Source organism: Lynx canadensis, chromosome D2 (genome assembly GCF_007474595.2).
Source record: "Lynx canadensis isolate LIC74 chromosome D2, mLynCan4.pri.v2, whole genome shotgun sequence".
NCBI classification, from domain to species: domain Eukaryota; kingdom Metazoa; phylum Chordata; class Mammalia; order Carnivora; family Felidae; genus Lynx; species Lynx canadensis.
Window position 1 is genome coordinate 39,841,412 of NC_044313.2, and position 262,494 is coordinate 40,103,905.

The following is a 262,494-nucleotide window of genomic DNA, read 5'->3' on the forward strand; positions in this document are numbered from 1 at the left end:
AGAACATAGAAGTTACCATTTTAACCATTTTTAAGTTTACAGTCGAGTGGAATTACATACACATTGTTGTGCAGCCATCGCTAGCATTCATTCTCCAGAACTTTCCATCACCCCAAACTGAAAGTCTGCACTCATTAAACACTAAGTCCTCTCCCCCAGCCTGTGGCAACCACCATTTCGTTTTCTGTCTCTGTAAGTTGACTGTTCAACGTATCTTATGTTGGGTGGAATCATACAAGATTTGTCCTTTTGTGTTTTGATTTATTTTTGCATCTGTTTATTAAAACTAAAATCTATCTGTGAGGACATTTGATACGAGACATTAACTTAGGATCGTCCTTGGCACAGAGTTTGCCCTCAACACGTTTGCTTCACTTACTCTGATTTACTCGGGAATGGTGAAAGGACACACGGACCTCCAGCGCCGGGGGCGAGTGTGCGCCTGCGCTCTGTGCTCTCTAGAGGGCGGACAAGGGCTTTGGGCTGACCCGAGGAGAGATCTCGCGAGACTGTCAGACGTGTGGCGTGAGGCGTGGGAGGAAGGTTGTGCTCTCGCGAGAACTCTTCCTTTCGGCCCTTTACTTGTTCGGGCCGGTTTCTCTCCGAGGAAGCTCCACTCCGGTCGCCGGGCGCTGCGCTTGGAGCTGGTAAGAACCACAGTGGCCCTTCGGGCCGGCGCGACTCCTCCAGCCCTCACACTGCGGGCTGTTCCAGGGCGCCATGACCGCTTGCCCACCGGGCCTGGGCCTGCCTTTCCCGGCCAGCCTTTCCCTCGACCCGTCCTGTCCGGGGGTCACCTTTTCTTGACTGTCGGCCGGCCGGAGGCTGCGCTCTCCCCGGGCCTCAACACTCTGCCCGGGGGCCACCACCTTCTTTCTGCCCGCCTTCTCTTGGCCCCGGGAGTGACAGCTGCAAGGTTTTGCTTGCTCTCGCCAGGGTCTCATGGGGGCAGAGAGACTCCCGTTTCTCCAGAATGGGCCCGGAGGCATATCCATTCCTACACTGCTGGGTGGAAACGCGAGGAAGATCATGTTTTTTTCAGCCCTCTGAGTGCCAGCACATCTCATGTAATACTCACAGCCCGAGAGGCAGCTAGATCCTCTCCTTTTTACAGATGAGAAGAGCAAGTTTTGCTCATTCCTTGATTCACTCCACCAGCAATCGTTTATTCATTGCCTAGGTGTTCAGGGGGTTAAGGCTATAGCAATGAAAACAAAGGGGCACAGCGCTTATTTTCGTGAAACTAAATTCCTGTGGCGGGGCAACAATGATATAAAACAGCGTTACGTGCCATGTGATACAACAAGGGATAATGCGATCAAGAATGACAGCAGTCAGAGTCTGTCAGGTCACAAAAGCAGAGCTTTTTTCACAGCAGCATTTTTCGGTATTTTCTAATCAGGGTACGGTTCACCGTAGCGTAACTGTCTTTGGACAGATTTAGCTTTCCACCACCTATCTGGTAATTTGGAAATGTGGTTGTAAGGTCTCTTGAATAACTTCCTGGGGTGAGGGTGAGACGGGTGATCATAGTTGGCTCATTTCTGCACTGGGGTCCTAGCATGCCATTTCTGAACTTTAAGGACTATCAGACTCTTTGAGGAAGACTTACCAGATGGTACAGTGGAAGTGGGAGGTGGTGCGTGTATCTTGTGACTTAGGGAAGTTACTTGGTTTGCTCTTTGGGATGTTTGCTAGCTTGTCCAGTTGTTAAGATAAATAAATGAGATAATATATGTAAGGTGTAGCCCCGTAATATCCCTCACATTTTATTTCTCCCTTCCCCCTTTTTATGAGACTTTTGTCTTTGAGTCCCTAGGGAAAATCATAGGGGTCTAAAGTTTTACGGTATTTTGCGTTTTTAATGTTTGTTTATTTTTGAGAGACAGAGCGTGAGTGGGGGAGGGGCAGAGAGAGAGGGGGACACAGAATGCGAAGCAGGCTCCAGGCTCTGAGCTGTCAGCACAGAACCCCATGTGGGGCACCAACCCACAAACCATGAGATCATGACCTGAGCCCAAGTCGGAGGCTTAACCGCCTGAGCCATCGGAGCAGCCCTATGGTATTTTGTGTTTAAAAGATTTTTAATGTTTATTTTCGAGAGACAGAGATGTGGCACGAGTGGGAGAGGGGCAGAGAGAGAGAGGGAGACACAGAATCTGAAGAAGGTTCCAGACTCTGAGCTGTCAGCACAGAGCCCGACGCAGGGCCGGAACCCCTGAGCCATGAGATCATGACCCGAGCCTAAGTCCAACGCTCAGCCGACTGAGCCACCCAGGCGCTCCTGGTATCTTGTGTTTAAATAAACCTCTATTATTACATTATCACGGTTGGTCAAACAGGTATTTCAAAAGTGGAAAAGCATGGTGAGCTATGTAAGGGAAGGAAAATGTGATTCTCCGGGGGGGGGGGGGGTGGGGGGGGGGCGGAGCGATCTTATTTTAGAATTAGGTAGGACTTCCCACTCCACCCCATTTTATTAAATGGCTTAGTTGTACCAGAATCTCAGGAACTTGTGTAGGGGCTTCAGAAAACCGTGCAGGATATTCTGACACATCCCTAAAAGCCCATTCAAAAGCCTCTTGGCTAATGTTTTATAATAATTCCCCTCCTAGAGTAAGGGAAGCGTTACCATACTGGAGAACATTCAGAGCCAGTCATTGCCGCTGCTGATGGATTTTTAACTCTGTCTCTTATTTCAAATAATTAGTATTTTCTGCTGAGTTTTTGGTGACTCAGTGGCACAATTCTCCTCTAGATAGCAAGTTCACCGTTGTGGCTTCAGGGACTATCATAAGTATAGTCAGCTTAAGCACACAGTAAATATTTGTTGAATGAATACATAAAATCTCAATGCCTAAATGACCCCTTTAACATACATTGTGTGGCTAAGGAGTTATGACTCAGACCTGGGATTAAAGATTAAATCTTGGTTCCTCCACTTGGAAGCTTGTGATTGTAGGTAATATATTTAACCTCCTCAATCCTTAGTTTCTTTTTTTTTTGTTGTTGTTTTTTAAGCCTTAGGTTCTTTATTTTTAAAATTGCATTAATATGTATCTTAAATATTTGTGAGGACTAAATGAGATAATGTGTAAAAGAAAGCCTTGGCACAAAGATATATTAAATGTTTACTGAATTTATTCAACGAATATTTATTGAACACCTACTGTATAATGGTGGACAAAAAGACAAAATTTCTTCCTGTGTGGAACTTACCTTTCAGTGTGTTTTCTGAAGTGGGGTCAGAAAATAAATGGTTTCTTCATGTCAGATTGTGGTAAGTACTATGGAGAAAAAGAAAATATATTAAGTGTGACTGTGGAAGGAAGATTTAGTCTGTATAGGATAGTGAGCAATGGCCTCACTGGGAAGACAGCCTAAGGAAGTGATCAGATCCCCTAAGGAAGTGAAAGAGTGGACATGAGGCTCTCTGGAAGAAAGTGCAAGGGCCCCGGAGGTGGAAGCATCCTTGGTATGCCGGGGGAGCAGCAAGGAAGCAATGGTGGCTGGACTGAGCCAGCAAAGAGAAGAGTAGGTGGGGGTGGGGGTGGGGTGGGCAGCAGTCATGAGGTTTCTGCAGGAATACTGGAGAGAGATGATGGTGACTTATTGAATATACGAGCTACATAATAAAATGTCTTCTTTATTATCATACCCCATTCTCTGACCAAGAGTGATAAAAGTAGCTGCAGATATCCCTTGATTTTTTAAAGCATGTGTTATACCACTTTGCTTTTACAAAAGACCTGCACTCGTTATCTTTTTTTTTTTGCTAACCAAAGAAATCCAAAGAGGAGTTTTGCTTTTACAAAAAACGGTGAAAAGGGAATATAGCGTTCAGCATTTATTTTGCAGTGAGCCGATGTAGAGGCGGCGTGCCTCCCCAGCAGCTAGAGTGGCGCCACCAAGCTCCTTCCCTGGGAACTACACTCAGCATCTCAGCAGCAAGCCACCACAGCTTTGAACTGTGTCTGTGAGCATTAGTGCTTTATGTCAATTTATTTTGTGCATCCATTAGAAAGATATGTCGTAAGGCATCAGAAAATCCTCAGAGAGGTTATTTTTGGGGCCTGGAAATGCTCAAAAATTTTTCCATATAAATTAATGGTAATTGCTTCTTTATGCCATTTCAACCTACGAAAGGTTGCACAGAATGCCCTGCTTTTGGATAATGGGGGAAACTTTAATGCCTATATAGCTCTTACTATGTGTTAGGCATTATTCTAAGTGCTTTACATATATCAATCTTTGGGGGATTACGAGTACACTTACCTTGATGAGTTAATATATGAAATTGTTAAATCACTTTATTGTACACTGGGAACTAATACAACTATATGTTAACTACACTGGAATTTAAAAAATAAATTAAAATATATTAATCTTTGAGTTATTTGAAAGAAGTATACTGAGCCTCAGAGAATTAAGACTTGTCACTATGCATGATGAGCACAATAGAATGTGTTCCTGGTTCAGACTGTACTTTCTGAGGCATTGCTGAAATTAGTGGAATCATTGTCTCTGTTTATATACCAGTTAGGTTGCAAGTCTAAAGTGACCATAAGGCACGAACCAGTGTGTATGTATTGGCTTAAGCACAGTTTTCAGGAAGGCATTATAGATGTCCATGGCATTTTTGTTACTCTTCTTGCTACTTTTTAGCTTTCATAAAGCTTTTGTCCACATTTTCATTTGGGCTTTGTTTCAGTTATAAGTATGTCTGAATACTTTGTTTCAACATAGAGCACAGAAACAATGCCAGTGGCCTAGGCTGATCTGGGGGCCAAGTTGAGCACTTTTACTCTACTGAGTCCCTTTAAATAGTGTTTCTGTGCTTGTCAGTTAAAGGCGCTGCCATATAGTCCTTCTCAGCTTGTCTTTGCTTGTTAAATTATAACATTCAGTCATAACATCCCATCTAGCCTACAGTACCTCGGAGCCTGACATGGTATGTATTCTCTTTGAATTCAGTAGATTCACTGGCAAGTGAATAAAATTGTTATTTTGAGAGCACTCTTTTTTCTTCTGATACGAATGATTCATTCTAATTCTCTTAGCCATTCTTATCCCAAGCCATCATCCCTGATTTTGCCTGACTTGATTATTCAGTGGAATCAAGATATTCTTCTCTGGGGCTAGAAGTATGTTTGGGGGCACTTTTGAGGCTTCCAGTCCTCTTATCCAGCATTACTTAGAGTCCTCTACAAATGTGATAATTTGGTTCATTGAAGGAGTAAATAGCTGACAAAATAGGTTAAAAGGTTTTTGATTGTCAGTAAGGTCATAGAAAAGTTAAGTCTTTTTTTTTAAAAAAAATTTAAATGTTTATTTTTGAGAGAGAGATACACACACAGAGTGTGAGAGGGAGAGGGTCAGAGAGAGGGGGAGACACAGAATCGGAAGCAGGTTCCAGGCTCCGAGCTGTCAGCACAGAGCCTGATGTGGGGGCTCGAACTCACGAACGGCGAGATCAGACCTGAGCTGAAGTCGGAGGCTTAACCAACTGAGTCACCCGGGCACCCCAAGAAGTTAAGTCTTTTAATACTTGGACAATTACTGATTTCATAAGAACATAACCTTAGGTATATTTTGAATTTGACTTTGGCATTATTGCTAGTCCCACAAGCTTTAGAGAAGGGAAAATATTATATCACATGTTCACTTCTGTGGGAAAAACCACAAGATACTTATCATAAAATCGGGGATAAAATGGTATTACTGCGATAGTGGATAAATAACATGTTTTCCTATCCTTGACTGTATTATGGCCAGAAAGTTCAAGTTGAAAATAGGGCAGGGCCTCAGTTCTGAAAGCCTACCAAACTTCTGTGGTGTCAGCTAGAATTTCTGTGGTACTGCAAAATCTTGAGGGGAAAAAAAATATCCAGAGTTGGCTGTAAATATAGTTAATATTTCCCCTTTAACTTACAGATTTGCTGATGTTTGTGGATCTGTATAGCTGAGCTTTGATAGATCTGGTGTCAGGAAAGATACTTTTTCTCTGTGCATATCCTGGGATCATGGTTTCGGTAGCAATACCCTTGCCGGTTTTGTCTTGTTTGAAAGAAAACTAAAATTAAGCCTTCTGCTAGAAACATTTCCACCTCTGAAAAACCTTTCTGAATTAATGCAGGCCTCAGTGTCACATCAAGGTGATTATCTGTGTTTAAAGAAGAACTGTACTGTACTTATTATATAAGTCTTGAACATTTGTTTATAACTCATTCATCCATCCACTTATCAAACATATATTAAGCCTCTGTTGAGTTTAGGGTCACAGTACTGTGCAACTCCAGGAACACCATTCTCTTTAAGTCAATTCAGTAGAGCATGTAGAGTGGAAGGGGGTTAATGCCAAGACACCCTTACCAGGCTTATCTGTTAAGCATTAGAGTGAACAAAGCCAAGTAAGATATGATACCTTCTCTTGGGAATCTTCAAGCTAAGGAGGCAGGCATGTAATGTGTAATAATGTGGCATGTTACAGGTGTCATACTGGAAACCTGTTCAGAATGTAGTGAGTCCAGAGGAGGCAGCAGCTAACCCTGTTGGCTAAAACGATTGAGGACAGGGGTGTTTGGTCAGGAGAGGCTTCACAGTAGTGACGACTTGGGCATAGTTAGAAAGTGGACAGGTAGGGAGAAGGGAACTGGTATTGCTGGCAGAGAGAGTTGGGAGAGCCAAGCTGGACAAGGTGAACCAGCCTGGACTTTTCACGGAACAGCTGTGTAGCAGATCACGGTGTGGGGGTTCCTTTGGGGAAACAGCAAGAGAGCCGTGTTGGAACAAGAAAATAGAGAACTTTATTGCCTTTATACAAAATTTGGACTGTATCTTGTAGGTAAGTGGGGAGTCATTGGAAAGTTACAGTTTATGTTCTCTTTAGATGAGATGATCTACTGGGAGTGGATGGTTCACTTGTTCTGAGATAGCAAGCATAGAAATCTTGAAGCAGAAGACAGTAAAATACCCTTTAGAACGTAAACATTGTATAAAGATGTAAGGGCAAATAATTAAGCTTAAGGGAGTAAAGAGGAGCCTGCAAAATGGTTTGAATGCAGAATTCTTCTAGATTTTTATGATTTTTTTCCTCCCCAGTCTTCTTATGTTTATGTAATACTTAATAAATCACATCATTGTAGTAACAACTAAAGTTGGCATAAGCTGACAAAACACTGACTTTTAGTAACTGTAACTTGGGAATTCAAGTGAGGGAGAGCTGGAGCATTTAGGGTGTAGAGGCGTTGGTCAGGATCTTTTAGAGCGAGTGTAGGGATTATCAGTTATGTAGGTGATGGTCAACATAGTTTCTATTGTATTTACATTGTATTTTATAGGGACACCTAAAAGATAAAAAGTTTTTTTTTTTTTCCAACGTTTATTTATTTTTAAGACAGAGAGAGACAGAGCATGAACGGGGGAGGGGCAGAGAGAGAGGGAGACACAGAATCAGAAGCAGGCTCCAGGCTCCGAGCCATCAGCCCAGAGCCCGACGCGGGGCTCGAACTCACGGACCGCGAGATCGTGACCTGGCTGAAGTCAGACGCTTAACTGACTGCGCCACCCAGGCGCCCCAAAGATAAAAAGTTTTGACATCAGTTATGTTTTGATAGACTGAGAATTCCTCCTTTCTACCCATTTGACTTAAAGTACAAAGGGTCATGGGGTGTCTGGGTAGCTCAGTCTGTTAATCATCTGACTCTTGATTTTGGCTCAGGTCATGGTGTTCATGGTTCATGGCATTGAGCCCCATGTCAGGCTCTGCACTGACAGCGTGTGGGTCCTGCTTGGGATCCTCTCTTTCCCTCTCTCCCTCCCCACCCCTGCCCAAAATAAATAATAATGAATTAAAAAAAACTTTAAGAAATTGTTTTCTCATTATTTTTGGTAATGTCTGAAATTTGATCCCAGAAACTTTGTGCATGATAGATAAAACAGGCGCCTCCACAAACTCTGTTCATCTGAAATCTGAGGGATGCGTAATTGAAGGTGATGATCTTTTGTGTTTGCTTTTTGTCATGTGGTTTTTCTTTACTCTTATTTACAAAAATCATTTCATATACATAGACAAGAGCAAGTATTTTGCATTAATATAATTGATTGGAAGGGAATGACTGTGCTGTCTAGATTTTGTCTTCTGGCCTGATTGGATATGCAGACTGTAAGTATTGTTTTTGGAGAAAAAGGCACCAGACTAGAAGTACCATTAGCATGATAATCATACAGGAATACTGTGTCAGGTAGCGTCCTAAATATTTTCCATGTATCAATTCATGTAATTCTCATTGAGTTGGGTCCATTATTATTGTCCCCATTTTACAGACCAGGAAACTGAGGCACAGATTGGTTAAGTGACTTGCCTGTAGTCACACAGCACCTAAGTGGGAAGCAAAGTTTTGTACTCAAATGGTCTAGCTCCAGAGTCCCTTCTCTTTTGTATTACTGCCTCTCTAGGTAGGGCTCTCATTTTAACTTGCATATTCTCAGCACCTAGAATAGTGCTTGGCATCTGGTAGGTGCTCTAAGCAAGCTTTTTTTGAATGAAGAGCATTCATGACTTAACAGCGGCACTGGAATGTGTGTGGCTTCTGTGCGAGCATGTGATTGTTGTGAGAGACAGACACTAGGGTACAGGTAGAGGTGTGTCACAGATATGAGGGGATGTCTGAGAGGGCCTGGAACAAAATACGAGGGCCGAACCCCAGCTGGGCTGACGGGTGATCTCTGGAAGCGTAAGCTACTGGGAAGGGACATTCCAAGAATAACTCCGTAAGCCTTCTGACTGACCCACGTTTGTTATTTGTCTGTAACGATTAGCAGCATAACCCTTAAGTTCTCAAAGTCTCGACGATTTGGGGCACAGAGCGAGGTGGACACAGGCTAAGAGTTGGAGCAGCAGGGCGGAGGGGACGCTGGAGAAGAGCCCCCTGGCGTCTGTGGGCCCCTGGTTTCCGGAAGCGGCGGGGAGGGGGTGGAGCTTTGCGAGAGGCTGCGGGGGCCTCCGGCTGGAGGGGCGGGATGGGGGCGTCCGAGCGGGCGGGTCCTCCAGGCCCGCCCCCGGCGCCGACGTGCGCGTTCCCGGCCGCCGTGGGCTGCTGCCACTAGCGGGCGGGGCGGGGCGCGGCCCGTGGCCGCGGGGACCTTCGGCCCTTGAATCCAGGATAAAGGGGCCCCCGGCTCGCCAGGCAGGTGGTGCGGCGGAGACTGGGCCTGCGGGGTACGTCGGGCAGCCCAGGGCCGCAGCGGGAGCGCTCTGAGTCGACTCGGCGCGCTGGGCAGAGGAAGGGGCTCTGTGGCCCTGGCTGCGCGCATGCGTGCTGAGAGGCGACCCTGCGGGCTGCGGCTCATACCGGCTACTGTGCTCTTAGAAAGTGTGGGGGAACCTGGAAAGTTGCATGAGTCATTGTTGCTTTTGAACTAGAAAAGTCTTGGGTTTAGGTGGGGAATTTTGTGGTCAGTTTTCAGTTACTGCTTCGGAAATTTGATGTGCTGGGGTTGACTGCTTGTAATTCCGTGTATGAAGGTAGACAGATCCTAGGGCAGTAAGCTCTGAAGTTGTAATCTTAAAATATGCTATGGAGATTTCATTGTTATCTTATTTTGTGTAATTCTCTTCAGGCATTAACCTTATTTGCCAGGTATAAAAAAATTACGGAGAATCAGATCCTGAATTTCAAAAATACTTTCTTGATAAAGAATTAAAAGTGGGCTGGGGCTAGGGTAAGATATATATAGCCTTTGAGGTAATGAATTGTGAAGTAAAAAACCTTTAAAATTTTTTTTAACAAGAAGAAAGAACATGTGAAGAAATGTCTCAAGGTAAAATGGAATGTGGACTATTATTTCATTTTTTTTTTCCTGAAAATTTGTACCAACGGTCTATTATATATTGTCTCATCAAAGATAACTAAATTGGCAGTATTTCAAATTTAGTAGTCAATAAAACATAGATGTATGCTGTGGATTGGTTTTTAGTGTGTGGGTTTCTAGCAATGATTTGGATGCCAGGACAATAACTAAAAAGTGGACCTCTTTTCTTGGAGAGGAGGTTAGGTGGGAAGGGTGACAAACACTGAGAACTGGAAGGTGCGGTTAGAGGTGACCTGGTTTAAGCCTTTGTTCAGACAGACGGATGGAACTCTGAGTGATTGTGATACAGATGTGGGATCAGATCCAGGGCTGCTGCTCCTGTCCTCCTTGCTTGGGACTGGTACTTGGCAGTGTTTTGATTATTCTGAACCTGTCATGATGTGCACGAGCATTATTTATTTTGTTAGCATTATTTAAGGAAGAAAGTTCTGAAAAACTGTCTTAATTTATTGAGGACTATGAAAATGGACAGAATCTTAATGTAAGTTATTTCAGTAGTACAATAGTATTCTATTGGAATGTTAATTTCTTTTTGTTGTTTTTGGGATGTTAATTTCAGACTCTAGAATTGGTAAATAAAAATAATTTGTGAGTGATAATACACTAAAAGAAGAACAAGTTGGTCACAGAGCATCCCGGACTAGACCTTAAGAACCTCAGTCCTAAACCCAAACCTGTTATGGCTGTGGTCCTTTAGATGGATCATTTAAACTGGGCCTTTTGTGGTTTCATCTGTACAATGAGAATAGTCTACTAAAGAGATGTCAAAGAGTTTTTCAACTTAAAAAAAATTTTTTTAATGTTTATTTTTGAGACAGAGAGAGCATGAATGGGGGAGGGTCAGAGAGAGAGGGAGACAGAATTCAAAGCAGGCTCTGGGCTCTGAGCTGTCAGCACAGAGCCCGACACGGGGCTCGAACCCATGGACCGCAAGATCATGACCTGAACCGAAGTTGGACACTCAACCGACTGAGCCATCCAGGTGCTCCAGGTTTTTCAACTTTTTTTTTTTTTTTAACGTTTATTTATTTTTGAGACAGAGAGAGACAGAGCATGAAAGGGGGAGGGTCAGAGAGAGGGAGACACAGAATCTGAAACAGGCTCCAGGCTCTGAGCTGTCAGCACAGAGCCCCACGCGGGGCTCGAACTCACGGACCGCGAGATTATGACCTGAGCTGAAGTCGGCCACTTAACTGACTGAGCCACCCAGGAGCCCCTGGGTTTTTCAACATGAAATTGTGGTTTGTGTTGGTCACAAGAGGGCTATTGCTTTTTGGAAATTTTATGGTTAAACCATATGATAACGACTTAGTTTCATTTGTGGTTAGTTGCTCAATTCTGGTTTCAAGGTCTTTGGGTTTCATAATTAGATTTGTGCCAACCACTGTGCAAAGATGGCATATATAGTTTGTAGAATTCTTGTTTTGGGAGAGTTCTGGGTTCTCCTGGAGCTTTATTTTAGGGGTACATGTGTCTCTCCCTCCTGCTTCCCCCTACCCTCAAACCTAGGACAGGAATCCTAGAGGCGGGGAAGTTTTAGAAGCACTTAAATTTTAGATTTTGTCTCAAAAAATATACATTTAAGGCAGTCTTCTTTTGAAGGTGGTAGGGCAGTATTTTGGATTATAAAGATGAATAAAAAAAGATTAAAAAAATATTTATTTTTGAGAGAGAGAGAGAGACAGAGCATGAGCCCAGGGGAGGGGCAGAGAGAGAGGGAGACCCAGAATCTGAAGCAGGTTCCAGGCTCTGAGCTGTCAGCACAGAGCCTGATGTGGGGCTTGAACTCACAAACTGTCAGATCATGACCTGAGCCAAAGTCAGACGCCTAACTGACTGAGCCACCCAGGTGCCCCAAAAAAGAACATTTTTAATAGTCTTTAATTGATTGGAATTTTAGATTGAGAGCTGATTTGGTCCAGTCTTTTTACAGGTAAGAAAATAGGCAAAATAGGCTCTCAAACCTGAAACAAATGGTGGATTGTTGAAAATGACCATATGCACTAGTAATTTCATACATGTCTCTTTGGATGTGACCTTTCATAAAGCTTTCATTAAGCTAGGTCAGTCTTCACCTCATTGTGATTTGAGTTCACCTGTGTAGTGGTGTTCTTGATTTCCATTCTGAGGGCTTCCTCCTCACCGCAGTACAAAAAGGGAAGCCTTTGCATAACTACTTTCTTGGGATCTAGGCTATAGAAGCTGACTGTCCCCTCCACTGCTGCACAGGGAGGTGGGGGAGACCGCCAAAGGCAGCAGAGAGACAAGCATCCTGGGACTGATCATAAGGAAATGAAACAGGTTTTCTTAGCGACTGACAAATGGGCTCTAAAGATCCTTATTCTTAACAAGATGACAGTTTTGAAGGATAACACTCATTTTAATTTGAAAACATGTGATAAATATGTGGGAAAAATCAGTTTTGTAACTTAAATCTCATCCTGCCTTCTGTCCATAGCTGATAAGGAGGAAAACCAATTTGCCATGTTTTGTTCTCATTAGACAGTTGTATGGTACTTGTGATTGAATTGAAAACATCTATAGGGATCTAGTAATAACAGTCAGCACTTAAATGCATTTGAATGTGCCACCCATATGATGTAGAGCTCGGGTTTTGACATTGTGAAGTGCATTCTAGTTTAATTTTATTGATTAAATTTTATACTGTGCCAGGCATTGTGGCATTCCACACAAATGGTGAGGACCTAAGAATGGGAAATTTGGCACAGGTGAAATTTGGTCAATAATTGGAAAGACAACTAAACATGCCTTGCATAGAACTCTTAAGTGCAGAGTGCAGCAACTTGTGGTAATGAGGTGACTCCAGCTCTCCAAGTATGAGCCAGCGTTTCACTTGTGTTGCACTTGTGTTGTGTTCACTTGTATTTTTCAGAGTCCCTACAGTGTGCACCAAGTGTACACTAATTCCTATGCTTAACACATGGCAGCTTCCAGTGTGAAAAAGAAGTTAGAAAAGTAGTGGGGCGCCTGGGTGGTCCAGTCAGTTAAGTGTCTGACTTTGGCTCAGGTTATGATCTCGTGGTCTGAGTTCCAGCCCCGCATGAGGCTCTATGCTGAGAGCTCGGAGCCGGGAGCCCACTTTGGATTCTGTGTCTGCCTCTCCCCAGCTCACCGTCTCTCTTTCTCTCTCTCTCAAAAATAAGTAAACATTAAATTAAAAAAAAAGTTAGCAAAGTATTTACAGCTGGTGTTGGTGTTTTGAGGGTTGGAAAAGTTTTCCACAGCGATTGCTCTCAAATTTAGTTAAGGAAGCCCTTCCTTTTTAGAAGTCGTTATGGGGAGGGGCGCCTGGGTGGCTCAGTCAGTTGAGCATCTGATTCTTGATTTCTTCAGCTCAGGTCATGATCCCAGGGTCATGGGATTGAGCTCCGTGCTGAGTGTGGAGCCTGCTTAGGTCTCTCTCTCTCTCTCTCTCTCTCTCTCTGTCTCTCTCTGTCTCTCTCTGTCTCTCTCTGTCTCTCTGTCTGTCTCTCTCTCACAAACCCCGTATCCGGTGAGCCCCACTTCTCTATCTCCCCCTGTCTCTGCCCCTCACTCACTTGCGCCCCCTCTCTCTCAAAATAAAAAAAGATTCTCTTCCTCTGCCCTTCTCTCCCTGCCCCCCACCCCCACGCACTCTCTCTCTCAAAAATTAAAAAAAAAAAAAAAAAGTCATTATGGGGAAACAGACTAAGGTAACAAAACAATTGGAAATTTCCTGAATTGCCTTCAGTTTCTTATAGGATCTCTAGTTCCTCACTTGGATCTTTTCCTGAGGTGGTAAAAAGAAAGCCTGTTAGGCTTCTTCCTCCCATCATTTTATTTTATTTATTATTATTATTTTTTTAATGTTTATTTTATTTTTGAGACAGAGCATGAATGGGGGAGGGGCAGAGAGAGAGACACAGAATCTGAAGCAGGCTCCAGGCTCTGAGCTGTCAGCACACAGCCCAACGCAGGGCTCCCAACTTGTCAACCGTGAGATCATGACCTGAGTCAAAGTCAGACGCTCAACTGACTGAGCCATTCAGGTGCCCCCCCCATCATTTTATTTCTGAGGGTGGGGATCACACTGCTTTTGTCCCTTTCTAGTTTCTAGCTATCTGGTCCTAAACTTAGGCATGGAGATGCAGTCTAGGCCAAAGTTCGCTTTGTCTCAGATGAGGTGTCAGTCATCTGGAGGACTCTGCACTGGGTAGACTGCTGTTGAGCCAAGAGCAGCCATCTCTCAGAAGGTCCTTGCCTTCAGAACCGATAGTTCTTTCATATATGGTCTCAGATGTCTCATGTTAATCCTCCTCTACTCCCTGTGGGTGATTCTGAACAAATCTAAGTCTTTTTTGACAGGTCGCCAAGTATTTGAGTGTAGTAATCATGTCCTCCCAGAAACTTATCTAGGGTGAACAGCTTCCCTTCCTAGAGAAATTTTTCATATTTTTAGAGTCCCTTTCCCTTTTTTAAATGCATTTTCTAAAGTGTGTTATTCAGAAAAAAATTTCAAATTTAATGTAATAAATATGGAACAGATTAGTCCTGTGACAAATGCTATACTGTTGGTAAATGCAAATAGTTCGTTATTTTTCTTAGACCCTACACAGTGCTAACTCATGTAGAGCTATACTTTCAATTAAAAATCCTTTTAAAAACATTTTATTCTCTTTTACTCTATCTTCCCCCATTCAAGTTTTAAAAATTTACATTCTGTTTTATAAGATTTAACAGCTATGTCGAGATTGTTTTGGAATCTGTTTTTGTCAAAGTCCTGTGTTAACCCCAACTTTAATGTCTGTCTTCTGTTTTTATCCAGGTACTTAAGGAAAACAGTTGAGTAATAGGGGAAAACATACCTCTAAAAACTTCACACACTGGCTTCAGTCTGTTATCCTTTCAGTTGTTTGTAAAAAATAATCCATTTAGTTATAGTTCTGTTTAGCTCATATTCACTTTGTCCTCGAAGACAGTATGTAACCTTGTCACAGGCCGCACTGTCGAGCATCCAGATAGATTGTGGCTGCAGGATTACGTTGAGTGGCCAGTTTACTAAAACTATTCAAGAAGGAAGAAACTTTGGTATCACAGGGCTTAGTGACTTAGTGAACACATGCTGGGCTACACCGATTACTGCTTTTTTCTAAGTGTTTACAAATGATCTCTGATTCTAGATCTTTCCCAGATAGACACAAACTTCTTCCAGCGTTTTTTGTTAAGCTTTTGCTTCATTGTTTTCCAGTGCTTCTGTCTCAGTCTCATTATGTCATTGGTTATGTGCTGTTCTTTCCACTTCTGTTTCTTATCTCTTGTAAACCTAGGATTGTAGAAAATTCCTGTAGCAGCCCACACCAATGCCTGTAAGCATTTCCCTTATCAGAATCCTATGAAAGTATTTTGTTAGATTAAATTCTGGAAAACTTCTTAGCTATGAAACCATCCCTAAGTTAGTTCTTCCTAAATTAAAAAAAAAAGTCCCATCTAAAAGAGAAAAGAGGAAATACATTAAAATTTCCTCTTTCTCAATAAATATAGGCAAATGCCAGATCTAAACTATGTTGTAAATTCTGTTTACCAATTACTGGTTTGTCGCTACTTTTCAAAATAATTATGGATCTTTCTAGACCTTTTAGTCTTCATCTCTAAAACTGTAAAGTAAGAACACATGCCTCCTATGATTTTATATGTGTTATAAATAGAAATTTACATTCCAGTGTTCTTTTAACTTTTTGGAGGCTATATAATTGCCCTATCAGTTCAGGAAAATTGGTGTTTTTTAGGACAGTTTGTTCACATGTAAAGTGTCACAGAATTATATGTCAGGAATGCAGTAGTGTTGAGCAGGAAGGAAGAAGCAGTATTTTTTGAGTATACTGTGTGCTGGGTCATGTGTTGGAAGTAATCTAATTATGCTAGTTATTGGGAACTGGTTGGAATGATCAGTTGGGGGATGATTGAAAGGTGGTTTTTGGTTGCAATTACAGTGCAATTTAGATTTTTTCTTTCTTTCTTTCAAAGGAACAGTGAGCAGAATGAGTACCTCACAGGACCAGAGTGGCTGCTCCAGTAATAGAGAACCCCTTTTGAGGTGTTGTGATGCACGGAGGGACTTGGAGCTTGCTATTGGTGGAGTTCTCCGGGCTGAACAGCAAATTAAAGATAACTTGCGAGAGGTGTGATGTGCGCTTTTTTCTTCCCTTGTCTGGGCTCTTAGCACAGGGCTGGTTAGAGCATGGCCAAGGGCTTGACTTCTCAGTGCCATCCAGAAAGTTTCACCCCATGCCTTGCACGGTATGCCTGAAATGTTAATGCTTTTGATCCCCAAGGGAAATTAAACAGATGGTAGAAGAGTCTGGAAAACCTTGTACCACCGTAAAGAGTTCCGCTTGCATTGTGTGTGGTCCCTTTGCCAAGCACTGCCATCAATAAAACATAGCAGAATGAATGAGCGCTACTGCTCAGCTGTGTCCTTGTTGCATAAAGGGTGGCACTTCATCATGTCCCCTACCATCCTTTAACTTGGTGGTGGCATGGTTCTGTTGGTGGCATGGTTCTGTAAATAACTTTATCTGTTAGAGCAAGCCAGAAGGAAATCTTTTTGTTCCATTGGCCTACTAGTACTGTGTTGGTGAAGACCAATACTTGGAATACTTCCAATACTTGGAAGACCAAGTATTACATGACTTTGAAATAAAACTTTATTATATAGAAAAACTTATTTAAAAATCGTTTCTTATGTGAATTCTCAGATAATTTATGGCTGTTTTGATTTCTTTCCTTAGGATTTTTACATTTGTCCTTTTCTGAATTGCCGTTTGTGCTTCCAGAAACATTTAGTTTATAGTTTTGCTTAAACTGTCTGCCCTAATGGCCTTGTAGCTATTGACATGTAGTGGCACATCTCTTTACTGAATTGGCTTACTGTAAATGGATTGCTCATTTGTAGAGTGAGAAAACAGATAAGGGCTAGCTATTAAGTTAATACTCCTATCTTACTCCACTGATGAATTTGTCAGACTATAGGTTTTCAAATTATATGGAAAACTGAGGGGGATTAGTGTTACATGGCATATCATTTATTTTTTCTTGATTACTTTAGGCCACCCAAATAAACCGGTTCCTCTTCAGAGGGAGGGTGTATTGAATGAGGATTTTTGAGCCTATGAATGTCTTTATGTCTGGAATTCTTAAACTGGGTCCATGGGGCTTTGGTGGTTTCATGGGTGGGCTTCGGGACCCTAAACCCTGAAATTAGAGGCAAAATTTTGAGTATATAGTATGTGTTTTTCTGGGGAGATGCTCCATAGAGGTCATTGGATAACCAAAAGGATGTGTGACCCCCCCCAAAGTTTAAGTACCTCACCATTCTATGGGTAACACCATTCTTCGGGCTTATAACAGGAGTGAAGCTAACAGGTATGCATTTCCTAGGTCAAAGCCCAGATTCACAGCTGCATAAGCCGTCACCTGGAATGCCTTCGAAGCCGTGAGGTGTGGCTGTATGAACAGGTGGATCTCATCTATCAGCTTAAAGAAGAGACACTTCAGCAGCAGGCCCAACAGCTCTACTGGGTAAGGTGGTTGGTTGCAAGGCTGTAATTGGTTTTGACTGTGGCTTTTGGTTTCCAGAGAATGCCTTTCCTATAATGTAGCATTAATATAGATCAGGTAAAAGTTTAATCTCAAGTGCTGTTTGTTAACTTGGATATACTCAGTGTGGCTAGACGGTTTCAATTTTTCTTACAGTTACTGGGCCAGTTCAATTGTCTTATTCATCAACTGGAGTGCACCCAAAACAAAGATCTAGCCAATCAAGTCTCTGTGTGCCTAGAGAGGTAAAGATGTTTTTTGCTTGTTTTGACTTTTGACTCTTTGACTTTGATACATTTTTTAAAAAGTCAAAATTGATTGAGAGCAGGGGAGGGGCAGAGAGAGAGGGACACAGAGCATCCTAAAGCAGGCTCTGCGCTGTCAGCGCAAAGCCCAGTGTGGGACTAGAACCTGCGGACTGTGAGATATGACCTGAGAGATGAAGTTGGACACTCAACTGACAGAGCCACCCAGGCGCCGCTAAAAAAGTCAGTTTTGTAACTCATTGTATGTCTTGGATTTAACTTCTTTTTTTCTGTGATAAGGTCATCCTACTTTATATATTTAATATTATACTGGGTGGTGTGTAGTTAAGTCATCTACCTGTGATGAATTTCTTAGAAAAGTATAGTCATTTCAGATTACTCACAGTTTGGCTTTGTTTTGGATTAAATAGTTACTCCTTAAAAAAGCCAGGTTTTATTTTTTCTCCAGACTGGGCAATCTGACCCTCAAACCTGAAGATTCGACTGTCCTACTTTTTGAAGCGGACACAACTGCTCTGCGCCAGGCCATCACCACATTTGGATCCCTCAAGACCATTGTGAGTGGTGTTGATCTCAGATAATTCATAGTGCACTTCTCAGATTTGTGGATCACAGATGGTCTTAAAGACATCACATTTTTCCTATGAATAGTGGCTTTCTTGAGAATTTGATAAACTTCAGAAGTTTCATGTTCTGAATAAGTTGATTGAGCATTAGGCTGTGGTAGTTCTTGGAATGTGTATTGATTCATGGATAATCGCCAGAATTCATCTTGTATTTCTTTTTTTATTAAAATTTTAAAAAATATTTTAATGTTCACTTATTTTTGAGAGAGAGAGAGACAGACAGTGCGAACAAGGAAGGGGAAGAGAGACAGGGAGACAGAATCTGAAGCAGGCTCCAGACTCTGGGCTGTCAGCACAGAGCCTGATGCCGGGCTCAAAATCACAAACCATGAGATAATGCCCTGAGCTAAAGTTGGATGCCCAACCGACTGAGCCACCCAGGTGCTGCTTTTTATTTTGTTTTTGAGAGATAGAGAGAGAGGGAGTGTGAGCGAGCACAAGCTGGGGAGGGGGAGAGAGAGAGGGAGACACAGAATCCGAAGCAGGCTCCAGGCTCCGAGCTGTCAGCATAGAGCCTGATGCAGGGCTTGAACTCACTGACCGTGAGATCATGACCTGAGCCGAGGTCGGACGCTTAACTAACTGAGCTACCCAGGTGCCCCCCTCTTTATTTTTTAAGTTTATTTATCTTAGAGAGTTGAGTGAGCGGGGAAGGGGCAGAGAGAGAGGGAGAGAGAGAATCCCAAGCAGGTTCTGCACTGGCAACGCAGAGCCTGACATGGGGATTGATGTCCTGAACCAAGAGATCATGACCTGAGCCGAAACCAAGAGTTGGATGCTTAACTGACTGAGCCACCCAGGCGCCCCAGTCTTGTATGTCCTTAAGTAACTTGGACATATATATATATATATATTTTTTTTAAGTTTTTTTTTTTTAAGTAATCTACACCCAGCGTGGGCCTTGAACTCACAACTCTGAGATCAGGAGTTGCATGCTTTACCGAGCCAGCCAGCCACCCCTTTTTAAAATACTTTGACATATTTCTTACAGAATTATTTCTTGGTCTTTTTTAAGTTTAGTTTTTAAAAAAAAAATTTTTTTTTTTTAATGTTTATTCATTTTTGAGAGACAGAGAGAGACAGAGTATGAGCGGGAAGGGGCAGAGAGAGAGGGAGACACAGAATCTGAAGCAGGCTCCAGGCTCTGAGCTGTCAGCACAGTGCCCGATGTGGGGCTCGAACTCGCGGACTGCGAGATCATGACCTGCGCTGAAGTGGGGCGCTCAACCGACTGAGCCACCCAGGTGCCCCAGTTAAGTTTAGTTTTTTATTTTGAGAGAGCAGGTGAGGGGCAGAGAGAGGGAGAAACAGAATCCCAAGCTGTCTCTGTGCTGTCAGTGAGGAGCCCTACGCTGGACTTGAACTCACAAGTCGGATACTTAACCGACTGAGCCACCCAGGTGCACCTTGAATGGTCTTTAGTCTGAGGAACCAAACATGTTCTCACTTGGGTTTTATTAAAAGCAGTAATACTACCAATTCTGGTGAATTCTCTTGTATGATGATAGTTATGTGATAGAGAATTCTCAGATTTCATAACTATTTGTAGGTCATCGAGTTTAGTATAAAGAATATTTATTTTAGTGAAATGGTAATGCTTGGCTTCCTGTGTTTGACATTTAGGAATTACAGTTTCACTTTTTTGGGATGAAAGCATAATTTGCATTTCAAAGATTAATTTGCTTTTATTTTATAGCAAATTCCTGAGCACCTGATGGCTCATGCTAGTTCATCATCAAATATTGGGTCCTTCCTGGAGAAAAGAGGCTATATCCCATTGCCAGAACAGGTAAAATGTCATTTTTTTTTCTGGTAACGAAGTTATTACTTGGCTTATATTTCTTTTGGGTTTTGATTAAATCACTTTCTTTTTTTTGCTACCATTTATTTGTAAAAAGGCACAAGTGGTATTGAATTAGTTTATGCAATTAAATGCTCCTTTTGAGACTGAATGAGAGATAGAAATTTAGAGGTTTTATAGATGTTAAGAGAGAAAGTCATTGTTAGCAATCCATAAGAAATTATCATTAGCTGTCTGGGGTGGTTTTCTCTTGGGGAACCTTCTCTTCATAATTCATAGAGATGATTTACTTCTTAAGGCAGTGTGAATATAGGCTGCTAGATGTTTTGAGTGGAGAAGAACCCTGGAGATGAGATATACTTCTTGTAAGATGGAGCCTTAGGGAAGTCGTGTCACTTGTGCCGTCAGTTGGAAGCCAAAATTAGAAAGCTTGGGTCTCCTTTCCTGGTGAACTTTTGACGGCATTTGGCATGGCCTTGTTAAGCAGTGAAGTATCATGTGATTAGCAGAAGTCAGCATCCAGCACCATGGCTGTCCCTCTCAGCGAATGGCTCCTTGGAAACAAACCCGCCACTGGTCGGCAGGCTCCTTACATACCCAGCACCAACCTCCAGGACTGGCTTACCCAGAAGCAGACCTTGGAGAATAGTCAGGTGTGTTGCTGCTTTTATTGTTTCTGAGTAGATGCAGTAGTAGATGGGTTTAGTTTTTAACTCTTAGTGTACGTCTTTTAGTTTTTAGTCTTGAAATACTTTTATGACTTTATAGTACAACAGTGATACCTCTTCACTATGGATAGAAAGGTTAGAAAACAGAACTGTAAAGAAATACAAACCCATAACCCCAACATGCAGAGATAACTGTTTTAACATTTTCATTTGTATACTTCCTTTTTTTTTTTTTTTTTTATGCGTACATATACTTAAATCTGTAAATCCTGTTTTGGCTAGCAGATTTTTTTTTTCACTATTAGAGCATGAATATATTTCTCTTTCATTTAATTTCTTCCATAAGATCCTTAATAGTATATCTCATTGATTGGCTGTAACTTAAACTCCCAATTTTTCTGGGTATAAAGTTCCTCTGAACAGCCAGGAGTTAATTTATGCTCATTCTTGACTAATTCCTTAGGAGTAAAATCCTAGAAATTTAGAAATTGCATTTCTAGATTATAATTCTGCATACCCTTCAAGACTTTTGATAAGTATTGCCAGTTTGGCTTTCCAGGAAGTTGATAAGCAATTTATATTCAGAAGAATATTTGGAATATATTGAGGGTGCTTCCTTCCCTAAAACTTCTCTAATAGTGGTAATCATTTATAAGCTTCTTCGTTTTTTTTGAATTTGATACAAAGTAACATTTTACTTTTGTTTTGAAGTTTCTTTGATTATGGAGGTTATTATTCACGTTTCTTGGCCTTTGATGACCTGCCTAATCATCGTTTGTTCATTTTTGTCTTCTTCATAAAAGCATATTATGTAGAACTGCTAGCCTCTCTTCTATCAAATATGCTGTAGATGCTTTCTCATAGTTGGTATTTAGTATTTTTCAGTTTTTTAAAAGCTATAGAAAAATAAATTTATGTTCTTCAATATTTCAATATCCCAACAGAGAAATCCTTTGTGTCTTGACCTTACATACTTAAATTTGGAAACACTGGGCAGTGCAATAAATTTGCGTATAGAACTCTTATATGCAGTCATAATGTACTGGTGAACTAATACTGTGGACTTTTTATGTAGACTTCTGCCAGAGCCTGCAATTTCTTCAGTAATGTCTGGGGCAACCTGAAGGGCTTAGAAAACTGGCTCCACAAGAGTCAGCAACAAGAGGTCCCTGAAAAACCAACTTACCAAAAGTGTAATAGCCGTTCTACCACCAGTTCTTACTCCACTGAAATTGAAAAGGTTGGAGATCTGGAGCTTCTTGATCAAGATGAGATGGATCTTTCTGACTGGCTGGTGACTCCTCAGGAATCCCAGAAGCTGGAGAAGCCTGGCAAAGGCAGCTGTGAAGCCAGTGAGAAGTTTAAGCTCCTGTTTCAGGTGTTCCAGGAGCCCTATAGTGTGAGTGATTGGCTTCTCAAGCCCGATTCCTGCACCAATTGTCGGGGCAACCAGCCCAAAGGTGTGGAGATTGAAAACCTGGGCAATCTGAAGTGCCTGAATGACCACTTAGAGGCTAAGAAACCCTTGTCCACTCCCAGCGTGATTACTGAGGATTGGCTTGTCCAGAACCATCAGGAGCCATATAAAGTAGAGGAGGTGTGCAGAGCCAATGAGCCCTGTACGAGCTTTGCGGAGTGTGTGTGTGATGAAAACTGTGAGAAGGAAGCTCTGTGTAAGTGGCTTCTGAAGAAAGAAGGGAAAGATAAAAATGGTGTGCCTGTGGAACCAAATCCTGAGCCTGACAAGTGTATAGATTCCCTGAGTGTGTGGCTCTGTCCTTCCAGAAAAGAGGCAACAGAACAAGCTAAGACATCAAAGGCAGTGGCTCCTTCTAGTATTGCTAATTCCTTCCAAGTCATAAGGAGCAGTCCCCTGTCAGAGTGGCTCATCACACCCTCCTGCAAAGAAGGATGTCCCAAGGAAGTGCCTATTACTGAGGACAGAGCTGGCAAACAAAAGCTTGTGAACCCCGTGGCCACAGCTGACTGGGTTTTGCCAGGAAACAAGATGGGAAACCTCAGCCAGTTATCCTCAGGGGAAGACAAGTGGCTACTTCGAAAGAAGGCCAAGGTGAGCACAGGCATCAGAATAACACCATTTTAAATGTATTTCATAGATTTATACTTTAATCCCAGACCTTGTAAACGGGCCAGATCCTTAAATATGGTAGTGTTATTTGGCCTCACTATTAACTTTGATGCCATGTTAGAACAGAATGGAAGATTTGTGATAATTATTCAGACAGATTTTTACATATTTTCCAGGTCCCCAGTCCCCATCCTGCAGGAAAGAAAAAAAAAACAAAAACAACCCACCAGCCTTTTTATTGGCTGTCTATGGAAGAGATTAAACATTTGTACCTTTGCTTTTGCTTATTAGAGAGAATGGCCAACATTTATGTTATTACAATATTCCTTATAGATGCTACACTCTTTGGAAAATGAGTTAAGTTGGTCTCTTGCCTCCCAATTGTCATATAACAACCTGCCCTTTTTGTCTTCTTGCAGGAAGTATTACTTAATTCACCCCTGCAGGAGGAACATAACTTTCCCCAAGACCGTTATGGCCTCCCAGCAGTTTGTGATCTCTTTGCCTGTATGCAGCTTAAAGTTGACAAAGAAAAGTGGTTGTATCGAACTCCTCTACAGGTGGGTGTACATGTCCCTGGTGTTAAAAAAAAAAAAAAATTACAGATTTTAGCTGCTTGTAAATGTTTTGTCTTCTGTATGAATTCATACTTTGCCCACTGAACCCCTTTCCTATGAATGGTATGTGTATTAGGCAGATGAGGGTCAGGGGGCGGATCATAGCAGTTTCATATATTTCACTTGAACTTGCTTTATGAAGTAACTAGGACACACTTGAAAGTGACCTTTCAGGAGGATACAGCTGTCAGGGGAATTTCTAATAGCTTATTGAGAAACTAGCGCTTTAAGGTGGGAAGAGATTTGCTTTTATCCTATAGTTGATTTTTTAATCTGTGGGCCTTCTTTACAGATGTGAAAGGATGGAACACTGGAGTCAAACAACTTTTCTGCAGATTATCACACCTCCATGAGCCGAGTGACTGTGCGGCTTGCCAAATCCTTGTGTTTCTGGGTCTGTCCAGTCAGCTTCATTCCTTTCCTGCCTAACTTTGAACTAGTGAAGAGAAATAAGTCATCAAATTATGAGTTACTGTGTAAAAGAAAAAGGCTGTTTGTCGATGCTGAGGTGATTCAGTTCCTTCTTACAGAAGTATTAACTTAAATTCACCCCTCCACTAGAAACACAGCATCTTGGTGGATAGGTCTTTTTCATAAGCCTCTACAGCTCCTTAGATTGGGTTGTTACTAGAAGTACATTAAAACACTGTAGTTTTAAAAATGAAATAGTTCTATAATCAAGGTGTGTCGATGTATTCAAAAGCTACTAGTAAACTTCCCTAACCTTTTGATTGCCCTCCTTTAGATGCTTCCCTTGCTGTGGGTTTTCTTCCGTTGGTGGTGGAAGTAATGATTTTTCTGTTTAATTAATATAGTATATTTCACACAAATAGTTAACTTTGCCAATATAATGATTGTTTTCTTACCAAAATGTGTATTAACAATCTGGGCGTTTTTTGACATTATAAAACTAGCCTACATGTCAGATTCTACATTACTTTTCTCCTTTTGAGAGACTCAGCTACTGCAAATTTTCTTTTTCCCTTTTCTAAGTTACTAACTTATCTCCCGAGCTTTTAGAAGAGCTCCACATTGCTTCAAGACTGTATTCAGGGTAGTCCTAGCCACTTTCAAAATACTCTCAACTCCAGGCAAAAGAACCCCAGTGCTGACTAGTAAAAGAGCAAAAGGCAAGACCTGTTAGAAATGCAGTATTTGAGCTATTTGCTATCCTAAGGGTTATTGGTGCGTCCTGTGTAAATGGAAGCTGAGCTTGACACCTGGTGCTTTTAACTAGGGATAGATTAAGTGTCCTCTCACTGCAAGCATAGCATCTCTATACCTCCAAGAGTAGAATGCAGTGCCCTTTTAGTGAACAGGCTGTTTTGAACACTTGTGCCTTGGGGTGTTTATGAAGCTTTATGAAAACTTAATGTTTTCTCGGTATCCTTAAAAGTCACATATATGCTTTATGAAGTTTCTCTGTAGGAAGTGGGATTTATAATGTTTTTAAATTCTTTAAAGTGAGTTAACTTAGCTGCTTTCCAGGCTTTTAAACTGTTAGGCCACTCAGCTTGCCTGTGTTATCGTTAACTTTTAAAGTTTGTGATGTGGTCATCTAGAAAGTCCTTTTAGGGAAACTTCACAGTCCCATAGTCCTGGCCATACAGCTTTGTTAGGCTTGAACCACAGCTGAAAAGAACCTATTTTTTGGTCCCCCCCCCCCCATACCACTTAGAACTTTAATAAAAGTGGCAGGTAAAAACTTAAGGAGCCTTTTCCATTATCTTAGGTTGCAGGAAACTTTGTAGTTTTTGAGGTTTAACAATGTATTCCTGATTTTACATTCATCACTATGTTAATGAGTATGTAAAACATTCTTTTGCATTGATGCATTTTGTACCTCCCTCCATTAAAAGCATAACAGCCAGAGGTGTTGTGTGTATTTGTAAAAACTACCGTGTCACAAAATATTCTACCACATTAAGCTTTGGTTAGGAGTACAGCTAAAAAATTTGAACATAAATTGCTTTTTGTATTCACTTAAATATTAGTGTATTTTTATGAAACAAATTAGCAAAAGATAGGTATATTACTAACTTCATTTTTAGGCTTTTCCTGAAGACTTCAAATCTACTCTTTTTAATTTTTAATCTGTTCTGTATGAAATATATTAAACTCACTTTTCTTAAAAACCAGAGGCCTTCAGCCAAGGTTCAGTGCTTTCCTGTCAAATTCCTTACTAGGTGCATGCAAAAGGCCCCACCTTTACTCTTTTCTTTCCCATCATAATAACCACTAGTTGCTCTGTATTTATTGTGTATATGTGTAACATACAGTACAGTTTTATTTAAGTTCATTTCATAGATGACAAAACTCAGAAAATTAAGTGACTTGCCCTTACCTCCTTTAGCTTTCCCAAGGCTTCCTTAAACCCTTGTAGCTCTTGTCTATTTCCTCTAATTATCTGTTTCTAATTACCTAAGGAGAGGAGTTAATGAGTAAAGAATTAAGCATGAAATGTTGGACAGACTATTCTACTCATTAGATCTCAAGTATCTTGAGGTTGAGTGTCAGTTATATGGCAGAATAACTGTAACCTAGCTGTTAATGGTGCCAAGTAGCCCTTCATTTCAACACAACCATGAAAATTTGTTGGGCCTAGTGGGGGCAGACAGAAATGCTTTTAAGAGTCACTTTTCACTTTATGCCCAGAAAAATGTTTTTATTATTAAAAATGTTTATTTCCAGAGAGAAAGGGCGAGAATCCCAAGCAGGCTCTGCAGTGTCAGCACAGAGCTTGTCATGGGGCTCAATCCCATAAAGTTATTACCTGAGCTGGAACCAAGAGTTGGATGCTTAACCGACTGAGCCACCCAGGTCCCCCCAGAAAAATGTTTTAAATGGAGACACCCACTGTGTTTACACTGGAGTTATGACTTTAGTTCTGTTTTCACCTTTTATTGGGAATACAAGGGAACATTACAGTTTCAGATCATTAAATAAACAAATGTGGTGATATACTATCGACAACCATCACGACGTGAATTCTGTGAGTAAGTAGTTTTCCAGTTCGAGGGAAAGGGAGAACCACATTACTCAGCCACCAGAGGGTTTTGGCTTCAGCTTGGGCTGGAAAGAGTACCAGTCCCGGTCAACCAACCATGATCTTCGCCACAGCAAACTGGTATCTCCAATTTTTCAAACTAATTGTAGGAAGAAAGAGTAACTCCAGACTGACCTATAAATTCATCTGGATTGCTACTAAAGTGTCCTCCATTCACAAGTTGGCAAATCTTCAGAGTGACTGTTGGAGCAAGGAGCCTTTCATGTGCTCCCAGTTATTATAGAGTGCGTAGAGGCTGGTAAGCGTCAGTCCTGCTAGCCCACCTCGTGCTGCCCCTCGAAAACCACCTGGGAAAGGAAAAGAAAACAAAAACAAAACAGCCTTGTATTACACAGTGTCCTAGCAGCAAAGGATTAAATAATGTTATCATGAAATTGAGGCACACGATTTGTTTATATGTAAATATTCCATCTCAAACAGAAGTCCTAAAGTTAATACAAGAAACCAAGACAGGTTCAAGAGAAACATCCCTAAATCACCAGTTTAATACATACACTGTATTCTCATTCACAACCATTTTTTCTTTTAATTTTACAATTTGTAGCTAAGATCATGAGCATTAATAATTTGATTTTTCTCAATCTCACTTGTTCCCACACTTCAGACAAGATCTCATGCATATTATTGAAGTCCCAAACAAAGCAATAATTTCCCGTTAGTCATATTGTTTAGAACCCACAAGCCCCACCAATTGATTTACAGCTATAATATAAACAAGGTGACACCCTCTTTGGAAACAGTATTAACATTATCTTTGGACTCTGGACAGGTCCTCTGTTAACTTTGAAGACTCAAGAAGTGGTGATAAGATGGCTATAATCAAGCTTTGAGTTAGGTACTGACACCCCCACCCCCCTCCTCCATTCCTACACTGACATATCAGACAATCTACAATTAATGAGCAATAAGGCACCGAGCAGCATTGTACTTACTGAAAAACAACCCAAGGATTAGACTTTGAACTGTTTTTGCTTAACAAAACAATTTTTTTCATGTGAAAAAAGATTAGCAATATGGATTACACTTGAAATGCAAAAACAAAAACGTTTTCATCAGTTACCTGAAAACAGTCCCCAAGTCTAGTAAGAGGACTAGGGGCACCGAAATAAGCTTTTAAGAAATAACTTGATGTTCTATGGTTTTACAAACAAGTTGATACCATAAATGTCAGGAAGCCCACATTGTACCAATGGAGTATTCATTTTAAGTCCTGTGTTAGGAAGGCAAAGGTGGAACGGAGCTGTGGTCCTGTGATTACCTTCCTAGAGGCCCTCTGGGTACAAACCAGTAAATTCTGTGAAATTCAGTGATGTTGCTGAGTTAGAACACTTCAGACCAAGCATTCCTGCAATGAATGTCCTGCCAGATGGCTTCAGCCGATAGATTAAAGGGCCACTCCCTTCAGGATCCTCTCTAGTCTGAAGATGTCTGATAGCTGACCTGTGTAGGCTTCCAACATGAAGTGCCCTAATTATCTCTCTTAGACAGAAGCTGCAGGCATCATCTACAAACAGCTGTCAAATACGGTGGAGGGGGGGTGGGGTGGGGGGTGGGGGGGATGGGGAGGAGAGGTCAGAAACAATTAAAAAAAAATTAAATGGGAGCTCTCTCCTTGAATCCCACATCATCTCTTGCTATGTTTAGACTAAGTATGGCAGTTGGATTTTGCCCCTGTATTCAATGCAGCTGGAAAATTATAAATGTAATATACACTCAACCTGCTAACTCAAAAACAATCTACCCAGTTTAATAAAAATCTACTTCATGTCTTTGACTAGTAAGTCAACAAAAAGTTCTAGGGGCTGAAAGTAAACTATAATTAGGTCAAATGACTAAAATGAGGAAAATAAACTATGAAGCACAGGAGAATAAATGATATTTGCAACAGCATCAGTATGGCTCAGTTATTAAATCTAAACTTTGTGTGTAATGAGGATTCTTTCAAGCAGGTTATATAGTACTCCATTCTGAGTCGACACAAAAGAAAGGTGGTCTCACTGCTGTTTATTAGCAGAAAAATGATGCAGGGCAGATAACTGAAAGCACAATGATTTTGCAGATGTTTTCCTGGGACTAAACACTGAAAACTCCCCTAGATCTTTAGTTGATTACAGATCCACTGGGCTCTGAACTCTGCCCACTGGTTTGGAAATAGCTGTAAACTGTTCCTTATGGTTGGTCCTTTGCTTTGAGTGTCCTAATTTCTACTTTTGGAAGGATTTTCACATTAGTTCTTAGCTATCAAATAAAGAGCCTCCCTGGGCAGAGGCACTAGGGGTAACATAATGAAACTGTGAACTACAAGACTAAGACCTTAGGGACATCAGTGGCACATTAAGTGTCTCTTATGATCCCCCGGAAAGCTTTCTACTTTCTGACCAAAATGAAACTTAGTTCAAACAAGTCACTTTAAAAAAATTTTTTTAAATGTTTATTCATTTTTGAGAGACAGCATGAGTTGGGGAGAGGCAGAGAGGGAGACACGGAATCTGAAGCAGGCTCCAGCCTCTGAGCTGTCAGCACAGAGCCTGATGCGGGGCTCAAACTCACGAACTATGAGATCATGACTTGAGCCAAAGTCCAACACTGAATCGACTGAGCCACCCAGGCGCCCCAAAATGTCACTTCTTTGAAGGCTAGAAAAAAGTTATTTCCACCAAGTAGATGCTAAACATAGGCAGTGTTTGACTTACTAAGCACAGCTAATTCTGATTGAAGAATAGCCTCTTACCACACACCAAGCCATGTTTTAGTTTTAACTTTCTATTAATTCCAGTGTTTTCCAACTGGTTGTGTTAAACATTTGAGGGCCTTGCCTTTAGGCTTTCTGTAACCAACTTTTGCCCAACTAAGCACAGGAAGTTGATTAGCAAATATTCTTGCTTTGAGCAAGAAGGCCAACGGTCAATGTCTATAAAGCAAAACAAATGTGAGCCAGGTGTTTCAGTTTTACCTTCTATCTTTTTGGTCCTTACACAACTCTTCCAGAAAGGACAAATACTATCTCTTTTAAACATAGGAAAATAAGGCCCAGAATACTTAAGTACCTTGTTTGTGGGGTATAGAGCTGGATAGTGTAGAGCTAACATACTGAACTGACAATTACTTTAGAGCAGGGATCAGAATATTTTTCTTACGGTGGCCAGAAAGTACATATTTTAGGCTTTCAGGGCCCAAAGGCTATTATGTAGATACTTATATAACCACTTAAAATGTAACTACAGTCAACTCTTAACAACGCGTGGGGTTAAGGATGTGACCCCCCCGCCCTGCACAGTCAAAAATCCAAGTACAATTTCTGAGTCCTCCCAAAACTTAACTACTAATGCCTGCTGTTGACTGGAAGCCTTACTGAGAACGTAAACAGTTGATCAGTAAGTATTTTATATGTTATGTGAATTATGTATTACAATCTTACAATAAAGCAAGCTAGAGAAAAGAATGTTACTAAGAAAATCTCAAGACAAAACACATTTATAGTACTGTGCTGATCAAAGAAAACTTTGTACAGTTCAACCTCATGGAGTTCAAAGGTCAACCATATTTAAAAACATAAAACATATTCTTAGCCTCAAGACAGTGAACAGATAGGGATTTGGCCAGCAGGTGTTCTTGGCCCCTGCTTTAGAGGAACTGCCTTATTTACACACTGTCATGGCTATTAAATACTTCCCAAAATTTTATTGAATTTATTTTAAAAATTGAGATAAAGCATATATAAAAGTTACCATTTTAATAGTATAGTTCAGTAGCACTAGGTTTTCTGGGATTGTTGTGCTATCATCACCCCATCCATCTCCAAAGAACTGTTTCCATGTTGCAAAACTGAAACTCTGTACCCATTGAACAGTGTCTCCCCACTCCACCCTTGTAATCTAATGCCTAATTTTTATTTATTATTCAAAAAAAATTTTTTAAGTGTTTATTTTTAAGGAGGACAGAGCATGAGTAGGGGAGGGGCAGAGACAGAGAGGGAGACACAGAATTTGAACCAGGCTCCAGGCTCTGACCTGTCAGCACAGAGCTGGACATAGGACTCGCACTCATCAACCATGAGATCATGACCTGAGCCAAAGTCAGATGCTTAACCAACTGAGTGACCCAGGCGCCCCAAATACCTCATTTTTATTATGTTGATAAAGGTCTTTGCTCACTTTCACTTTTTTTTTTTTTTAATTTTTTTTCAATGTTTATTTATTTTTGGGACAGAGAGAGACAGAGCATGAACGGGGGAGGGGCAGAGAGAGAGGGAGACACAGAATCGGAAACAGGCTCCAGGCTCTGAGCCATCAGCCCAGAGCCCGACGCGGGGCTCGAACTCACGGACCGCGAGATCGTGACCTGGCTGAAGTCGGACGCCCAACCGACTGCGCCACCCAGGCGCCCACTCACTTTTTATTAAAGTAGTCCATATAAACAATTTAAAAAGTGCTAAAAGATTTTAGTGATACACAACAATGTGGCACACTCACCATCCTCACCCTAATTTCTATTTCCAAAGGCAACTACTTTCATTCTCTGCTCTTTATCTTGTTTCTAAAAAACATAACTATCTTGCTAGTTCTTGATTTTTCAATCTTACTTTTTGCCTATTGACTTCATACCAGGAAAACTGTGTTAAGCCTTCTAAGAATGGTATAAAATGTGCTTATGGTAGGAGGTAAGTCACTTACTTTCTATAGGTGATTTCATTTACGAGTCTATGAAGGGAATACTGGTTGCTCTCGTATTATAGACAAATTCAGACAAGTTACTCTCTTGGTGTACCTGTTTAGTGACCTAGTGCTGGTCACGTCAAACCCATTTGACGCCAAAGCCCATTGTCTTTTTCACCATACTGAATCGCCTCCAAGATAGATTAAAAAGAAAAAAAAATAAAAATCTGGACTTCAAGCTGTATTACAAAGCTGTAATCATCAAGACAGTATGGTACTGGCACAAGAACGGATACTCAGATCAATGGAACAGAATACAGAACCCAGAAATGGACCCACAAACGTATTGCCAACTAATCTTTGACAAAGCAGGAAAGAATATCCACTGGAATAAAGAGTCTCTTCAGCAAGTGGTGCTGGGAAAACTGGACAGCGACATGCAGAAGAATGAACCTGGACCACTGTCTTACACCAGACACAAAAATAAACTCAAAATGGATGAAAGACCTAAATGTAAGACAGGAAGTCATCAAAATCCTCCAGGAGAAAGCAGGCAAAAACCTCTTTGACCTCAGCTGCAGCAACTTCTTACTCAACACGTTCTCTGGCGGCGAGGGAAACAAAAGGAAAAATAAACTATTGGGACCTCATCAAAATAAAATTTTTCTGCACAGTGAAGGAAACAATCAGGAAAACTATAAGGCAACCGATGGAATGGGAGATTTTTGCAAAGAAGATAAAGGGTTAGTATCCAAAATCTATAAAGAACTTATTAAACTCAACATCCAAAAAGCAAATAATCCAGTGAAAAGATGGGCAAAAGACATGAATAGACACTTCTCCAATGAAGACATCCAGATGGCCAACCGATACATGAAAAAATGCTCAACGTTATTCATCATCAGGGAAATACAAATCAAAACCACAAAGAGATACCACCTCACACCCGTCAGAATGGCTAACATGAACAACTCAGGCAACAGCAGATGTTGGTGAGGATGTGGAGAAAGAGGATCTCTTTTGCACTGCTGGTGGGAATGCAAACTGGTGCAGCCGCTCTGGAAAACAGTATGGAGGTTCCTCAAAAACTTAAAAATAGAACTACCCTATGACCCAGCAATTGCACTACTAGGTATTTATCCAAGCGATACAGGGATGCTGTTTCGAAGAGGCACATGCACCCCAATGTTTATAGCAGCACTATCAACAATAGCCAAAGTATGGAGAGAGCCCAAATGTTCATTGATGAACAGATAAAGAAAATGTGGTGTATATATATATACATACATATATATATACATATATATACATATATATATATAATGAAGTATTACTCAGCAATGAAAAAGAATGAAATCGTGCCAATTGCAACTACATGAATGGATCTAGAGGGTATTATGCTAAGTGAAATTAGAGAAAGACAAATATCATATGACTTCACTCATATGAGGACTTTAAGATACAAAACAAGATGAACACAAGGGAAGGGAAGCAAAAATAATAAAAAACAGGGAGGGGGACAAAAACATAAGAGACTCTTAAATATGGAGAAGAAACAGAGGGTTATTGGAGGGGTTGTGGAGGGGAGGATGGCCTAATGGGTAAGGGGCATTAAAAAAGTCTACTCCTGAAATCACTGTTGTACTATATGCTAACTAACTTGGATGCAAATTAAAAAAATAAATACAAATTAAAAAAAAAAAACCCAAAACTAAATAAAGTTCAATCACTGCCCCCCTCCCCACCCAAAAAAGGAAATCTATTGAAAGAGGTATTAACAATTGAACTGGGCCTTATGGATGGATTGGATTTCAAATTTACATATTTGGTCATATAACATACACAAGAACAGTGTGGGAGAAAAGTCTGAAAATGGGAGAGGATTAGAGCAAGGAAGGCTAGGATGAGAAATTTAAATTTAGGCTGAAACACAGTGTGTCATCATCAAAGGTTTTTGAAAAGTGATTACTAGAATTAGAACCATACTGGAAGATAAACCAGAAATAGTGGATAAGACAGACTGAAGGTAGAAGCCCAAAGTCAAAATGGCTAATGAAAAATACTGTTGCAGAAGTTCAGCCTTGTGAGAAAAGGCAACTCAGGTGCTAGGTAGTGAACTTCACAAATGATGAAGTGAAGGGACACAGAAGAGAAGGGCAGAAACCAAAGGTGACTCGGAACACTAGAACAGACGTTTCCTGCCTCCCTATTTTTTTTCTTTGCTTTGTTAGAGTGGAAGCAGTATGTGTGACTGTCACAGCACAGCAGCTGACATTCGGGCTTTCCTCAGGACCACCTCCACCCCACTGGTCCCTTCCTAGCAACCCAGGTTCTTCCATGCAAGCATTCACTTATCTCTGCTGTTTTTTGCCTCCCCATATTACTGTCCTCTTAGGACGATTTTCCCCACCAGATTCTTCATCTTTTTGGTTGCTTTCCTGTGGTGGTTATGGTGGTCCAGACCCCTTTTTTGTGTGTATGCCTTAGTATGCTGTAGGATAAATTGCTGAGCAAAGATCTACAAATTTAAAATATTAATAACTAATGTTGACTACTTTGCTTACCTCTGTCAATATTAGGTGTCACTTCCCCTCTGGTAAACATCAGTTACCTATCATCACTTTTTAAAAGATACTTGGTGAAAAATATTATCTTAATGGTTTATTTTGCTTTACCCTGGTTGCCTGTAAGATTTAGTGACTTCTATTGTTTAGTGGTGATTTGTATTTTTCCCTGAAGTGTTCTGTCAATCCTTACTCCATTTTTTAATTGGATTGTTGGTTTAAGTGATCTGTCGAAATGTTTTATATATTACAGCCCTATGCCTGTAATATATGTTACATCTGTCTTAATTTACTGGAAGAATACTGCTGCCAGTAATAGAAATAAAGAAATCATCAAAAAAGTATGGTTAGCATATACAGTTTAATTCTGAAGGCCTGGAACCTATTGATAAATAGTACCTTTTAACAATAATAAGCCCTACATTTACTTATTATGATGAAATGGATTTGTAGGTCTTTTTAACTTTTATTTAGTTTGCTTTTCTAAGATGACTTTCTTATGGAAGGCATAGAATGAAAAGGTCAGGGGCTTTTTGTGAGGGGAAAGGGGGGACCCATATCTTTTGGTTGCTGATGCCTTGTTTCTGAAGATTAGTGACCAGGCCTTTTAAACATTAGTCCTAAGCTTACGAACAAGAGCAAAACTACAGCTGTTCTTGTTCTGATAGAATACTGTTTATTACTGAACAGATTTTCACATGCCACAGAAAATCTAATGACCGTCTGAATACCCTCTGAAAAATATTTAAACTCATTAAACATTGGATTTAAACTAAAATCATCCCATCAGAAATATTCCTTTAAATTAGCCTCCTTTTGTTCTGACAACTACCCATTTTCTCATGTATTTTTCCCCATGATTTTTCTTTCCACGAAAGTAGCTCCAAATCTAAGTTGAGTTATACTACTTTAATTTCAAACTTCCTCTTTTTTAATTTCCATTGTTGAAGAGTTGGAAATATTTTTGGTCAGCAGGAATTAGCCATTCCCTAAATGTAAACTTGTGTCTTTAACAGTTTGGGCTGGCTCTAGACCAAAAGAGTGTCTCACCCCTTTTCTAAATCCCTGAATCTAGAAGCTGAAGTTGTATTTGTATTCCTACCACACAAAATTCCTAATTCTGTGCTCTGTCTTAGGTTTATTTTAAACCAGAAATCAATGAAAGATACTCCTCTGCTTTTGTATACTGATTCTGATGTGCTGAGCTAAATTTAAATTGTTCGGCCAGGAAACTATGAGCTAACGTTGGAATTCTGGGTCAGATACTTCATCTATGTTTCACAATTGCAATGGAAAATGAAATCTATATGTCACCTGACCTAGAATCAATTTGTTTTTGCTTTTTTTCTTCTGAGCCAAGAACTTTCTCTTTCATAATTTAAGCTGAAGGTGTCCCACCCTGTGTTATAAATGCTATGACTGCAAGGAAGTCCCGGACACAGATAGCTAGGCTCCCATGTCTTTCGATATCAAGAATTCAGCCTTTTCTATCTTTTAAATATGCGTAATATGTCTTAAGATGGTAATTCAGTACATTCTTATATTCAGGGATGCCCTCAGCAGAGGAAATGCCACAGCGGCTTACCCTGAGTAAGAAGTCAGGGACTAGTGGTACTGAGGTAGAACTTCAGTGCCCATCAACTGGTGTAACAGCAGCTCCCACTCAACCCCGGCCATTTGCCAACACAAATAATGTAAGCTTGGTATCTTCCATTTATTCAAAAGAAGCTGGAATTCCATATTTTTATGTGAAATCGGTTTCTCAAATATTAATTTGATCTTTTGTAAGCATAGTTTGGGCCAAGTAAACTCTTGCTGAGTGAACCCTTGTGCTGCAGTTAAAGTTTTAAATTATTTTGTCTGACCCTAAAGATTTTCAATGTGAAGTATTTTTTTAAATTACTCTAATATCTAAATATTTTAAAGTTTATTTATTTTGAGAGAGAGCAAGCAAGCACATGCACATGAGTGGGGGACAGAGAGAGAGGGAGGATGAATCCCTAGCAAGCTCTGCACTACCAGCATGAAGCCTGACGTGGGTCTTGAATCCATGAACTGTGAGATCATGACCTGAGCCAAAATCAAGAGTCGGACACTCAAGTGACTGAGCCACCCAGATGCCCCAGTATTTTTAACACAATTTTTCTATGTCAAGGTAACATCTTCATGGACATAAAAGGTATGTAATGTCTTAATCCACCTGGGAGCTCTGTTTACATGAGTACATACACACAAGTAAGAAGTACTGTGAGCTCTTAGGGATAAAATTCCAAATGTGATCCATTTTCTTTTTTTTTTTTTTTAACGTTTATTTTTGAGACAGAGAGAGCATGAACGGGGGAGGGTCAGAGAGAGAAGGAGACACAGAATCTGAAACAGGCTCCAGGCTCTGAGCTGTCAGCACAGAGCCCGATGCGGGGCTTGAACTCACGGACTGCGAGATCATGACCTGAGCCGAAGTCGGTCGCCCAACCGACTGAGCCACCCAGGCGCCCCAAATGTGATCCATTTTCAATACAGAAAAAAACCTCTTACTCTCAGATATATCAGGAAATCTTGGATTTCATAACCCTGTTGAGACTTCTCTTTCTAGCAAAAATGGCTACCTGAAATTTTGATGGAGGAATTTCTAAAAAGAATTAGCTCAGTTAATCAAGTGTCTAATGTCTAAAAAATCAAACAAAAGTAATTTTCAGAGGCATGAGTATAAGTAGCTTAATTAAGCCATTTAAAGCAGAAATGTGATAAAAAAAAATTTGGGCCCATCACTAGTTAGGACCTTTTGAAAGAGGTCCTCTTAATACTGTGCTTATCTATAAAACTGGGGTGTGATGATTATCAGTTCAGTTTTAAATAAAATAAGTCCTATATATATATATCTCAACTTTTACTTTTTTGAGAGAGACTGCATGTGTGAGCAGTGGGGGGGGGGGGGGCGGCGGGAGCGTTGGGGGCGGCAGAGGATCTGAAGCAGGCTCTGTGCTGACAGCAGTGAGTCTGATGTGAGGCTCAAACTCACTGACCGTGAGATCATGACCTAAACCAAAGCTGGAGGCTCAACCGAGTCACCGGGGCACTTCTTAATAAGTTATATTAAGTGCTTATAACTGGGGGTATAACACAGTGAATGCTAATTTCTTTTCCATCTTAGAGAAGGATTTGATATTTGATCTTCACTCAGGTCATTTTGATTCAACTCTTAGGGTTCTGTTTTTTCAAAATCGAATGGTTCACCTATGTTCATAGGAGCATTACTCATAGTAGTCAAAGATGGAGGCAATCCAAGTATCCACTGACTGATGAATGGATAAAGAAAATGTGGTGTATATGTAAAACAGAGTATTATTCATCTTTGAAAAAGAAGGAAATTCTGAAACATGCTATAACATGGATGAACCTTGATGATATTATGCCAAAAGAAATAAGCCAGTCACAAGAAGACAAATGCAGTATTATTATTCCTTACATGAAATACGTAAAATACTCAGAGTTGAAATTCATAGTTAGAAAGCAGAATGGTAGTTGCCAAGGGCTAAAGGATGGGGAAAATGATGTTGGATAGAGTTTCAGTTTTGCAAGATGAAGAAAAGTTCTGGAGTTAGATGAAGGTAATGCTCCACAACAACATAAATATACTTAACATTACTAAACTTACACTTAAAGATGGTTCAGATGGCCAATTTTATGTTTCGTGTACTTTATCAAAATAAAAAAACAAAAACAAAACCCCAAACACCCATGAGGTTTTAGAGAACACTCCATTACACTGCAAAAAATGTGTTAAGTGTACTCTGAAATCTGTGGACACTTCATTTTCAAAGCATACTTCAAAGTGTATTCAGAGATAGCTCTTCATTCAACAGTACCTACCTGTACATTTATACAACATGCCTGTCATGGTTCCAGCTGCTACTGTGTTAAGGTCATCTTCTGCACCTCGTGTTTTCTCAATGATGACACCAAATGCACTATAGAGCAAAGCTACAGGGGAAATGGACTGATTACTAATAAAAAAAGTTATTGGAAGTCAGTAAAGCAATTATATTTAGATAAATCTATCTTACAGACATTCTATAAGCATTCAAAGATATAAAAGAATGATCACTAGAACAGTATTTGTAACAGCAAAAGCTTGTAAATAAAATGCCCATCAAAGCGGATAGACCCAGAAAGGGACTTTCCATATAATGGAATAATACATACTCCGAACAAAAAGTAGGAAAAACTATATTCATTAGCCTGTAAAGCGGGCACATGTGTGTACAACTCAGGATATACAAAGAAAATTTTTGAAGAGCTTCAGAAGAAACACCAATACTAGTTAATTACAAAAAGTTCCATTTTTCTTGGAATCTCAGGAAAAATATTTAAAATTTTCACTTATATTTTATTCTTAATAGCTATACTTTGAATTTAGAAACAAAAACACATGCATTTCTATTCTAAGAGAAATGTTAACTTAAAAAAAAAAATTGAGGTTTGGTTCTGGCACAGGCAAAAACTGTAACACTAGCTTTATTTAGTTTTAACAAGATGCTCCCCAAAACTATCTATCTCTTGTACCTGTAAAGATTCCTACTAATCCTTTTCCTTACCTTTCTCGAAACTATGCTTTATTTGACCCTTCAATGTTACACCAAACTCAGCCTTACAACCCTTCTGTTGTGATATTCTTATATTTCTATAAAGGCTCTTCTTACCCTTTCAACTTATTTAATTGAAACTGAACTTCTATTACATCAGAAACATACAAAGCAACTGGCCATCCCAGTTTTCCTAGGACTGAGACTTGCTTGCAATGCTAAAACTAAGAAAGTCCTTGGGCAGAGCAGGATGGCTTTTCACTCTGGAGATATATAAGCAACCAAACAGGAACAAAGGAGGGTGACTGTGTATGGGGTGGGGGCAAAGAGGACATGAGTAGCATATGGAGGCAATAATTTACTAGGATCTCAAATGTCAATCTGACCTTACAGTGTGAAAATGTACTGCTTCCAAATCCCACAACAAAGCTAGGCTATTATTCTTTCACAACAGATGCTTTTTCTATTTTTCAATGAGATACCTAAAACTTCCCTTACTTAATCTGCCACAATTAAAAGATTTTCAGACTTTCAACCAAGTTACAAAGAAATTTTTGGTTCTTAGAGCATAAGTACCACAGGTACATTTATTATATGCTATGAATAATCAAGAGAGTCAAATATTCATACATAGTATAATATGAAAGCATTTGGTCCTAAATGCTACTAAATTACCCCTTGCTCAGAACTGCAAATGTTTTCATTATCTACAAAGGCCCTATAACAGCTCTGAAAAGTCAGTCTGGGAAACCTACTTAGGTAAACAGAATGCTGAATAGGCTATTAGGAAAACATAGCAAAAGGGTTGCATTAATCTGTATCTTACTACAGGGCCTTGAACCTTTCTTAACATACAAAGGCATTTGACTTGGACCTGAATTATGTGGACTCCATATCTACCTAAAACATGGGTTGGTATCTTGCTTGGACAGGAGAGTATGTAATATCTAAAAAGACTTCAAACACTGAAAAATGGTATTAGCATCTGGAATTATTGTTATGTTGTTCATGGTCTTTTCCTAAGTATTACCTACATTACTCATCAGAGTAGATTCAAATACAATTTTTAATATCCTAGGGCCAGAATTTTGGCAGGTCAAATTGTTCATGATACATATATATCCTTTGCATTAATGATTTATTATTGAGATCTCTACTTACCCAGAGAACCTAGAGTATTAGCCCAAAGTGCCCCTTGCCTAGTCACCATGTTCAAAATCCTACCAGGGCAGAAAGAGAAAGAATCTGTACTTAGAATCATTATTTCTCCAGCACTTTGAAAAACCATAATTGTAGCTATTTACAACGTATAAACCCAACACTCAGGTATTCTTAATTTTATTTTTTTAAAAAACGTTTATTTATTTATTTTGAGAGAGGGAGAGAAGTACATCCGTGCGAGTGGAGGAGGGGCAGAGAGGGAGAGAGCGAAGGGCCTCAATCTCATGAACCATGAGATCGTGACCTGAAAAGGAAATCAAGAGTTGGATGCTTAACCAACTGAGCCACCCAGGTGTCCCCAGGGTTTTCTTAATTTTAAAAGATACCTTAATACTTCCTTAGAATTTAGTAAGGCTGGCTTTTACTTTATACAAATATAAATGAAGGTTACACTTCCAACATTTTTGGGCAATGAGTAAGGAAAATTATTATTAAAAATAAATATAAATCAAATATGGAAAAGCTTTGAATGATAGCCTAGAATGTATTTTATAGAGAAGTTTACAGTAATTGATCCACATTAAAAAAAGAAAAAGACCATTCTAATGGATAATCTAGCTTACAATTAAATTTTTTTGGAGGAAGAATATACTCAAGATATTAAATAGAATCAAAGCGTGGACTGTTACAGAATACAGCAGAATTACAGGGAAGTATTCAAAGAGAAGGAAAAAACCATCTAATTAGAATATGTGGAGAAAGCACATGCTGTGTCTGCTCCCAGACTAGAACTAAGCGGCCCAAGTGAACGCTTAGCACACTCTCAAGGAAGCACAGTTCTGCCTCACACCAGTGCCAGGCGCCACCAGAACAGTGACAGAGGCAACTGGAGGAAAAAGACAGGACTTTCCTCTCCCAGCAGTGTAACACCATCACAGGAATGGTTCTATCCGGACAGCTGACTACTGCTGGAAATTATGAAATTGTAATAACAAAGAATGAAAAAACTCATTTAATGGAGTTAGAGAACTCATTTAAATTAATGCCCAATAACAAAAATTTGTATTATCTCTAAAGCCTGTTTAACACTGCAAATTGGTGAAATTCTTTGGTATGCAATTTGGGCAATATATCTCCACTTACTGGGCCCTTACCAACTTTAATCACCTCTTAATAACCCTTAAAGGCAGAAGGTAGAAAAAAATTTACCTAAGACCAAAAAATAGTATATAATGGAACTAGACTTTGAAGCTATATAGATCTGTCTGGACCCAAACCCTGTCCTTTCAATTTTTACAGGCTGTCTCCTATTTTAAATGTTTGTTTATTTTTGAGAGCAAGAGTGCACAAGGGAGGGGCAGAGAACCTGAGGCAGGGCCTGAACTCAGGAACCATGAGATCCTGACCTGAATCAAGGTCGGAGGTTTAACCCTGAGGCTGTCTCCTATTTTAAATGCTTCCTACCCAGGAATATCAGAATGGTTATATAAAAAGTAATACAGAAGATTTAAAAAATCTGATCTAAAAATTGCAAATGTGACTCTCTCCCTGCACCCCCTGCCCAAACAATACTGTCACTGTTTTAAGAGACAAAGGTTATCTTTTCTAGGAGAACTTCACCTTCAAATTGGTATTTAAAAAACTTTTTTTAACATTTGTTCATTATTGAGAGGCAGAGACAGAGACAGAGCACGAGCATGGGAGGGGCAGAGAGAGGGGGAGACATAGAATCTGAAGCAGGCTCCAGGCTCTGAGCAAGCGGTCAGCACAGAGCCTGATGCAGGGCTCGAACCCGCAAACTGTGAGATCATGACCAGAGCCAAAGTCGGACACCTAACCGACTAAGCCACCCAGGTGCCGCATCTTCAAATTGGTATTTCATGGTATGTTAGGGATTTGCTTCAAAGTAATATGTGAGGGGAGAATGAGATGGTGCATAACTGGTCCCAATCCTGGTTGGTTGACTGTTGAGGAGAGGTTATGGTTCATGGGTCTTCACTGTACTACTGTTTATTTCTGTACATTTTCAAAATTCTCCATAACACAAAAAAGTAAAAAAAAAAAAAATATTGGAGTAAGGGACAAATATTAATATAAATGTAAAAATATACAAGGATCTGGCCTAGTAAAGCAAGATCCACAGTAACAGGAATATGAAAAAGTTGACAAGCCTTCAGGATTCCCAAGGTCTAATTCTAGCACACCTGCTGCCATCTGCTGGCTAAACAACATATAAAGAAGATAAAGCTTAATGTGTCCTGAACCAAGACCATGAGCCATCGAATACATATACTGTGTGACTCCACTCATATATTATTTAGGGAATATCTACATGGACTGGTCATGTTTATTTTTTAGGCAGGGTGAAGATGTACTACTTTCCATTTTCCACAAACTTCAATTTCCTGAGAAGATTCAGAAACTACCACTAAGTTTTAAGAATTTCATGATAACTTTGCGTTAGCCCTCCATTTCAGAAATTGAGAGTAAAATCAATAAAAAGTTCAACTGGAATGAGAGCAGATCCAGCAATCACTCTTACGTGCTTATTTACTATCATGTCCTATGGTTCTGCAGGCCCTCGAACTATCCAAATAATGTACTAGCAATTCAACAACCTGAAAAGCATGTTATATAGAACTGCAGAATGAAAAAGGTGTAGAAGTTAGGATAGGGTAGCACCAGCTAATTGAGGGACACTGACTCAAAAGTCACTCCTTTAAAAACCTTAGTCTCAGTAACTTGATTCCTTAGTTTCTTTTATTTTCAGTAAGAAAATAAAAAAATTGATCAAAACATATGTCAATAATCAACATGTGTCATCTCAAGGCTGTGTTCATGAAGCCAACAAAGTAGTTTAATATTCAAATATCACTACATTAGATGATTACATAAGACTTACTGTACGTTTCTTGGTTTGGACCAGGGCATATTCTGGGTTTCCTTCAATCCTAGCCGTAGACCATTCATTGCTCCAAATGCAGCCCCTAGTAAATCACAGTAACAATTCATCCAAATAATGCAGCTTTGTATTAAAAAACAACTGCACTTGATTCTTTTTTACTTTTTAATAGACAAAGATAAACAAAAATAATGATTATTTATTGTTATTATTTTTAAAGATCTTATTTTTAAGTAATCTCTACACCCAATGTGGGGCTCGAACTTACAACCTCAAGATCCAGAGTCACATGCTCTACTGACTGAACCAGCCAGGTGCCCCTAAATAATGATTCTTTAAAACCCTGAAACCAATATTTGAACTGCTTTGGATTTTAAGCACTTTTAAAAAGATGAGAGAGACAGCAAGTGTGCGATTAGGGGAGAGGGGCAGAGGGAGAGACAGAATCTTAAGCAGATTCCAGGCTCAGCACAGAGTCCAATGCAGGGCTCAATCTCATGATCCTGGGATCATGACCTGAGCCCAAATCAAGAGTCAGATGCTCAACTGACTCAGCCACCCAGTCGCCCCGGATTTTAAGCATTTTTGACTATGTGGATTGAGGACACTGAAAAAAAAAAAAAAATTATCATACCCACCTGTCATGCAACATCCTCCGATGGTAAAGAATGCCAGTTCAAATCTACCCCGGGTTTTATTAGCTCCAGTCGGTAAAATAAACTCATCTGTATCCTAAAAAGGTAATAATGAAAACTGAGTTGAGCTCCCCTCAAGACCCAGTACTTGCAAAATGTTTCCTCATTTGTCAAAGTAGTTTTTCACAAAAAGTAAACCCTTAAATTAACTAAAACCCAACTATACTTAGTCAAACCAAAATAAAACTTTGTGCAATAGCAACCCCTATATCAAAGTGGAATGAAATATACAACATATACAATTATACTCATTAGTTCTTAGGAGGCTTAGTTCTTAGGAACTAAGTTTCTAAGTTCTTAGGAACTTAGTTTCTCAATGTAAGTCTGATAGATTGTAATCAATTTAATTTACCTTACTTAATGATGAATATGAAGTAACAGTGCTAGAGAGTTTAGGAAGCACAGCTCTAGAGAAAGGGAAACTGAAAGGTATGACAAGTCACAGGTTACTGGATTGAAATAAACCAGTGTGGAAAAAGAGAGCAACTCTCATTCTGTAGCTACTATTTATTATCAAGCACAATTTACCATGTGTAAAACCAAATGAAATAAGAGAAAGGGCAGAAACTATAAAAGCACAAAAGTTTGGATCAGTTATGCAAGGGCAAAATTACCTTCCTAATAAATAATTCTTTTTTAAAATTTTATTTATATTTATACATTAAATGTTTGTTTATTTTTGAAATAATAAAGCAAGGGAGGGGCAGAGAACCCGATGTGGGGCTCAAACCCACGAACCACGAGATCATGAACTGAGCTGAAGTCATGTTTAACCAACTGAGACACCCGGGCACCCTTAATTCTCCTTTGTTTTTAAGTTTTCTTTTTTACATATTTTGAAAGAAAGAGAGATGCACGTGTACAAGCGGAGTGGGGGGGGGGGGCAGAGAATGAGTATGAGTGGGAGAGAGAGAATTCCAAGCGGGCTCTGCACTGTCAGCATAGAGCGTGAAGCAGGGCTCAATCCCACAAACTGTGAGATCATGACCTGAGCTGAAACCAACAGTGGGACACTTAACTGATGGAGACACCCAGGTGCCCCTTAATAAATAATTTTTAACTCTTTGGGGGAGCATATATTCTTTTGATAATCTTTGAAAGCCATCGTCTCTCTTTCCAGTAAATGCATACACAAACTTGATACAAATGCTGAGTCACCCAAAAATCCTAAGTTGAAAATGCTACTGTAAGAGTATATGATCGATTCTATAATATACTCTTAAAATTTTTTTTAAGGTTTATTTTGAGAGAAGGAGGGAGGGAGGGAGAGGGAGGGAGGGAGCGAGAGACAGAGGGAGGGAGCGGGAGGGAGGGAGCGGGAGGGAGGGAGCGGGAGGGAGGGAGAGAGAGAGACGGAATTCAAGTGGGGAAGGGGCAGAGAGAGAGGGAGACACAGAATCTGAAGCAGGCTCCAGGCTTTCAGCTGTCAGCAGAGCCTGACGTGGAGCTTGAACTCCCGAGCTGTGAGAATATGACCTGAAATGAAGTCAGATGCTTAACCAACTGAGCCACCCAGGCGCCCCATGATTCTATAATATACTCTTATAAAGAACACATTCAATACATAATTGCCAAACTTTCTATACAAAAATGGTTAAAACACTGCTGGCAACTTGCTAACAAGGAAACATCCCTTTACCAAATATGGAACTTCAGTGAGCTACAGCTCTGCACTGGCTTTTTATTTCTGGCTTGTGCATACATTCTCAGCAAAAAATGCACAAATAAGCAAGCACAGCTACTCTCATCACACAAATGGTCTGGTGGGCAACAACAAACAAACTCTGAAGAGATCCTAGGTTATTACACAGTTTTGTGAATTTTGGGTGCTTCTTGACCTTATTAATGACTTAGTTTTAAATTTTGTTTCTGGAGGGGTGCCTGGGTGGCTCTGTCGGTTAAGCGCCTGACTCTTGGTTTTGGCTCAGATCATGATCTCATGGTTCATTAGTTTGAGCCCCATGTCGGGCTCTTCGCTGTCAGTGCAGAGCCTACTCTCCTTCTCTCTCTGACCCTCCCCGGCTCAGGCTCTCTCTCTCTCTAAATAAGTAATTAAACTTAAAAAATAAAAATAAAAATAAGTTGTGCTTCTGGCTTGAGGTTTTTAGAAATGCCATGTGATTTAATGAGATACATATTTCTTCAATCCAGAAATGGATCATGTATTACAAACAGGAAACTAAGAAAACGGTCAGGATGGACATTAATAAGCACAAGTGCATGTCATCTCCAACTCACTCTTTGCTAGGGTCAACTGGGATAAAAGTACTATGAGGATGAAGGCAAATATACATCAATTCACACCCAGAGCCACCTGGAAACAATCTGATGCTTAATTGTCACCGGGGCTTATTAATCTCAACTGTGTCATATAACAAAAATTTCCAAAGATATTTTGAGGGAGGGGTCACTGGCCAAATTATATTAATCTCCATAAAATTAAGGCTTTTGGTTTCTATAAAAATAGGATTAACAGTTTATGATGTTATAGAAAAAAGACTTCTGCAAGCCAAATTTAAACTGCAAAAAATAACCACTTACCAAGGCTGATCTCAAAGTATCTTTATACAATGTATGTAGGGAAGATACACTGAAAAGTTCAAGTTCAACTTGTGCTGCTGACAGGGTAGGACACTAGCACCACTAAAAGATCACCAATACCATTGTTTACTACCACAGAAAAGAAACAAATCCAAGGATGGGCACCAGTGTACCTGATAAAATAGTCAGGTGGCTGAGATTATGTGAAATATTTATATTTCAACTGCATGTTAGAAATATTCAAATTCTTGTTTTTTGAAAAAATATCATTTACTATTTATTTTTGAGAGAGAGAGAGAGACAGCGAGCGAGCGCAAACAGGGGAGAGGGAAAGAGAGGGAGACACTGAATCCAAAGCAGGCTCCAGGCTCTGAGCTGTTAGCACAGAGCCAGACACAGGGCGCGAACCCATGAACTGTGAGACCATGATCTGAGCCAAAGTTGGACGCTTAACTGACTGAGCCACGCAGGCATCCCCAAATTCTTTTTTTTTTTTTTTTAACATTTATTTATTTTTGAGACAGAGAGAGACAGAGCATGAACAGGGGAGGGTCAGAGAGAGGGAGACACAGAATCTGAAACAACTCCAGGCTCTGAGTTGTCAGCACAGAGCCCGACGCGGGGCTCGAACTCACAGCCCTCACGGACCGCGAGATCATGACCTGAGCTGAAGTCGGCCGCTTAACCGACTGAGCCACCCAGGCGCCCCAAATTCTCCTTGTTTATACTGGATGTTCATCTGGCCTAACAAAGAGGAAGACTATTTACTTAATATAATATTTAACATATTGGCGAGGATGCAAAAGTGGTGACAACACAAATCAATAGTAAGAGAAACCACAAATGGTGCCTCAAATAAGAGCTGTTGCCAAAAATCAGTATATGGTGAGTTCACAAGTAGTACTTAACATGTCTGTCTTTCAAAAGTATGGAAAAACGTTCCACAAAATGCAACTTCTTAAGGTACAGTTTTTAAATTTAGGCTTTCCATGGTTTTTATAAAAATAGACAATGAGACGAGAAAACTTTTTCAATTCTGAAGTCCCTCTAACATTTGAATGGGAGATGTCACTACAAATGTGAGTGATTAAGCAAGAATCACAATTTCTTTAAAATACAGAATTTTCTTTGATGTCTAACCTTTTTGGCCCTGCCTAGCAATGCAGGGTCCCAATGTTACTGTATTTTTAAATGGAGCTACAGTATAACCTTTAAGCTTAAATCCAACATTTAAGCAAACTACATTTGATTAGTTTTGAAATTTTGAGTAAAATGCTGACAGAGAGGTACTTTTGAAATAAAAGCAATAAACCTACAGTGTAGATAATATTTGACAAACACTTCCAGCAAAAACAAACAAATTTTAAACAAGCCCTAATCAACTTGCTTCTGTTCAAAACACACTCAACAAGAGATGCCTGAGTGGCTCAGCTAAGCTTCTGACTTCGGCTCAGGTCATGATCTTGCGGTGAGTTCAAGCCCCATGTTGGGCTCTGTGCTGTCAGCTCAGAGCCTGGAGTCTGCTTCAGATTCTGTGTCTCCCTCTCTCTCTGCCCCTCCCCTGTTCGCATTCTGTCTCTCAAAAATAAACATTAAAAAAAACAAACAAACAAACACACTCAACAAGAAATTCAAAGGTCAAATATTTAGTGTTTCATCTTGAAACAAAAAGTCCTAACCATTACTCTTAAAACCCACACAATTTATGGATATATAATTCATATACCATATAATTCACCTATTTAAAGTGTATAATTCAGTGGTTTTGAGTTTTTAGTATATTCACAATTGTACAACAAAGACTATAATCAGTTTCAGAGCATTTTCATTACCCCAAAAAGAACCCCATACCTGTTAGCAGTCATTCTCCATCTATCCCCTACCCTGGGCAGCCACTACTCAATTTGCTTTCTGTCTCTTTATATTTATCAGTAGTGAACATTTCATATAAATAGAATCATACAATACGTGGTCTTTTATGACTGGCTTCTTTTATTTAGTAAGTTTACAAGGTTCACCCATGTTGTAGCAAGCATCATTACTGCATTCTTTTTTTATTGCTACAAAATATCTCCTTGCATGGAGATGCCACATTTTGTTTATCCATTCTTAACTTGGATATTTGGATTGTGTCTACTTCTTGACTATTTAGAATAAAGCTGATATGAGCATTCATGTATAATTTGTTGTGTGGACATATGTTTTCAGTTCTCTTGGGTATATATCTATGAGTGGAATTACTGGGTCATACAGTAACCCTACTTTTAATATTTTGAGAAACTGTGAGACTATTTCCAAAGCAGCTAGTTCAATTTACACTTCCACCAGTAGTGCATGAAGGTCCAATTTCTCCACATCCTTACTAACATCAGTTATTGCCTGTGTTTCTAACTATAGCTATAGCAGGTGTGAAGTGGTATCTCACTTTGTTTTTGTGATTTGCATTTCTCTAGTAAGTGATATGGAACATGCTTCATGTGATTATTGAACATTTGTGTATCTTCTTGGAGAAATGTCTGTTCAGATCTTTTACCCACTTTTAAACTTCTTATAAATGAGTTTTAAGAGTTTTCTAAAAAATTACATATTCTTGATTTAAGTCCTTATCAAATATTAAATGATTTACAGTTATGTTCTTTCAGTTTGTGAACTGTCTTTTCCTTATTCTTAAGTGTGTAGTCTGGAGTAGAAAAGTTTTAAATTTTTATTAAAACCAATTTATCAGTTGTTTTTAGTAACTTATTCTTTTGGTGTCATGTCTAAGAAATCAATGCCTAATTTATTTTTTAGAAGTTTTTATTTATTTATTTTGAGAAAGAGCGTGCATGTGAGGGGGAGGGGGAGAGAGAGAGAGAGAGAGAGAGAGAGAGAGAGAGAGAGAGAGAGAGAGAATACCAAGCAGGCTCTGCGTTCAGCGAGGAGGCCGACATGGGGCTTGATCCAATTACCCTGAGATCATGACCTGAGCTGATATCAAGAGTTGGATGCTCAACAGACTGAGTCACCCAGGTGGCTCCAGTAATCGCTTTAAATATAAATGGATCAAACTCTGTAAACAAAGGTCATAAGATCAGCACAATGGATAAAAATACCATGATCCAACTACACTGAGGTTTACTTTAGTTCCAAAAACAAAGAGGTTCAAAGTGAAATGACAGAAAAAGATTATTCCAGGCAAATAATAACCAAAAGAGAACAGGGTGAACATAGGAGTATCAGAAAATATAGATTTTACATAATAATAAAAGGTCATAAAAATATTAAAAAGTTTCAATGTAGTAAAAAGATTAAATTATAAACATATCTAGTAAGAGACCATTAAAATACATTAAATATAAAATGATGGAATTAAGGGGCGCCTGGGTGGCGCAGTCAGTTAAGCGTCCGACTTCAGCCAGGTCATGATCTCGCGGTCCATGAGTTCGAGCCCCGCGTCAGGCTCTGGGCTGATGGCTCGGGAGCCTGGAGCCTGTTTCCGATTCTGTGTCTCCCTCTCTCTCTGCCCCTCCCCCGTTCATGCTCTGTCTCTCTCTGTCCCAAAAATAAATAGAAACGTTGAAAAAAAAATTAAAAAAAAAATGATGGAATTAAAGGTAGAAATAGAAATTTCTACACTAAGAACTGGAAACTTCAATAATCTATTTTCAATAATGGATAGCAAACATTATAACCAGACAGAAGGTAGTAAGAAAATAAGGACTTAACACAATAAATCAAACAGCAAACAGATCTAACAGACATATACAAAACACTCTGCCGAACAATAATAGCACAGATATATGTCTCAAGTGCATGTGGGACATCTTCCAAGATAGATCATGTAAGGACACAAAGTAAGTTTCAAAAGATTTTAAAAGATATCATAGAGAGTATCCTCTCCGGCCACAACAGTAGGAGTTAGAAATCAGTAACAGAAAGAAAACTGAAAAATTTACAAATTCATGGAAATTAAATAACACACCCTTTACTTAAGAGATGAATAAAAAAGAAAACGACATGTCAAAATTTATGAGATCCAGTGAAATGTAAAATGGTATAGCTGCAATTCCTCAGAAAATAATAAAATTTCCCTAAGATCCAGCGATTTTACATCTGGATATGTAACTAAAAGAATTAAAAGGAGAGTTGGGAAAAGACATTTGTACACATTAGTGTAATGTTCACATCAACAGTAGCTAAAATACAGGAGCCATCCAAGTGTCCAGGAACAGATGAATGGATAAGCAAAATGGAATATTATTCAATTAAATATTATCCAGCCTAAAAAAGGAGAAATTCTGACATAAGGTATAATATAGATGAAACTTGAGAACATTATGTTAAATGAAATAATCCAATCACAAAAGACAAATACAGTACGATTCCACTTATTTGGGGTACTTAGAGTATCAAAAACAGAAAGCAGATGGGTAGTTTCCATGGGATGGGTGGGAGGGAGGGTGGAATGAAGTTATTTTTTTAACAGGCATAGTTTGTTTTACATGATGAAACGGGTTATGTATATGGTAGGTGGTAATTGTTGCCTAATCTTATAAATGCATTTGGTAACATTGAACAGTATACTTAAAAATGGGTCAGATGGTAAATTTTATGTTAGTATACTTTACAAATGTTTAAATAGGGAGAAAAAACACACCTTGAACCTCAAAAACCCTTTAAAGGGATAGTATCAGGGAGATGCAAGCCAAATCTCCAGAGTTTCAGAACAAAGAAAAAAGGTGGATGGAGACCAGAGTTGGTGCCTCCAGAAGTATGTATCGTAGATCTAGTTAGCGTAAGAAACTTTTTTTTTAAACAGTAAGATAACACACCAAACTAGTAAATTCATAAAAGGACTAGTCTTAATCTTACCTGCACGAGATAACGTGGATCCACATTTAAATAAGGAGACAGAGGGTTCATACCAGTCACTAGAGAGAAAACAAAGCATATTGCAATGAAATTCTAAAAAGTTATTTCATTTAGTGTTAATTACACTGTTTTGTTTTCCAATTTTGATTTATAGGCTCACTTGAATATGAAAATTTCTCCTTTTCTATGCTCATCCTGTCTGGCAGTTTTGAGGCTGCTTCCTCCTGAGGTCCTGAATACCAAACCATGCCTTACACTAGGAAAATGGTATGAGTTCAGGCTGTCATACCCAGAAGATATTGGCAATAATGTGGATTAAATAATCAAAGTAGCAGGAAGCATAGCCAAGGTCAATTATAAAGCTAATTTCTCTCTACTTTGCTACAAGGATGCTTGACATCTATACAAATTGCAAAATAAGACTGACAAGAGACCAATCAATTCCATGAGAAAAACAGTGCTTGGGTTATGTGTTGTATATAAATATTTTAAGGCAGTTCCTTCAGATCTTAAGGCAGTTCCTTCAGCAGTATTGACAGCTGCGGACACAGATTTGCTGTGGCAGTGTAGAGGGTTCTCGGGTTATCACCATAGGCATGGGGGTCATAACAAAAGAAAATGGAAACTTACAGACAGCCACACTTGAATCCCACTAACTTTGATGACAGAAAAATGTCAATCAGCTTTCTCATATTTTAAATTTAATCCTTGAATCCTGTGCACCTCAGTTGACTGCTCACAATCTATGAAATACTCGTCTTCTCATCAATATGAATTCTATATTCAATATCTTGAACTTCATTACCACCATCCTTATTGCTACCATCTTAGTCCAACCATTAAAGCTCACCTAGACTACTGTAACAATCTCCTACTTAAATGGGCTCCTCATTTGCTCTAATCCCTTCAATTTACTTCCTATGTAGCAACTAAAGTGATTTTTTTAAGAAAAGGAAATCAGCCTTAATGGCTTCCATTCACACTTGTAATCAAATCCAAACTTCCTACCATGGTTTACAAAACACTGCATTAGTGGTCATTCCTTGCCCTCCTCACCTCATTATCTCCTACTACTCCAACTCCCTTGCAACTCTATAGACACACTGGCCCATCATTTGTTCCTTAAACATGCCAACTTTGTTTTTTCTCAGGGCATTTGGGCTATTTTCCCTTGTACACCTGCCTCACCTCGGATCTATACTATATTCAGGTCACAGCTCAAATGTCAACACCCTCTAGTTGCATTCTCTGACCCACTCTCAAACAGCATCCTGCTCCCATCACCATCTCATGACCCGGTTTTGATGGCTTTATGTACACTTATACATATAACTGAAATGTGTTTATTTGTGTTACTTGGCTCAGTTCACTGAACGCAGCAGTCATCTAACTGTTGGTAGTCCTCTATCCAGAAAAGTCGTTGGTTGATCCCAGGTGCTCAGTGAATGGTGTTCATCCCTCCATTTCTCAATTTACCTTCAAATCTTAATCAAATTAACGTAACAATGCTTGGTCACATTAAGGTAATGCCCTCTGTGCTCCAAAACTCAGACCTCCGAAGACGTATGTGTAAAATGCGTTCCAGATTCAGTTTTGGCAGAGGTGACACTGGGCTCTTTTGTTCTTGAGCATAAAGTACCTGGAGAATCAGAACAAGTTCTGTTCATCCATTTGAACACCCACAAAGTCACAGACATCTGGAACACATATTCACAGGATTGAAAGGGCACAGGTAGGACATTCATGCTTCTGCACTTTCGATCTTGCATATTTCCTTTCCTAAAATTCTTAACTTTTTTTCTTCAAGTCCGTAAGTGACTTTTAAAGCGCAGCTCGCTTCTCAGCTCCTCCCGCAGGCTCGACTCCCGTTTCTTTCTTGGCTATTCGCACTATTAAATGTTTTGCCCTCACGGCTACTGTGTGGTTTCGAAACACAGAACTTTGTGTTTGAAAAGTTATTTACAGACTCGTTGTTTGGAATGCATTTACTTGCAGAGCTGGGCTCTCCTCTTAATCTAGAGCCAAGCACACAGATCAACACACAAGGAATGTGCGGGAGGAAAAATGAGGCAACGTGCTTGGATATAAAAAGAACATGCAACATCTCCTGAGTCCAGGTCACCCAAACGGAACTTCTCGGGGATCCGTGGCTCCAAAAACTGGCTCAATCTTGAAAGAGGCAGCGCAAACACACTAACCCCACCACTGGTACTAAGATTGTGAACGTCAGCCCCCAAAAAGGAACAGTACACGCTACACATCTGGCGGAGTCGCAAGAACCGCTGAGAAACGTTCACAACCTAGGCCCGATACTCACGCGGGACGCCGGCCAGATCCGCGTGCGAGTAACCTGCCCCACCGGCTCCGAAAAAGCCGGCCAACCCCCCTGTAGTTTTGTTCCCGCTTCCCCCGCCGCTCTCCATGATGTTGCAGCAAACCGCCCGTCTGCTCTTCCCCGCCACCTGAGGCTGGGTTCTTCTGCTGGGCCGTTGCTCCCCAGTCACAGCGGGGAGACCCGCGTTACCACTGCCTCCTTCACACGGTGACCTTCCGGGAGCCGGTACGCGTTAATCCTTGCACTTCCGCTTTGCGACAACTGTACGTCCCGGAAGTCGGAAGCGCCTGACGGCCGCCTTCCGGTGGTGGGAAAGTGAACCAAGCCAGAATCAAAGCGGCGCGTCCTGTGGCAGGTGGGGGTACCTGTGGAAAGGGAAGGCAGGCGACTGGCTAGGGCTTGGCTCGGGAGGCCAGCGGAGCAGCAACTGCAGAAGCAGGCAGCGGCAGAGAGGGAATGGTGCCGGGAGGCGCCGAGGAGGAGGCGCAGTCCGTCCCTCTCAGGGTTAGTGAATGAGGCTCTCCGCCCGGGCCGGCCCGGGGACTGTGCGCTGCGGGTCCCAAGCATGAGTGCGGGCCCCGGCTGTGAGCCCTGCACCAAGCGACCCCGCTGGGGCACCGCTGCAACTTCTCCGCCGGCCGCCTCGGACGCCCGGAGTTTCCCCGGCAGGCAGAGGCGCGTTCTCGATCCCAAGGACGCTCCCGTGCAGTTCAGGGTCCCACCGTCCTCGTCAGGCTGCGTCCCGGGGCGGGCGGGACCGCACAGAGGCAGCGCCACCTCGCTTGGTACGTGGGGAAATAAAGATCTTTGTCCTTCCCTTTGGCCCAAACCTTTTCTTGGTCTCTGAGGACCCAGGAACTCCAGTCGTCCCCTTTCTGGTCTTGTGTGCACTACTTTGAGGCCCTCTTGCCGAGTCACTAAGGCCGCTTAGTGGGGGACTGCGGCCACATTTTCCCAGTTGCATTGGTGGGGTGAGAAACCCTGATGAGCAGTCACTCAAGGCCGAAAATGGTAGTAGACTCCACCTGTTTGCTTTCCTCGGGTTTGACTAAGAAATTGCCTTGTTAAGGAGGTCTAATTGTGTATGTGAAGCTTCAACCTCTAGATGGAAAGAAAGCTGCAAAGAAGGTCACAGTTTCTCTTGATTCACCCGGGGTTCAGGGCAGTTAGTATTACCTGTCATTGTACTTGTCTCTGGCATACATTGTTGTACTTGGCCTGTCTTCAGATCCTAAAATCCATCAGTAGAGATAGACAATTCTGTAAGAAGTCCAGGTAACAAGAGTAATGGTTGTGCTGATAGGTGAGGGACATAGGGTTAGGAATCAAAAGTACTTTTAAAAAAATGTTTATTTTTGAGAGAGAGAGAGCTCGAGGGAGGGCCAGAGAGAGAGCGGGAGAGACAGAACCCAAGGCAGGTTCCAGGCTCTGAGCTGTCAGCACAGAGCCGGGTACAGGGCTCGAACCCATGAACCACGAGATCATGACCTGAGCCGAAGTCAGATGCTTAACCAACTGAGCCACCCAGGCACCCCAAGAGTCAGAAGTACTTAATCCAGTCTGTGGGATCAAAGATAATCTCCCAGAAGATGAAATGCTTATTTTGAGGAGTGAAGAATGTTGAAGAGTTAGCTTAAAAAGAGGAAGTAAGGGAGGGTTCCTGAAGTATAGCTGATGCATACTGTCAACAGGGGAGAGTAGTGAGAGATAGGGCTGCAGAGAGGTAGACAAAGATCAGATCATACTGGGACATACAGGTAATGCTAAGGGTTTTGAATGCTAAGGGTTTTATCTCTGAGGGCAACCCGAAGCTTTTAATGGGTTTTTAGTAGGGGAGTGACTTTACACACATGCGTGCGCATGCATGTTTACACACACACACACACACACATCTTCTTTCTTTCTTTTTTAAAGGTCTCTGGCTGATGTGTAGAAAATGAAGCATGTATTGAAAGGGAGCAGAAGCGCAGGCGCAAGACTAAAGGAGTTAGTGTAGGTGGGAGATAATGATGGTTTATACTTGGTTGTGGGCAGTAGGAAAGGGAAGTGGATGGATTCGGAGAGAATGGGATATGTATTTTGTATCTCATAAGAAATATATCTTGCTGGAAATACAGATTTGGGGATTCTTGGTATAAACGTGGTGATCGGTGCTATGGAAGTAGATCAAATCATATACAGCATGTAGAGAAAATAAAGGCGACCTAGGACAGAAACTTTAGGAACACCATCATTTAAGAGTAGACCGAAGAGAAGTAGCCAGAAAAGTAGGAGAAAATCTTGGCTTTTGTTGTGTCCTGCAGGGAAGAGAGCATTTCAAAAAGGATGCATTGGTCAACAGTGATGCATTGGTCAACTGGACAGAGATCAGGCAGTCTTCAGGTGAATGATATAAACTTAGTTTTCTCAGGACTTAGAGGCAGTGGGGAGTACACCTGAACTAAATATTGAAGGATAAGCAGGATTTACTGTGTAGATCAAGGAGAGAAAGAATTAAATAGGCAGAGGGAATGGCATGTGCAAAAGTGGTAGGACAGGAGCACAGGATGACAGGAGTGACAGGAGATGAGTCCAAGAAGAGGGTCAGAGCTTGTTACGGACAAACTTTAGTGCTATTTCAAGAAGTTTAGACTTTATTCTGTGGTTAATGGAGGGCCACTAAAAAGCTTTTAAGAAGGGAGATAACATTTGGTTAGTATTTTAGAAAAGATGGCCTTAGTGGCCTTTGGACTTCTCTGACTGCAGTCTGCTGTATAAATTTCACCTGGTACAAACAGTAGGCAATCTATGAACCGAGTAAATATGCCATATTTATTACAAACATGTTTCATGAAATAATACCTATTATATATGATGCATTCTTATGTTGTATGTATTTTGTTAAAAAAAAGTCCATTGTAGTTTGTGTAACACTGGGTTAGAGAAAGTCAAGACTAGACCAGGAGACCAGTTATAGGAAACAAATGCACTTGTCCAAAGTGATGTACCTGTTCTTTTGATATTGGTGCTATTTTGAAGATGGAGAGGAAGGAATGGATTTAAGAGTTAGGAAGATTTCAGGGAACTTGGTGATGGAGAGTGGAGGGGAGGGGCAACTGAGGGTGACCTCCAAGTACTGTATCTGAACCTATCTGAGAGGCTGATTTCCATATAAAGGTGGAAGAGTTAGTTGCAAGTGGAGGGAGGCAGTCAGTCCTCTTGGTTGAATCTTATTTCCTGCAGATTTCTGCAGAAGAGGAACCAAATTAAAACTTGGGCTGTACTTTATTATGTGTTACTATTTCTGTATACGGGCACAGGACACCAGTTAACAAATGTTCACAGACTAAACAAAAACTATTGTTTCAAATTTGGAATTCTTTAGGAACTTGGTATTTAAAATTTTAATATATAGTCATCCTAGGAGAAGTAGATGAGAAAAGGAAATGGATGTTCATTCAACATCTTTAAATTTTGTGTTATTTACCTTCCTGGGCATATTCTATTGGTTGAAAACTGCAAACCCTGCATAGAACTCAGGGTGCTGTTCACATTCTGATGGCAGCTCCCCTTTTCTGCCTTTTATAGCTACCTAGAGCTTCTCTCCCTGCTCCAGGCACGGTCCAAGTGTAGGTCAGTGATGGGTGGTGGTGGTTGTGGGGGGACTGGAGCTGGTTTGTCTCCCTTCCCTTGAATCATTCCTTCAGCCTCAGTGCTGTCAAAAGCATCATCAGACCTCTTTCCTCATCTCAGAACTCCCCCTGTCCATCACTTTTTGGTCTCTCCGCACCCTTCCTTCCCATACCTTATCTTGCTGCTGATAAAGAGACTTTTGAGGTGTTCCTTTGAAATGCAGGTGAATTTCAAAGCATTTTGTGTCTTTTGCCTGTGTCTATAGCACCTATTTGATATGCTAATTGACACTAATACAGTGGTTACTGAGTGATGTTCTGAGATTAAGTGTAAATGGTGTGAAGTCAGAATAAAGTTGGAGGACTGCTGATATCAGTGAAAACGAGATTGGGTGAATTGTTGAGTTTCTACTTTGTGAGACTGGACACTTCATATTTTCTCTCATTGATCTACATAAGCCTTGAAGTACATATTTATTGTTAATCCTATTTTATAGGTGAGGAAATAGAAGTGAAGCCCAAAGAAGTAAAGTACCAGTTAAGTGACTGAGCAAAGATCTCAGTCCAAGATCTTGACTTCAGATCTTTTATCTTTTTCATCACCTCTTTTACCCTCCTTTTTGCTTGCTGTGATTATTTCTAGTAAAAAGAAAGAAGTTCCCAGGTAATGTGGGAAGCATAATTTTATGCTCATTTTGGTAATAATGGGTAAAACTCTGAAGCAGTCCTGTGAAATTTTGCAAAAGAAACCTTTGGAAGCTAGAGTAGTGGTATTGGAAAGAGAAGTAGGGATCTCAGAAGGACTAAGGAATGTTTTATTATCAGGAAATAGTGGTTCCTCACCTCTTGCTCCTCTTTTATCCTGTTCTCAGGCTTCAGGAATTATACTAGGAAACTATTTTTTTATTTTTTATTTTTTCAATATATGAAATTTATTGTCACATTGGTTTCCATACAACACCCAATGCTCATCCCAAAAGGTGCCCTCCTCAATACCCATCACCCACCCTCCCCTCCCTCCCACCCCCCATCAACCCTCAGTTTGTTTATACTAGGAAACTTAAAACTGGAGAGAGAATACATTCTCATGTCAGAGCTGTAGGAGAACACTTCATAGTTTCTTATGAAATGATGTATGCAGTCTTTTGGTTCTCTAGACTTGCCTTTATAGTGCTATGCTTTGTGTTTATGTCTATTATAGGAACCTAGCTATTGCATACCATTTAATCCTTATATTTATGGAGAAAGATGTTTTATTTTTTAAATATTTATTTATTTTGAGAGAGAAAGAGAGCACGTGAGAGAAGGAGAGAACCCCAAGCAGGCTGTGTTCTGTCAGCGCAGAGCCCTACACGGGGCTTGGTCTCACAAACCATGAGATCATGACCTGAGCCAAAATCAAGAGTTAGATGCTTAATTGACTGAGTCACCCAGGTGCCCCAAAAGGTGTTTTAAATTCTACACTGACTCAAAAAGTGAAGTTTTGGCTCCCTGCTGGTTTGTAATTTGAGGATTTTCTATACTTGTGTTTGATATAATGAAATTAAATAGAGAAAGATGGAACTACAGAAGAAGTCTCGGAATCAAGTTGTTCATCCTCTTCTGATTGAAACCAATTTTTTGTCTGAAGCCTGATTTTCTGTAGAAGTGCTAACTTAATAAAAGCACTAAAATAGTGGTATTTAATAGGGAATATCAAATATAATACTTTTTGTGATAGAAACTTTTTAAAATGCTAATCGAAGAATTTTAGTTGGAATGTTAGTATTTTATGTAAGGAATGAATTATATGGGACTCAAATATAGTGATAAAGCTGTATATTTTCATATATTTAGGACAACATCTGTTTTGCTCACATTATGGTATTTGAGAAGACCTAAGCAAATAAAAATGAGTCTATGACTTAAGGTGCCTAGATTCTTACATTGCAGTTTGGGGAATAGTTGAGAATGTTTAAGATTTTATATCTTATTATACTAAAATATTTAATCCATAGTTTAATTTTGAAAGCATGCTTATTTCTAATGCTTATGTAAACTGTGGTTTACATTTATTTGTGTTGCATTTCTTCAACTGAGTTATCACTTCTACCTTTGCTATTGTCTGCTGGTCATTTCTCTCTAGTCAGCTCCTCACCATCTCAAATTTAGTATGTTCACATTTGACCAAATCATATTTTCCCCTAAATCCAGTTGTCTTATATTTCCTACATTTTTACTTAATGCTGTAACTATCTTTTAAGTCTCTCAAACTTAAAGCTCAGTGTCACCTTTAACTTCTATCATTATGAAGTCTGTAATGACTCTCATTTCTCAACTTTTATTCTCTATTCTCACAAGGACTAGTTTTGGCCTTTGACCATTAGTTCTCCAACCTAGTTGCTGATCATCTGAGTCACTTTTTGAAAAAAATACAGATTCTAGCTTCCTTTGTTGACTCCATCCTCACATATATAGATTGATTCAGTAGGCCTGGGGTCTAGCCCTGGGATCCATTAATTATCAGCCCGTTAATGATTCAGATGGTTTGGGAACCTCTGACTTAACACCAATAGCTTCCTTGCTGGTTTCTATCAATAGGGTCTTCCTTCTTGCCCCTTCAGATTTGCGCTCCAGGCTATCTATTTTTCATACCTCTTTGTGGTAGCTGACTTTTCAATCATATTTTGTGTTGATTTCTTTTTAAGTTCTTTATTTTTCCTTGCCATTGATGCCTTTGCTTATGATTTCCCTTTGTGACTACGTTTATTCTTCAAGGCACAATTCAACCCCTATTTATCATACTGTTCTACCTATTCTAGTTCCCTAAAGTCTTTTCTCAGAAATACTTTAATTCCTTTTAATCTCATTTAATACTAAGGTAGTTAAGAACTAACTTAAGTTAGTTAAGAACTATTTATTGATCGTATACCAGTTTGTGCCTTAAACATCTTGCATGCTATTTCATTTAAACCTCATAATAACCCCAGGAGAGGTACTGTTAATTTGCATGTTTACAAATAAGGAATCTGAGACACAGAAAAATGATTCCTCACAAAGTTGCTTAGGAATACAATGGGAGCACTAGGATTTGAATCCAAGTCGGTCGATTACAGAGCCTGAATTCTCACCCATTAGTCCATACTAGCTCTTTTAGGGGCATGTTGCTTACTAATCTATGCCAGATGCATTTATATAATATTTCTGTCTTATCTCCCATTACTTGAGTGTGGCAGGAATGATTAATCTCTGTTTAACCCACAGAACCTAGCACAATGGCTTATGTGTATAAATGCTGCTATAGGTATTTTCTCTTTGAGGGCATGTATGCATATACATAATTGTTTTGGTGTGTGTGTGTGTGTGTCTGTGTGTGTGTCTTTTTTTTTTTTTTTTTTTTACAGTTTTCAAACAAAAGACTATTACCAGTTGGATGGACACTAAAGGAATCAAGACAGCTGAAGCAGAAAGGTATAGAAACATGCCTATACAGAGAAATGAATAACATGATACATGAATGTTTTATCTTGCTTCATGCTTTTTCTCCTCACTTGATCCCACTTTTCTTTACATTTATTCATTCTTTCAGATTACAAATAATAGTGTTTTAGAGTCTAATGTATCAGGGACTATCCTATATACTTGAAATACAAAGATGAAAGAGGAATAGTCTCTGTTTCTAAGATAGAGTATAGTGGTGGTGGCATACTCAAAAACACACGATCATTACATAGTGTGATAAATAAGACTTGACTGTCTTATATAAACAGAACAGTGGTAGTTAGTATATAGGACAATCAGCTTCACCTTTGCAGGAAGGCCTGCCAGGAGGTGAGTCCAGTTTAACATTTAAAGGAAGAGCAGGTGTTTCCCAGGCATGACTTGGGAAAAGGGCTTTACAGGCATATGTACCAAGTGATGGAGTCATGAAAGAGCATGTTCTGTGTTTAGGTAATCACAAGTAGTCTGATTATTACTATGGTAGTGGTAGTGTGGTTGTGTGGTTGGATAAGTGATTTTTTTTATAAGTTCTTTCTATTGTATCACAAGTTCTATTACCTCATTAGTTCTTTCTATTCTGTTGTAGTTTGCACAGTAAAGAAAACAATAATACAAGACTGGAATCCATGATGAGTTCTGTACAAAAAGATAACTTTTATCAACATAATGTGGAAAAATTAGAAAATGTTTCTCAACTAAGTCTTGATAAATCACCTGTTGAAAAAAGTACACAATATTTGAACCAGCATCAGACTGCAGCTATGTGTAAGTGGCAAAATGAAGGGAAACATACAGAGCGGCTTTTGGAAAGTGAACCTTCGACAGTAACTCTGATACCAGAGCAGTTCAGTAATGCTAACGATCAGTCACCCCGAAACGATGATCACAGTGACACAGATAGTGAGGAGAGTAGAGATAATCAGCAATTTTTGACACCTGTAAAGTTTGCAAATGCAAAGCAGACCACAGAAGATGAACAGGCCAGAGAAGCCAGAAGCCACCAGAAGTGCAGCAAGTCTTGCCATCCTGTAGAAGACTGTGCAGGTTGTCAGCCGGAAGAGATAGATGTGGTGCCAGAGAGTCCCTTGTCAGACATCGGCTCTGAAGATGCTGGTAGTGGACTGAAAAATGCCAACAAATTGAGTAGACAGGAGAGTAGCTTAGGAAATTCTCCTCCATTTGAGAAAGAAAGTGAACCCGAGTCACCAATGGATGTAGATAATTCCAAAAATAGTTGTCAGGACTCAGAGGCAGATGAAGAGACAAGTCCAGGTTTTGATGAGCAAGAAGATAGCAATTCCTCCCAAACAGCTGGTAAACCTTCAAGGTTCCAAGCAAGAGAAGCCGACACTGAATTGAGGAAACGGTCCTCTTCTAAAGGAGGTGAAATTCAATTACATTTTCAATTTGAAGGAGGAGAGACTCGCAGTGGAATGAATGATTTAAATGCCAAGCCATCTGGAAGTATTTCTAGCCTAAATGTAGAATGCAGGAATTCCAAGCAACATGGAAAAAAGGATACTAAAATCACAGATCATTTCATGAGACTGCCTAAAGTAGATGACAAAAGGTAATTTTTTTCCACAAGAGTGTCTCCAATAGTGTAATACATTTTATAATTTTGTAATGGGGTTTAACAGAGTTATGGTTTAGATTGAAGCAAAGAAATAGTTGGTTTCTTTTTAACTTTACGATAAATGTGTAATTTTTAAAAAATGTTTATTTTGGAGAGATAGAGAGACAGAGTTGGGAACAGGGGAGAGGCAGAGAGAAAGGGAGACACAGAATCTGAAGCAGGCTCCAGGCTCTGAGCTGTCAGCACAGAGCCTAATGTGGGGCTCAAATTCAAAAACCTGAGGCAAAGTTTGGTGCTTAACCATCTGAGCCTCCCAGATACCCCATGTTAATGCTAAATTTAAACCTAGATTCAAAAAGATCAGGGACAGAAAACAAGTATTGTTAATTGGACTTTTTTAGTTTCATGATCTTCCTTCTGAAATTTGTGGGGATAATCAGAATTTAAAAATATGAGGTTGATAGTAGCTTCTGTTTAGCCATTTTTCTAGGCCATTAATACTGCATTTTCTCCTCTAATGCTCTGATGTGCAGGCAGGTGATGTTGTACTTCATAAATGAGAAGACTGAGATTTGAATTAGAGAATTCACTGAAATTATAACTTGTGGGTAGTAATGCTGAGATTTAAAGCTGAGTCTGTCTGATTACAAAGCTTACATTTTTGCAGTTATTCCATTTGGAATCTTAATCTCCATAATTTGTGATATTTTCTATCACATGTGCCACAATAAGCTCACTTTGTTGAAAATTGTTGTCTAGAGACCTGAGAAGTAGCTGACACTGTGAACCATGCCTCATTTGGCAGTGCTCATATTCTTACATGGTCTGGTTTTTTTTGGAAGGTGATTTTATGTGTTCAGAAATTCGTGGGGTGCCTGGGTGGCTCAGTCAATTAAACAGCCGACTTTGACTCAGGGCATGATCTCATGGTTCATGAGTTTCAGCCCCGCGTTGGGCTCTGTGCTGACAGCTCAAAGCCTGGAGCCTGCTTCAGATTCTGTGTCTCCCTCTCTCTCTGCCCCTCCCCTGCTTGTGCTCTGTCTCTCTCTCTCTCAAAAAAATAAACATTGAAAAAAAAATTTAAAAATAAATTGCTTCCATAGACTTGAAAATAAGCTCTTCAGTTTTACCATGTTTTATTAGTTTTTCTTTTGATTGTAAATACCAAGGAGAGATAGCAAGTCTGGGACGTTTGAAACAATAACATTCTGGGTAAGTTTTATACTTGTGTACCTAAGGAAATTTAAATAGGCAGATTTGTGACTGAATACATTTGTTTTGACCTTAGAAAAGAACAATGTGAAATGAAGCATCAAAGGACAGAAAGGAAGATACCTAAATACATTCCACCTCACCTTTCTCCAGATAAGAAATGGCTTGGAACTCCTATTGAGGATATGAAAAGAATGCCCCGGTGTGGGAACCGGCTGCCTCTCTTGAGACCATCTGCTAATCATACAGTAACTATTCGGGTAGGTATTTTCTCTTACCTATAAGGAGAGAAGACTCTTTAGTCTTCATTTATTGCAGTACTTATTAATGTGAAAAACAGGCCCAAGGCACAGAAACTGTTTCTTTTTTCTGCACAAAGTACCAATAAGTCTATAGATTGGAGAAATATAACAATAGCTTTCTTAATGCAGTACTTAATACATCCATAAGATGAATTGTTGTCAGGTCATAAGGCAATTGACTTTTTCAGTATTTTTTTTTTAAAAAGTCACTGGATTCTTTTCTTTCTTTTTGTTTTAAATTCAATTGACAGTATTTGTTGAGCACCCACTATTTGTTAGGTAGTGGGTTAATCTGTAATGGGTCAGTCCCTAAAGTTCAAAATTGTGTATGGTTCAGTATCCTCAAATCATTTTCTAGTTTTGCCCTCTTTTCTGAGCTCCGGATTATTCTAGGCATCACCATCACTATTCCAGAGGTGTCTCGAACTCAACATGTCTAAAACCAACCTCATTTTTAAGAATTGTCGTTAGGGGCGCCTGGGTGGCTCAGTCGGTTAAGCTCCCGACTTCGGCTCAGGTCGTCATCTCTCGGTTTGTGGGTTTGAGCCCTACGTCTGACTGTGCTGACAGCTCAGAGCCTGGAGCCTGTTTCAGATTCTGTGTCTCCCTCTTTCTCTGCCCCTCCCCCACTCACGTCCTGTCTCACTCTCAAAAGTAAAAAAAAAAAAAAAAAAAAATTAAAATTGTGGTTAAATATACATAATATACAGTTTACCCTTTTAGCCATTTTTAGTGTCCATTTCATGGCATTAGGTACATTCACAATGTTGTACAATTATTACCAGTATTCATTTCCAGAAATTTTTTATTATCCCACACAGAAACTGTACCTGCTAAACAATAACTTTCCATTTCTCACTAGTCCCTGGTATCCTCTTTTTACTTTCTGTAGCTTCTTTTTTGAAGAAACAACTTTATTGAGGTAGATACAATTTACCCATTTTAAGTGCTCACTCATTTCAGTGATACTTAGGTAATTTACTGAGTTAGGCAACCATCATTATAATCCAATTTTATATTTCTGTCACTCATTGGGTCGTTTTAAATAGTCATCTCACTTTTTAGTCTCTATATTAGATTTCACAGGAACTACCTAAAAAATCTCTGCTATTATACAACTTAGTCTAGATGTGATTAGATATTTTGAAGTATAGAATTCTTTTTCATGGTTATAGGTGGAAGTAACATTGAACAGGTTGTGGAGTTTGAACTGAGCTCTAAAAGATGACCAGACATTTCTGAGGGGGAGTTAGTAAGTCAGGAGAATTCCAAGACAGATACATAACCTTTATAAAAAAGGGCTATGTAGTGGGGATCCTGGGTGGCTCAGTTAGTTAAGGACCCACCTTCACTTCAGGTTATGATCTTGCATTTTGTGAGTTCGAGCCTAGCATCAGGCTCTGTGCTGACAGCTCAGAGCCTGGAGCCTGCTTCATGTTCTGTGTCTCCCTCTCTCTCTGCCCCTCCTCTCTTTCTCTCTCTCTCAAAAATAAAAATTAAAAAAAAACAAACAGCTCTGTGTGGTTGAAAAACTATTTGTTTTAGACATTGAAAATAATTGTTTTGTTAGAGCTTAGAGTTTGGATGGGGAATGGTGGAAGATAAGACTTGAAAAGTGGATTGGGTCCATATCATAGAGGGGTTCAAGTGCCAGGAATTGGACTTGAGTCTGTAGGTATTGGAAATTGATAAAAGGTCTGTGCACACAATAGTTATTACTGTAGCAGGATTAATCACACAGCTGTGTGTAAGGAAAGTGGAAGTGAGGATCCATTGGAAACAGATAAGGGATGTTAAGAGCTCTTAAAATTGGTAAACTTTATCTACCTCAGTGAAGTTTTTTCTTCAAAAAAGAAGCTACAGAAAGTTAGCTAGCAGGTAAGAAATGAAAAGGAAGGGGACTGTAATTATCAAATTGTGCTGCGTTAAAGTGGCTCAGGGGTTCTTAGGAAATTTGACACAACATGTGTTTTCTAAATTATATTTTTAACTGAAAAACCTGTAATAAAAGAACAAACAAACACACTCAAACTTGAAAATGCTTAATATATTTTAACAAAAAACAACAATATTTTAACACAAAAAATTACCATTTGAAACTAGGTTAGTGAATAGAATTTTCTTAATACTGTGAAAGAGATTTTCTTTCTTTCTTTCTTTTTAATTTTATTTTTTATTTTTTAAAATTTACATCCAAATTAGCATATAGTGCAACACTGATTTCAGGAGTAGATTCCTTAGTGCCTCTTACCCATTTAGCCCATCCCCCCTCCTACAACCCCTCCAGTAACCCTCAGTATGTTCTCCATATTTATGATTCTCTTATGTTTTGTACCCCTCCCTGTTTATATATTATTTTTGTTTCCCTTCCCTTATGTTCATCTGTTTTGTCTCTTAAAGTCCTCATATGAGTGAAGTCATATGATATGTGTCTTTCTCTGACTAATTTCACTTAGCATAATACCCTCCAGTTCCATCCACGTAGTTGCAAATGGCAAGATTTCATTCTTTTTGATTGCCAAGTAATACTCCATTCTATATATATACCACATCTTCTTTATCCATTCATCCATCGATGGACATTTGGGCTCTTTCCATACTTTGGCTATTGTGGATAGTGCTGCTATAAACATGGGGGTGCACGTGTCCCTTCGAAACAGCACACCTGTATCCCGTGGATAAATGCCTAGTAGTGCAATTGCTGGGTTGTCGGGTAGTCCTATTTTTAGTTTTTTGAGGAACCTCCATACTGTTTTCCAGAGCGGCTGTACCAGCTTGCATTCCCAATACTGAGAGAGATTTAAGTGTAAATTGAGTAGTAGGTTGATACAAGCTTTAGCTGTGTTCCCTAGCTTTCAATTTCGAATTTTGTATTTCTTAGTGTCAATTTCATGTATTGATGCTAGCATAAGTAAAAGTTATTATAAAAATTATAATAGTTTTATTTGATTTAAATATAATGAATTAATGTCAGATTTCTTAGGGGGAAAAGAGTTCTGCTATTTAAGAAAGTTTGAAAATCATTGAGATAGGGTAATGTGGAAATAAAAAAGAAAATAGTTGGTTGCTTTGTTTTGAGGTAAAATTGATAGGATATGGTGAATTCTTAAATATGGGTGAAGAGGGAAAATGCAAGTAAAATTAAGAAAAGGCCGAGTGACTGACAAGATGTTACTGGTAGAAAATTTGGAGAAGAGATTGGGGAGGTAAGTGATATTTTGACTTTACTGCCTTTCTTTATACCACTGCCCATAAAGAAAACCCAAATTATCCTATACCGTCATTTTTTAATCTCTGTAATTACTGTTTATTTTTAGATATCCAATAACGTTTGAATTTTTAGAATCTTTAAAATCTTTATTTTTATTATAAAAGTAGTACAAGGTCATTGTAAAAAAAGATGCAGGTCTCATGTGATAGTATATAACTCAAAATCCAAGTCTCGGTCCTGTTTCAGAGTTTTGGTGGATTAACTTCTAGATTCTTTTTTCTGAATATGGTAATATGATATATATGTAATTAATAGTTATTAAATAAACAGCCCAAGTTACATTTCCAAGATGCCAGATATTAATAGTTATGAAATTTAAAGTAGTAAAGTAAAGCTGATATTTACCATTAGAAATGTAAGGCAGTCTGGAAGCGCCTGGTTGGCTCAGGCAGCCAAGCATCCAACTCTTGATTTCGGTTCAGGTTATGATCTTGTGGTTTGTGAAATCGAGCCTCAGCTCTGAGACTGTTTGGGATTCTCTCTCTCCTTCTCTCTATGCCCCTTTTCCGCTCTAGCACGTTTGAATGCGTGCTCTCTCTCTCAAAATAAATAAACATTAAAAAAAAGGGGGGGGCGCCTGGGTGGCTCAGTCGGTTGGGCGTCCGACTTCAGCTCAGGTCATGATCTTGCGATTTGTGAGTTCGAGCCCCACGTCAGGGGCTTTGCTGATAGCTCAAGAGCCTGAAGCCTGCTTCGGATTCTGTGTCTCCCTCTCCCTCTACCCCTCCCCTGCTCATGCTCTGTGTCTCTCTGTCTCTCAATAATAAACGTTAAAAAAAATTTAAAAAAAACAGTCTGAAATTGCAGGGGCATGTCGTTTGGTGCTTGATTATCTTTAAAGACATGATAAACACACATGCAGGCACACAAACACATATACACACACATATGCACATACAGATGCCCACACACAAAGCATACTTTCATATATATGATATGTTCCCCTGTCTGTGGAGCTGGACTGGTACCTGTTTTGTCACCTCTCATTACATGGGATATCTTTACAAAGTCACCTTTGGGGACTTCATCTGGAGTTGAAAATACTTTTAGCATAATTATTGACTCTTGACAATTCTTTCCTCTGACTATTCTCGTTCTTTGGCTTCTATGATAACATATAATCCTAGTTTTCTTTCTGTCTCCTTAGCTATTTATTATATTCCTTTAGCTTTTCTGGCATATGTGTTAGAGTTCCTCAAGGCTTTTCCATAGGTCCTGTTTTCTTCTCTCTCTCTGGGTGGTCTTCTCCTACAACTTTATTTCTCTTGAGTGCTTATTGGATAGTCTTCCTTTCTATAAGCTGTTCCCTTTTTGAGGAACAGTCTTCCTTTCTTCTTTTTCCTAGTTCTTTTTATCCTTTGAAGTTCAGCTCAATTGCCATTTCCTCAAGGAAGTCTTTTTTTTTTTTTTTGATGAGTTTATTAGTATTTTTTTTTCAAGTTTATTTATTTTGAGAGAGACAGATACAGCATGAGTTGAGGGCACAGAAGAGAGGTAGAGAGAGAGAATGCCAAGCTGGCTTCGCACTGTCAGTGCAAAGGGCTTGACATAGGCCTTGAACTCACAAACTGTGAGGTCATGACTTGAGCCAACACCAAGAGTCAGATGCTTAACTGACTGAACCACCTAGGCACCCCAAAGAAACCTTCTCTAAGCTCACCGGTAAGTTGGAATTGTCTGAAATAGATTCTCATACACCATGAACTTTTCACTCATAACATATTACAGTCCAAATTTTATATTACTGTGATGGTTTGATTATTTGCAGTGAAGTACTCATTCATGCTACAACATGGATGAACCTTGAACACATTACATCAAGCCAAAGAGGCCAGACACAAAAGGCCATATGTTGTATAATTCCATTTATATGAAGTGTCCAGAATAGGTAAAATGTATAATTTTTCATGTTTCAAATATCGCATTTCTCAAACGTTTACTTAATGCTTATTATAAGCAGCATATGTGTATGTGTACACATACGTATATATTTACATATGTATATATTTCTATACGTATACTTACAGAAACACATAAGTCAGGTTCTATCATAAATATTCTGAATCCACAGTTAATATGGTTATTATTCTCAAGAAGTTTATAGTCTAGTGGGAGAAGGAAAAACAGGTGTGATCTGGTATGGTAATGATCTAATAAAACAAGAGGGGGAGTAAACTGTCCTTAAAAAGTTTTGAAAACTTCTTAAAGAAAATGAAAATTGAGCTGAGCGTTGAAGGTCATGATAGATGTTTAACCAGATAGTGTATGGGTAAGAGGGGATGTTAAAAACTGGGGACTTCATTTGGAATCATAGAGGGGAGCCATTGTAGGATTAGAAGCCTGGGAATACTTTAGAAAGATAATGTTCCCAAGTGGGGATGAGGGCTTAATGGGGGATGAATGTGTCTGGGAGCAGCTGGAGTTATGGGGGCCTAGAAGGTAAGCAATAATGAGGACCAGGGACCTAGAAGGGGTAGAGCTAGAATGACCAAACATGATGATTTGGAAGCTGATCAAATGAAGATAAGGAGTAGGAACAGCTGAAGAAGGCTTCTGAGATTTCTTGCCTGGGAGCTGGTCTGTATTTCATAGCATTTGCTTTGGCTGCTTTCTTTGGGTTGTTTTGTGCAATATACACCTAGTTTTTATGCACTTAGAGTTTTCTTGTTTCCCTCTCTTTCAGGTAGACCTTTTGCGAGCAGGAGAAGTTCCTAAACCTTTTCCAACACATTTTAAAGATTTGTGGGACAATAAGCATGTTAAGATGCCTTGTTCAGAACAAAACTTGTACCCTGTGGAAGATGAGGTAAGTACAGAACAGATGTTCTTTTAGTCTTTGAAAATCAGTTTAGTGTGTGCTTATTTGAGTGCTGATTCTGTGATCCAACAGATAATTTAATCTGTTTTTCCTTTTCCTTAAAGAATGGTGAGCGAACTGCAGGGAGCCGGTGGGAGCTCATTCAGACTGCACTTCTCAACAAATTCACACGGCCCCAAAACCTGAAGGTAGTTGTTTTTGCTCTTCTTGCTTCATGTTTGTCATTCTTTGAGATGGGCCCTGTATCTCCCTCCAAGACATTTTCTGATCTTTAATAGACTCAGGTAACAGCATTATTGGTATGCAAAATGCTTGTTTCCTGAGGAACTTTCTTAAGAGACATTCTTGGTTTCCATTCCATCACTAGGAAATGAGTAGAAGAATTGAGAGTTGTAAATGACTTGCCTGGAGCCACACAGAATAATTTGGAGAACCAGGAATAAGACCTTTGTTTCTTGATTCCCCATCCAATTTCCTTCCGACCAAGCTTCTCTTTTATTTTTTAGAAAGAATTATCATGTTTCTGAAATGTCTTTAAAAGTAAATCAGGGAAGAATTATGACTTCAGCTATATTTGCCCAAGGGGAACTGAGTTTCCTAATGATTAAAGTATACATTAAACATTCTGTTTTGTATTGCTGTTAATATAGCTTCTAGCAGTCTGATTATTTATTAATCTTACATTTTGGCAATCATTCATTTTTTATTTTTTTTTCAATATTTCACTTAAGACTATAAGGGCAACTATTAGATTATTTTTCTAATATCTAAAATATGAGTGAGTATATGTTTTTTGGCACTATAGCCATGTAAACTTTTAAAGTTTTTATAACTATAAACCGTAACAGATTTTTCTATACTTGTGTGAAAATGGGTTTCATTTTCTTTGAGAGACTTAGTTTGTTGTGCACAGTTTCTCAGTGTTTTTTTTAAGTTTTTTTTTTTTTTTTTTTAATGGGTGTTTATTTTTGAGACAGAGACAGAGACAGAGTGTGAGCAGGGGAGGGTCAAAGAGAGAGGGAGACACAGAATCTGAAGCAGGCTCCAGGCTCTGAGCTGTCAGCACAGAGTCCGATGCGGGGCTCGAACTCACGAGCTGTGAGAACATGACCTGAGCTGAAGTCGGATGCTTAACTGAGCCACCCAGGCTCCCCAAGATTCTTAAGTTTTATACTGTTTTTCCATTTATACTTAACAAGTTGTTCTTAAACGTTCCATATGTCTCTATAGCTCCTATTTTTTCTCTATATTGAAAAACATTGGTATGTTGTACCATAATGTATTTTGAAAATTTCATTCGTTACGGATAGTGTTTCTCAATCTTGTAATGTACTTCTTTTAAATGGAAGAAATTATCAGGGAGTGCCAGGATCTGTTGATTTATTTTTAGAATAATGTTAACTGCATATGTACAAACATGAAACTAAATATAAACTATACTTACAGTTAGAGCTACATTAGTTGATTTTTTTCCATTTTAAGCATCATGAACCATCACTTGAGTTATGTTTGTTGTCATAATGAAAACAGTTTGTATTCAGTATTCCCTTTTTGCACAAAAGTTTTTAACCGCTGATGTGAACCTCAAAATAGTATGCTGAGAGACTTTTAAAAATACCATATAAAGAGGGGCGCCTGGGTGGCTCAGTCAGTTAAGTGTCTGACTTTGGCTCAGGTCACGATCTCACAGTTTGTGAATTCAAACCCTGCGTCGGGTTCTGTGCTGACAGCTCGGAGCCTGGAGCCTGCTCTGGATTCTGTGTCTCCTCTCTCTGCCCCTCCCCAACTTGTGCTCTTTGTCTCTCAAAAATAAATAAATGTAAAAAAAAAATTAAAAATACTGTGAAAGAAAAAATTCTTCATTTTGTTTTTACTACTTACTAATCACAAACAATTGGTGGATGTTGGTAGATACAAAGATGGGATCTGTATGGAGAACATCAGCTTGCAAATAAATATGATAGTGAGCATTGTAGTTCAGGTTCTTTCTAATTTGACAGTCCTGAACTACAGTTTATCTTAGGATGGCGCAAAATTTTCACCATTTTTATCTGTTTAAAGCACCAGCCATCGTTTCTACCGTGTCTTTTGTCCTTTGTATTCTAAAACCACAATTATAAACTCACAAAAACAGAAGCAGACCACCCCAGAGTACTATCTATACTCCATTTAAGAAACACTGTGTTAGGTCCTTACGGCCTTAGAAACAGCATTATTTAAAATTTCATATTTTTTCTTTTAAGCATGAACGCAGAATAATCATAGTGTTCTAAATTACCTTGTCTGCTCACCTCTTTAGCAATTCCTTAGTGTGCCAATGATTACTTTAGGAAGGGGTAACTGCTTTACTCTGAATTTCCTTTTCTTGTTTAGTTTATGGTAGATTCACCAGAACAGAGTAATCCATTGAGATTTTCTTCTATCTGCTTATGGTAATTGTTTTCTTTGCTGAAAGAACACTATGGAGGGAGGAACATTAAGTCTCTCTTACTGAGTATAATAATCTTTTTGCCACTTTTATTTGATATTGAGTTAAGTGAGGTTAGAAATGTTAACAATTTTTAAAAGAATTGTCTCCTTAAAAATTAGTTTACACAGTAATATTTCTATAAATGATGTGTCTGATGATTTACAAAGAATGGACCTGTCCGTGCTTTAATTATGCTTATTATGAATTATAAATTAAAAGAAACCTCAATAGGTGATAGCTGAGAATACAGAATAGCATCCGGTTTTTAATAGGAGACCTTGTGGTAGACTACTTTTGAGACTTGAAGACTAAAGTAAAAGTAAATATTAGTCAAGAGTTATTGCTAATTATAAATCCCATAAAAGAATTAGAGTATGAATTTTAGAGTGTAAAATGTTTTTTCTTACTAACTTTGAGGAATCATTTACATAAAAGAAAATGCATGCTTTTAAAGTATGTAATTTGATGACATTTGACATCCGCACATACTCGTCAAGCCCCCACCCTAATCAAGATACAGAACATTTCTGTCACCTCCGAAGATTCCTCTAATCCCTTTACAGTTGATTTCCTCTTTCTGAACTGTCCTCAGGCAGTACTGATCTGCCTTTTTCTTTTTTCTTTTTTTACTGGAGATTAGTTTATATTTTACATAATGGAATCACATAGTACATATGCTAGTATTTCTGGCTTCTTTCACTCAGAAGGAAAACTTTCAAGATTCATCCATGTTGTTGAGTATGTCAACAGTTTGTTGCAGTACATGTGTTGTTTGTCCTTTTAATCTCTATTAATAATAGACTTTGCTATTTAATACCTTGTATGAGGTTCTGAAGTCAGATACCAGTGATTAGAAAAAATCCTTAAAATTTTCTTTCTTAATGGAAAATTTTATATCGTGGCTGTGAGAAAAATAAAAGCTTTTTCTTACCATACTATTTTATGATTGACGCTTTTCCTTTTTGAAGGAACTTGAATATCCCCTGAATCCAAGTAATAATATGCATTGTTGACTCACTTTTTAATCTGGATGCTTGGTGATTGTTTATATGGCATGAAATATTTTTCAGGAAACTCTTTGGCAGAGTATTAATTTTTAAAAACAGTTACTTATGGGGGCGCCTGGGTGGCTCAGCTGGTTGAGCGTCCAACTTTGGCTCAGGTCATGATCTTGCAGTTTGTGAGTTTGAGCCCCGCGTCGGGCTCTGTGCTGACAGCTCAGAGCCTGGAGCCTGGAGAGTCTGTGTCTCCTCTCTCTGCCCTTCCCATGCTCATGCTCTGTCTCTCTCTGTCTCTCAATAATAAATAAATGTTAAGAAAAAAAAAACTTTAAGAAAAACAGTAACTTCTGAGGAAATTTAGAAGATTTATAATAATGTAACTATTTTTCAAACTTACATACACCTTCAGTAAAACAAAATTGGGGGTGTGTACTATAAATACAAATAGTTGTTTATAAATTCTACATGTTTATTATTTTGTTAATATAATATGTACATTATAAAATATAACCAAAGTAGAAATTTAAAAGGATGAGATAAAATATAATTGTAAATACAGTTGACCCTCAAACAACACAGGTTTGAACTGTACCAGTCTCCCGTGTAGATTGTTTTGATAATACAGTACTGTAAATGTATTTTCTTTTCCTTATAATTTTCTTAATAATGTTTTTTTCTCTAGCTTACTTGATTGTCAGAATATAGTATATAATACATATAACATGCAAAACATGTTAACTATGTTATCACTAAGGCTCGGAACAACAACAGGCTATTAGTGTAGGTAAATTTTTGAGCGAGTCAGAAGTTACATGCAGATTTTCAATCCTTGTGCTGTTCCTGCATCCACTATAATAGTTCTTTCTGCATGACTACTGGATTGTCTTATGCATACCCCACTCTGGTGTTAAATAAAATTCATTGGAGTAAATTTTAAAGATCTTACTGGCTTTTATTCAATGATTTATGAATTAAGCAGTATCTTATATAGCAGATGGAAAGACACTCTAAGAAGCTGTAGGAAATGAAAGACTTTTATAGGCAGAAGTGAGTGGGAGCAAGGAAGTTATATTAGGAAAAAATAGTAGTTGTGGTGGTCACCTTCCTGTAGGGGATGGCAGAGTTCTGTCAGGCTGATTAACTAGTTCTGACCATCTGATTTCTCATTGACTGGTTTAAGATTCCATTTGTGGGAGAGGCTGAAACTAATTAAGTTTTGTCTCTGGTTGGTGGCATAAGCGACTCCTTTTGGGACCTGTTTTGTTTTTATTGCTGGTAACAAGAAAAAAGTACTGCCTATTCAGTTAAATGTTACACCAGTAGATGGCGTGCTATTTTGACTTTTCACTACATAAATAAGTAATTTATATGAACTGCTGGGGGAAGATAACCATTTATATGTAGCTTATAAAAAATAGCTGGTAATAAAGGCAAAAAACCAATTTTATGCCTTAGGGCAGTGTTTCTCAATCTTTATTTCGTTATTGCCATCTCTCCCAGAAAGTACTCTTCCCATGAAATTTTAATACTACAAGTACATTATATATTTGCATGTATAGTGTAACCCTATTGATAGCCAACAATCATTATAATATTTAAATTTTTTTTATCTCCAAGATCCAATTTTTGTCCACTGAGAGTGTATCATTTCTGTTTATAATGTAAACGTTAAGAGTTTGGATTTTTTTTTTCCTATTACTTGACGTTTCTAATCGCATTTTTTTTTAAAGAACCTTTGCTGTCATTTCTTTTAAATTTTTTTTTTTTTACATTTATTTATTTTTGAGAGACAGAGACAGAGCACAAATTGTGGAGAGGCAAAGAGAATGAGACACAGAATCCGAAGAAGGCTCCAGGCTCTGAGCTGTCAGCACAGAGCCTGATGTGGGGCTCGAACTCACGAACCCTGAGATCATGACCCGAGCCGAAGTCGGACGCTCAACCAACTGAGCCACCCAGGCGCCCCTCTAATCTCATTTTTCTTAAGTGAATAATAAATTAGTGTGTATTCTGTTTGTTCATAGCTACTGATGTGGAGTAGCTAATGGTAAGAGGAAGATTAATGCTGGTTAAGAAATTTACTGGAAGTAGTTCATAAAGGAGAAAGGTTATTCATAAATAAATTACTTGACTGTGTCATGAGGTTTTGTTTATGCTTTTTCCATAGGATGCTATTTTGAAATATAATGTGGCATATTCTAAGAAATGGGACTTCACAGCTTTGGTTGATTTCTGGGATAAGGTAAAAGTATGCTTATTTCTTTAACTATGAAAATGATGTAAGTCTGTAAAAATTTTGAGAAAAATACCCATAAATCTTTCACACTAACATAATTACTATCCTTTATTTTTGTGAAAAATATTTCCTGTTATATGTATATTTTAGCTGCTAATTTTGAATTTTTCTTTTTTCTCTCATGAAGAGAATACTGTTATATTGTTATACAATCATCATTATTAATGGCTACTTGATACGTCATGATTAGAAACATCAAGGTTGCATTCAGTTTTACTCTGTTCTCAATTACAGTGTAGTAACATCTTTACGTGTGTGTGTGTGTGTGTGTGTGTGTGTGTGTACACATAGACACACATACATATATATATATGTTTTCCCAGATTTGATATTGTTTGTTTAGGTGATTCCCAGTAAGTAGATGGCTAGGTCAAAGGACACAAAAAACTTTTTTTTTTTTTCAACATTTATTTATTTTTTGGGACAGAGAGAGACAGAGCATGAATGGGGGAGGGGCAGAGAGAGAGAGACACAGAATCGGAAACAGGCTCCAGGCTCTGAGCCATCAGCCCAGAGCCTGACGCGGGGCTCGAACTCACGGACCGCAAGATCGTGACCTGGCTGAAGTCGGACGCTTAACCGACTGCGCCACCCAGGCGCCCCTTTTTTTTTTTTTTTTAAATTTTTTTTTTTTTCAACGTTTTTTTAATTTTATTTTTGGGACAGAGAGAGACAGAGCATGAACGAGGGAGGGGCAGAGAGAGAGGGAGACACAGAATCGGAAACAGGCTCCAGGCTCCGAGCCATCAGCCCAGAGCCCGACACGGGGCTCGAACTCACGGACCGCGAGATCGTGACCTGGCTGAAGTCGGACGCTTAACCGACTGCGCCACCCAGGCGCCCCGACACAAAAAAAACTTTTTATGGCTCTGGGTTTATGTTGTAACATTATTTTCCACAGGAAATTGTAGTAATTTTGTATACCATCTTCAATGGGTAAGAATACCACTTTCATAGTAGTGTTGGAAGAATAGGTGTCATCCACTGCTATTTGAAAAAATAAGAGTATACCTTTTTTTTTTAACATTTTATTTTGAAATAATGATAGATTCATGTGAAATTGCAAAGAAATGTGCAGGGAGGTCCTGTGCACACTTCATCCCACCTTCCCTGATGTCAATTGCTTAAATAAATACAATACATTACCAAACCCAGGAAGTTGACATAAAGGATTATTTAGATTTTATCAGTTATACCTGTACTCATTTGTGAGTGTAGTTATATAACCATAGCTTTGTGTAACCACACCACAGTCAAGGTACAGAGCTATTCCATCACCACAGTGCTCACTGGTGCTGCCTGTTATTGCCAAATTCCCACCTAACTTCCAGCAACCACTGTCTGTTCTCCATCTTTATAATTTTGTTATTTCAGAAAGGTTACAGTGTGTAACCTTTTCAAATTGCCTTTTCTCACTCAATATAATTCCTTTGAATCCACCAATAGTTTGTTCCTTTTTATTGCTAAATAACATTCCATGATATGGATGTATCACACTTTAACTATAGATGATTTCAGGACATTTGGGTTGTTTCCAGTTTTTTGCTGTTTCAACTAAAACTACTTAGAACTTTCACGTGCAGGTTTTTGTAAGAACATAGTGCACAAACATTTCTCTGGGATAAATGCCCAAGAGTGTGATTTTGAATTGTTTGATAAATGTATTTTTAGTTTTAGAAGAAACTGCTAATTACTTTTGCTAGGTAAGTAAGCCCCCCAAAGAAAGATAATTTGTATATAGAGTCCATTTTCTTATGTTTGTACAATTTGATTCTTTTGCTCACATTATTTTTAGTTATCCATATTACTTATGCTCCATTTACTAATAATTAGTACTGATTTTGGAGCGGGAACATTTTGAATGAAATATTTTCAATTTTACACAATTCTGTCTTACCTAATAGAGAATAAATATTGAACTTTGAACTTGTCCTATGTATTTTATATTGAGACCTTTCCCTCTTTGGCCTTTTTTTCAGATAAATGACTCTGAGGCAAATAACATAATTATCGTTATTCCTATCATAAACGAGTGGTTGCGATTTAGAGATGGGCTTTCTTGGCCAAAGTGACATAGTTTGTTCATGACAGGATACTGTAACTAGAGCAGTGTTCTTTCCACTATTGTCTGCAATCAGAATATGATATCCCTCGGCACACATCCTTCCCTCCTACTTGCTGCCTCATTTTCTCTGTAATAAAAGACTGATATGCCACTTACCTCTGTTGAAATTCTGTCTCCCCAGACTCACATTTTCCTTTCTGATCCCTCCAAAATGAGATGTCACCTTTCTTTGAATTTCCATGTGGATTTTTAAATTTATCTTGTGGCACTCTCTCTTTGCCTTGCTTTATTCTTGATGAGATGTTGACATCCTCTACGACATTAAAAGTTTTGTGGAACAGAGACTGTGTCATTTCTTAGTTTTGTGTTTCCTGTAGCACATACATAATGCCTTACATATAGTGAGTGCTCCTTAAGTATTATAGACTGGATTTCAACAGATCAAGTAGTCATACTGGTTTTCAGGGATACCAAAGTCAGGAGACTATTAAAAAGTAATGGTTCAAGTTAATAAAAATTGTTGTTTTTCTGATTCCTGCTCCTATATCCTGTAATGCATACAACATACCTAAATATAACAGACTCTTTTCTGAGCATTTTTAGCTAGTGATGTTCCAATGTTCTTATCAGTTCATTTCTTGTGATGTTATTATATGGAAGATCTGTCTGTCCTTTTGGACTGTTGCTGGTAATTTAAAAGAAAGTGGTTAATTACATTGTCAGTAATTACACATTAAGACTATTGTCAATCTGTGTAGTCACTACTTCCTGTTAATTTGGAAGAGCCTAAAAATATAATGCAATTGACAGTGGTATAAATAATACCACCATCCTTTTTTTTCCAGAAATATTTTTATTATCTCATAAAGAATGAGACAGCATGATATACAGCAGTGGCTCTCAGATTTATTATGTATCTGAATCCTGGAGGGCTTGTTAGAATGCAGATTGTAGCCCACCATCCTCTCTGAGAATCTGATTAACTAGGTCTGGGGTAGGACCTGAGACATTTTGCATTTCTAACAGGTTCATAGGTGATATTGTTGCTGCTGGTTTGGGAACCTTACTTTGAGAACCACTGGTGCAGAAAAGATCATAGAATTGGAAATGAGAATCATAGAGGGGCACCTAGGTGGCTCAGTCAGTTGAGGTTCTGACCTTGGCTTGGCTCAGGTCATGATCTCCCAGTTCGTGAGTTCAAGCCCCACATTGGGCACATCTGCTCAGCCTGCTTCAGATCTCCTGTCCTTCTCTCTCTGTCCCTCCCCCACTTGTGCTTTCTCAAAAATAAATATTTTAAAAAATGGCTCTTAAAAAAAAAAAGAGAATCATGGGTTCTTAGTCTCAACTCTGTATAAACTTGGGCAGGCCACGTGACTTCAGCCTTAGTGTCCTTATTTGTTAACAAAATAACCACTTTACCTTAATGTCATGTTTTAAGGATCTAGCTGACTAATGTATCTGAAATCACTTAAAATTCTGGAGCAATAATCAAATATGTTATTACTTTTTTACCTGTGAAAAGTTTGTTTTACTGCTTTTAAAAAAAGGGTTTTTTTTTAATCATTAACACTATCTGAATTGTAGAAATAAAGAAAACAATAAAAATTGTCCATGATTTTGCTTCCCAGAAACAATACTCTTAACATTTAAAAAAAAAAAATGTAATTTTATCCACCTGTGCATATTAAACGTGGATTTTTTTTTAAGTTTGTTTATTTGAATAGAGAAAAAGCATGAGTGGGGAAGGGGTAGAGAGGGAGAGAGAGAGAAAATCTCAAGTAGATGCGGGGCACAGACTCACAAACCAAACCTGTGAGGTCATGACCTGAGCTGAAGTTGGATGCTTAACTGAGCCACCCAGGCGCCCCTAAATATGGATTTTTAAAAATATTATTTTACAGTGTACATCCTGGTGCCTGAATCTTTTGTATCAGTGATTATTTCCTCAGGATATAGAAATATAATCATTGGATCAAAAGGTATGTTGGTTTTTTAGGCCTTCAATACATACTAACGATTCACCTTTCTAGAAGGTTGTGTTGGTTTTCAGTTCTCCTCTCAATGTGTGAGTCCTGTAGCGCAGTGCCCCCCTCTATATATTTAGACTTCCAAAGTGTGATAACACATAAAGCACCCTGTATAGTATCTTCTGCAGAGTCTTACTATGTTTGCTAAATTTGTTGCCTAGGAAAGTGTTCCTATAAGATAATTCAAGCCTCTTAGAAGAGTAACTCTTGGTTAGGATAAAGTAATTTTCTAGCAACCTAGTGGTATTATGGGAATGAGAACTCTGTAGTTGAAATGACATTACTTCTCAGACTCTAAGCAGGTAATTTTACTAATAAAACATGAGGTTTATAATACATATTATAAATTTGAAATTACTTGCTTTTAAAGTTTGAGATCATTTTTTTCCTGGGTATATTCTCTAAATATTACATTTTTTCATAGACCGGAAGAAATGTGTTCAGCTACTTTTGAGGAAAGGAGGAAAAAAGGAAACAGTATTCATTGAAGACATATTACTAAAAGGAATATATTATTGAATTTAATCCTCAAACATTTTTGTAAAATATAGATAGTACATTCAATTTAGAGAGGAAAGTAGATTTAGAGAGCTTAAGTAATTTGGTCAACATTATACAAATATTGAATGAATTCACCAATGAAGTATTGAGGAATCTAGATTTAAAAAAAATTTTTTTTAAACGTTTATTCACTTTTTGAGAGACAGAGACAGAGTATGAGTGGGGCAGGGGTAGAGAGAGAGAGGGAGACACAGAATCCAAAGCAGGCTCCAGGCTCTGAGCTTGTCAGCACAGAGCCTGATGCAGGGCTCAAACTCCTGAACTGTCGGATCGTGACCTGAGCCGAAGTCGGACGCTTAACCGAGCCACCCAGGTGCCCCTAGATTTTTTTTTTTAATTTTTAAAAACTTATTGAGACAGAGAGACAGTTTGAGTGGGGGAAGGGCAGAGATTGAGGGAGATACTGAATCTGAAGCAGGGTTCTAGGCTCTGAGCTGACAGCACAGAGCTCAACACGGGGCTCGAACTCACAAACCATGAAATCATGACCTGAGCTGAAGTTGATCGCTTAACCGACTGAGCCACCCAGGTGCCCCTTGGGGAATCTAGATTTGAGCTCAGTTCAGTTCCAGCCAAAATAGCTGACCAGTAACCATTCATTGAATATATGAAGGACTCTTAGACTTTAAGGCCTGTGTTTTTTGTATTGTGATGGTGTTTGTCCCTTAAAGAACACTGAACACTCTTATATAGAAGGCATTGTATTATTAAAGATGGGGAATTGATTGACAGTCTTAATCATCAGAAAGCATGTCCGTAGATGACTATAATAGAGTCTAGTGGGTCATGGAAGGGGAAGAGAGTTTTATTTGGGTCACGGGACAGATATTATAGAGGACATGGTATTTGAGTGGTAGAGTGTAAAATGTATAGAGGAGAGATAGTTAAAGGAAATATATTACACAAATAGTCTGTGAAATCCCTTGACTTCTTTCACTTAGCACGATGTTTACAAGTTTACCTATGTTGTAACATGTATCAAATACTTGATACCTTTTTATTGCTGAATAATATTCCATTGTGTGAGTATACCGCATGTTGTTTATCCATTGATAAGTTGATAGATGTTTGGGTTGTTTTGACTTTTTGGCTATTATCATTAGTGTTGCTGTGAACATTTATGTGTAGGTTTTTGTTTTTTTTTTAAATTTTTTTTTTTCAACGTTTATTTATTTTTGGGACAGAGAGAGACAGAGCATGAACGGGGGAGGGGCAGAGAGAGAGGGAGACACAGAGTCGGAAACAGGCTCCAGGCTCTGAGCCATCAGCCCAGAGCCCGACGCGGGGCTCGAACTCACAGACTGCGAGATCGTGACCTGGCTGAAGTCGGACGCTTAACCGACTGCGCCACCCAGGCGCCCCTATGTGTAGGTTTTTGTGTGGGCATATTTCTTCACTTCTCTTGAATGTATACCTAGAAATTGTTGGATTGTGTGGTAACTTGTTTCATATTTTAAAGAGCTGTCAGACTGTTGATCAAAGTGGCTACATTGTTACATAATCATGCCAACAATGCACAAGGATTTCTTGGTTGTTAATGTGTGTCCTTTTGATTTTAGCCATTCTGGTTGGTGTGAAGAAGTATCTCACACCAGAAATGGTTTGCATTTCTCTAATGACTGATGTTAAACATCTTTTCATGTGCTTATTGGCCATTTGTATAGCTTCTTTTGAGAAATATCCATTCAAATCTTTTGTGCTTTTGAAAAAATTGGGTTATTTGTTGTTGCTTTTAAGTTTATTTATTTATTTTGAGAGAGAGAGAGAGGGAGACAAAGAATCCCAAGCAGGCTCCACATCACCAATGCAGAGCCCCTTACGGGGCTCGAACTCAAACCCTCACAAACCGTTAGATCATGACTTGAGCCGAAGTGGGATGCTTAACCAACTGAGCCATCCAGGCACCCTAATTATTTGTTTTTTATTTTATTTTATTTTATTTTATTTTATTTTATTTTATTTTATTTTATTTTATATTTTATGTTATGTTATTTATGTTTATTCTTGAGAGAGAGAGAGAGAGAGAGAGACAGTGTGAGCTGGGGAGGGGCAGAGAGGGAGACACAGAATCTGAAGCAGGCTCCTGACCCGTAGTTGGATGCCCAACCGACTGAGCCACCCAGGCACCCTGTTTTTTTATTAGTGAGTTGTAAGTGTCCTTTAAGTTTTAAGTTCCTTATCAGAATATGATTTGCAGATATTTTCTATTTTATAGGTTGTCTTTTCATTTTCTTGTATCCTTTGAAGCATAAATTTTTTAAAAATTTGACAAAGTCTGATTTTTTTTTTTGGTCTCTGTTTTTGTTGTCATATCTAAAAAGCTAATCCAAAGTCACAAAGATTTACTCCTTTGTTTTCTTCCATGATTTTTTTTTAAAATGTTTATTCATTTTTGAGAGCAAGACAGAGCGTGAGTGGGAGAAGGGCGGAGAGAGATGGAGACACAGAATCTGAAGCAACCTCCAGGCTCTGAGCAGCACAGAGCCTGACACGGGGCTTGAACCCATGAACTCTGAGATCATAACCTGAGCCAAAGTCAGGTGCTTCACCAAGTGAGCCACCCGTGTGCCCCTACATCCACAAATGTTATGGTTTTAGCTCTTACGCTTAGGTCCAAGACCCATTTTGAGTTAATATGTATATGGTATGAATTAGGAGCCCACTTTTATTGTTTTGCAGATGGGTATCCATTTTGTGTTATTTTTCATATATTGTAGAGATCTAATTTCGTTATTTTGTATGTGGATATCTGGTTGTCCCAGAACCATTTGTTGAAAAGACTATTCTTATCCCTATTGATTTTTCTTGGCATTCTTTCAAAAACCAATTGACCATAAACGTTTATGTGGGCTCTCAGTTCTGTTCCATTGATCTATATGTCTGTCTTTATGCCCCTATCACACAGTTTTGATTACTAAACTTTGAAGTAAGTTTTAAACTGGGAAGTGTGAGTCTTCCAACTTTGTTCCTTTTCTAGTTTGTTTTGGCCATTTTCGATCTTTTGCATTTCCACGTGAATTTTAGGGTCAGCTTGTTAATTTCTGCAAGGAGTTAGCTGTGAAGGCCAATTTTTATGATATTAATAGGATCCAAACCAATTTTGCATTTTGAGGTAGGACCAGTAATACAGGGAGGGTTACCTTATCAAGTTTTTGACCTGTGTGATACTAAATGGCAGGCATATGGGGCGCCTGGGTGGCTCAGTCAGTTAAGCGGCAGGCATAAATTAAGTAACAGAAGACTTATGCTGGTATCAGAATATCCTTGAATCTATGTATCTCTTACTCTTACAGAGATCTCATTTTTGATGCAAAGTTGACCTAACTGATATCATCTTTATCACTTCAATTGTCATATATACATGATTTATTTGTATTTTGTAATTTTCTGGGTTTAAATTGGATACAGTTGTTAATTTTGGTAAAAAGTAATGTTAAATCTGACATTTTATGATGGCAGTAAAACATGCCATTGATTAAAATACCTGTCACCTTGCTATGAGGTAAAGTAGTCATTTTTTTTTTTATCTCTCTTCTTAATCAAAGTACTCAGACAGGACCTTGTTTCCCCTTTATCAGGTGACCTTGCCCAGAAGCATTCCTGTAAGGGTAATATATAGCAAGTTTTGGTGTGTTTAGTGTAGACCATAAATATGAGGTGATTACCAAGGTGCTGATGATAGTTTTACAGTTCTTTAGAGAGAGGAGGTATTGCATTTTTGACCTTCTGCTTTTTTTCACTTTGTAAATGTGCAGATGGTTGGAGGAGTCCTTATAACTTTACCAAATATTCATTTATTTTTTTCAAGTCTTTGTATATATATTTAATATTTTGTAGTTATATTTAGATATAAGAATATATTTAAGATATTTTAGGATATGTTATAAATTATGTTACAGAGTTTTTTATCATCTTTAGTCTTTAAAAAACTTTTTTAAATTTTTATTTTTGAGAGAGAGGGAGAGACAGACACAGAGTGTGAACAGGGAAGGGACAGAGAGAGAGGGAGACACAGAATCCGAACCAGGCTTCAAGTTCTGAGCTGTCAGCACAGAGCCCGATGCGGGGCTCGAACCCACAAACCATGAGATCGTGACCTGAGCGAAAGAAAGTCAGACGCTCAACTGATCTTTAGTCTTTTTTTTTTTTTTTAATGTTTATTTACTCTGGGGGGGAGCAGAAAGAGAGGAAAGAGAGAATCCCAAGCAGGCTCCACACTTTTGGTGCAGAGCCTGATGTGGGGCTCATCCCATGAACCTCAAACTCATGACCTGAGCCAAAACCAAGAATCAGACATTCCATTGATTGAGCCACCCAGGTGCCTGTCATCTTTCGTCTTTTTTTTTTTTTTAAGTTTAGTTTTGAGAAGAGAGACAGTGTGAGTGAGGGAGGGGTAAAGGGAGAGAAGGAGACACAGAATCCCGAGCAGGCTCTGCACTGTCAGCACAGAGCCCAATGCGGGTCTTGAATTCATGAACCGTGAGATTGTGACCTGAGCTGAAACCAAGAGTCGGATGCTTAACCGACTGAGCCACCCAGGTGCTCCTCCTCATCTTTAGTCTTAATTGTTGTATAGTACTCCATTAAATTGATAGATCATTTGCTCAGCCATTCCAGTGTTAGGGATTTAAGGACATCTGTTAGTGTAAAGCATATCTCGAGATTCAAGGGTGTTCTTCCTTGTTGTGACTATTATTCTCTTGTCATCAGTGTACTTAATGGAAGACCTTGGATGTTTAATACAGTTGTGTGTTTTTCTGTCCATCAGATCTCCAAAGATATTAATAACCTAGATCTTTACCATGTCACAGCCCACAGAGATAACATTGCCCAGGCCCGCAGTGGTTAGTGAGAAGAAATGTTAGACATATGTGCTAATGGGATTGGAGGAGGAAAATGAGGTCTTCAATGCAAGGGAAACAATTGTTGGCTAGGTTTTAAATTATAAATGAATTATATTTGCTTGGTATTATCTGTGTCCACATTTTAGAGTAGGAGTGCTTCTTAAATGTTGTTTATTAGCAGTCTTTTGGAAATTGTTTACTTAAATGTCACATTGAACTCTGCCTTTGTAAGGAAAAAAATAAAGTTGAAATTTAACATCATACTAATTTTAATATTTTAACTGCAAAAGTTAAGTTTATTTTGGAGCTGTTAATAAAACCTTGCTTTGGCTAATTCTGTGCATATTTGATTTTGCAACTAAACCTTTATAAAAGGAGGTGTTAATATCCACAGTCATTTAGTGTCATTCCATGGTACAGTTTTACCTAATATTTACACTAGTATTTAATGCAAGAAGTAAAAGACCTAGAATCCTGCTAATCCTTCTATGTGAGCATCCTTATTTGGGATGAGAGTGAGTTTTTACTTCTGTCAGAATCTAGCAAAGATCACAGAGATCTATGTGTTATTTTGTAATTTACAGTTAGATATTTAGATGCTAGTGAGTTGAAATGGCCATTAGTTAGTGTTTTTTTTTTTTTTGCATCTTGAGTGCTAATATTGGTCTTCCTCATTGCCAGCTGTTGAAAGTGCTAGGAACAAATAATCTGTGTTTTATGGTCCTCCTGTGTGGTGTTCCACGAAATTAAATCCAAGCATTTCTATAATTTATATTCTAAATAAATTGTCATTACTAGCATTTTTTTCACAGGAAAGTTTAACAAAATGTCCTATATATTAGAAAAGGTTCTCCATTAATGCATTTTAGAGATGTCTTAAATAGTTCCATATTGTAACATCTGTGACACTATTTCTTTTCATTCTCAGTGAGTTAACTTGTGTAATTTACATGACACATTAAAGCTCCAGTAATTCCAGAGGGTTATGTGTGAAGGGGGTATGTTTAAGAGAGACTACTTCTGTTTCTGTGATCCTGGCTTCTGTGTTTGGACTTGGGTGGTAGTTAAAAAATGGATGTTTGCTTTATGAATATTCATTAGACCATATATATGTATGTATATATATGTGTGTATATATATTCTATGTATTTCTTGAAAATACACTTCACAATAAATGTAAATGTTAATTTATTCAATATAAAGAACTTTATATTCTAAAACTGACTTAAGCAGCAAACTTTTTCAGCAAATGGATTAGTTGTTGAAAGGAAACCTGAAGTTTTTAGTGATTATTTTATTTTCATATCCATGTTCCATTTTATGTCTGGATAGAAAATATAGGAATGAATAGGCCTCTTATTTCCTCACTTCTGTTGGTTTATCCATAAAGGCTGCCATAAATAACAAAATGAGGGGATTATTATTATGATTATGATTATTATTATTACATCTGTGACTGCTAAAGTAGAGAGTGAGAGGTAGGAGTACAGGAATGAGTAGACATTTACAAATAAAAGATGGAAAAACTTACACTTTAAAGTAGAAAGGTTTTGTTGCTGTGATTAGGCTAGTAATATATTCCTCTTTGAAAACCAGTTTTGTTTTGTTTTAAAGTTTTTTAAAACTTATTTATTTAAAAAAATTTTCTAACGTTTATTTATTTTTGAAAGAGAGAGACAGAGTACAAGCTGGGGAGGGGCAGAGAGAGAGGGAGACATAGAATCTGAAGCAGGTTCCAGGCTCTGAGCCGTCAGCACAGAGCTCTACGCGGGGCTCAAACTCAGGAACTGTGAGATCATGACCTGAGCCAAAGTCAGACACTTAACCAACTGAGCCACCCAGGCGCCCCTTAACTTATTTATTTAGAGAGGGTGTATACACACATGAGGGGTGGGGAGGAGCAGAGAAAGAAGGAGAGAGAGAATCCCAAGCAGTCTCCACACTGACAACATGGAGCCCAGTGTGGGGCTTGAACTCACAAACCATGAGATCATGACCTGAGCCAAAATCAAGAATCAGACACTTAACCAACTGAGCCACCCAGGTGCTCTGTAATTTAAAATTTTAAAGACAAGTACATTAGAATTCATTATTTCCAAGATTGAGGGATATACTGTTATATCTGTATTTAAAATATTTTGAACGTGTGTGAACAATACGTTAAAAATTATAATTATTGATAGTTTAAAAAATTATAGAAACTCAAAAAACAAAGATGAGCTTGTATTAAACTAGATTATAGGGGCATCTGGGTGGCTTAGTCAGTTGAACATTGACTCTTGATTTCCACTCTGGTCATGATCCCAGGGTGGTGGGATCAAGCCCTATGTCGGGCTCTGTGCTAAGCATGGAGCCTGCATGGGATTCTCTCTCTTCTCTCCCTCTCTCTCTTTCTCTCCCTGTCTCTCTGTCTCTCTCTCTCTGCCCCTCTTCCTGGGTTGCACGCATGCGCGTGCTCTCTCTCTCTCTCTCTCAAATTAAAAAAAAAAAAAATTGGGGGCGCCTGGCTGGCTCAGTTGGTTGAATGTCTGACTCTTGATTTTGACTCAGGTCATGATCTCATGGTTTGTGGGTTCAAGCCTTGCATTGGGGTCTGCACTGAGAGTGCAAGCCTGCTTGGGATTCTCTGTCTCCCTCTTTCTCTGCCCCTCCCCTGCTCGTGTTCTCCTTTCTGTCTCAAAAATACAAATAAATAAACATTAAAAAAAAATAGGATTACAGAAAAAGTTTATCTTACATATATGATGTCATGACTGGAAGAAATTGTTAAGTTTTGATTCATAGATTTTTTATGTGATAGAAAGTTAAGATATGTTGAAGTTATTAGGCAAAAATCATAGCATAAGTCACTTGTCATTGCATAGCATAAAACGCAATAGTAGCATTTTACGTATCATTTGAGCATCAGTACATTTGTATATAAATGGTATCTTGTGGGCTTCCTGGCTTTCTGGGGCATGACATACTGTTAAGGACAGCTTATTTAATAATTATGTTGGATATGCTTAGTATTTTTTCTCTGTTAAAAATTTTAGAATAAAAATATTAGAGGATTTTTTTCTTTTTTCTCTTGACAGTGCTCCCTCCCCCCCCCCCCCCCCAGCTCTATAAACATTTCATGGAATGTTAGTGTTTTCTAGAATAGTTTGGGAAATAGTGACGTAAGGCAACAGGTTGTCGTAATCACCATTTCAGATCAGAGCAAATTTCTTTAACCTATAACCAATAAAGATTGTGGCAACGATAGCCTTTTTTTTTTTTTTTTTTTTTGTAATGCAGAAGTAATTCATGAATGTATATAAACACATTCCTCATTGGTTTCCAATTAAATGCAGTTCTTCATAGCTAATCTGTTTTCTGGATCTTTCTTCAAAGGTTAAAAGATTTAAAGTGTCCTTGTTATATTTGTCATAAAAAGCCTGTAGCAAATTCCTAATCAAATGAAAGCAGCCTTGAATGTTTCATAAGACTACAGCTAATGTCTTTATCTCTCTAACTTTCAAACCTCTGATTTGGAGTTCAGTGGAAATTTAGCCTTTTTGGGCTTCTTCCCCTGGTGACTCACAGTCTCTAGAATCAATACGGTCTGCATTGCTTTACAGCTTGACTTAATTTAATTCATGAGAACTGGAAGAGCCAAAAGAGAGCTAATCGTAGTCACTGAAATATTAAATTTTAGACTCATGTGAAATATGTAGACTTCCCCCCTGGTGTGGTTAAGGTATGCTTTTGGATTGGAGCATACATTGAGGGTATAAAATTCATGATTTATTTTAAATAGTGCGTATTCCATAGGACTAATTGTTCCAGTTGGAATGAGGCACCTTGCTTTATAAACTTTTTGAGTTATTATGAATAATCAGTCTTAGTTGAACCTTCCATGCACTGGGTCATTGATGAAATTAGTGTTGTTATTTTGTGTTTGTGAAACACTGTATTGTATTTGTGTGTGTAGAGGACAAGGAGGATGAAAATTATAGATACCTAAAAGTAAAAATCCATTCAGTAAAATTTCTCCTGTATTCTAATAATGAAATAAAGCTAGTACATTAATGTCCTGTAACTCCAGCCTTAATCATTTGGTTCAAATAACTATGGAAACCATTACTTTTCAATGTTGCTGTGGCATTGATTTTATTACCTGGTAGAGGGGTGATAATAATTCTGTGTTTTAATCTGTTTCATGATTTATATTTCTCTCAACTAGCTTGAAGTGTGTTTTGTTTTGTTTTTATTCAATTGGCCGTAATGCCTCGACTTATAATTCCTACTAAATTAATTTACATTTACTCTTCTTATTCTCCTACTCATTAAAAATAAATTCTTTCTTTTTAAAAAAAAATTTTTTTTTTTTTTTTTTTTTTTTTACATTTATTCGTTTTTGAGAGACAGAGAGAGACAGAGCACAAGCAGGGGAGGGGCAGAGAGAGAGGGAGACACAGAATCTGAAGCAGGCTCCAGGCTCTGAGCTGTCGGCACAGAGCCCAACATGGGGCTCGACCTCACAAACTGCGAGATCATGACCTGAGCCGAAGTCAGATGCACAATCGACTGAGCCACCCAGGCGCCCCTATATTTCTTTTAAGTAAGCTGCTAACACTTTTATTTACATGTAAGGTCATATTTAACAACTGGAAGGATTTTTGTGGTATGCAATATCTGAAGATAAAAGGAAATAAAAACAGAATGTCAACCTGCTTTTCAAATTTATATACTGTTTCAATGTGTAATCTATATACACAGTGTGGTAAACTAGGTAATAAGGGCTAAATAGGTCCATTGTCCTCTTGATTCAAGGAGTACTTCTTTAGTAGCAGCAGAGTATTGTAGCTGCATCTAATGAGGACTGAGCTAATCTTCTCCATATTTTACTGTTGGTACTAGTCGTAAAAAGTATGTACCTGTGACTTATTACTATGGTAAATGACAGGTAAAGATTCACGGCACAAGGCAGTCAGGGTCTAAGCTGTCTGAGCAATAATTCTTTATAGTGTTAAAGAAGTTTTTAGTAAGCTTAGTGGCATAGTACCTTGTTGCCTCAGATGCTCTTTGATTACTTGAAAAGCACTATGAAAAGACATTTTCTGCAATAAGAACCATTTCCAGCATAGTGAAATATGGAATATTTTCAAATGAAGGCCCAAGTAATGCTATTGGTCTGATCCACTTCCACCCTGGGAAGCCCAGCTCAGATATGAACAAGGTGTTTTAGTTCATTCAGGCTGCTAATATCAGAATACAATAAACTGGGTGGTGTATAAGCAACAGAAATTTATTTCTTACAGTTCTGGAGGATGTCAAGGCTAAGATGAAGGTGTTGGCAGATTTGGTGTTTGGTGAGACCATGCTTGCTGTTTCATAGATGGCTGTCTTACAAGGCAGGAGCAAGGGAGCTCTCTAAGGTCTCTTTTATATTTTATAAAGGCACTAATCCCATTCATGACATCTGCACCTTCATGACTTAATTAACCTCCCTAAGTTCCCACATTCAAATACCATTGCATTGGAGGAATAGGTTTCAACATATGAATTCTGAGAGGACAAAAGCATTCAATCTGTAGCACAAAGGCATCTTCCATTGGGAGTGGAAAGTTAATTACTATCACAGCTCACTGGTTGAGCAGCCAAATACTCAACCTCTTTCCCTGTAGTTGACTTCCATCTTCCTTTATAATCCTTTCCTTCTTTGAGCCTGGACATCCTAAATTGGAGACCATTTGAGCTTCAATTCACTTGCAAACTCCTACCCATCCAGGGTTAGCCCTATTTCCTCCCAAACTTAACCCCTTCTCCTCCGCCCCTCCTCTCCTCCTGTAGATGATCTCCTTGATGTTTGCTACAACATCCTGTTTGATTATGTGGTGGAGACAGTGGAGGCCCTTATAACTGGGAGCTTTACTATGTACTAAGTACAGTGTGAGTGGTATGTTTTATCTCATTTAGTTATCACAACTACCCCATTAGGTAAACACTAACATTTCCATTTTACAAATAACTGAAAATCAAGGCTTAGAGGATTAAGTAACTTGCTCAAGTGATAAAGCTAGGATTTCAACCCAGGTGCTTCTCACTCCAGTTTTAGCTCTTCACTGCTATAGTTGGTTGTGGTAGTTCTCATTCAGGAGTGATTCTGCTTCCCAGGGGACATTTGGCAGTACCTGGAGACATTTTCGGTTCTCACAACAGGAAGGGAGGTGCTACAGGCCTCTGATGGATAGAGGCTGTGGATACCACTCAGCATCCTCCAATGAACAGGATATTCCTTATTCGTCTCTTTCTTGTTATCTCAAAGGAAACACTAGTTTTATTCCATTCCTTAAATTCAGCAAGTCCAAAATGGAATTATACCTTAGGATACTTATGTCACTGTATCTTTTCTGGCATCACCGTTCTCCCAAAGGCCTGATTAACCTTGCTTATCCTTTAGTGCTAGTGTAGCTGTCACTTCTGTCATGGACTTTGTCCTTGTTCATGTCCCTTTACCTTCCTGTGATTTGATTTGTTCTTTGTTAAGTCCCTATCTCTTAACCTAGTGTCAAGAGCTTTAAATACCACTTAATGCTGGGTACACTCAAATCTTTAGCTCTTTTTCTCTGTCATCTTCTTATATTAAGACACCATAATTTTACTTCCTGAACACTTCTTGAGCCTCACCTCTATTTCTACCATACTTGTTTAATCCACGCCGTTGTCGTGACTCAGATGGTATATTGCAACAGTCATCCAGCTGAGCCCCATGCTCAGTGTTGCTCCCTTCAAATCGATCCTTCATGCTGCTCACACACAGTGAACTATCTGAGGCATATATCTTCAAACCTTATGTGGCACCTCATCTATTTTCAACTCTTATATTTATGGTATTCCGTGGCCTTGCCTCTGCCACTACTCCAGCATCATTTCTTGCCACTTTCCTGCTCCAAACCTGATATTCTAATGACTGTTGTTTGTGATTCCCTGGCATGCTGTTTGCTTGCTCTTAATCCACCTATTCAGACCCAGCAGTCTTTATCTCCTCCAAGAACTCTTTTCCTCTCTTGCTAGTATCTACTAAAAACTTCTCTCTGTGCTTTCAGTAGTCCTGCATGCACCTCCATGCGTTTGCCACATAACGCATGATCTATTAAATGTCTGCATCCTTCCTGAGGCTGAACTTCTCCAGGGCACTTAGTGTTTTCTAGCTTATGGCTGGTGCTTGGTAAATGTTTCTTAAACTAATTTCAAGATAGTCAAGGAGAGTAGATCACACAGAAATGTGGGTCAGAGCATCTGGGTAGTTCAGTCAGTTAAGTATCTGACTCTTGATTTCGGCTTAGGTCATGATCTCACGGTTCGTGGGTTTGAGCCCCAGGATGGGCTCTGCACTGGTAGTATGGAACCTGCCTGGCTTTCTGTCTGTCCTCTCTCTGCCCCTCCTCCACTCGCATGCATACTCGCGTGCTGTCTCTCAAAAGTAAATAAATAAACTTTTAAAAAATGTGGGATATGGGTCTTAAGCGACAGCTTGTTAATGGAAGATTTAGGAATTATTTATATAAAGTGATAGCTGATCATTTGGGATTGGCAGTTGGTATCAAGAAAAGGTAAGGCCAGCACACATAAAACCCTTATGGTTGTTTGTGTGCCATTTTTACCCTAAAAAGTAGTTAATTTCTGGAGGGCAGACACCTTGCGTTGTCTGCCTTTGTGTTTTTCCCTCACAGTGCTCAATGTGATGTCCCAGACAAAGTGAATACTCAATAGGTGCTTGAACTAAACAGCAACATACTACTAGAGTACTTAAGTAGATGTGGGGCCACCTGGGCTGTTCTCTTTTTGGATTCCTGAACTCAGCTAATCCACAGTTCAGGGACCCATTTGCCTTTTTATTCTCTACATGTAAGAAAAGAATGGATACCCCAGGTGATAATTGAGTTTAAACTCTTGTAGCTAAATGCTATACAAGTCATCATGTATCTTCAGTTTTATATAGGCTATAAAGCCAGAATTATTTCAAAAGGAATACTGGGCCATTTTTAGACTCCTCTGTATTCTAAGAGGAATTGCAGTTACCAAAAGTAGCTCAGTGCAATTGAATTAAATTAGTTGTACTTAAAAATGCCCAAACAAGGGTGCCTGGGTGGCTTAGTTGATTAAGCAACCGACTTTGGCTCAGGTCATGATCTTGTGGTTCCTGGGTTTGAGCCCCACGTCAGGCTCTGAGCTGACAGCTCAGAGCCTGGAGCCTGCTTTGGGTTCTGTGTCTCCCTCTCTCTCTCTGCCCCTCCCCTGCTTGTGCGCTCGCTCTCTCTCTCTCTCTCTCTCTCTCTCAAATAAATAAATAAATATCCCCAAACAAAAGGTAAAGGTTTAGTCATATGTGTTTGTACCATCCTTTTCTACATATGTCTGGAAACTTTGACTCTTCCTTGGATTGCTCTGGTGACTTTCTCTGCAATGGAGTAGCAGTAGCAAGTAGGACTAAATCTGTGTTGTCCAAACAGTAGCCAAAGCCTTAGATGGCTATTTAAAGTGAAATAGGAGTGCCTGGATGGATCAGTTGGTTAAGCATCCGACTCTTGACTTTGGCTCAGGCCATGATCTCGTGGTTTGTGAGATTGAGCCCTGCATTGGGCTCTGTGCCCAAGCACAGGTGCAGAGCCTGCTTGGGATGCGCTCTCTCTCTCTCTCTCGGCCCCTTCCTCCTCTCTCTCTCTCAATAAATAAACATTTTTTCAAAATTTAAAGTGAAATAAAATATGAAATTCAGTTGCTCAGTCACACTTGGCCACATTTCAAATGCTAAGTCATTTCATGTGGCTGGTGGCTACCATCCTGGACAGCTTAGAAAGTTTTGTTCTGTGCTGGCTGAAGTCATCTCTCAGATTCCTTCTGTGTTAGATATCTTGTTGGTCTTGCTACTTGGAAATCGCTGCTGGTCAGATCTTTTCACAGTGAACTTCAGAGATTTCTCAACATTCTTTGATCACATTTTGAATTTTTTCTACATTGGGTATTGCCTGAAATAAATGAGTTGTTGAGTAGAACTTGGTCAAATTTTTTAAAGGATATTTTCATTGCAATAGTGTTTATTTTCTGTTAATACATTTCTTTGTTTTCTGCAAGGAATCTGCCACCAGGGGGCACCCTCACACCTTGTGGGAAAATCATGCGTTTCAGCCTTTTGTTAGTAAGAGTGAAGTTTGTACTATAATATTGATTGTTGACTCATACTGTATAATTTAAGAATTAAATTAAGAATTAAACACTGTGATATATATGTATGCACTTTATGTATGCACATTATGGCAAATTATTTTTCCAGTCATGTGTGAGAAGCTATCATTGAACTACCTTAAAAGTTACTTAAAAGTAAAAATAAGTAAGGGGCACCTGGGTGGCTCAGTCAGTTAAGTGTGTAACTTCGGCTCAGGTCATGATCTCGTGGTTTGTGAATTCGAGCCCTGTGTAGGGCTCTGTGCTGTCAGCGCAGATCCTGCTTCAGATCCTCTGTTCACGTCTCTCTGCCCCTCTCCTACTTGTGCTCGCTCACTTGCAGTCTTTCCCTCAAAAATAAAAACATTAAAAAAATTTTTTAAATAAAAATAAGTAATTTTAAAGTATTTCTTATAGTTCAAAAATATTCTTGTTAAATTTAAAAATATAAACCATAGTAAAAGATTGAACTTATATTTGTTGAACAAATTAAGTTCATCTTGCTTCCAGGACTAGAAGAAAACTTATATTACCATTAGCTATTTGTCTGAAATCTTGTCATGTTCAGTTTGATTGCCTGGCTATAAAAGATGGATAATAGTGTGACTATATGGTATTGAAAATATGTGTTAGCTTCTTCCGTAATAGCATTGTGGTTTGGTTGTGTTTGCTAACATGATTGATGGATATGGCCATGCAGTCATACGGTAATAGGAGTGAGAGATGAGAAAGACCTATCAGAGTATCTTGTGCTAGTGTGGGATTGTTCCCTAAAGAGTAATCATTTACCATAACAGTACTGAGAAGTAAATTCTTCTTTGGAGACAAAGGATAATGAGGTTGTGTTATTATATTTTGTCCTTTCTAAGATAAGAATACTCTGTGCATTTTATTATTAGCACGAAAAAAGATTGTCATTGTCAGTAAATACTGTTTAGAGAAGAGCTTCCTTTATGTTTCATAAACCTACACAATCCTATTCATGTATAATCTAATGAAATTTGTGTAGGAAATGATGTGGCTGTTTTTGATTAGAGGCATACTTTGTTTTAAGAATTAGATGAAGATATTCCTCCCAAATTGGTTGTGTTCCCAGACTAGGTGTTAATTATTTTGATTTAGGAGTATATAATGGCGAAATTTCCACACCCATCTACAAAAATGCATGAATTTTAAGACATTGGTGGCTTGTTTTCTGAATGGTGTAAGAAACTAGTGCAGAGTTCTGTCCTGAGCAATAGAACAGTGATTGGGAGAGACTGGAAATGGAGTTGTGAGGATCCCCAGGAAAGTTCTTTCTCACTTCATTCCTCCTTCCTCTTCCCTGTACTGGCTAATTAGAGCTCCGCTTTGGGCTTGGAGATTCAGAATAAGATGAGATTCCGCTGATTAGCAATCTTTTTCCTTTTTTTTTTTCCCCCCCTTCTGCTCCCGATAACCAATGATGGGGAAGAATAGGAAGTGTCTATAGCAGCCTGATTTTCCCCATATTAAACAACTATCAAATTAATATAATGACAAGTACAGATTATTTCCAGTGTATGTTGCAAGATAAATACTCTAAGACCTCTTTTGTATTATCCTTAAATCATTTCAAATGCTTATAATGAGCTGTGATTTTTTTTTAATTTTTTTTTTTTTTTTTTTTTTTTTGGGACAGAGAGAGACAGAGCATGAACGGGGGAGGGGCAGAGAGAGAGGGAGACACAGAATCGGAAACAGGCTCCAGGCTCTGAGCCATCAGCCCAGAGCCCGACGCGGGGCTCGAACTCACGGACCGCGAGATCGTGACCTGGCTGAAGTCGGACGCTTAACCGACTGCGCCACCCAGGCGCCCCGAGCTGTGATTTTTTTAAATGTGCTTCCCACATTTAGTCACAGCACTTTGAAAATTCACAGGGAAACTCTTAATTGCTGTTTGAAGAGGAAAATCAACAAAGGTAATAGAGAGGCAGGATGGCCTCTCAGCATAGCTCTTTACCCTGTGCCACCAACACTGACCCCTGTTAGCGCTCAGCCTTTCATATCACCGTGTCCTCCTCCACTGCATTCATTTCATACCTCTTTTCATGCTTTTAAGATAAAATTTTTAGACAGCCTTAATTAGGTGCACAAATTAGTTCACTAATTTCTGAAATACGCTTTCTTAAATATGAAGAGATTAGGCTAGCTATTTCCTGAAAACCAATTGGGCTTTATTAAAATTTGGAGAACATTTTTATTGAAGCCATAATTGTCATGGATGATACACATGAGAGATCACCCTGTGGTTGGCCTGTCAGACTTGCATGAGCCTTCAGAAATTAAGGGGAGTGAGTGAGTTTGTTTTCTTGTAAGCTGTCACATTCTTCTCTTCAAAGTGTCAGCCTGAGTCACGCACAAATAAATGTAGGAAACATTCACCTTCTCCAGTTGATTTTTTACTCTTACATAATTTAGTGCTATAATTGTTTTTTTTTCTCTCTAACGTTTAAATTTATAGTCTAAAAACGTCCCTGAAGAATAGGTGGATCTCAAAGATCTTGATAATTCTGACTTAAGTGATTTCTTTTTAATTTCTGAAATATGAACCTGTCTCTCAGATTTGGGATGCTCTAGAGGTAGCTCCAGTAGATTTTAAGTGTATTACAGATAAAAAGTTTTAGGTATATTATAGAAAGCTCAATCCATATGCAGTTTAATTTCTTTTTTTGGGAGAGAGAGAGAGGCCACAAGTGAGTGAGGGGCAGAAAGAGAGGAGTGGCAAAGAGAGAGAAGAAGAGGGAGAGAGAGAGAAGGAAAGAGAAGCAGGGCTCACTCAAAGTGGAGCTTGTGTTTTTGCTGGAAGACGGGCTGGAGCTCACAAACCGTGAGATCGTGACCTGAGCCGAAGTCAGATGCTTAACGACTGAGCCACCTAGGTGCTCCAATTTATTTTTCTTTGGAAGGAAAGAAAAGAGAAAAGAAAAGAGAAGGAAAGAAAGAAAGAAACTCTAGTATTTGCCCTAAGCAGTGGAGATTCTCATAGACAGTAGAGAGGAGGAAGAGGAAAATTTGTAAAATACCTAACTATGATACAAAATGTCAGTTAATTTAACAAATATTTTTATTGAGAATGTTACATAATGTTACATATGAATATCACTGTTCTAGGCATAGTGAATCAACATAAATCGTGTCTTAAAGGAACTTCTAGTAAGCACGAGTAGGCATATCCATAAATAACTACAATATAAAGCAGAAAGTCTTAAGTGTCTTGTGAAAAAAAAGTACAGATAAATTGTAAGAGGGAGAGTTACCTTCTACCTGGTGAATAAATTTGGATAGACTTTGAAGCAACATGTTGTTTAAGCAGGACATCAAAAGGTTAGGTAAGTTTTAAAGTTGAGTAGGAAAGGGGCACCTGCGTGGCTCAGTCGGTTAAATGCCTGACTTTGGCTCAGGTCATAATCTTGCGGTCTGGGAGTTTGGTCAGGTTCTGTGGTTGACCGCTCAGAGCCTGGAGCCTGCTTCGGATTCTGTGTCTCCCTCTCCCCTGCTCCTACTCTTTCTCTCAAAAATAAGCAAACATTTGAAAAATTTTTTGAGTAAGAAAGATACAGGTGTAGCACAAATTGTATCTGTGGCAGCACAGGTAGGTGCTAGTGGTGAGTAAATTGCTGAGCTGCCTGGTATGTAAAATGCCCAGAAGGTGGTGTGTGCATGTGCTGAACAAGACTAGATGAACATTCTAGGGCCAAATAGTTGGTTATTAGTTCAAAGAGTTTGCACTGTATTGTAAAGGCATTGAAAAGCATTGAAAGCTTTCAAGTGGAGCAGGGACACACCTGGGTGTACTTGGGCAGAAACTGAAGGTGGGCCAGCAGTAGGGCAGCAGTTAGATTGTTATAGCACTCTTGGGGAGATTGGATGAGGGGCTGAGTCAGGGTAGCTTAGTAGTAGCGATTAAGAAGAGGTAATGAATATGTAAGTTCCTGCTGGATCAGTCAGTATGACTTGGCAGTTAATTGATGTGGGGGTGATGAAGAAAGAGGGAGGCTCCAGTAAGGTAGCGATTTACTGGCCCATTAGATTATGATTATTACTGTTACTTTGCATTTGTGTGTGGGGCTTTAGAATTCATAAAACACTGTTACATGTGAGCCTTCATAACTCTGTAAGTTAAACAGAGTTAGAATGATCCTTATTATGGATGAGGAAATAAAGAATTGAGAAATGTTTTGTTAACACAGAGAGTAAGTGCAGATCTGCACCTCTATAGTCTACCAGTTTCTTGGCCAGTGCTCTGTACTCTAAAACCTGGCAGACAAAGCCCTGGCATCTAGTCCGATTTATGCCACTAAGTGTGAGTGTGGGAAATCGCTTTACCTTCTTTGAGCTATAGTTTCTTTAGAGTTTTTGTGCTTTCTATTTTTCAGCGATACTTTCAACATAAAATGTGATGTTTTTCTTTTCATTAACTCTTTATTCAGCAAATAATGAGTACTAAATACTGTGCCTGGTACTGGAATACAAGCTGTATGAAATACATTCCCTGCCTTTGCAGTGTTTCACAGATGAGAGGGAAAAACCATGTAAATAATTATAATAAGCTATAATAAGTGCTATAATACAGGTATGTGTGTGTGACTATAGAGTCACAGAAGAAGGAGCAATTAGGAAAATCAGGGAAGGCTTCACAGGGAAACATGAACCAAGTCTTGTTGCATATTTAGTCATTTAAGTGTAGTAGAATGTTAAACAAGTAAGAGGGTAAAATATGTATCATCATAATCGTAGCTACGATTTCTTGAAAGCTTCTAAAAGTCAGGGAACCCCAAGGATTGCTGGTAGCTACCAAAACTAGGAAGAGGCAAGGAAGGATTCTTCCCTAGAGCTTTCAGAGGGCGAATGACCCTGCCAGCACCTTGATTTCAGACTTCTAGCCTCCAAAACTGTGAAAGAATAAATTTTTGTTGTTTTAAGCCACACAGTTTGTGCACTTAGCTTTAGCAGCCTAAGAAAACTAATACAGTGTGACAGTGGCATGAGAATCAAATTGTGATAAGCACTGAGTAATATAGAATTGTTGAATCGTTATATTATATACCTGAAACTAATATAACATCGTATGTTAATTAAACTTCAATAAAAACAAAATGTAACAAAGAAGCAAATGGCTCAGTGGACAGCCAAGAAAACCCATGGTCATATAATCATTTGATTTTCAACAGAGGTGCCAAAGCAATCGAATGGGAGAAAAGAAACCTCTTTTTAACAAATGGTGCAGGAAAAACTGGATATATGCATGGGGGATATACATATACTTTCCCCTACACAGCATGTATGGAAAATAATTCTAAATACAAAAGCTAAAACCATAAAGCTTCTAGAAGAAAGCATCTTTGTCACTTAGGCAGAGATTTCATAGGACTCAGCATTAGCCATAAAAAAATTAATGAATATTTGTCACCTAAAGGCATTAAGAAAATGAACAGACAAACTAAAAACAGGGCAAAATATCTGCAACAAGTTTACCTAACAAATAAATGAATTGTATTTATGTATTCTGAATACTAATACATAAGCACTAGAAAGGCTGAAACTAAAATGACCCAACTGTAAGTAGAGATGTGGAGCAAGTGGAATTCGCATACTTTGTTGTTGGGAGTGTACAATGATACTACTATCTTATATTGTGGGAAAGATATAGCAGTTCTTTAGAAAACAAACAACAAACCTTTAGAGGCGCCTGGGTGGCTCATTCGTGGTTCAGTCAGTTATACAAGCAATTCTTGATTTCAGCTGGGGTCATGATCTCAGGGTTTGTGGGATTGAGACAAGGCTCGGAGCCTGCTTGGGATTCTCTCTCCTTCCCTCACTCTGCCCCTCCCCCACTTGCACACGCTCATGTGTGCTTGCGCTCTCAAAATAAATAAAAAGCATTTAAAAAATCTTAACAAAGAAAACTAAACATTTACCTACCCTATGACCCATTAATTCTGCTGCTTTCTATACCCAAGAGAAATGAAAGTATGTACACAAAAAGTCTTGTGTTTATACAAGAAAGTTATAGCATCTTTCCCTATTGGCCAAAACCAGGAAACAGCTCAGTTGTCTATCAGCAAGAGAATGGATAAACAAATTGTGGTGTATTCATACAGTGGAATAAAATAATAAAAGGGAACAAAATCACTGATAAAATATTGTGTTGAGCGGGAAAAAGCCTTCCATAAAACAGAACAGGTCCTTTGTTTCCAACATATGAAGTTTTACAAAAGGCAGAACTAATCTATAATAGAACAAATTTAGAACAATGGTAGTCCCTCAGGTGTGGGGATAGGAGTTTCCTGGGAAGGGGCATGAGAGAACTTTTAGGGTTTTGATAATGTCCTATATCTTGGTAGGGGTCTGGGTTATGCAGGTGTATACCCTTGTAAAAATTTGTTGAATGGTAACACGCCACTTAAGTATACTGCTTAAGGTTAGCTTATTTCACTGTATGTAAATTTTACCTCAAAGGAAAAAAAACTGTAAATAAATATTAAACTAAATATCAAATTTTAAACTATACTGCTTACTGACATGCAGGCTGAAGTGATGAAAGTACTGATGTCCCCAGTTACTTCAAAATGCATTTAAAGATGGATTGATGGATGGGTAGATATATGACAAAAGTAAATATAGAAAAATGTAATCATAGAAATTACTGAGTGTATGAGTATTCAGTGTATAGTTATTTTAACTTTGCTGTTTGGTTTTTGTTTTTTAGAGAGAGTAAGTGGGAGCAGGGGGTAGAGGGGAGAGGGGAAGATGGAGAGAGAATACAGATCTAAAGCAGGCTCCATGCTCAGTGCCAAGCTGGACACGGGGCTCGATCTCATGACCCTGGGATCATGACCTAAGCTGAAACCAAGAGTTGGGCTCTCAACCAACTGAGCCACCCAAGCGCCCCTTTGCTGTATTTTTAAAATTTTCATTTAATGTTGGGAAAAATAGTTACTATCGATAGAGAATTATACATCTATACTATGGAATACTGTGTAGCATTTATCATTCTATTACATGGAAGGACTTCTGTGGCTTTCTCTAATGGCAAAAAAACAAGCCACAGAAAAATATAGTATACCATTTAGTTAAAAACTAACAAAGTTGAGCAGTTATTTTAATTTCAGGGTCATAGGATTATGAGTTTTTTCCTCTTCAGATTTTGGGGTGTGATATACTTTTTATTTTGAAAAATTATTTAATAAAATTTAAAATTTAATTTAATAATTAAATAAAATTATTTATATGTAGTTTAGACCTTACATATAAAGTTTTTTGAACGTTTTCATTAAAGTAGATTATTAGTGATATCAGAATTTTACTGGGATCTAACTAGGTTTAGACCAGTAGATAAAATGGAATGGCTTAAGGTGTTTATTATGTTCACTGATTTGTGACTGGACACTTTTTAAAAGTTGTTTGCTATGAACTGTTTGAAGAAGTATATCTATGGAAACTTCCTCCTTTAGTAAAATGATTGTAGTTTCCTGATTTTATCAGCTACACATTTCACTTATTCTCTCAAAGTTCAGTAGTCATTATTTATGTAATACTTTCTGTGTGCTAGATACTGTACTTAGGCACATATGAATATGTCTGTAGTGTTAGAGCACATTTCACAGATTTGGTTTTAGTTGGTCAAGTATTCTATGAAAGAAGAAATAAGTAAACATCTCTTATTTGCATTCTTCTAGATATTTAAATCATTCATAATGTTCTGGCATTTGGCAAATCAGTTACTTTATTTTAGTAGTTTGTCCATGTTTCTATCTGCTAAAGGACTAGCCTTTCCACAGTCACTGTGATGACTGCCCTTCAGGGTTAAGGCTGACCTATTGAGGGGGTCACAGAGAGAGCATAGAGCTTTGTCTTCGTTCCTGGCACAGTGGCACATAATAAATACTCAAGATTTTTGTTTATTGGCCAGTTGAATTAACAAGCAGGTTTAAAGTTTAAAAAGAAGCAATGAACTAAATAGTATTATAATTTTGGAACTCATTGTGTCAATTTTGAATTGAGACATGCATAATGGATTTGTGGGACTAGAAGAAACACAATACACGCACACACATTCATATGCAGAAACACTTGCTACATATAATTATCTATGCAGACTTTCCAGTAGAGGGCAGGGCTTTACTTTTGGGAAAATTTAATGAAGCTCTCCTTTTTACTATTTAATGTTTATTTTTCCTTATAATCATCATCACCATTATTATAAATAAACATAATATATGATGTATTATAACTGTTATTTATTGTTTAAGGTTCTTGTTACTCTGCAAGTGAAGAAGTTATTTGCATTTTAATTTTTTTTTAATTTGTTTTTTTAACGTTTATTTATTTTTGAGACAGAGAGAGACAGAGCGTGAACAGGGGAGGGGCAGAGAGAGAGGGAGACACAGAATCTGAAACAGGCTCCAGGCTCTGAGCTGTCAGCACAGAGCCTGACGTGGGGCTCGAACTCACAGACCGTGAGATCATGACCTGAGCCGAAGTCAGACGCTTAACTGACTGAGCCACCCAGGCGCCCCTGCATTTTAATTTTTTAATTAAAAATTTTTTTTAACGTTCATTTATTTTTGAGAGAGAGAACGCAAGGAGGGGAGGAGGACAGAGAGAGAGGGAGACCCAGAATCCAAAGCAGGCTCCAGGCTCTGAGCTGTCAGCACAGAGCCTGACACAGGGCTCAAACCCACAAACTGTGAGATCATGACCTGAGCCGAAGTCAGATGCTTAATCGACTGAGCCACCCAGTTGCCCCGAAATTATTTACATTTTAAAAACCTTTCACCGCTTGTATCTTGGTTTGCAGTGTACAGATTAATAATAAATAATAATTTGTAAACGGTAACATTCACATAAAAATAATAATATGTGAGAGGGCTTGAGATCAAGGTAGCTTTTTAAATTATGCATTCTGTCTCAAGCAGTAGTTGGGTTGGTTATGTTCTCAAATGACGTTTTTTATGTTCTTGTTTTTGTTTCCAAAGCGGCTTTAGACATAGCTCTGAAGTGTTGACAGTTGTGAAGAAGTCCAGTACAAAAATGCTTTATCAGATAAATAAGTGATATTTTAAAGCTTGTGACAGTCAGCAAAGCAGGGCAGCAACTACTCATATGTCAATTTTAAAAGACAAGGACAGGTGCCCAAAGGAGAAGCAGCTGTCAGCCCATTTAGACACATAAGGTTAAATGTCTTGAGGTTAAAAATGTTTGGGTAGACATTTCTCCCCATCTCTCCTGCTTAATATAGCTAAAAACCCTGGACACTATATAAACATAAGAAGACTCCAGGGTGCCTGGGTGGCTCAGTCAGTTGGGCGTCTGACTTGGGCTCAGGTCATGATCTTGTGGTTCAGGAGTTCGAGCCCCACGTCGGGCTCTGTGCTGACAACTCAGAGACTGGAACCTGCTTTGGATTCTGTCTCCCCCTCTCTCTCTGCCCCTCCCTTGCTCGTGCTCGCTCTCCCTCATTCTCTCTTTTTCTCTCTCTCTCTCTCTCCCTCAATCAAAAATAAAAACATTAAAAAAATTTTTTTATAAATATGAGAAAGACTCTGAAAGGTGGAGAGAAGACTGACCAACAAGGGTCTGTGGGGCCCTAGAAAAGATACAGTAGAGGCCTGGTGGGGAGGTCTAACTCTTACCCCAACTGAGTAGTACAGGATGCCTCCCCCACTCTTCACCAAGTAAAAAACCTGACTTTCTACTCTGAACTGGCAGTAATAAGGCAGCTCTTGCCTTCCCCTGTTACAGAAGACCTGCTAAAATAAGATTTAAATAAGATCTAGAATCTCATAACATAATACCCACAGTATCCAGATTTCAACCAAAATGACTCCTTACCAAGAATGAGGAAAATCTGAGTTGAAATGAGAAAAGACAATCAGTAGATACCTACCTTAATATAAAAGAGATATTGGAACTATCTGATGAGATTTTATTTATGTATTTATTTATTTATAAATGTTTATTTTTGAGAGAGACAGAAAATGAGTGGGGGAGGGGCAGAGAGAGAGAGAATCCGAAGTTGGCTCAGGCTCAGGGCTGTCAGCACAGAGTTCAATGCAGGGCTCGAACCCATGAACTACAAGATTATGACCTGAGCCTTAATTGGACACTTAACTGACTGGGCTACCCAGGCGCTTCTAGGATTATCTGACAAGATTTTAAAGCAGCCATCACAAAAGGCGCTTCAATGGGCAATTATAGACCTGCTTGAAACAATGAAAAAATAGTTCTAGCAAAGAAATAGTAGCTATAAAGAAAAACCAAATGGAAATTTTAGAACTGAAAAATAGAATAACGGAAATTTAAAAAATGCAGTGGATGAGCTCAATGAAGAAATGGGATGACAGAAGAAACAAATGGTGAACTTGAAAAAGAACAACAGAATTATTCATTTGGAACAACAGAAAGGGAATAGACTGGATAAAAAACAGTTTTAGGACCTTTGGTGAGCTAGTATCCAAAATCTATAAAGAACTCACCAAACTCCACACCCAAAAAACAAATAATCCAGTGAAGAAATGGGCAGAAGACATGAATAGACACTTCTTTAAGGAAGACATCCAGATGGCCAACAGGCACAGGAAAAGATGCTTAACGTCGCTCCTCATCAGGGAACTACAAATCAAAACCACACTCAGGCATCACCTCACGCCAGTCAGAGTGGCTAAAATGAACAAATCAGGAGACTATAGATGCTAGAGAGGATATGGAGAAACGGGAACCCTCTTGCACTGTTGGTGGGAATGCAAACTGGTGCAGTCTGAAAAACAGTGTGGAGGTTCCTCAGAAAATTAAAAATAGAACTACCCTATGACCCAGCAATAGCACTGCTGGGAATTTACCCAAGGGATACAGGAGTGCTGATGCATAGGGGCACTTGTACCCCAATGTTTATAGCAGTGCTTTCAACAATAGCCAAATTATGGAAAGAGCCTAAATGTCCATCAACTGATGAATGTATAAAGAAGTTGTGGTTTATATATACAATGGAATACTACTTGGCAATGAGAAAGAATGAAATATGGCCTTTTGTAGCAATGTGGATGGGACTGGAGAGTGTTATGCTAAGTGAAATAAGTCATACAGAGAAAGACAGATACCATATGTTTTCACTTTATGTGGATCCTGAGAAACTTAACAGAAGACCATGGGGGAGGGGAAGGGGAAAAAAAGAAAAAGGTTAGAGAGGGAGGGAGCCAGAACATAAGAGACTCTTAAAAACTGAGAACAAACTGAAGGTTGATTGGGGGTGGGAGGGAGAGGAGGGTGGGTGATGGGTATTGAGGAGGGCACCTGTTGGGATGAGCACTGGTGTTGTATGGAAACCAATTTGACATTAAATTTCATGTTAAAAAAAAACAAACAAACAGTTTAAGGACCTTTGGGACTATAACAAAAGATCTGATGTTCATGTCGTTTTAGTACCAGAAGGAGAGGAGAAAGAGGACAAGGCTGAAAAAATAGAAGAATTAGTAGCTTAAAACTAGAAATAATAGCTGAAAATTTCTCAAATTCACAAAAGACATAAACCTGCAGTGTGAAGAAGACAAGTGAACCCCAAACAAGGGTTCCATGCCAAGACTTCCTAAAAGTCAGACTTCTGAAAAGGCAAAGAAAACATTTTGAAAGCTTTAGGAGAGAAATGACACATTGCCTATAGGAGAAAAACAATTTGAATGATAGTGGATTTCTCATCAGGAAACATGGAGACTAGAAGGAAATGATAAAATATTTTCAAAGGACTAAAAGGAAAGAATTGTCAACCCACAATTCTATATCCAGTGAAAATATTCTTCAGGAATAAAGGGGGAAACCATGATGTTTAGATGAAGGAAAAGGAGAGACTTTGTCATTAGTAGACCTATCCTAAAAGAATGTCTAAAGGAATTTCTTGAAACAGAAAGGAAATGATACAAGATGGAATTTTGGAACATCAGGACAGAAGAACAACAGAAAGAGTAAACATGTAGTCAGTATAATAGACTTTTCTTGACTATTTTAAATTGTGTTTGACATTTTGTCTTTAACTGTTTTTCAAAAATAGTATGGTCTAATGTGGTTCTTTCTATGTAGGGAAATTTGAAAATTATAAATGGGGCAGGATAAAGGGACTTGAACTAAGGTAAAATTTCTGTACTGGAATTGGTAAGATGTTGACACCAGTAAACTGTCATAAGTTATATATAATGTAATGCCTAGAACAGCCAATAAAGAAAAAATCTATTCAAACAGATGTACTCAGAAACATTTTAGATAAATAAAAATGGAATTCTAAAACATGTTTAAGTAGCCCATAGGAAGGAAGAAAAAAGAACAGATAAATAGAAAATAAAAAATGAAATGAATATTCCCTAAATTAAATGTAAATTAAGTGGTCTAAATCTACCAATTCAAAGAGATTTACAAAGTGGGAGCATTTGGTTAAACATCCAACTCTTGATTTTGGCTTAGGTCATAATCTCGTGGTTCATGGGATTCAGCCCCATGTCAGGCTCTGCTGACAGGGCAGAGCCTGCTTGAGATTCTCTCTGTTCCTCTCTCTCTGTCCCTCTCCTGCTTATACTCTCTCTCTCAGAATAAATAAACGTTAAACAAAAAAAGAGATTTACCAAGTGAATAAAAAAGATGCACTGTATGTTGTTTATAAGAAATCATTTCAGACATAATGATATAGGCAAGTTGAAAGTAAAAGGCAGCTTTACTTGTGACCGCCCAAAAGTGTAAACAAACAAAATGTCCCTCAGTGAGTAATGGTTAAACAAATTGTAGTATATTCATACCATGGAATACTACTTAGCAATAAGGAGGGATTAACCATTGATACTTGTATCAACTTCAGTTGATTTTAAGGGCATTATGCTGGATGAAAAATTCAGTCTTTTTTTAAAAATTTTTTTTAGGGGCGCCTGGGTGGCAGAGTCGGTTAAGCGTCCGACTTCAGCCAGGTCACGATCTCGCGGTCCATGAGTTCGAGCCCCGCGTCAGGCTCTGGGCTGATGGCTTGGAGCCTGGAGCCTGTTTCAGATTCTGTGTCTTCCTCTCTCTCTGCCCCTCCTCTGTTCATGCTCTGTCTCTCTCTGTCCCAAAAATAAATAAACGTTGAAAAAAAAATTAAAAAAAAAAAAATTTTTTTTACTGTTTTATTTATTTTTGGGACAGAGACAGAGCATGGGCAGGGGAGAGGCAGAGAGAGAGAGTGAGACACAGAATCCAAAGCAGGCTCCAGGCTCTGAGCTGTCAGCACAGAGCCCAACGTGGGGCTCGAACTCACAAACCGTGAGATCATGACCTGAGCTGAAGTCGGACGCTTAACCAACTGAGCCACGCAGGCACCCCCAAAAATTCAGTCTTAAAACGACATATACTGTTTGATTCCATTTATATAACATGACAAAATTGTAGAGATGGAAAACAGGTTAGTGGTTGGTAGGGCTTAGGAATGGTTGGAGGAAGGAGGGGGGTGACTAAATGGGTAGCAGGAGAGAAAGATTATAGAGAACAAGGTTTGTATCTTGATTTTGCTGTTGGTTACACAAATGTACATGTGATAAAAAATAGCATAGAATGATACACACTGTACCAGTATTAATTTCTGTTTTTTGATATTATGTAAAATGTAACCATTAAAGAAAACTGGGTCAAGGGTAAACTGGACGTCTCTATACTATTTTTGCAACTTCCTATGAATCCATAATTATTTCAAAATATGTTCTAAGAAGCAAAAGGATGAATTATAAGTACGAAAAGTGAATTTTTAAACAAATGTGTTAATGTTTTCTGCATTTTCAGGCAAAGGAAAGCAAGTATCTTTAATGTGTACCTCTAAAATAGTAGAATGACTTCTATGACTATATTTTTTCAATTTAGTTTTTATTTTTATTATAGTAAAGAGGCTTATAATGAAGAGGCAACCATTTAACCACTTCAAACTCTTTTTTTTTTTTTTAAATGTGTTAACTTCCCCTTATAGAGGATTAGGATTTAGCTATCGTTCACTTCCCCCTTCACCGTTAACATAAGCGTTATTTCTACTTCCCATTTCCCACTATAGTTATCATATTCATTTCAATTAAGATCAATATTCTGTTTTTTAAACCAGGGTGGTAAAAACACTGTTCATATTTAAGATATGATTGCTTTTCTAGCACAACTTTTTGTTTTTCCCAGAATTAATAATTGTCTTGTGTTATTCACTTAGTTTTCTAGGTATCTGTGATTAATTGAATCCCAAATTCCCTGAATTGTAAATATCTTTCTGTTCATTCTGAATATTAGTTTTTCTACTGTCCCAATTTAAAGAGGGAGGTAAGTATAGTTTGATTTTTAGAGCGCTGGATAAAGAAAATTCTTAGTGTTAGAAATTCCCTCTAAAACTAGAGTAAAATAACTTGTTACTTTTTCTGTTTACACACATACCTTGTGCAGCTGCATATAGGCGAATGAATATTCCTTTATTCTAGTTTACAGCAAAGAAAATCTGTAGGTTTGTGAAGGTCTGTATTCTCAGTAATCCCATGGTCACATAGAGAGGTGGGGAGAGCAGTGGAGTAGAGGTGAGAATACTTGGGTTCTAGTTTTGATTTAATTACTAATTGACAGTCTCAATCTAGGATAGTCAGGTAACCTCCTTGGCCTCAGTTTTCTTTTCTCAGTAATAATGACAGAATCAGACTAGATAATAAGTGAGACTTTCTTTAGTTCAAATGTAATTTTAAGTAGAGAAATGTTTTACTTTAATCTTGACTGTTAACAAATTAATTTCCAAATGGTTAGTTAGTTAATTCCAAATTGGTTAATTTCCAAATTAACAGTATTATCATTTTTAGTACTTTTAAAGAAATGCCCTGCCTTTTTAGAGAGAAATTGGATTAAAAGACCTAATTTCTAAAGCCTGTAGAGATGGGAAATTATAAAAGTAAAATGGGCTGTGAATGTTATCTTTGTTGTGCATCACATTATGATATGGGAATTGTGGTTTTAACTTCCCAAGGGTGCCTAGAAAAGGAAAACTCTAAGGTCATCAGAAACTTCATTGTTTACTACCCAGTATGTTAGATTTGAAAATTATACTGTGCTCTGAAATAATTTTTATAGCTTTTATGGTGATTTCTTTTAAGTTATAGACTATTGAAGCTAGATGGATTCTTGAGGTTTCTGAGAGAACCCTTACTGGTCTAGCAGTTTTTAATTGTAAGCAAGGGCAGGATGTACTGTTTTTTATTTGCAAGTGTTTTATTTAATTATAAATGTTGATATGAGAGAGATGTGATATTTGGGATACTTAGTTTTCAGAGGTTATTGAGGTAAATTACATATATTTGAAAATGAATTTGTAAGTTTACCTGAGTTCACCTTAGTGCCCATCTTGGTATACTTTTACATGAGTTTGATGATACTGATAATGTACGTTATGGGCTCCTGTGAAAAGCAGGTATGTAATTTAATTTCATAATAAACATCTGTTCATTGGTTATTATTCACTAAAATATTTTATTGGTTTTCAGGTACTTGAAGAAGCAGAAGCTCAACATTTATATCAGTCGATTTTGCCTGATATGGTGAAAATTGCACTCTGTTTGCCAAATATTTGCACCCAGGTTAGTAGAAATAACTTTTTCCCCAGTAGCTTTCTTGAGACTCACAACTGAATTTCTTTTAAACTGTAATGGTCAGGGTCAAAGAGAGAGAAGAGAGAGATAGGAAACAGTTTGTGTCAAAGAGTATGAGGAGTTTGCTATACTGAAGAACGGGTTAGAGGCTAGAGGGAATGCTGCAAAAGGACATTAAAAATGCAGCATTCAATTTCTGAGCTTCAGTTTACTCTGTTGATATTTGCTTACTTAGACTTCCTATTTTCTTTTTGTTTAAACAGTCTCTAACTTAAAAAGAGGTCATTATCCCAAAACATACTAATGGATTTAGAACAATTCAAGTTTATTTATTTATTTTGAGAGAAAGACAGAGAGCTGGCAAGCAGGGGAGGGGCAGAGAAAGGGGGAGACACAGAATCCCACACAGGTTCTGTGCTGTGAGTGCAGGGTCCAACACAGAATCCAACACAGGGCTCCAGTCACAAACTGTGAGATCATGACTTGAGCCAAAATCAAGAGTCGGACACTTAACTGACTCTTGATTAATACCAGATTCTTTCTTTCATTTTTAAAAGTTAGAAAGCACCATGAGCTGGGCACCTGGGTGGCAGAGTTGGTTAAGTGTCTGACTTCGACTCAGGTTATGACCCTGTGGTTCATTGGTTCGAGCCCTGCATCGGGCTCTGCTGACAGCTCAGAGCCTGGAGCCTGGTTTGGAGTCTGTGTCTCCCTCTCTTTCTGCCCCTCCCCACTCGTGCTCTGCTTTCTTTCTCTCAAAAATACATAAACATTAAAAAATATCTTAAAAAAAAGAAAAATCTCTGCTGTGAAAATTAACATTTCAGTTTGATATCAAAGTATATCTTTGGCAAATTGAGCTGCATATGTTGTTATTTAATGACTTATCACATCAACATTCTCTAGACCGAATCTAAAAGGTAAATTTTAGATTTATAAAAAGGAAATTAAAGGAAACACATTTTGGACATGAACTTTTTGAAAAATCTTGGTTCATATTAAACCACTCTTATTTTTATCTAGCTAAGCATTTGATAATCAGATTTACATCTTCTAGGGTGCCTTGGTGGCTCAGTTGGTTAAGCACCCAACTCTTGATCTCAGCTCAGGCATTAATATCAGGGTGGTGAGTTCAAGCCCGGTTATTGGGCTCCACACTGGGCATGGAGCCTACTTAAAAAAAAAAAAAAAAAAAAAAAGATTTACATCCTTCAGTTTTCCCCAAGTATGACTTTTTAGGATTTCTCCTCTAAGAAAACAGAAATCAGTTATTCTATCTATTTATTTATTTATTAAAAAAATTTTTTTTAATGTTTATTTCTGAGGCAGAGAGAGACAGAGCATGAGTGGGGGAGGGGCAAAGAGAGAGGGAGACAGAATCTGAACCAGGCTCCAGACTCTGAGCTGTCAGCACAGAGCCCAATGTGGGGCTTGAACTCACAAACCATGAGATCATGACCTGAGCTGAAGTCAGTCGCTCAACCAACTGAGCTACCCAGGTGCCCCAGTTATTCTATTTAAAATCATACTGTTGATTATTTTGGGGGTTAAGAATGTTTGCATTTATCATTCATTAAGCCTAAAATATCACCATTAATTTTTAAACTCATTTTTATGGATAACTTCATAAATAGTAGTTAAAAGCTCTTTTTTTAAAAAAAAAATAATGTTTATTTATTTAGAGAGTGCTCACACATGCACTGGGAGGAAGGGCTAAGAGAAAGGGAGACAGAGAATCTTAAGCAGGCTGTGTGTTGTCAGCGCAGAGCTAGACATGAGGCTCAGTCCCACAAACTGTGAGATCATGACCTGAGCCAAAATCAAGAGTTGGACTCTTAACCAACTGAGCCACCCTTGCTCCCCTAAAAGCTCATTTTTAGCTAAAACTAAGTAACAGTTTGCTTTAAATCACTGATACATTGTCACCTTTTCTAAAAGCATTTCTGAGTTGTAAATAAATGCATAGGGTGGGAAATGGAAATCAATATGAGGTCTCTGTTTCTTCTTTCTTAGAAATGGTAATTGCTAAGGCCTAAAAGGAGAGATTTTTGGAAACTATAATGATTCTTTAGGTTTCCCTTGTTTGTTTACCTTTGTATTTTCACAAGGGAAATAGTTGAACTGCAAATTTAACCTTTTCTTTTTCTAGGAAAGTTTTAGTCTAGCATTGATGTATATTTTCTGTTAGAAAAAAGTTGTTACATCATTGTACTTTTGATTTGTCTTGCCTGCCTTTCCTGTGTTTCACTTTGGTGTTTGCTGAAATATGATCAGGACAGTTGTCTATGTATAGTATACTGGTTTGACATGAATGCACATATCCAGGATTTTTAGTTCTGGGTCTTACTGAAAGGTAGAAAGAAAAGCATCCTTAAATATCATGCTGGAGCATTTTAAAACTTAAAAACTGATATGTATACTGGCAGTTGGTCTTTGGCGTTACTATCATATCTTTAAAAACATACATTTTAAACATTTAAAGTAGAATAAAACCCACTGAACACAATACTTAGGTCCTGTGAATTTACTGAAAAGAAAAGATTAGTGAATTTGGGTTTGGGACAACTAGAAGACGTTTCAGTCATAAAAAATTTGAAGGAAAAATGTCCTGTATCTTCCTTGATTTAAAATGATTATAAAGGAAATACCTATCTTCTTACACATTATACATATGTGTGTATACACATGTCCTATTAATTGCTTTAATAAAATTAGATTTAGGTCTCAAAGAAATTGTCAAAGTGAAGTGTGATTCAGAATTGGAAGGAAAAGACTTATTTATTGAATTATTTTCCTTAGCATTTTATTTAGGACTACAATAGAAAAATTGCTCTGTCCAGCAATGTTTAATATGAGTGAGAATAAAATTTAGCATATGCTATAATAGCTCCATTCGGTGTTGCAATTTCCCATTTCATCTTTTGTTTTAATTTTTCATTACATGGATAATGTGTATTTATTTCTTACTTGCTAAAACAATCTTGTTTTCCACTAATAAGTAATGTTTTGTGTTCTCTTCACTATCATCATTATTGATTAGAAATCTGCAGTTTGTCAAACAAGTACACTTTTCCAATCATCCTTGATGAACTGCCCTTGACTTCAACAGTGTTGCTGATTTAAGAACTCAAGAGTGGCCTGAAATTATTCCTGCCTTAATTTAGCAAATGCAATTTGGTGCCTCTGCTTTTGAAATTGCTAAACTAATTATGGCTCTTCTTGTCTGTATATTTTGTTTCCTCTATCAGCCAATACCGCTCCTGAAACAGAAGATGAATCATTCCATCACAATGTCACAGGAACAGATTGCCAGTCTTTTAGCTAATGCTTTCTTCTGCACATTTCCACGGCGAAATGCTAAGATGAAATCCGAGTATTCTAGCTACCCAGACATTAACTTCAATCGGTATGTTTTCAGAGAACACCTCTTAAACAGTGAAATAGAGAAGGGTAGAAAGAACTAATATTTGTCCAGTGATTTGCCATAGACCAAACATTTTATGTCCAATTATCTAATTTAATCTTTATAATGCAGTGAGTTAAGTGGTATTTTTGCCATTTTGTAGGCAAGATCATTAAAGTTCAATGAAAATCTTTGTTATTATATAGTTACTCTCCATTATCAACACTAGAAAGGAATGGGGAAACAATGAAAAACAATGTCATTTGTATAAGAAAACTTATTTAAAATTCCAATAAGAGATACCCATTTTATACCATATTCTCTTTGTGTAAATGCCAATTGTGAGGGACATGTTGTTAACCTAGTTTTGAGTCAGTACGTTAGCTAAGTTTGTTTTAAGAGAATAGTATTTAGTCATTTAGTTCAAATATACAGTAAGCAATTTCAGTATTCTTCTTAGTGTGTTAAGTGCCTTACAAGAGAAAGGACAAACCAGTTTCTGACTTCTCTGTCTTTCCACGAGGCTTTTATTCCTTCTTCGAGCATCAGTTCAAGTATCACTGTTTCTGATAGCTCTGATCTTGCCAGGATAGGTTTGCTATTCCCCTGGGTTCATATGATGGTCTATATGTACCCCTGTTCTATAAAAAAGAGGTACATAGCATTATAATACTCTATTATAGAAGGATATCGTTTGACAAAGGTTAATATACTTTAATAATAGTTTAATATAGTTTAGTAAAATTTTTTCTTGAGGAAATAACTTTTGAACTAAGTACAAAGGGTGAGTAGGGGTTTTTACCAAGGAGGAAAGGAGAGATGATTACATTCTGGGTGAGGGGTACAGCATGTTCAAAGGGGCACTGTGATGAGAAGGACATGACATGCCCAGAGCCTGAGAGAAGACCAGTGCGGCTGCAGCACAGAGAGAGGACAGACTGCAGGGGATAGGGGCCAGTAGGCCATCCTACTGTGCCTTCAAGGCCCTCCTAAGGTAATAAAAAGTCATTAAAGGATTTGGTATGGGAGGAGGGGGAGGCTGATGCACCTGATCAGATTTACATTTTCAAAAGTTTGTTCTGATTACAATGTGGGTACTGAGTGGAGAGGGGCCGAAGTACAGTGAGTTTACCCAGCTGGAGAGGCTATTGCGATGCACTAGGAAGGAGAGGTTGATAGCTGGGATAGTGTAGCAGTGGGGGTAGAGGTGTGATGACATTTGAAGAACAAGTCAGCGTGATGGTGACAAACTGTGAGTGGGTGAAGAGAGGCATCCAGGGTTCTTCTGGGTTTGTACAACTGGGCATGTGCCTTTTGTGTTCTCTACTTTTCCTGCTGTACCATCTACCCTACTTCTTTATAATTGCTTGTTTAATCCTTTCAGTGGGATCTGAATCTTTCATTAAATTTCATGCATTGTAGGCCTTCAGTAAATCCACATTGAGTGAATGAAAATAAAATTTATAGATGAAATGTTTGAGAAATTGACTGGTTAGTGGAAGAGTGTTAGGATTAAAACTAGATCCTTCATTCTTAATCTATTGTCTTTTACGTTTCAAACTTCATCTTTAGCAATTAGGAGATATTTTATTTTTAAGCCATATATAGTTCAAGTTTTTGCCTTTGATTTCTTTAGCATTTGGGATAGAATTGAGAGAAAACACAGCATTGGTATCTGCAATTGCAATTGTGTAAAGAACCTGTTTATTAAATATAATTTTTTTTTGCTTATTTGAGAAATTGTTAAAGAATTTTTTCTACTCACTTGTAGTTAAGGGCTATGCATCTCTTGCAGATTTTCCTTTTTAATACAGAAAAGGAAATGGACAAATTTGGTATGTAAGTAAACAATGGAAATTTAATTCTGTAGAAATGTAATTATCTGTTTCCATGAAGAGTATTAGTTATATTTATAAATCTCCATACAGTAAGTAGTCTCTCTGTTTATTTGGAATAAATGTTTGATTAGCTCCAGGATCACCAGGGATGCTGTAAATTATTCAAATTTCTATCCAAAATTCTGAAGGCCGATCCAGTGGTTTTGTGTTTTTCTGATTTTTGATTTTGGTAAGAAGTAGGTCTAGTTAATAATGCTTTAGAGTTAGTGTTTCCATAGCCACTTATAGTTTGTTTCCACAGGATGAGTAGTCAGCTAGTACATGTTTCTTGATTGTCCCTCAGATAAACCTTTGATATCTTAGTTATAAGCTTTCTCAGATTGATTCTTTGACCTAATTATATACCTTTTAAATTTATTTTTTAGATAAGAGCTATGCATTCTCTTCCTAAGTTAAGGTTCTTTCAGAGAGACTCTTCTCCAAAAAAGTTATTTTGAAGATCTGTTACAGATATTTTCAAACATGCTAAAAAATAAAGAGAACAGTATCATGACCCCATGTTTACTTACCCAAGTTTGGTACTAACCAGAATTTTTTATTTTGCTCCGTTTTCAGCTATCCAACCCCACTTTATATATATATGTGTGTGTGTGTGTGTGTGTGTGTGTGTGTGTGTGTGTGTGTATAACCAAATTTCAGATGTTAAGTTTCACCCATAAAGAATTCAGTATTTAGGGGCACCTGGCTGGTTTAATTGGTAGAGCATGCAACTCTTGATCTCATGGTCATGAGTTTGAGCCCCATGTTGGGCATAGAGTTTACTTAAAAAAAAAAAAAAAAAGAGTTAGTATTTAAACTATTCACAGATAATGTTAGTCCTGTATCATGGTTAAATGTTTATAGCCCTTTCCTCTTTAAGAGCTTTAAGCTCTCTGTGGATGACTACAAATACACATTCCTCATCAGGTAAAACAAGAAAAAGCACAGAAAGAGAGCAGAAGATTAAGCATGATTTCAATTAGCAATTGTAGGCTTTCACAAGGAATGAAAAGTTACGTATAGAATATGATCTCAATTATGTTAAAATACCTGTATCTGTTAACATACCTCTGTGTTCACATCAGTACATGTATAAGCATGGAAAGTAGACTGACAAGAAAATGAATTAAAGTATGATTCCCGTTGGGTAGTGAGAGAAACACATTTAATGCTTTTACTTCATCCTTTACTATATTTTAAAAATTGTTTTTAACAAGAATATATTACTTTTATAATCAGAAGAAAAATAGTTACAAGTCAATCATCAGACAAAGTTAATGAAAAGAATGGGTGATTTTTGTACTTTGATTTTGAGGTTGGAAGCCCACAGATTTTTTGAGCCTTTCCCAAACAGCTAATGTGGGTAGCTTCTTCCTTCCCTTCTATAACCCCATAGATAGGGTATCATAACCCCCCTTCACCCTCACTGTACAGTCAGCGTGTGAAAGAAGCACAAGTCCACAGGGCCCTCTGAGGGCTGGGCACCTGCTACACTAGCAGCCTTCTTTTCTCAACAGTAATGTGGACCTCAGGTTTGGAACGACTGACAGAAGTCAAGAAGTCTTGGGAAGCTTTGGCTTTTGTGACATCCCATTTCCTGCCGCTATTACCAGAATTTATATCAATTTTAATACACGTTTTAATTTTAAAGCATCATTGCTTTTCAGCTAAACTTCTGACAGGAGGATGCTGGAACGTCTTGGCAAAGGCGTGTTTATCTTTTTCATTGTGCATGGGCATTTTTCCTGAAGGCTGAGCTGGTTGGCTCTGAGTGTCAGCTTGTTAGGCTTGATGGAAAAAGAGGCTGAGGAGTTTTTCTTAATGAAGGGAATATAGATTTGAACAATATAAGCATTTTATGTAAATGAGTGGATTTTTTTTTTTTTGCTGGGCATTACATAATGTCCTATTTCATCTCAAGTATCTCTGCTTACTCAGCACTATCTGGATTTTTTTTTTTTTTTTGCATGAGAATAATTCTTTTTTTATTGTTCACACACGCAAGTACGAGTGGGGAGGGGCAGAGAGAGAGGGAGACACAGAATCTGAAGCAGGCTCCATGCTGTCAGCACAGAGCCCGATCCGGGGCTCGAACCCCTGAACTGTGAGATCAAGACCTGAGCTGAATTGGATGCTTAACTGAGCCCCAATTTCTTAATAACAATACCTGATATTTATTAAGTACTTGCTATGTGTTAATCACCTTGCTGTTATTTTTTACTTGATGTATCCGTTTTATAAATTAGGTATTGTTTTCTCATTTTTCCCATGAGGAGATGGAGGCTTAGAGAGAGGGTAGGATTACTTCATCAAGTTAACTGGTACAATTGGGATTCAAACTCAAGATAAAGTTGGCTTCGAGAAGCTGTCTCATAACCTTTTGTGCTATCCAGCCTCCCTTTGAATGAACCAGATTAATACTTCTTAACTCATAGCTAATCAGAAACTAGAACTACCCTTAGAAATAATCCTTGGTCTGTAAAATGAACCAAAACTATTCATCAGTCCAGAGTGAGATCATGAGGGATTTAAACTTATGGTATCCCAATAGTATTTTCAGAAAATGAGAGTTTAATCCATTGGAGATTTGAAACCAGGCATATTCTTGTCTTCTGGCTGATAGATGTTCTTTTGATCACCAGAATGTTGGGCAGGTAAAGCCTGTGGTAGTTTCCACAATTGTTTTATAAGTCTTTATTTTTTTATTATTTATTTATTTAATTTGTTTTTTCAGTATATGAAATTTATTGTCAAATTGGTTTCCATACAACACCCAGTGCTCATCCCAAAAGGTGCCCTCCTCAATACCCATCACCCACCCTCCCCTCCCTCCCACCCCCCATCAACCCTCAGTTTGTTCTCATTTTTTAAGAGTCTCTTATGCTTTGGCTCTCTCCCACTCTAACCTCTTTTTTTTTTCCCCTTCCCCTCCCCCATGGGTTTCTGTTAAGTTTCTCAGGATTCACATAAGAGTGAAAACATATGATATCTGTCTTTCTCTGTATGGCTTAACCACAATTGTTTTAAGGAGTCCTGGCAGCACCTGGCTCTCACTGAGATGGTATGTGTTTAATAAGCCTAAACTAGCAAAAAGCAGGAATGATGACTATACATGATCATTGATGCTGTCTGTTGACAGCTTACTTTGATTCTATCTGTGGAAGTTTCTAGGTAGGGAACCTTCTATACTAATAGGTTCAGTGAAAGTAAGTGACTTGTCAGCAGAACAAGCAGGACGCTGTCTTCCATCAGACTCCGTGCTCTTTTCGTTATGTCTTGCTTCTTCTCGAGCAAAATGCTCTGAGTGTGCTCCAGAGATGGAAAACAACCAAAAGTTCCCCTTTTTCATGTGACTTATGAAAGATCAAGTACCTAATTTGATGAGCCATTTGGTAAGCTGATTATGGAGCATTTTGTTGTGGTGGTGTTTTCTTTTTGGCCTAGTTGCTATTTATGATTATAGTTTCTGGCAGTTGGGAGTTGTGTGTGTGTGAGTGTATTTAGCCTCAAAAGAGCTATGGCTAGCTAGTTGATTGAATAAGAAAAATGGTTAAGAGTATGTGGTAGGAGGCTGATGTCAATAAATTGAATAAGTCTTCCTGTTTTTATTTATTGTTGTGTTCTTCCAGCCCTGCTTAGTTATGTTAAATACCCCTGACCTTTTCCCCTGCTTGCCTTTCAGGGCCTAAACATTCATATAAAGGCTTCCAATGTGATTAGCATTGATGCTTCTGAGATTGCTTAGAAACTGATGGTCAGAGATTAATTGTGGGTTGCAGCAGTGATCAGCCCAGGAGGCTTTTACATCTTCCTCTTCCCTGGATTGAAAGTGCTTCTGGGGCCATATGGCAGAGTGCTTCACAGAAAAACCAAGAATGACTTTGTGGCTGGGTTCCAGGTTATTATTTGCATCCATTTTAAAGTGGAAGTTATAGTGCTTTGGGTTTGATTTACTGTGTGCTAATGGGATTAATCCTTAACTCGAAATCACATGGGTCTGTGCGTGTGTGTGTCTAGAATCCAATTCCAGTAATGTTATCAATATTCTATTCAGAGAAAGATTTTATTGAACTATGATTTTCCTTATATGTATGGAAAGAAAAACAATAGTTAATAAGTATCTGACCCTCGATTGACTTATTTCCTTGAAAATAAAAAGTTTTGTTTATAACAAAAAGTGAGGTTGCCTGACTGGCTTTTTCTGTATGCTTATTTTATTTTATTTTAATTTTTTTTAAGTAGGCTTCATGACCAGCATGGAGCCCAACATGGGGCTTGAACTCACAACCCTGAGATCAAGACCTGAGCTGAGATCAAGAGTCAGACACTTAACCACTGAGCCACCCAGGCTCCCCTGCTTGCTTTTTTAAATACTCTCTAATTACCACTCAGTTAAATGTCAAAATGTCCTCCTTACATGTAGAGGGGTTATTGTGGTCTAGTTTATGTGCATGTTCATATGCATGCCTCCTGGCTCAAAATAGGCCTTCAAATATACACACCCAGGACTTGGAAACCTAAAAAAAGAAATTGGTGTTGAGAAGTTAAAAAAATCTAAAAGTGCTTGATTATTATAAGAAGGTCTTCATTCTCTCTGAGTCTCTCTCTCTCTGTGGGTGCCTTTTCTCTCTGGTGCCTTTTCTCTCTGGTGCATTTCTGTCTCTCATTCTTGTGACTTTTGCTTATGTTGTTTGTCATTGTTTTTATGTTATTTTCACTTGCTTTCATACCAGGATAATTCATTTTATTTGGGTGTCTATGCATAGTTCTTTCAGACTTCCCTGTTGTGGAATTTTAGACTTCATGCAAGGGTTTTAAACTTATTTCATCTTTCCTGACTTCCTACCTCCTTCTTGTCTCTCATTCCTTCCATGTCACATGGCACTTCATGTTCCATCCAGATATTTGGTTACAGAGTGATTTGAAATTAGGCTTGGAACAACAAATAAACAGAATACATTGAGATTCTCTTTGATTTTGTACCTTTAAGGTTAGGACCTGCAAAATAAACAATAGTGCTTGGGGCGCCTGGGTGACGTAGTTGGTTAAGTGTCCGACTTCGGCTCAGGTCATGATCTCACGTTTGTGAGTTTAAGCCCCATGCCAGGCTCTGTGCTGACAGCTTAAAGCCTGGAGCCTTCTTTGGATTCTGTGTCTCTGTCTCTCCCCTGCTTGTGCCCTGTCTCTTTCTCTCTCTTAGTTCAAAGCCTGGAGCCTCCTGCAGATTCTGTGTCTCTGTCTCTCCCCTGCTCGTGCCATCTCTCTCTCTCTCTCTCTCTCTCTCTCTCTCTCTCTCTCTCTGTCTCTCTCCCCCTCTCTCTCCCTCTCTCTCCCTCTCTCCCTCTCTCCCTCTCTCCCTCTCTCTCTCTCTCTCAAAATAAATAAACATTAAAAAAAAATAATAAGCAGGGGCGCCTGGGTGGCTCAGTCGGTTAAGCATCCGACTTCAGCTCAGGTCATGATCTCACGGTTTGTGAGTTCGAGCCCCGCGTCGGGCTCTGTGCTGACAGCTCGGAGCCTGGACCCTGCTTCCGATTCTGTGTCTCCCTCCCTCTCTGCTCCTCCCCGCTCATACTCTGTCTCTCTCTCAAAAATAAATAAACATTAAAAAAAATATAAACAGTGGTGCTCATTTGTAGTAGGTGATAATGACTGCCATACAATCTTCCAGGAAAGTCAGTATTGCTAGGGTAGTAAATCTATAGTCCCAAGAGTCTCTTAGAGTTATTAATTTGTCATTGTGGTTATGAAATATGTGAACTTCTATGCAATTTTATAAACAACTGACCACAAATAGAAGCAAGGGACCCTTTTTTATGTTTGGGGGAATTATTTCTTAAGGACAACAGCTATTTTCTCCTTACTACACAATAGTTCTGTGGAATTGGAACTTTTTTTACTTTAATTGAATCACATAGTGCATCAGTTCATCTCTAAGAATAGATGGTGGCTGCCTTTGTATTCATACTGTTTCCCTCTACTAAGTAGTAAACCTAGAAAGGGATTTTGCAATGGTTCCCAAGATATTCATTTAGTAAATCACATTTATTTGATATTGGATGTTTAATTAAACTGCCAAGTGGCTTCTTCATTTTGACTATCATTTTGATTTAAATAAACTCTATCCTGGTTGACAACATTGCATAAGAAACCAAGCTGAAATCTGCTCTCTCAAAGATCCTTTCTTTCAGCAGGCAACTGGATTTTAAGAGTATTTGTAATAAACATTTTAGAAAAGTATGTTCTTTCAAATGAGTAAAAATGATCATATAGGCTCTCTTAAACTATTTTTAAAAATCAGCTCAATTTGGGGCGCCTGGGTGGTGCAGTCGGTTAAACGTCCGACTTCAGCCAGGTCACGATCTCGCGGTCCGTGAGTTCGAGCCCCGCGTCGGGCTCTGGGCTGATGGCTCAGAGCCTGGAGCCTGTTTCCGATTCTGTGTCTCCCTCTCTCTCTGCCCCTCCCCCGTTCATGCTCTGTCTCTCTCTGTCCCAAAAATAAATAAACGTTGAAAAAAAAAATTTTAAAAATCAGCTCAATTTTATTGTACTTTATTTTTTGAATTAGTTCACTTTTAAATTTAGTTAAAATACTTTTCTGATGTTAGTATTCTTTGCAGGAAATAAATATTCACATAAATTGTTTTCTCAGAAATTTGACCCTGAATACAGAATTTCAGGTCATTGAAAACAGGATCATTTGAAATCTACATTTCCTTCCCTTTTCCTAATTTATTTCAGTTGCTCAATAGGATTTTCTCATGGAATTAACTTTTCCCTCTCTGCATAGTTACATAAGCCTGCTTTCCTAATCATGAAAAATTTCACCCGTTTCGGCACTTATTAAAGTGAACTTTTACTTGAAGCGTTTCTGGTTGTAAAGCCAGAGTATATGACTAGAGGCAGATAAATAATAACTCATCATTTATAGCTCAGAATTGCTTTATAATTTTTAAATGCCTTTGGAAAGCTTGATCTTATGCCCAAAAGCATGCTTTTGTGTTTGAAATCCTTTAGTGAACTACTTATTCAGGTCATATGCTTCCAAAGCCCTGCTTTTCTTTCCTCAGGATAAATTGCATTATGTGTTACCATTAACAATGCCACATCATTTCAAAGGAAACTAAATTAAGTAGTGCAAGTCCAGGTTACTGGAAACTAGATGAGTAGGCACTGTTTTGGTCACTATGCAAAGGGTATATCTGTTTAATTACCAAAGATTGTCAGGCCAAATACTTTGTCATGCCTGCTTGTCATTACTGTCACCACCCACTGCCCTCCCTCCCTGAATACAATCCTTTGGATTTTTTTTCAGGTACCATTTTTGTTCAGTCATTTAACTACCTAGCAATATTGTGAGTTATTAGTGTTTGCCATTGGGAAAATAAGCATTTACTCACTGGCCTAATTGACTTTGGGGGACCAGATGGTGCCTTCTCCCTGGAGAAGGACAGATTGGAGAAATGTGGTTGTTAGAGAGTGCCATCTGACTTAAACAACTTTTAAGAAGCCTAGTTCTAGTTGATTTTTGTCTTTTCCAGATGCTGTTCTAATCCAGTTTTCCAGTTTTCTGTCATTACAGAATTGCCTTCCTTTACTTAGTAGCAATGTAGATGTAGTTTTGTGGGTCATTAAGGTATTTATTTATTTATTTATATTTATATTTTCATTAAGACATTTTAAACCACCCTTTTTTATTTTCTTTATTTTTGATCTCTTTCAGGTTGTTTGAAGGACGTTCATCAAGGAAACCAGAGAAACTTAAGACACTCTTCTGCTATTTTAGAAGAGTCACAGAGAAAAGTAAATTTCTTTCATTCTTAATATAATTTTTATCACTGATGGGGACAGTTCAGATTGAGTGACAGGTCAGAAACATTTGTGTTCAAAGTACACCTTCCTGCCCAGACCAAATAATTCAATATTATAATTCAGATTTTATGTGTATGCTATGTATGTACATTAAATGTGTGCTATGAATATGTGTGACTTTTATATACTCTGAAATTAGAACAGTGGAACATACTTTAATAAGTTTTCATGAATTAAAAACAGTAAATTAGTACTTTGAAAAGAAAATATGTTGACCAAAAAATATATTTCGAGTGTCCGTCCGTCCTTCCTTCCTTCCTTCCTTCCCTCCCTCCCTCCCTCCCTCCCTCCCTCTTTCCTTCCTTCCCTCCTTCCCTCCTTCCTTCCCTCCTTCCTTTCTTCCTCCTTCCTTCCTCCTTCCTTCCTTCCTTCCTTCCTTCCTTCCTTCCTTCCTTCCTTCCTTCCAAGTTTATTTATTTTGAGAGAGAGAGCGAGTGAGTGTATGCTTGCACGCCCAAGTGGGGAAGGGGCAGAAAGAGGAAGAGAGAGAATCCCAAGCAGACTCTGTGCTGTCATTGCAGAGCCCAATGATGAGGGGCTCAATCCCAGGGCCATGAGATCATGACCTGAGCCAAAATCAAGAGCCAGATGCTCAACCGACTGAGTCACCCAGGCACCCCAGGTGTTCTTTATTTAAAGAAGCATTGACTATTAACAATTAGTTTATTTGCAGAGGACAGCCAATTTGTTGCCTGCTTACTCATCCCTCTCTTTTGTGGCCCCTTTACACACTGTAGAATTCTTATAAAATTCTTATATTGTACTTAGTGTTTACATGTTTGTCTTTTTCTGTTGGACCCTGACAATCTTGTTTTCCCAGATACTAATTGTGACACCTGAGGCAGTAGTGGTAAATGTATAACCAGTGCTGGTAGCGACCAGCTAATAATAGATTGGTATTGGCACTCTTACCCTAGGAGCTGGGTGACCCAGACAAGTTTCTTAACACCTCTAAGCCTTAGTTTCCTGACCTCTAAAATCAAAGAATAATGATAATTACCTCATAAGGTAGTTGTAAATATTAAATGAGAAGTTATATGCTTAATAATAAATGTTAGCTATTATCAGTGGGTGGCCTTTTCTAAAAGTTGATTATAAGAGAAACCAGAGCATCCCAAAGTTTGCTTTTGTTATGTAGAGAAAGTCAACTCTGGTCAAGTGAAATGAGTTCTTTTCAGTTCCGGCCATTCAGTTGTTGGTTTGCCTTAAAGCACATCATTGAATCATTTTAAGGTCAATATTCTCATATTCTTCCTTTAGTATGTAATCTCACATTATAGTATACTCGGCATTTTTTTCTTTTTGAAGGTATTGCTGTTGAACATTGTTCAGATTTTTGGAAATAAATCAGTTATCAGGATTTTGGTTTTTAAGGAAAAAAATCATGCTTCTTTGGAGAGTTATCTATTTCTTATTTTTAGTTTTGTTCATTATACTGAATAAAATAATTAAGGAAATGAAGGGCTCATTTGTGTTTGTGAGACATAAAGCCAAATTAGAATTTGTAATAATTTTTTGGAAAGATGAGTATATTTTTGCTATTATAAATTTACTGTGCTAAACAGAATGAATTCCATTATTATACCTAAGTAATTCAGAGTTTACTTTTCTGTCCTTGGAGTCAAATTATGTATATCTTCTCTAGACACTAACTTGCCTAAGTTTTAGGATTTTATTTATTTGAGGGAAAAAGCTAAAATTCTGTTTTTTCAACTAGAAATTTATAAACCATCATAAATATTAGGAATTAGGCTGAAAAAATAAATTATAATTAGGCATTTTATTTTCTGGCTTTTTCATTGTACATGGTAATTTAGTCTTTTGTAGAAATGTAATGAAACATCTTACAAGTTTTTAGGATGGAAAGCTACAGGCTTAAGGAGGAAGTAGTGGTATAAAAGAGGTTTACAAGTTAATGATTACCTTATAAAGAAGTTCTGAAGTCTACCGAATAGAAACTATAAAAACCTATTTAAAGTACTGTATTTCATCATATCTAGGATATCGTAGATGGTAAAAAGTGTCATGTTATGTACCACTAAGAAGGAAAAAACACTCAGGATGGGCAGTCATAGGAGACCTCTCTTACAAAGCTGATACACCAAAGGTCTGTACCTTCAGTGTAAGGATAGTTGAGAAATGTACCTGGCTGTGCAAAAAGGAGACAACAAAGGAACTGCAAGTGCCAACCTTGGCACTGGCTAGAGAAAGGACAAAAAAATCTCCCCTGAGAATTTGAACCACAAGTCTCAAGTTTGGGGTCTGAAGTCATATTATCAGTGTGATCCACAAAAGCCTGCAACAGAGGACTTAATTCAGATCTAGATCAGGTTGGTGTTGCTCCCAGATGACTAAGAAGCAGATGCACATTTTCTCTGGAAAAATTCAACTGTAATCTAGACCAGTGGCAAAGGCTAGATACGTTCCATTATGAAAGCTGTATCCCAGTTTCAGAAGTTTAGTACATGAAAAACATGCGCCTTTTAGAATTGATAAAATGTAATTCCGTCAGGACCAACTTTTCAATGTTGTCAGATGTCTATATTTTATTTATTTATTTATTTATTTATTTATTTATTTATTTATTTATTTATTTATTTTGAGAGAGAGAGAGAGGGTGTGTGTGTGCAGGAGGGGCAGAAGGAGAGAAGACAGAATCCCAAGCAGGTTCCACAGTCAGCACAGAGCCTGATGTGGGCTTGATCTCACCACTCCGAGGTCACAACTTGAGCTGGTCTCAAGAGTCGGATGCTCAACCGACTGAGCCACTCAGGTGCCACTATATTTTATATTTTAATGGAGATCTTGAGGTTTAAAGATTTTCAAGGGCTTTCTGAAATAATTTCAATATAGTTTTGGATAAAGTATCTTATAGATGGAGTATTTAAAAATTGAGGATTCACATGCAGCATATATTGTGATTTTATTAAGGGAAATATTTTATTAATCAAAGTAACCTAGCATAAAAGTTACCTTTTTATGGAAGAAAGGTAAAAAGAATGCTCTCAAGGTATTTCTGATATTAATTATATCCAAGGAACCATGTTCTTTTTTCTGGCTTTCCCAGCAATATTCATTTATGAATTTCTTTTGGGATCTCCTAATATATCTGAAGGACATTTAATATATGAAGGATTTTAATATGTGAAGGACATTTAATATTCTTATTTATCTGCTAATTTGCTGAATGATAATACTGACATTAGTTTCTTATAAATAGAATTGCTTCTCTGGTGTTTGAATTGTTTGATCTCATACTTATGAGTTTTAAATATGCTATCCATTTGCCTTAGAGAAATTACTTAAGGAAATCTTAAGAATATTTTATAACCCATATTAACAAAATTCTGTTTTCTACAGTAACTACTCCATATGATTTTTGAGTTGTTACTGCTTGTGACTGAGAGCAGAGAAATGTGGAATCATACAGAGGAATGAAATGATCGTCAAACTTTCATTGGGCCTCTACCACCATTATCACTAATAGTTCCTGACATATCTCTTTGCTTAAGAGCTTTTTTCTTTCTTGCTTTCTTTCTTTCTTTTTTTTTTTTAACAGAAGAAAACAGAAGTGGCCTGGCCTTTTTAGTTTGTTCTTCGATTTGAATCAAATTACTTTTGGCCTGCTGATTTATTTGTTGTTTTTGCCACTAGTTTAAAAAAAAAAAAAGTAAACTTAACAGAAAAGGATCATACTCCTTTACATGTACTGCATTTTGATCCCCCTCCTATCTATCCCTCCTTGACAACTATGTTGTCTTTCTTTTCTCTAACCTCTTAGAACATAGCAATTCCTCCTTCTAGTTAAGGTGCCTTGTAAGTAAAGCGATTGCATATCATCTAAACCCTGGATTTAACCATGTCAACTCCAAAGGGCATGCCAACAATTTGTTTTTTAATCACAGGCATTTTATTTTATTATAAAATGCATAAATGTGTATACATTCATCAATCTTCAGGTGTAGGATCAAGACCTTTCTTTGAAAAGGAGTCTACAGATTAAAATTCAGTTTTGTCTTTATTGTATAAGCTACACCCATTAATGCACCTTTTTTTTCCAATGATTTTTCACAAGTATATTCAGTTTAGAAAACTTTACCAGTAAGTATCAACTGTTGTGCTGTTGTTTGTGTAGTTTTGTTTTTCAGTAAGGATTTTATAAGCAAGAGTTCCTACTATAAGGATAATATTTTAAATCGATCTTCTGTTGTATTCTAACACTAAGCTTGGTATTTTCCGATTAGTTTTACAACCATTGTTAGATCCATTCTTTTACTGAATGTATATAATCTTTTCAAAATCAAAACTTCTTTTGGGTGTATTTTTCTTTTATTGCTTTTGTAGAACCTACTGGCTTGGTGACATTTACAAGACAGAGTCTTGAAGATTTTCCAGAGTGGGAAAGGTAATAGTAATAAAAATAATCTGGGAATCCTAGAATTAGAAGGACTCTTTTACCATGCAAGGATTCTATTTCACAACCTCAGGAAAAATGGTTTCCCAACCTCTTAGTTGCCCTAGTGCTAGGGGAGTTTCGTATCATAAATGATCCATTGATAGCTCTCATTGGTAGAAAGGCCATGCTTTCTGAATCAAGGCCTGCAAGCCTTTGACTTCTACTGTTTGCCTTAGTGGATTTTTTTGTTTTTGTTTTTGTTTTTATTTTTGTTTTCTGAAGCAAAATCTTATTTAGAATTAAGGAGTTTGTGTGTGAAGACACTAATATTAACTAGAACAACCAATATATAATGTTCAGTCTTACCTTCTCTTTTGGTTAGTATATATGTATTTTATGGCTTTTCATTCTGGAGGACAAGATGTTGGAAAATTTTTTCATTAAACTAAAATGTAAATAGTAATTACTTAGAATTTGTCTCAGTGACAAGAATTTTGAAGTTTGGCTATTCACATGCAGATTTTGTGGAAGTTGCTAATTTACTGGGGCTTTTTTTCTTATTATTTACCTACAGATAACTGAGAAGAATAATAATCAATCTGAGTTCATTCAGATTTGTAAGTTCCTTGGGGCCCTGAACTAGTCAATACTTTCCCTAGTCTAGAGCAGGTCCCTATATCACCTAAAGAGGAATAGATCACCTTTTCCATTGCACATGAGAACATGATCAAACATACTAAATGCATATTTTGCATATGCATTCGTGTTGACCAGTGCCTCTCATTTTCATTTTCCTATAATTTTTATCATAGCTTTTAATTATTTCCTTTGGAATTAGTGACGAAAGGGACTTACTTTTAAGGAAGTTAACTTGATAAAACATATCTGCTTAAGTGGCTTTCCTGTGATGTTTTTTTATCCATCAAAGATGTTTATTTGTGAGGTGAAAAAAAACAAACAAACTTACATTAGGAGCTGACTGCATGGCTGAGATGATTATTAATAGAGGGAAGTGGGTAAAAGTTTAAACAACCTGAAGACAAAAAACAAAAACAAAATTGAGCCAGAAAGAAAGAGAACATGTACAGCATTTTGGAGTCTTGGCATATTAGAGATGAAAGGGACCCCCAAGAAATCATCTGGTCTAGCTGTCTACTAAAAGTATCAGTCAGCTCTACCTGTGACAGATGACAGACAGCTTCAGTGTTGGGAAATTCACTCTTTCACCTCAGTGTGTCCCATCGTTGATGTTCAACATCATAATGCTTTCTTGACCCACCCGCATCTCTAACAGTGCACATAGGTAACACACTAAACTTACTCTTTTCTCTGTTTCACATATAATATGGATTCTAAACCCTTTATATTTGTTCTTGATCTACTCCAGGCCATTGGTCTCTCTTAAAATATGGTGTCTACAACTAAAAGTAACAATTTGCTGCTATCTGCCCAGGCCAGGGTACAGATTGCTTTTCTTAGCTTTTGTGTTAGTATCTGACAGGAATACAGACGTTTTGTTCATCTCACTTTGGTGTAGATTTTATAGATCATGCAGAGGGCTTGTTTTTAATTCAGCTGTAGATCTCAGCTCTTCATCTGACATTCATTTGGCACTAAGGGGAAAGGACACCCATTTGTACATTACCATCTGGGAGAGAAGGGATAAGTCAAAATGCCAACCACAATTGGCAAGGCTGCTGTGTCAGTGAGATAAATTTGCCCCTGAGTAAGATCAAGATACTCCCCTTAACTTTGATAGGCACAATTTGACTTGATAACTTTTCTAACGTTTTTGTTTCATTGATCTCTTTTTGTTTTAGCTGCTTCGTAAGTGAGTTGGAGAATGTAACTAATCAATCTCCCAGATTCCACAGAACCAGAAACATGCATTCACTTTAAGAGGGAGGATAAAGAAGAGATGAGGATTGTTGGTGTTCCCAACAGCAAGGGGCTAAATGAGAGCCAGGAAGTTGGAGGTTTTTCTAATTTCCAAGCTTCTGCCATGTTACAGTTAACCCAGCAGTCACCAGTGACTACCTTAGCTGGGCTTACTTAATCACAGAGAGTCACAGTCATCTGTCTTTGATTCCTAGTGCGGTGGTACGAAAGATTTGCTTGGGCCAAAAGGGGACACCTGTCAGGAAGTTGGAGGATGCTTTTTTAAAAAGTGGCTAGCAATTTCATAATTTTATTGAGAGCTGTACTATATGTTGACAGCTTCCATCATGGAGAATAGTTGATGTCAGATGAGATTTGTTTTGAAGTCCTGGCTGACAAACTAGAGATTTCTGGATCGTGCTTCTTTGTCTTTTCAGTAGTATCCTCATGGATGTCTCCCTTAGCATAAAATGTCTAGGAAAATAGGATCAAGAAACAAACGAAGGAAGTTAAAAAAAAAAATCAGACTTGTGTCACTACTTTCTACAAGAGATTTGGAAAGTAATTTTTCTAAAGGTGTAGCATACCGGTTAAGAGTTTGGACCACTGTTAGGTTACCTGGGTTCAAATCTTTGTTTTGCTTCATTTACGAGACTTAGGCAGGTTACTTAAATGCTTTCTGTATCTTGTTTTCCCATCTGTAAAAGGAGATGGTAATGGGGTTGCTATCAGGATTAAATGAGTTAATGCGAATGCAGCTCTTAGAATCTGTACTGAATTGCCTGCTGAGTTTAAGGCTCTCAGTCTTCTGGACTGGAGCTTCCCCAGAAATGTATTTGGACTCCTTGAAATCAGGAAGAATGTAAATCCCAGAAAGTAAATAGCACTCCCCCAGTTAAATTGTTTTTAAAAATGTGTAATTATTTTTAAAAATATGTAATTCCCCCCGCATGAATGCCACCCTTATGTAAGTTAGAGATTTGGATTTCATCTGTTATATTCTTTTATAACTTATATTCTTTATTAAGTAAGTAATGGGGAAAATCTATTAGCAAAAAATGTCATCGTCAAATACTATTAATAAAATGGAATTGATTGTTTAATATAATGTAAGACAGGTAAACACAGTAAGGGAGGAAAAAGTTTCTTCTTAACCCAGTTAGGATCCCAGACTGGGTCTGAAAATTAAACAGACAAAGACAGATTAACAGGAGAAAAGCACACAAATTTATTTAATATAAATTGTACATGTCGCAGGAGCCTTCTTAAGGAAATGAAAGCCCAAAGAAACAGACCCACATACTTTATACTAGGTTTGATAACATCTCTAAGGAATATGACAGATTAAGAAATATGAGGTAATTGTAGTAAACTGGGGGAAACTTAGCAAGGCTTGTTTGCTAGATTCTTGATACCCCTTCTTCTTTGGAGATGAGGATGCTGCTTTCCTCCAGATAGAGGGTGGGCACCTTGCACATGAGGGGTTTATTACAGGGAAGAACTGTGAGGAGGGGAGGTCAGAGTGACCCTCCTGTTTCTGCCATTTTCTCAAATTTAAAATATTTGTTAGGCCATGGTGTCACGTTTTAGGGTGGCATGACCTCAGTGACCATGGCTTATAAAAGGGAAAGAAAATAATTGTGACTTAGAGGTACTAGGTTCATCCATCAATTTTATTAATGTAAAAATACAATAGATCAGAATTTCTGTGGCATGTATTTTCATCAAGATACCCCTGCCACACACACTCATGTTTATCAAACTAGTGAAAATAGACCCTATCTTAGCATCATATGATTTATTGCTAAATTTTTCTGTATTTTTCTTTGGGTTGCCAACTGTAGCATAATAACATTTCATAGATCTTAAATTTTTTTTTATATTTTGAGAAGTTTTTCAACTCTTAAAGAAAAGAAACTGATATTTTATAGGAGAAATAATGGGTTTCAGAACAGCATATTATCCCATTTTAATTTAAATATGTGTATTTAATATTTGAATAAGAACAAGTTTGGGAGTGTCTATATCAAAAATGTTAACCAGGCATCTGTTTCTGGCTTTTAAGATTCAAAACAGTTTCAATTTGTCTTTTATATTCATGTATATTTCCACATTTTTCTGTAGTGAAGTATTTGTCATTAAAAGTAAAGGATTATCTTTTTAAATTATAGATGTGACAAACTCCTGACTCGATTGCATGTCACTTATGAAGGTACCATAGAAGGAAATGGTCAAGGCATGCTACAGGTAGGTGAATCACAATGTGTGTGTGTTTGGGACTCTCTCTTATCGAGTGACAGCAAAGAAAATTTGAAAACCTATTTGTTCATCTCCTAAACTGATTTATTAATGCAAAGAAGCATGATAGCAGAATGGAGAAAAACACCAAACAGATCATCTTGACAGCCTTGGTAAAGCTGTTATTTGCCAGTGTATTGTTTCTTACGTGTGCCTCTTTAAAAAGCCTTTGACAGAAAATCTTAAGATCTGGACAACATCAGGCCTCTTAGTTCAGACATTGATTGTAGACTGACAGTGGAGGAAGTTCCCAGGGTATGGTCTTGACAAGCCATCACTAGGCAGTTTTGTTCTTTTTCTTTAAAGGCTGTTGCTCTGCCCCCAAATGATGACCAGCTTGAAATGTTTTTCTGCCACCAACCTTGCTTAGGTCTTAGGACACAGACATCTAAAATTGATTGATAAGAAAGTCGTCTCTCCCATATGTAACAGTTTTAGGTACGTGAGCCAGCTATGCTTGCTATCTCTTCCCCATTTCAGAGCAGGTTATTTTGTCCATCTCTCAGTCTTTGTTATTTATCTGTGTCATTGCCTTCACTTTAAAAACATATATTTTTGGAAAAAGGAGTTAACAAAGAAAACACCCTGTGTATCTAGCTTTAAATTGTTGTAACACTTAACACATGTTTTCCTTTTGCTTTGTAGTGATAGTGATCTTTTTTCAAAAATCACTAATCTGAGGCAAAATGTTGGTGATTTGTGTTCTTGTCCCATTTATAAGAGCATCACAATGTCAGTTTTCTTTGAAAGATGCTTATACATCATTTCACTTCTACTGGGAATTGCTGATTTTTCTTCTTAGATCCTTATCTAGTCTAGAGAGTGGACTAACTTGTTTGAATAACTTAATGTATACTGTAAAATTACTAGACTGATTTGCATTTGCCTAGTTATTATATATTTATACTCTAAGTGCTTAATGAAACTGAGATTCTTTTTAGAATGGCCTTTTAAAAGATACATTTATAATTAAAATCTTCAAAGGGGCAAACCATGTTTTGTTTTAAATCACCATCTCCCAGTGATTTTTTTGAGATTATAAATAGAAATACTTAGGATAGCTGGAGTAATATTTGTCTGGTACTTAAAAAAATTTTTTTTAATTTGTATTTAATCATTACTTTTTTTGTTAAATAATAATTTTGAAATAGGCTTAAAATTTACTTCAAATGAATGTTACTTTTCCCCCACATTTACATTTTGATGATGTTCTTTTCTACATTAAATTAATAGATTGACTGAGAGAGTCTTAATACACATGAAATAAACAAAGCTACTGCTAGTTAGCGCTGTGGGAATGCTGATCTTTCATCACAATACAATTCAGCAAGGAATTATTTAACAACATTCAAGGTTGAGATTCTTCCCACTTTTCTATAATATATTATAGGTGAAATGTGAAACCTCAGTGGATTAAAAGAATACCATAAAGACTTCTATTAATTATTCTCCCTACCCATGCTATGTATCCCCAGGAGATTGGAGAAATACTGTATTGCAATTTAAAAAGTTCCTTGTGTAGCATATAAGTTACATTATGCTGAATGGCAACAAGACCTCTCTAAGGATTGTTATCATTTCTCTCTTTTCATCAAGTTATAATTCAGAAACTGAATAATCTGAACAAATAGCTTTAAAGTGAAGTGAGTTGGAAAATGGCTAAAAATAAGCACTCATATGCTTGTATTCATGTTCTGGAACAGGTTTCTCACCTGTAATAGAAAGCCTATTAAGAACTTTTTTAAGTAGTGGAAAGTTTGATTTTTTTAAAAGACCCCTGCCTTCAGGGGCATATTGAGTTTAGTATAACGTATTTATTTCTATGCATACCTTTCAAGTAATAAATGTTAGCCTTTTATTCAAAGAATGAATAATAGTATGCACATTGAATGTATTTCATTTATCATTACCAAGTTATACATAAATTATATAGAACTTCCTTTTTATTTTAGTTATGTACCTTGTTCCAGTAAAAATTAAGTTTAGCTGATCTCAAACTTTGTTTCTCATTTGTATTCACGATACCATTATACTTACTTAGCTAGTCTCTTGGTTTTCAAGTGCTGTCTGTTTTAATTTTTTGCTGGACCTCTCTTTTCTTCAGTTTCTTTCCCACTGACTTATTTGAGGCCTAAGTAATTCTTGTCAAACCTATTTAGTAGTCACCTAACCAGCTTCTCTGCTTTTAATTTTACACCTTTCCAATTCATTCTTTAAACTCTAGACTCAGTTTAAAGTTACAACTGGACCCTGTGTAAGGTCCAGTTGTAACTTTTCTTTTTATAATCATTCCAAGAATACCTTATCACCAACCATAGTCCTTCACATACTCTACATCACAGATAGGCGTGAGGAACATGCTTATCACTCTTCATAGAGCTGCTTACAGCTCTGTGTTTTTCCTATGTGTTTGTGCAGTTATTCCCTCTGCCTGAATGTCAGCAAAATCTAAATTGAATATCACCTCCTCTTGTAAACTCCCCTATTCTCCTTCCCATGCTCCAGTTTTAGTTAATTGTATTATTTGGAAAGGATCAAATATATTCTAGTAGGTTCTTTAATAAACATTTTTTCATTCTGCTTATGTGCTGGGATCTCATCTAGATTACAAATGCTGTGAAGCCAGGGCCCACGTCTTACTTATTTTTGTATCTCATGGTCCCCAGCACAATATTCAGTTAATATTTGTTGAATATTTTAAGTCATAAATCACCCAATGCATAATGACTTTATATATTGTAAATAATTCTAATCAATGGACTTGTTGAATCAAAATTATTTTTCTATATAAGCTACAGAGTTACTCTTTTTTTAGTGTTGATTTAGTATGTCTGAATATAAACTTATATATGATTCTGTGATAACTCATTTCAAGATCTTGTCCAGTCATATTTTTCAGTATTTTCTAAGTTCTTTTCTAATGAAAGAAGACTGCTTTACCTTCTATTAGTTTCTGTCTTTCCACATATATTTTTATATATAAAAAAATTGATATTCTTGTTTTACTCTTTTGTAGAATAGGCTTCAAAGTATTGTTTAATATTACAGTTGCTTTAGAGACATAAGCAACTTAAAAAAAATTTTTTTTAATGTTTATTCATTTTAGAGAGGAGAGGAGGAGGGACAGAGAGAAAGGGACACACAGAAACCGAAGCAGGCTCCAGGCTGTGAGCTATCAGCACAGAGCCCAGTGCAGGGCCCGAACTCACAAACTGTCAGATCATGACCTGACCCAAAGTCGGATGCTTAACCGACTGAGCCACCCAGGTGCCCTGAGAATACAAACAGGTTTTAAGAAATCTTACATTTGACAGTAGTCTGAAAGTATATGTAAAATCATAGAAAAAAAATCTATATTGGTGTCTGCCCCTGATTCTTTGCACAGAGCTCCTAAAACCCTTGTAATTTCCTAGGTGATGGGACTGTCTTTTGTTCTGATGAGGTGACTTTTGGTGAGCTCCTGGAGAGCTTTAGGGTGGGGGCTGGTTACCAAAAAGACTAAGTCATGATTAGAAGCTTGAAACTTTCTACTCTACTCCCCATCTTCTGGGAAAAGGAGAGGGACTGGAGACTGTGCTAATGATTGATCATGCCTAAGTGATGAAGCTTCCACCAAACTACCCAAAAGTATGGGATTCAAAGAGCTTCCAGGTTGGTGAACATGTGGAAGTTGGTGAACATGGGGAGAGGGAGAGGTAGCTCTATGCCTCTTACCGTATACCACGCCCTATCACTTCATATGTCTATTCATCTCTATCCATTATTATATCCTTTTTAATAAATGAGTAAACATAAGTAAGTGTTACCGTGGGTTCTGTGAGTTTATCAAACCACAAGAGCAGATTATGAGAACCCCAATTTATAGCCGATCAACTGTACTTCTAGTTGCAGTTGGTGTCTAGACTGCAGTGGGGCAGTCTTGTGGGACTGAATTGTTACTAGCCTGTTGGATCTGATGCTAACTCCTGGTAGATGGTGTCAGAACTGAATTGAATTGTAGGACACCCAGCTGGTGTTTCAGAATTGCTCTATGTGTGGAAATCCATACATCTGACATCAGAAGTGTTGTGAGTGTGGTAGTACTGTAGGAGTAGAGGAAAGAGAGTATGTTTTCTCTGTACAGTATTTAAGCCTCTCTTACCTTACTAAAATCTTTGTGGGTGTGGGTGGCTATGTATGTACACAAGGTGTTATGTATGTGTGTAATCTAAATCCTCAAATAGAGTAATCTAAAAGTTGGAAACCATTTCTTACATACTGCCCCATAGAGCTTTGCATAATGTTGGACACGCTGGAGTGCTTAGTAAGTTTAAGACAAATCATACTGACAGGTAGAATTTGCTTTGTCTAGAGCATTGTGTAACTCATCTTTATTAATAGGAGCTTGGGGATCCCATTATAGTACTCCACAGAAAGCTTATGAGTAATTTTAAACTAAATTGGAAATATTAATTTAGTTGAATCTTTTTTTTTTTTGTTTTAATGTTTATTTTTGAGAGAGGGGTCAGAGTGTGAGCAGGGGAGGGTCAGAGAGAGAGAGACAGACAGACAGACAGACAGACAGAATCCGAAGCAGACTCCAGGCTTCAAGCTGTCAGCACAGAGCCTGACACAGGGCTCGAACTCATGAACCATGAGATCATGACCTGAGCTGAAGTCTGATGCTCAATCGGCTGAGCCACCCAGGTGCCCCCTTTGGGTTTTTCTTTTAACTTTTTTTTTTTAATTCCAGTTAGTTAGCATACAGTGATATTAGTTTCAGCTATACAATTTTTGATTCAACACTTAGGTACAGCAACCCATGCTCATCACCACGATGCACTCCTTAATTCCCATCACCTATTTAACCCCCCCCCCCCCCCCCCCCCCGCCTATCTACCCTCTGGTAACCCTCTGTTTGCCCTCTATAGTTAAGAGTCTGTTTCTTGGTTTGCCTCTGTTTCTCCCTCCCCTGTGATTGTTTATTTTGTATCTTAAACTCCAAATATGAGTGAAATCATATGGTATGTGTCTTTCTCTGACTGACTTATTTCACTTAGCATAATACTCTCTGACTCCATTCTCATCATTGCAAAAGGCAAGATTTCATACTATTTTATGGCTGAGTAATATTCTATTCTATTTGTGTGTGTGTGTGTGTGTGTGTGTGTGTGTGTGTATGTATATATATACATGAAACATCTTCTTTATCCATCAGTCAATGGACATTTGGGCTCTTTCCATAAACGTGCACCCCAATGTTTATAGCAGCATTATCAACAATAGCCAATTTTATGAGTCTTTGTTGTTAAACTAGGTTTCCTGTTTTCTTTTTTTTTCTCCTTAGGTATAGTAAAAATAAACAGTTTGTAATGTTCATGTAGTTTGGGCTTTGCAACTGAATTTAGGGTGAAATTTTATCTCTTTATTCTTTCACAGAAGAAAAAGGTTATCCAAAAAAGGGCAATTACTTAAAAAAAAAGGGCAATTACTAAATTTTTCAGTTCTTTAAGGACAAATGTTTGATTGCCATAGTATATAAGAAAGATATAATTATATTAGAGTCATATGAAATCCATAAATGGAAATTGAGTAGTGAATGGTAGGGAAATGATCTTGAAACCTTTCCAGATAAAGTTTCCTTTGATTTGTGGCCCTTGTAGTACATATAAGGTTTGTAAATAACAGTCTATATGATTACACTGAGGCTTTTGCCTAAAAGCTCCATTTTCCAGGTTCCTTCTAAGGTTTTGGAATCTAAAGAAGTATGCAAAGATGTTACCTGGAGTGAGATGGGAAGAGTGCAGTCAACCACAGTCTGTTCTCCGTTGGAAGATTACTAATTTGGGGATTGATTTATATGGGAAACGAAAGGAAGAGAGAAAGTGCTTCTTTATCATATATGTAGGTATTTTAGATAATCATTTAACATGCCACATTTTCCCAAATAGGTGGATTTTGCAAACCGTTTTGTTGGAGGTGGTGTAACCGGTGCAGGACTTGTGCAAGAAGAAATCCGCTTTTTAATTAACCCCGAGTTAATTGTTTCACGGCTCTTCACTGAGGTGCTGGATCACAATGAATGTCTTATCATTACAGGTTAGTTTTGGGAAGTCTGTACAATAAAGTAGCTTTCCCCACCTATGAGTATCTATCATGAAGACTAGAGGCCACCCAGATACAGCTTTTCTCTAGCATTGACCTTAGTCCCAATGTTTTTATTGATTAATTTATTCTTGGTTTTTGGAAATCGTTACAGTTCTATTTTCCTAGTCTTGAGTAAGACACTTGATACCCACCTTTTCATTCTTGACATCTTTATCTGAGGAACAAGGGTAAAAGCTACCCTCCAGTTTGAAATTTTATGTTATGCCCTTAAAAAGAGGATAGTGAGGTGTCTTTGACCATGTATTCTGTTATTATTCTTCCATTATGTTTCCAAAGTGCTTTGTTATACTTCAATATGAAGATGTATATACATTTAAAAAGCATACTTACAGTATTCAAAGAGAGTACAACAGAGAGCTTTCATTGAATAGTAATAAATCAGGAACCTCATGTTTACCCTAATTTCTAATCCTGAGAGAAAAAGTGTGATGATCTAAATGCCTCTTCTTGATTTAAGTTAATATGGAAGGAGGAGAGAGGGAAATATAGTAAAATTTATACTTTTGGTCTATTATTGAGATTAAAATTTTTTTCTTAAGTTTTTTTAGCTTGAGATACAACTATGTCACTGTACTTTCTTGTGAATCAGCTACCAAAAAATTAGTGATTAACTCCCACCTCTCAAATTCTTAATCAGCCACTATACATAAATTAAGTCTTTTATTCAGGTACCTAAAAGAACATTCCCACATAAAAGCCATAATCAGTCATCAGCTGCTGATGCCTCTGTCTTTCTGCAAAAGAAGATTTCTTATCCTTTTTGAATCTGTTGCCGCTTTGAGATTAGTGTGGGAAACTAAATATTTAACTGGGTTGGAGAATTTGGTTGATTGTTATTCTGAAAAATTACAGTGAGAGAAAAACCATTCCATAGGAGTTACATAAAATTTATACTCAACTAATTTACCTCCAAAGACATACGTGTCTGAACTAAGACTCTGAGATCTACTCTTGAAGCCACTCTCTTTGTCTCAGATATATTTGTAGACAACCTTCAAGAGAGTATCAACATTTTGTTCCTTATGTTTTACTTTCATGATTTTCTCTTTGTCTTTGAACAGTTTGATTATGACGTGTTTAGAATCTCTTTGATTTTATCCTATTTGGGGTTCATTGAGCTGCTTGAATGTTTAAATTTGGTAAATTTTTGACCAGTACTTCTTTAAATTCTTTCTGTCCCTTTTTTTCTTCTCCTTCTGAGAATCCCATTATGCATATGTTGGTATACATGATGATGTCTTATTGGTCTCTGAAGCTCTGTTCGTTTTTCTTCATTCTCTATTCTTTTGTTCCTCAGACAGGATAATCTCAATTGACCTATATTCAAGTTTACAGATTCTTTTTTTGTGCTTCCTTTCACTGCCTTTGAGTCCCTCCAGTGAAAAATGTTTATAACTTTTTTTTTTCTTATGGTTATTTATTTATTTTGAGGTTGGGGGGAAGGGGCAGAGAGAGAGGGAGAGATAGCATCCCAATCTGTGATGACAGCACAGAGCCAGACATGGGGCTTGATCTCACAAACCATAGGATCATAACCTGAGCCGAAATCAAGAGTCAAGGATGCTCAACCAACTGAGCCACCCAGGTGCCCCTGAAATTTTTATTCTGATTACTATACTTTTCAACTCCAGAATTTCTATTTGGTTCTTTTTTTTTTTCTTTTTAATAATTTCTTTCTCTCTCTCTTTGAGATTCTCTATTTGTGAGGCATTATTTGCAAACTTTAATTTAGTTCTTTAGACATAATTTCCCTTAGTTTTTTGAATATATTTAAAATAGCTAATGTCTTTGTTCAGTAAGTCTAACATCTGGGCTCCTTGGGTACAGTTATAGTTTACTCCCTTTTTTTCCCTGAGTATGGGCCTACTTTCATTTTTCTTTGCATATCTCAATTTTTTGTTGAAAACCACACATTTGAATAATGTAGCAACTCTCAAAATCAGATTTTCCCCTTTGCCTAGAGTTTGTTTTTGTTGCTGTTTGCTCTTGTTGTTTCGTAACCTTTCTAAACTAATTCTGTAAAGTCTGTATTCTTTTTTATATGTGACCATTAGTCTCTGCTGGGTTAGGTTAGTGGTTAGCTAATGATTGGACGAAGATTGCTTAAATGTTTAGAGCCAATAAGTCTTTCAGTCTTTAGTGAAGGGCTCTACGTGGACATTGGGGCTCACCTTCAGCACTCAACCAGGCCAATGACACTTCCTTCCTGCTTGTACTTCGCACTTCACTTCCTGCTTGCACAGAGCCTCAAGGTCTGAGGAGTGAGCTTAGGACTTTCTCAGGTCTTTCTTGAGCATGTGCACAGACATGGTCATACACATAGACTTCTAGATTCCTGGGAATACTAAGAACTTTTTAAAGCCCCTTACAGATATCTCATTCCTCAGCTTTTCTTTTGAAACTTTTTGATAAGACTATTACTTGCCCTAACTGATACCTACTGCCTCAGGCAGCCATACTGCTAAGCAATTCCATGTAATTGTTTTCAACTAACAACCGTGGGGATTAGGTTTTTTGTACTGGGTAAATTCCAAGTCAGGTCAAATAAAGGCAGCTTTGTGAGTGAGGTCTTCCAGGGAACCACCAGATAGGTTAGATGATGACAGTTCTCTGAGAATGGGGCTTTGAAGGAGCTTCAACCTTTTTCTGAACCCTTAGGTGGTTTTCACTGTGATTATAGACTGTTGGTGTTTTGGTTTTTTTTTAATATGAAATTTATTGTCAAATTGGTTTCCATACCACACCCAGTGCTTATCCCAAAAGATGCCCTCTTCAATACCCATCACTCACCCTCCCCTCCCTCCCACCCCCCATCAGCCCTCAGTTTGTTCTCGGTTTTTAAGAGTCTCTTATGCTTTGGCTCTCTCCCACTCTAACCTCTCTTTTTGTTTTTTTTCCTTCCCCTCCCCCATGGGTTCCTGTTAAGTTTCTCAGGATCCACATAAGAGTGAAAACATATGGTAGCTGTCTTTCTCTGTATGGCTTATTTCACTTAGCATCACGCTCTCCAGTTCCATCCACGTTGCTACAAAGGGCCATATTTCATTCTTTCTCATTGCCATGTAGTACTCCATTGTGTATATAAACCACAATTTCTTTATCCATTCATCAGTTGATGGACATTTAGACTGTTTCCAAATTTGGCTATTGTTGAGAGTGCGACACCAACAGATACATGAAAAGATGCTCAGCGTCACTCCTCATCAGGGAAATACAAATCAAAATCATACTGAGATACCACTTCATGCTGGTCAGAGTGGCTAAAATGAACAAATCAGGAGACTATAGATGCTGGAGAGGATGTGGAGAAACAGGAACCCTCTTGCACTGTTGGTGGGAATGCAAACTGGTGCAGCCACTCTGGAAAACAGTGTGGAGGTTCCTCAAAAAATTAAAAATAGATCTGCCCTATGACCCAGCAATAACACTGCTGGGAATTTACCCAAGGGATACAGGAGTGCTGATGCATAGGGGCACTTGTACCCCAATGTTTATAGCAGACTGTTGGATTTTAAGGCTACTCTAGAGCTTGCAAGAGTTGAATAAGAATAAGGAAAGTTAAAACATCATAAAACTCATTGTTTTTTCCAAGATTCAGCCAATTTTCTTTAATAAACCCTCCTCAGACTGCTACAAGCCTTTGGTTATTCCCACAGTTCATAAAAAGTTGATTCTCACAATTTTTGCCAGTGTTCTCATTGCTTTTATGGAGGAGGAATTTTTCAGAGGTTTTTACTTAATCAGTTTTGCTGATGTGTCCTTATATTTTGTAAGTTTTTGTTGGTTAAAAGAAAAAGGCTTTTAACAAGTTATTGTGCAGTATTTGGATATCTTATTATTTTTATAATATCCCTGTGATTCTGCTTTTTGGTGAGGTAAGGTAAATTGTTAATTTTTTAAGTTTATATGGGAAATTAAGAATGGAGCCTCAGCAAAGAAACTTCCTCTTGGATAAAAACTCAACTATTTGAAGTTAATAACTGAAGTATTTCATCTGGAATTCTGAGGTTGTGATCCAGATTATACTGAAATGTAAAGATAAAAACCTTTTATATTCAGTGTTGTCTCAACTCACTTATTGGTCCTCTGTCTGCATTTATTGTTTATCATGTGTGCAGATAGGAAGGATGCAGTTGAAATGTATTAGGGGAAAAGAAAGTACAGGAATTGCAGAACAAAAAAATTAAACTGTCTAAATCCATTGTTGGGCCAATAGATATTTTGTTGTTGTTGTTATATTTATTTTGAGAGAGAAGGAGAGCAAGTGGAGGAGAGGCAGAGAGAAAGGGAGAGAGAATCCCAAGCAGACTCCTTATCATCAGCACAGAGGCCGATGGAAGGCTTCATCTCACGAACCATGAGATCATGACCTGAGCCAAAATTAAGAGTCAGACACTTAACTGACTGAGCCAGCCAGGCGCCCCAAAGCCAATAGATACTTTAAATATTAGTCTCATTATGTTTTAGAGAGCTCTTAATGTCTGGAATGTGACTGCCTCCAGCATTTGGGTGTGTCAAATAATACTTTAAAATATTTTTAATTTTTAGCAGCTAAATGAGTATTTGAACCGAAGATTCAGAACAGAATCTCTCCTTAGTTTTAAAGATGAATTTCCATCCTTAAAATAAAAAAGTTGGTAGAATGCTGGGCATTTAAACTCAAAGCTAATTTGGGGCGCCTGGGTGGCGCAGTCGGTTAAGCGTCCGACTTCAGCCAGGTCACGATCTCGCGGTCCGTGAGTTCGAGCCCCGGTCGGGCTCTGGGCTGATGGCTCAGAGCCTGGAGCCTGTTTCCGATTCTGTGTCTCCCTCTCTCTCTGCCCCTCCCCCGTTCATGCTCTGTCTCTCTCTGTCCGAAAAATAAATAAACGTTGAAAAAAAAAAAAAAATTAAACTCAAAGCTAATTTGTTTCATTTGCTTCATTTCTTTTTTACTTGGGAAGTAGTAAGTCTCTTATCTACCATTAATGTTGCTGTAAATAAAAGATGTAATTTTCCTGAGAATAGTAAAAGGAAAATACTAGAATTGTTTTTTGTTTTTTTTTTTAAAGATAGTTTGTCCTCTGTCTAAAAAAGGATCATCACTATGGAGTTATGTCTGTTCTCTACCTTACCTACAGCTATTGTAAAATGAATGGAAAATTGCAGATCCATGACTCACCTTCGCATCTATAATTACTTCAGGCTAGGGACATCCGGGGTGACTTTTAACTCAGCATTTTCCCTCACATCCACTTAATTCTATTATAGTGCCTTCTAATTAATATCTGTGATGTGATGTTCTCTTAATGGAAATGGCCATTTCATCATCTATTTGATGTTGGATTTCTGCCATCTTCCTTCTTAGGAGACTCTTAACCATGCACTGCAATCTATCTGCCTGATCAATTCCATTGCTTCTATGATTCATCCAGGCTCAATGAGCTAATGGCTGTGACTATGCTGCCTGAATCTGTAGAAGAGTTTGAGAAATTAGAAATAAATTAAATTTATCATCATTGTGGGGTATCTGGTTGGTATCAGACTTTGAAATGAATATGAAACAGGTCATGCAAACAGGCAAATAGTGTTTATCCAGATAGTGTTATCCCTCTATTTGCTGTGATCCTCCCTGGAGGCAGCCATGGGTAAAACTTTTCAGTAAATATAGATAGAAGGAAAGAAACTGCAGTCTCCCCCCCGCCCCAACCTTTTCCTTTTTTACCCTTTTTCATGTTCTTCTACATCATCTAGCAAAATAACTTTACTACCAAAGGGTGTTATCATGGTTCTGGGAGTTTGTTTTGTTGTTTCTGTATGGTGAGCACTTAAAGTGGGTGCCTATACATAAAACTTACTGAACAGAATGTTAGTACCTTTAAAATAAAACCTGCCCTCTAGTGAAGAGAATTGCCCCAGATATCACAGATTCTTAACATCTTTTGTGAATGTCAGCAGATCTGCTAGAAAGTAGAAAAGTGGATACCACTGCTTATGGTATTGATGCTTCTTATAGAACAACAACACTGAAGGCCCATCACTACAAAAACAGCCCATTGCTAACTAAATGATACCAGCTCACTGGGAAGGATCCAAACTCAGTTTGAGTTTAGCTTCTCTTCATTTTTATTGATCATGGGAATGAAAGTCAAGAATGTTCTATCTCCTGCATAATCACCACTGTATGAGTGCTCCTAAGAAAAGCAGGATAGATGGCTTTGCTTTCATATAAACCTTCTTTCCAAGAGCACAACCCATAGATACATAGAATTTTTTCAGTCTCCAAATATTTTTTCCTTAGTTCTTCATAAATTTTTCATTATTTGTAAGAGAAGATAAGAACATGTATTACCAAATCTAAAAACTCATTAGTCTGTCATGAACTCTTGCGCATATTTTAATGGATTCCTTCTTGTTTTTCCTTAAGTGAAGATTTGTCTGTGAGCACGAAGTCTTATAGGCTATACCCACAGAGAGCTACCACAAAGGTCATTCAGTTGTCTTCTCTTGTTTGCTATTATCGCTTTTTACCTTTGTGTTTCATCATAGTTTATCAATAAATTTGAATTTAAAACAAGGGTATCTGTTTTTCAGAACAGACAGTTGATATAATTTTGAAGGATGTCTACTCAGAAAAACCAGGATTTAATTTTCTTAGAGCAAAAGCATCTGTATATGCATCTTTGATTTCCCATACCTGAAGGAAATAAATCTAATTTTGTTTCTTTTAGGAAGGAAGACTAAAATCATCTTAACCTAAAATAGAAATATAATAATTGGTATTTTATATTTTTCAACCACTTTCTTTTGAAAAGACAGAACAGGTGTTTGTTTTCGTAGTTAAGAGATCAGAGCAGGCAGTTTTGTTTTGTTTTTTATAAATAAGGAAATGGAGCTTGTCCACTGCTGGACAAAAATTAGAAAGGAACAGAACTATTCATAGCTGTCTTTATTTCCAGTCAGGTCAGGAGACCAGGTTGCTTTTAAACTTCACATAAATGAAATCACGTGTCTTTGGTTTCTCTACCTCTTTATAAAGTTAAGTTTGATGACACCAATACTAACTGTTTTATGGTTTTGAAGACTTTTAAACTCCTATGGCTTTCCAAGCAATTCTATGACATAAACAAAACAAAAATTATTAACAAGCTTGATATTCATATGCTGAAATGGAAGTCCCCTGAGAAATTTGGTTACTTAAGGATTCACTTTGGGTCCCTCGTGTTTCCTAATCTCAGTGTGGTGCTCCTTTTACCATGCCACCCTGTCTTTGTAAATGTGAAATTTTTATATGTGTCAATTGCATAGTACTTTCTGATTAAGTCTTTCTGGACTTATTATTTTAACCTCAGTTAATATAATGTTCTTCCGGTTTTGTTTGTTAATAATTATGTTTATGCAAGTACTTAATTGCTTCTATATTCTTCTTTCTTTCTCTTTCTTTCTTTCTTTCTTCTTTCTTTCTTTCTCCTTTTTTCTTTTTTTTAAGTAAGCCCCATATCCAATGTGAGGCTTGAACTCACGACCCTGAGATCAAGAGTCGCATGTTCCACCAACTGGGCCAACCCCTGCATCTTATATACTTGCGTTACAAAATGCTAATATAGACACAAATGTTAATGACTTATAATCCTGCCCTTGAGAAACTAGTAATCTAGTGAGGGAGTTAGATTACATTTTCAACAGCTTTATTGAGGTATAATTGGCATACAGTAAACTATATATTTAAAGTTTACAGTTAGGGAAGTTTTGACATATGGCTACATATATGAAACTGTTGCACCATGTCTTAATTGGGTTTGTTTTCTTATATTGACTTTTGAAAATGCTTTATATGTTTTGGATACAAGTCTTTCTCTTTTTATTTTTTAATTTATTTTTAAATTCTTTTTAACGTTTATTTATTTTTGAGAGACAGAGAGACAGAGTGTGAGTGGGGGAGGGGCAAAGAGAGGGAGACACAGACTCCAAAGCAGGCTTCAGGCTCTGAGCTGTCAGCACAGAGCCCGACGCGGGGCTGGAACTCACAAATTGTCAGATCATGACCTGAGCCGAAGTCAGACACTTAACCGACTGAACCATTCAGGTCCCCCAGATACAAGTCTTTTGTTAGATATATGTGGTGTGTCTTTTCATGACCTTAATAGTGATGTTTAAGGAATGGAAGTTTCTAATTTTGAAATTCAGTTTACTGATTTATTCTTTTTGTTTTCATACTGTCTTGATTGCTGTAGCTTTATAATAATTCTTGAAATCAGGTAGTGTGAGCCCTCCAAGTTTGTTCTTCTTCAGAGTTGTTTTGGTGAATTTTAGAATCAGTTTATCAATATCTACAAAAAAGCTTGCTGGACTTTTAGTCAAGACTGCTTTGAATCTGTAGATCAGTTTGGGGAGAATTGACATCTTAACAATATTTAGTCTTTGACACATGAATGAGATATCTCTGTTTATTGGGGTCATCTTTACTTTCTCTGAGTAGTATACTTTTCACTGTATACTTTTACATTTTCTCAGGTTTATTCCTTAGTATTTCATATTTTTTTATTGCTGTATAAATGTATATTTAAAATTTCAGTTTCTGATTGTTCATTGCTACTGTGTAGAAATATAACTGACTTTCAGATTGCAATTTAATATGTTAAGTTCCTTACTGATGTTCTGTGCAGAGTACTGTGGAGCACAGATAAGGGACCACCAACTCTACTTATGGTGTCCAGGAAGGCTTAGCAAAAAACATGAATTCTGTAGTTTATTTTCTTAATTTGTAGCTGAGTATCTTATCCAAAATTCTAGATGAATTTATAAGAATTAAGTATACATTATTTTAAATTTTTGAAAAATTATTTTTAAGAAGCAGTATGCTAAGTAATAGACTAGAAACTCTAGTATTGAGTTTAAATCTTTTAAGTTTTTGTTATGGGAAATTTTAATCATCTGTGAAAACGGAGTATTTTTCATAGCTTTTTAGATATTTATTTATATTGTATAGATATTTTTATATTTATATGTGTATGAGAAACTTCAGACTCAGGGAAGTTACAAGAATAATATAAGGAACTTGCATATATTGTTCACCCAGATTCACCAGTTTACATCTCTCCCCATCTGCTTTATCATTCTTTCTCTATTTTCTTTTCCTCATCTCTGTCCAAGAGTATGTTGGAGACATTATGACCCCTCCCCCATTTTTTTTAAATGTTTATTTTTGAAAGAGAGACAGAGTGTGACCAGGGATGTTGGGGACAGAGAGAGAGGGAGACACAGAATCTGAAGCAGGCTGCAGGCTCTGAGCTATCAGCACAGAGCCCAGCGCAGGGCTTGAACTCACGAACCATGAGATCATGACCTGAACCAAAGTCGGACACTTAACTGACTGAGGCACCCAGGTGCCCCAACTTTGTGCCCTTTTACCCCAAATACTTTGTTGCATATTTCTTAATAACTAGGAAATTCTGTTAAATCAGCACAGCAAAGTTATAAAAATTGGGAAATTTAACATTAATAAAGAACTATGAGTTAATTCCTACTCAATATTTTCATTTTCATTTTGTCAGTTAACCTAATTATATTCTTTGTAGCTTTTTTTCCCCCCAGTCTACTCCGGTAGTGGATCACATCTTGACTCCTTTCAACCAGGATAGTTTCTCAGCCTTTCCTGGTATTTGTTCACCTTGATATTTTTAAAGTATATAAACCAATTACTTGGTAGATTGTCTCTTATTTTGGGTTTGCGCAATGTTTCTTTGTAACTAGATTCAGTTTATTCATTTTAGTTGGAATCCCACTGAAATGATGTGTCCTGCTCTAATGTATCTTTTGAGAATAGTAATACCACTTTGTTTCAGTGTCTGTGATATTAAGTGTCAGGACTTGGTTGAGGTAGGATGTGCCAGGTTCTCCACTGTCAAGTTAGTATTTTCCCTTTCTAATTAATTTGTAGTTATATATTTTACATACTTTGAAAGTGTAAATATCCTGTCCTCATCAAACATTTGGCCACTAATTTTAGCACCCATTTTCTTAACTCCATCATTCCTTCTGCATTTAGTAGTTGGCGCTCTACTGTAGGGAGATTTTCCATTCTCTCTTATTTATGTATATTAATATTTCTATAGATGCATGGATTCTGACTTTATTCAATGTGTTATAATCCATTATTGTCATCTGTTTTGATGCTAAATTATTCCAGATTTGGTCAGTGAGGGCCCTTTCAGTTGGCTATTGTGTTCTTTTGACAATGCGCCAATCATTCTTTAATGCACTTTTTCTTTTTTGGCATAAAAAGATGTTCTAAACTCAATCTTGTATATTCCCTGCCCCTAGATTCAGCCCATTTCTCCAAGGAGTCCTAGATATAGAGTAATTTTTAGAAATCAGGAGTTGAATTGGTTATTGCTTATTGCTACGAAGAGAGTCATTGCTTCCATGCCTTCATCATCAGAGCCAGGAGGTATATGGTTTAACCACACACACGCATATACATACCAACAAACAACCATGAATTCCTATGGGTACCTCTCATTGTCATCCAACATCATGGCGTAAATTCTAGCCTTCCTCTTTTCTCATTTGCATAAATCTAGAATACACAGAATGTGATTTCATAACTTCTAAGCCTTGCCACTGCAAAAAGCAAACCTGTTAAGTGGAGTTAAGCTGACATCCTTGTCCACATTTAGTTTTGTCATTCTTTTTGATTTAGCTGTTCTGTCAGGTACATAGTGGTATTTCACTGGGGTTTTGATTTGCATTCCCCTTAGGACTAGTGATGTTCACCAGTATTTCATGTAGTCATTGGCCAATTTTGTATCTTCTTCTGTGATGTTTAAGTCTTTTGCTTATTTTTCTAGATTGGGTTGTTTGTATATTTTTATTATTGACTTCTAGGAGTTCTTCAGTATTCTGAACACAAGTCTTTTGTCAGATAGTTGTTTTCCAAATATTTTTCCTCCAGTCTTGCCTAAGCATTTTCCTAAAAGTGTTTTAATATTGACCTAATCTAGTCTTTTAAAATTTTTATTAAGGTTACTGCTTTCTTTGTCCTATTTAAGAAATTTTTATGTACCTCCAACGTCTTAAAGCCATTCTCCTGTGTTTTCTTCTAGAGGTCTTATAACTTTAGGTTTTATGTTGATGCCTGTTATTTTATCTCAAAATGATTTTTGTTCATAGTGTGAGGTAGCAGTTAAAGTTTATGATATTTTTCTGTATGAATATCTAATTATTGCAATAGCATGTCAGAAGGATGATCCTTTTCCCAATGGATTGTTTTAGCACCTTTGTTGTAAGTCAGCTGACCATACAAGTGTGGATTTTTCTATGAATTCTATTTACTTCCATTGATCTATCTCTTGGTCTTTCCTTAGGTCACAACTAAGTAAATCTTAAACTCAGGTAGCTGAATCCTCCAATTCTGTTCTTTTTTCACAAGTATTTTCATTATTTTAGGTTCTTTGCATTTCCATTCAACTTTTAGAATCACCATCTCAATTACTATTAAAAAAAAAAAAAAAGCCTGCTAAGGATATTAACAGGATTGAGGAAAATTTGCAATTACAGTATTGAGAAATACAATATTGAGTCTTCAAGCCCCTGAACATGGTCACCATTTATTTAAATCTTCTCTACTTTTTCTCAGTGGTGTTTTCTACATCTTTTGTTACATTTACTCCTAAGTATTTTATGGTTTTTGATGCTATGATTAATGAATTTTTAAGTTTTATTTCCCCATTGTTTGTTGCTAGTATATAGACTTATCTTTGATCTTACTGCATTTATTTACGAGCTTTTCTTCCTTTTCCGTAACTTTTCTTTCTTTCTTTTCCTAGTGATACCTTAGGATTTGCTACATGAACAGTCATAATATTTGCAAATAGGGATAGTCTTATTTTTTTTATTCTCTTTGTGACTTTTCTTTCTATTTTTATTTTATTTATTTATTTATTTATTTCCCTTATTGTAGCCACTAGGACTTCACTACAGTGTTGAATTAGGTGGAATGTTTTTATCACTGAGTATGAAGGTAGTTGTAAGTTTTTATGTAATGATCCTTAATCAGATTGAGGGAGTCCTTTTTTTTTTTTTATTCTTAGTTTTGCTGAAAATATTAATCATGATGGGTGTTGAATTTTATTTTTTCTCCAACTTTTGATATGATTATGTGGGGTTCTTTAATCTGTTAATGTGATGAATTCCATTAATTTTTCAAATGTGAATTGAAAATAAAAGCATAATTGTTATGACTTTCTGGTGAATTGACCCTTTTATCATTATGAAGTATTCCTCTTTATCTTTCATAATACTCCTTCACATAAAGTCTGATTTATCCAATATTAATATAACTACTCTCACTTTCTTATGATTGGTGTTGTCATATTTACTTCTTTTAATTCATGGGTTCCTCTCTCTTTTACTTTCCTTATGAATGTTTTGTAAGCAGCCCAGACTATTGGTCCTATAGAGTTTCCCATGGTCTAAATGTTGCTGATTACATTTTCATGGTGGTATTTAACATGTTTCTCTGTTCTCTGTCTGTAAATTAATAGTTAAATGTAGAGGCCATTTGCAGTGTTAATGGCAACATTTACTACTCTTTGTGTATAAAAGCTTCAGGTTGTTTAAGTAACCTGTTAGAAGTTAACCTGACCCCCAAAATGAAATTAATTTTCTTTTGGATGAAGAATTGACAGTTCATAATTAGCATGTCCTGACTTGATTTTAAGTTATTTTTATTTTTATTAAACATGTTTTCTATTTTTTTAAGTTTGTTTATTTTATTATTATAAGTTTATTTATTTTGAGAGAGAGAGCAGGGTAGGGGCAGAGAGAGAGGGAGTCACAGACTCGAAAGCAGGCTCTGCACTCTCAGTGCAGAGTCTAACACGGGGCTCGATCCCATGAACCATGAGACCGTAACACCAGCTGAAATCAAGAGTTGGACACTTAACTGCCTGAGCCACCCTGGCGCCGCTAAGTTTATTTATTTATTTAAGTAATTTCTGCACCCGGTGTCGGGCTTGAACTCACAACCCCAAGATCAATAGTCACGTGCTCTTCCAATTGAGCCAGGCAGGCACCCCATTTCCTTTTTTTTTTTTTTTTTTTTTTTGTAAATCTTTATTAGAGAGAGGGAGAGAAACAGAGAGAGTGGGGGAGGGGCATAGAAAGAGAATACTAAGCCGGCTCCTCGCTATCAGTACAGAGCTGGCACGGAGTTCAGTCTCATGAACAATGAGATCATGACCTGAGCCAAAATCAAGAATCATATGCTCAACCATCTGAGCCACCCAGATGCCCCCTCCTTCTTTTCTATTTTTATAAACTATATTTTTTTCTGAAATACTGTATATTCTAATAATATTTTTTCCCTGAATATTAAGTCTGTCACAGATATCTTCAGTATTGGGCCTTTATTGTATGAGTAGTCATTTGTTAATAAATAGTGTTCTAGCTGTCTGTAAAAGTCAGGGGGCACCTGGGTGACTCAGTCAGTTGAGCGTCTGACTTCAGCTCAGGTCATGATTTCGCTGTTCACGGGTTTGAGCCCCACATCGGGCTCTGTGATGATAGCTTGGAGCCTGGAGCTGGCCTTAGATTCTGTATCCTCTCCTTCCCTATGCCTCTCTGGTGATCTCTCTCTCTCTCTCTCCCTCCCTCCCTCTTTCTCAAAAATAAATAAAAAGCATTTTAAAAAAATTGAAAAAGTCAGTCTGCTTGCATTTTATTTACTGGCAAAATTAAGGCACTTGGACTAAAAAAATGTCACTAATATTAGTTGTCAGTGTTGTCTTGTTTATTTTTTGTTAATTTCTTTTTTCTTTATGAAAAGTATTGTCTTGCTCAGGGTTTTCAGCTTTTCGTTTTACTGTTTTGTTGATTCTTGAAAATTGATTACTGAGCTGATCGTAGGAATTGGAATGATTTTATTTAGTTAAATAATAGGACACTTTGGCACCATACCTCCTGACATTCAGGTCTGATGAAGTAGAAATCTCTGGGAGTGCCTGGCTGGCTCAGTCGGAGGAGCTTTATGTAACTTGATCTCAGGGTCATGAGTTCGAGTTCCACGTTGGATATAGAGATTATGCTTAAATAAATAAAAACTTTTAAAAATAAAAGTAGAAATCTCTGTTAAGTGGCAGCCTTGGTGCACATTCTCATCAAGTGAATTTTAATTATGCTTTTTTCCCCTCCCTTTCTCATATCACAATATACTGGTTTTAAAATGCCCTTTGAAGTCACTTGCATGTTGACAGGCAAGTCCTAGATTTAATTTTAATGACTCTTTTCTTAGCAGGGAATGTCATTATGTAAAATTGCTTTCTCAATAGTACAAACTAAATATTACCATCAGATTACTAATATTGAAGACATTGGACTTTTATAAAAGTCACTGCACTCCTCACGAAAGAAATTTTTTTATGTAAAATTTTTTTTAAGTTTATTTTGTGAGAGAGAGAAACAGAGCACACAAGTGGGGGAAGAGCAGAGAGAGAGGGAGAGAGAATCCCAAGCAGACTCTGTGCTGTCAGCACAGAGCACGATGTGGGGCTTGAACTTAAAACTGTGATACCATAACCTGAGCTGACGTCAAGAGCCAGATGCTTTACCGAGTGAGCCACCCAGGCATCCCTCATGAAAGAGATTAATATGACAGAGCATATTTTGTTTTCTCTGTTGATCGAGACATTTATCTGTGTACAATAAACATTGCAGTGGCTTTTATAGGTGTCATTTTCTTCCTTACAGAAAATAATAGCAAGTCATTAAGACCAATGGGGTTTTTTGGGTTTTGTTTCAGTTGACATTTGCCAATAAGGTATTTCTAGAAAGGAGAAATAAGTTTATTAACAAGACCCTTTAGAACATGCAGCTTTTAAGAAAAATATTTCCAAAAAATAATGGCAGATTATTTGTTTCAGGTACCGAACAGTACAGTGAATACATAGGCTATGCTGAAACATATCGTTGGGCCCGAAGTCACGAAGATGGGAGTGAAAGGTGAGTTCATTTCTGACTTTAGTATCACTTGACCAAAAGCTAAGGATTGTGGGCTTGACCTAGTACATTCTGTCTCCCATCTACTCTTATTTCAGAAATGTAACTGCCTTTTTATGTTCGGTATTACAGGTTAATTAATAGTTAAAATAGTATTACCATTTCCATATACAAAAGGGAAGAACAGAGAAATAAAAGCAGAAGTCTAAGCCAAGAACAAGAAGGGCAGAACTCTTGTTCTTTTTTTTTTTTTTTTTTTTTAATTTTGATGTTTATTTTATTTTTGAGAGAGAGCTCACAAGCAGGGGAGGGACCAGAGAGAGAGGGAGATACAGAATCCAAAGCAAGCTGCAGACTATGAGCTGTCAGTGCAAAGCCTGATGCGGCGCTCGAACCCACAAACCGTGAGATCATGACCTGAGCCGAAGTCCTATGCTTAACAGACTGAGACACCCAGGCACCCCAGGACTCTTGTTCTTTACCTCTCAGCTTCCAGGTTGTAAGCAGTCAGTGGAGGTTCACTTCCAAGGCCAAACTTATTTAGAATAAGTTCTTATTAGAGCTTAAAGCCTTTAACTGGCTTATTTAGTTATCCTGAATTTTTCTGTGAGATTAAGTAGGTGGGGAAACATGTTGAGAAAGCTTACCTAATGCCACAGAACAGTTAACAGCAGTAAACTTTGCTGTTCCTGTCTCCTTATTTCTGACTGAAAAATATTTTTATACTTTGCCATTTTTGCTTCCTCACAAAATTGGTTTACCAGGGGTGAACTTTTATAGAAATGGTGCCTAGATAATATTCCATTGTGTATATATATACCACACCTTCTTTATCCATTCATCAGTTGATGGATATTTGGGCTCTTTCCATAATTTAGCTATTGTTGATAATGCTGCTGTAAACATTGGGGTGCATCTATCCCTTTGAATCAGTATTTTTATATCCTTTGGGTAAATACTCAATAATGCAATTGCTGGATCATAGGATAAAGAAGATTTGACATATACACACACATTCATACCTACATACATCATTCATACATGCATACATATATACACACAATGGAATATTACTCAGCCATCAAAAAGAATGAAATCTTGCCATTTGCAACAACGCGAATGAACTAGAATGTGTAATCCTAAGTGAAATAAGTCAATCAGAGAAAGACAAATACCATGTGATTTTATTCATATGTGGAATTTAAGAAACAAAACAAATGAACATGGTGGGAGGGACGGGAGAGGCAAGCCAAGAAACAGACTCTTAACTATAGAGTACAAACTGAGGGTTACTGGAGGGGAAATGCGTGGGGGGATGGGTTAAATATGTGATGGGGATTAAGGAGGGCTGTTGTGATGAGCACTGGGTGATGTTTTGTAACTAATGAATCACCTGAAACTAGTATTATATTGTATATTAACTAACTGGAATTTAAATAAAAATTTGGAGAAAGGAAGAAAAAAGAAAGAAATGGTGCCTGAAAGTAAGTGTGTGTGTGTGTGTGTGTGTGTGTGTGTGTGTGTGTGTGTGTGTATGTATGAAAAAGAGCCATTGTTTCAGAATCAGCAGTTGCTCACCTACCCTTGCAAATTTATTCTTCGTAATATCTCAAATCCAACCCCTGGTCTCTCTCTCTTTGTTTTTTTTTTTTTTTTTTTTTTAATTTTTTTTTTCAACGTTTATTTATTTTTGGGACAGAGAGAGACAGAGCATGAACGGGGGAGGGGCAGAGAGAGAGGGAGACACAGAATCGGAAACAGGCTCCAGGCTCTGAGCCGTCAGCACAGAGCCCGACACGGGGCTCGAACTCACGGACCGCGAGATCGTGACCTGGCTGAAGTCGGACGCTTAACCGACTGCGCCACCCAGGCGCCCCTCTCTCTCGTTGTTTTGATTAAAATATTTGGTTGCAACAATTATGTGGATGTTTAATTGCTGATAATTACTTACAGACTAACATGAAGGTTTCTGTTGCCATTCTTCAGCATGAAAAAGTTGCTTGGCATGTCAATTTATGTAAGTCTGTAAAGAGAATATTGGAATATTTGGAATTTCACGTTTCCAAAATCATCTCACCCAGTCCTTATTTCCACAGGCAATGTGTTACTGTCTGCTTTACTGTGTTTGTCTTTTTAAAAATAGTTTTGCACTGTCTGCAGTTGTGCACAGTACACATTTTTTGTAACACTTGATTTCTTGGGGTTATGTTTTGGATGATAGTGATACATGGCAATGTTATAAACCCAAGCCCCAAAGAGCAGGTCTTTGAAAGCCAAGGAGGAATGAGCTTTTTGACCATTTTTTTTTTTTTCTTTTTTTGGCGTTAGTCAAGATACAAATGACGTCTCGTTAGTCTTAGAGGAAAACCAAGAGCTAAGTTCCTTTTGTGTGGCCCCTAAATCCTTTAACTTCTGAGACTCACTGTAAATGATGTACCTGTTTACAATAGGTCATGTTTGTCATCTCTTGATAATTTTTCATGTTACCGTTTAATGCCTAACAGTCTATAATGTGAATGTCTTGAAATCTAAGAATAAAATGGTGTTTTCTGCCCTCCTGTTTTGCTGAGACCTATGGCTACTGGTTTGTTGGTTTATTTTTAATATTTTAACCCTGCCAAATTCTCAGAAACCCGGCCTCACAAGGGTTATATCTTGTGAGTGTCTTTCCTTAGTCATCTTGCCCCTTTCATCCTGCCCCAGGGACGCCTGGCAGCGGCGTGGCACCGAAATCGTCGCCATTGATGCCCTTCACTTCAGACGCTACCTCGACCAGTTTGTGCCTGAGAAAATCAGACGCGAGCTTAACAAGGCCAGTAACCTCATTTCTTAGTTCATCTGGCAACTGTCATCTATTTACTGCCATTTTATTAATGCTGAAATTAATGCTCTCTGGTAATTCTTGCAGTGTCAGTATGTCTGCCCACAGCTCTCCTGATTTAATGGGTCTGTCAGCTTGTACAAGATGTACTTTCCATTTCGTAATTGCTTGATTACTGATGCCAGATAGACTGTTGCTTGATATTGAGCCCCACACATGCATTTAGCTCATCAAGTACTTTTCCTTGCTTTGGAACATTATTATTTTAAAACCATATAGAAGTGAATGAGTGCTAAAAATTTTTTTCACACCTTTCAATGATGTCTCTGCAAAGGTATGCTGTTAGGATTGATGCAGATAAGCCATAGAAGTTAAGTTTTATTATAGGTAAGATTCACTTGTAAACTGTTTATTGATTAGATAATTTGGCATATTTATGATAGAATCTGTGATTTTCTGTGATGTTCAGTGCTGTCTACTACAATCATTTGTCTAATTGTATTACAGAAATATGAAAATGAGCCATACCTATTAGTCAGATTTTCACTTCTGTTAACCATATAAATAAACTCTTATACAGTAGAGTACTGATTCTGTTCTCTAGATTTAGGGCTTTACCAAAATAATTGATAATTTTAGATCCTCAAATTAACAGCCAAGGAAACTGACCCAATTCTGAAAACCATTGTTTAACTCACATTGTTATGAGATTGTTTGTTAAGATAATGAGATCTGTGGTTTTGCATGGCTACGCATTGCCAGTCCCTACATAGACTTTTGATTATGACAGCAGACTGAGTGTACCATTGCAAGGGGATTGGGAGTGCCCTGGGACTGGCACTTCTGGCATTAAGTATGTCCTCGTCACAGTTTCTGCCTGGTCTTACCACAGAAATGGCCTCTCTGTGGTACTCTGCTTATCCTAGCTCAAACACCTTGCCCTTCTTATAGTTAGTAAACAACCAAATAATCCATAGCGGCTTTTACTACTCTTAAAAATTGGTATATATTTTGAGTGTAAAGACATTTATTATCTTGTGTTCTGATCTACTTGAGAATCTAATTGTTGAGTGTTTTCTCATACATAATCTATTAGGTTATTTTAATGTTTACAGTTCTCAAAGGGATCTCTTAAAAATTTTGAAGAGTAGGGGTGACTGGGTGGCCCAGTTCATTAAGTGCCAAATTCTTGGTTTCACTCAGGTCATGATCTCATGGTTTGTGGGACCGAGCCCTCAAGTCTGGCTCTGCACTAGCAGTGCAGGGCCTGCTTGGGATTTTCTCTCTCTCCCTCTCTCTTTGTCCTCCCCTTCTTGCTCCCGTTTGCGCATGTGCTCTCTCGCTCTCTCTCTCTCTCTCTCTCTCTCTCTCTCAAATAAATAAACTTAAAAAAATGTTTAAAAAATTTTTTTGAAGAGTAAGTAAATGCACTATCTTCCAAAGTTAAACTTAGGTAACTGATAATCACGTGTATATATTTTTTCTTTTTTTTTTTTAAAGTAATTTCTCAGAAAACCTATGCAGAAAGACTGTTGTTTGGTATATCAACAGGTATAATTTCTCTCCTTTACCTGATTCTGAAAGTCAGAGATTCTAGAACAAAATATCTTTTATTATGTTCAGCACATTTTAAATGTAAGCCTTTCACTATTCCAAATTCCTGTTTCCAAATACATGATATTTTTATTATATAGCATATCAAGTAGAATGAGATTTATCTTTAGATTTTCATCAGATATTCCTTCCTTATTAAACACATATGAATTTGTCAGATGGTCATGGTCACTGATAATAGAAGACATTTATGTAAGCAGTAGGTAGTTTGGAAAAGAAATATGTGTAAAGGGAATGTGTTTAACCATAATCATACATTAACAAAAATTTAAAGGATAAAAATTTATATTCTTATGGATAAAAATTTATGTTCTCACAAATACTTTTCTGTTGGAGCTAGATTGTTCACATTTAGAAATTATCTGCAAATATAGTTTTAAAAAATAATCCTGGGCATAAATAAATCTTTTTTAATTACCCATGGCCAATTGGTATTCTCTACATTTACTTATTTATATAGCACTAACCTTTTTGCCTCTCCTCAAAGACAGCAGAAAGTTAAAGATATGAAACCTTGGTGTATGTGAATAGGTTAAGTTAGATATAAGTATTTGTAGAATGTAGAGTCCTTAGGAAACTCACTTCATACAAAAAGAATGAGCCTTTAACCTGGCAACAGAAGACGTTTTATTTGACTCAAATCAGTCAGTCCCAAGCGCACTGCCTTGCTTATGAGAACTTCTCAAAAATATTTGTTAAATGCATTAGTTGGTGAGTCATTGAACTTCTTAGAAATTACTAACACAGTTTTTTAAGATAAACTTTTAAAAAAAATTTTTTTTTAACGTTTATTTATTTTTGAGACAGAGAGAGACAGAGCATGAACGGGGGAGGGGCAGAGAGAGAGGGAGACACAGAATCGGAAACAGGCTCCAGGCTCTGAGCCATCAGCCCAGAGCCCGATGCGGGGCTCGAACTCACGGACCGCGAGATCGTGACCTGAGCTGAAGTCGGACGCTTAACCGACTGCGCCACTCAGGTGCCCCAAGATAAACTTTCTAGATATAATTACATTATCTTAAATCACTGAAAATGTTACAAATTTATAGATATTTCCTAAATATTCTTCATGTGCCAGATAAAGCCTCTAAGTCTACTTTCCATTCAAGTATGGAATAGATGAAACCATATGAAGCAGATGGATTGATAGTATGTAGTTCTCTGTTTCAACCTGCCATTGTTCATATCAGTATGCAAGTAAGTCTAATTTATAGTTCATAAAAGGTTCTTTGCGGTCAAATAGTGGTGGAAAAAATTTTTAATTATACAAATAGCAATAGTGAAAATAATAGCTAACATTAAATGATTGCATATGACATGCTAGGCACTCTACTTAGCACTTTAAATTTGATGTCTGATTTAATCCTAAGCACCCAGGGAAGTGTAGATACTCTTCTTTTTTTTTTTTTTTTTAATGTTTTTTTTTTTTTAACGTTTATTTATTTTTGAGACAGAGAGAGACAGAGCATGAACAGGGGAGGGTCAGAGAGAGAGGGAGACACAGAATCTGAAACAGGCTCCAGGCTCTGAGCTGTCAGCACAGAGCCCGACGCGGGGCTCGAACTCACGGATCGCGAGATCATGACCTGAGCCGAAGTCGGTCGCTTAACCGACTGAGCCACCCAGGCGCCCCGTAGATACTCTTCTTGTCTCCAGTTTAGAGATCATAAACGGAGCCTCAAGAAGTTGAATAACTTGCCTCACGTCACACAGCTGGGCAGTGATGAAGTCAGGACTTGAATCCAGGTTCCCCTGACTTCAAACCACTTTTTAAAAATGTAACTCCTTTCACATAGATATTACTATAACTAGGTCTCTTTCCAGACTTTTTACCTATTTCCATCTTAAATCACTGAGAATATTCTCTGCATTTCGTTAACAATCTCCTGCAAGCATATATGTCCTTGGTTACCTCTTTCTTCTCTTAAAATCACAATCCTAAACAGCGAGCAAGCTTCTAGTTGATTGCTTTTCTCCGTATCCTTTATTGTTTGATATACTTTTTAAAGGAACTTTGAAGGCTTTCCCCCCACCAGCCTATTTATTAAATTCTCTAAGACAAGAAAATAGCACAGGTGTAGAGTAAGCTCATTAGCACATGGGCTAACATTGAACAAGCACCTAGTTGAGGGCCTGGCACACAGGAAGGCACTTGATAAATCTGTGTTCTTTCATTCACTGCTGTATTCCAAAACATTTTCTCTTTTAGCCAAGATTGAGTTTTCTTTCTTTTTTTTTTAAGTTTATTTATTTATTTTGAGAGAAAGAGATCTGTGCGCACACAGTGGGGGAGGGGCAGAGAGAGAGGGAGAATCCCAGGCAGGCTCCACACTGTCAGTGCAGAGCCCAAAGTTGGGCTCGAATTCACAAAACTGTGAGATCATGACCGAAGCCAAAATCGAGAGTCAGACACTTAACTGACTGAGCCACCCAGGTGCCCCTGAGAATTAGTTTTCTAATTCTTTCATTGGAAAAAAAGAAAGCAGTAAATGATTTTGTTAAATGTCATTGGCAAGTTAATTAGAGAACTAATTCAAATAGCTTTGGGTCTTCTAAATAAAAGCATTCCATCATTTATTGGTTACATTTACCTATTAAAATAGAGTTATGAATTTTAGTATGGCGGCAAAGTTTTACATAAACTGACAACACAACTTGGAGAGAATATTAAGTGATTTACACCTTGCTGTGTTTGATAAACTTGGGTTTAAAGCAGAAGAGTCTGTATTAAATTACTCTAAAGGTGACTTGTACAGTTCAACTTTTTTTCATGCCAGAGAGAAAGTGGGCAGGAACAGAAAACTCATTTTATCTAGGAAGCAACAGAGCGTAAGACCAGTTTTCACCATCAGAATTCAATGTGGATCTCTGAATTCTGTGGGCTCTTTTGCTACTTTTAGGCATTAGTCATCAGGTCGAACTGAAAGGGCAATCCCACAAAGTGCTTTATTCCCTTTGGAAACAGTTTGCTCCGTCTAGGCTCCACCTGTCCTATTGGACCTACATCGTGACCTGCAAGCAGAGTTGGTTTTTAAAAGGAAGAGTCTGTTGTCTTTTATTTAACTGATACTGTGAAGCAGTGTTTAATTCTGTGAGGGATCAGCTGGGTGACACTGTAGAGGAAAATTATCTTTGTAGTTGGAAGGATTTATGACTCTAGCTTGCAAAAGTGGCATATAGCTCAGCAAGGGAAGAAAGAAATCATCTGTGAAAAGTTGTATTTAGCCATGTTAGACTCATTCAAGTAATATTAAGTAATGAATACATTTCGTAGAGGTTTCTGGATCAGAAATTGAACGAAGCAAACAGATCACCCCAACAGGAAATCACCACCATTTATGGATTTTTTTGTTATTACCCATCAACAAATTTGGAAAGAAGTTGTTATTAAACCAGAGCTTAATTAACAAAACCATTCAATACTGGCTGCTGGTATTTCTTTTTTTTTTTTTTTTTAATGTGTATTTATTTTTGAGAGCGAAAGAGAGAAGCAAGTGGGAGAGGGGCAGGGAGAGAGAGGGAAACAGAGAATCCGTTGAAGGCTCCACGCTGTCAGCGCAAAACCAGACATGAGGCTTGAATCCATGAGCCCTGAGATCATAACCTGAGCTGAAGTTGGTCACAACCCACTGAGCCACCTAGGTGCCCCTAGATGCTGGTATTTCTAAGTTCAACATCTGGGGTAGCCTAGATAGCCCAGTTAAGAGAGTGTTAAACTGGAGGAGGAGTTCAACATCTGATCATTAATAGTATTTTCTTAAGTACAGTTGACTCTTGAACAACTCAGAAATTGGGGGTGCCAATCCTCTGTATAGCTGAAAATCTACATATAACTTTTGACTCCCCCAAAACTTAACTATTAATAGCCTACTATTGACTGGAAGCCTTACTGACAGCATAAGGAGTTAATTAACACGTAGATTGTATGTTTTATGTATTATATACTGTATTCTTAAAATAAAATAAGCTAGAGAAAAGAAAATGTTATTTAGAAAATCATAAGGAAGAGAAAAATACATTTGCAATACTTTAGGGTACTTATCAAAAAAATCTGCATGGAAGTGGACCATGCAATTCAAACCCACCTTGTCCAAGGGTCAGTTGTATGTGTCACTTTACTTTTCAGAAATATTAGCCCCAAATGTGTCATTTTTAGTGAGTTTTTTCTTAAATCTCTTAATATAAAGAATCAGAGTAATCATAGATAACCTAATCCAATCTTTGATTTCACACATAAGGAAACTAAGGTCTGCATAATTCTTTCATTTTATTTAGTCTATCTAGTAATGTTACAATTAACATTTATTTATTTATTTTGAGAGAGAGAATGCATGCTTGTGCACAAGTTGGGGAGGGACAGAGAGAGAGAGAAAGAGAGAGAGAAAATACCAGGCAGGCTCTGTGCTGTCAGTGCAGAGCCCAACACAGGGGCCTCTATCTGTTGACCTGAGCCAGGATCAAGCTACCCAGGTTCCCCCAATTATTTTGGGAGAAAAAAATCATTCGTGATCCTACCTTTCAAATAGTTGTTTTCATTTTTGTATGTCCTTCCACATGAATAGTTTCATCAAAATGTATTCAAAAGTTGCCTATAACTTTGTATTTTACCTATTCAACTATATATTGTAAATATTTTTTGCATTTTCTAATATCATCATAATAATTTGTTTAATGGCCATAAAACTGGTTGGATTGGTGTACTACTATTGAACTACTGTTTTTGAATAACTTGGTAGTCCCAAGTTTTTCTCATTACACGTAATGTAGTAATAAACCTCTTTGTTATTTAATCAAATAACAAAAGAAATTTACAAAAGATGAAAATTTTGCAAAATCATTATTACTTAATCTAAGGATAATTTTTTTTTTTTTAAATAGGCTCCATGCCCAACGTGGGGTTTGAACTCACAACCCTGAGATCAAGAGTCTCATGCTGTACTGACTGAGCCAGCCAGACACCCCTCTAAGGACAATTTTAAGTCTCTTGATTAATAATATTTTATTTTCTTCCACAAGATTCTTAAGGATCTTTTTATATTATGTTTGTTTTTAAGAGATCACAGTATTATAAGACCTCAAAAAATCAGCAGTGGTACCAACTGTGTATTAAGTTAGACTAGTGGTAGATTGTCTCCAAATAAGTGACTCTTTGGGAATAATAATTGTAAATTATTACTCTAGCTAACAGTATAATCTATTTCCATTATAATGAAAGACATAGTTTAATTTTATCTACTTGAGCCTGCTAAACTTGATGTTGAAGCCTGAGCTCTTACTTAAGAGTGTGTGTGCTCATGCATGTGTGTGCATGGATTTTTGTGACTATTCCCTTGAGTACCATCTATTTCCCAGGTCCAGTTCTGGGCCTGTAGGTTTTTACAACTGTTTTCTTGGTTTTATTTTTCACTTTCTTTGCTTCCATCCTATATCTCTGTATTTATCTCATCACTTTCTGGCTGGGCTCTAGTTTTTACCTCTAGGTACCAGTATTTTCTTCCTGCCTCTTGCTTTTCTCAAAGCTCCCCATTGTATCCTTCAGGATACTAGAATTACCTTTGTCTTCCTTCTCTTCTTCCCTTCCCATCAAAACTCATTCTGAGATGAGTGTTCTTTGGTATTCTCTACTTATTGTCCTAAGGTATGAATGCTTCCTCTTTTTCTCTTTAAAGTTGTTTATTAATAAAAAATAAATAGCTGTCATTAGTGATTATGGTCAGGATGTGACTATAGAGTTTGAGCTGGCTTTCTTTTTATTCTTACTGCTCTGATAAATTGCCTCAAGTTCTCTGGCGGTGAGTGTGGGGGGGAGGGATGTATTTGTTGCCAGCATGGAGCTCTTGAGAACTCCTAGTACCTTTCCCTCTGAAGTAAGAACTTGGCAACTCCACTCTTTTGAGGTCTCTATCCTTATCTGATCTTTATTTGTTACTGTAGGGGCTCATTACTGCTGTAAAAGGAAATGATTCCGTGATTAGTGACCCTGCTCTGGTCTCTAGCATTTGAGGGATATTTCCCCTTACTGCAGAAGGGAGAAGTATGGGTTGTTCCTCTAAAGGAGACTTAGAAGAGCTTGCTGCTTCTCTCTTATGTCTGACCTTGGAAATACTTGGTTTAAACAGAATAAAAGAATTTTGCATTTAATCACTATAAATATTCTTTTTTTAAGTTTTTAACGTTTATTTTTAAAAGTTTTTCTTAATGTTTATTTTTGAGAGAGAGAGAGAGAGAGAGAGAGTGTGTGTGTGTGTGTGTGTGTGTGTGTGTGTGTGAGCAGGGGTGGGGCAGAGAGAGAGGGAGACACAGAATCTTAAGCAGGCTCCAGGCTCTGAACTGTCAGTGCAGAGCCTGATGCTGGGCTCCAACTCACAAAAGGTGAGATCAGGACCTGAGCTGAAGTCAAACACTTAACCGACTGAGCCACCCAAGCGCCCTAATGTTTATTTTTGAGAGACAGAGACAGAGCATGAACAGGGGAGATGCAGAGAGAGAGGGAGACACAGAATCCAAAGCAGGCTCCAGACTCTGCGGTGTCAGCGTAGAGCCCTACACAGGGCTTGAACCCATGAACCACAAGATCATGACCTGAGCTAAAGTCGGACGCTCAACCAACTAGTTGAGCCACCCACGCACCTCAAATAGTTACTCTTTGTACCTAATTACTCTGAATTGTTTTATATCTTCTAATTTCTGATTAACTTTTTTAAAGTATTATTTGATTTGTTTTGCTTAAAACATGAAATGCCGGTTAATTTCAGTTTTATAGTTTGTTTTTGGTATGGCCATTTTTCAAGATAGTTGTGGAGTTTTGGGGTTTTTTTTTTTTTTAGCACAATTGGTTAGCACTTTACATTAGACTTTTCTTCTAATAATATAAATATTTCAAATTCTCTGTTGTTAGGCTCTGGTTTCACCAAGGTATGTTTGCTCATTAAAGAGGAGTCAGCCCAGATATGTAGAGATGGCAATAGGAAGAGACTAAAGCCATTCTGACAGTGTAAAAGAGAGGCGGCACTAACAGGAGGCTAAGAAATCATCATCTTCATGTAGGCCTGTTGAGGAGCATTTGAGAGGGAAGCAAGCGGCAAAGTTATGTGTATTCTGACAGAGTCTTTTCTCCCCCTTTGGCATAAAGGCAGAGACTCTGTGTCTTTTAAGAACCTGCAAAAAAACCCAAACAAACCTGAGCTCTTGATATTTTTGATCTGAAAGAGATTTTCAGAAACTCCATGCATCTGATTATACAGGTAATTTGTGAGTTCTAGTGTAAGCTCTGTACCACAGCATTGAATAATGGTCTGGTACCAACTTATAATTAATATCTGTCAGGATTTACAGCCTAGGAGGGGGTGGAAGGAATAGCCTTGTTAATCTATCCAGACAGTGTGTAAAATAAATTTTTATACCTTTGTGGAAACTTCAGAGAGCAGTTTACTATATTTCTATGTGTGGGTTTCATGGAAGCATCTTTCTTTATCCTTGGTTTTTCTCTAGGAACATTTGTCACAGATCATTCTTTTTATTTTATTTACTATTATACATAAGCTATATTTTAGGCTTTGTTTGCTACTTGAGAGAACCCAGGGGAGATTTGCTTTGCTATTACATTAAACCTCTTAATATAGTCTGATAGTTTCAGAAAACTGAGAAAGACCAACTAGGCTGGCAGCAAAGAAATGGAAATCTACAACTTTGGGGCTTAAACTGCAGTCTTCTCATGTACAAAATTAAATGTTCCTCTAAGTAAGACTTAGCCAGTGTCCTCAGGATAGATCATACTTTTCTCAAAGTGACTAGCGAATGTTAAAATATTCTAGCTTAAAGCAGAGCTGTGAAACCAGAGAATCTTGGAGCTAGAGGGGACCTTAAAGATTATTTTATAACCAGGTATAGGAATCCCATACACAGTTACTAGTCTTTAAGTCCCAGTAATTGAGAGAGCAAGTGTTAAGGAAGCACAGTGGTGATAACTCTTTACCTTAATGGAAAAAATGGTGTTCAGAAGCCTTCAAATAAAGCTATATGTTAAGTGTCTTTCCTCCCTTCAGTTCCTGGTAGTTTGTAATTGGGATCCCATCAGTTCTTGAAATACCTTTGATATTTTCATTTATATTTGTTTGAATCAGACAAAGAAACTGAGACTTGTCTGTATTGGTTTAAGGGCTTTGGCCCAGCATGAAAACAAATAAATACTAGAATTGATCATTTCTTACTCTCTTCTATAATCCCAGGATTTTCTTGTTTTCCCTCTAGTTTGGCCCCTAAAAAAAAAAAAAGAAAAGAAAAAGAAAAAATAGAACATAAGCTTGGTAACAGCCACTGATCTTAGTACATCAGTCAGAAATACTGTTAGTGTCTAGTCACTCACACACTGTAATGTTTCTTTCATCCTGCAGGCTTACTGTGGATTTCTCCGTCCTGGAGTTTCTTCAGAGAATCTTTCTGCAGTAGCCACAGGAAACTGGGGCTGTGGTGCCTTTGGCGGTGATGCTAGATTAAAAGGTAAGTAAATAAGTTGTTGTAAGAATGATAAGCATTTTGACTACAGAGAAAAAGTCCTTCAAACTTGGATTTCTAATGTTCTGTTTTATACAATAAGAGACCACAAAGATTGAAGAGAAAAACAGTATTTGACACCATCCTCTTTTTCCTTATTGTATTTAAAGGAATACTTATTTTTATTTGCTATTTCCCTGTAAAGATCTCTTTAGTCTACCAGACCAGTATTTAGTTGAATAGAGGGATGGAAGAGTCCAGAATGACTATGAAGTTTCAAACCAAAGTACCCGTTAAGCACTTTGCTTCACAGAAGTGATTTTGATAGAGCAATTTCGTTGACTCACTCATTCACCAAACTTGTGAGGCATCTGCTATGTTGTAGGCACTGTGGTAGACTCTGAGAATGCAAAGGTGAATAAAATGTAGTCCCTGCTTTGGAATTCACAATTTGGCATATGAGAGAGAAGCATAGAAAATGCAATATAGTAGTGAATGCTTTAGTAGAGGTGCACATATGTGGGAGTACAGCTTGGGAGAGCTGCATGAAGAACATAGATAAGGAGCCACTTGGGTACCCAAGAAGGATAAACATTTCTTACATTTTATTGTTTATGGTAGAAAAATCACAAAATCTGATCAAAGCTGCTGGCCATTTACCAAATTATGACATTTACTTTACTCTCAAAAGTATCAGTCGTAGAAAATCGTATTGTATCATTACTTAAGAAGGATACTGTTCTGTGTCAACCCAACTGGTCTGTCGTCAACTAGGTGTGCTGCAATACAATCCTGGCATGAACTACCTGGAGTTAGTGCAAATTCCACAGGTTAAGGGCAAAGTCCTCCATAAGACCACCTCTACTTCAGACTCTAGCTGCAAGTCTGGGGGCAGGGTGTCCCCAGGCCACCTACATCTCTGACCAACTGGCTACCAATCTAGGAGGTTCCCACAAGCTCCTTCAGATTTGATAATTTACTAGAATGACTCATAGAGCTCAGGCAGGTGCTACTACATTTTATTATAAAGGATACACATAGGGTGAGATCTGTGAGGGAATACAGAGCTTCCATGCCTTCTCGCTGTGGTGTCAGGGCACATCTCTCTCCTCATACATCAGTGTGTTCGCCAACGAGAAGCTCCACTGACCTTTGATGTCCAAAGTGTTTTTGCTTGTTTGTTTTTTAAGTAGGCTGCACACCTCAGCATGGGGCTTGAACTCATGACCCTGGCATCCCGATGTCCAAAGTTTTTATTGGGGCCTCATTATATAGGTATTGTTGATTAAATCATTGGCCCCATTATTGAACTCAGTTTCAACTCTCCTTCCATTTGCTGGAAGTCAGTGGCTGAAAATCCCAATCCTGTAGCTATGTAGGGGCTCACCCAGAGTCCTCCTTAGCATAACAAAGACATTCAGGAAATTCCGAGGTTTTTGAAATTCTTTGTTATACTACAGTTAATAAAGTAATAAAATAAAACAGAAAACAGCCAACTGGCCTTGATAGCCAAACTAGATATAGATAAAAATCTACCTCGCTGGGAATAAAATAGTTGAGTCTGTCATTATTTATGAGTATGTTATTTTTGTAAAAATGTCACATTTATTATTTTTTTAATCCAGAAAAATATTATGAAGTGTGTAAAAATCATCAGAGTTCATTGTTAACGTTTTTGGCGATCATCTTTTCAGATATTCCTATTAACAATCTGTGTAACCATTTGACATTAATAACATAACACCAGTCTATGCTCTGACCTCTTCTTTTTGAAAACCATACAAATGTAAATGTACTGTCAACATTTTTTTTTTTTTAATTTTTTTTTTCAATGTTTTTATTTATTTTTGGGACAGAGAGAGACAGAGCATGAACGGGGGAGGGTCAGAGAGAGAGGGAGACACAGAATCGGAAACAGGCTCCAGGCTCCGAGCCATCAGCCCCGAGCCTGACGCGGGGCTCGAACTCACGGACCGCGAGATCGTGACCTGGCTGAAGTCGGACGCTTAACCGACTGCGCCACCCAGGCGCCCCGACATTTTTAATAGCTATATAGTATTCTGTTGTATGTATTTCTACTTACCATAATTTATTTCACTGGTTCTCCCTTTATAGACAGTTGGTTTATTTTCTTAATCTTATAAGCAATACTGCAGTATATAATTACATATGTTATATATGATTATTTTCTTAGGATTAATTCCTAGAAGTGAGATTAATAACCCAAAGGCATATATACTTTATATTTTGATACTTGTTGCAAGTTATCCTTCTGAAAGTTTATATCAATTTCTGTTGTCTTCCCTGCATAAGAATCCTCACTAACAAGGGATTTTTGTCAATTTTTAAAATTTCTCTGAGGTTCAACAGTTTTTATATGTTTATTGGCCATTTTTATTTGCTTTGTGAATTGTTTTTTTCACTCTTCTGCCCATTTAGCTCTTTGGAAATAGTTTTGACTTTTCAATGGATAGTAATAACTCTTTGTATATTAGGAAATAATGGGGCATCTGGCTGGTTCAGTCAGAAGAGCATGGGACTCTTGATCCTTGGGGTCATGAGTTCGAGCCCCATGTTGGGTGTAGAGATTACTTAAAAATAAAATTAAAAAAAAAAAAAGAAATATCATTAATTGTTATATTATGTTGCAGGTATTTTTTCATTTATTTCAGCCTGTTGGGTTGTTGTCACGTGGACTTAATTTTTATGTGTTTACATATTTGTGGCATGCTTAGAGAAATCTTTTCCTTCATTCTAAAGGCTTTCACCCACATTTTTTTCATAATCAGAAACAAAACCTGCATGTTATTATTTTCAGTGTTTTGAAAATCTATAGAAGAAAGAATTTTTAGGTTTTATGAAATTATTTATCATCCTCAATTTGAGGAAACCTGTTTTTCATTCTGGGCTTATTGATCTTATGGCAGACGATTTTGCTGTTTTTCTGTGAAGTAAAATGAATGAGTAGATTCGTATCATCAATCCAAAAAACCAGGTCTGCCATAAGCTTTGGTCATTTGTGATGGACAATTTGAGAAGCTTTATAAATGTCTTCCTTTCCTTTCTTTTCTTTGTGGCATAAAAATATTTTTCTCCGATTACAGTTTTGTTTCCCCTTGGTGAGTACCAAGCATAGTATTCAAAGAGTTTCATTATATAGTTCATTTTCCCCATTATTGAGATTTAAACTTAACAGTGACCTTTTGACAATTCCCTCTCCTTCATTCACTTGAATAATCATAAAAATTAGAAGTAGTTATTTATCCTTTAGTGGGGAATTATTTACTGAAACTGATTTTGAAAAGAAAGATACTGTGATACATCTATGTAACGAAATATTATGTAGACATTAGAACTATTGCAGAAATACAACTGCCGACATGGAAGTATGTTTTTAGAATACTGCCGAATGGGGGAAATACATAGTATATGTATTGTAAACAATTCTGAAAATCAAATGATAAATATAAAATATCACAAATTTGAGATTCTCTGTGTTCATCTGTTTATGTGCAAAGATTAGCTATGGTTGTCTCTAGGTGAGTGATACAGATTTTTTTTTAATTTGTACCTTTCTGTTTTAAGCTTATATTGTTTCTGTAACAAAAAGTCTTAGTAAAAAATTTTCTGACGACATGGATAGACCTTGAAGGCATTTTTATGTTAAGTGAAATAAGTGAGAGAGAAAAAGGCAAATAGTGTATATCTCACTTTTATGTGGAATATTAAAAACAAAAACAAAACACCTAGCTCATAGATACAGAGAACAGATTGGTGGTTTCCAGAGGTGGGGTATGGGGGTGGGTGAAATGGGTGAAAGGGATTAGAATGTACAAACATCCAGTTATAAAATGAATAAATCATGGGCATATAATGTATAACATTGTGACTATAATTAGTAATAACTGTATTGCATATTGGAAAATTGCTTAAAGAGTAGATGTTGAAAGTTCTCATCACAAGTAAAAATAATCTTGTAACTGTGTGGTGATGGGTGTTAACTATACTTATTGTGATAATCATTTCTTAATATGTACAAATACCAAATCATCATAGTGTATATTTGAAAAACATAATTTTATATGGCAGTTATATCTCAGTTAAGAAAAACAGCCATCAAGACATTATAAACTTCTCTTTTATAAGCTCACTTTGTCATCAGTCACATAGTAGACATGGGCAAAGCGGGCATTTAAATCCTAGATGAATCTCCAAAAGAAGAGAGGACCAATAAAGAGATGTTTGCTAATGACCTGGTATTAGGGAGGTAGAGCAGGTGCATAGAAAGGAATCAAGAAGCTATGGTCTACTTGAGAGTATTGAGAGATGATACAAGGTTGGAAAAGTTGGAAAGCTAAAACCCTTTGAGAGCAGATAAAGACACAGCCAATATTAACTTTTTCTTGACTGGCCATCTTTATCTGTCCCTAGGTCTTACCAAACCTTTCAGGAAGACTCTTTGAACCATCAGATGCTTATCCCTACCTTAATAGAGAAAGAAGGAAGGAAGGATAGTTTTTATTTTATTTTATTTTTTTTTTTTAATTTTTTTTTTCAACGTTTTATTTATTTTTGGGACAGAGAGAGACAGAGCATGAACGGGGGAGGGGCAGAGAGAGAGGGAGACACAGAATCGGAAACAGGCTCCAGGCTCTGAGCCATCAGCCCAGAGCCCGACGCGGGGCTCGAACTCACGGACCGCGAGATCGTGACCTGGCTGAAGTCGGACACTTAACCGACTGCGCCACCCAGGCGCCCCCTTTTTTTTTTTTTTTTTTTTTAATTTTTTTTGGGAAGGATAGTTTTTTTTTTTAAATTTTTTTTTTTTCAACGTTTATTTATTTTTGGGACAGAGAGAGACAGAGCATGAACGGGGGAGGGGCAGAGAGAGAGGGAGACACAGAATCGGAAACAGGCTCCAAGCTCTGAGCCATCAGCCCAGAGCCTGACGCGGGGCTCGAACTCACGGGCCGCGAGATCGTGACCTGGCTGAAGTCGGACGTTTAACCGACTGCGCCACCCAGGCGCCCCTGGAAGGATAGTTTTTAAAAAAACCATGGAGAGCAAACATGGGCATATGCAGATCCTTAAACTTCTATTTCTTTTATTAGCAATAAGACTAAATATTTGTTAATATGCTTTCTGCCTAACTATACAGGAGGATTGCAATTTACAACAATTTGATTTTGAACTGTTTTCATTATACATTCTGCTGACAACTGTTAAGATAATATTTTTCGTATATTCATTCATTCAACAGACATTTACTAACAACTTTCTGCCCCAAAGCAGCCCATGTCCCTAGAACTAGAGGGTAGAAAAGAAGGGACATGGGGAAGAGGGAGGGGTTTGGTGCCTGTCGCCCACCAGCAGCCATTCATCTCCTGTGTGCCTGTGCTACCATGTGGGCTCTCTCTGTCCTCCTCCTGGCCCTTCATCTTTCTGAGCACCCTGTGGAAGCCTATGAAAAAGAGCTTTTGAGTGAGTGTGAACTCTCTATTTCTCGGGCTCCTGATTATTCCAAAGTAACCCCCCAGTCTACACTTGGCTTTTAAATTTTATGTTAAAGTTTTAGCTGTTTTATTCTTACCCATTTGTATGGTGCTTACCTCTGTCTCCTGTGCTCTTTCAAGGATCATAGTTTGTATCTTCTTGGAGGGGGTTGTCATACTTTGATTGCCTTGCAACAACACAGCTCTCTAGTAGACTCAGGAAGAGTGTAAGATTCTGTAGGTTACTTGGCATTTTTTCATTGGTAGAAGTAGCTTCTTTTTGTGGCTTTATTCATCCCATCTCAGTTAGAGACTGAAGTGGGCTTCTGCTCTAAGGGTACCACCAGATATCCATGAGATTTTTAGGAGATAATTTAAAACCATTTTGAAATGGTTGGTTTAAAAATAAGATGGTTTCTTTACCTCTTTTTTTAAAAAAAATTTATTTTTGAGAGAGAGAGAGAGACGGAGCATGAGTTGGGGGAGGGGCAGAGAGAGAGGGAGACACAGAATCCAAAGCAGGCTCCCGGCCCCTAGCTGTCATCACAGAGCCTGACGTGGGGCTCGAACCCATGAACTGTGAGATCATAACCTGAGCTGAAGTTGGATGCTTAACTAACTGAGCCACCCAAGGCTCCCCTCTTTTACCTATTATTAAAAAAAAAAATTTTTTTTGGAGCTACTCTTGGTGGCATAACAGTTGTTGTAGATGCTATATTGGTACATGAAAAGATGTCTCTGAATGATGTAGAACTTATTCTATGTCTATGAGATTCTATACTTATTAGCTCAGACCCTGTATCCCTCTAATTTTGTCTGCTTGCTTTGTGAAGGTATTGAGTGGTACTCTAAAGTTCTATTATATTTTTGTCAATTCCTCCTTCCATTTCCTTCAATGTTTATTTTTTATATCTCTCCATACTGTGTTACCTGACTTGAGAAAATTATGCCTTTGCTAGTTTACTGTAATTAAAGGTATCTTGATGTTGTACTCCTGTGTATTTTCTTTTCTATACCCATTCCCTGCCTTAGCTACCTAAAAGTGATTTGCAAATAAAATATGCTCAAGGAATTTCTCTTTAACAAATTTATTCAACAACCCTGTTTGCCTTTCTTTAATCTAGGGTTTTGCACATTCTTCTGAAATTGCCTATTAGCATCTGCCTAATTCCCTGTATTCCTTTAAGACTGCACTCTAGGGGTGCTTGAGTGGCTCAGTCGGTTAAGTGTCCAACTTCGGCTCAGGTCATGATCTCGAGGTTCGTGGGTTCAAACCCTGCATCAGGGTCTGGGCTGACAGCTTGGAGCCTGGAGCCTGCTTCAGATTCTGTGTCTCCCTCTCTCTGCCCCTCCCCTGGTAGCGCTGTCTCTCTCCATCTCACAAAAATGAATAAATATTTAAAATGAAAAAAAAAAAAAAAGACTGGGGCACCTGGGTAGCTCAGTTGGGTGAGCGTCTGACTTCGGCTCAGGTCATGATCTCACAGCTTGTGGGTTTGAGCCCCGTGTGCTGACAGCTCAGAGCCTGGAGCCTGCTTCAGATTCTCTGTCTCCCTCTCTCTCTGCCCTACTCGCATTCTGTCTCTGTCTCTCTCAAAAATAAATAAACATTAAAAAAAAAAAAAAAAGACAGCACTCTAGTGTTAACTATTCCACAAAGATCCTCCTTCCTGTCCTACCTATACCCAACTGCCAACACTGCAACCAAGTTCTGTATTAGGATTCTTTAGTTTTAAGATATGCTAATCTACCTAATCACTTAAGCCTGAATGGCCACTGTCTACTGATATGGCAGAGAAAGACTGGGTAGATTTGGCCTCAGGGATTACTGGATCCTAGGATCAGACACTTCCTCTTGTGTGTTGGTTTCTCCAATGCCTGCTTCTCTGAAGATGATAGCTTCATTCTCTTCTGTTTCCATTGGTTATCTCTCCATGGCAGGAGCTGGAGACCAAACAGTTCCAGGTTTACAGTACTGCAACTGAGTGACCCTAGTGGAAAGGAGAACTCCTCCATTTAAAAATTGGGCCAACTTAGATCACTTTCCTATCTCTTGAACCAAATCCTTGTAGTCAGCAAGTCAGTAAACACTGGACACATGCCCAGTGAGATTCAGAAGTTTTTCAGTTGATTTTTTTTTTTTTTAAGTTTATTTATTATTGAGAGAGAGAGAGAACACAAGCCGGGGAGAGGCAGAGAGAGAGAGGAAGACACAGAATCCAAAGCAGGCTCCAGGCTCCGAGCTATCAGCACAGAGCCTGATGCAGGGCTCAAACCCATAAGCCGTGAGATCATTACCTGAGCCGAAGTCAGACGCCTAACCGACTAAGCCACCCAGGTGCCCCTCAGTTGATTTTTATTGCATATTTATATTAAATGAAAATTTCTCTGAAATTATAGAAACTTTTTGTAAATTTATTTTCCTTCATACCTTATATCCCATTGACACCAAACTTAAATAATGTGTTTACTGGTTGTTTTGCTATTTTGGAATCAAGATAGCTAAACTCTAGAAAAATCATTGATCTAGAAAAGATAGGAACCTGGACAGTTCTGAGAAATCATTTTCTACCATGCTATCATTGACCCAGCCTATCCCTCTGGTTTGGGTTTGTGGGAGGTCTGTTTATAGAACTGGGGAAGAGGTGACTATCAATAAAAAATGGAAGGTTAGAATAGAAATATGGGCCAGTTCAGTTCAGTTTTTCTTACCACAGGCTTCTTATCACCTTGCTTCCTTCTGTCAGAACACACCACACTCCATTTCTTTCTCAGCCTTTTGCTCTTACACACTTGAATAAGAATATTCCTTTCTTAACACTTCTACATTGTCCTCTTCTGTGGGCCCAGTGTCTAGAATGGGGTCTTGTACATGATAATGCATTCAAGGTGTCTAGAGTGAGTGGAATGGTTGTCATCAGCACCTCAGAGATGCCACTTAGTTAGTGGATCTGGGAAATGGCTTTGGGAAATTTTAACTGTCTGGGAGATACTGATGATCAGCCATGTTTAAGAAAGACTACATTCTCTCCTTTAGTTTGCATGGTTACCCTTCAATTTGTAGCCACATTTTTAAGATAAGGAAACCAAGGTTCAAAAAGAGGCTAGTAAAAAAGCCCAAAGAGAGACCTAGTAGGAGTCAGAATCAAAATTCACATTTGGCCTTTCGCAAAAACCAGTATGTTGTTGTTGTTGTATCGTTGTTGTTGTTAGTTGAGAATGTCTACAAACATTCTATGTTCCAGAAATTGTTATACTAAGTGCTTTCCTTACATATATTAGCTCATAACAATGTATTAGGTAAGCTTTATTTTTATCTTTATAGGTGAAATAGTCAAGGCAGAGAGAGGTAAGTAGCCCAATGTCACAAGGATAGCATGCAGCAATGTTAGGATACAAACCAGGGTTGATGCCCTAGAGCCCAGTGTCTGCACTCTTGCTGTTTAATCTTCATTGGCCACAAATTCTGAATCTGGATCTGGATTTGGGATTTGCCATTCTAGAGATGGTTGAATTCTTGAAGAGAGAGTGCATTTTTTTTTTAATTTTTTTTTTAACGTTTTTATTTATTTTTGAGACAGAGAGAGACAGAGCATGAACAGGGGAGGGGCAGAAAGAGAGGGAGACACAGAATCGGAAGCAGGCTCCAGGCTCTGAGCCATCAGCCCAGAGCCCGATGCGGGGCTCGAACTCATGGACCGCAAGATCGTGACCTGAGCTGAAGTCGGACGCTTAACCGACTGAGCCACCCAGGCACCCCGAGAGAGTGCATTTAAAGCAGGTGGAAGGATCAACGATAGGGCCTTTAGTAATATTCAGGTTGGGGGGGGGAGGTGGAAGTTGCCGGTGATGTTGATTAAAAACAGTAGCCAGAGAACAAGACCCCAACTACAGAATAAGAGTTGGCTGAGAAGAGTGAGCAAAAAGCCGTGAGCTTTCAGTGTAACTGGGTGTGAGAGCACAAAAAACACCTTGGGTTTCATTAGAAAAGCATCAGCAACACTTTCAAATCTATACTATTTGGTTTATTTGCCAGCATGCATTTAAATAATGTAAACAACATGAGGAAATTCTTCGGACTGGCACATGGTATGTTGCTTGGAGTAGAGCAGAATGACTTGGCATGACAGGTTTGCAGAGTAGTGGTTGAGGGAGTGCGTCTGAGTCAAGACTGCCAGGGTTCAACCCTCAGATCCACTGCTTTTTGGTCTGTGACCCTAGACAAACTGCTTAAACCTTTTGATACCTATATTGCCTTATTTTCAAAATGGACGTAATACTTACATTTACCTTACTCAGTTTTTGTAAGGATTAACTGAGTTAATTCTTGTAAGTCTTGAGTTTGTGCTTTTTAAAGCTTCTAGAACCATTCAGCATGTTTAAGAACTTGGTGGTAGCAGTCGTTACTAATATTACATGCTGATGGCCTCAAACCACACCTGTGGTATGCATATCCATCATTTTACTCATTTTTGGTTTGGTTCATTTGTTGCAAGAGGACCTTATGAATTGCTTTTTGATGTCATTTATATTTATTTGAATTTTCTTCATAGCTTAACATTGATGCCAAAAAGAAAATTAAAACCCAGCTCCCTGCAGGTTAATTTAAGTGATTATTTTGGCACCTAGTTGTGCTTGAGGTTAGAATTTGATGCTTTTATATCATACTTGGAATCAGTCCACATACCCTATTAGATTTGTGATTTATTCTCATCTAACTTGTGATGCAAGAGAATTCACCTAAATCATGAGACTTAATTATTTAGATTTGCAAAGTTCTTGAGGATGTTGTACATAATAAGGTCTGAAAACAGTTCTGTTTAAAATTATCTTTTGTTAGTGATTACTGATATATAGAGTCAAGATTATATTTCTGAAAATTTCACTTGTGTATTTATAGTCTAATATCCAGTGCAAGGAGAAAAATTATAGCAGGGATTATGGAATTCTACACTCTGAAAGAGTCTTTAGGGATCGTCTGATCTAATTCCTTCATAGCATAGCTGGGAAAAATGCAGGCAAGGGAGATAAGTGAGTTGACCAAAGTCATAGATCCTAGATAGCTAGCAGATGGGTAAGGACTGAACTCAGGTCTCCAGTCTGTAGTCCCAAACTGTCTGGCACATGCTCAGATTGCAGTATGTACCCAAATAGAAATGGATGTGAAACCAAAAATGTGGTGAGAATTGGTTTCTCTTATTAAGATCTGGCCTTTTTTTTTTTTTTAATTTTTTTTAATGTTTATTTATTTTTGAGAGAGACAGAGACAGAATGTGAGTAGGTTAGGGGCAGAGAGAGAGGGAGGCACAGAATCTGAAGCAGGCTCCATGCTCTGAGCTGACAGCATAGAGCCCGACACAGGGCTCAAACTCACGAGCTGTGAGATCATGACCTGAGCCGAAGTCGGACGCTCAACTGACTGAGCCACCCAGGCGCCCCATGATCTGGCCTTTTTTTTTGTAGCTCTGTCAAGCTTAGCTCCAGCATTTTTAAAATAAATTCTATAGGGAGATAAATTGTGAAAGTTTTTTTATTCATATTTCATTTTCTTAAGGGTCAAATGACCAGTGATCTAGTATTTCTGTATATAAGGAGAAAATAAGACTAGAAGTGTTTTTCTTTGGATCTCTCTCTCTTTTTTTAAATAGGAAATACTTAAAGCCAAATTTTCATTCAAACTAGAAGGTAAGACATGGTACTTCATGGTAGAGGAAAATGACAATTCATTTTTCCATTTTTATATGTAGTTTAGGTTAATTAGGAACCTTTTAAAATTGAGTGTACCGAAGCTTTAACATATGCATAAATTGGTTGAGTAGTTTTAATTAAAACTTATCTCTATTTGAGATTAATTACTTTCAATACTCCAAGATTAATGAGGCCTAGTAATGGTACCTCACGTTGTGGATACTCAATAAATATTAGTTTCGAAATTAGGAAATACTTTGGTGTTTTAGAATCTCACGTGTATTATAAAGTCTTAGATTCTTTCCCAAATTTGGGAATACTCAACTATGTCAAGTTTACTAGTTCAACTTAAATATATTTTTCCTTCTTACATAATTCTTAAAACTTTTTATTTGAACATAGTTTCATATTTACAAAGTTACGAAAGGAAAAATAAATACCCCTGTGTGTGTGTGTGTGTGTGTGTGTGTGTGTGTGTGTACATATATGGACGTTTATATATATGAACACATGCATAATTTTTCTTAACCATTTGCGCTTATTTATGTACTTTATGCTCCTTTTCCTAAATTCTTCAGTGTGTGTTTCCTAAGAATAAAATATTTTCTTATATAAACACATTACAGTTATTAAACTCATAAATGAACATTGATAGAATATTTTTATCTACTCTGTCATTTATGTTCCAATTCTGTCAGGTGCCCTCGTAAAAACCCTTTATATCCTTCTTGCCCTCCAATACAGGGTCCAGGGTCAGGTATTGCCTTCAGTTGTCATGTCTTTTAGCCTCTTTTTGAATTCGGAGTATTTCTACAGCCTTTCTTTGTCTTTTATGACATTGACATATTTAAAGAATAAAAGAATTAAAGAATAAAAAATAAAGAGTTTGCTGTTTCCTCATAATTAGGTTGAGGTTATACATTCTCAGTCAGAGCACTGCATAGGTGATAGAGGCACCTGATGGTCATCTGACCCCATTGGTGATGCTATTTTTGATTACCCAGTCAAGGTGTTGTCTGATTTCTCCACTGTACAGATACTGAGTTTTTTCCTCTCCCTTGTAGCTAATAAGCAATTTGTGGGAAGACGCTTTAAGACAAAATTTCCATTAGATTTGGTATTCTTTACTGATTTTTGCCTGATTCAATCTTTACCATGATGGTTGCAAAGGAGGATTATCCTGTGCTATCACTTCCTCCATGCTTACCATTTAATCTTTGACGTTCTCCAGTGAGCAAGAGCCCCTCATTCTTTTTCTCCATTTATTTATTATATATTATCTATTTATTATATGTGGACTCAAGAATTCCTACTTTTTCAGTGGTTTGCAATTTATTTACTATACTTAATATTTTGGTGCCTAGCTTGTCCGGATTTGGCTGGTGGGAACTCCTTCAAACTGACTCCTGTATCCTGATCACTTTCTTTACTTTCTGGTACAACAAAATATCCTGGGCTTATCTTGTACCTATCCTGTCCTAACCATGGAATCAGGCATTTCCCTGAGGAATCCAGCTCCTTTAAAGGGGGAATGGTATTGGAGACAAAGATCTGGGCACTAGATGTGCTTAATGCTGCTGGGCTGTCTTCTTTTAAAGGGGTGTCTGGCTGGCTCAGTCTGTTAAGCATCCAACTTCAGCTCAGGTCATGATCTTGTGGTTCATAATTTCAAGCACTACATCGGGCTCTGTGCTGACAGCTCAGAACGTGGAGTCTGTGTCAGATTCTGTGTCTTCCTCTCTGTCTCTGATCCACCCCCCCAAGTCATGCGTGCTCGCTCTCTCTCTCTCTCTCTGTCTCTCAAAAATAAATATTAAAAAAATTAAAGGGGAATGGTATTAGAGATCAATATCTGGGCACTAGATGTGCTCATTGCTGCTGGGGTGTCTTCTTTTAAAGCATTTTAACAGACAAGGCTAAGAATGCACACACACACACACACACAAATGTATGTATTTTACAAGTCTGTGAGTACACAGTAGTGCCTTCTGTTTCAATCCATCTCCACAGTTACTTTTGTCTTCCCATATTCCATGTCTGTGTGTCCCCTCTGTCATGGTAAGGACCCCAGCTCCCAACACTATCAACACATTTACTCATTTGCTCAATCCTGTAATATATTCAAAACTAGTTTCAAAATTGTTTTGCTTGAACTACTATGGTAAGCAAACCTAGTAAAAAGAATTGGGATTTGTTTGTAATTCTTTTCTCCTTGCCCAAGACTGACAATATATTAGTCATGTATTATGTTCATAAGTTACTTGGATTAGTTATTTCTTTTTTCCATCCTTTCCTTTTTCTTTTCCCTTCAGTGAAGTTATGTTATTCTTTTGAAATAAAATTAGGCTAATTTGTTTTTGTTTGTTTACAGTTATAGGCTCCTTTCCATTCCCATTCCTATTGTTTTAATTTTTTTTTGAATATAAGAATTTTAACATACTCTCAAAAATCAAAACTACAGAAGTTGTTTTCCAAAATGTTTTAGTTTGATTCCCATCTCCCCTTTTATGAAGGAAAAAATACGTAACTTGTGAAAAGCATTTATTATACCTATATTCAGTTTTACTGTTATTTAAAATACATTTTGTCTATTGACGTTTCTCCAAAGACCTTCAGATGGCCAAAAGACACATAAAAAGATGCTCAACATTACCCATCATCAGGGAAACACAAATAAAAACCACAGTGAGATATCACCTCACATCTGTCTGAACAGCTAAAATAAAAAACAAACAAGTGTTGGTGAAAATGTGGAGGAAAAGGAACCCTCACGCACTGTTGGTGGGAACGCAAACTAGTATGGGCACTGTGGAAGACAGTATGGAGGTTCCCAAAAAATTAAAAATAGAACTACCTTACGATCCAGTGATTACAGTACTGGTTATTTACCCAAAAAATACAGAAGCACTAATTCAAAGGTATATATGCATCCCTATGTTTTTTGCAGCATTATTTATAATAGCCAAACTATGGAAACAGCCCAAGTATCCTAGGTAAAGAAGATGTATATGTATATGTATGTATGTATATATTTATAATATTATTCAGCCATTAAATAAAAAGAATGAAATGTTGCCATTTGCAGCAACATGGTTGGATCTATAGAGTATAATGCTAAGCAAAATAAGCCAGTCAAGAAAGACAGATATCATATAATTTCACTCTTATGTGGAATTTAAGAAATAAAACAAAGAGGAAAAAAGGGACAAACCAAAACACAGACTCTTAATTATAGAGGATAAACTGATTGTTATCAGAGGGGTAATGGGAGGAGGTTGGGTGAAATAGGTGAAGGGGATTAAGAGTACAGTTATCTTTCTTTTTTAAGTTTATTTATTTTAAGAGAGAGAGAATCCCAAGCAGGCTATGCCGCTGTCAGCGCAGAGCCTGATGTGGGGCTCAGTCTCACAAACCGTGAGATCATGACCTGAGCCGAAATCAAGAGGTGGACACTTAACTGACTGAGCCACCCAGGCTCCCCTCTTTTTTTTCAAAAGTTTATTTATTTTGAGAGAAAGTGCGAGTCAGGGACAGGTAGAGGGAATGGGAGAGAGAGAGTCCTGAGCAGACTCCCAAGTTCAGAGTGGATCCCAGTGCGGGGCTTGATTTCATAACCACAAGATTACAACCTGAGTTAATATCAAGAGTTGGATGATTAGGGGTGCCTGGGTGGCTCAGCTGTGCTGACAGCTCAGAGCCTGGAGCCTGTTTCAGATTCTGTGTCTCCCTCTCCTCTCTGCTCGCTCTCTCTCTCTCTCTCTCTCTCTCTCTAAAATAAACATTAAAAAAAATTTTTAAAAAGAGAGTTGGATGCTTAACTGAGTCACCCAGGTACCCCAAGAGTACACTTATCTTGATGAACAGTGAGTAATATATGGAACTGATGAATCACTATATTGTATGCTATCTGTTAAATATACTGGAATTAAAATTAGTAAAGTCTTCAAAATTTTTTAAATGAAAAATAAAATAAATTTTGTCTATTGAGATTAAGGTAATAAAGGAAATTAATTTTTAGGAATATATTTCAGGCTCAGTGATTTATAACTCTGATTCCTGGGGACAGTGGTTCTCAATGAATGTCCCATTCCAGCAGTAACTAGAGTTACTGTTCAATGTTTTCAGGAACATTCCCTCTCTGCTGTAGTAATTGGGAGTGCAGGAGGGATGAGGGTGTGCTCTCTAACCCATTTTGAGAATGCTTGCTATAGGGTTAATGAGAGCATTAGAACCTCCCAAGTGCATTGGTCAGGAAAATTCACAGAGACTCATCTGATACAAAAGACTGGTGACTATGTAATAAGACAAAATAAATCAAGCCAGCAAACAAAAAGTTTAGTTCCAGATTAACATAAGAAGAAAAAAAAAATACAACCAACTTAGTGCCTTGATTGTGCTGCCTTAGATGCACCTTCCCTTATTTATTTCCCCACAAAGGTGCTTGTGTGGGAATCCTGTGGCTTCATGATATTCTCAGCAGCATATCTGAAAAGTCACATGATAGATGATTTATACCCATCTGTATTTGCCATTTCTAATAATGTGTATATTATATTAGGTTTATAAATCTTTAATTCAGGATAAAGCTATGGGACACTAGCTATAATTTACCTGGTTGAAAGAAGTAAATGTGTCTTGGTGGAAAGTGTCATAACATAGCTGTGTTTTTTTCTCTTTGCTACAGCCTTAATACAGATAATGGCAGCTGCTGTAGCTGAGCGAGATGTGGTTTATTTCACCTTTGGGGACTCAGAATTGATGAGAGACATTTACAACATGCACACTTTCCTTACTGAAAGGAAACTAACCGTTGGTAAGTAGGAGATAGTCTTGACACTTGGTGTCTAGATAGATTGTCCACCATCCAGGATAAGTGGATAAGAAAAAATAAAAGTATGACTTTGAGAAAGGCAGACAAAGTCTTAGATGGGCAACGTCTGCAGAATCCTTTTCTGGCAAAGTTTCATCTGCAATCTTGAATGAGTATGTCAGCTTATTAAAATAAGGCCAAGAAACTGGTGCTTAGTATCCATTTTTACTTTTATGCATATAGAAAACTAAAAGAGGGATACTGTAGGAAGGTAAGTCTAGGTCTAAGAGGTCTCACTCTGAGTCATATTTATCAGACATAACAGCATGCTCATTTCTGTATTTCAGCTGGACCTGAAAGGCCTTGCTACCCTGGGAGCTGAGTGTAGAAGTAAAGTTGCCACAAACTCCCAAAATGATAAGTGGCCGAATACCACATATACCTATACCATGTGTAGCCTGTTGTAATCATGAACTAATAAGTAGTTTCTTTAAGGTACTTAATGTGTTGTTGTTCTTTTTATGTCAGGAAAGCCTTCCAGGCATATGAAATTCATACTCTATTTTCAAAAGCCAAAAATGAGCATATGTTTTTTAGATTAAGAGAAAACTAGAGTGCTCTTTAGTAGTTTTATCCATCTTTGTACCTTAATGGGGGTTTTGGTCTGGCCTTTACTTTCCAGGAGAAGTGTATAAGCTCTTGCTACGGTATTACAACGAAGAATGCAGAAACTGTTCGACCCCCGGACCAGACATCAAGCTTTATCCATTCATATACCATGCCGTGGAGTCCTGTACAGAGACCACCAGCCAGCCAGGACAGAGGACTGGGGCCTGAGGAACTGAGTAAATAGAACCTCCTTCCACCTCTCACCAGAAACATCCTGTTTGAATTGTCAGGTGTAATATACGAACTGACTTAATTTAATATAAATGTGTATATAATCCAGTTTGTGGGCAAGGATGCAGTCCCTTCCACACATATGCAGTTGTCAGTTTGTACATGTAAGCCCCCTCCATCCTAACTTACGTATGCTTAGATATATTTTGTTTCCATTTTTTTCTATTTCAGTCTTCATTCTTCAGCTTTTCTTTCTTTTGCCCATCAGATTTCCTGTGAAATCCCATGAAGGGTTGTGCTCAGTCCATCAGGTCTCTTTTGATGCCTATATATTATGCACATTGCCTCTGCAGCTAGCAGATGCCAGGGAAGAAGTTGAAAACCAAGAACTTTTTTAACTGGGTTTGCTAAAGATCTCCCTGTAAGCCTTTCACCCCCAACTCTTGTTAAGATTGTGTTGCCTGAGTTTTTGAATTTTGAAAATTAAGAGTTGAGGATTTTTTTATACATGTTACATAATGTAAATCTCCTAGGTCAAAACGATTTTGTATTTAAGACAGAATAATTTCCAGATATAGTTCTTTTAAGACATCACCTTTATCTAAAATGGTTTGTCTATACTTTTTTCCCTGTTCAATTTTTATTAATACTGTTTTTTGGAAACTGACCAAGATGGAAGGAAATGTAGAATAAAAGAGTTTCCCCAAATGGCATTTTAAAAAGAAAAGAACAAAGGGAGTTGAAGGCTTTTTTTGTTTCTTGGGATTTTTTTTCTTTTCAAATTAGAATTATTGTTTGTTCTCTGGTGCTTGAGGCATATTCATATAACCAAAGTTTAGGAACTGAGAACTCACATGATTTGTATATATTAAAGTTTCTCTGGTATTCAATGATTACATAGTTAATAAATTTTCATTAACAAATCATTTGTCAGAAACTCCCATATCATCTATATTTTATATGTATATAAATATATGTTCTTTAAGTGTGTCTGTTTGCAAGCACATAACACCCAAATAAAACTGGAATTATAGGAAATGATTAGGTTTAGGCTTTATCAGGGGCTCTGTTTAAAATCATTTATTTACAGTTGTATCCATTTAAAGCTGGTGGCAAACAAATAATAATGTCTTTCAGAGGTTTCAATAAAAGTCGATTCTGTTTTGAGAGTAGAGTTTAATCACAAAGCACTTACTCATATTTCTAAAATAGTTCTAACCTATTACTGTTGAAGTTCTAGTTTATAGTCAACTGTCAGAAAACGCTATTGGAGGTCCAATCCTAGTAGTAAGGAATTTTGGCGGATGGTCCAAACTCCTGGTGTCAGTATTGGCAGGAAAATATGGGGCTGTGGCCAATGTCTGCAACTCTTTTTATTCGGAATTTGGCACCTGACAGCAGCCACTTGTCATTAATGAAGTTCTTTACCATAGTACTAAGATTTTTAAACATCTCCCCAAATCCAAGGTGTCTGGCTTTATTTCTACTGATGCTAAAGTCTTCTCTTTCCTTCCCAACCCATTCTGAGCTTTGTTTAAGCATTCATAGTTATATTTCATTTCTTTTTTCTGTCTCCATATCATTTTCCTCTTACCCAGCTCCAAGACTAAGTGAACAGTTCTTTAAAACAATACAGGAGCAGTATAGGATGGTTCATGTGGTAGAGAAATCATTAAATCCAGGTAAGACCACCCAGCCTAATATTCCAGAACATAGACTCTAAGACTCAACTCTTATTGATGAACGGGCTTAGTGACTTGGCCATCTACCTGTGCCTCACTCTTTTGAGGGCCTTCAAAGAAGAAGACCTGCCCACTCTGTCCCAGTACATTCGGGGATTGGGACAGTTTAATCAAAGGGAACGTAAAGAGAACTAATGTCCATTTTTTGAGGCAGGAGGAATGCCCTCTATAAAAAGAGGGAAAAAAATCAGACTTCTAATTAACGTGTGTCTGTTCTAAGACATTTAACTGCACCTTTTTATTCTCTTTCATTAGGGGCTTATTGTTTCCTTCATGTTGTTTACCTTCCCTTTCATCTATTGAGGCATGAAATGGTATTTTTAGTTTAGAATTCTTATGTTGTTAATATAGCTCACTTGCTTTATGCTTTCTGTCTAGCTCACTTAAATGAAGTAACAGTTTAAGGAAGCAATGCGGAGTCATGGAAAAAATTTGAGATTTTAAATCAGACAAACTAGGTTCCAGTGTTAGCCATGTATCTTGCTAATTCTCTAAATAAACAATATTTGAGCCTTATTTAACTCATCTAGAAAATGGGCTATTAGCACTTATTAGGGAATAGTGTATATAAAGAAGTGTTTGTGGGGTCTGGCACATAGTTGGTACTAATAAATTTCAGTCTTTATAGTTGACCAGGAAACATTTATGGACCACCTCCTGTATGTATTACTGTATGTAATAACATACTGTGCTAGTTGCTTTGCATATTTTAGCCCATTTTTCCAATGGACTAACAGATACCCAGAGGTTAGGGAATACCATCATCTCAACCTCCAGAAGTTCTTTGTGAAAGGAAACTTACTCTATCATCTCTGGCAGAGACCTGACCGAGCAAAGGCTCTGACACTGTTGTTCTCTACCAAGTTCCTACTATAAGTTATTCTTCATAATGAATGACGTTATCAGTGGGGTGCATTAAAATATCTCTGAGAGAATTATTTCTTTTCTTGCTGTTTGAAGTGACATTAAGGGCAGGCAGACCCAAATTGGTACTCAAAGGGGAGATTGAAAGGAGATCTAACCAGGCTTCATGATTGCCTTGCCAGGTGTTTAACCAATATTTATTGCTTTGGAAACCAAATACTGATTAAGCTGTCCCACTGCAAGAATATGATGGAGCAAAAATTAGCTGGGTTACGTTCTTAAAAACTTCAACAGGAAGAGAAGCCGTTGTATAGATTCTCGCCTGTTTTTTTTTTTTTTTTTTTTTGGTTGTTTTTTATTTTGTTTTGTTTTTTTGTTTTGTTTTGTTTTTTTGGTCTTTTCCAATCTGTGTGGCTGCATGTTTATGGCTTTTTTCTGATGTAAGGAAAACCTGAATCCTAGTATGTCTGCTTTAATGATAAGTAAGGTTTAGAAGTCCTGTACTTTCTTCTTTCAGGCTTGTGGATCTGCTCCAATCCGTTGTTTTTGGAGGTAAGGGAAAGACCAGCCATTGCTGGCACTTGAGTTCAAATATATAATCCTGTTCTTGTTTGGGGGCTGGAAGGGGGTCCAAATGAATACTTTTTGGAACAAACTACTAAAATCCACTGAGCCACCACTGTTCTCTGTGCCTGTGACAGAGTGTCCTTTGTCCCCCATCATCAGATTCCCACACAGATCTACTGAACCTCCAAAGGAGAAAGTTTCCCATACAAGACATCCAAAACTGCTGTGTTTGCCTGATAACTGGTTTTATTTTTCCTGACTGTTTATTTTAAATATAGGGTTACCATGTAATGATGATTTTGAACTTGGGAATAAGGAGAGCTCTGTGCTATTGTTTACATGATTTTTGTAGGATGAGAATAAAGAAATTCTGACCCCCTTGTTACTACCTCTTTTTTCTCAAATAATTATGCTACATTTAAGATGTTCATGTGCATGCTCTTATTTTATTTTTTTATTTAAATTTTATTTCGCATACAGTGCAATATTGGTTTTAAGAGTAGAATTCAGTGATTCATCACTTCCATACAACACCCAGTGCTCATCACAAATACCCTCTTTAATACCCATCTAGCCCATCCCCTCCCACCTCACTCCATCAACCCTCAGTTTGTTCTCTATTATTAAGAATCTCTTAAAATTGGGGGCACCTGGGTGGCTCAGTCAGTTGAGTATATGACCTTGGCTCAGGTCATGATCTCACAGTTTGTGAGTTCGAGTCCCACATTGGTCTCTCTACTGTCAGCGTGGAGCTTGCTTTAGATCCTCTGTTCCCCTCTCTTTCTGCCCCTCCCCTGCTTGCACTCACTCTCTCTGTGGCTGTCTTCCCCAAAATAAATAAACACTAAAAAAAAGAAGAGTCTCTTAAAATTGTAGAGTGTGTCTTAGGCATTTGGTGAAAATTTTTACATATAGATTTGTTATTCCACATTAGGTGTTAAGAATGTAGAGTTAGTCACTGGCATGAGGAACTTTCCAAAGGTAAAGAGAATTCTGGCTGCATTAGTTTTTCATCCCTTCCAGGTTCCTAAGGTAATGTTTCCTGGTGTACATTCCCTTTTCCTAATTCCCATCTTCTAGGAGAGCTCAAATCAGGGTCTGGGAAGATGTCTTCAAGGTTCTGAGGACCACTGTCCTTCCATCCATTCACATATTCATAGACACAGGTGTCTTCTGTGAGTATCCACTGAAGTTTCTGCTCAGGGTGCAAAGAGAATGACTTGCCCTCTGCACTCAGATCTAAGCTGACACACAAAGGGGAAGTGATCTAAAACTCCACAAATTGTATTTTCTTCTCACTACTCTGTTCCAGTTCATCCTAGAAAAAACAATTGAATTTTTGTGCTGTCAATTTAGAAACTTGAATAGACCCTGCACTGTAGCATTGAACTCCTTTACACAGTTTCCTGTGTCAGAGAAATGTGTAAACAAATGGGCTAACTTATAGTGTAACATTAAGATGGGCTGGCTACCTTAGTATCCTCTCTTGACTTAATATAGGAGCTGCCATCCAGCACCTGCCATCTCAGTTCCACCAGTTCTTGGATTCTGAGAAAGTAGCACTGGAAACTAAAAGGTAGATTTCCTAATGGAAATGTACTTTTCCCTGTAGTGAGTCCATGTAGGGTAGGTAAAAGGTCAAGTTTCTTTTATTTTAGCTGAGATTATATCACCTCCGTTTGAATACTACACATTTAATCTATGAAAAATGAAGAAAATTAGCTTAGCAAATGAGTTTTACTTGATATCAAAATATTTCAAAACATGGTGACCTTGGGGATAAAATAATAAAAGGGATCCTTGGTGGTGAAAGGGTGGAGACCATCATGTCAGAATGTTGGATTTTCTGTTCAAGTTTGTAACCATAACCTATAAACTAGGACATAAATTTTCAATATTTGGGAAGAAATATATTCACTGCAAAACTGATTAAACCTTCAGAAATATACCCTCATCTTGAATACTTGCAAAGCATTTTCATCATTATCTTGACCTCACTGAGTCTTTATTCTACAAATGCCATATTTCGTTAATTAGAAAATGAGCATTTTTCCCCCACACTGTAGCATCTGAAATTCAAATACTTTTAAAAATTGATGCTATGTCATAATTTAACTTGTGGTTTTTTTTTAATAATACATAAAATAAAGGTATTTTATCATCTGTGGCATCTTATATTTGAGGAAACATGGTAATTTGAATGTCATCTCTATGCCACTTTTAAGCTTTGGAGCTGTAATTATGACCAAGATAGACTGGTCCTTCTTATCACATTTATACTGTATTGGAGAGCATAGATAAGAGCCTATAATATGACTTAGACTGGGTGGTCAGGAAATGGTTTTCTTTTTAAGGAGAATTTCAGACATATACAAAAATAAAATAGAGTAATGAATCTCCATACATACATCATCCATCTTCAACAATTACCAATTCATAGCTAATCTCATTTACTTTATCTCTCTACCCATTACCCACCCCCAAATTATTTTTAAGTTAATCCCAGACATTGTTTCATCTGTAAATCAATGTTTCTAAAAGACATTAATTACCACAGTATCCTGACACTAATAATAGAGAAAGGACTTCTTATTCCAAAATATTGAGTAGACAGACTTTTCCCTTTTCTTTCTGCTAAGTACAGCTGTAAACCCTGAATGTGATACATAAAACAAACATAAGAGGACACTGAAAGGTGGAAGAGAAGACAAGACTGGCTAAGGGAGTCCTTGGAACCAAGGAACGATACAGTAGTGAGTTCCCTGGAAATTCTTAGTGCAAGTAAAGAAAGGCCCAAGAAAAGCCTGCTCTCTGTAGCCAAAGGACCAGGAAAGGGGCAACCTAACAAGACAAAAAACTTTTATGTAATAACTGCTCTACTATAGCCAAACACCACAGAAAAAACTGAGCCAGTACCAGTGATGGTAATGTGTAGAGCCTAGACTTCCACCCTTTCCAGATTCTAACAATGTGCCTCAATCATGTGGGTTGTAAGAGATTCTTTCCCCAGTGCAGTGTGAGTGGAGAACACATGAGGATACTGGACTTTTGCCTCCACCTAGAAATAATGAGGCTCCACTCCCCTTTGCTGTTAGGTGCCCTCCCCCTTCACATTAAGTGATCAAATAAGCCTAACAGAGTCAGGACTTTTCATCACTTCTCAGAACTGTGAGGCCACTCACACACTTCCAGCCACCCTCCTGCATTCAGTGGGGGATACATGGGGAAGTGAGGATACAAGGTGCTCCCTTTCCAAGCCAGAATTATGTCACCATAGCCTATGGTGGAGCCTGAACTCCAACTTCTTCCCAGGAGTGCCAAGGAGCCTCCCTTCTCTCTGTATGTCACTCAAAATAGAGAGGAAAACACAAACTTCCATCTTCAGCTGGCTGTATTGAGGCAGTGCCTTGCTTCCCAACTGGAGTGGTATCGGGGGGAAGGGCTAAAACACAAGATTTAATGAGATCCAGAATCTCATAACATAATATCCAAAGTGCTCAACTTTCAATGAAATATCACTTATTATTCCAAGGTCCAGAAAGATCTCAGCTTGTCATAAAAATGCTCTAACAAACAATTACAAACACTCTTGATATAAATGAAAAAGTCACAACAAAGAGAAGATACAAGAAAAATCAAGTGGAGATTTTATTTTTTTATTCTTAACATTTATTCAGTTTTGAGAGAGCGTGAGCAGGGGAGGGGCAGAGAGAGAGGGAGACAGAATCTGAAGCAGGCTCCAGGCTCTGAGCTGTCAGCACAGATCCCAACGCCGGGCTCAAACTCACAAACAGTGAGATCATGATCTGAGCTTTAGTCAGCCGCTTAACTGACTGAGCCACCCAGGCACCCCCCAAGTGGAAATTTTAGAACCAAAAGATAAAATAACTGAAATTAAAATAATAATAATTTAAAAAACACTCCATGGATGAGTTCAACAGCGGAATAGAGAAAATAGAGGAAAGAGTCAGAGAATTTGATGATATAGCAATAGAAATTAGCCAGTCTGAACAAGAGAGAGAAAATAGGCTGAAAAAATAAATAGAGCCCAAGGGACATATATAGCATATAACCAAATCAGGAGAAGAGGAAGAGGGTGGGGGTGATAAAAAAAATTTTGAAGAAATAATTTCTAAAACTATCCCAGATTTTGCAAGGTAGCCAAGAAGCTCAGTGAACTCCAAACAGGATAAAACCCCAAAATCCCCACCAAAACACATCATAATGAAACGTCTGAAAATCAAAGAAAAAGAAAATGTCTCAAAAGCAGCAAAAAATGACACATACATAGCCTGTAAGACATACACAAACCAAATGACAAATTTCTCATTAGGCACAACAAAGGCCAGAAGGAAGTAGCACAATACTTATCAAGTGCTGAAAGAAAACTGTCAATGCAGAATTGTATATCCAGGAAAAATATCTTTTAGGAACGAAGAAGAAACCAAGATGTTCTCAGATGAAAGTAAACTAAGAATTTGTTTCCAGCAGATCTGCCTTCAAAGAATGACTAAAGGAAATTTTAAAACAAAAAGGGAATAATAAAAAGGAATTTTGGAACATCAGGGAGAACATAGAGAATAAAAATATGGGTAAATACAACACACTTCAGTTTTCTAAGTTAGATTTGTTAAAGTAAAACATAAAACCTACCTATTGTGGTTTTTTATGTAGGTACAGGGAATAATTAAGACAATTATAAATGGGAAGATAAAGGAGTATAGAGATAAGGTTTTTATAGTTCACTCAATCTGGTAAAATGTTGACATCAATAGATTTGGATAAGATATATATTTATAATGTAATACCACAGCAACTACTCAAAAGACTATAGTAAGAAGTACACTCAAAAACACTATAGATATATCAAAATGGAATCTTCTAAAAAATGCTCAATTAACCTACAAATAAGCAGGAAAAGAAAACAAAAATGTTAAACAGAGAACTGCCAGAAAATAAAAAATAATGGCACACTTAAACTAACACATCATAGTTACATTAACTATAAAGATATTAAATGTAAATGAGATTGGCAGGGTGGATAAAAAGCCATATGACCCCAAAAATGAACGATGTTTCTATAAGAAACTCACTTCACATATAATAAGTAGGTTGAAAGTTAAAGGATGGCATACAAGACACACCTTGCAAACAAAAGAAAGCAGACATAGCTATATTAATATCAAAGTTGACTTTAGAGGAAAGAGCATTAGGGACATAGAGGGATATTACATAATGATAAAAGTGTCAATCCACCCATAAGACAGCAATACTAAATATTTATGCACAAAATATGTGAAAAAAAGTGACAGAAACGAAGGGAAATAGACAAAACTACAATTACAGTTAATGACTTCAAAACTCCTTTCTCAACAATTATAGAACAATTTGGTAGAAAATCAGCGAAGATATAGAACTCAACTACATCATCCCATTAGTCAACAAAATCTAAATGACACTTATAGATACACAATCTTTTCAAGTACCTATAGAATATATACTAAGAACATTCCTAGACCAAAATCAAACCTCAAGGGATTTAAAAGAATTGAAATCATATAAAATGCGTCCCCTGATGCAATGGAATCAACTAGAAATCAATAACGTAAAGAAAAAATTCCAAACACTTAGAAAGTAACACACTTCTAAATAGCCCATGGATTTAGTTCTCAAGGGAAATTAAAAAAGAAAAATATGTTGAACTGAATGAAAATAAAAATGTATAGAAATTTGTGGGACACAACTAAGAAAGGAAAATTCAAGTCACTGAATGTATACATTAGAAAAAGGGAAAGATCTCAAATCAATCTAAGTTCCAAGAAATTAAGGGAAGACAATATAAACTCAAGCAGAATGCAAAAATTAATGAAGAGTAGAATTGAATGAAGTAAGAGATCAAAAATCAATAGAGAAACTCAAATGAAACAGAAAGCTGATTCTTTGAAATGATCCAAAAGATTGACAAACCTCTCACAAAACTGAAAGAAAAAATAGGGAAATACTCAAACTATTAATATGAAGAATGAAATAAGGGATATCACTGCAGACCCAGCAGACATTAAAAGGATAATAGAATACTGCAAATAACTGACACATATATTTGGCAACTTAGCTTAAATGAAGCAGTTCCTCAAAAAATAGAAACTACTAGAACTCATCCAATATAAAATATATTATTTGACCATATAACTATTAAGAGAATTGAATTTATAATTTTATAAATCTAACAAAGTAATCTTAAGATCCAAATGGTTTCATTGGAGAATTCTACCAACTGTTTAAGAAAGAATTAACACCATGCCTATACGATATCTTCCTGAAAATAGAAGAGGAGGGAAACCCCCCAATTTATTACCGTGATACCAAAACCAGACAAAGAGAGTAAAAACACAATTACAGACCAATATTCTTCATGAATATAGACGCAAAAATCCTCAAAGTTTTAGCAAATACAATTCAGCAATAAAGACCATATACAAGTAGACTATGGCCAGGTGGGATTTATCCCAAGTTTGCAAGGCTGGTTGAGTTAATGAAATCTATCACATCAACAGGCTAAAGAAGAAAAGTCATATGCTCATAGCAATAGATGCAGAAAAAGCATTTGACAAAATCCAAGACACATTCCAGATGAACATTCGCAGCAAACCAAGAATACAGGGAAACTTACTCAAATACAACAACAACAACAAAAATCTACAGTTAACATCATACTTAATAATGAGGAACTTTCTTGCTAAGATCAGGAACATGGCAAGGATCTCTCCTGTCACCATTTGTATTCCACATCAGACTGGAAGTTTTAGCTAATGCAATGTGACAGTGAAAGGTATATGTGTGTATATCTATATATCTAGATGTATAGATATATAGATATATTATTTTTCCCTGACATAGGAAGAAATAAAACATTTTCCCCCAATGACATGACTGTAGAAAATCCCAAAGAAATGACAAAACAAATGACCCCACAAAAAGAAACACAGAAAACCTTCTGGAACTAATAAACTGTTATAAGGTTGCAGGATAGAAAGTTAATATACAAACATCAATTGCTTTGCTGTATACCATGAATAAACAATTGGAATGTGAAATTAAAACAATACCATTTACATTGGCACCCCCAAAATAAAATACTTAGGTATAAGTCTCACAAAATATATACACAGTCTATCTGAGGAAAACTATAAAATTGTTAAACAAGTCAAAGACAATCTAAATGAATGGTGGGATATTCCATGTTCATGGAAAGGAAGGCTCTATATTTAAGAAGGCACAACTTGATCTATAGAGTAAACACAATCCCAATCAAAATCCAAGCCAAGTTATTTTTGGATACAGACAAACTGATACTAAAGTTTATATGGAAAGGCAAAAGACCAAGAATAACTAACATAATATTGAACAAGAAGAGCAATATCAGCAGACTGACATTACCTGATTTCAAGTCTTTCTATAAAATACAGTAATCAAAACAGGGTGGTACTGGCAAAAGAAGTGGCTAACAGCACTGATAACACTGTATTTTGTGGTTAGTGCCTATATCCAAAAAAGGCACCAGATACTTCAGAATTATTGAAATGAGGTCAGGACCACTATCCACTACCTGGCTGACTTGCATTTGCAAACCTCTAACACCTAACTCTCTCTGGGCTATTATTTTAATCAAAACAGTGTGACTTTAAACAATGTGTGTCATCTGTGAGTTGGAAAGGTGTAAACACAAAACCACCAAATGCCTCCTTGCAAAACCAGTGTGGTGACATGCCTTCTTTGAGAATAGCAGGAGTCATCTCAATATGAGTCCAGGTACACATTGTATGCCTTGGAGGCCTGCATGGTTCTAGAGAAGAAACTAAAGCTGGACTGCTAGATCTGCATCTTCTGTGCTCTGCCAGTACAGTCCCTCTTATCTGTTACTTCCTGAAGAACCACTTTCTAAAGCAGGACATGAAACTTGTCAAGAAGATGGGCTTCCGCCTGAACAATCTCCATAGGACAGGCTTGTGTAGTACCTCTTTTTTTTTTCGTTTTTTATTTATTTTTGGGACAGAGCGAGACAGAGCATGAACGGGGGAGGGGCAGAGAGAGAGGGAGACACAGAATCGGAAATAGGCTCCAGGCTCCGAGCCGTCAGCCCAGAGCCTGACGCGGGGCTCGAACTCCCGGACCGCGAGATCGTGACCTGGCTGAAGTCAGACGCTTAACCGACTGCGCCACCCAGGCGCCCCGGGTAGTACCTCTTTGAAAGACTCACTCTCAAGCATAATTAGAGACCTCCTGAATTCAGTGGCCTTCGAAGGGCACTGCTCAGTCCCTGGCCTTGGGGATTCCACCTGTCACCAGAACAGTTGCTTATATACTTCCCAGTTCTAAACTGTGGACCAGGTGGAAACAATGAAGATTTTTTTATGTGGAAAAACATTTTAAATTTAAAACAATTAGAAGTAGAGGACAGAATGAGATCTCAAATAAGTGTAATTAGAGTCCCAGAAAAGATTAGGGAAAATGGAACAAAGGTAATATTCGACAAGAATTTTCTAGGACTGATGAAATACCTAAACACATCAGAGTGCAATTGTATAATAAAAGAGACTAAAAGCAGATCTTAAAAGCAGAAAGACAGAAAGAAGTGATACTCTGCAAAGAAATAAAACTAATGAAATAAGAATAGTATTACAATATAACCTAATTATATAATAATTACAAAAATTATTGGTATATTGATTTTTATTCATTGCAAGTTATAACTGTATAATAATGAGTAAAATATATTAAGTGAATAAAAATTCATGAAATAATATCTACAAATTCTAGAAGAGTAACTGTTAACCCAGCTGACCATCTTTCAAGAATGAAAATAAAGACATTTAGAGATAAAACAAAAATTAAGAGTTTACTTTTATCATTCTCTTACTAAACCAAATTCTAAAAGGATATACTTTAGGAAGAGTAATGAACAAAATAGTAATGTATATGTAAGTATAGTTTAAAAAATGGTTGGTATAACAAGAACAACATTAATGCCTAATTTGTGATGTTAAAAACAAGGACTAAAGTGGGGCCCTGGTGGCTCAGTTGGTTAAGCGCCCAACTCTTGATTCTGGCTTGGGTCATGGTCTCACAACTAATGAGATCAAGCCCCAAGTTGGGCTCTGTACTGACAGTGTGGAGCCTGCTTGGGATTCTCTCTCTCTCTCTTTCTCTCAATATGTAAGTAAGTAAGTAAATAAATAAATAAATAAATACACATTTTAAAAAAGGACTAAAGTAAAATATTGGATAGCAATAGCATAGAGTTTTGGAGGAAAATGATCAGGAATAATGTTCTGACATTTTTATATTTTTGAAGTGATGGTGTGAGACATTGTTACACATGAATGTTTAATATGCATGTTAAAAATTTCATAAGTAATCATCCAAAGAATGGAAATAGCAATGGAAACATAAAAATATATATATTCTAAATGATTTAGTGGTCCTAAATACCCAATAGGTCAAAGAAGAAATCAAATGGAAAATCAGAATATACTTAGCAATGAGTAAAAATCAAGGCACAATATACCAAAATTTATGAGATACAGCTAAAACAGTGCTTAGAGACAAATTTGTATTTATAAGTGCCTACATTACCAGGAGGGGAGGGGGGAATATCTGAAATCAATAATCTAAACTTCAACCTTAAAACACTGGAAAACGCAGAACAAACTAAATCTGTTAAGTAGAAGGGAGGAAATAATAAAGATCAGAGCAGAAAAAAATAGAGAATAGAAAATAAAGATCTGAAACAAAAATCTGGCCCTTTGTAAAGATCAATATAACTGGTGAACTTTTAACTAGTGTGACAAAGGAAAAAAATAAGACTCAAATTACTAGAATCAGAAATGAAAGTGGGACATTACTACCAATCTTACAGATATAAAAAGGACTTTAAAGGAATGCTATGTGCAATTGTTTGCCAACAAATAATGGAAAGGGGAATGTATTTTGGAGTGTGCTGGCACACAAACTACTGAAACTGACTCAAGCTAGAAATAGACCATCTTAATAGATCTATAACAAATAAAGATTAAATAATTTTATAAAAGTAACCACAGAGATAAGCCAAGGCTTAGATTGCTTCATTGTTGAGTTCTACCAAACATTCAAAGAATCAATACCAGTTCTTCACAAACTCTTCCAAAACTAGAAGAGGCACTGGTGCTTCCCAAATCCTTCTGAGGCAAGTATTACTCCAATGCTAAAATCAGACAAAGACAGGACAAGAATCCTTCAGCCCATTATCTCTTATAAATATGGAGTCAAAAATCCTCAAGAACATACCAGCAAACCAAATCCAACAAACATATAAAATGAAGTATACCCTGGCCAATGGCGTTTATCCCAGTAATGCAGGGTTGGCTTAAAATTGAAAATCAACTAATGTAATACATCATTCAATAGAATAAAAACAAAAATCACATGATAATCTTAATAGATGCAGAAAAAGGCATTTGACAAAATCCAAACACCTTTATGATTAAAAATACTCAACTAGCAATAGAAGGGAATTTCTTCAACTTAATAAAGAACATCTACAAAACCCCCACAAGTAGCAGCATACTTAATGGTGAAACACTGGGTAGTTTCCCCTAAGATCAGGAATGAGACAAGGATGTATGCTCTCACCACTTCTATTCAATATTGTACAGAAAGTTCTGTCCAAGGCAATTAAACAACTGAAATAAGAAATAATAGGCATTCAGATTGGAAAGAAAGAAATAAAACTATTTCTATTCATAGATAACTTGATGTAGTATTTTGAAAATCCTAAAGAAGCCACTGAAGGCCTTTTAGAACTAATAAATTAGGAGAAAGCAGGAAAAAACCTTCTGACCTCAGCCGTAGCAATTTCTTACTTGACACATCTCCAAAGGCAAGAGAATTAAAAGCAAAAATGAACTATTGGGACCTCATCAAGATAAAAAGCTTCTGCACTGCAAAGGAAACAATCAACAAAACTAAAAGGCACCTGATGGAATGGGAAAAGATATTTGCAAATGACATATCGGATCTAGGGCTAGTATCCAAAATCTATAAATAACTCACCAAACTCCACACCCAAAAAACAAATAATCCAGTGAAGAAATGTGCAGAAGACATGAAGAGACACTTTTCTAAAGAAGACATCCAGATGGCCAACAGGCACATGATGCTCAACGTCATTGCTCATCAGGGAAATACAAATCAAAACCACGCTGAGATTCCACCTCACGCCGGTCAGAGTGGCTAAAATGAACAAATAAGGAGACTATAGATGCTGGAGAGGATGTGGAGAAACAGGAACCCTCTTGCACTGCTGGTGGGAATGCAAACTGGTGCAGCTGCTCTGGAAAACAGTGTGGAGGTTCCTCAAAAAATTAAAAATAGATCTACCCTATGACCCAGCAATAGCACTGCTGGGAATTTACCCAAGGGATATAGGAGTGCTGATGCATAGGGGCACTTATACCCCAATGTTTATAGCAGCACTTTCAACAATGGCCAATTTATGGAAAGAGCCTAAATGTACATCAACTGATAAATGGATAAAGAAGGTGTGGTTTATATATACAATGGAATACTACTTGGCAATGAGAAAGAATGAAATCTGGCTATTTGTAGCAACGTGGATGGAACTGGAGAGTGTTATGCTAAGTAAAATAAGTCAGGCAGAGAAACACAGATATCATATGTTTTCACTCATATGTGGGTTCTGAGAAATTCCAACAGAAGAGCAGGGGGGAGGGGATGGGGGGAAAAGTTACAGAGAGGGAAGGAGGCAAACCATAAGAGACTCTTAAATACTGAGAACAAACTGAGGGTTGATGGGGGGTTGGGGGAAGGGGAAAGTGGGTGATGGGCATTGAGGAGGGCACCTATTGGGATGAGCACTGGGTGTTGTATGGAAACAAATTCGACAATAAATTTCATTTTAAAAAAAGAAATTAGTTCAGCAAGTTTGCAGGATAAAGATCAATATACAAGAATGGATTATATTTTTATATACTTGCAAGGATCAATTGAAAGTGAAATTAAGAAATCACTTCCTTTTACAATAGTATCAAAAAGAATAAAGTATTAGGGATAAATTTAATAAAAGAAGTGCAAAGCTTATACTTAAAAAATACAATGCATTGTTGAAGGAAATTAAAGGTCTAAATAAATGGATCAAAAGACTTAATATTGTTAAGATAGCAGTCCTCCCCAAACTGACCTACAGATTCAGTGTAATCACTAACAGAATCCCTCCCAGCTGACTTCTTTATAGAAATTGATGAGATGATTCTAATTCACATGGAATTTCGAAAGAATCATAATAGCCAAAACAATTCTGAAAAATCCTGAATAAAGTAGGAGGACTGACACTGCCCAATTTTAAAACTTATTAGCACCAGGACAGATACATACATCAGTGTAATGGATTGGGAATCCAGACATAATCTCACACATCTATGGTCAACTGATTCTTTGCCAGGGTGCCAACACCATTCTGGGGTTGGGGGGGGGGGGGAATAGGCTTTTAAACAATGGGGATGGGACAACTGCATAGTCACATACAAAAGAATAAAGTTGGAACCTTACCTCACACCATGAATATAAATTCACTCAACGTGGATCAAAGACAAACATAGAAGTAAAAACTATAAAACTCAGAAGAAAATATAGGAGTAAATCCTAATGATCATGCAGTTCCTCAAAAAAGTAAGCATTGATTTGCCATTTGATCCAGCAATTCTACTTGTGTTTAGACACAAAAGGGTTGAAAGCAGGTGCTTGACAGATATTCGTACAAGAGTGTTCATTGTAGCATTATTCAAAATAGCCAAAAGATGGAAATAACCCAAATGTCCAATAAATGAGTTTATCAACAAAATGTGTATGCATACAATGGAATATTATCCAGCTTTAATAAATAAGGAAATTGTGATGTATGCTACAGTATACATCACATAGTCCTTGAAGATGTTATGCTAAGTTAAATAAACCAGATTAAAAAAAAAGACAAAGATTGTATGATTCTACTTACATGAGGTACCTAGAGTAGTCAAATGCATAGAGACAGAAGGCAGTGTTTACCAGGGACTTAGAAGGAGACTAAGTTTCAGTTTGGGATGATGAAAAAGTTTTATGGATGGATAGTGGTGATGGTTGCACAACAATGTGAAGGTACTTAATGCCACTGAAATGTGCACTTAAAAAAAGGTTGAAATGCTAAATTTGTGTATATTTTACCACAATAAAAAAGTAAAATTAAAAAGTTCTTCATGACCTCAGATTTGATAAGGCATTCTTTTTTTTTTTTTTTTAATTTTTTTTTTTCAACGTTTATTTATTTTTGGGACAGAGAGAGACAGAGCATGAACAGGGGAGGGGCAGAGAGAGAGGGAGACACAGAATCGGAAACAGGCTCCAGGCTCTGAGCCATCAGCCCAGAGCCCGACGCGGGGCTCGAACTCACGGACCGCGAGATCGTGACCTGGCTGAAGTCGGACGCTTAACCGACTGCGCCACCCAGGCGCCCCGATAAGGCATTCTTAACTATGACACCAAAAGTACAAACAGTAAAAGAAAAAAATAGGTAGGTTGGACTTCATCAAAATTTAAAACTTTTGAGTTCCAAAAGACACTATCAAGAAAGTGAAAAGACAACTTAGAGAATGCAAGAAAATGTTTGCAAATCACATCTGATATGGGAATTTTATCTAGACTATACAAATAACACTTATGACACAATAATAACAAGAAAAATGACCCAGTTAAAAAATGGGCAAAGGATCTGAGTAGACAGTTCTCCAAAGAAGGTACAAAAATGGCAAACAAGCACATGAGACAATGCTCAACATCATTAGTTATCAAGAAAATGCAAATCAAAACCACAATGAGATACCACTTCGCACCCAGTGGGATGGCTAGAATTGAAAAGTCAGATAACAATGTTTGGTGAGGTTGTGGAGAAATTGGAACCCTGAAACTCTGTTGCTGGGAATGTAAAAATAGTCCAGCCTCAAACAATTAAACAGAAGGGAATAGATTAAGAGAAGTAGAAACACATGTTCACACAAACTTGTATGTGAATGTTTATAGAAGCATTATTCACAATAGTCAAAAGGTGCAAACAACCTATCATCCATCAGTGAATGAATGGATTAACACAATGTAGTATATTCCATACAATTAAATATTGGCCATAAAAAAGAAATGAAGTAATGATATATGCTATATACTGATATATGGAAGCATTATGCCAAATGAAAGAAGTCACAAAAGACCACATTCTATTCCATTCATGAGAAAATACAGAATAGGAATATCTATAGAGACAGAAAGTCAATTAGTTGTTGCTTAGGGCTGAGGACAAGGAATGGAAGAAAAACAGAATGATAGGTAAAGAATACTGGGTTTCTTCTTAAGGTGATGAAAATGTTCTAAAATTATGGTGATCATTTATCTGTGAATACACTAACAACCACTGAATTGTACAGTTTAAATGGGTGAATTGTATGGTATGTGAATTACATGTCATTGAGGCCATTTAAAAATGTTAAATGCTGAAGAACTGTCCTAGCAGATCAGAGCACTGTAAAAGGAAAGGACATTATAGTTTATGGGACTCTAGGTGGCAGCTTTGAAAAGAGTTGCTTCTAGGAGAGGAGGGTTATGTTTTAGAAAGGAAATGCAATACTCTGCCCTGACAAAAACTCTCAGCAAATTAGAAATAGAGGAAATAAGAGTGATCAAGGGCATCTCTGAATAATTGATAACTAATATTAATGATGAAATATTTAATATTTCCCCCTAAGATCAGGAACAAGGCAAAGATGCTCACTTCTACTACTTCTATTTGACATTGTATTGGAAGTCCTAGCCATTCTAATAAGGCAAAACAATGAAATGAAAGATATAAAGATCAGAAAGGAGAAAGTAAAACTCAGTTTTCAAATGGCATGATCATTTACAGAGAAAATCTTTTTTTTTTTTTAATGTTTATTTATTTTTGAGAAAGAGCATGAGCAGGGAGGGGCAGAGAGAGAGGGAGACACAGAATCTGAAGCAGGCTCCAGGCTCTGAGCTATCAGCACAGAGCCCGATGCAGGGCTCTAACCCTCGAACCTAGAGATCATGACCTGAGCTGTAGCCAATGTTTAACTGACTGAGCCACCCAGGCGTCCCTACGGAGAAAATCTTAAGGAATCTACAGAAAAACTAACAAAACAAATAAATGAATTTTGCTGTCATAGTATATAAGGTTAATATTTTTAAAAATCAATTGTGTTTTTATATACCAACAGCTAATAATTGGCAATGAAATTTTTAAAATTACAACAACAGCAACAAAAACACAAGCTACTTGGAAATAAATTAACTAAAGATGTGCAAGACCTATACACTAAAAACCACAAATCTTTACTGAGAGAAATTAAAGGAGATCTAAATAAGCAGAGAGATACACAATACTCCTGGGTTGGAAGGTTCAATATTGTTGATGTTGATATCTAGTCTCCTCAAATTGATTTACACATATTCTTTCTCCCTCTGTCTCTCTCTCCTCATATAATCCTAATGAAAATCCCCCAGACTCCCCTAATAAAAGAAAAAAAGAAAATCCCCCAGACATATTATAGAAATTAACAAACAAACTGATTCTAAATTGTATATGGAAATGAAAAAAAACATAGAATATACAAAGCAAAATTGAAGAAAAATAAAGTTGGAGGAATTAACTACTCAATCTCAAAAGTTATTATAACATTACAGGGATCAAGAGAGTTTGACACTATAATAAAGATAATGAAATAGATGATTGGAACAGAATAGAGAGCCAGAAATATACCCTTAGTTTATATTATAATTTGAGATTCAACAAAGTTGCCTGAAAATTCCAACGGGAAAAGGAAAATTTTCAACAAACATCACTGGAATAACTGGATACTCACATGGAAAAAAAATAAACATTAACCCCTATCTCACAGCATATATAGTATTTAATTTGAGATGGATCATAGACCTAAACATAGAAGTTAAAACTATGAAGATTTTATTTTTATTTATTTATATATAGATTTTAAAGATTTTATTTTTAAGTAATCTCTACACAAAACATGGGGCTTGAACTCACAACCCAGAGATCAAGAATCGCATGCTTTACTGACTGAGCCAGTCAGGGGTCCCCAAACCATGAAGCTTTTTTGAAGGGAAACTTACAGGGCGCTTGGGTGGTTCAGTCAGTTGAATGTCTGACTTAGCTCAAATCATGATCTCACGGTTCATGAGCCTTAGCCCCACATGGGGCTCCATGCTGACAGCTCAGAGCCTGGAGCCTGCTTTGGATTCTGTCTCCCTCTCTGCCCTTCCCCACTCTCATTCTGCCATTCTCTCTCTCAAAAATAATTAAACATTTTTTTAAAAGGGGGAAACTTAGAATATCCTCATGATATGCATGTAGGCAAAAATTTCCTAGGTCAGTCAAGGAAATATTAAGCATAAGAGATAAAGTTGATTAATTAGACTACCAAAATTGAAAGTTTATGCTCTTCAAAAGACACATAAAAAATGAATACGTAAGCCACAGACTAGGAATGAATATTTGCAGACTTATATCTGACAAAGGAATGGTATCAAAATATGTGAATTCTGACAACTCAACAGAAAGGAATAACAATAAAATTGGGCAAAGTTTTGAATTTCACCAAAGAAGGTGTGCAAATGGTTAAAATTTAAAAGACTGACAACATTAAATATTGGCAAGCCTTCAGATCAGTAGAATCCTTCACCATTGGTGGGAGTGTAAAATTATACAACTACTTTGGATAAAGATGTTCCAGTTTCTTATAAAACTCAAGAGACCTCACCCTATGATTCATCAATTCCACTCCTCACATTTACCCAATAGAAATAAGCACATGTATGTAAAAATACCTGCACAAGAGTATTCATAGCAGCTTTTACCTAATAGCCTCAAATTGGAAACAATCCAAAAGCTCATGAGCAGAAGAATACACAATCTCTGCCATATTCATACAATAGAACACTACCCAGAAATAAAAAGGAATGAATTACTGATAAAAAGAACAGGGATGAATCTCAAAAGCATTATGCTGAGTAAAACAAACCCACACAAAAGAGGATATACCATATAGTTTCACTATAGGAAATTCTAAAACAGGCAAAACTAGTCCATGGTGGAAAAATCAGAATAATGTTGAGTAAGGGGTAGAGGATTTACTGCGAAGGAGCATAAGAAAGCTGTCTAGGGTGATGGCGATGTTCTATATCTCAATAGCAGTTTAGGTTACACAGATGTATGCAATTATTAAAATTTAGCAAATGTATAGTAAATACTTGTGCTTTTCATTTAATGTGTATTTTACATTAAAAATTGTAAAGAGGGGTGCCTGGTTGGCTCTACTAGTAGCTTAAGCTCCTGACTCTTGATTTCTGCTCAGGTCATGATCTCACGGTCGTGGGCTTGAGCCCTAGGTAGGGTTCCATGCTGGTCATGGAGCCTGCTTGGGATTCTCTCCTTCTTCTTCTGCCCCTCCCCTGCTTGTGCTCTCTTTCTGTCAAAAAAAAAAAAAAAGTTTAAAAATTGTAAAGAAATATTGACCTCTATTTAATGATACTCAAGGTAAATAAAGTACTTAAGGGAAAATGTAGTCATGTGGGCAATTTGCTTTGAAATTCATCAAAAATAAAATGGATTAATGGATGGATAGGTAATTTCACCAATATGTAATAAGCAAAAATTATAATATGTTAATTGTAGAATCTAAGTGATAAATATATGAGTGTTATCTGGAAAATTATTTAAACTTTTCTGTATGTCCTGACATCCTTACAAAAATGCCAGAAAAAGGGGGAAGAATGACTTTTGAAGCCTGGATGGTGAAAAGAAAAAATAAACAAGAGAGGGAAATGTAGGATCTTAGAAGACAAAAGAGCCAAAAAGTCAAAGTTTGTATGAAATTCCCCCTCACACATATGTCTTTCCCCAAGCCATCTGTTAAGAAAAATGCAGGGGCACCTGGGTGGCTCAGTCGGTTAAGTGCTCGACTTGGGCTCAGGTCATGATCTCACGATTCGTGAGTTCGAGCCCTGCGACGGGCTCTGCGCTGACAGCTCAGAGCCTGGAGCCTGCTTCAGATTTTGTTCTCCCTGTGTCTGCCCCTCTGCCGCTTCACTCTGTCTCTCGCATCGTCTCAAAAATAAATAAACATTAAAAAAAAAAAAGAAAAAGAAAAATGCACTGGGGGCCCTGGGTGGCTCAGTCTGTTGAGCGTCCAACTTCAGCTCAGGTCATGATCTTGTGGTTCATGAGTTTGAGCCCCACATCAGGCTCGCTGCTGTCAGCACAGAGCCCATTTGGGATCCTCTGTCTCCCTCTCTGTCTTTCCCCCGCTTGTGCTCTCTCAAAACAAAATAAAACATTTTTTAAAAAATAAAAAAAAAGAAAGAAAAATGCACTTAACTACATTGACAGAAGAGGAAGGGAATTTTTTTCAATGTTTATTTATTTATTCATTCATTCATTCATTCATTCATTCATTCATTCATTTATTCATTTATTTTAGAGAGAGAGAGCATATGTCAAGTAGGGGAGAGGGAGAAAGAGAGAGAGACAGAGAGAGAGACAGGGAGAGAGAGAGAATCCCAAGCAGGCTCCACAGTCAGTGGCAGAGCCTAATACAGGGCTCGATCCCACAACCCTGGGATCATGACTTGAGCTGAAATCAAGAGTCAGATGCTTAACCGACTAAACCACTCAGGCACCCCCACATTTCCTTTCTGATTTTCTGTTTGGATGATCTATTCATTCGTGTAAGTGGAGTGTTAAAGTCCCTTACTATTATTGTATTACTACTGATTACTTCCTTCATGTTTATTATGAGCTGCTTTATGTATTTGGGTGCTTCTGTGTTGGATGCACAAATATTTACAATTGTTATATATTTTTGTTGGATTGTTCCCTTTATGATTGTGGAGTGCCCTTCTTTGTCTCTTGTTACAGGCTTTGTTTTAAAGTCTGTTTTGTCTAATATAAGTATTGCTATCCTGGCTTTCTTTTCATTGCCATTTACATGATAAATGCCTTTCCATTCCTTCACTTTTAATTTCCATGTGTCTTTAGATCTGAAATGAGTCTCTTGTAGGCAGCATTTGGGTGAGTCTTGCTTTTTTATCCATTCCATCACCCTATGTCTTTTGACTGGAGCATTTAGTCTATTTATATTCAAAGTAATTATTATAGGTATGTACTTATAGCCATTTTATTACTTGTTTTATGGTTGTTTTTACAGTTCTTCTCTGTTCCTTTCTACTCTTGCTCTTTTCTCATGGTTTGCTGGCTTTCTTTTTTTTTTTTTTTTTAGCTTTTTATTTTTTTTTAAATTTACATCCAAGTTAGTTAGCATATAGTACAATAATGATTTCAGGAGTAGAATCAGTGATTCATCCCCTACATATAATGCCCTGTGCTCATCCCAACAATGTCCTCTTTAATGCCCCTTGCCCATTTAGCCCTTCACCCTACCCACAACCCCTCCAGCAACCCTCAGTTTGTTCTCTATATTTAAGAGTCTCTTATCTCTTATCTCCCTTCTAAACCCAGGGACAAGAATTGGCTCTGCACAGTTTTCCCTAAGCCTCTGGAACCTGATCCCAATACTCATTTCTGAGTCTCTCTAATGAGTATCACATGAATACTTTTCAGTCTGGTGAAACCTTTCTCTCTTTAATTTTCCCCCCTATTGTCACTAACACAAAACAAACAAACAAACAAAGAAACACCTCCTAGACTTAATTCTGCATTTGTTTGATTCATCTCCCCTGCTGGACAGAGACCTCTTTAGTGCAGGACTGGGTGGCTGATTATTTCTCTTCCAGGATTTAGTACAGCATCTTTGGCTGAATAAGTGATAGATAAATGCTTATTGATTTACTATTACTAGTATCTGAAGGAGCCAAGTGGATCAGTAAATTTGCATTTATGTGAAATATTCATTTGTCTGTAAAATAGAGACATGACAACTGTGTCCTGAAAAGACTACAAATTCAGTATCTATAAACAGATCATCCTAAGTGCATTTAGAAGCTGGATATGTAAAATCTATGCTGAAGCCTTTTGTAAAGTGAAGCTTTTAAAGTAAAATAATCATTGTTATACTTTAGAAATTTTATATAATTTAACAATCACTGTTCAATAACCTCTTTTACCCATGCGGTTCTTGTCTATTGTTCTGCTGTTCTGGTGAATTTTCTGGAGGCGAGACAAACTTGCAGCAAACATGCAGGCTCTTAGAGACTTCTGAGTGACAGAGCAGTGTTCGCACAGTGGTAGTGAGCTATGGTCAACAATAAGTCTGACCTAGATATGAATCCCATCTCTGCACATCCTGGCTATGGGGCCCTAATAACCATCTCCACTGAGCTGCAGCTTCCTCATTTGAAATGGGGGCTAATGACAGCTCTCTTACAGGGCTATGGAATGAATTAGAGGTGAACACTGTAAAGCATGCCTCTACGGCCAGCATTTAATAGATGCTAATACTAGAAGCCTCCCGCCGACCCACGGTGTTTTTTTTGTTTGTTTGTTTGTTTTTTTGTTTTTTTTTTTTTGCCACCTGTACACATTGCAGCATGATCTAATGCTACCTGCTAATGCTCTGCTTTTTACTTTTCATACACTTTAGCCTCCAGTTAACATTCCCAATGACCCAAGGACTTTTGCTACAATAAGTCACTTTCAAATGCCAGGACAAGTTTACCTCTAAAAGTGCAAGCTGTCTGGGACACCTGGGTGGCTCAGTCAGTTGAGCATCCAACTGTTGGTTTTAGTTCAGGTCATGATCTCACAGTTCATGGGTTCGTGCCCCACATGGCTGGCTCTGTGCTGCTTGGGATTCTCTCTCTCTCTCTCTCTCTCTCTCTCTCTCTCTCTGTCTGGCTTCTCTGCCCCTCCTCTACTTGTGCTGTCTCTCTCTCTCTCTCTAAATATATATAGAAAATAAAAGTGGGAGCTGTCTGAATTATCCATGCTAGATTTGATATACTATCTCATTCCACACACGTAGGACAGTTAAGAAGTCAATAATCATTATAATGGTAGGACAAATGTCTTCTGCCACTTTTAAAAGCCACATGGCTTTCTCTGGCTCATCACTGAAAGGATCCAGGCAGTTGGAAGATGAAGAGAGCCTGGGCCTGCATAGGGATGGTAATCACATCTAGAGCTAGAATCCTGGGCAACGATTCAACATCCAATTGATCTGGCCATTGATTGACCATCCTTATCAGAACACTGGAGTTTGAGTCCTGAGCTAGCATGAAGTTTCAGCTAAAGTGAGGCAAGTATTCTCTATCTGCTTTGGCTTTTCATGAGATTGTTTAAAAGATTAAACAGCTGCTACTTTGCCTCTAAGAATAATTAATTTCCAGTCCCTTGGCGCTGTGTTTCAGTTTAATGCCATTTAGGGGAATTGATAGTTTCCTTGCCTTTATTGCCTTCAGAAAGAAAAGCCCTTAGGTGGAAATTTTCTTTTCTGTTTCTCTTCAAATTCATGGACACCCATTCTCTCTCAGCAAACCTGGAGGGCACTAGTCTGTCCTGATTTTTCTCCCTGAAAATATATTTCCACTGTGAACAAGGCCATCAGTACCTCTAATGTGCATCGAACACCCTGCCACTGATTAAACATCAGTACAGTGCCCAAAGAATGTTCTCCCTCTGTGTGTGACTTCCATCCTTAGGAAACAAAAAAGAACCCATAAGTTCCTTTAAATGGTGGATAAATATCTTTAAAATCAGATTCCAGCCTATGTTTCCAATTCGGCTTCATCTCTCTTAGTAAGCTACCTTTTCATCGTACCCCTTTTTTTCAATGGAATTTCCTTCCTCTCTTTTCAAACCAGTAAGTTCCTATTCATCTTTGCAGATCCAGCCCCAAACTGACTTTCTTGGGGAAGCCTTCTCTAGACTCTCTCAGGCAGAGTCAGCCCTTCTCCTCCTGACTGCATGTTACCCACAGCCCCTTACGATATAGAGCACTGCTTCTAAAACTTTGGTGTTCCTATTAAAATGCAGATTCTGATTCTGGAGCCAAAGACTATGCATTTCTTTTTTTTTTTTTTGATTAAAAAATTGTTTTTTAATATTTATTTTTGAGAGAGAGACAGAGTGAGAGCGGGGAGGGGCAGAGAGAGAGAGAGGGAGACACAGAACCCAAAGCAGGCTCCAGGCTCTGAGCTGTCAGCACAGAGACCGATGTGGAGCTCGAACCCACAAACTGTGAGATCATGACCTGAGCCCAAGTCGGACGCCTAACCAATTGAGCCACCCAGGCGCCCTGTTTGTTTGTTTGTTTGTTTTGATGTTTATTTATTTTTGAGAGACAGAAACAGAGCACGAGCAGGGGAGGAGCAGAGAGAGAGGGATACACAGAATCCTAAGCAGGCTGCAGGCTCTGAACTGTCAGCACAGAGCCCGACATGGGGCTGGAGCCCACAAACTGTGAGATCATGACCTGAGCCAAAGTCAGTGCTTAACGAACCAAGTCACCCAGGTGCCCCAAGACTGTGCATTTATTTTTTTTAATATGAAATTTATTATCAAATTGGTTTCCATACAACACCCAGTGTTCCTCCCAATAGGTGCCCTCCTCAATGCCCATCATCCACCCTTCCCTCCCTCCCACTCCCCAGCAACCCTCAGTTTATTCTCAGTTTTTAAGAGTCTCTGATGCCTTGGCTCTCTCCCTCTCTAACTTCTTTTTTTTTTCCCCTCCCCCATGGACTTCTGTTAAGTTTCTCAAGATCCACATAAGAGTGAAGACATATGGTATCTGTGTTTCTCTGTATGACTTATTTCACTTAGCATAACACTCTCCAGTTCCACCCACGTTGCTACAAAAGGCCATATTTCATTCTTTCAAGCTTTCCCCATGAGATCAGGAACATGACAAGGATGTCCACTCTCACCACTGTTGTTTAATATAGTGTTGGAAGTCCTAGCATCAGCAACCAGACAACAAAAGGAAATCAAAGGCATCAAAATTGGCAAAGATGAAGTCAAGTACATGGAAAACCCGACAGACTCTACCAAAAGTCTGCTAGAACTGATACGTGAATTCAGCAAAGTTGCAGGATACAAAATTAATGTACAGAAATTGGTTGCATTCTTATACACTAATAATGAAGCAGGGGCGCCTGGGTGGCGCAGTCGGTTAAGCGTCCGACTTCAGCCAGGTCACGATCTCGCGGTCCGTGAGTTCGAGCCCCGCGTCGGGCTCTGGGCTGATGGCTCAGAGCCTGGAGCCTGTTTCCGATTCTGTGTCTCCCTCTCTCTCTGCCCCTCCCCCGTTCATGCTCTGTCTCTCTCTGTCCCAAAAATAAATAAACGCTGAAAAAAAAAAATAATGAAGCAGCAGAAAGACAAGTAAAGAAACTGATCCCATTCACAACTGCACCAAGAGTCATAAAACACCTAGGAATAAACTTAACCAAAGATGTAAAAGATCTGTATGCTTAAAACTATAGAAAACTTATGAAGGAAATTGAAGAAGATACAAAGAAATGGAAAAACATTCCGTGCTCATGGATTGGAAAAATAAATATTGTTAAAATATCAATACTTCCCAAAGCAATCTACCCATTCAATGCAATCCCAATCAAAATTGCACCAGCATTCTTCTCGAAGCTAGGACTGTGCGTTTCTAACACTGTCCCAGGTGACACTGATGCTGCTGATTCATGGAAACACTTTGAGTGGTAAGCATATACAAGTCTTAGCACTGGGTTTTGTTCTGCCTCCTCTTTCTGCTTTAGCAGAACAGTGACTGACTGTTTCATTTCTGAGTACCCAGCCCTGACTGATCACAGAGCCAACAGCAAAACCCCAAGTATTTGTTGAGTGATGATGACTCCTCCTCTGTCATACTTGCTCACATCAGCTTCCCCTTCTCCATCTTATAACCATTTCATAGACTTTAATGCTACTGTCTTTTTTTCTTCTTTATTTCAGGTGTTTTATTTTTGGTATTTTTATTTTTAAGGCAGACATAGGCTATTGATTACTTTTTAACTCAGGAAACAGATAATTAAAGAAAAGATACAAACCACCTGGTCCTGCAGCTTTTATTAAGATAAAGGGCCTGCGGGGCGCCTGGGTGGCGCAGTCGGTTAAGCGTCCGACTTCAGCCAGGTCACGATCTCGCGGTCTGTGAGTTCGAGCCCCGCGTCGGGCTCTGGGCTGATGGCTCAGAGCCTGGAGCCTGTTTCCGATTCTGTGTCTCCTTCTCTCTCTGCCCCTCCCCCGTTCATGCTCTGTCTCTCTCTGTCCCAAAAATAAATAAACGTTGAAAAAAAAAAAAAAGATAAAGGGCCTGGAAGCTTCTCTTGCTGAGTGTTTTCAGGATTCCAGCGCTCAGTCTCACTCTGTATGCTTCATGTGTTTTGTGAGTGTGGCTCAGATTCAATGAAGGTGGGCTTGGATTTCATCCTCATTAGATTCCAGTTAACTAACGAGTATTCTCATTTTACATGTACTCTGAGGATGGTGGAAGAAGGATAAAGTTTGTGATGGATGAGTGGCCCTCATCCATCCCATCCCAAGACAGGCTGGGGTTCCCTTTGTAAGCTAAGCACTCAGGAATGAAAAGGGTCTCATTTTTCCACCCAGTTCACGTCCCCAAGCCATTCTCTTTTCCCTTTTGTCTCTGGCTTGCCCTTTTTTTTTTGTTAACATGTACACTTTGTAGTCTGACAGGTACAATGAGTTGTAACAAGCAAAACTAAATTATGTCATAAAGCAATACAATATATACATTGAGATGACTCTCAGTGAGCATTTGAGATGATGCAGTTCTGTATAACTTTAAAATAGTAGCAGCTATAGGATGTCCCACCTGAAAGAAACTTGCAGAGATCATCTGGTCTAACCCCATCTTCAGATAGACCAGAAAAATCAGGCCCAGGAAAACCAGGCAGAAAGAGCATGCAAGCCAGGACCAGAAATGAGGACTCCCGATAAGTCCTCTCTTGCATGTGGAAGCCCTTGCTCCTGAACCTGACAGGAAAGGCCAGCTCCCTGCAATACACTTCCTGTGTCTGGGGGACTCTGGGGCCCCTTTTGGCCTCTACAAGCTCTTTTTGTTTTTCTTTTCCAGGTTCCAGATGCATCACTATTTACTCAAGATTTCTGCTGTTTTTTCTCTTGACTGATATTATGCCAGCTTTAACTCCAGTGTTAACTTTTCTCATCTCTGGCTCCGGGCCCTGCACTTGCCATCAGACATGACTTATGCCGGGTCATAATTTCCTGTTCATTTATCTGCTTCTACTGCACTGACTGTAAGCCTCTTGAGCATATTATGTTCACTGTCCCCAGCACAGGATCTGGCACACAGTACAGTCTCAGGAAAGTGACAACTTACTTGTCAGGAAAAGGAGAGCCTTCCTGCATTCAGTTGGCATTCACATTTTGCATGCAGACCTCTTTGATAGTCACTGACTAATGCCTGGCTGCAGGCTTAGCTCAGCTCTTTGAAGAAGGATGTTATTATGCTCTGACCCAGAGACTAGTTTATTAAACCCTGTTTTCCCTTTTCAGGTCTCTTTCATCATGACTTATGTTATCTTATAAATTGGTGTTCGTGTTCAGAAGCAACTAAGCTACAATATTCTTAGGAACAGCAAAAACAAAACAAAACAAAACAAAACAAAACTGTAATTCATTGAAGCAAAAGCCATTGTACATCTGCTGCCCATTTGCAACATGAGTGTTCAGATCTTAATGACTAAAAGTAGTATCTTAACAGACTGTTGCACACCTTTATCCTACTCCGAGGCCCACCCAATACGTCACACTGGGTTATTTCATCACACAATGTACGCTCTAGACATTGTGACTTGACCAGATGATTTGGTGCCAAAAGTCCTCAGTTATCCCTTGTATCAGGGTTTTTCTCCTATGATAAAGCAATTAATTGTAGTGAAGGAGTGGGCTTCTAACAGTTTGGAGGTGATGAGTTCAGCATCTCCTTAACCACCAAGGAATTAAGAGTACAGTTCATCAGTCTCCCAGAGATTTGTTTCTTCAGCCATGCCCTCAGCAAGAGGATTGTGCACCTCTAGCCACAACCTGGCCCCTTTCTCTGAGTTGGAGCCTGGTTCATGATACGACCATGGAAAAATGGTAAAGAGAAGAAATAGAGCTGGTTATAATTACTTAACAATAGCAAAAACTTTAAACATGTATACACTAAAAATACAATGCAATGTCTTCCTGAGAAGATATAGTCTATCTGTGAGTCACACACAGGCAAGGCCCTTATATTTCATATTCCTGTGGGATCTTCCATAAAAGTCATAGTGGAAAATGCTCCCCAGTGACACTTGGGAGAAAAATAATTGCCTCCTGGAAAGAGGAAAAAGAAAAGATATTCCCAAAGATTGGAATTCCTGAACATATAGTCATACCTTTTCTGAAAGAAAAAGACTGAAGGATTCTTGTTGTTACAGAGAGTAGTGCTTCCCAAATTTAAAGGGCATATCACTTGGGGATGCCGTTTAAATACAGATCCTGATTCAGTAGGTCTGGGGCAGGGCCTGCTAACAAGCTCCCATTGCTGCCCATGCCTCTGACTTGTAGAACCTCACCTGAAGAGCAAGGGCATGACCACAATGGAGCCCAATTCCTGGAAGATGTTGAGCACTCATGTTCCTTGGTCTCTGAGCTTGGAACATAAGGCCTACGGTTTCCTTCAAGGTCAGCAGAGACCCTCTTTCTAGCTGTAATTCACAGTGTGAATAATGGCAAATATCTCCTTCCCTCTCCTGGGTCAACCACTGAGGATATGTTGCAAACTCTTTTTTGGATGGTGGAGTTTAAATAATGAGGCAAGGTCTCTATGTTTCAATAGCCCAGTTCTTCCTCAATCTGAACCCAACCTAAAATGGCATTGATTATTTCCTAAGGCTGTCACTGTAGCTCACATGCTTCATACAAGATAGGAGACTATCCCAATCTGATTAACTAACCTCGGCCTACACTTCCTCCTAGCTTCCACAGGAAGTTAATTATACTGCTATAAGTCACTGTCACTGTGCTTAGAGTTACCTAAATATTTTTCAGGGGGGGAAAGGGAGTTAATAAGACTGAGGAAGCCAGGGGCCCCTGGCTGGCTCAGCAGGTGGAGCATTCAATTGTTGATCACTGGGTTGTGGCTTAAGCCCCACGTTAAGTGTAGATATTACTTAAAAAAAAAAATCTTATGGGGAACATGGGTGGCCCAGTTGGTTAAGTGTCCGACTTTGGCTCAGGTCATGATCTCATGGTCCAGTCCGTGAGTTCAAGACCCGTGCCAGGCTCTGTGCTGACAGCTCAGAGCCTGGAGCCTGGAGCCTGCAGCCTGCTTCAGATCCTGTGTCTCCCTCTCTCTGACCTTCCCACGCTCACACTTGGTCTCTCTGTCTTTCAGAAATGTAAAAGGCAAGTAAAGCAAAATGGCATTTGCATTCATAATTTGTGGATTCGTTGGAGTTTGGGGGTCAGGGATTAGGCTGAACCTGGCAGGCCAGGATTAGGGTGATTTGTTCAATGTGGCAATGTTTAAGATGATCCAGGAAAGTTTGTTACATAATGAGAAATGCTTTTGAGATATTCTTAAGTGAAAAGGGACTCTGTGAGTTGAGAAGACAATGTAACAACAGCTGTGTTAAAAGTTTGAAAACTAAGTAAGAAAGGAAGGAAAACACTAAGTGAGAAACTCAACTACGTGCTTGAGTTTGAGTGAGAGGATATGAATATTTTTTCTCATAATTTTTTTTGTGCTTTTAAACATTTCTATAATGAGCATCGCAATTTTTAAAACATCTTGACTCTAAAAAGCAACTCGGTTAAGAGTGTCTGCCTTCTGTCTGCTTTGTTAATCATCTTGATGTTTTTTCTTTTGTTTTCTTCTTTACATCTGTGTCCTGCTTCTTTGAATATCCAGAGCTGAGGGCTCTTACTGAACCTGCTGAGAATGACCTATATCCTGAAACCACCCCAGATCCGCCATGAATGCAGGGACTCCTCTCCTCTTGAGCTCCTATTCGCTCTCCAAGGTAGTGAGGAAACACAATTCTGTTGGTGTCAAATAATAACAGTAAGGCCCAGCCCTGCAAGAACCGTGGCTTCCTAAACCATGGCGATCCTCTCCCTGAGAGGCATACGGGGCCTTGGTCACACCCCCAGGGGTCTGGACTGCACTTGTGGCTCTTTCTCCGTCAGAACCACTACCAGGCTGTCCTACCTCCGTGTTACTGTGTTAGGGGCCCTCCCTTCAGGCCCTGATGGTACACAGGCAGTTCACACAGGCCTCCATTGGGGGCCTCCCTCTTTGCCTCTGCCTGGTCTCCTACCAGTCCTCCACCACCCAGCAGAATGATATTTCTAAGATAAAATCTGACCATGTCCCTTACCTAAACTCCGAAGTGGTTCCACAGAGTTTGGTGTTTTGTTTTCCTTTTACTGAAGTGTGGTTAACATACCATGTTATATTAGTTGCAGGACTACAACACAGTGAATGGACAATTCTATACATGACTCCATGCTCACCATGGTAAGTGTAGCTACCATCTGTCACTACACGTTGTTAGAATATTATTGACGATATCCCCTATGCTATACTTTTGACTCAGATGTCAGGTAGAACATCTGAGGCCCCTCGTTGGGCCTGGGTGATGCCTCCGATCCAAACTGCAAGTCCTGCCCTGGGGCACTGGGTGCTCTGCCACAGAGAGCTCCCTGCCGCTCCTGCTCCTGCTCTCACCCCTCCCCAGACTTGCCGGACCCTTGCTGGCCCTCCACGCCTTTGCCTACAACACTCCTCCTCCCTTTCACTCCAACATTCTTTCCTTCCAGTCCCGGAAGCCTTCTCCGATACATCTGTCCTCTTCCCCAGTCCCCAGGAGGGCAAGCGTAGGGGTCCGGCTGTCTGACCCTGCCTGGGAGGGACCTCATACCCAAGGGCTCATATGGTGTGTGGGATTTCAAGCTGTCTGTCTCCATTTTGCAGGAAATTCGGGCCCCTCTTAAGAGAGTTGTGGCTTTCTTATAGCACAGGCCGCGTCTTCCCGGGGCCTGGACTGTATCTTCCGGGAGACTCCCTGAGGAGGTCCACGACAGGTGGGCCGGGCTGCCTTCCAGGAGCCCATTTCAGCAAATGGTTGGCGCCTTCCTGCCCCGTACCTCTACACAGGGCTGCCTGTTCCAGCTCAGGGCGAGTGCGGGGCGGGCAGCCCGGCTCAGGCAGGCGCGACCACAGGCTGATGAGCGGAGCGCTCGCAGTAACTGCGTTTCGCAGGCTCGGAGACTCACTGGGGCGGCGTTCTCGGCCTGGCGCGCTTGGCTGCGGTGGAGCGACGCGCGTCTGCGGGGAAAGGTGCTTTCAGTCTAGAAGTTGGGTCACCGCGGGGGTGCAAGACCCGAGCGCACTGCCGGGCGTCATCGCCCGGGGCGTCCCGAGACCCGCCCCAGAGAGGGCGCTGGCGGCCGCGCGGGGTTCCCACCCAGGTTCCCGCGGCTCAGCTCGCGTGCGGCTGTGTCCCTGGATCGCGTCCCTAAACTCACAAGTGGGGAAGGATGTCTGGCCCCAACCCGCCCTTGCAGCGTCTCTTCCTTTCTCTACCTCCTCCAAAACCTACGCTTTAGGAAATGGCCCTTCATCCCTTAAACAGCCAGACAAGGTAGCCTCCCTGGGGCTTTCCTCCCTTATGCTTCTGCCCGCGTTCGCCCAGTACACAGCCTTACTCCTGGTTCAGGGCTCCAGCCCAAAGGCCCTCTTACTACCCCTGCTGACCCTACCTATGAGAGCTTGCCTGAGCTCTCCGGGGACTGATATCGCCTAGCCCACCGGAGGCCTGCACGCAGGCGGCGTCCATGAGCTTGTCCAGGACAACAGTGGTTCACCAGCGGGATGCCTGCCATTCGGAGTCGACACCCGGAGTGGCAAGAAAGGAAGACACCGGTGGTGGTGGTGGCGGCGAGCTATTTGGCTGGGAGCCCAGCTGCCGGCCCCCTGCCTCGGGACTCCCAAGGAAGGCACTGCAACAGGCCTCCTCAGAGGGACACCTTGCTCGCTGAAAACTGACTACACGGAGGAGCAGAAGCCCACCGGACCCCGAGGGCTGGGGCAGAAGGGCCTGAGGTGCAGCCGCCTGTGAGGGCACTGCGGTAGGTGCAAGAGCCTGGAGCCAGGGCAATGCCTGGATTGTTGTTTCCTTCATTCCAGTGCCTGGATGTGACCTCTCCTGGGGTCTTGCTCTGGAAGGTGGGAGGCCTCAGTTGCTGTGGAGGGTTGGAGGCTGAACTTGCCTCAGTACCCTGCTGCTCCAAACAGAGAGCCCAGTGTCATCGAAGTTCCATGCCTGCCCCCTCCCCCACCCCGGTCGTGGGGCAGAGTATAAAGCACCAGCTGGAGACAGAGACTTGATTCGGACACTTGGCAGCAGGGGTTCCATTTTCCGGGATGGAGACTCTGGTCTGTCCTCTGGAGGTTAGAGTCCAAGGCTCCATGCTGAGGGCAGTTGAAACCTGTGGGAGGCAGCTTTGACTGTGGGGAACTAGTCAAAATGCTTCTGGGGTCTTTCTGTGGAGCTGACCACTCCAGTCTTGTGCCCAGACTAATGTTACATCACAGCTTTATCAGAGAAGGTCTGCTCTCCACTTTGGAGCACACACAGATAATTTTTAATATGCTTTATGTTTTGGAACAACTTGTTTTTCTTAAGGTGGTTAAAAGTTTCTTTTTGGAGTGGTGAAACAACTCTGGGAATATACTAAACGCCATTTTAAATTGGTGAGTTGTATGGTATATGGATTATATCTCAGTCAAACTCGACCCAGAGATAAAGCCACACAAATATGGCCAGTTGAGTTTTGAGAAAGGTCTAGAAGTAATTCAACAGAGGAAGTGAGACAGGGAAACTTGAAGGGAGCTTGTGAAAGAATGCTCTTTTTCCTGCCTCTCTTTTTGCTAGGCCCTGAACCCTTGCCTTACACCTGCCGTATAGTACACATAATGTATGTCCTCCTTGTAAACGTCAAAGACTTAATGATTTCTTCACAGTTCCTCTAGCACAGTAGATAACATCAAAGGAGTGGCCAGGCAAGGTTGTTATGTCCAAAACACTGACTCTAGACACCATGATGCCAAGACCCCATAAATGACTTGTGGAGGACACCTGAGCACTGGTCCTTGTCCATGTTTTGGCAGTTCCTGGATGCCTGAGAGGTCACATATAGCAAAACACCATCCTCAATAAAACCCCCAGAACCCAGGCAAAGATGAGACTCTCTCTCCTTTCCTTTCTGAGTCTCCCCAGACACTTGGTCTGCTATACTCTTTCACTTATGCTATTCAGTAAATTCTGCTCTCACTTTCTCTTGGCTTGTGCTTGATTTCTACCTTGTGCAAAGCCAAGGATCCTCTTGGTTGGTCCTGTGGGAACTTCTCTGGGTTCTCAGACCTGACCAGCCTATATCAGAAGGATAGCCTTTTCAACAAATTGTGCTGGAGCAATCGCCCATCCATAAGCAAACAAACAAACAACAAACAAACAAAAAAGAGTCTCAGCCTAAGTCTCACACCTTATACAAAAATTAAGTCAAAATACATAATGAGCTTAAATATAAATGTAAAAATAGAAAAATTTTGGGAAAAAAAGGAGAGAATCTTCAGGATCTAGGGCTAGGCAAAAAAAAAATTAGACTGGAAAGCAAAAATATGAACCATAAAATTAAAAATTGAAAAATTGGATTCCACCGGAATTGAAAAACTTTTGTTCAGGGTAAGACCCTGGTAAGAGGACAGAAAGACGAGCTGTAGACTGGGGGGAAATATTTGCAAATCACAGAGCTGACCAATGACTAGTATCTAGACCATATAAAGAGCTCAAAACTCAACAGTAAAGGATCAAATTAGAAAAAAAAAGCATCCAGTTAGAAAAAGGGATAGAAAGACACCAGGAGATGTTTCACTGAAGAAGATATACAGATGGTAAAGCACTGAAGAGATGTTCATTAGCCATCGAGGAAATGCAGAATAAAACCATAATCTCATTATATACCCATTGGAAAGGATAAAATTAAAAAAAAATAGTGACCTCATCAGATGTAGTTAAGGGCAATAGGAGGGATTCTCCTGTTATGGAAATGTATTGTATCTGGACTGTATCAACATCGGTATCCTGGTTGCGATATCGTATTATAAGTTTGCAAGATGTTACCACTGGGGGAAACTGGGTAAAGAGTACACAGAATCTCTGTATTATTATTCCTTACAACTAAAAGTATCTCAAAAAAAGAAGTTTAGGTTTTAAAATGTCCCCTACCCATATCTCTGATTTTAATAAATTTGCTTTAAGACAATCATATGCATAATTAAGCTTAATTTGAACATATCTTGAAATTGAAGGCTGATCGACTGTTTCTGAGCTATTGGGACCTGAGTTATCGAAGCTTTCTTTCATGCATAGGTCACCACCCCCAAGCACTAAAAGGAGAGAGTTTGTTGAAGGGGGAGGTTGGACTCCTTTGGGGCCGAGGTTTGTCCAGGGAAGTCCTTGATAGCCTGGTGCCTCCTGGGTTGTGCCCTCTTTAGGGGAGAGTGTGGAGCTTGTGAAAAGGCAGACTGGCTGGTGAAAAGAGCCAGGATGAAGAAGCAGGAGGCCAGGTGTCTGCACCTGGCTATGTTCTGTGATCCTGTGCAAATATCAGAACCTCAGTGGGTTCTCAGCTGCCAGGTCCGTTAAATGGGTGTTGGGACTAGAAGTGGAAGTCTCAGAGTTCTACTCTGATATGTCTTCATCGATACACAGAGCATCACTCTGCCTCCACCTATGGGGTTGTTTACAAGGGACCTCTGTGTATGGCAGTTTCCTCATCTCTTCAATGTAAAGATTAATTGAGATGACATCTAATCCAACTCTGGTGGGAGCAGTAATCACAGTGGTAACAAAGCAAACAGTGTGAGGTCTGGCCAGAGGCCACAGAGAACGGCTCATGTTGAAATTAAAAGAAAATTGTACTGTATTTTATTAAAATAAAATATTAAAAAGTATATTATTATATACTTAAAGCCATTAAGATTGCGTTTATAAGTAATTAATATCATGGGAAATGCTAAAGTTATCCTAAGTAAGTGAAGTATTATGTCAATTGTTTTGTGTAAAAGACACATTTTTTTTTTTAATTTTTTTTTCCAACGTTTATTTATTTTTGGGACAGAGAGAGACAGAGCATGAACGGGGGAGGGGCAGAGAGAGAGGGAGACACAGAATCGGAAACAGGCTCCAGGCTCTGAGCCATCAGCCCAGAGCCCGACGCGGGGCTCGAACTCACGGACCGCGAGATCGTGACCTGGCTGAAGTCGGACGCTTAACCGACTGCGCCACCCAGGCGCCCCAAGACACATTTTTAAAAGTGAGGATAAAATCTGCCCAGGAACACTGGCCTCTTGCTGATGACCTGTCCTTTTGATATGTCTCTTCAAAATAATAATATAGAGAGATGGGAGAGGAAAAGAACAAACTAAATGTACACATAAACTGTAGGCAGACTTTAGTAGGGAGCTAACAGAGAGGATAAAATGAGCCATCCCTATCCTGCCTGAGGATATAGGAGGAGCCCTGCCCCAGGAGAAGCTGGAATTGAGGGAAAACCCTGGAGTTCTGAGTGGTTCTTAAATCAAGGAGTGGGGGCCTCCAACAACAGCACTGTATTTATTTTTCTCAGGCATCATAACAAAGTACCGCAGACTGAGGGTTTAAACGATTTATTTAAAATACATTTATTTAGGGGCACCTGGGTGGCTCAGTCTGTTAAGCGTCTGACTTTGGCTCAGGTCATGATCTCATGGTTTGTGAGTTTGAACCCTGCTTTGGGCTCTGTGCTAACAGCTCAGAGCCTGGAGCCTGCTTCACATTCTGTCTCTCTCTCTGCCCCTCCCCTGCTTGCGCCCTGTGTCTCTTTCTCTCCCTCAAATATAAATAAACATTAAAGTAAAGAAAATAAATTTATTTATTTTCTAACAGTTCTGGAAGCCAGAAATTCAAGATCAAGTTGTCACCAGGGTTGGTTTCTTCTGAGGCCTCTCTCCTTGTCTTGCAGATGGCTGGCTGCCTTATTCCTCTGTTTCACATGATGTTAACTGTGTGTGAAGATGTCTGTGTCCAAATGCTCTCTTCTTATACGGACACCAGTCGTATTGGATTAGAGCCCACCCTAAAGACCTCAATTTAACTTGATTACCTCTTTAATGACCTTATCTCCAAATAAGATTATATCCTGAGGTACTGGGGGTTAGCACATCAGAGTATGAATTTTGGGGGGACAAAATTCACCCCATGACAAGCATAAATTACCATATGGCTAAAGCATCTGTAAACAAAGTTAAAAGACAGAGGACAAAGTGACAGAGGAAGAGAAAGAAATATTTGTAACATTTACAACACACAAAAAATTCTTATATTCAGAATATACATACAGAGTTTATATGAATCAATTAAAAAGTGTAAGCACTCCAATGGAAAAATGGACAAAGAACACGAATAGGAAATTCACAGGAAAGGAATGCAAAATCATCAACATACAGGAAGATTTTCAACTTCACTTATCAGTTTTATGCAAACTAAAACAAAGTGAAGTTTTTTTCAACTATCAGATTGGCACAAATTAAATTAAAAACACTGATAATAAGAAGTCTTGGTAGGGGCGCCTGGGTGGCGCAGTCGGTTAAGCGTCCGACTTCAGCCAGGTCACGATCTCGCGGTCCGTGAGTTCGAGCCCCGCGTCAGGCTCTGGGCTGATGGCTCAGAGCCTGGAGCCTGTTTCCGATTCTGTATCTCCCTCTCTCTGCCCCTCCCCCGTTCATGCTCTGTCTCTCTCTATCCCAAAAATAAATAAACTTTGAAAAAAAAAATTAAAAAAAAAAGAAGTCTTGGCAACATGAAAGGAAGTAGGAACTCTCAAATGCTAATGGGAAACATAAATAGGCATGGTGTTACAGAAGGCAGTACCTATTAAAATGTAGAACATGCATATCTTTCAGCCCAGTGTTAAACTTCTAGGAATCAATGTTACCAAAAAAGATGCACACACGCTAAAGGATTTATGTAAGAGGGCTTTTATTTCTGTGAGTGTCAAAAACAATGTAAATGTCCATTCAATGGGAGAGAAGTTAAATACAATCATTATACATCCCCTTCAATGAACACAATATACCCATTAAAGTGAATGAGATGGTCTTACACATCCTGCGATTAAAACAAAGATCATCAAGACAAGGGAAAAAAAAAGGAGTAAATTGCAGAACTATATTCTCATGGATCCATTTAATGTTTTTGTAAGTGTGTATTTTTAAAGTAGAAGTAGTACACAGGCAATTTTGTAAAAATGTTTACCAAAATGTGGCCATGCATCAAAGCTTCTCAGTCTTCTGAGACTGGCAGCTATCCTCATGGGAGCCTTGATTGCCCCCAAATGTTTGCTTTAATCAGTGTAATTAGCAGAACATCAATTAGGCTGGAAGACCTAGCAGCCCTGACTTCTTCCACAGCAGTGCCTTCTGTTCTGGCTGCCCTGCTCAGCCCCTTTGGTGACTTAGCTTCCCTCCATAGTGCGGTTCTCTCTCCCTCCATTGCTGTCTGTTTTCCTCATGAACTCTCAAGACCACTATGGACAAATGGGAGGCTCTGGAGCCCTTTGATTTGCTAGGGCTTTGCTCCTGACTGTTGTTCCAAGTCACACTCCTCTTTTTTAAATGTCTCATTGGTGGCTCCAGCTTGTAAACTTTTCTGTTATGCTCCCCAAACTGTATCTCTTCCTGTTTCTCAGTTTACTGAGAATTTCCATTCCCCCCACCAACTCATTAAAGCCAGAAACCTGTGAGTTATCATTGTCCCCATCACTCATGCTTCGTTAACCCTTAGATCCTACAGAGCTGATTCCTAAATGTCTCTCAAATCTGTATCCCTTTCTCTATTTCTACTGCCAGTGCTTCTCACCTGGATATATTTTCACTCCGACCTTTTACCACTCTATCCTCCCTCCATTTGGTAGAGAAAGCTCTGTAAAAATCAAATCTGACCATCTCCTTCACAGCTTCAAATGTTGCTTGTGTCCCATGGCCTACTGGATAGAATCCAAACCCCTTGAAATGGTGTTCAAGGTCCAGTCCTATTCGCCTAGGCCACCAGTCCCTGCATACATGTAGGCACTTCCCATTCCCCTAGCCCTTCATACAACTTTGCATTTTAATAAGTACTTTTCTGTTAAAGGCCATCAGTACACATGTGTTGTTTTTTCCTCCACAGCACCCACTCCTACTTCTTGTTGTACCAGCATCCCAAGAACTATCTGCTTTGCTTCTCAACCCACGTGTGTTTCAGATGAGTGAGTCCAGGCCTCCATCCCCCACTTCAGGACAAGCCAGATCTTTTAGCTTCCCTGTTCCTGGAATTTGAGTTTTGAACATCATAACAGGCTTGATGAGATAGTCCATTTCTGGCTCAGCCCTACTTCCTGAGACTAATTCCTCAGTTTCCCTTTGAATCTATGAGTTGACAATCTTCCTATCAATTCCTTTTTGACATAACCCCCCCAAGTAATTTTCTAATGCTTTTAATCAAAGAAATTTCAGTGAACCCTGCCTTTCTGCAGCAAACTTACTTATCCTTCAGGATCCAAATTAAGTGTCCATTTACTCATTCATTTATTCACCCAACAAATATTTACTCAAAACATACTATAAGTTGGGCATTATGCTAAATTCTGGGGATATGATCGTAAATTGAACATGTATGGTCTTTGACCATACGGACCTTAAAATATCTCCAAATAAGGGTGCTTGGGTAGCTCAGTCAGTTAAACATCTGACTCTTGGTTTCAGCTCAGGTCATGATCTCATGGATTGTGAGTTTGAGCGGCACATTGGGCTCTGTGCTGACAGCAGGGAGCCTGCTTGGGATTTCTCTCTGTCCCTCCCCAGTTCTCTCTCTCTCTCTTTCTCAAAAATGAAATAAATAAACATAATAAAAATATCTCCAAATAAACAACTTTTGGGGGATCTCAGGTATAGACTGTAGAGTTAATCATATTCCTCCATTCATGGCATCTTATCAGGGTTGTCATGGGCAATCAGTTAATTACCTCAGATCTACATCCCACAACAGGAAATTATATTCATTTATTAATAAGTATTTGTGTTCTTGTGAAAAGTATAGCATAGTTTTGTGAGTGTGTGCTTTTAATTAACACAGAGTATTACATCACATATTTTTGTAATTTTCCAATTTTCTTCATTAAGCATGATGGCATGCCTATATAATTGAGGTGACATATTGGGCCTTAGAAGCAAATGTAAGAATTTTTACTTTTCCTTCTAGTAAAATGGGAGGTCATTGAAGGTTTTGAGCAGAGAGCAACATGATTTTAACTGATGTTTTACAAGAAAATCCTGCTGTGTTGAGACTGAAATTCAGGAATGCAAGTGTGGAAGCAAGGAGGCCAGTTCAGGGGCTTTGGCAATAATCTATGGGAGATTTGATGGTGGTGTGCACCACCTACATGACAAACTCCTGTGTATAAACAAGAACAAAACCCAAGAGAAATACAACAGGAAACCCTCAAAACTAACAGACAGTGTGAAATGCAAATCATTGATAATCAGAGAAATGCAGATAAAACAACTATATGACATTGAATCTGTTATTCCAGAAAAAATTGTAAAGCTGCGTATTGCCAAGTGTTGGCTGGGACAGAAGGACTTAAAAGTCCTCTTGCACTGTTAATGAGAATATAGAATTGAACACCAATGTGACACTGCTGAGTTAAGTATACACATACCCATGACCAAGCAATTCAACTTCTGAGAGAAACTTTCATACAGGTTCAAAAGAGAATATGTAGGAAGATGTTCATTGCAGCATTGTTTGTGGCAACAGGGAGTTGAAGTCCATCTAGGTCTCTATCACTGGGTCAATGAAAGGATAAAATGTGTATCAGGTTTTGTGATAAGCACTTTATATGCATTATCTCATCTTTTCTTCAAAACAACCCTAAAACAGTGGTACTTTTTATTTTTAAGTTTTATTTATTTATTTGAGAGAGAGAGAGAGAGAGAGAGAGAGAGAGAGAGCGCTTGTGAGCACAAGCACGAGTGAAGAGGGGCAGAGAGAGAGGGAGAGAGAATCCCAAGCAGGCTTCTCGCTGTCAGCACAGAGCTCTACTGGGGGCTCCATCTCACAAACCGTGAGGTCATGACCTGAGTGGAAACCAAGAGGTGGAGGCTCAACTGACTGAGCTCCCCAAGCTCCCCAAGACAATGTTATATATTTTTTAATTTTTTAAATGTTTATTTATTTTTGGGAGAGAGAGAGAGAGTGAGCGAGCTGGGAAGGGGCAGAGAGGGAGACATAGAATCCGAAGTAGGCTCCAGGCTCGGAGCTGCCAGTACAGAGCCGGACATGGGGCTCGAACCAGAAACTGCGAGATCATGACCTGAGCCAAAGTCAGACACTTAACCGAGAGCATGCATCTTTACAGGAGATAAAAGGGAAACTATCCTCCCATGCACACAAACGGCTGCCTATTTTCTGGTACATTTTCCTTAGTGTTCGTTCAAGGCCACTGGGATTCAGGGACTCAACAGCGTACCAGGTACCCCAGCCATCCGGAGTCGTCTGACCCCCGTGGTCTTCCGGATCTTCGCTTTTCCGGGCCCCGGAGGCTTTGAGTTAGCCTGGGCCGTCAGCACCGCGGACAGCGCCACGGGTGCAGGGGCGGGGCGTACACAGTGACGCCACGACGCGCGGAGTCTCGGGGCGCGCGCTCCCGAGCGGCAGGCGCCACAGCGTCACGTGACCCAGGTAATTGGCTGGGCTCGCTGCTCACCCCCTGCGCGCAGCCCCTGACTTGCAGCTTCCAGGACTGCGCTGCCGCGCGGACCCGACGGCCCGGTGAGCGCGGCTGCCTCGCCACTCCGGGTCCCTGCGCCTCCTCTTCTCCTGCCGTCTTGGGGGGCGGCCCCTCTGCTCCCCTGTCCCGGGGCGCCGCTGCACTGGGTCCTGAGCCAGGCCCCGTCGGGGGTGGTGGGAGAGGGAGTGAGCGTGACCTTGGCTCCGCCCTTATCTGGCCAAGGTCTCTCCAAGGACCCCCAGCCCTTCGCGCACGTTCGACCCTGTGAATGCAGTGTTTTGCGTGAAGGAGCGACTTGCTAACGGTGGGGTTTCAGGCATCAGCGTGGGTTCTTCAGCTCAAAGACTGCATACTGTCCATGCTGCCTTTCGTGGCCTTGTGGGGGGAGGGAGGCGGTGTGAGCTGCTGCTCGTCACCCTCAACAGGCCAGGCTTTGGAGGGCTGCCGAGCTGGGGATGGGGAGGGTCCAGCGTTAGGTGCCTGGCGGGACACACCAGGCAGTTTCCAAGTCTGAGGACCTCGTGGGGGCAGGGCCCTTACAGAAAGCTTTAACCAGGGTCTCTGCTTACAGATGAGGAAACTGAGACCGTGAGAGAGGCCGGGAGGGGAGTGAGGTCGCAGTCAGCCTGGGAAGTGCTTCTCCCGTACCCCGAGAGATGTTGGGGGAGACGGGAAGGTGCAGCGGGGTACAATGGGCATAAACCGGACCTTAAGGGCCCCATTCTGACCCCCCTCCACCATGGGCCCAAGCCCGCCCTTGCGTCCCCTTCCCTGCGACTCCTCCCCACACATACCACAGCCTCTTGGAACAGGTCCTGACTACCTTTGTACCTTTATAACCTCTGGGCTTTAGCTCAGGCCCTTTGTCTCTGCCAGTGAAATAAGCACACCCCTCCCTGCCCTGCTTCCTACCTTGGAGTCTGCCTTCTCTTGGGTTCAGCAAACTAGGGAAAAGCCCACCCAGTTCTTAGAATGTGGGGCCAGAGTAGGCCTGCAGCATTGCCAGTCCAGCCTCCATTGCTGCCTGGCTTCAAGGTCTTGGGGAGGGCCCTTCCCCTCTTTGGATCTCTGTTAACTCATCTTAACAATGGACATACTGCAGGAGGAGTCCTCACCAGCACAGTCCAGACAGGGCCTTGCATGTGGGAGGCTTCCTGGACAGCATGTGTGCAGTTGTTACGGTTGTGGGGTTGGGGGTGGGGATGGTACTGACCTTGTCCCTAGAGAAGAGACCCCCAAGAGTTGCCCCGAGCAACCTACCTGTTATTAGTCCACTGGGGACTGGGCTGGGCAGAGCGTCCACAGCATGCCTGACTGACTCTTTGCTGTCGCCTTCGCCTGGGTGGACAGGACCTGGTAGGGTTGGCTGGGGCTCTGGCTCCAGATACTGAGGTTGGTTCTGTCTCTAGCCCTCCAGGGTTCCTGGGTCCTCAAGCCCTGCTGGGATGGGGGCAGGGGTAGCCAGCTGGCTGCCTTCCTACCAGGCCAGTTGAAGGTCATAGCAGTGTCCAGCAGCCACTCCAGACCATTCAGTGTTTGTGACACAGTATTCCTGTACTAGGCCACGCTGGACACAGCCAGTCTTTGTCACTGCCACCCTGAGCCATACCATTCCCCTGTGAGGGTGGGGGTGGGTGCTGGCAGAGAGAGCACTTCTGGCTGTTGCTATTGGAAAGGGCATGTCATTCTGAGAAATCTGGGTTTACATCCTGACTCTCTAGTGAGGAGGGTACAAGTTCTGGAACCATGCTGAGCCCCATCACTCACCAGTTTCCCTTTTATAACGTGGGGCTAATCTAAGTGCCCACCACATGAGATTGCTGAGAGGGTTAAATAAGCACAGTGCCTACCCCAGAGTCAGTGCTCACAGTCTGTGTGCTTTTATTTTTATTCCCACAATGGATGGTCTTGGTGTCTGGTTTCCTTTGCCTTAGAATGGGGATGATAGAGCTTCTTGGCTTGTTTAGATTCTTCTGATATTCTAGGCCAGTATGTCCTATGTCTCTCCATCATCGCCCAGAGCCGTATGGGCAGGGTCAGCCCTGTATTTGCCTAGGGACAGTCAGTGGCAGAGCAGGGGTTGGGACCCTGGCACTCTGATCCCAGAGCCCATGCCTTGAACCCCAACCCAGCACCTGGAGAGGTGCTGTTCTAGGGAGATCTAGCCCCTAATGGCCCTTGCTCTGGAACCTGGACTCATCAGCTGGTGGGGGTGGGCATGTGGGAAGCTTGGGGCACTTGGGGCTCAGGTTCCAGCTGAACCCACCCCCTTCCTCCCTTCACTGGACTATATTTTTGCTTTTTAATTTTACTCTGTTTAGAGTTCCTGCTGGTTGCCCTGAGGAGCCTACTTTCCCTCGCTTGAGAAGACCACCCTCTTCTCTTTACTGCAAGTGAGTTTGGAGGGAGAGAGGGAGGAAGCAGGATGGAAGGGCTTGTAGAAGGGCCAGCCAGATAGTTCTGGAGACTTGGTTGAGCTGATGGGTGGGGATAGGGTGGGGGAATCCTGTCTAGGGGCATTGGCTCAGGACCAGATAGGACCTGGGAGTCAGTTTTGCCCCAGAAGGCATGTTTTCTGGGACTGAGCTGTGCAAGGGGAAGCAGGCTCCTGCTTGTGTGGCCTCTGGTGGGGTGGCTCTGGTGTTGCACCCCACTTACAGGCTGGGATTCTCTGGGCAGAAGCGTGTTGATGAGGATTCAGAGGAAGCTGTTCTGTGTCCAGGCAGTACTAGGCTGGAGCAGAGGAGGGGCCTCTGCTCACACTGGTGGAGATGGGGGTAAGGGAACGGAGGTCCAATATTACAAATCCTGTGTATGGGGAGGTGGCCTTAGTGGACCCTGCCAAGCTCCCATGTTGCCTGGAGAGGGAGCCCCAGGGCTTGCCACTGTGACCGCTTCTGGTCACAGGGACCAGAGACCCAGCAGTGCCATGGGCCCCCTGAGATGGTGTAGCTCAGTCAGCCCTCCTTTCTTCAGGCTTTTTCCCGAGAAGCCATGGTACACCCAGCCCATGAAGGACTCCCCTGCTCGAGTTCCAGGGTGGCCAACTGTGTGGCTCACTCCTTCTTGGGTGTACTGCCTGCACATGCCCTGTGACCCACACAGTGGGCTCTAGGACCTTGGCTGAGTGCTGCCTTTGGTAGGACCCTGGTGATAGTTGCTATATCAGGCTTAGGGGGATAGCAGAGAGGGAATGTGGGCTGGGTGGGTGGGCTCAGCAAGACTGGGGCTCAGAATGCTGAATAGCTGTTGGTGAAGTTAATTGAGCTGTGACCTACCACTAGGCAGTGAATCCGGGACTCCTGGCAGACTGTTCCATTTTCTCCTCTGTCTCATCAATGCCTAGCTCAGGGCCCCCTGCCCAGTAGAACCAAAAATACCAGATGAGTGAATGGTGGCTGCCAGAGCCTTTGTTCTGGTCCTGTGGTTTTTACCTCTCCCTCATTGCCTGTGTCCAGAATGAGTCAGCTGAGGCTGCTGCCGTCCCGGCTTGGGGCACAGGCCTCGAGGCTCCTGGCCCCACATGATATCCAGATGTTCAGCCGGCGCAGCAGGTCGTCTGGGCCACCGGCCCCCTTCCCAAGCAGCAAACGTGGAGGCAGCTCCAGTTACATGGAGGAGATGTACTTCGCCTGGTTGGAAAACCCCCAGAGTGTCCACAAGGTCAGCACCCCCTCTCCGCCCGCTGTGGAGGGGGGAAGCTCCTGGAGCTGGGCTGTGGAGGGAGCGGTGATGAGCAGCAGCTTGCCTGCTGTCTGATCTTGGACAGGTTTCTTTGCCTCCATCGTCCCGGTTTATAAAAGCCTTGGCCTTGGTGTTGGGTGAGGAGAGTCTGTTGCTTTCCTGTTTCGGAACCAGCCAGTAGGTGGTAGTCTGGCCTGAGAAGCCCTGAGCCTGTCCTGCTCAGCTGTACCTGGTCTGAGATCTGCCCCTGCCCCCTGGTCATGCTGTGCTGTTTCCAGGTGGCTCTTGTTATGTAGTTAGGGGCCTAAGTGTTTATATATGCACTGAGCTGACAAAATAAATACCTGCTGATGGTAAGAAAAAATAAATAAATAAATAAAAAATTAGATGACAGGGCAAAAAGGGAGAAGTGAAGCTGCTCTTCTCTTGACTCATTTTCCTCAGAGGAAAGTGATCACATGATTCAAAAACCAAAAGTGTGAAGTTACGCAGTAAAAAGGCTCCCTCCCCACCCATCCTCTGTCTGCTCAGCTCCCATCTGTCTGTCCCCCAGTTTATTCTTAGTTTCTTCTGTATCCTTTCAGAGAGTTTCTTTAGGTAATTTTTTTGCGAGTATAACTCAGTTTCCCTCCCTTCACACAAAAGCAACATGTAACATCCGTGGCTTTGCTCCAGCCTTCTTCTCTTAGCACACAACTCCAAGATTTTCCATGTCACTGCATCAAGAGCCTCATTGTTCTTTTTCCCAGCTGTGTAGTATTCCATTGTATGGATGTGCCACGCCTGTCCCCACTGACAGTATCTGGCTCTTTTCCAGTCCCTGGCTGTCACGACCAGGTGCTCCCGCGCATCATTTCATACATTTGTCATCTTGTACATTGCAGCTCTCTGTAGGATAAATTCCCCCAAGTGGAATCATTGGGTCACAGAGGATCTGTGTATATAATTCTGTTGGGCCTTGCCAAATTGCTTTCCAGAGGGCTTGTGCCACTTGTTCTTTTGAAGAAGGGTGTGAAGAAAACACTTGTGTTCTAGAACATGGAGGTGCTTAGGCATATGCATATCTGCTTTTGGCTTCTACATGAATAGTACACTTTTTTTTAAATATATACATTTTTTAAGTTTATTTATTTAGAGAGAGTACAAGTGCTAGCAAGAGGGGCAGAGAGAGAGAGAGAGAGAGAATCCCAAATAGGCTCTGCTCTGTCAACGCAGAGCCCAATATAGGGCTCAAACTCATGAGCCACCATGAGATCATGACCTGAGCCAAAATCAAGAGCCGGATACTTAACTGACTGAGCCACCCAGGTGGCCTCTGCTTGGTTCACTTTATAGTTACATATCTTGGTGATACTCTACCTGTTCCACAATAATAAATGCACCTTATTTTTTTTAAGACTGCATTATCTTCCAGAATCTAAATGTACCATCATCTATCTAACCTGTGTCCTATTGGTCACCACTTAGATTTTTTTAAGGTTTTATTTTTATTTATTTTCATTTTTAAGTAATCTCTGTGCCCAACGTGGGGCTCAGACTTACAACCCCAAGATCAAGAGTCACATGGTTCACCGACTGAGCCAGCCAGGTGCCCCTAGATTTTTTTTTACGTTGTCATTTTTTAAAAAAATGTTTATTTATTTTTGAGACAATGCAAGAGTCAGAGTGCAAGCAGCAGAGGGGCAGACAGAGGGAGACACAGAATCCGAAGCAGGCTCCAGGCTCTGAGCTGTCAGCACAGAGCCCGATGCAGGGCTTGAACCCACAGACCGTGAGATCATGACCTGAGCTGAAGTTGGACGCTTAGCCAACTGAACCACCCAGGCGCCCCTACATTGTCATTTTTGTGAACAATCCTGTAGGGAACATCCTTGTATGTATATCTAGGCACTCCTGTATAAATACATTTCTAGCAGTGGAAATGCTGGTTCAAAAGATACATTCATTGAAAATATTGAGAGGGCCTGCCAGCCTAATTGCCCTCCTGCCAACCCACAATGTGTGAAGGCATGTTTCCCCCAAGGGCTAGAAGCCCCTTTCACACCTGAAGCCCCTGAGTCACAAGTTAGAGACTTCCCCCAACAGCCTTCCAAGCTGGGGACTGAAGAGATCCAGGCTTTAGGTTGGAGGGTCCTGGGCTGGTTGCAAGGGGTTTTCTCGGCAGGGTTCTGGGAAGGCCCAAAGAGCTATGGTGGTGAGAGAACACCCAGCACCCGCTGGGGACCCCAACCAGGACCACCCCCCCACTCCTCCCGGACCCTGACATGGGTGTTTTCTTGCCTCTTCCCAGTCCTGGGACAGCTTCTTCCGGAAAGCCAGTGAGGAAGCCGCCTGTGACCCAGCTCAGTCACGGTTCCCTGAGAGCAGGCCATCAGTCTCGAGCCGGACCAAGACCAGCAAGCTGGTGGAGGACCACCTAGCTGTGCAGTCCCTGATCCGGGCCTACCAGGTAAGTGACTGGGAGGGCCCAGGTTTCGAGGCTGGATTGGCTTCTGGGATATGGCCAGGTGCTGACGGAAAGGGGACTGGCTCAGCTCCAGAGTCACCTTCCCCAGAGATTCCTTCTCTGAGTCCTCTGTTGGGTGGCTCTCACTCCTCTGGTTACTCGCTGTCCGTTACTGTTTATGTCATTAACCACCCCCTGGTATTTTTTGTGCATACTGGTATTTTGTTTGTTGGTGGTCTTTCTTAATGGAGTGCGGTCTCAGAAACCACTATGGCCCAGGCTTCCAGAGGAGTACTTAGTAAGTAATCAGTTTCAGTAAATGTTGAATGAAAGTTGAGTAGATTGACCCTTGTTAATAATGTCTGTTTTCTCTTCTTTAAAAAAATTTTTTTAAATGTTTACTTACATAAATAAACATTATGTATGAGAGAGAGCAAGAGTGCATAAGCGGGGGAGGGACAGAGAGAGAGAGGGAGACACAGAATCTGAAGCAGGCTCTGAGCTGTCAGTGCAAAGCCCGACATGGGACTCAAACTCAAGAACTGTGAGATCATGACCTGAGCCAAAGTTGGATGCTTAACCGACTGAGCCACCCAGGTGCCCCTTCTGTTTTCTCTTCTTGACTGAGCATTCCAACAGGACTGAGACTGATATACAGCAGGTACCTAATTAGGGTTTACGGAATGAATGGATGGATAGTTCAGTAAGCAGCACTTCCTCTATCAGCTGCTCTGTTCTGGAGACTTAGGCTCTTCCCTGCTGGGTCCCCAGCGCCCCTGCTCTGACAAAGCATCTTGATGACGTTCCATATTCTTGGTCTTGACTGAACAGGACTAATTGGAGGGCTGCTCTGGGTGTTCCTTCCATAACAAGTGTAATCATTTGGGATCTCTCTGGGAATCTGGCAGAAAGTGTTTCATGAGAGAAACATGTCAGGCAGACATGCTGAAGGAAGGGCAAGGGCGTCCCGGGGCCCTTGGCAGAGACTTCGTGGGAAGGAGCAGCAAGCCACCGCAGGAGTCGGGGGAGGAGGAGGCCTTAGCAAATGGAAAAGGTGCCTTGCCTCTGAATGAGGCGCTCTGTGGGGTGGCAGCTGCACTTCCTGTGCACCAGTTATGCTGGGAGGGAAGCGGGAGGTGAGCAGGCCTGAGGACCCATGGATTGTGGGCCACTTGTAAGCAAACAGTAATAATTGTTCTTCTTGACTGGCTGAAAGAGCCAGAAAATGATCTAGCCGTTGACTTTGAAAACCAAGAGGAAAGAATGTAAAACTCCACGTAACATACAAGATAGCATTGGTGCTGCTCAAGGGCCTTATTCTCCAACCACCGTTCCCAGCTCTTCAGCTGCTCTGTGTTCTTCAGCCGAGACTAAGCACTGGAGTCCTTCCAGCGGAGTAGTGTCTGGATTCAGGCATGTTACTGTGTATTTGTAGGGTAAAAATCTGCCAAAGGTTATGCCTGATGTGAGCAAGTTCCCACTGGGTGGGCTGCAGCTCCTCACAGCCCTGGAGGAGGCAGAGTTCTTGCTTGGCTCATCTACACACAGTACTGAAAAATCCTCAGACTTATTATTAAGGACATTTTCGAACATATAAGAGGTAGAAGAATTGTGTCGCAAACCCCACACCCATAAATACAGGGCCAGTCTTGATTCCTCTGTTAACCACCTCTGGCCCTCACCTGTTGGCCCTTGATGATTTTGAAGCAAATCCTGGACATACCATTTCATTCACCAGACATTTTAGGATGGATTTCTGTAGGTAAGGCTCTTGAAAAATGTACCATGATATCACCGTCACACCTAAAAATGTTAACAATCACCCTTAATGTCATCAGATATGCAGTTGGTATTCATGTTTGCCTGTTTGTCTACAGATTCCTCTCTGTTTTTATGTTTGCCATTTTATTTATTTATTTATTTATTTATTTATTTATTTATTTATTTATTATGTGGAACAAACCAGGTAGTTTGTGCTGTAGAGTTTTCCTGAGTCTGGATTGTGCTGATTGCATCCCCATGGTGTCACTTCATCTGTCCCTTTGTCCCATGTAATTTCTATAAATTGGTAATTAGACTAGAAGCTTTATCCAATATAGATTTAATTTTTTTGTTTCAAAATCAGCTTCCTGGTGGTGATGGGTACTCCATCAGTCAGCAGCTTTGGATGATTATTTCCTGGACACATTAATTCATTAGCAGTGGTAAAAATGGTGATGATATTCTAATTCTACTTTTGTTTCTTTGTTTATTACCTGAAGTACTTCTATCAGGAGAAACTTACCTTTGTCAGTTCCACTTCTCCTGAGGTGCAAATTGTATAGGAAAGGCAAGATCAATGCTTGATTTTCAAAAGTATGACATGGTTCCTTAGTGTACTCCAAAGGTGGCCAATGAAGGTTTTTCTTATTATTTAGTATGATATGAATGCGTGAATTTAAACCTATTTGATGAATTATTTATTTAATTTTAATGTTTATTTATTTCTGAGAGAGAGACAGCATGAGTGAGGGAAGGGCAGAGAGAGAGGGAGACACAGCATCTGAAGTAGGCTCCAGCCTCTGAGCTGTCAGCACAGATCCCAATGCAGGGCTTGAACCCATGAACTGTGAGATCATGACCTGAGCTGAGGTTGGATGCTTAACTGACTGAGCCACCCAGGTGCCCCTATTTGATGAGTTTTAATCTGTTATAGATACCATCCTTCTCATTGTCAAAATGTGTCCTTATTCCCTGCCCCAGCAGTGTTTGAGGACCCCTTTCTTATCTGGTATGACAAGATGCTCTGAGCTTATCTTGTACATTTCTGTCTGGCCCTAGACCAGCCAGTTCTTCAGGGAGTGCTGGGAGGGTCACTGCTATGGTCTGGTCATGACTTCTGGGCCTTTTCAGCGGTGAGAGCCAGGAAATATGTGGTTTTTTTTTTAAGATTTTTTTTAAAGTTTATTTATTTATTTTGAGAGAGAAAGAGAGGAGAGAGAGAATCCCAAACAGGCTTTGCACTGTCAGCATGGTGCCCAACAAGGCTCGAACCCACAAACTGTGAGATCATGACCTAAGCTGGAGTCAAGAGTCGGATGCTTAACAGATTGAATCACCCAGGTGCCCCTAACAGACAACACATTTATGGGTTTATACTGATGTTTCCAGATACTCCAAATGCAGGACTTAAGGTTTGTTCTTGACCTCATCAATCTTACGTCAGTGTCTTCTTTTAAAGATGCCAGAAATAGGGGCGCCTGGGTGGCTCAGTCGGTTAAGCGGCCGACTTCAGCTCAGGTCATGATCTCATGGTCCATGAGTTTGAGCCCCGCGTCGGGCTCTGTGCTGACAGCTCAGAGCCTGGAGCCTGTTTCAGATTCCGTGTCTCCCTCTCTCTGACCCTCCCCCATTCATGCTCTGTCTCTCTCTGTCTCAAAAATAAATAAACGTGGGGAGCCTGCGTGGCTCAGTCGGTTAAGCGTCTGACTTCGGCTCAGGTCATGATCTCACGGTTCGTGAGTTCAGGCCCCGCGTCGGGCTCTGTGCCGATGGCTCGGAGCCTGGAGCCTGTTTCGGATTCTGTGTCTTCCTCTCTCTCTGACCCTCTCCCGTTCATGCTCTGTCTCTCTCTGTCTCAAAAATAAACGTTAAGAAAAAATAAATAAAAATAAATAAATGTTAAAAAAATTTAAAAAAAAATAAAGATGCCAGAAATAGAGGTCTGAAAGACATCAATACAACGACTATTTGATTTTCCCACAGCCTGCACACTGTGGTTTTAAAATATAATTCTACTGCTGCCACTATTGATTGGTACTAGAAATGAATTTCTAATATTTTTCTCCTGGAGTTCTGTTTGTCTGTTGGGGACATTCTATTAGTCAGTTGTGTAGTTACGCCACCAATGGATGCATGAATCCATTGGTTTTGTTTTACTTTAATTTTTAAAACTTCATTTTGTTTTATAGCGATATAAACTATTTACAAGATTCCAAAATCAAATTTTCAAAGCCAAATGTATCCTTAAAAGTCTAGTTTTCCATCCCTGGCATTCTACTCTATTCCTTTTACCAGAGATCATGGTTTTTCTTACTTTATGGTTTTCTTGTTTTATGATGTATTTTTCTAATGCCTATGTTCATTTGTATATATACAAATACATGCAAATGCATATATTTACTTGAATCTTCTCTTTCTTAGATAACGGGTAGTTTGCCACACATACTTTTCTATAATTTTTTTTTTTTTTGCTTAACAGTATTTTGGGGAGGCTACTTCCTGGTAGCAGATAGGGATTTTTTTTTTTTATTACTCTTTTTTTTTTTTTTTTTTCAACGTTTATTTATTTTTGGGACAGAGAGAGACAGAGCATGAACGGGGGAGGAGCAGAGAGAGAGGGAGACACAGAATCGGAAACAGGCTCCAGGCTCTGAGCCATTAGCCCAGAGCCTGACGCGGGGCTCGAACTCCCGGACTGCGAGATCGTGACCTGGCTGAAGTCGGACGCTTAACCGACTGCGCCACCCAGGCGCCCCAACTCTTAACAGCTCTGTAGTACTCCCCGTGGGGATTTCCCATATCCACACGCCAGTCTTCTATTGATGGACATTTGGAAGCTTCTAGAATTTTGCGATTACTAATAGTACTGTAGTGAACACTTTTGTGTATGCATGCTTTCTTATTTTTGAAAGTGGCATGATGTACTTTTAAGCCGAGTGGAGCTCCTGCCCACCTTAGTGGTCATGGCGAAGGCAGCGTGCAGTGACTGGGTGCTGGAGACATGTGGAAAGTTGAAATTCTGAAGTGGGAAATGAGGGGCCAGGGCCCGGAACTTTCCTTTTGGTGAGGGTGTGTCCATCTGGGTCCCAGCCTGGCCCTGACCTTTTCCCCTTCTCCCAGATTCGAGGCCACCATGTGGCCCAGCTGGACCCCCTGGGCATTCTGGATGCAGACCTGGACTCCTTTGTGCCCTCGGACTTAATCACAACCATCGATAAACTGGGTGAGAGTTCGTATTGCTCTGGCAGTGCCGGGGCCGGCTGGTGGTGCCTGTGGCCCTGTGAGGGGCTCTGAGATAGCTTGCCTCCAGGGCCTGGGGTCCAGCAATCAGCCCCAGAAGCTTTCTTCTGACCTTTGCCCGGCTACCTCATATGATCTTCCCTCATCCCTAGCCCGTGCACTATGTGCAGCAAGCTTGTGTCCCAGCTTACCCTTGTGGTACAGGCTGGGTTCTTTTACCCCTCGGCACCCTGCAGACAGAGTCCTTGAGCTTTAGGCTGGAACTGGTGGGAGAGTGCCGGGGGCACTGTTGGGAGGCCTGGGGATATGGCTGGGCCCCACCTGGCCTGATCCCTCTCTCCTCCCCTCTGCTGCCTGGGCTGTGTGTATCTCCTCAGCGTTCTATGACCTGCGGGAGGCTGACCTAGATAAGGAGTTCCAGCTGCCCACGACCACCTTCATTGGGGGATCTGAGCATACCCTGTCTCTGCGGGAGATCATTCGGCGCCTGGAGGTGAGCACATACAAGTGTGTCAGGCACACCTGCCGGCTGTCTCTGGAGTGTGCTAGAGGGAGGGAGGATGCTGCCTTTTGTATTGCAGATGCTGGGACCGTTGCCCCTCTTCCTGGCTCCTTGTGGAGTCCCCACCTATTCCCCCAGAGCACCTACTGCCAGCACATTGGCCTGGAATTCATGTTCATCAATGACGTGGAGCAGTGCCAGTGGATCCGGCAGAAGTTTGAGACCCCCGGTGTGATGCAGTTCTCCAGTGAGGAGAAGCGGACCCTGCTGGCCCGGCTGGTGCGCTCCATGAGGTCAGGCCCCCGGCACCACGCAGGGTGGCTGCAGTGGTTGGTGGGTCTGCTGCAGGGCCATATGAGATGTCCCGGGCCCTGGCTGAGAAACTAGGATAACTGGTAGGGGAAGTCAGGACTGGATGGGCCTCACCCCTGGCCCAGGGGAGGTCCATAGGAGCATCAGGGGCCAGGTGGCAGGGATGGGCTCCAGGAGAACATGACAGCAGGGGCAGAAGTGGCAGAAAGTGGCTGCGGGAGTTCGGGCAGAAAGGTGTCCCTACATGGAGTGAGTGTAGCAGTGCTTCCCTGCAGGTGGGGCACCACCTGGCTGTGTCCACTGGCTGTCCGAAGCTGGGTCCAGGGCTGGCAGGGGCCTAGAAGAGAGTGGGGCTCAGCTGCTGGGTGCAGAGTGGATCTGTGGTGGTGAGGTACAGGATGGAATTGGAGCTGAGTGCTGAGGAGGTCTTTGTGTCATGGAAAGGGCGGAGTGTGTGTGTGTGTGCGTGTGTGTGTGTGTGCGTGTGCATGTGTGCACGCACAGGACTATGGGCTGGGAGCAGGGGGAGATGGGTTATTGGAACAGTCTGACTGGAAAGGGGAGGGGGGTAACAGCTGGGGATGCGTGCAAGCAGAGGTCTTTATTTAGGCTGGGGGGATGCCCAGTCTCCTTCTGGCCTATGCTCCTGGTTGGTGAATTTTGATGGCAGGTCCTGACTACAGAGGAAGGTGATGTTGCTGCTCCCTCTGCCCCGGGCATCCAGCTGTGGCCCTCATCAACAGCCTCTGTGACCCCCAGCCTCTCCATCCTTTCCCTTCTCTCCCCAAGCAGGTTTGAAGACTTCCTGGCCCGGAAATGGTCCTCGGAGAAGCGATTTGGCCTGGAGGGCTGTGAGGTCATGATTCCTGCCCTCAAGACCATCATAGACAAATCCAGTGAGATGGGGATCGAGAATGTCATCCTGGGGATGCCACACAGGTGGGCCCCCTTCCTGCTCCTCCACAGCCCATCTCTTCTCCAGGCCCAGCAGAATGAGATGGAAGGGAGGGGATGAAAATCAGAGCAGGGGTTTTGGGGGAACCTGAGGTAGGATGGTCTAGAAAGTTCTCAGAGTCGCTGGGCCCCAGGGCCTGCTCAGCACAGAGTCAGGCCCTTGGCCAAAGCCACATGGAGGCAGGGACTAACCAGGTTTGCTCAGACTCAGTTTTTCTCTCCCCATGTTGCCACTGTCCCCAGGAGGGTCAGGATTTCAGAAAAGGGGTGTCATACCTCTGGAGGTTCCTGTGGACAAGGAGGTGTGGAGGGTTATGTCCCAGGGAAGTGAGGGCAGGGCCTGGGCAGGTGGCCGTGGGTTGGCACCCTCTGGAGGGGGATCTCTGGAGGTGAGCTGAGGGCTTTTTCCCCTGGCTGCAAGCTGACTGCATGTTTCCCTGAGACCTTGATAGACTTGGAAGGCTGGCCTGGCAGCTGGGCGGTTACCTCTGAGCTAGAGCCTATGGACTAGTGAGGAATACGGCCTGGGGACAGAGACCAAGGTGACCAGGGGTCCTGTGGAATGTGGCATAAGAGGACATGCAGAGCAGTCTCAGGGGCAAAGCCCCAGCATTTCCTGCGACTGTCTCCACCTGCTTGTGGGTGGCCAGTCCTGGGCCGCACTAGCACGGGGGATGGCTAGGTGTCCAGGTGCAGTGTGAGAGGGTCTCCCTCCTGTGGGCTGGCTGCCAGGAGCCTGGGGTTTGTCTGTGATGGCTCCTTGCTCTGAGGGGCCCAGAAATGCCCAGTGTCTCATCAGAGGGTCAGGAAGAGCTGGCTTAGTGGTCTGAGGTCCCCCACACATGGCTTCAGTGGAACTCTTGGGGAGGATGGCACTGAGCAGCCAAGGGCAGATGTGGGACTGTAGGGTGGTGCTGGGGGAGGCTCCTGGCCTGAGGAGCGCCCTGGGAGCCAAAGGACTGTTCTACGCCAAGCTTCCACAGTGGGAGTTAAGGGGACTCTGAGGCTACAGGGCTTGTCCGAGAGGGGCTGAGGGTTGTTCATTCAGCTCCTGTGGCCTCATAGCCCTGACCCACAGAACAGGAGAGAGGCCCACCTGGAAGATGGCCCTTCTGTGAGGCCAGAGGTCTGGCCAGGGTGTGTGCAGGCCTGAGGCTGATGTCTGCTGGTGGGCTATGGGGGGTGAGTTCTGAGGCCTCCCCAATGTCCCGATCAACCTGGTGCCCACCCCTGAATTAAACCGCTGCCTGATGGGAAGTCCAGGCTGCACTAGAGAGTCCCTGGTCTCTGGCTGCTTTCCTGTCCCCACCACCCTTAGACCTCAGCTTTCCTGAACAGGTCCCTGATAACTCCTGCCCTTAGGATCAGTCCAGTCCCCTCATCCCCGTCCTGCATCAAGACACTGCTGGCTGGACTGGGAGTCATGTGCGAGCAGCTGTGGGTAGCAGATTGGGGCTGAGGTGCTGGGTTAGGCTCAGCTTTTGGCTGGAGGACAGTGGAGTGGAGGTGCCGGGGGATGGTGCATGTGCATCCTGCCATGAGGCTGAGTGGCTCCTGCTTGAGGACCTCCAGAGTCTTGAGTTGTACAGGGGTGTCTAGGGGAGCTGGCCCACCAGAGCCACTCATGTGCCCTTGTAGATTGAGACAGGATGAGAGGGCCGGGCCTCCCTTGGGCTGTACTGGGAGGGCTCCCCTGACTGCCATGCTGGGCTCTGGTAGGCCCAGGTGGGCAAGAGTGGGGGGATGCTGGGGCCTGTCGCAGGAGGTGGCCTCTGCCAGATGAAAGTCCTACCACTTCTGGCTGCAGGGGCAGGCTGAATGTGCTGGCCAATGTGATCCGCAAGGACCTGGAGCAGATTTTCTGCCAGTTTGACCCCAAGCTGGAGGCAGCAGATGAGGTAGGTGTCAAGCCCTGGTCCCAGATATCTGGGAGGTAGATTCGGGAGGGGCTGGACCAGAAGCATCCAGGCTCAAACAGATCTGTAGATGGATGGATATGCGGAAGAATGGGGAGAGAATGGGTATATTGTTGTGAGGCCACCAAGGTGAGTGCTATGATCTCTGAAACTTGGGAGAGTCCTCAGGTAATCTGGACCAACCTCCTTGTTTTTCAGCCAGGGAAACTGAGGCCCAGACACAGAGAGTACACATGGGGGAAAGGCATAGGGAGGGAGAGAGATAGGATCCTAAGCAGGCCCCACGTCATTAGTGCAGAGCCTGGACGCGGGGCTCAAACTCATGAACCGTGAGATCATGACCTGAGTTGAAACCAAGAGTTGGATGCTTAACCGACTAAGCCAACCAGGTGCCCCTGCTCATTTTTCTCTGGGATTTTGGGCTTTGTCTTACTGGTTTGTAAAAGTGCTTTATATATTGAGGGTGTTAGCCTTTGCCTGCATTTGTCTTATAGTTACTTTTCTCAGCTTGATTTTTTCCCCCCTAATACTGCATGGATTTGCTTCCTTTATGGCAGATTTATTAAATTTTAGCTGCCTTATTTTTTATGGCTTCTGAGGTTTGTACGTTGTTTTTGAAGGGTCTTGAAACATATATAATGTTTTTCTCTGCTGTACTGTAGGCTCATCTGTCGTGTGTACATTGTTGGTTGCTTTGGTGCAAGGAGTTAGGTAGGGGTCCAGCTCCAGTATTTGCCACCGGTCTCAACACCCCCTTCATTTCTCTGCTTGCACCGTCATTAATGCTGAGGACAGTAGTTGATCATGTGAAGGGCTTCTGATGAGGGGCCTTGGCTGGCCTCTGAGGCCTGGGGGAACCTGCCTGCCTTTCACAAAGAGGGGCAGTATGGGGCGCCTGGGTGGCGCAGTCGGTTAAGCGTCCGACTTCAGCCAGGTCACGATCTCGCGGTCCGGGAGTTCGAGCCCCGCGTCAGGCTCTGGGCTGATGGCTCAGAGCCTGGAGCCTGTTTCTGATTCTGTGTCTCCCTCTCTCTCTGCCCCTCCCCCGTTCATGCTCTGTCTCTCTCTGTCCCAAAAATAAATAAACGTTGAAAAAAAAAAAAATTTAAAAAGAGGGGCAGTATGTGGGGTGGGAGGGCAGGACGAGGGTGTAGGTCGGGAATAGCAGTCTTCCCAGGGAGCAGAGTCCAGGGAGCGTCCCAGTCCCGCTGTGGGCTTGCATGTCCACGTGTCTGCCTGTGCGGGTGAGAGGGGTGGGTTCATCACGGCCCACCTCAACTTTCAGGGCTCCGGAGACGTCAAGTATCACCTCGGCATGTACCATGAGAGAATCAACCGGGTCACCAACAGAAATATTACTTTGTCCCTTGTGGCCAACCCCTCCCACCTGGAAGCTGTGGACCCTGTGGTGCAGGGAAAAACGAAGGCAGAACAGTTCTACCGAGGGGATGCCCAGGGCAAGAAGGTGAACTCGCCTGGGTCCTAAAGGGTGGGCTCTGAGGGCTGGGCTCAGGAATGGGCTCCGGGGGGCCGGGCTCTGAGGAGTGGCCTTTGAGGGCCGGGCTCTGAGTGAGTAATGGTCCCTGAGGAACAGGCCCTGGATCTTTGCAGTATGGTGCACAGAGATGGGCTGCACAGGCTTGGGCTCCTCTTGGCTCACATCCTGCCCTGCAGGTCATGTCCATCCTGGTTCACGGGGACGCTGCCTTCGCCGGCCAAGGCGTGGTGTATGAGACCTTCCACCTGAGTGACCTGCCCTCTTACACCACCAATGGTACTGTGCACGTCGTCGTCAACAACCAGGTGAGTGCCTGGGCTGCCTGCCAGGCCTTGTCAGTGTCCCCCATTCCTGAAATTCAGGTAGCACTTTGGGGGAAGTGTGCGGTGATCCTGGTTTTAATCCCACTGCTCTGCCACTCCCCAATGTATGACTTCAGGCAGACCAGCCTGGTCTGTGAAATTGGTGTGTGTCTGTATGTATACATATACATATACATATACATATACATATACATATACATATACATATACACATACACATACACATACACATATACACATATACACATATACATGTATGTGCACATATACGTATGCACATGTATATACATATAGGCACACATATACATACATATATACATATACATATATACACACATACACATATGCATATGTATACGATACACATATACATATATATACACATATACGTGTACGTGCACATATACGTATGCACATGTATACACATACACATACATACACATATACATACATATATACATATACGTACACATATACATACATATATACATACACATATACATACACATATACATATATACACACATACACATATACATATGCACATGTATACAATATACATATACATATATACACACATATACATACACATACACATACACATACACATACACATATACATATACATAAATACACACGCACCATGGAGAACGTTGTAAGGACAGGTATACAGGTGTAACTGGCACAGAGGCTGGACATGAAACTAGATGCTGCTTTTAGCTCTATAGGAACCAGTCTTAGAACACAGCTGTCACAGGCCTTTGCTCTTCAGGCAGCTGTGCTTACTAATAGCTCTCCTGAGCCTATGAAGCCCTGAGTTAATTGCCTTATTTGCATTAAGTCATTTAATCTTCACAGAATAACCCTGTGAGGTGGTAGTTAATGAGCCCTTTTCGTAGATGAGGAGACTGAGGCTTTGGGAATTTAAGTACCTTGCTCAGAATTGCACACATAGCAACTGATGGGACTGGCAGTTACCCACGCCTGCATTCTTACTACCTCTGTGTAAAATGCAGGAAAAAAAAAAGGCATGATTTCCCTGGTGTTGCTGCCATCCCTGTTGGGCCTGCTGCTACGCCTGATTTAGGGGCCATTTACTCTTTAAAAAAATTTTTTTTAATGTTTATTTTTGAGAGAGAGAGAGAGAGAGACAGAGAGAGACAGCATGAGCAGGAAAGGGGCAGAGAGAGAGGGCGACACAGAATCCGAAGCAGGCTCCAGGCTCTGAGCTGTCAGCACAGAGCCCGATGCAGGGCCTGAACCCACCAACCATGATATCATGACCTGAGCTGAAGTCAGACACTTAACTGATTGAACCACCCAGGTGCCCCAGGGCCATTGACTCTCAGCCCTTCATGTGCCACGTATCTCCTGGTCACACCTAATGGACCTCAAGGCAAAGACAACTCCTGTTTCCTTGACCCACCGGTCTCCCAGGCAGTTTCCTTGACCCACTGCCTGTCTAGCTCTAAGAATACAGAGGTGCTGTCATTTTCTCCTGCTTCTGCAGATCGGCTTCACCACAGACCCCCGCATGGCCCGCTCATCACCATACCCCACCGATGTGGCTCGTGTGGTTAACGCGCCTATCTTCCACGTGAACGCAGATGACCCAGAGGCCGTGATATATGTGTGCAGTGTGGCAGCTGAATGGAGGAACACCTTCAATAAAGATGTTGTGGTGGACTTGGTGGGTTTGGGGCTGTGAGCATGGTGGGGAGTATATAACCTGTCCCTGCTATGCCACGTGGGCCACGTCTGCCATATCTTTGGCAGTGAGGGCTGGGAGTGCTTCTTGGGGTTTGGTGCCCCCAAGAACAGTCTGTACAAAGGCCAGGAGGTGGGGCATTCGGTGATAGGTGGTAGTGGGGGGCTTTCAGGGGCCTCGAAGGGTGTACCCTGCCAGCTGTGCCCCAGTTGTGCAGTGACTAGGCCTGCACTGCCTGGGGACACGGACTGAGCCCTTCCCCATGCTGTCCTTGCAGGTCTGTTACCGCCGGCGTGGCCACAATGAGATGGATGAGCCCATGTTCACGCAGCCGCTCATGTACAAGCAGATCCACAGACAGGTGCCTGTGCTGAAGAAGTACGCGGACAAGCTCATTGCTGAGGGCACCGTCACCCTGCAAGAGTTCGAGGTGGGCAGGCTAGCATCATGGACACCTGGGATAAGCCTCCAGTAGAGCTGGGACCCTGGGGTAGTTGGTGATGTTGGCAATGACTTAAAGAAGTAGCCAATTTGGCCTTTGCCCTAACATCCCCTAGCTGTCAAGGACAGAGAACCAAAGACATTTACAGCCTGGTGGGGCATAGGGAATGCTGCCATGTGGGGGAAGCTCAGCCTCAGGCAGGAGTCCAGAAGACTTCCTACAGGAGGCAGGCCTGAACTGTTTGTCCTCACAGTTATCTGTGGATGCGTTGGTCCTCGCGCCTTGAGGGAGCTCTGAGAGGAAGCACTGTGACTCTTTTCTGAGCCGCCTCCAAGTCCCTTACTAAGCAGGAGGGATCCCCCTTAATTCTGAGACTTTGGCTTCTGGCCACAGGGTCCCTGCAGGCCAGCAGACAGACAGTTCTAGAATGTAGTGAGGAGGACCAGGGTTTACGAGTCTGGGTTGATCCAGCCTCTGGCTGTCTGGGCCATCAATACCTCAATCCCCACATTCCCCCTGATTTCAGGAAGAAATTGCCAAATATGACCGGATCTGTGAGGAGGCATATGGCAGGTCCAAGGATAAAAAGATTCTGCATATAAAGCACTGGCTGGACTCCCCCTGGCCCGGTGAGCGAGTGGTGTGTGGCTGAGAGTGATTCGCCAGGGCCTGGGACCAAGGTTGCAGTGGGCCCTGGTAAGGGCAGTCACTGACCAGCCCAGAGGCTGTGGGCTCCATTCATGAGACTCCTGAGGCTGTTGGGGGGCTGATTCCTGCAGGTGGGGATGGGCCTGGATACAGGAGAGATGGCATGTGTAACCAGCTATTCTCTGGAAAGGGAGGGCTGAACCAAAGCTGGTGGATGCCAGAGTGGAGAGAGCCTGGGGGAGGGGTGCTCAGAGGGCCTCCGTGGGATAGAGCTGGATGGCTGTGACCCTGGGCCCAGGGAGTGGTCCCCACAGGGGCCCAGGGGAAGATAGGAACTGGGCTGCGGCTGTGAGCTGTTGCAGGTCCCGAGGGTGGGTCAGGGTTTGAGTGCAGGTGGGGTTAAGGAAGATGTGGGTCCCTGCGTTCTGGGGAGGCACAATGACCAGGGGATCTGAGGCCCGATCACCACCCAGAAGCACTCAGACTCTGCTCTCTCAGGCTTCTTCAATGTGGACGGGGAGCCCAAGAGCATGACGTGCCCGGCCACAGGCATTCCCGAGGACGTGCTGACCCACATTGGTGAAGTGGCCAGCTCCGTGCCCCTGAAGGACTTTAAGATCCACACAGGTGAGGTTGCTGTGCAGGATGGTGCTTAGGGGTCGGGGAGGGCTGGCCGTGTCCCCACTTGGTTGTCGGCACGTCGGCTGAGCTCTTGGAACCTCTTGTGAGGTGTCCATGATAATAGTTGCTCTTAGGGTGGGCAGATGTAGAAGCCACGCTCCCTGCTGGATGCCAGTGACCAAGGCTTACGTTGGGCACCTTGGATTTTCCCAGTACCTTTGCTGGGGGTGTCTGCGGTCAAACAGAAGGAGAGTAGGGAAGCAGGGGCTCCCGTGGAGTGGGTAGTTGGACCTGGAATGTCAGGGGTGGGCAGGGGGGTGGGCAGGAGTGCTGGGCCTGCTGCTGACCTGGATGGATGAGACAGGGCGACCCTGCCACTCCTGGGTGAGCCTAGCTGTACCTCCTGGCTGTGGCCGTCCTGGTTGGGCAGCCTGGAAGGCCCCCAAGATGGTGTGGGGTGCCTGTACACCCTCGGACCAGCCTGTGGGAGTTCCAAGGGGATTCCTCCACAGTGTGCGTGGCAGCCCAGGCGTCTTGGGGTGCCCACTCTGTGCGCGTGTCACATGGGTCCCATGTGGGTATAGGACCAACAGGAGCCCCGCTTGGGCTGGGTGCCTGGGCTCAGATCCAGACATCTCTATAGTGCTGTGGTCATGCATAAGATAATTCCCTCTTCTGAGCCTCAGTCTCCTCATCTGGAGAGCGGCAGGTGACCTGTGGTGAATGTTCCTCAGTGCATGTGGCATCTACATGTGGCAGGTGCTCTCCTAGTGATGCCTGCTCCTTCCCGAAGGGAGGGAAGCTGGGGATGGCGCGCTCAGTCCTGCTCATGGAGTGGGTTTCCTGCGGCCTGCCAAGGCCCTGCTCTGTGGGAAGGATGTCCGTGGAGTACATACACACCTGGGCTGTCCCAGGTGGGGTCGCCAAGTCCCTGAATCCCTCAGGCCGGCTGCTTGTTCCTGCAGGCCTCTCTCGAATCCTGCGGGGCCGTGCAGATATGATCAAGAACCGGACGGTGGACTGGGCACTGGCAGAGTACATGGCCTTTGGCTCCCTGCTCAAGGAGGGTATCCACGTGCGGCTTAGTGGGCAGGACGTGGAGAGGGGCACGTTCAGGTGAGGGTGGGGAACATTCTCTGGGTCCTGGGCCCCATGGGCAGTAGCCTTGTCCACATTGACCCCACGGGCTTTCTGGGAGCTCATCTGTGCTGCTCGGAGTCTCCCAGAGTCAGCCCAGGAGCTCCGGAGTGGAGTTGGCTCTTCCTTCTCTTCCTGGACCATGTCTGGGGAAGCCTCATCTGGCTGAGGTAGTCACAGGTAACCCCGTCAGCATCCCCAGCCCCTGCTCGTGGGTCAAGCCATCAGAAGGTTGCTGGACCACCTCTCTGACCCTGTGGGATTACCACTGGGAAGGGAGGCTACCTGGAGGAGAGACCAGATTGCTCTGGCTTCCCAGGATCTTCTTGGTGTGGCCATCTTATGGAATTCTGTCTGATTTCCTGGCACAGTGACAGAGGCTTGCCTGCCTCCTGTTACCTGGTCCACCTGCTGTGGGTGAACAGGTGGTAATCCACCTGCCCTCCATCCCTTCCCCATCTGTCTCTCTCTAGTCACCGGCACCACGTTCTCCATGACCAGGAAGTTGACCGGAGGACGTGTGTCCCCATGAACCACCTTTGGCCTGACCAGGCCCCCTACACTGTGTGCAACAGCTCCCTCTCAGAGTATGGAGTCCTGGGTGGGTCAGAACTCTGCCTGCAGGTCAGATGGGCCCTGAGATGCCTGGGGACCGGACAGGGTCTTGCACCCCAAGCTATCCTAGCTTTATTGTTTTGACCATGACCACCCCTGCACTGCACCCAACAGTTCTATCTCCAGAGCCCCTCTCCAGGCTCTGGGCTCCTGGGACTATCTATGTCCCCTGTACTCTCTCTCCCTTGGCTTGACCTTTAGCTGGCCTGCTTCCTCCCTCACTGTCTCCTTCCAGAGGCAGAAACCCTGAAGAGACCAGCCCCCCACTCCCTCCCTTCCCCTCAACATCACTGCAAATATTTTGGGGGGTTCCTCTTGGCAGATGGCTCCTGCTGCCTCCCCAAGGTATCTTTGGACTTGGCTCCTTGTCTAGATAATGCTAAAGCTGGCCATAGGTGAGGTCGGAGCTGAGGGTGGGCATCTCTGGGCGTATTGTCATCTCCCAGGAAGGAAGATTCTGGCCTTTGGGCCCAAGGAGTCCCCTGGCTCTTGCTGGCCTGCTGGGAAGGATGGGTGGGGGCAGGGAGAGTGTATGAAGAAGAGCTGGGTTTGAATGGAGCCACTGCCACTTGATGGCAATGTGTGACAGGCTCTGTGTTTGTGACTTCTGTTTAGGCTTTGAGCTGGGCTATGCCATGGCAAGCCCCAATGCCCTGGTCCTCTGGGAGGCTCAGTTTGGTGACTTTCACAACACGGCCCAGTGCATCATCGACCAGTTCATCAGCACCGGCCAGGCCAAGTGGGTGCGGCACAACGGCATCGTACTGCTGCTGCCCCATGGCATGGAGGGCATGGTGAGGGCCATTGTGGTGGCTGGGGCTGGGTGGGCTGTGGCACTCCTGGGAGAAGGTGGGTGGACCCTTGGCCTCCAGCCAGGTTGGGGGGTGTTTTTCTTCCTGGCCCCTGGAACACATGGGTCTGCTCAGGTTGGGGCCTGCATAGGTCTGTGTTGCTGCTGTGCTGACATTGCTGTCACTAGCAGTAAAGTCGCTGATATGTCTGAGGGTTTGCTCTGGGCTGGGTGCTGTTTAAAACCCTCTCTGTGAGCTCTTCCAGTGCTTACAACAAATTAACGAACTAGGTACTGCTCCCGGTTTCCAGATGAGGGAAACTGAGGCACAGAGAAATCGAGTGGCTTGCCCAAGGTCACACAGCTAGAAGCTGAGGTCTGAATGTCACGCTGTGCCGTCCTGCCAGTCCTGTGGTCTTCTCCTGAGTGACCAGTGTGTGTGCCGCCCACAGGGAAGAGGGAGGATGTGCAGGCCCATGAGGGAGGGAAGGGGAGGAGCAGAGCCCTCAGCCTGACCAGCTGGGGGGATGGGAGGGCTGCACCGGCTCCAGGGAAGCCTCTGTGACCTCTGCCTGGCTCTGTGACCTGGGGCAGGGCCTCCCCCACCCTGGATAATTGGGCTACAGTGGATGTCCCTTGAGGGCCTGTTGTTCAGCTTGGACTGGTCATCTAGTCAGGGACCGATCACTATTATCATCACCGAATGGCTGTTCAGAGCCAGGACTCCCTGTGCTGAGCATCTTTTTTTTTTTGAGAGAGAGCACCCGCACACTGCATGAGTGGGGGAGGGGCAGAGAGAGGGAGACAGAGGATCCGAAGTGGGCTTTGCACTGACAGCAGAGAGCCTGCTGTAGGGCTGGAACTCACGTACTGTGAGATCATGACCTGAGCCTAAGTCAACAGTTGGCTGCTTAACCAACCGAGCCACCCAGGCGCCCCTGTGCTGAGCGTCTTGAGCACCGTGTGTAGTCCTGTGGGATTCTCACTACTGGACTGGGTGGTCAGTCCTGTGGCCCGTTTCACACTTGAAAGAAGTGGACTGGCCCTGCCCAAGGACATTTAGCTGGAGAGGCACAGGGTGGAGCTTGAGCCAGGCTGGGTGGGGAGGGTTGGGTGGCCTGCCTGTTGCCGTGGCACCGGGTCCTTGGGGCTGTGGGGCAGGTCGCCCTCATCTCATGGGGACCCACCTCCTGGAGGTCAGTGTGGTGTTGTCTTGCTGCTGCCATGGAGCGGAGCAGCCCATGTGGGCGAGAGCAGGAGCAGGAGTCAGGGTTCGAATGTGCCTCCTGTGGCTGAGTGACTGTGGGGTTGTTCCTTCATCTCTCTGCCACTCACCTTCATCTGCAAAGCGAGGAAACAAATGTCTTCACCATGGGGCTGCTTTCAAGATTAGTGAGTGATGTGTATTTGGTCCATAGAGCTGTGCCTAGCACCCAGCAGGTACTCAGTAAATGGTAACTGCTGTAGGTCAGAACATTCAGGAAAAAGCATCTCACCTTGGCCTTTTTGCCTGTCCTTCCTGCCCTACACATTCACGTGTGCTGGCTCTAGCCAGACCCTCCTCTGAGAATGTCCTCTCTACTCTTCTTCCACATTCCTGGTCCTTTACTGTGGTTTGGGCTCCAGAGAGAGAGGGCATCTCCTCCAAGAAGCCACCCAGACTTTCTCCTGAGCCCTGGGCCTTTGCAGGGCCAGGGGTCTGTCCTGTGTGACACTCAGGCCAGCCTGTGCCATGTAGCACTTGTTTTCAGGGCCCGGAACACTCCTCAGCAAGGCCTGAGAGGTTCCTGCAGATGAGCAACGATGACTCCGATGCCTACCCCGTGAGTAGTGCCCTCCCTCCTCCGGGGCAAGGCCAGGGCGCGGGGGCCACGGGCCGGCCACCTCCCAGCCATACCCCGGCCCCCCCAGGTGTTCACCGAGGACTTCGAGGTGAGCCAGCTCTATGATTGCAACTGGATTGTTGTCAATTGCTCCACACCGGCCAACTACTTTCACGTGCTGCGCCGCCAGGTCCTGCTGCCCTTCCGCAAGCCGGTGAGCTGCCTGCCCTACTCACCGCCATAGCAGTGCCGGGCCCAGCTGTGGGAGCCCTGCCCAGGCAGGGCAGCTGGCAGCTGGGCACATGTTTCCCTCATAGCTGATCATCTTCACACCCAAGTCTCTGCTGAGGCACCCGGAGGCCAAGTCCAGCTTTGACCAAATGGTATCCGGTAAGTGCCCAAGTGTGTTGGGGAGGTGGCTGATGGGGGGCCTGGTGGCCCATGGCCCTCTGCTCCCGGGACTCTTCTGTCCTCGCCTCCGTCCGTGCCTCTGCAACAGCTCCTGGCTCATTCCTCACCGGTGGCTGGGTTGGGAGTTTAGCGTGGTGGCCGCCTGACATGGTCTGGCTTGGGTCACTTGGGCTGAGAAGCAGGGCCAGAGCAGGGCGCTGGGTGCTCCCCCAGCTACAAAGCAGGGCCCACCTGGCTGTGCTGGGGGAGCTGAGATGTGGGAGGCCTGGTGGAGGTCTGACCAGTACAGCAGGGCACGGAGTATCATTCAGTTATTCATTCAGTGTTCTTTCACTCATGAACCAAATAGATACTACTGGCTCTGGGGACCCAGTGCTCCTTCCAGGAGCTTTCAGGCTCCTTTACCCAGGAGTTGAGGGCCAGATAAAGCATCTGAAGGACCAGGTGTTGGAATTGAGATGTGACCCAGGGGAGGACCAGGGAGGGGCAGATGTGGGGCCCTGACGCTTCGGAGAGCAGAGCCATCTTGGAACACGGTCCTCGGTAGTAGGGAGAATGGCAGGTGCTGGCCAGGAAGGGACTCAGCAGTGTGGACAGGTGTTTGTTTGTCACCTGTGTGTGTTGGGGCATCCCCTCTGGTGTGGGCAGGTGACTGAGCTGGCAGTTCAGAGCTCTGGCCTTGGCACTGCGGACCTCCCAGGCTGAACACCCGGTGCTGGCTTTTCTCTCCTGAGGCCTGGCAGCCAGGTACCCTCTGGGCTTCAGTGTCCTCACTTGAGATTTGGGGACACTATAGTGTCTTCCTCAGAGGTTTTTGGAGCATTCTTGGCTTGGTGCCTGGCACGTGGTGTGAGCCCAGGGAGGAAAAATGTTCAGAACTTGGGACATGGTGGCCTGGCTACAGGCCTAAGGGAGGAAGGGAGAAATGTGTGCAGCCTCCCAGACAGGTCACCTTCTAGCTTGGTGAGCAGGTGGCTGGAGTGCATGCAGAAGGTAAGCGTGACTGGATGGGGAGCAGGTTGGGGGCAGATGTTGATGCTATCAGATGAGGACTTGATGTCACCTTCTCTATCCTCTCCAAGGGCTCTCCTTGTCATACCTGCCCCTCTGTCTTGGCTCCAGCCCATTTCTGTCCCTTTCCTGTGACATCTCAGGGTGTCATCTGTCCCCTGCTCTGTGGTTTGGCTCAAGAGGCCACAGATCCAAACCTGGGGGGTTAGTCTCAGTGGCCAGGGAGAGCATGGGGGTGGCTAGGGATGCGGGTCCTATTCTCGAGCTGTTCTGGCCAAGCTGATGCACCTGTGGGAGGTGATGTCCCTGCCATGCCCTGTTGGACCTCCAGGGGCCAGCTTCCAGCGGGTGATTCCTGAGGATGGGGCTGCGGCGCAGACTCCTGAGCAGGTGCGGCGGCTCATCTTCTGCACTGGAAAGGTGTACTACGACCTGGTGAAGGAGCGGAGCAGCCAGGGCCTGGAGGAACAAGTGGCCATCACCCGCCTGGAGCAGGTGCACCCCATGCCCTCACCCAGTCGGAGTGGTGGACAAGGTCAAAGCACCGGCCCCCGGGCTTTGGGCAGCATGCCAGGCAGGGCTGGGACTAGGCCCCACGAAGGGAGCTGGGGCTGTGGGCGCACCCCCCTTCTCCTGGCTGTACTCTGCTTTCTCCTTGCCTGTCCCAGATTTCTCCATTCCCCTTCGACCTGATCAAGCAAGAGGCAGAGAAGTACCCGGGCGCAGAGCTGGTGTGGTGTCAGGAAGAGCACAAGAACATGGGCTACTATGACTACATCAGCCCGCGCTTCATGACCATCCTGAGTCGGGCACGGCCCATATGGTAACGAGGCTGGGGTACGGGTGCCTGCCACCTACCCCTTGCCTCTGCTGAGCCCAAGGGACTCTGAGGGCCTGAGGCTTCGTCCTGGCTCTGCCCGGCCCATTTGCTGTGTGAACCAGAACTGGCCACTGCCCTTCTCTGGACCACATTGGAAATCAAGGGGATAGTTTCATAGTCCCTGCTGGCTTTATGGCTGTTGGGGACAGACCAGGGACCCCATCAGTTCCACCTTACAAAGACTAAACCTTTGTCTTCATTCTGCAGCCGGAACTGAACTAGAAGACTTGCTGCATATCTCAGAGCTCCTTTGATAATAGGCCAGTCACTTAGCCTCTTGGGACATCAGGCTCTTCACCTCTATGGCAGGATGATGATCAGGATTAGACCCGATGCAGTCCTGGGGTAGTGGCCAGGCCAGGCCCAGACCTCCTTTTAACGTGTCTCTTCTCCCCCAGGTACGTTGGCCGTGACCCAGCGGCTGCACCAGCCACAGGAAACAGGAACACTCACCTGGTTTCTCTGAAGAAGTTTCTGGATACTGCCTTTAATCTCCAGGCCTTTGAGGGCAAGACATTTTAGAGCTGGCAAGGCCTGGCTGGGTATTGCTGTGGGACTGGCTGGTGAGGGGAGGGACGGGTGTGCTCCTGCCCAGGAGAGGGGCTGTCCAGAGCCCCACGATAAAACAATACTCACATAAGTGATTAAGGCCAAAGGTAGGTGCTGCTGGCTTCAGTATTATGCTACCTTGGACCTTGGTGTTTGTTTATGTCAGAATCTGTTAGGACTGAGCAAGCCACAGGGCTCTGATAGATGGGCTGTAGTTCGGGAGTGTTTCCCCGCTTGCCCTGGTCTTCCTGAAATTTTTGTGTGACTTCTCCATCTGTGCTGTTCGTGTCTCTGCAGACAGCCACCCAGGAGCCCATGTCTTTGGCCCCTATCTCCCATCCTGGTAGATCTGGTTGCTGCTTAACCCTGTCCTTGTTCATTTGTAGATTCAAGGAATGTTCTGTTTTGTGCTCTTAGAAATAAAGATTTCAGCAATAACAACCAGGTGCAGCAAAACCATGCCAGGTGATTTAAATGTGCTCTGTTTTATGGAGCGCGTCATAATGAGGTATGTCAGCTTCTGTGTGAAATACAGCTGCAGCTCAAGTGTACCAAAGCAGAAAACCAAATAACAGAGAAATAAAAAAGTGCTTAAGAGAGTTTTTCTGTTTTCATTTCATGTAAAACTGGGGAAGAGGCATATGGTTTAGAGAAGGTAGGGAATGGGGAGGGAGAACAAACTAAACATGTAGAGGATGAAATATCTGCCTCCATTGGACAGATTTTCTCTGGAGCACTAGGCGATGTTTGCAAATCTGTTGGCATGTCCACTCTAGCTTTTGTTGGTTTTGCTTCCCCGCAGAGATGCTGGGAAAGGTGCAACACAGGAGGGATGTTTTGCTTTCTGCAAAGCATTTATTCATTTATCTCTTCTTAGAGTACTTTCTCTGTGCTACACTCTGGGGCCTGGGTGAAAGTTATGTTGGAGGTAACTGTGGAGGGTTGTGGGAGTCAAGGAGGCCTCCCTGGAGGAGGTGGTATTTGAAGGAAGAAGAGTCCTAAAGGAGAACCAGGAGAGATGAACCTCTCATGGAGCAGACCTAGAAATACCACAGGGTTGGGGTGGGGTAGCCTAAAGGAACAATCAACCTGAAGTTGGAGAACAGTCTGTTAAGTTCCATCAGCCTCAAATAGAGCTTATTGGGATATGCTTTGAACCACACCGCAGGAGCATTCTTTTCTTAATGTTTATTTTTGAGAAAGAGAGACAGAGCATGAGCAGGGGACAGGCAGAGAGAGAGGGAAACACAGAATCCGAAGCAGGCTCCAGGCTCTGAGCTGTCAGCACAGAGCCCAACACGGGGCTCGAACTCACAAACTGTGAGATCATGACCCGAGTCAAAGTCGGATGCTTAACCAACTGAGCCACCCAGGCATTCCCATACCACAGGAGCATTCTAAGTGACATAAAGTAAAAATTATTACAGCTGCCTGTATCATGTGTCTGTTGTGTCCTGGACCCACTGCTGGGGTTTTGCATATGTTACTAAACACTTTAACCTTCATCTTGGCTTTGCATGCTGGGAATATGCCCATTTTATAGACGAAGAAATTGAGGTTCGCATGAAATTATTTGCCCAGGGTCACTTGCCAAGTGGACTTGGCCTCTGCCCATAAGACCACATTGCTGCCCTTGGGAAATCAGCTCTTCCCATATCATGTGTTCCTGGCTCCGTGGAGACCCAGTGGTCTGGGCTCTCCCTGCAGTCAGGCCGTGGCCAGCAGGGATGCACCTGAGCTGGGCAGAGTGCCTTCATACTCAGGAGGCGGGTAGTTGGGCTGTCCTGCCTATAGCACACATTGCCCCTTCTTCACTCTCAAGTGTAGAAAGGCTACACGCAGGCTGGTGAAGACCAGCTGGTGAGATCACTGACCTGAGGAAAACCAACCTCATGAAACAAGGGGTCTAAACTCCACAAACAAGAACTAATGCTGGGAAGTGAAATTGAGCTTACAAAACAAAGGCTTCAAATGAACTGAAATAACTTCCGGGGGGCAAGGAGGATATTGCTACTATGAAACAATAACAGACAATGACTATATAGATATTTAGAAAATACCAAATATTGCCCAAATAACCTTAATGGATGGCCTGAATAGCAGAACGGACACAGCTGCAATGCGAAATAACACATTTGGAGATGAGGCCAAGGAACTCTCCAAAAAATGCAGAACAGTGAACAAAGATGTATTTAAAAGAGTGCTTTAAAGAGTAAGTATAGATCCTGCAGTTCTGACATACATGTAACAGGAGTCCCAGGAGGAGAAAGCATGAGGGGATCTTGTGATGAAAACATTCTTTTGACTGTACAATGTCAGAGTGCGGTTGTGACATTTTACTGTAGTTTTTCAAGATGTTATCATTGGAGAAATTTGATCAAGGCTACACGGGATATATTTCTTACAACTGCATGCAGCTGGAGAATTATAAGAAATAAAGGAGTTTCGTTTAAAAATGAATTGTTTCCAGTTATCAAGTTGGGAAAACTTGTATAATTTGGATACAAATCCTTTGTCAGATATATGTTTTACGAATATCATCAGTCTATGGCTGGTAGTTTAATATTTTTTAATAAAGATTTTTATTTTCATGGAGTCCAATTTATCATTTTTAATGGTTTACAATATTTTTGTATTCTAAGTAAAAAATTGTTCCTTAACCTGATGTCACAAAGATTTTCTCCTAGACAGTTCATAGTTTTATGTATGTATGTACGTATGTATGTTTATTTGTTTTTGAGAGAGACAGAGAGTGTGAGGGGCTGAAAGAAAGGGAGACACAGAATCCAAAGCTGTCAGCACAGAGCCTGACGCAGGGCTTGAACTCACAAACTGCAAGATCATGGCGTGCGCCAAAGTCAGACACTTAACCAACTGAGCCACTGAGGTGCCCCAAGTTCATAGTTTTAAATTTAAGTCTATAAACATACATTCTGAGTTGCTTTGCAGGTGGTATGAGGTAAGGGTCAAACTTTAGTATTTTCTATATAATACCCAACTGATCCTCAAACACCTTTAAAAAGACTATCCTTTTTATTCATTGAATTAACTTCACACCTTTGTGAAAGTATAGTTAATTATATAGCATCAAGAATATGAAAACGTAAAAAGACACACTATCAATGTATAAAAAATTACTGAGGTAATTAAAAAAGATCTAACAAATGGAGAGTTATGCCATGTTCAGAGATGAAAAAATTTAATATTGTTAAACACCAGTGCTCCCCAAATTGATCTATATTCCATACAATCCCCATCTAAATTACATTAAGCTGTTTTATAGAAATTGACAAGTTGATTCTAAAATTTATATGTAAATATTTAAGAACATAGAAGAACACTATATAGTTTCAAGATTTGTTATAAACTATAACAGAAGTCTGCTGGGATATTGAATGGAATTGTGTTGAATGTATATATCAACTTTAGGAAAAAACCTTCCAATCAATATGTTCTATGTTTATGAATATATTCTATATCTATGTTCCATTTATTTATATCTTTAAATTTTACTCAGCAGTGTTTTGTAGTTTTTCAGTGTACAGGTATATCACATATGTAATTAAGTTTATCTGTGAAATATTTTTAGCCATCATAAATGGTAGTAAAATTTTAAATGTATACTCTTTCATTGTTTATATTGGAATGAAATTTATTTTTATATGATGTGATCATGCTTATTAGTTCTAATGGCTTAAAAAAATTTTTTTAACATTTATTTATTATTGAAAGACAGAGAGAGAGTGTGAGCAGGGGAGGGGTAGAGGGAGAGGGAGACACAGAATATGAAGCAGACTCCAGGCTCCGAGCTGTCACTCACAAACTGCAAGATCATGACCTGAGCCGAAGTCGGACGCTTAACCGACTGAGCCACCCAGGCGCCCCTTTAAAAAAATTTTTTTTAACGTCTAATGGCTTTTTAAAAATAGATCTTGGATTTTCTACAAAAACAATCATATTATCTGCAAAGAAAGTCTTATGTCTTCCTTTGCAATCTTTATATATTTTATTTTTCTAGCCTTCCTGCACTGTCTAGGGCTTCCTGTAATATGTTGAATGCAAGTTGTAAGAAGTTACCTTATTCCTGTTCTTAGAAGGAAAGCATTTAGTCTTTCATCATACAGCATGATGTTAACCAAAGTATTTTCTTGGGTCCCTTTAACAGGTTAGTAAAATTTCTTCTATTCTGGTTTGCTGAGAGTTTTTCTAAGGGATGGATGTAGGATTTTAGCAATTCTTCCCTCCATTTATTGACATCGTATTTTTCTTTCTTAGTCTGTTAATATGGTAGATTGGCTTAAAAATTTTTTTTAATGTTTATTTATTTTTGAGAGAGACACACACAGTGCAAGTGGGGGAGGCACAGAGAGAGGGAGACACAGAATCTGAAGCAGGCTCCAGGCTCCAAGCTGTCAGCACAGAGCCTGACGCGGGGCTCAAACCCATGAGATGTGAGATCGTGACCTGAGCCGAAGTTGGCCCCTTAACCAACTGAGCCACCCAGGCACCCCAGATTGGCTTTTGAATATTAAGTCAACTTTGTATTCCTGGAATAAACTCATTGGTTTATGATGTGTTATCAATTTGCTTATTGATAGACTTGATTTATTAAATTTTGGTTTAGGATTTTTGTTTCTGTGTTTTTGAGGGATATTGTTCTATAGTTTTCTTTCTTGTAGTGTCTTTGTCAGATTTTTATATCAGTGTTCCATCATCTATTTTCTGGAAGAGATTGTGTAGGTATGGCATTTAATTCTTCTTTAAATGTTTTAGAATTAACCAGTGAAGCCACTTGGGCTTGAACTTTCTTTTTGTGGAAAGGTTTTAAACTATGAATTCAATTTCTTTAATAAATTTGGGGCTATTCACATTATCTGTTTTCTCTTGAGTGAGTTTTGATAGTTTGTTATGGGCCAAATTGTGTTGCCCCAAAATTAAAATGTTTAAGTCCTAACCCAACCCTCAGTACTCTAGAATGTGACTGTATTTAGAGATCTGGCCCTTGATGTGGCAATTAAGTTAAAATGAGACATTAGGGTGGGCCCTAATCAAATATATGACAGGTGTCCTTATAAGAAGAGATTGTGACACACACAGAGGAAGAACATGTGAAGATACAGGGGGAAGATGGCCATCTACAGACCAAGGAGAGAGGCTTCAGAAGATACCAACCCTGTTGATGCTTTGAATTGGACTTCTAGCTTCCAGAATTTTAAGAAAATAAATTTATATTGTTTAAGGCATCCAGTCTTGGTACTTTGTTATGGCAATCCTAGCAAGTAATACAAGATCTTTCAAGGAATTTTGTCTACTTCACCAAGTTGTTGAATTTATTAGCATAGAATTGTTTATCAAAATGCAAAGAGATACCACCTCACATTCATTATAATGGGTACTATTTTTTTAAATTTTATTTTTTATTTTTAAAAATTTATATCCAAATTAGTTAGCATATAGTGAAACAATGATTTCAGGAGTAGATTCCTTAATGCCCCTTACCCATTTAGCCCATCCCCCCTCCCACAACCCCTCCAATAACCCTCAGTTTGTTCTCCATATTTATGAATCTCTTCTGTTTTGTCCCCCTCCCTGTTTTTATATTATTTTTGTTTCCCTTCCTTTATGTTCATCTATTTTGTCTCTTAAAGTCCTCATATGAGTGAAGTCATATGATTTTTGTCATTCTCTGACTGACTAATTTCACTTAACATAATACCCTCCAGTACCATCCACGTAGTTGCAAATGGCAAGATTTCATTCTTTTTGATTGCCGAGTAATACTCCATTGTATAGATACACCACATCCTCTTCATCCATTCATCCATGATGAACATTTGGGCTCTTTCCATAGTTTGGCTATAGTGCATAGTGCTGCTATAAACATGGGGGTGCACGTGTCCCTTCAAAACAGCACACCTGTATCCCGTGGATAAATACCTAGTAGTGCAATTGCTGGGTCACAGGGTAGTTCTATTTTTAGTTTTATGAGGAACCTCTATACTGTTTTCCAGAGTGGCTGCACCAGTTTGCATTCCCACCAACAGTGCAAAAGAGATCCTCTTTCTCCTCATCCTCGCCAACATCTGTTGTTGCCTGAGTTGTTAATGTTGGCCATTCTGACTGGTGTGAGGTGGTATCTCTTTGTGGTATTGATTTGTATTTCCCTGATGATGAGTGATTGTTGAGCATTCTTTCATGTGTCGGTTGGCCATCTGGATGTCTTCCTTGGAGAAGTGTCTATTCATGTCTTTTGCCCATTTCTTCACTGGATTATTTGTTTTTTGGATGTTGAGTTTGATAAGTTCTTTATAGATTTTGGATACTAACCCTTTATCTGATATGTCATTTGAAAATATCTTCTCCCATTCTGGTGGTTGCCTTTTAGTTTTGCTGATTGTTTCCTTTGCTGTTCAGAAGATTTTTATTTTGATGAGGTCCCAGTAGTTCATTTTTGCTTTTGTTTCCCTTGCCTTCAGAGACATGTTGAGTAAGAAGTTGCTGCGGCCAAGATCAAAGAGGTTTTTCCCTGCTTTCTCCTCGAGGATTTTGATGGCTTCCTGTCTTACATTGAAGTCTTTCATCCATTTTGAGTTTATTTTTGTGTATGGTGTAAGAGAGTGGTCCAGGTTCATTCTTCTGCATGTTGCTGTCCAGATTTTCAAGCACCACTTGCTGAAGAGACTGTCTTTATTCCATTGGATATTCTTTCCTGCTTTGTCAAAGATTAGTTGGCCATATGTTTGTGGATCCATTGCTGGGTTCTCTATTCTGTTCCATTGATCTGAGTGTCTGTTGTTGTGCCAGTATCATACTGTCTTGATGATTACAGCTTTATAGTATAGCTTGAAGTCTCGGATTGTGATGTTTCCTGCTTTGGTTTTCTTTTTCAAGATTTCTTTGGCTATTTGGGGTATTTTCTGGTTCCATACAAATTTTAGGATTATTTGTTCTAGCTCTGTGAAGAATGTTGGTGTTACTTTGATAGGGATTGCATTGAATATGTAGATTGCTTTGGGTAATATTGACATTTTAACAATATTTGTTCTTTCTATCCAGGAGCATGGAATCTTTTTCCATTTTTTTGTGTCTTCTTCAATTTTCTTTCATAAGCTTTCTATAGTTTTCAGTGTATAAATTTTTCACCTCTTTGGTTATATTTATTCCTAGGTATTTTATGTTTTTTTTGTGCCACTGTAAATGGGATCAATTCCTTGATTTCTCTTTCTGTCACTTCATTGTTGGGTGTATAGGAATGCAACCAATTACTGTGCATTGATTTTATATCCTGCAACTTTCCTGATTCATAAATCAGTTCTAGCAGTTTTTTGGTGGAATCTTTTGGGTTTTCCATATAGAGTATCATGTCATTTGCGAAGAGTGAAAATTTGACCTCCTCCTGGCCGATTTGGATGCCTTTTATTTCTTTGTATTGTCTGATTGCAGAGGCTAAGACTTTCACTACTATGTTGAATAACAGTGGTGAGAGTGGACATCTCTGTCTTGTTCCTGAGCTTAGGGGGAAAGCTCTCAGTTTTTCCCCATTGAGGATGATATTAGCGTTGGGTCGTTCATATATGGCTTTTATGATCTTGAGGTATGCTCCTTGTATCCCTACTTTCTTGAGGGTTTTCATCAAGAAAGGATGCTGTATTTTGTCAAATGCTTTCTCTGCATCTGTTGAGAGGACCCTATGGTTCTTGTCCTTTCTTTTATTGATATGATGAATCATGTTAATTGTTTTGCGGATATAGAACCAGCCCTGCATCCCAGGCATATATCTCGCTTGGTCGTGGTGAATAATTTTTTTAATGTATTGTTGGATTCAGTTGGCTAATATCTTGTTAAGGATTTTTGCATCCATGTTTATCAGGGAACTTGGCCTATAGTTTTCCTTTTTAGTGTGGTCTCTGTCTGGTTTTGGAATCAAGGTAATGCTGGCTTCATAGAAAGAATTTGGAACTTTTCCTTCCATTTTTATTTTTTGGAACAGTGTCAAGAGAATAGGTGTTAACTCTTCCTTAAATGTTTGGTAGAATTCCCCTGGAAAGCCGTCTGGCCCTGGACTCTTGTGTTTTGGCAGATTTTTGATTACTAATTCGATTTCCTTACTGGTGATGGGTCTGTTCAAATTTTCTATTTCTTCCTGTTTCAGTTTTGGTAGTGTAGTGTTTCTAGGAACTTGTCCATTTCTTCCAGATTACCCATTTTATTGGCATATAATTGTTCATAATATTCTCTTATTATTGTTTTTGTTTCTGTTGTGTTGTGTTGGTGATCTCTCCTCTTTCATTCTTGATTTTATTTATTTGGGTCCTTTCCTTTTTCTTTTTGATCAAACTGGCTACTGGTTTATCAATTTTGTTAATTCTTTCAAAGAACCAGCTTCTGGTTTCACTGATCTGTTCTACTGTTTTTTTGGTTTCAATAGCATTAATTTCTGCTCTAATCTTTATTATTTCTTGCCTTCTGCTGGTTTTGGGTTTTATTTGCTGTTCTTTTTCCAGCTCCTTAAGGCGTAAGGTTAGGTTGTGTATCTGAGATCTTTCCTCCTTCTTTAGGAAGGCCTGGATTGCTGTATACTTTCCTCTTATGACTGTCTTTGCTGTGTCCCAGAGGTTTTGGGTTGTGGTGTTATCATTTTCATTGACTTCCATATACTTTTTAATTTCCTCTTTAACTGTTTGGTTAGCCCATTCATTCTTTAGTAAGATGTTCTTCAGTCTCCAAGTATTTGTTACCTTTCCAAAATTTTTCTTCTGGTTTATTTTGAGTTTTATAGCGTTGTGGTCTGAAATATGCACAGTATGATCTCGATCTTTTTGTACTTACTTAGGCCTGATTTGTGTCCCAGTATATGGTCTATTCTGGAGGACATTCCATGTGCACTGGAGAAGAATGTATATTCTTCTGCTGTAGGATGAAATGTTCTGAATATATTTGTTAAGTCCATCTGGTCCAGTGTGTCATTCAAAGCCATTGTTTCCTTGTTGATTTTTTGATCAGATGATCTGTCCATTGCTGTGAGTGGGGTGTTGAAGTCCCCTAGTATTATGGTATTATTATAGATGAGTTTCTTTATGTTTGTGAATAATTGATTTATATATTTGGGTGCTCTCACATTTGGAGCATAAATGTTTACAATTGTTAGGTCTTCTTGGTGGATAGACCCCTTAATCATGATATAATGCCCTTCTTCATCTCTTGTTACAGTCTTTATTTTAAAGTCTAGATTGTCTGATATAAGTATGGCTACTCAGGCTTTCTTTTGTCAACAATTAGCGTGATAGATGGTTCTCCATCCCCTTACTTACCATCTGAAGGTGTCTGTAGGTCTAAAGTGGGTCGCTTGTAAACAGCAAATAGATGGATCTTATTTTCTTATCCATTCTGTTACCCTATGTCTTTTTATTGGAGCATTGAGTCCATTGACGTTTAGAGTGGGTACTGAAAGATATGAATTTATTGCCATTATGTTGCTTGTAGAGTTGGAGTTTCTGGTGGAGTTTTCTGGTCCTTTCTAATCTTTGTTGCTTTTGATATTTATATATACGTACATATATATATATATATATTTTTTTTTCATCTTTTCTCCCCTCAGAAAGTCCCCCTTAAAATTTCTTGCAGGGCTGGTTTAGTGGTCACAAACTCCTTTAATTTTTGTTTGTCTGGGAAACTTTTTATCCATCCTTCTATTTTGAATAAATACAGCCTTGCTTGATAAAGAATTCTTGGCTGCATATTTTTCTGATTCAGCACACTGAATATATCCTGCCACTCCTTTCTGGCCTGCCAAGTTTCTGTGGATAGGTCTGCTGCAAACCTGATCTGTCTTCCCTTGTATGTTAGGGAATTTTTCCCCTTGCTGCTTTCATGATTCTCTCCTTGCCTGAGTATTTTGTGAATTTGACTATGATATGCCCTGTTGATGGTCGGTTTTTGTTGAATCTAATAGGGGTCCACTATGCTTCCTGGATTTTGATGTCTGTGTCTTTCCCCAGGTTAGGAAAGTTTTCCGCTATGATTTGCTCACATAACCCTTCTACCCCTATTTCTCTTTCTTCCTCTTCTGGGACCCCTATGATTCTGATGTTGTCCCTTTTTAATGAGTCACTGATTTCTCTAATTCTTAAATTGTGCTCTTTTGCCTTAATCTCCCTCTTTTTTTTTTTTTTTTTTGCTTCATTATTCTCCATAAGTTTGTCCTCTATATCGCTGATTCTCTGTTCTGCCTCATCCATCCTTGCTGCTGCTGCATCCATCTGTGATTGCAGCTCAGTTATAGCATTTTTAATTTCATTCTGCCTATTTTTTACTTCTTTTATCTCTGCAGAAAGGGATTCTAATCTATTTTCGACTCCAGCTAGTGTTCTTATTATCGTGATTCTAAATTCTGGTTCAGACCATTGCTTGTATCTATGTTGGTTAAATCCCTGGCTATCATTTCTTCCTGCTCTTTCTTTTGGGGTGAATTCCTTTGTTTGGTCATTTTGAAGGGAGAAAAGGAATTAATGAGGTAGAAAAGTTAAAATTAAAAAAACTAAAATAAAAAAAATTAAAACTAAAAAATGCTAAAATTAAAAAATTAAAAACACAAACACACACAAAATCGAATAAATGATGCTAGATTCTAGGTGTGTTTTGTCTAGGTGTTGAAAGTGGTTTGACAGATTAGAGAAAAAAAGTGGGGGGGGGGAGAAAAAAAATAAAATCATTTGAGAATTTGAAAAAATGAATACACTGAAGTAGACTAAAATGAGATGATGGGGGTAAGATAGAATTTGATAAAATACACACAAAAGTAAAGAATATAGTAGAAAAAAATTTAAAATATTTTTAATAAAAATTAAAAATAAATATGAATTTTTCTTTTTCTGTATTTAAGAAAAAGAAAAGAAATGAAAAAGAAAAAAGATGAAAAAAGAAAAAAATCATTTGAAAATTTGAAAAAGTGAATACACCGTAGTAGACTAAAATAAAATGATGGAGGTAAAATAGAACTTGAAAAAATTTACATAAGAGCAAAAAAATAGTAATAAAAATTAAATAAAGATATTTTTAATAGAAATTGAAAGTAAAAATGAAGTTTTTCTCTTCCTGCATCCAAGAAAAAGGAAAGAAAAAGAGAAAAAAAGAAAAAGAAGGAAAAAAAAGAAATTGTTTGAAAATTTGAAAAGGTGAATACCCTGAAGTAGACTAAAATAAAATGATGGAAGTAAAGTAGAACTTGAAAAAATTTACACAAAA

The 262,494-nt window shown here is 39.8% G+C and overlaps 4 protein-coding genes and 1 non-coding gene across 17 annotated transcripts; 3 read left to right on the top strand and 2 right to left on the bottom strand.

Annotated features, from left to right (window-relative positions):
* Positions 1-544: 544 nt before the first annotated feature.
* NCOA4 (nuclear receptor coactivator 4) lies at positions 545-25,390 on the top strand. 8 transcript variants are annotated; one of them, XM_030335509.2, is made up of 11 exons: positions 597-647; positions 3,859-3,976; positions 15,880-16,034; positions 17,293-17,433; positions 17,608-17,696; positions 18,166-18,274; positions 20,040-20,132; positions 20,651-20,797; positions 21,888-22,883; positions 23,321-23,461; positions 23,811-25,390. In XM_030335509.2, exons 3-11 carry the CDS (start codon positions 15,894-15,896, stop codon positions 23,814-23,816), a joined length of 1,863 nt encoding a protein of 620 aa, XP_030191369.1. In that variant the 5' UTR covers positions 597-647; positions 3,859-3,976; positions 15,880-15,893; the 3' UTR covers positions 23,817-25,390. The 8 variants fall into 8 exon arrangements, with proteins under 8 accessions (XP_030191367.1, XP_030191366.1, XP_030191369.1 ...); XM_030335507.1 differs by lacking the exon at positions 3,859-3,976 and having other exon boundaries at positions 545-647; XM_030335506.2 differs by lacking the exon at positions 3,859-3,976 and having other exon boundaries at positions 545-647; positions 20,654-20,797.
* Positions 25,391-26,398: 1,008 nt separating this feature from the next.
* LOC115527718 (mitochondrial import inner membrane translocase subunit Tim23) lies at positions 26,399-53,113 on the bottom strand. Its single transcript, XM_030335512.2, has 7 exons — positions 52,855-53,113; positions 50,538-50,596; positions 43,089-43,182; positions 42,451-42,535; positions 39,549-39,607; positions 37,675-37,785; positions 26,399-26,872 (listed from the first exon to the last, which is right to left on the bottom strand). The coding sequence occupies exons 1-7, from the start codon at positions 52,958-52,960 to the stop codon at positions 26,757-26,759; spliced, it is 630 nt and encodes a 209-aa protein (XP_030191372.1). The 5' UTR covers positions 52,961-53,113; the 3' UTR covers positions 26,399-26,756.
* On the bottom strand, positions 40,318-40,521 carry LOC115527848. The gene has a single exon (XR_003973078.1). It is a non-coding gene; the product is annotated as a small nucleolar RNA SNORA74 (small nucleolar RNA).
* Positions 53,114-53,162: 49 nt separating the features above from the next.
* On the top strand, positions 53,163-185,389 carry PARG (poly(ADP-ribose) glycohydrolase). Of its 6 annotated transcripts, XM_030335498.1 has the most exons (19): positions 53,174-53,657; positions 59,867-59,933; positions 60,550-61,533; positions 62,828-63,011; positions 69,008-69,130; positions 69,247-69,330; positions 74,781-74,855; positions 109,126-109,218; positions 112,479-112,636; positions 122,234-122,313; positions 126,727-126,787; positions 130,828-130,903; positions 136,885-137,032; positions 152,002-152,080; positions 154,781-154,889; positions 164,906-165,011; positions 180,870-180,998; positions 181,678-181,840; positions 184,959-185,389. In XM_030335498.1, exons 1-18 carry the CDS (start codon positions 53,438-53,440, stop codon positions 181,830-181,832), a joined length of 2,931 nt encoding a protein of 976 aa, XP_030191358.1. In that variant the 5' UTR covers positions 53,174-53,437; the 3' UTR covers positions 181,833-181,840; positions 184,959-185,389. The 6 variants fall into 6 exon arrangements, with proteins under 6 accessions (XP_030191360.1, XP_030191358.1, XP_030191357.1 ...); XM_030335500.1 differs by having other exon boundaries at positions 53,163-53,227; positions 181,678-185,389; XM_030335497.1 differs by having other exon boundaries at positions 181,678-185,389.
* A 38,564-nt stretch (positions 185,390-223,953) lies between these two features.
* On the top strand, positions 223,954-251,852 carry OGDHL (oxoglutarate dehydrogenase L). The gene is made up of 24 exons (XM_030335353.1): positions 223,954-224,020; positions 226,301-226,372; positions 227,438-227,642; positions 229,954-230,112; positions 234,991-235,093; positions 235,488-235,603; positions 235,751-235,905; positions 236,717-236,863; positions 238,686-238,776; positions 240,080-240,259; positions 240,469-240,597; positions 242,126-242,305; positions 242,601-242,753; positions 243,292-243,394; positions 243,912-244,040; positions 245,000-245,150; positions 245,645-245,772; positions 246,402-246,580; positions 248,328-248,399; positions 248,488-248,613; positions 248,717-248,789; positions 250,153-250,316; positions 250,490-250,644; positions 251,100-251,852. Exons 3-24 carry the CDS (start codon positions 227,439-227,441, stop codon positions 251,221-251,223), a joined length of 3,021 nt encoding a protein of 1,006 aa, XP_030191213.1. The 5' UTR covers positions 223,954-224,020; positions 226,301-226,372; position 227,438; the 3' UTR covers positions 251,224-251,852.
* The last annotated feature ends 10,642 nt before the right edge of the window (positions 251,853-262,494 follow it).

Coding starts and splice junctions, on each gene's coding strand:
- NCOA4 (XM_030335505.1), top strand. Junction 17,434..17,607: donor AGGCCCAACAGCTCTACTGG/GTAAGGTGGTTG, acceptor TTTTTCTTACAG/TTACTGGGCCAGTTCAATTG. Junction 20,133..20,650: donor ATATCCCATTGCCAGAACAG/GTAAAATGTCAT, acceptor TCATGTGATTAG/CAGAAGTCAGCATCCAGCAC.
- LOC115527718 (XM_030335512.2), bottom strand. CDS start 52,960: ATGGAGAGCGGCGGGGGAAGCGGGAACAAAACTACAGGGGGGTTGGCC. Junction 43,183..50,537: donor ATCCACGTTATCTCGTGCAG/GTAAGATTAAGA, acceptor TTACCTTTTTAG/GATACAGATGAGTTTATTTT. Junction 26,873..37,674: donor CATGTTGTATAAATGTACAG/GTAGGTACTGTT, acceptor TTCCTTTCCCAG/GTGGTTTTCGAGGGGCAGCA.
- PARG (XM_030335497.1), top strand. CDS start 53,438: ATGAGTGCGGGCCCCGGCTGTGAGCCCTGCACCAAGCGACCCCGCTGG. Junction 69,131..69,246: donor TGTACCCTGTGGAAGATGAG/GTAAGTACAGAA, acceptor TTTTCCTTAAAG/AATGGTGAGCGAACTGCAGG. Junction 112,637..122,233: donor CCAGACATTAACTTCAATCG/GTATGTTTTCAG, acceptor GATCTCTTTCAG/GTTGTTTGAAGGACGTTCAT.
- OGDHL (XM_030335353.1), top strand. CDS start 227,439: ATGAGTCAGCTGAGGCTGCTGCCGTCCCGGCTTGGGGCACAGGCCTCG. Junction 243,395..243,911: donor GCTGGACTCCCCCTGGCCCG/GTGAGCGAGTGG, acceptor CTGCTCTCTCAG/GCTTCTTCAATGTGGACGGG. Junction 248,614..248,716: donor TGCTGCCCTTCCGCAAGCCG/GTGAGCTGCCTG, acceptor TTTCCCTCATAG/CTGATCATCTTCACACCCAA.